The sequence below is a fragment of the Lutra lutra genome, chromosome 9, assembly GCF_902655055.1.
Source record: "Lutra lutra chromosome 9, mLutLut1.2, whole genome shotgun sequence".
Lineage (NCBI taxonomy): Eukaryota > Metazoa > Chordata > Mammalia > Carnivora > Mustelidae > Lutra > Lutra lutra.
The window spans coordinates 25,664,170-25,952,527 of NC_062286.1; the positions used below are offsets into that span (position 1 = coordinate 25,664,170).

A 288,358-nucleotide genomic window follows, 5' to 3' on the forward strand; every position below is an offset into this window, starting at 1 on the left:
TAGATGTCCCATCAACAGATGAATGGATAAAGATGTGGTATATATACACAATGCAATATTACGCAGCCATCAAAAGAAATGAAATCTTGCCATTTTTGATGATGTGGTTGGAACTAAAGGGTATTATGCTGAACAAAATAAGTCAATCAGAGAAACACAATTATCATATGATCTCCCTGATATGAGGAATTTGAGAGGCAGAGTGGGGGCGTTGGGTGTAGGGAAGGAAAAAATGAAACAAGATGGGATCAGGAGGGAGACAAACCATAAGAGACTCTTAATCTCACAAAACAAACTGAGAGTTGCTGGGGGGATGGAGATGGTGGCTGGGTTATAGACACTGGGGAGGGTATGTGATATGGTGAGTGCTGTGAAGTGTGTAAGCCTGACGATTCACAGACCTGTATCCCTGGGGCAAATAATACAGTATACATTAATAAAAGGAATTAATGGAAAAAAAAAAAAAAAGAACAAATTCCAATACGTTCAGAGGAAGACAGGTATCATCTAAAACAGCACTGGCTTTGTGGCCAGACAGGCCTGAGATCAAATCCAACTCTGCTCCCTATACATGAGCGGCCTTGAATAAGCTTACTCCCCATGAAACTGTTTTCTTTTTTTTTAAGATTTTATTTATTTATTTGACAGACAGAGATCACAAGTAGGCAGAGAGGCAGACAGATAGAGAGAGAGGGGGAAGCAGGCTCCCTGCAGAGCACAGAGCCCGATGTGGGGCTCGATCCCAGGACACTGGGACCATGACCTGAGCCGAAGGTAGAGGCTTTAACCCACTGAGCCACCCAGGTGCCCCATGAAACTGTTTTCTAACCTGGGGAAACACCAGGGATGTTTATGACACATCCCTGTTTCATAAACAGGGATGATTATGAAAAATATTACAAAATACAACATTGAATAACACAAAATTGCAATTTTAGTACCATAAAATATGGCTGATTATCAGAACTTCATATCGTCAATAAAGAAACTATAGAATCTGTCATGCAGTAGATATGCAATAAATGTGTTGAATGACATTGCCTTATTTCTGAACAAAATAAACTTAAATAGAAGAATCTGACCAGAGGATAATGTATTTTCTGCACAGTATTTACAGGTCTGAATTCATGTCCCAGTTCACCTACTTACTAGCTGAATGGCCTCAAATTAGTTACCAAGCTAAAGTGTAAAATGAGGATACCTATCTACTTTTTATAATTATTATAAGGATTAAAACACTCTGGTACAAAGTAGGTTATCAGTAGATTGCAGCTAGTATTAAGATTTGTAAGAAATATGTGACACAAAGCAATGACAAAGGAATCATGAAGGTGAAACCCATTATAAACTAAAACCTGAGACAAAAGACTCGTCATGTTTTTACCCTCCTGAAGTTCAGACAACCTGCCTGCAGTTGCTCTGTTCTTGTATTTACTAAAATCAGATGGCCAACCAAAGAAGACATTCCTGGATAGATCAGTTAAATAAACACAGTTGATAAAAGTTAAAAAAAAAAAAAAAACCATAAAAGTGAATAAATAAAATCTGAGAAAAATTCAGAGGTCAACAAAATAGGTTCTCATAACTATGATCACAGGAAGCAGAAAAACAAAAGGCACAGATCTTAAGTTTGAAAGAATTGGTTTATACTTTGTATACATAATGTCATATAGTTACGATAACATGTATTTAGATATATTGTTATGTGTACATTAGAGACCACATGTAATACAACACACACACACACACACATCCATATCTATCTGTCCAAGAGTACCAGAAACTTTTTCTCAAAATAATGCTGTTCAAACTAAAGAGAACACCGAATTATAGAAAAAGCACTGAAAAAAATTTGAGGACATTACAAGAAAACATCTTGTCACTTTAGTGTGCCTAGCAGTGAGTGATGAAAGAAAAATGACACGCGAGGAATCCTGGCCCTTCGATGCCATTCATCCCCTGGTATGCTTTTGAGCCAAGATTAACAAGACAAGGAACATACAGCCAGACGTCGAGAGGGTGTTGAAGGCCTCATGAACAGCAAAGTAACGTTATGGAAGTGCTGAAGTATAACTCTGGATGATTAGAAAAGAGAATGGAAGAGGTCAGAGGTAAGGCTAAACAAGAAAACTCTTATTTAAGAGTCTTTAAAGGGGGACGCCTGGGTGGCTCAGTGGGTTAAGCCACTGCCTTCGGCTCAGGTCATGATCCTGGGGTCCTGGGATCGAGTCCCACATCGGGCTCCTTGCTCGGCAGGGAGCCTGCTTCCTCCTCTCTCTCTGCCTGCCTCTCTGCCTACTTGTGTGTACTCTCTCTCTCTGACAAATAAATAAAATCTTTAAAAAAAAAAAAGAGTCTTTAAAGGAATTTAGGTTTTATCTCAATGATAATGAAACAGCATTAAAGAACTTAAACAGAGGAGAAACACAATGGAATTTTCCCACTAGAAAACTCTGGTGCTGGTGTGAATGAAGGATTGAAAATAGGAAGAAACTCAAAGCAGGAAGACTTGTGAAAAGCCTATTACAAAAGTCTTATCTATAAAATGTGGACAATGATACCTGCCCTTGCCTATTTTACTTAGGGTACTGTCAGATGATCAAATGACAGTATATGTGAAAGTGTTCTGAAAACATTTAACAAATGGTTATTATATACAGATGATGAACCAATTGTATGTAAAATGTGAGAGTTGGTATTATTGGTATTATTTCTTAAAAAATCATGTAAAGCAGAAGAGGTGACAAAAGACCAGAAATTGGTAAATACTATTCCATATTTTTAAAGTAGAAAGGGGTGCATTTCTAGAAATTTAAGACTGATAAACCTGAACTGAAGCCCCATTCTAGGATCATCCCTATATATTTTTTAAAGATTTTATAGATTTATTTAACAGAGAAAGAGAACAAGCAGGGGGAGCCGCAAAGGGAGAGGGAGAAGCAGGCTCCCAGCTGAGCAGGGAGCCCCATGCAGGGCTCTATCACAGGACCCTGAGATCATGACCTGAGCCAAAGGCAGATGCTCAACCGACTGAGCCACCCAGGCGCCCCTTGTCCCTATATTTTTGCAGGGCCAACACATGAAATGGTCTAGGTACCCTCAGCCCACCACGAATAATCAGTCTATTTAGGAGTTATAAAAAGATGTACCTTAAATAATATGTGATAGATATCCTCTAAAATGACCTCCAATTATCTCTGCTTCTTGTTATTTATTATGTTATATAGTCCTTCCCCTTGAGTAACTTGCTTCTAACCAACACTGAGAGGGTATCACTTCCATGATTAGACTACAAAGATTCTGACTTCTGTGTTGCTAGCAGGCTCTCTCCCTTGCTGGCTTGATCAAACTGCCATGTTGGGAAGCCCAAATGGCAAGGAACTGAGAGCATCCTCCAGCTAGGAGCCAGCCAAAGACGTGAGACCTTAGCCCAACACCCAAAAAGAACTGAGTCAAGCTAACAATCACGTAAGCAAACATGGAAGCAGAACCTTCTCCAGCCAAGCCTTTAGATGAGACTTCAGCCCTGGCTGACCTTTGAAACCAGAGGAGACGTCCATGAGGCAGACAGCCAGCGAAGCTGCATATGGATTCCTAACCCACAGAAACTGTTAGGTAATAAATGTGTGGGTTTAAACCACTACTTTTGTTATGGTTTGTTATGCAGCAATAGGTAAGTAGTACGTACTAGCAGGATTACCTTGCATAAACACAATGGCATAGAACATTCAATTTCCTAATAAACAGCAACTGACTATAAACCAGGACAGTCAAGCATTCTCGTGAGAAGAAATTGTTACCCTACTGTGATGACAACCTGATAATAGTGGTCTTATCTTACTTTCTGAAGTAGCAGGCAGATGATGAAAAAGGAACCTGGCCCAGGACTTCACTATAACACTATGTTCCTATCATCAAAAGGTGATAAATAGCACAGAAAACAGCACTGAAAATGACTAAATGAAAAGAGGCACTAAAGAAAGATTCAAGGACAAGAATGAATTGGTTAAGTTATGAGGTTTCCCCTGGAGATCTTCAAGAAAGACAACAGGCCTGAGATCATTCCTGCTTTAAAGCCAAGGCAATCAGCAAGCTGACCTCTCAAAGTCTAGGTTCTATACTTAGAAATGTTGTGATGGCCATTAAAGAGAGAATCCCCTACCATTCTGAAGACAATACACAATTGAGCAGACCTCAGCAGTCAGCCTGTGTTTATAGAACAATTTATACATCAGCACTTGAAAAGTATTGACTATTATACTCACTTTTGTAGTGAGGAAATCTTTGAGACACATTTAATATTTATTTTCCAATACTCTTCCAATAGCAAGTGATGCTATGGGATCAAAAGACATCCTCAAGAAAGTGGGAATGATAAAGAATATTCAAATTCCATAGATTTCTTAAAATTTGGAATTGAGGTAACAATGCACCTTTAAAGATATTACCATCAAAATATCAAGAAAATGATCAGACCGTGGCAACTGTTTTCATACCTTAACTGTTTTCCTTCACATATTAGGTCATGGCTGCAGTACTTCTGAATCATATTCTCTATACCCCAGTTTAGTTCTATGCTTCCAGAATCTACACATCATTCCAAAACCCCACAAAACAGTGATGTCACACGTCTGAATCCTCTGACTTGGCAAAAATATGGGAAGCAGCACAGAAGTATAGCCACAGATCCTGTTGCTAATGTAGACTGAAATTATGGGTTAGCAGATATAGTCATGCCTATCCACAGGAGTAGTTAACTACCACTTTTATTACTGCTGCTGTAATTTTGGTTATACAGAGCGACAAATATCTTAGGAAACCCTAGAAATACTATATATAGATATAATATGAACTTAAATTTCAAAATATCTTTATTTTCACTCTCAAGTTAAATCTCTGCCAGAAAGGTACTCAGGAAAACTTGTGAGTAAATGGTCACCATTCAACCTTTATCGATTCAAAATGTCATGCAATACCCTGTGCCAGGGGGCCAACAGAGGCATTACCTCATAACTGTACTAAATCATCTCAGGTAGCTTTAAAAGACTGAGCTTTTCTCAAATCAAACCACTGCAGCCAGAGTTTGCAGAACCAGAACTTGTGTCACTTTTTTGAGGAGTTGGGAGAGGCCTTGAGAATAGAGAAAGGGGACATGGAAACAAATACTATGGTGAGGTTGGGTTCTTTGGTTTTTTTACAGAGTTTGATTCCAGGTTAATAGTTACATTCTAGATACATCTCACACAAAGGACTTGAATTCTTCAGAATTGAGTTTATAAATAAATGAAGAAATTAACTTTTCAGTGTTTTTTAAATCTTTTTTCCCCCCTGGCCAGTTATTCCTTTGATTGGGGTCATGACATAGAAGGAGAGTAATGTCACTAAGATGACAGAACAGGAATCCCTGGGGGGTGCCTGGGTAGCTCAGTTGGTTAGACATCTGCCTTTAGCCCAGATCATGATCTCAGGGTCCTGGAATGGAGCCCCATGTCAGGGGTCCTGCTCAGTGGGGAGTCTGCTTCTCTCTCTGCCCCTCCCCAGCTCATACTCTCTCTCTCAAATAAATAAATAAAATATTTAAAAAGAAGAGGAGGAAACCCTGGACCTTCCTTCCCCAAAAGAACATACCAATTCAAAAATTCATGGATAAATTCCATTTGTGAAAAAACCAGAAACTAGTTAAGAGGCTAAAATCCAAAAAAATGACAACACTAAAAGCTAATGAGGAGGATATGGAGTTACAGGAACTCTCATTTCATTGCTAAAAATGCAAAACAGTATAGACACTTGGTAGACAATTTGGCAATTTCTTATAAAACTAATTGTACTCTTACTTTATGACCCAGCAATAGCACTATTTGGCATTTATGCAAATGAGCTGAAAACTATGTACACACACACACACACACACACCCTGCACAAAAAGCTTATGACAGCTTTATTCACAACTGCCAAAACTTAGAAAGAACCAAGATCCCCTTCAACAGGTCAATGGATAAATGAACTGTGTATACCCTGAGAATGGAATATCAGTGCTGAAGAATTATGACCTATCAAGCCAGAAAATGACATGAAGGAACTTTAAATGCATATCAGTAAGTGAAATAAGCCAACCTGAAAAGGCTGCATACTATAGGATTCCAAGTATACGACATTCTGGAAAAGGCAAAACTATGGGGACAGTAAAAAGATCAGTGGTTGCCAGAGCACCAAGGAAGGAGGAAAAGGCAGACCACAAAAGATTTTGAGAGCAGTGGAACTATTCTGTATTGATACTATAATGGTGGACACATGTCATTACGCATTTGCCAAAACCCACAGAATGTTAAAGTCATGAGTGAGCCCTAATGCAAACTGTGGACTTCGAGTTATAATGATATGTCAATATAGGTTCATGGATTTGAACAAACTTATCACTCTGGTTCAGGCTATTGATAGTGAAAAAGCCTGTTCATATGTGGGAGAAGAGGATATATGGGAAATCTACTTTCTGCTCAATTTTTCTATGAACCTAAAACTGCTCTTTAAAAGTCTATTTTTAAAAAATTAAACAAAAATCAGATTTCATAGGTATAGGCGATCTGACAGGAGTCTACACTAATTTTTTTGTCTTAACAGGGGGGTGGCCAGAGGAGAGAATTTAAGGTGGGGTCCACACCCAGCATAAAGCCCAGCAAGGGGCTCAATCTCACGACCCTGAGATCATAACCTGAGCTGAAACCAAGAGTTGGAAGTTTGGGGCGCCTGGGTGGCTCAGTGGGTTAAAACCTCTGCCTTTGGCTCAGGTCATGGTCCCAGGGTTCTGGGATCGAGCCCTGTGACGGGCTCTCTGCTTGGCAGGGAGCCTGCTTCCTCCTCTCTCTCTCTGCCTATTTCTCTGTCTGCTTGTGATCTCTGTCTGTCGAATAAATAAAATCTTAAAAAAAAAAAAAAAAAGAGTTGGAAGTTTAACTGGCTAAGCCACCCAGGCGCCCCAAGAGCCTACAGTATTTCTTAAATATTCCAACATGTTTCCTGTCCTTGACCTGTAATCACTGAGAATAATCAAAGAATATCCTCCAACCTGTGAAACAGTCATAGAAAGTGCCCAAGTGCTAAACAGGCGGTCAGCCAGAAAAGGTATTGCCACAAGGACAGCAGCTATCTGTACACACGATTCTGGTAAGGTGGTAGAAGACAAAGGTCTCTTTATTGGTAGATGTATCTTACTCATCAAAGAATATCCCAACTCTCTTTTACTGAAAGTCTACTGTTTGCATATTGCTTGAATTGTGTTGCTACACAGATTTTAAACAGTACTTTCAATGAGATTTGACCTGTATTATAGCCTACAAATTGCCTGAATATTATAATGTTAGGTATCATTTCCTTTTTTTTTTTTTTTTTAAGATTCAAACCTTTACTTTTTTTTTTTTTTTTTTTTTCTTTTAGAGAGAGAGAATCTCAAGCAGGTTCCATGCCCAACACAGAGGCTGACACAGGGCTCAGTCTCACCACACTGAGATCATGACCTGAGCTGAAATCAAGAGTCAAATGCTTAACGGACTGAGCCACCCAGGCATCCCAACAATACTAAGTATCATTTTCAATTACCAGCTATATAGTATGCTCACAGTGCTCATTATATGCTTTTTCAACAACAAATTTTTAAATGTTATGTAACTTTTAAAAGAAATTGTTAAGGGGTATTGCAAAAAAAAAAAAAAAAAAGAAAAAATTTTCAAATATACTGCTATTATAAAAGCACAACTAACAGTTTTTATTTTTTTTAATATTTTATTTGTTTATTTGACAGAGAGCTAGAGAGAGAGCACAAGTAAGCACAGCAGCAGGGAAAGGGGGAGAGAGAGAAGCAGACTCTCTGCTGAACAGGGAGCCCGATGCAGGGCTCGATCCCAGGACCCTGGAATCATGACCCGAGCCGAAGGCAGCCGCTTAACCAACTGAGCCACCTGGGCACCCCACAACTAACAGTTTTTAAAGTGACATGCCTTGATTTCTACACCAGATTTAAAGAAACAAAAAACAAAACAAAAAAAAACCACCAGTTCATGGGGTGCCTGGATGGCTCAAATTGTTGACTCCTGATCTCGGAACAGGTCTTGGTCTCCCCATGGTGATTTCCAGCCCTGTACTGGGCTCCACCTGAGTGTGGAGCCTACTTAAACAAACAAACATCAATTCATTACCAAAACAGTAAAACTGAACTATTTCAATTCAAACATCTCTTTTAATTTTATAGAAGTAAGATTTTTCCTTTTTTTTTTTAAAGACTTTTCTTTATTTATTTGACAGAGAGATTGAGAGCACAAGCAAGGGGAGCAGCAGGGGGAGAGGGAGAAGCAGGCTCCCTGCTCTACTGAGCCCCTGCTCTATTGACAAGGGACTAGATCCCAGGACCCTGGGATCATGAACTGAGCCAAAGCGATGCTTAACCAGCTGAACCACCCAGGCACCCCAGAGTAAGACTTTTCTATGTCAAAAATCACTAACTCAGATCTCACCAAATTTCAGAGTGGTTCTAAGGGATTTAGTTGTAAACAACTCACTTTAAACTTCTGCATTTTCAACTGCTGTATTTTTACATCATTTAACTATTTTCACTGAAATGTCTGCGAGTTTCATATACATAATCTCTGGTATTCAAATAATTTGTATTGTTACATGGCCTAATGGCCATCCAACAAGTTAAAACCTTGACCATCCTGTTTATGGATTTAAATTTAAGACGAAGCAACAATTCTAAAACTTTCAAAGTGTATTCTTTCTTGCTTCCCCCTCCTTATTACAGATGCACACACACAGCACCCAAAAGGGCTCATGGCATCACCCTTAAAAATGAATTCTATAGATTCACCATGAAGTGAAAAAAAATTTTAAGGTCACTCATCTTTGAAACTCTTCCTAGGCAGAACCTCACCTAAACCATTACTGACAGAAGTTATTTCCCCTTTTCTTTGCCAAACTTTCCCATGACTGTGTGCCATTATGCTCCTCAGGCTTCATGAGTAAAGTTTTTCCAGAGTACAGTATCATTTATGACAGTTTAAAACTAATTATTGACTAAAATAAAAAGGAGATCCTCACCATCACCTATGTTCCTTCTCATATCTCAAATTCAGTCAATCTTGATCTCTCCATTTCACTATTCAAACTTTTTTTTTTTTTTATTTGACAGAGAGCTAGAGAGAAAGCACAAGTAAGCAGAGCGGGGAGAGGGGGAGAGAGAGAAGCAGGCTCTCCGCTGAGCAGGGAGCCCAATGTGGGGCTCGATCCCAGGACCCTGGAATCATGACCCGAGCCGAAGGCAGCCGCTTAACCAACTGAGCCACCCAGGCGCCCAATATTCAAACATTTTTAATTCTTCATCCAAATCTTGTTTCCTCAAATCATCATGTGTGCCACTTACCTTTGAATTTTTTTCTCCGCTTTCCATGTGTGGAGTCCAAAATTAAGCACAAAACTCTTACAAATGTTTAAATAATTTGTGAGGACTCTGCAAATCACCGTGTTTAAATGGCCATTTTTCTTCTCGTGTACATATGATGTCATATACTGAGTAGAGTACAATAAGCAAAATTGCTATTTCCAAAGAGTTTTCTCTTTTTGAAAGTCCTTGATTTTCATAAATGAAGTACATCACAGAAGAGATGTCTAACCCAACATTACTTTTTCAATAGTTTAATAAGTGCTATTGATCAACCAGTCTAGAGACCTAATTCATTCAAAAATAATTCAGACACCTAGAAAGCCATGAGAAGCACTTCAAGATGGTGACACAAAAAGATCCTGAACTCAACTTCTTCCTGATACACACCAAATCCACGGCTACATGTCGAACAATTTCCACTGAAAACTAGCTGAGCAAATCCTTCACATCATGCAAACAAACAAGGCTACACAGAAGAAACGTAGGAGAGGTTAACACACAATACCTCACTATAAAGCTCCCTCTCGGTTCAGTGACTCATAATTAGGAGGGAACTCACAAACCCAATAGGCACCCCAACTGTTAAGACTTGCACCTGGGAAATGAGCCTCAAAAACACGTGACTTTGAAAACCAATGGGGCTCATATCCATGAGACCCACAGAGCTGTAGTGAACTGAGAAGCAGCTCTTAAAGGGCTCACACAGGGATCACTTGCCCCAGCACCCAGGGCAAAAAGAGCCATCTGAAAAGTGCTCAGAATTTACATGTAAGAGATCCACTCACTAATCTTAAAGTATCAGCCAGAATGTAGGGCCTGTTGCGATACTCTCTAGGACAGAGGCTGGTGGGTACCATCATTGCGCTCTTCCTCTGCCTGGCAAACACTGGAGGCACCATCTTTTTTTTCTTTCTCAATGGGCACCATCTTTACACTCTCCCTCTGCTGAGCTCCAGCACCAGAAAAACCCAGAGGGAAGCTTTTACATGCATCCAGTGCCCCAGTTTCGTGGGTGCCAACCAGGGAATGTCTCTTGATCACCTGGCTCTGGTGGAGAGGAGGACTTGCATTCCTGGGTCCTACAGGACTGTCACAGTTGAAAAGACAGTTCCTGGCAGACTTCCAGTCTCAGAGCACTGCAAAGACAGGAGACACACCCAGTCTTTCTGAGGAAAAACCTATTTGCTTGTGCTGGAGCTTTAGCCCAAGGGGCAGACTTCAGGTTTGGCACACATCTAGAGGCCCACAGAACTGCTCTTGGGAATATAGGCCAGGAGATGCCATCTTTATGCTTTCCTTCTGCCTTGCTACAGCTCACCAGTATCTTCCAGAAAGGAGCTTATACACTGAGCTGGAGTCCCAATTTTTGTGACTGTAACCCCCAGATCAGCTGGCTCTGGTGGCCAGCAGGGCTTATGCTTGTGGTCTAACAGAACTGTATATATTTGCATAATTTAAAAGCTGCTGAATGAGATGAGATTCTGGCTACCAATCAGCCTGAATCTATGTGCCGACCAAAAGACTCCTCTTAGAACATGGACAGGTCCCTGCACACTCTCAACTACTGGGAGCTCTTAAAAATAAAATAGGCTACTTGGACAACCACAAAGGTTAGAGAAGCAACCAAGAGCTAGAGCAGGGCTGAATAGCAAAGTTCATCTCCCTAAACAAGTCCACTTCTTCAAGACTAGGAGAGGTGGCTGTTTCACCTAATGTACAAAAACCAACACAGAAATAAAATTGGATCACTATCTTACATACACAAAACTAACTCCAAGTGGATTAAAAACTTGAATGCACGACCTGAAACCATAAAACTTCTAAAAGAAAATAGGTGAGTAAGAATTTGATGCAGCAACTTTTAGATAAAACTTCAAAAGCAAAGGCAACAAAAGCAAAAATAAACAAGTAGGACTCTATCAAACTAAAAAGCTTCTGCAGAGCAATGGAAATCACCAACAAGATGAAATGAAAACCTACTGAATGGATGAAAATATTGTAAATCATATATCTGATAGGGGATTAATATCCAAAATATATAAAGAACTCACACAACTCAATAGTAAAAGAACCAACCATCTGAGTTTTTAAATGGGCAGATAATCTGTATAGACTTTTTTCCAAAAACAAATGGATTGCAACATCACTTAATCAGGGATATGTGCAAATCAAATCCACAATGAGGTATTAACTCCCACCTGTTAGAACGGCTATTAACAAAAAGACAAGTTGTAACAAGTGTTGGTGGGATGTGGAGAAAAGGGAACCCTCATACACTACTGGTAGGAATGTTAAATTGGTATTGCCACTATGAAAACAGTACAGATGTTCCTCAAGAAATCAAAACCAGTGCTACCATATGATCCAGCAATTCCACTTTTGGGTATTTACCTGAAGAAAATGAAAACACTGGCTCAAAAAGATATATGCACTCTCATGTTCACTGCACCATTATTTACAATTGCCAAGACATGTTCATCAACAGATGAATGAATAAAGAAAATCTGGTGTCTGTGCATGTGTACACACACATACAAACACAACTAGAATATTACTCAGCTATAAAAAATAAAATGAAATCTTGCATTTGTGATACTACGAATGGAAGTTGAGGGCAGTATGCTAAGTGAAATAAGTCAGAGAAAGACAAATACCATATGATCTTATATACTTATAGAATCTAAAAATACTAGTAAGTTCACAGAGAGAACAGACTGGTGGTTGCCAGAGGTGGTGGCAGTGGATGGGCAAAATGGGTGATGGTGGTGAAAAGGTACAAACTTTCAGGTATGAAATAGGTAAGTCATGGTGATGTAATGTACAGGACAGTGGCTATAGTTAATAATACTGTATTGCATATTTGAAAGTCGCTAAAACAGTAAGTCTTAAATTTCTCATCACACACAAAAATTTGTAACTATGTATGGTAACAGATGTTAACTAGATTTACCGTGGTGATCACTTCATAGTATGTACAAATATTCAATCATACCTAAAATTAATGTTATATGTCAATTACACCTCAATTTAAAAAAAAATCAGTGACATTGTTTCTTAAGAGGGATAATATTGTTTAAAAAATGACAAATAGGGAAAAAAGCTGTACCCCTTCTGATGTGATGTGATTTAAAAAAATTCAGACTGCTGTGTTGCTTTAGGCTTGCACAATTTGCTCTATTATACACAAAGGAACCCCATTCAAGAAGAAACTAAAAATCCATTTTTATTAATAGTTTTTTGAGGGAAAGAGAAACAACATATTACATACATGTTTACAAACATTTGCATAAAAAGATTTTTCCTTTCCTTTGAAAAGATATATTTTTCATTTGGCAAAAGATTAGAACATTATTTACCATAAGCAATGAAAGCCAGCACCTTTAGAAACGGTCATATCTTCTATACACTTAGAGGCTACGTAAACTGACACAGAACTTTAGAAGAACGATGAACTAAAGCAGTGTGGTTGATGGTAGGACTGCCCTGTTAGGAGATGGCACGAAAGTTATGAGTGGCAATTAAGAATATGAAATATAGTAATTCCATACTTAGAGGGTCTTACTCTCCAGGAGGAAGAGGAAAAGGAATAGCAAAGAGTGAGAGGGAGAAAGAGCAAGAAGGAGGTTGGTTGGGGGGGAGGGGAGAGCTGTTATTTCGGGGAGGAGGAGCCGGAGCAGTGGAGAACACTATGACAGAGGGAGAATGAGCCCAACGTCGTGTGTCCAAGCAAGCACGGCTCTGCTGCAAGGGTGTTCTCTCTCCGCAGCCCCAGTCTCCGTTAAATACAGTTACCGGCTAAGGATACCAGAGTATGAACAGATTACCTCTCCAAGAAGCTACCAGTTTAGAGCTACCTTGAAGGAGGACGTTTCTCTCAGGTAAGGGCAGTCTTTTCAGAACTTTAAAAGCAGGCTTTTGCTATTTTTGTTGTTGTTTCTAATATACAAAGAAAAAAATACAACAAAGAGGAAAGGACACAGATCAATATCTTTTCTCTCTTTTATCTTAGAGAAAATGTCTTCTTAAACGTTAAGAAATAACAAGCATTACAGAATTAAGCCAGTAACACAAGTGAATTACCTGTGTCAATTAACTAAAAACGGGAAGAGAAACAGATCAATCTTGGCTTTTACCGCTTTAGTGCCTACACAGATAGAAGATAATTAAAACATACAGTATCTTTTTCTTAGGAATAACCTATTTGTTTTCAACAGAGCTTAGATTTTTAAAACCAGTCTTGACTATTCATGGTTTTTGTCCCATATTTTGCATTATAAGCCTCATTATCTTCATTCTAAGGAACATTTTCTTCACTGAACATGACAAAAATCCACACGCTCAAAAATCTCAGTATCTCTATTTTACTACACAATCCATCTGTTACTTTCTTGAGGGTGTTCCTAGGCTGATCTGCAAATGAGTCCAAAACTTGGAAAGTCCAAAAAGATTCTTATTTTTTTAAGAATATTAAGTGATATAAGCTCTGTTATAAAAGAGGGAAGTAAAGTATATCCCCTTAGTCACAGTACTGTTCATCTTGGGCAGAAAAATGAAAACTCAGTGAAAGTAACTCCTTTTTCAAATACTTAGTTTTCCTAAAATTGTAGAGAAGAGGCCAACAATGTAGACATTAAAAAGGTGGGGGGAGGGGGGATGATAGGGTAGAAATTAGTAAGAAAAGCTAAAGATTCTAAGCAGAAAGCTTTTCATTATCATGTAGTATTGAAATTACTCTAAAATTACTCTAAAAAATATCACTCTAAGCCATTTTACAGTAACAGTAACTTCAGTCATATGAGTTGGGCACAGAAACCTGAAGCTATTATGGACAGACATCTCCCCAGCTAAATTTAGCTCTTTAGAGGTCAAATTTCACGCACAGAACCAAAGTTCCTTTCAAGTAATAAAGTAGCAATGACTTAAATACAATACTTATTTACCTATATTTCTATTACAAAAAAAGAATTTAAACCTCCATTTAAAAAATAATCATATATGAATGTGGAAATTAAAAAAACATTTGTTAATGAAGTCTCTACACTATGCTTAAAATAGAAGTTACAATCAAGCAATTTTGAGTCCAACGTTATCTCTATTATAAATACTTGAGTAGAAACTGATAGCCTTTAGATATTCAATCTGAACTCTATCCAAAATGCCAAACCTAAATTTCAGCTTGTTTTAGTACTAATAATTGGTTTAATTTTTCGCATTCAAAATGTAAACATTTATTTAAAAATTATTTTTAAGAGATAATAAAAGTGAGGATTTTTTAAACAGGAAAAAAAAAAGGCAAACAAGGTATGATAAGGTACAATATTTTCCCAACATACAAACAATTCTGAGAACAAAAATTACAAAATCAGCTGTGGCAATTATGGAAATCTGACTTTAAATAGAAATTTTTAAAAAATTTTAACTGTTAAAACTGCATCATTGTTTTATCCAAGTTAATTTTCTCTGACAACTGTACCAACCAGAACTTTCAGGAAAAGACCTACCCTCCAAGATTCATCAAATTAACAAGCATCCAGAAATACAACATTCTCAAATACAAGTACTTCACATTAATGGAAGGCAGAGAGCACTTTATAACTTTAAAAAGGCCAGGTTCTATTTAAATACTTGATATCAGAAGTATGTATAACTGGCCTACTGGTGACAGAAGATATGTAAACTTTTTTGAAAAGAGTCAATTTTTGAAGCTTGTTTTATTTACATCAAGTTATCATGAAATTGTTCACATTTAACATAAGAAGTCAGCTTCCAGTAAGGACTTTATAAAAAGATTTTCCCCATTATTAATCACTTCAACATTTAGTGTTCAGGAACCGGGCCAGCTTTCTTACACATTTAAAAAATCATTTCTGCTTCTTTCTTACACCAGATTTCAATCAATCATGTTGAGATATTTGAAATCCCAAAAGCCTTGTCCACATTTAGTAATAAATTAGATAGTTGTATGGATGTAGCACATCTAAAAAGTATTAAGATCAATTTTTTGAAGTAATAAAACTTACATTTACAAACAAGTGCACTTTAACAGACTCTAAGCTTATTCCAATATGCCACTGTGGAGATTTTGGAAAGAGAGTTTCCACTTTAGAGCAGTTTAAGGTATCCCAGGAGAAAGTTAGACTTATTCCTTCATAACTAACATTCTTCCCTCTAAACCATATCATCCAGTCTAATCACCCAGCTGAGTTTTGAAAACGTCTAAAAGACAAATACAACCTCAAAGGTCAAGAAATGTCCTGTCATGTACTCAAAAACAGCAGAATCTGAAGGCACCACAAGGCAATTACATTGAGGGAAAACACTACGTATATACTCTCTGCTATTTCTGCTTAAAAAAATACAGAGGTGTTTTAACATGTTATTTTATAATCAGAATAGCTAATTAAAATATATTCCTCAAGTGTTTTATTTTCCTATAGGAAAATATTTGTGCATGCTAATATTAGAAGAGCCCTATAAACAGAACTACAAACCTGGTTAAATTCACCTCTGTTCCATTTCGCAGACCACATGAATAGAGTGTATATTTCAGACACATACATCACAATTTTTAAAGAGAAAAGAAAGAAGACTGATAATTAACATATGCCTAAAATGAATGTCTCCCTCACTGTTTTATTAAAAACATATAAAACCAGTGTTCCTAATTTAAAAAAGATATCAAAGATTTATAAAAGATAAACTTATCATGTACTAAATTTAATGTAGAGTTTATTCAAATTATAAACTCCATAGTCCTTAATCCTTAAAAGATCACAAAAAAAATTATTTCTTTTTTTAAATTAAGTAAGCTCAACACCCAACATTGGGCTTGAACTCACAACCCCGAGATCAAGAAGAGTCAGATGCTCTACCAGCTGAGCCAGCCAAATGCCCCTCAAGTTTTAACAATAATCACAGAAAAATCTTTGGGGAAATTATCTGTACAATCAGTGTTAGTCAAGGCTAATCCTGGTCCCTGATTATAAATAAGCAGGTTCTGGTAAGAAATGAAAAAGTAGAATCCAAGTAGAAAATAACCCATAATTTTGGCTGAATCAAATTCTGTTTAATTTCTACCAAAACAGATAACCCACTGTGACTTCTTAAGTCATTTGGATAATCAGTCTATATTTTTTTAGAAAGAAAGAACGAACAGATCCAGTAGAAGAAGTTTCACCGAAGATACTTAGCTTGCATTTCTACCTAAGATTTTTTACTTTGAATCTTTCCTTTGCCATGAAATGAGGCGAAGGAAATTAAATTGAACATGGATGTAATTACAAGACAAGCTAAAACAGAATACTAAAATACCTGTTTTAGATCTTGTTCAAAATAATTGTCTTTTTAAACAAAATCTTTCGTATCTAGAAAGCTAGTAATGACTTATTTCCCAAAGTCAAAAGTATTTCAGTGGTCTCTGTAACAGAGTCTGAGACAGGATTCTAGACAAGAAGCTCATTTGGTGAGGTAATCCCAGGGAGCACTGATAAAGTAATGTTAGTGAGACAGTGAAGAGGAAGAAGAAAATAATACATATTTTAACAGTTTTCTGCTGTGGGCAATGAAGTCCTTTCCCACTGGAAACTCTAGGAGACAATGTGAAACATGCCTCAGAGTATCACCAGAAGGGCAAGGAAGCTAGAGTAAATATCCTCCAACTCCCATCATCATGGCTGAGGGCTGCTCCCCAGGCATTATCTTCCTAGCACTTCCAATCTGCTCTGTGTGTAGGTAAGAAATCCACGGCAGAGTCGCAGGTACTTGCAGGACACTTAATGCATGACTGGAAGGGTGAGAGCCAAGTTGTCTGCTGCAAAGAATTCACTATCAGTAACTCACATACCAAATAATATCTTAAATTTCATTTTGTCAATGTCCCATTACAAAGCGCAGTGCATTTTATATAGCAACAGAAAAGAATGTTAGCCCTTCCAGAAAAGAAAATAGACATCTTCAGAATTAATAAAAGTATGGAGTACTTTAATCCACCAAAAGAGGTCTGTTTTTACCTAAATTAATCAAAGTAGACATGTACAAGAATGATTCCCATTTTTACTGAAGTGCAACATCCCTCACATTTGAATTCAACATACCTTAGTCAGCACCAAAAACAAAACACAGGAGTAATAATATGGTATAGCATCTGTAACAGACTGAAAATTAAAAAACCTGAATTTTTGTCCTCACTTTGATACTAACTAGCCATACAAACTTAGGTTAAGTCATATTATTTGTATGGGCCTGCCTCAGGTTCTCTACCAGTAAAAATAAGGCAATAATGTCTGGCCTACTTATTGTTGAGATTAAGAGGAAAGAAAAAAGTTGTGAAACTTTTTAAAAATTAAAAGTACAATACATTAAATAAGGTATCTTACTATTTTCACAAAAAAATCAAAGGTGGAAAGGAGTTATATTATTCAATTCTAACCCATGTTAATAAGGAAATAAACTCTGCTCTAGGAAAGAAGAGTGACTTGTTCCAGGAAATCAATGGCAACTTGCTGGCAAATCTGAAAATGAATTCCAGTGAAAAAGAGTTCACAGTATCTTTCTACTTGAGAGTTAGCTGAATATGTCACTCAGGCAAGAATCAGCTAAAACTGATTTTAATTGTTTTTAAAACTTTATACCATTTTTAAATGCCAGTAAACATCAAAAGATCCTGCAAAATATGAGCTGAGAACCATGGGATGGATCACTTACACTAGCATTCATTTCATCTAGCCCTACAAAGAGCCTAGGAATATTAAATTCTACCATCTTTTAAAATTAGTAAGGAAGCTGGTTTCCACAATTGAAAACTGAAAATGGAAAAAGCCAATTAAAACAGTGTTTCCAATTAAAAGGTTTATGCTTTCTTGGCCTTAAGAAAACACTCCATCTGAAGATTGCCTTTTGTTCTCCTTGCTTTAAAATTCATCAAAATTGGAATAAATACAGCTGAACATCTACTATGTTATATTTGAATGGATAAACTTTAAATGGAAAGAAAACTTCTTAGAAAAAAATTTCCATTTATAAAATTGTTAAGCTAAAAATGCTTTTATTAAAATCTAGTCCAACAGTCTAAGCATTTAATTTAAAAAACTCACCAAACTGTCATTCATGCCATTTGTATATTATTCTAGGGTTTTTAGTTTTCATATTTTAGTACTTTTTACTTAAATGTAGATAACATCACATTCAGAGAATATTATGATCAGAAAAATTAAAATATTTTCCAAAAGCTGCACTGGCAGATGTAAAGACCAGAACTCAGGTCTTGCTCATAGCCAAGTACACTTGACCTTCAATAGCTTAATAATGGTATTTATATGCTCTTTGGTTTCATTATTAGGATGACAGGAAAGAAACAGGACTATAACTAGTAAAGTTACAACCTCACTATACAGTATGAAATATACATTTGAACATAACTTACAATTTATAATGAAAAGCCAATTGTATTATATTATGGCTTTCAAAATCAGAAGAACTGGCTTTTAAAGTTTTTTCTATTATCTTATAGTATGAAGGCCAAAACCTTCTATTAGAATTAAACACACACACATATATAATTAATGTGATACATCTTGGGCACAAGCCACTCTGAAATTCCCAGAGAACCTTTAAATAAATGACAAATCTAAAACTCTAAAATTATTCACATAGTACCCCAAGGAGCAGCATGTATCAATAAACTCAGATAGGCAAACAAATTCCATCCACAACAGTGACTTTGAAAAGGCAGAAGTCTCAGTTACCGGTATTACCAAATGTAGAGCACAGTCAGTGATCACAGTGTGACACTCCACTCAGTTGTATTTACAAGGTAAAAGAGATAGAAGGCAGAATGTATCTGCCAGCTCCTCTTGGTTCCCTTCCTAATATTCTGACATTAACAGGTAAAAAATAGCAAGCTCCTTTAATACACTCTTCTGCTACAGATATGGCTCTGTTTTGATGTTCAAGAAGCACCTGTTTAAGAAAGTAAAGTCACTGATTTGAAGACCAACTTAAATTCATTTTAGTAAATAGAAACTTCTAGCTTGTATTTAAATGTTTTAACTAAAACAAAAGTATATTTTTATTCTAAAGGTCCACTGTTCCACCACTAACAAGTAACAATCATCAATTTATAATCTATGTTGAAAGTTAGAGTTAAATGATCAAATTGATTTTTATTTAAAAATTATTGGCATTAATAGTTTTATACACATGAAATAAATTCCATTTTATTTGTACTAATTCCATTAGCTTTTTTTCAGCTTGGTGTTCCATAATTTTAGATAACACCAATAATATACCCAGGTGATGCTGATGCTGACAGCACAGGATACTACTCTGAAAACCACTGATCTAGCTTTTGAGGACTTCCAATGTTTTTTAAGGACACAGCTTATCTGCATTTGGAAATTCTCATATAGAACATCAAATGTAGAACCGGAAACTTCCATTTCTTAATTTTTCCATCTAGAACAACACAGAACAATTCTATTCCTTCCTACACATGGCAGTCACCCAAATATTTGAAAACAAAACAAAACACTCCCTCTCTTTAGATCTATCTTCTCCAAAATGAGTATTACCAATTTCTTTGATTGTATCCCACTCTCCTAGCACTCAGGCCTTTCATCATTCCAGATGCCTCCCTATGAACACTATAGTTCATCATGTCCCTCTTAATATGTGGCCCTTAGAATTTAACACAATAATATTAAAGCTTTAGCCCGAATGTCAGAGTGCATGCCTGCCAATCAGTAATAGTTCCCTAACCACATTACATCTTTCAGCAACCATACCATAGTACTTCCCAACTGATCCAGAGTAAATGAGAACAGAAGAGTGTAGTAACTTTTCCATCAACTTAAAGTTGTTCAAGCTAAATAACTCTTTTATTCTCAGTTTATGTCCTTCCTAAATATTGGGGATTGGGGCTACAGGGCTAAATATTAAGGGACAGTGATGGAAGATGGTAGTTATTTTTCCAAAGTCTTTACATGGCAAAAGAGAGTCTCGCATTTCACAGATTCTATTAAATCACTGGTTTATGTCCAAGAATACTCAAGGACAAAGGTTAATCTCATCCATCCTCTAGTACTGTGTAGGTAGCCAAGTGCTTAGAATAATTTCTATAATTTGAAACAACTAATCACAATCTCATCACTCCTTTGATTAATTTATAGCAGCAAAGCAAACCTCCCAGTGGGATTCAGCAAATAAAAGGGCTTCAAAGTGCTTTAAACACTAGTTCCTAAGACTTCCTATTTTTCTTTACCCACTTCCCATTTCCCTTTATAATTTTAAATAACATTCAAACCCAACCAAGTAGACTACATCAAATTAAGAGAGGGTTAGAAAAGTAGAAACTTACAATCATTTGTTGCAGTTTAAATTGCTAGACAATAATTTGAACTATAAGTAAACTATACCATCTAGGACAGGGGACAGTAAACCATGGCCCATAGACCATATCCGGCTGTCTTTTTGTGTAAACAGAGTTTGGCGGTTCAGTCAAACAACAGCCACACCCATCTGTGTACCCATTGCCTGTGGCTGCTTCTGTGTTACAATGGCAAAGGTGAATAGTTGAAACAGACCATATGGCCTAAAAAACCCAAAATATTTAGTATCTGGTCTTTCACACAAAACACTGGCCAACCTCTTATCTAGAGCAATGAACTACTGACTACTAAAGAAAACTTTGTGACCTGCAACAATAATCAGTGACTAACTCAGGACCGACCACCCATACTGGAATATCTAAATATGAATATTGGAATATCTGAATAGTCCTTTATCCTACTCTGTATGAAGATTTGTTGCCCACCCAAGACAAAGCATTCACTTACCTGCTCACTGAGCTAATCTTTAACATACATGTGTCAAGGACTCACTAGTAGAATAGTGAAGAATCCATGAACATACTGCTCTGTGCAATCTACGGTTAAAAAAAAAGTTGCTGCAAGTAACTCGAATGCATGTAATAAAGAAGAAACTGTACAGAACCACAGGATAATTTCCTTTACATTTTAGATTTCAAATACAAAACACTTTTAAGGCACTGAAAAGTAGAAAAGCTTAAGTTCAACAATTTAGGTAATATTAACTGCATTAAATAATGCAAATTAATTTCCCTTTTGTGTTAAAAAAAGACTCATTTTTATATTTGTAGAGTTGAAATCAAGATAAAACATCAAATCTAATTTCATCATGTAGCTTTTTAACATTATAGAATGTGCTTAAAAGATCACCCCACATTTTACAGATGACAATGTCTCAATAAAACATGAAGTATTTATGTAAGAGAACTAATTATTGGCACAGATAGAACTAGAACTCAGTACTCAACTCTCACTTTGGAACTCTTTCTACTTCATGATTGCGTATGAAAGACATGCTCATATTCTAGAAAAGGGTGGACTGATGTTGAAATAGTCTAGAGTTTTAAATGTACAGTAAACATATTCACAGGGGCATATAGCCCACTCAGCCTAAGCAACCCTCTTGTGTTTTTTACTAATCAATCAACTACAAAATCAGAGAAGGAAAAAAACTGATTGATGGTAAAGCCACTTATCAGAATGATGAAAAAGAACTGCCAATTATATCCTTAACAAATGGTCAAAAATTTAAAAAAATAATAATCAACAGTGGAGAAGGGGCAGTATGATGGATACTCACGTATTGCCAATTTGGTACAAACTTTCTGAAGGGTAATTTGGCCATATTTTAAAGTGCCTAAAAATTTCTCACCATCGAAACCAATTATCCCATTCCCAGGAATGTAACCTAAAGAACTAATCTATTATAGAGTTCAAATTTTACAATTTTATGAAGATGTCCATCCCACTATTATTTATAATTGTGAAATATTAGAAACAATCTAATATCCAAAGAAAGAACTGGTTCAGTCAAGGTGTATGTATTCATACAATAAAATATTAGGCAGCCATTTTTTTTTAAATCACATTTTCAAAGACATGGGAAGTACTTAGGAAGTTATAAAAAGTAGGGTATACAACTATATGGTCAGTATAATCTCAATTTGTTATTATGCACACACACAAACACATATACACACTCATACATATAAATAGCATAGACAAAGACTGAGAGGAAATACAAAAAATATTAACAGTGTTATCTCTGGATAGTGAAATTGCAGATTTTTTTCTCTTCTTTATCCTTTTCAGTACTTTCTGAATTTTCTATTATAATCATGTATCAGTTTTATACTCAGAAAATAATAAAAATTCACTGTAGTCAATTTTGAAATTTTTATAGTCTATATAATAAATAAGGAATAAATATTTATAGTACTCAAAAGTATACCTAAGTGATGGGAAATAAATCATTAATATGTAAGAGTATAATTTCCACACATGTATAGGTGGATAATTTTGAATCCAAAAGATAACATTATTTTTTATTTTTTCTCAATTCTTGAGTATAGAAAGTTGATATTTAGTAAACAAGAAATGCAAATCTTTAAATAAAATTGGTGCAAGGCGTCTAAAAATTGTGCTATTCCGGCATCACACTGAAGATACAAATGCTCTCCAATGTAACGTAGATATCCAATGTTAGACTGAAATAGATATAACCTACTACATGCATGGTGGCCAATAATTACCTAATCAGATTATATATATATTTTCCCCCCAAAGTGACTAGAAATGATCTATGCTAAAAAAAGAAATACAACACCATACCATTATTTTAGTTGGAAGAGCCGCACCAAAAATCATGACAAAAACTTTGTAGAACTGTAAGAAAATCCAGTGGTTTTTTGTTTTGTTTTTGTTACTGTTAATGACTTCTTGCTAAAAATTTAAGTAAGAGAGTCAAATTGTTTAAAGCACTAAAAAAGCACAGCAGTAGTATACAGTCTGCAATGATTTGAAAATCACTAAGAACACTCTTCAATATTTCCTCATTTGCAGACTACTGCCTATCAAACACGATCTTTGAAGGAAAGGACTATATCTGTTCTTTTACCAATCTTGAATTTATATTCTATTATAATATAGTAATGACACAAAGTGATGTCACACACAAAAAGCCAAACTGTAGGTAATTTTAAAAGCTAACTTCAAAATATGATTCTAATGTCTGTGATAAAAAAATCACATAAATATGTAAAATATAAAATACATCCTAACATAGTTTTTACATGAGCTGAAGTTTACCACTTTTAACATAAAAATTCTGAGATGGAATTCATAAAAAAACAATTTTCTAGGTACCACAGAGCAATAAGTTTAAATCAGACTATTTTGAGTTGTGTAGCCCTTTATTAGCAACTAAAATAGAAGGTATCTGTTGTACAACACGGGTAGTAATTGACTATAACTGGAGATTTATTATATTCTAATACAGATCATTTATAAATGCAATTTCTTTATTAAAAAGCTTCCACCCTTTTTTTGTTTGTTTGTGTACAATTTGCAAAACTATTCTGAAAGCGGAATATATGTGCACAAGTCTGCAAAGAGTGCAAATTTAGGATATGGTAAATGCTTTACAAGTTACTTTCCAAAAACTGTCTGCCACAACTGGGCCTTTACATTGCCGTCTTTTTTGATCAAAATATTTTGATGCCAGCCTTCCTTCCACTGCCCTAAACTATAAAGCATTTTTTAATGAGTTGAAATTAAGGAAGGACTACACCTACTAGAAAAGAAGAGAAGAAAGTTCTATTAGTTTGAGGTTTCAGAATCCCCCCAAACCAGGACCAGTATCTTGGTAAGGGCTAGGCGGGGACCCCGGACAGAGAATGAGTATGTGCAGGTGGCATCCCTGAGGATTCAGAGCTTCAGTGGACCGTGAGTGCTCCCGCTGCATAACTCACTGAGCTGTCTTGCCAGTTTCTACACTGGCTTGACTGGGCATAATTCAAAAAGGAAAAGCTCATATTCATTCCATTCTTCTGGAGCTCTGTGATAGCCTAGGGGGGGAAAAAAAAACTGGTTACGACAGACCTCATATAAAAAGTAAATACCTCTGTGTTGGTGTCTTAACTTTGTCCACTTCACAGCTGAAGCCTAGATTTTTTACTCTTCTCTTGATTTGTTTCTTGAGCTTCTTTTTATACATTATTAAACAGGAAAAAGGAGTTCCTTACTTTATTCTCTCAAAGAATTTCCCCTAATCTGACTTCTTGATAAAATATCAGTCATCTCCCACCCTACCCTTGTTATATTTAACAAAGCCACTTCAAGAAACATGGACCTTTCTCTCTTTTCTCTAAACCAAATCATAGCCACTTCTGTCATGAAATCCTGGTCTCTTCTTTGTCTAACTTTGACTAAATATGAAATATATATAAATTAATTTCCAGATCTAAGGGGTAAACCACAATTTTTACTTTATTTGTAGATTGGTTCATCATTTATTTTATTAAAATTTTATTTGATCCAATCTAAATTTCTAATTTAGGAAATTAGTGTAGCTTACCTAGTTTAAATTTCAAGAATTAGTTTCAGCCCTGAACAGGCTTTACTTCCAGTCAATACTGCTTAAAAGAAATCATTCCTAAAAATCCACAATGTACTATCTTTCAAATTATACTGAACTAACACTGTAGGGTAGGTTCCTACCCTGCACTATTCTAGACTATCACTACCTTCTCCATTATTTCTCTGCCTCCCCAAACAATGAAGGCATTATTGCTTCCTCCTCCCATTCCTGAATATACACACACTTTCTTCTCTATTAAAAAGTCTCACATTTTCTTTTAGGAAAGCCATATTGTTTTGTTTATTACAGGAAAAATGAATATTATTATCTCTTTCAAAAATCCAGCTACCCAAAACTTCTGCCTCTTACTATTATTTACATGAAATACTGTTTTTGTTGTAAAGAGAAAAATATAACACACGATCTGTCTCATGTTACTAAATTATGAATATCTGAAGTTCAAGAACAGAATTTTCCATTTATTTTTAATAAAGTCGAGAACATTAAATAAAACCAAAAAATTAATAAGGTTACTTATTACCAAGGGTGGGTTTGATTTATATTTGTAAAGAACATATTGGAACTGGCTGTGAGTCAAGAGAAAAAGTAGGTTTCTATTCTAAATAATTTTTCTGTATTTAAAAGAAAGTACCGACCTATCTCCCAGTAACAAATAACTTTATTCCTGTGAGCAAAATAACAGAAAGCTAAATTATCTTAAAGATACTAGGAAAAAAAAGTTACCTAAAAGCAATGTTCATTATAAGGTATCACAGATGATAACAATTAAGACATTTTGCAACATCACAGGATCAAATGCTAGAAATCAAGATTTCCTAAGGATACTCACATTTAATAACACCCCAATGGGATGTCTTCCACATATAGTATTATGGTATTTCTTCAAGTAATTGCTAAAAGATACAGGGTCTAGTTGTTCTATAATACTCATACCCTAAAAAAAGAAGAGAAAAAGAAAATGAAAGAAAAAGTACACAATTTATTATTTCCTAATTACATTTTAAAACTGTTACTTAGAGCTAAACATAATTTTTCCATTAAGGAGAAGTAAAGAAAATACATTAAATAATCTTTGTGAAATATCAAACTCATTCATCAAAAGTAATCTCATTATGCTTAGCTCCCAAAAATATGTACACTTGATTAACAGAAAACTTTCAATCCTCAGTTTAGTTTTTTCTGACCTCCTGCTATGTTTCTACACCACCATCACCAATTACCACTTAGCTCACAACCCTTAACATTTCACAATTTTACATTTTTCTTCTATAAATGTATTTACAAAAGTAAATCTATTGCAAAAATTAACTTTGCTATATGGCAGGGTTTTTTTCTCAAAACCATCATATTCCTCCTACCACTGGCATAAATAGTTAAGAGTTTACTGCAACTTAGCTAATTCCATAACATACACTTAAATAACAGTGTGCAAGGCATTCTGAATTATCAGTACATGATAAAAAGAAGATACCACTAAGAAAAATGTTAACATAGTTTTAATTAACTTAAAGCTCATAAAAGATAAATGTTTAAGCAAAATAGGCCTTTTATGAACTTTTTAAAATAAAGTATTGGCCTGTCTCCCAGTAACAAATAGCTTTATTCATGTAAGCAAAATAATGGAAAGCCAAATTATCTTAAAAGCTTTTTATCTCTTGGGGTACTTGGGTGGCTCAGTCAGCTGAGCGTCTCTTAGTTTTGGCTCAGGTCATGATCTCAGAGTCCCGGAAATGGGCCTGGCCATGGGCTCTGCACTCAGCAGGAAGTCTGCTTGAGATCCTCTTCCTCTGTCCCTTTCCCGCCCTCCCTTCCCGCTCATGCTCTCTCAAATAAGAAATCTTTAAAAAAAAAAAAAAAAAGAAGAAGAAAGAAAGAAACCTTTTTATCTCTTTATACTTTCAATTGGAATGCTTTATTTTTAAGATTTTAATTCAGGATCAAAAAATTTTAGGACTACTATTAAAACAACCACTATGACTTGGACATTTATTCATACTAAATTCCATACCCTGCAAATGCATTCAAATAATGTGTTCATAATACAGTAATATAGAGCAATTTTAATCAAGCAAATAAATCAATGATTCTCACTCTTTCATTCACCAATTATCTTACCTTGTTTCTTATTCAGGTAAAATGTTTTACATTTGTGTTCTATAAACCAGATTAACATATTCTGAGAGAAATGTAAATGGTGGTTTAACTAGGGAATCAACTGATAAATTTTGTGTGGTTTTTAAATTATATTTCAATATGTTTTAAAACAACCGCAGTGGAAAAGCATCTAGAGTAATCAGATGAACACTCATCTGAAAAATGATAGTAATCAGTAGGTGATATAAAAATACTGAAGTGGTGGCATCAAAATTTAATTTTATAAAGAACCTGTTTTCAGAGCATTCAAGTCATTCATAAACATCATCATACTTTCCTGCAAACAGGAAAAGACAGGTATGTGCATGTAATCAACTTTCAATTGACTGCACATCAATTAGCCACTCTAGACTTGTCCACAATCAGTGTTTAATGCTAAGCTGTTTCCCTCTGCAAACTAGGAGACTTCCAAGTCAATAGTCTCCAGTGACATTTGGTGCAAATTCAGAGAAATATGAACAAACTTAAAAATTAAACCTAAGATAAATAATTAGTACCATAATTCTGGTTCAAAGAATATCACAAAATATATTTCTAAACCAAGCAGTAAGGCAGAGATGGAGTTACACAAATCTCTTCCCCACATATGGATAATCAAGATATAACTCCCTAAAAATGAAGGAACTAAGGCATAAATAAGGTTAAAAGCTTGCCTCTGAATTTCTAATCTGAGGTTCTTTCTCACTCACTAGTCTGCTTCATGCAGCATAAGAGACATACTAACAATTCTTTAAATACTCTCACAGCTATAATTGGTACACACATTTTAAGAGAACTTTTAATGTTCTTGGATGAAGTCTAGGACAGCTTACTTTAAATAGAACTCTACTCATTAATATATTATGTGACACTGAGGTTCTGAGGTACGTGTTAATGTTAAAATCTTAAAGTACATTTTGAACAAACTTACCACATTCATATGCTGACATGAAGAATTCAAAGACAGGAAAACTAATGATCAAATTTGTTAAAAACAAAGAATTCAAGAAATTTCATATAGAAAGATATAAAATAAAGTTATGAATGTAGAGAAGACACTACTAAATAAAGTGTTTGAAATTAAGATATAATGGTTAAATGACAATGGGGGAAAGAAAAAATTGAGATGATGGAAATTAAGGGATAAAATTTAAATATTTAATCCCCTAAAGTGTATTATGTACCTACTAGGGCAAGAATCAATTCCACTACAATCATTCTCTGACAAATAAAGATAATGAACAAGTATGCAGTTTTATAAAGAAGGGATATAGAGAAAAAATAAGGCTTTTCTCAAGAGTGAAATTCTCCAATTGGAAAATTCACAAAGTATGCAAACTATAGCAATAATCATAATGAGAGACAGGGCATCTATTAAGTAATACAGAACACTGGCAAATATACTTTTGTATATATTTATATCTTAATATTAACAACTTTTAAATCATAGTTACCAAAATTTCAAGAAGATGAAAATGTTAATTTGATACTACTGCCAACAGCCAAAATTCCAAGATGAAGAAACAAAGTACTTCCCCACTAAGCTTAGTTAACTCTTCTATTACTTAAAATACTTGATCAATGAATCTGAAGTCCAGGTGATGAAAATTTTACCTACGGCCTAGCATATTGAGAATCTGTTCACATGAACTTAAATCCAATATGAAGCAGTGAAGATCTAAGATAAAAAGCGTTATCATAAACACCAAAAGCCAATATCCATCATGATTTGGGTTTCTGAGAAATTTAGGGGCTTCAGCAAGAAATCCTCAGATTGAAAGCTAATTCCGTACTGTGAGGGGGAACAAGAGCAGAGGGAATCCATCATTATGCTGAATCTCTAAGCAACGAGTGAAAGCTTGTAATGTTAAATTCCAACTGACAATTCTAAACTGAACAATTTTAACTTATAGAGCTGCAAATTCAGGACTCTGATAAGACAACAAAGATCTTCCCTTTTAAAAAAGTATATATATAGGGACACCTGGGTGGCTCAGTTGGTGAAGCGTCTGCCTTCAGCTCAGGTTATGATCTTAGGATCCTGGGATCAAGCCTGAATTGGGGCTTCCTGTTCATCAGGGAGTCTGTTTCTCCCTCTCACTTCCCCTCTATGCTCTCTCTTTCTCTCAAATAAATAAGTAAAATCTTCTAAAAAATTTTTAAAAGTTTGTACATTATAAAATATTTAATTTAAATTTAATTTTAAATACTATCGCCAGAAGCAATCTCCATCTATAGTAACAAACACACACACAAAAAAAACAAAACTATTTTAGAGGAGTTTAAGAAATTAGAACTAGAACCATAGGTCTTTTTATTATGAACACTTAATTAATCACCATATTATCTTGTGAGTAGGCCTCATTTTTTAAAGTAAGGATATATATTTATGTTGGAGAGATGGATGTACATTTAGGTGGACAAGGTGGGAAAAGGAAATATTCTGTCTGCTTTTGGTAAGAGGCATCAAGAGAAAATCTTACAGTCAAAGAAATTTTATGGGAAAAAAAAAATCACCCTAAAGATAGCAGTGCTAAGAAGCAATATATTAATAAGTAGCTATCTTAAAAGATGATATTATAAAACCTTATACCAAAGACTACTAAAGAAACTATTGGCTTGAGTTCAAGAAAGAAGTATAAGTACACAAATCTGAACAATTTCACTTTCAAAAGAGTTGAAAGAAAGAACGGTAGCTGAAGTTCAAATTAAATGAAGTGACTACTAATAAATTTGGAAGGAAAACATATTGTAAGGATAACTACAATGACATTTTCAGAGTCTCTTTGCCAAATCATAAATAATTTGGCAATGTCCATAATGAAATATTGGTCTATATCAAAAGTGGCCCGGAAAAAAAAAAACAAACATGATTATGTGATATATATATATAAAACATATATGTATGTACTTATGTACGGTTAATGTTTCCAGTATGTAATATCAAAAGTTCACAAAAATGAATGTCTTAAAATATGTTCTGCTTTGTAATTACTGAAATTACAAAGTTCTAATTACCAAAAACATGATCAGCAGCCAATACTAATATAACACTTTTAGAATCTCCTGTAACTAGTTACTTTTTTTCCCCACTTACAACATTTGGAAGATCCAGTTTATTTTCCTATATATTTTTCTTTACATATTTTTTTTTCATATAACTCCATTCCAAGATCGTCAAATGCTAGAGACGTAATTATTTTGTAGTAAGAGGAACAGCTATTTTTATTTTGCTTTGGAACCTAGAAACACTTTACTTATTTTAGTAACTCTATTTAATAAGACTTTTCTGATAACAAAAAAAGAGCTAAAACTAATTAACATACTAATTTTGAAAAGACTATACCTAAGATTTTATACCTAAATAATTTTTCATCCTATCAAACTTTCAAAATGTGTAATGATTACAATTCAGAACTGATAACATGTTTTAATACTTTATACAGAGAACACTTCCAATTATATTTGCTCTGAAAAGACTGCATATAGAAACTAAGATACTGGTTCTCGAATGAAATTATTTATAACATAAAATGGCACTTTAGAAAAGGAATATACAGAGGGATAGTCACCATTTGGTTATACTAATCAATTAAGAAAACACGTTATATAAGAGCTTAATAGTGAGTGTACATATATATATAAAAACACATATATATAAACATACATACATGACTATATGTATAGACCTATCCACTCTTATTATTTTAATCCACTTTAACCCCCAGAAGTGACTTACAACTTGAATTAACAACATGCTAATAAAAGAACAGAATACTTACGAACCATTTGAAAATTCTATATATAAACAGAAAGGGACCACAAAAATCTGACTCCAAGTCAAATATTATATCAAATATTAAATTCAAATGTGTTAACAAGAAGCAAATATTTAATATTCAGAAATTATATTCCAGACTAAATAAAAATTTAAAAATTATGCCCTGATTTTGGACATCTAAAGTAAGGTAAATCAGATGCAGATTTAGAAGTCAATATTAAACTTACTGGTTCTGTGTACCCTTTTTGAGCAAAAATTTCTAATTTCAAAGACTTAGAAGCTACCAAAAAAGGCAATAACTATAGAATTATGAGAATCCTGCCAATGGGTAATTGTTACCCTTTTTGTTCTGCCCCAAAGTAGGAAACCAAGGTCTATCTGTCTAATAAAAATATACCTCAAGAAAGGTAAGTAAAGCTAGTCCTCTTAATATAAGCTATCAATATAGCATTAGAAGAAAGGCTAAAAGAATAGTTAAGTATGGATGTTTATATATAACACATAGAATAATTAGTAAAATAATACTAAAGTGTTTAAATGTGCCCACAGTTCTAAAGACTTCCAAAGGATGCTATTATGTTCAGTGACTTCAGAGTACCAGATAAACTAATACTTTAGAGAAAACACCTCTCTTAATTCACGGATTTACAAATTTTTACATGTGCAAAATTAAATGCTGCCTAATTAAAGTTGGCAAATGATTTAAAGAGCTGAACAGAAAGCAAGAGGAGATAAATAGGAAATTTCTTCTACTCAACAGATTAGAGGCCATCGCAGGACAGTGCAAATTCACCTACAAAACAAATTTAGGAATAAAAAGATGTTGGGACTCTTTCCACACTACCTGAAGGCACATCTCCAGGGGCACTATGGGCAAGTCTACTTTGAAAAAGTCCCATGGGTGACTGAAATTGTAAAGACAAAGTTAAGGATTACTATAAGTAGACAATCTCTCTGACCATCTACATGTCTGTTACTTAACTCCAGACCTCTTGAACTTATTCCAGACCTCTTCCCCAGGCTTACAACCAATACAGTCAATTCTGTAGCAGAGCCCTTCTGAATGACCTCCAAAGTAATGTAACTAGGGGTGCCCGAGTGGCTCAGTCTGCTTCTCCCTCTTCCTCTGTCCCCCCGAATCTTGTGCTCTCTCTTTCTCTCTCAAAAATAAATAAAATATTTTAAAAAATAAAATAAAATAATGTAACTACATCATTTCTTTGTACTTACATGCATTTCTTACCCTGGAATATAAAGCCCTACATTATCCGGCCTCTGCCTATCCCTCTTGCCACAGGTGGTACCACTCTTATCCTTATCTACCATACTCTTGCAACACCGGCCTTTTTTTTTTTTTTCTTCCCCTTCACACTCAGCCTCTTTCCTATCTTAAGGACTTCGCACAGGCAGGTCCTTCTGTCCAGAATGCTCTTTCCTCTGATCTTTACTTGGTTTGGTCCTTCTTATCTCTATCGCAGTTTAATGTTTCTCCTCAGGGCAGTCTTTCTCCAACCACTTAACCACCAATCACTTGAATCATTTACTATTTCAAAATCCTTTCAATATTTTCTGTACAGCACACATCACTTTTGGAAACTAACATATATATATATATTTATAAATATATGTTACTTGTTTTTAACGAGTAAGGATATATATATGTATATACGTTTATTCTAACAGGAGGAGATACATTAAAAAAAAGAGTAAGGATATATATGTATATGTATATGTATATGTATATACATATATATCCTTACTCTTTTTTTTTAATGTATCTCCTCCTGTTAGAATAAAAGTTCTGTAAGTAAGTGTAAGTAAGAGTAAGTGTGTTTACTGCCCTAACACCAAGGGTGCCTAGAACTATAAATGCACTAAAAAATAATTGGCAAAATGAAAATCCAAATGCCAACTTGACATCTCCACTTGGATATCTTAAAGGCAACAGCAAATATAACATATCCTTAATGTGATTTATGATTTCCCTACCTCCTAAAATATCAGTCCTATCTTCTTGGGCTTTAAATCTAAGTGAACAGTACCAATACCCAACCAGCAGCATAAGCCAGACATTTAGGAGTTATTCTTGATACTTCCTTTCCCAGCAAGTTCAATCAATCTCTAAGTCCCATCATCAATTTGTCTCTTATATGTACTGATTATATCCACTCTGTCCCTCTCTTCCACCATCACCACCCCATCCACTGTCTGAATTACCATTTGTCACCTGGATTACCAAAATGGTCTACCCATTTTTCCTTTGACCTCCCTCCTGTGGTCTGCCACCTGTGACACTGCAGCTGTACGAGCTATTCAAATACAATCTGATCTTACCATTTTCCTATTTAATATCCTTTAAACAGCCTGTTCTAGGAATGCCTGGGTGGTTCAGTCAGTTAAGTGTCTGTTTTGGGTTCCCGTCACAATCTCAGGGTCCTGGAATTAAGCCCCGTGTAGGGCTCCCTGCTCGTGTGTCTCCCCCTCCCTCTGTCCTGCTCGTGCTCACACTCTCTCTAATAAATAAAAATAAAATCTTCAAAAAAACAGGGATGCCTGGGTGGCTCAATCAGTTAAGCCTTTATCTTTAGCTCAGGTCATGATCCCAGGGTCCTGGGATTACTGCATCAAGCCCCTTACTCAGCGGAGATCCTGCTTCTCCCCTCTGCCTGCCACTCCCTCCCACTGCTTGTACATGCACACGCTCTCTTTCTCTCTCTAACAAAAAATAAAATAAAACCCTTAAAATAAATAAAATAAACAGCTTGTTCTAGATCTCTAGCTTCATTTCTCACCACTACCTCCAGCCCATTCATCCACCAATCCACTCAACAATTGCATATATTGAGTACCCAATGAAAGGCTGATACAAAATGGACAAAGATCCTGATCTCATGAAGCTTACAGTCTAATAGGAGAGATTATCACCAAACAAATCAACAGATAATAAGTCACACAGTAATTAATACTTAAGTAGGGTAAGGTCATGGAACAACTGTTTACTGTAGGGGCATAATGGAAAACTATGGGTACATTTTTGGGTTGTCCCAATAATTAAAAGATACTAGTGGGTGGTATCCAGGCATGCTGATTGTCCTATAATACAAGATAGTCCCACACACAAATAATTGTTCTCATCCCATAACACTCTTGATATGTCTACATTGGTGAAAAACCTGGGCGTGTGGGTGGCTCAGTGGGTTAAGCATCTGCCTTTGGCTCAAGTCACGATATAAGGGTCCTGGGATCGAGCCCCGCATTGGACTCTCTGCTCAGTGGGAAGCCTGCTTCTCCCTCTCTCTCTCTGCCTGCCTCTCGGCACTTGTGATCTCTCTCTCTCTGTCAAATAAATAAAATCTTAAAAAAAAAAACCTGCTAATAATTATCTAGACCCTTAACTCTATTTTATACATAAATACTAATAAGTTTTACATGGTTTTAATATACAGATTTCCAAGGAATGGCCATATTCATATAAAGTAAGGGAAGGCTGTACTTTGTTTAGTTTACAACTTTACTAGGAATTGCTCACCATTTTGGAAAATCAAGTCACCCAGCAATGCACCTTAGTAATATGAGTCACAAACATACCTGTTTAGGTTTGGATTAATAGCTGTTATAGTAATGATACAATGTGTAAGCATCTACTTCATAGTGTCTTCTAATATAGTTAGAATTCGGGCCCTTATAGTATTAAAAATTTATTAGTTTATCATAAATTACTTTCTCCTTATTTCTTTCTCATATTACACTTAGGGTATTCACTTAATTTAATTATGTATATAGGAAGATTATATTCATTATTTCATTCACTTGAAAAGTATTTACTGAGCACCTACTAATGTTCTAATCACTATTCTAAGCACTGTGGATACACTGGAGAACAAAATAAATATCCTGACTAACAAAACTATAATAAATGAGTAGGATATTTAGTTTGTTGAAAGAAAAACTGCAGCACAGTAAGGTACGTTGGGAATGCTAAGAAGGTGGAGTGTATGATGCAAAATTAAACTGGATAGTCAGTGCGTCTTGCTGGGAAGGTAAAGCTGAGCAAAGCCACAAAGTCACACAGTTACATACAAAAAGGGCCAAAGCCCTAAGGTAGGCACATCTATATCATCCTCACAGAACAACAAGGAGAGTATGTGCCCTAAGTAACTCTTACAGCTCCATATAGGAATAGCTTCTAAGTCTGTTCAACGACTGCACTGAAAGTTCCATTAAGTGAAAGACAATGTTTTATCTTCTTAATGTCTTCAATACTTCACAAAATACCAGACACACAGGAGACACCCATTAACCACTTGCTACATGAAGAAAACAAATGATGACATAATCAGAAGTTTTCTGACGCGACTGAGAATTACGCCTCAGAAAAGTAAGATGAGAACTAGAAGCCAGGAAAGGATTAAATGATTGATGTGACATCATAAATCCAAAAGAAAAGTCAGTAGATTAAGTCCAAACAAAATTCGAAAGGTAAAAGTATTAGGCTATAATTGGATCTAAGTAACAAGATAAATTTAAATATGATAAAATCTACATATAATAAAATCTCCTGAGTAACTAAATTTGCATTCATTCCATTTGGCTTTTAATAAAATATACAAGATATAACCTACCTATGGTTTTAGATCCAGATTCCTCACTAAAATGTTTTATCTACTTTAGACTAAATAGTCTTGTACTAAAACATATGCATAAACTTTTCAAACAGTGGTAAAGTTGATTTCAACATATCACAGACTTAAAGTCTGACAGATTTAAAGACAATTTAGAGACCATCTATTTCAAGTCTCATCTTTGAGATGACAAATTGAAGACTAGAGAACTGAAATGATCTGTCAAAAGTCAAAGCCAATAAGTGATAAACCTCCTATATTTAATATTCTGTTTATAAGTTTAAAAACACAAAATGACCTGCATGACTTATCAAATATGAAAACAATTACTCCAACTACCATACTAGTTTAAGGAAAATGACAGCAGGATTCAGTGTCTGTTGTACTACCGGGCCAGATAAGAATACAATCATATTTTTAAATTCTCTACTTAAACAACAAAATGAAATGCCATTTAAGAAAATCCAAATGGCCAAAAAATATAATAATAAAATAAACTTAGAATTTGCTACGGTTGTTTCTGCTTAAAAATAAGTAATGGCATTAGTATCCTGTCATCCCTAAACCTGAAACACTCCCCCAAATAGCATCTAAAAATCTATATTTCTTTGTCTTACTAATCAAATAAAATTAAGATAAAGGAAATTTCAACTAATAGAAAAGGGATTATTTTATAATCAATATTCATATGATTGTAAATTATATTTTGCACATTTAATTAAATAAAGACAGGGAAAGAATTATTAGTCCACTATATATTTCAACATATTAAGTCTTGAATCACTAATCTAAAATCAAAGAAAATACCTTAGAGCATTAAAACCCCACACCTGAAAGACTTACCATTTTATCTAGATGTTCAATGGATCTATAAATCTCCCCCTGGGATTCATCATAGTAACTGTAACGGAACCTTTGACCTTGAAACAAATATCATGTACAAAATAAAATAGGGAAAAATTAGAAGCTAAAAAGAAAGCAAGCGCTTACCAAATAATTTCAGTTCTCATGGAAGGCAAAGCACAGCTTAAGCCTCTGAGAGAATCATTCCCAAGAGCCCTTGTACATAAAAATAAAAGGCATATTTGGGAAGTAATAAAGAAATGATATATCACCAGTGTTTTATGATGTTAAAAACTACTTCAAACTGTAGAACCTTAAAGTCACAAGCAATACAAAAGACTAAGGAAACAAAACAGCTTAAAAGTTAGAAGCATTGTTAAACATATTATATCACTCTGTAATGAAAGGTAAACCCAAAGAATATGATTCAAGGAAATCTGGTTTAAGGAAACTATCTCAGTGTAACAAATCAATGAAATCAATGAAAGCTTAGCTTTTGCTGTATAAATGCAAAGATTTGATCTCTATTACAGAAAAAAAAATGTGTAGGTCAGAGATATATTGTGGCTCATGTGATTTTTATGACATCAATAAAAAAATTTATCTCATTTTTACAAAACTCTCTACTTGAAAAAAGATCGATACAAGTGCCTTAAAATAGGAGGCACAAAAGGATAAATACAATTGTCCTGCTCTAAATAAAATCTCAATAAGAGTACAAGCACAGAACATTCACGTTTAGCTTTTCTCCAAGAAACAGAGGGTAAGCTGGAAGAAGCTTGAAAAGAAGACAGAAAACAAAAGGCTCAGGTAATAAATCTGGCTCCCTATTATAGTCATATAAAAACCAAAAGTTAAACATATTCATAAATAATTGTGGTATGTTATTCCACAGACTATGTTGTATTTCAGACACATCTACATTTGTATATCTGTGATGCCTATATTTCTTAGAACTCATTACTTTTATATTTAGCTATTTTTAAAGATTCACCAAAATACATTTGAAAGGTATATGAGTACACCAGTCATGTATGCACACATTCTGTGTCTTGTGCTTCATTTTTAGAGCAAAGTTCACATATAAAATTATTATCCTCACACCTGAGAAGATGGGTTTCTTTGGCTGGATACTTATGATTTTTAAGTTCTCTATCTTACTAAAACAAAATGATCATCTTATAAATGATGAGTGATGCAAAATAACAAAACTCTTTTGGTGTTCTCTTTTGGATAAAAGCACACATCACAGTTATCCACACTTCCTTTACTTGTTGGTTTTGATCATCTTTGATGGTCATCTTTCTAGACTATACTGTATTTCCTTAACTTTCACATTTTAACTTTGTACACACATTAATACATATGATTACTCATGTAACAGTTCTTATTTTCCCTCAAGAGCTTCTATTAAATCAGTATTACATCTTATAATTCATGATATCCTAGAATCAAGCAATAAGGTTCTGAGACAATTATCTGCTTTCTTAATATAACAACCAGTTTTATAAACACTAAGGATTACTACATGTCACCATAACTATGAGATCAATTACAATCCTTGCACTAAAAAAATTCTTAAACAGTGACAATTCATTACTCAATGCCCTTATATTAATTAACTCATTAGACATTTCTTTCAAAATTTAGAGTTAGGTATAGTTTTGTTTTTCTTTACAGAATGTACACACTTACTCCTACCTAATAGTGAGAACTATATAATTGGACCCTATTTTTCCTACTTGCCATATGGCTATTGGAAGGCTCAAAGTCAAATCTAAAGTCTGTTGCAATAACTTCTTGATTCAATTCACCGGTACTAAATTTCTACTTGGATTTCAAAGGTCTTTTGACAGAGTTGCCCCAAATCTTTTGTGAAATAACAAACAAATTATTAATCTTAGACAAGAAACTTCTGACTCACTGTCAACTGTAGTAAGAGTAATATCCTTGGAAGCAATCAAGATGAATATTTTTTGAACCTCAACTACTTCAGGTTTATACTAATACATTCTCTTTTTCTTGCTTCAGGAGATAGCTGTTAGTTTTAGCTGTCAATAATCCCTGTGACTGGGACGTAACTGTCTAATCTGAAAACTGCTATTCTTCAGGTGTACAGAAAAATGCATGTACTTTTTGATAACCATTTCTACTCAAGTCTTTTCTGCTTATTTCCAAGTTCAGAGCTGCTGTTTCAAACGACTGAAGTTGGTCAAAGCTGCCTTAATCACAAGTGGAAAGTACAACTATACTTAGAAATGCTGCCATGTTCATACGGACAATTTTCACTGTAACTCTGACTTAAAAACTACTTCTGAAGTAAGAAAAAATACATAAGATGTTTTGAATACTTTAAAATACCAAATCAACATGTGATTTAAAAAGAATGACAAAATGCACAGGAAATCGATGAGGAAATGTTTAACATTTTGCTATCTACCTCTTGCTACTCTTTAGGTGTTTGCATTTTGTAGCTGAAGAATCAAATAGAAATATTTTATGAGCTCTAAATAATGTATCAATTAAGTAGCTAAATTCACACTACATAGAGCTACTACACTGAAAAAGTATCTTACTCAAACAGCTCAACTTAGAATAATTTTTAAAAATTATACAAGCATTTAAAAATTACCTGAGTAATTCATTCTGGTCAATATACATACAGAAAGCATCTACCTCAAAGTAAATAGTTTCCATCATCCTAGCCTATCCGTTGGGGTGGAAATAGGAGGTGTGTGCACACACACGCATGCACACACACACACCACTTTAGTTACACACCTCTTGGAATTTGCAAAAAATCTTTTGTATCTAATTATCAAAAAGAAGTTTATCAAGATTTTATTTAATGAGAAATGAAAGAAATGACAACACTAGCACAATACCCTGTTCATAAATGCACCTTTAATCAAATATTTACTGTTGATGTATTATGACTTCATGTTTAACTCACAAGCAGACATTTTGTTTTATAACACTTCGAACATTCAGTAAAGCTTATGCATCTAAACTGAGCAACACAGGTGCCTCTGTACCTGGAGAACTGGACTTGTATACTTTTGTAAGTATGAATAAAGCATATCACATAGTAAGAGAAAATTACTTACCTGAAACTTATCCTTTCAGAAGGTACACTGGGAAAATGGATTCTTTGAGCCCCTGTTTTCAACTCCAAGTATGAGCTTTCTAGCTTTAAGAGCCATTGACACTGCCCCTAGGGGCAGCACAAGCTTTGGAACTCCCCTAGTGAGTATGTCAGTAGTTTCTTCAGGTGCCTTCCCTCAGTTCTTTTCAAATTCAAAAGATGAGAGGAAAAATAACCCAAGAAAAAAAATCCTGTAAAGCAGAAACCTTACTCTTTGAGGGAAGGAGGGTAGCTCATTTGTGAATCCATTCCAGAGCACGCTTTCTGAGAAAAAGAAATACAGGTAAGTAATTTTCCCATCTCCAAAGGTGACTGGTGATTAATGAGTGGATTCACAGAGTGTGGAGAGTAAGCTCCAGGGATGTCTGTTCAACACACAACAATCAACTAATGAGGACAAACATAACAATGAATGGTACAAGAACCAACACTGCTTTTTAAGTGCCTCAAAACAAAAAATTAAAAAAAATAGCAAATACCTCAACATTAAGCTATACACTGGTTTGCAGAAATAAACAATGAGCTTGGAAAGTTGATTTTAAAGCCCCCAAAAAGATTAGTGAACAAAACAGACTTTCAGACATATGTCCAGTAAAAATTGTACTGTTACACATTCACTTAATCACTTTATGTTTATATGTTAAAGCATTTTCAATTATTTGAGTTAATCCTCACAACAACCTATGAGATAGATTATTAGGTCATTCCACACTAAGGACATTCATAATTGAAATCGTGAAAAACTACAGTCCTTTCATTCTAAAGTCTTAGTTATAATGAGAAAAGAAAAAAAAAAGTATTAGCCTTCCCTCAAAAGATCAAAAACCTAAGTATGTGTAATTAGTATGTATAAAATTTGAGAAGACAAATATGAAAGCTTGGATGAGATGTATTTCAGGAATTAGCTAACTTATACTCAAACCAATTGAAATTATTTAGAAAATAATAACACCCTAGTACCTAAGAGACTAGCAACAGAAAGGAAAAAAGAGCAGGCATGCATAATCACTTGTTATGGAAAATTAAACTAGAAATCTGAATAAAGATATAAATTCATAAATATTCTGGGGAATGCTACTTTTGATAGGTGACACAAATAAAAGAAGAAATTATATAAACCTATACAAATAAAAGTTCCTATGTAAAAATCCAAAACTGCTGAATTGAGTGCAGTAAAATTTATTCGTATTTAATAAAATAATTTATCATTAACATTTACCAAGTAAATTTACTAAAGTCAATTTGTACTTAAAACCACCATAAAAAGAGGGGCGCCTGGGTGGCTCAGTGGGTTAAAGTCTCTGCTTTCGGCTCAGGTCATGATCCCAGGGTCCTGGGATCGAGCCCCGCATCGGGCTCTCTGCTTGGCAGGGAGCCTGCTTCCTCCTCTCTCTCTGCCTGCCTCTCTGCCTACCTGTGATCTCTGTCTGTCAAATGAAATGAATAAAATCTTAAAAAAAAAAAAAAAACCACCATAAAAAGAAAATTAAGTAGAATGAATCAACTTTAAAAAAATCAACTTGTTAGATGCAGTTTCATTTAGAAACTTCTTAGAAGTTAATCAGAAATTATGTTAATGAAAGCTGTCAATGATCTAAATGTGAAAATATAAATTTCAAGATCAGGAAAGTACAAATATTAATATTATATATTATATATGTGGAGAAGAGCAAAGATGAAAGGAAAACAGAATGAAAATTCTACAATTAGAAAAACTAAAATAGGCCCAATAAAAATTCTCTTATATGGAGCCATCTTAGAGGAAAAAAAACTTGGTCAGAAAAAGTATGGACACAACATTACCTAACCACAGTAAAAATCAAATACTAGCAGCAAATGTCCTTCACTTATACCACAAGCCCTGGTAGTAGCAGGAAGGGCAAAATGAGGTAGTTCATAAAGTGTTACTAGGAAACATCACCCTATTGGGCTGACTAATGAATTTTCATGTGGATTAGACTAATGATAAAATAAAAGACAGGAATTGAAATGGTGAAGATTTTTTTTCTGTTAGGGTGGGGTATTCAAATGAAGGGACAGAAAGAAGGGGCATAATAGAATCTAGGTACCCATTCTCCCTTAGCTTTCTCAACCCAAAAAGAAAATTTGAGAATATTTTAATCTTTCTACTTTTTCTCTCTCTAATGTCTTTTTCAAGTCCACATAAAATTTAAATGGGATCTGAAAGATGAAAATCTTTAAAGCAAAGTACACTTAAAAAAAAGTCATTCTTGTAATGGACACTGGTTAATAAGTAAAATCAACCAGGCAAAACCCTTCCAATCACTGTCTCTATCACCAAATCTCTTGCCTTATTTTTAACAGAACCCGGACATAACAGAAATAATGACTAGAATGAAAAATGTTGTCACTGCTAGTACTCTGTTATTCAACAAAACAAATTCCACTGTAGGCATCTGAGCAATTTGTCAACTGTACCATAATCAAGTAAGTGATTTTTCTCCAAAAATCAGCTATTTAGAAATGTAAAGGATGTTGACAGCTCAACTCAATGAAACTTTTAAGATCTCTGAGTATTTGAGTAACTGAATTCTTCCTGTGAAATGATTTAGAATTCAGTGCTATCATTACTTTGATATGGTAAAATCAATCTATACAGTATCTTTAACAAAAAAGAAGAAACAGCAGAAGCAGCAGAAGCAGATGAAGAAGAAGAAGAGGAAGAACTATTAAGAAATACCCTCACAAGAAAAAGCTTGATTTTTGAAATGGGAGTATAACATTCATTAAAATTTAGAAAAGATGACCAATGCCACCAGAGCATGAAACTTGAAAAATACAAAAATTTCTAAGACATTTTATTTTAACCTATAACTAGTCAAAAATTCGTATTACTTCAGTTAGGCATATAAAATAGAAAATGAATCCTACTTTACAAGAATGATGGTTATTATTGCTATTGTAAAGGGAAACTACCAATCTTGGAATAGCATCCATGCAACACCTTCCACTTATCCCCAGATCTTCATCAAATTTCCTAACAAGAATCAGTACAGTGCTTTTCATAAGTGCAAAGTAAGCACCTAATGAGTATTGTTAGTGAGAGTGATACTAAAAAAATAAACACCTGGAAAAGTTCTATTATTTAACCACCAAATGTAAATAAAAATATGTTTTAGGCTCTGAACAATTCTCTTAACTAACACCTACCAATCTCTGAAAATTTTGAGTTCTTATTTCTAATTGTCACCAGGAAATCCTAGCTTATAATTTAAATGCCAAATTTTTCTACAGCACAGGAGATCGAAAGGCCTAAATAACTTTCCAAGAACCTAGGCAGAATACAAAACAAAATTCATCTTTCTCTCTCAATATTGTACTTAAATACAGTACTTGGATTAGGGCTTATTTGCTTTAGAATTCATTCATGAAACAAAAAAAATGATTCAACAGACAAGAGCAATTTTAAAGCATCTACGGATTTTTGTGTGATTTATGCTGTGATTGCACATGGTACCCCATCTTGAGGGAGAACCCAGATTCTAAAGAACAATATCAGAGGAACTAATTATTTAAATCTAAAAGCAATTTGAAGTGATTCATAAAAGCCTTAAAAATGAAGAGGGACGAGACACATGCTTCAAGAATTTTTAATTCTAAAACATATGGATATATGCTTTATTACCAACATAAATTCACAATACTAAGAAAATACCCTTTTTTCAACAATGATACTTCTTATTTTTTAAGATCAACTATGACTAAATATCAGAATTTCCAAGAATCTACCTAGTCCTCACATCTAAGTAATATACTTATAATCCATAAAAAATAACTTCTGCCAAAGGTAACAAACCAACTAGCCAATAGAATTGATTATTAAAGAACCCTGAGAACCCTCTTAGGGAGTTTGGCAAGGTCACATAGCTACCTGCATATCCTAAACCAGGACTTCCCAACCTCAGCACTAGGTATTTTGGGCAGGATAATTCTTTGATGAAGAGAGCTGTCCTGTGTACTAGAGGATGTTTATTTAGCAGCTTTTCTGGACTCCACTAAGTAGATGCCTAAAGCATTCCCACTTCCAACCCCCACCCCACTGTAATGACCAAAAATGTCTCCAGGCATTTCCAAATGTCCCTTCCTAAGATAATCAGCCTCAGATGAGAAATTAGTGCCTTAAACCAAAATACTTATCTATAAAGGAGGATGGCTCTCTTAAGATGGTCTCAACACCATTCACAGAGCAATGGAAGAGAAAATACCAGCCTAACCACAATAGATAAATATTGAGTCAACTCTGGTAATCAATGCTTAAGACACATAAAAGCCAGGGGTCCCTATATCTCATTGAGGATGTTTTTCTGACCATTCTAGTACTCTATCTTAAAATTTATAGTCTTGTGCCTTACATTTTCTCTATAATCAAAGAAATAACTGAAGGATGAACAGGTATTGGCATCCTCCGGCCAATGAGAGAAGTCCTAAAAGGAACAGGATTCAAAAATATTCTAGAACAGCCATGGATAAGGGAGAGCAAACTGTATTCAAAGAATCAAAATATAAAATTTATTCAAAGAGGCGTTCACAAATGTCTTTCTTTATCATCGGTTCACTGTGAAGTTTCCTTTCTCTTCTTATTCACAAAATAACAAAAATCACCTAAGAGTCCTCACCCTTATAAACCATTACCAATGAAGACCACAATGCTAATAGCCCACATGTTACATTCTGGGAGGGTAGCTCTAAACTGATGGCAAAAATTAAGTACCAAAGGAAAAGTAGAAAGAAAAAAAACACTAATTACAGAAAAGGAAATGTGGAAAAGGACTGGCATAGCACACAGTGCTCTTTTACCTTCTAAAGAAGAACATTTGTTTTATCTATGAAAAAACTAACTTCAGAGAATCTACTACACAACTCAAGTTGGAAATAGGGTTAAAAGATCTTAACTCCCACTAATATAAGTGGCTAAGCAAGGATGCCCTCACAGTGTGAATCCAATTATACCAGTCGCCTTTGGAAATGTATCCATAATCTATCATAATCTGATCCTTTTTAAAAGACTTTTTTATTCACTTTTAAACCGTTGCAGCTAAAAGTAAAACTTTCCGAGGGAAGTGATAAGGAACTGAAAATCCGAGCTTAGAGTGAAAAGATACCATTAACCACAAGTATATATTATCTACCATGATATGTTAAAATCTAGAACTTACCCCAATGGCAGAAATCAGAAGAAACCACAAAGAGATTACTAGGATCCGCTAGATATTTACTGAAGAGTTTTCCGAATTCCTGTTCTTTTGACTCACTCAGAGCTCCAACCAGTACAGGAATAATGGTAAACTCATCCTTATGGCTTAAAGAAAACAGAAAAAAAAAAAAAAAGTCATTTAAGAAGTATAAGAATAAAAGTAGTTTTCCAATGTGCTGGCACTAAAAAGTGGAACATTTATTAAAAAGGGTAAGGATAAGATACATACTGTTGAATTTTTTAATCTATAAATGAAATGTTTAAAGAAGACCACTTTAAAATAAGAGAGATACAGAACACTAAAAATATCTATTTAAATTACAGAAATGTACAATACTTCTTTAGGTAAACAAAGCTATTTTACTAGCAGGTATAATAATGTCCTCCAATATAAAAATAACCCCATCAGACGATCACCAAGACAAGTCTTCTCGACTACCCATCAAAGCTACAATCATCTGCCTAATCCTTCCACAATTTTAAAAGAGCATTAAACTCTTCCTCAATATTTTAATCTTATCTGTTACAAATACCACCACTTCTGGCACTTTATAAACCTGCCAAGTGAGACCTACAAACTTAATCTTGGCTCCCATAAGATACACCAACTGCACCTTAAACCTACACTAATACACAGATACAGGACAGCCTGACGATACCACTCAAATTTCACTGGCATCTTGGGTGGACATAGAATTCAAGGAAGTAGGTATTAATTTCTAGCAGCAAGAAAAAGACACCAAACCCACCCACAATGTTTATGACATTTCCACAAGTCCCTTTTTCACTCTACAGATTGACAGATTTATGGAAAAGGAACAGAGCAGATTAATAAAGAATAACTATCATGGGCTATAGACATAGACGTTCATCCAAAACCTTTTAAAATTTTCATTGCAGTGAAATTTTACTTACATATATTCAATACTATTTATATTCTAAATGATCCCAGATTGGAATTTTAGAAGCGTGAGTCATTTTTGTCTGACTTGTGCTGAACAGGACTTAAAAAAAAAAAAAAAAATCACCATTATAATAAATGCTTTTTAATATGTTAATCTGACACTTAACTGATGTAGGACAAACAGAATTCATAAAAAGGTTTTTAAAAATACTAAATTTAAGTTTATTCCCAAAGTAAGTGTTAGCCCAGCTTCATAGAGCTACAGCCAGGGCACCCAAGCACCTCCCCCAGAAAGACCCCCTTACCCTTGTCAATTGCGAAATAAACAGATCATACAGATCTCCAGTCCCTCTGCAATGCAGGGGCTTCTTGGGCAGAATCTGCATCTATGGAGTAAGAAAAAAAGAGGAAGCTGGCAGAGGAAGCTGCCATGGAATATCTCCTTCTCTGACTCTTACCAGTTTGCTGAACAACTGCATGAATGAACAGGGGCTCCTCAATAAGTTAAGAGTGATTATCATTCAAAAGGCAAGAATCTGGGCTCTAGTAAAAATTCAAGAAGACTGCTATGACTTGTTCTAACTTCAAGTACTATCTATATAAATAAATAAACTAAGATCATCAAGGAGTATGTAAGTAATTATGACATGGTAGGGATGCAGTTACATAAGAGTATAAAAAAGAAGTCAGAGGAAATCGGTTCAAGTACCATCTCCATCACATAATAAAAGTTGAGAGGGTGGGTAAATTACTAAATACTTAAAAATGTATTTTCTTATCTGTAAAATGATCATAATTACAATATCTATTTTCTAAAATTGCTACAAAGTGAGAAACACTACTGGAAAATACTTTGTCAACAATTGGTGGCTCACCCTAAAGAAATAATAACGTGTCTACTATTCTACAGAGCCACCAGCATTCCCTTACCCTTAGCCTCAGCCTGCAAATCTGTCTACACAGAGGTAAAAAGCTCATACTACTTAGAAATCTAAGCTTTGAATCAAGATCTATCCATCAACTCCTTGTCATTTCTTTAAAAAAAAAAAAATCTACTTCTGGTTCTGTATTTCCACAAACTATGAATTAGAAAAAAGAGCATTTGGCTTTGAAATGTAATATTCCTAGATTTTAGAATTCAAGTTGTCAGGTTGGACTTCCCCAATAGAAGGTGTACAAAATCTCACCCTCAAAAAATAATTATAAAATTGTCAAAAAAAAAAAAAAAAAACAAAAACAACCATTTTGTGCTCTAGAAATTAACCAAAGACAAAAAACACAACAAGAATTGTTTATTCATGTAAAATAAGTGACCTTCTTAGGAAGAACAGTGGGAGTCTGGCATCTTACCAGGAGCATTCTCTATCCCCCTGCCCCACTCCACCAGCATGGTGGGGTTGGCTGTGAAAGCCAGCAGCTTTACTTGCCGAAGGAAGCTGACTTTGATTTGGAGCAGAGAGCAGAAAACTCACAACCAGCAGGAAACAGAAAAGCCTATAGCTCTCATAGCCTAAGATTACCATAACAGTGGAGGCAAGCCACAAACCTGAGGACTACCTAGAAATTTAACATGGAAATTCTGCAAAGGAGACAGCCACAGAAGGACCCAATAAATTCACATATTCCGAGAAGATGATTGATGTCCTCCACATAACTCCTTCTGACTAGAAGGGAAAAGCACATATGTGCCGGGGAAACCCATAAGGTTCCAAGCTCCCCCAAAATGCCAGCTAATCAGGAGGGTGAGAGCACGCCCAAGGGAAAGTGGAGACCTGAGAGCAACATCACACATCCCAGGCTGTCTGGAAATCCACATGCACACTCAGAGTGACCGGAGAAGACCCAACAGAAATGAAAGGAGGCAAGCTAGAAAATGGCCCAAATTTTGAATATGCTCCCCAAACTATACCCAATCCACCAGCAGAGGATGAAAGCCTTACTGGCTCACAGTGTTCAGTCACAACCTCCAACCAATCATTACTGAAGCACTAAGTAATGCAGACACAGAGGTAAACTCTAGAAAGCCAAATTATAAGAAATTTTTAAAAGCTGAGAAGATACATCAGTAGCCACAATTTTGGGAGAGAGAAATTCTGCAGATAAGGGCAACAAAGTTACTTAAAAAAAAAGAAAAAAGTAAATGAATGAATGAATGAACAAATGGAACAACTACCACCACCACTACTACCTGCAGAAAATTTTAATAAAACCAGAATCAAGTTGCTATAATACAAATTTTTAGAAGTCAGTTTTAAGAAAAAATTATGAGCTACAAAAACAGGAAAGTATAAAACATTCTCAGGGGAAAAAGAAAAAAAAAAAGTAGCCAATAGAAGCTGTATCCATGTGGGACCAGATATAGCAAAAACTTCAAAATAATTATATGTTCAAAAAAATCAAGGAAACCTATGCTTTAAAAAGTTAAAATATGGCAATGACTAAATAATAGTAAATATCAACAAAGATATGCAAGCTATTAAAAGAACTAAATGGAAATTTTAGAGTTAAAAAGTACAGCAAATGAAATTTGCTAGATGGTCTAAAAATATTACAAAAAGAATCTGTGAAATTAAAGATAAGTCATCCAACTTGTAGAGAGAAAAAAAAGGGACTGAAGAAAAATGAACAGAGCACTGGACACCTGGAAGATAACATCAAACATACTAGGATGTGAACAACGGGAGTTCCAAAAAAAGGTACAGTAAAACTGTAAGAAGAAATAATGGCTGATCAAAAAAAATGAAATTTCGCCATTTGCAACAACATGGATGGAACTAGAGGGTATTATGCTAAGCAAAATAAGTCAATCAGAGAAAGACAAGCATCATATGATTTTGCTAATATGAGGAATGTGAGAAACTAGACAGAGGATCATAGGGGAAGGGAGGGAAAAATGAAACAAGATGAAACCAGAGAGGGAGACAAGTCATAAGACACTCTCAATCTCAGGAAACAAAATGAGGGTTGCTGGAGGGGAGTGGGATGGGAGGGATTGGGAGGCTGGGTGATGGACACTGGGGAGGGTACGTGCTATGGTGAATGCTGTGAATTGTATAAGACTGATGAATCACAGACCTGCACCCCTGAAACAAAAATATATAATAACTAAAAAAAGAAATAATGGTTGAAAACATTCCAAATTTCATGAAAAATATTAATCTACAGTTCTAAGAGATTCAACAATCCACAGCAGGATAAGCACAAAGAGATCCCCATCTAGATACACTATAATGAAACTGATGAAAACCAAAGACAAGGAGAAAATCTTAAAAGCAGCAAAGAAAATGACCCATTATTTACAGGATAGTGTTTTCAATAAATGGTACTGGAATAACTGAATATCCATATTTTAAAAAGTGAACTTAGACCTTTACCTCCTACCACACACAAGAATTAACTCAAATTCAGTAACAGACATAACTATAAGAGCTAAAATAATAACTCTTCTTTTTAAAGAGTCCATAAAGTAAATAGTAAAGTAAATATTTTAGGTTTTGGGGGACATACAATCTCCCTAATTACTTAACTGTCACTATAAAGAGAAAGCAGCCACAGATGATATGTAAATGAGTGGGTATGGATGGCTATAGCCTAATGAAACATTTACAATAACAAGTGGTGGGCCAGATGTGGTCTGCAGACTATAGTTTGCTGATTCCTGTTCAAGAACAGAAAATATCTGTGACCCTGAATTAGACAAAGATTTTTTAAATAAGATATCAAAAGCTAAATCCACACAAGAAAAAAAAAAGATAAAATGAATTCATCAAAAACTTTTGCTCTTCAACAAAGCAAGATGACCTGTATCTAGAATATGTAAAATCTCTTACAACTCAGTAAGAAGACAAATTATCAAATTTAAACTGGGGCAAAATATATGAACAGATATTTCACAAGAGAAGACATACAAATGACTAAAAACCACACTGAAAAGTTGCTCAACATCATGAGTCACTGGGAAGATGAGATTTAACACCAAATGAGGTTACACTATATACATCTATCAGAAGGGCTGACTGTAACAGGTATTGGCCAGAATGGGAGACACTAGAACTCTCACACATTGCTTCTGGAATATAAAATGGGGCCATCGCTTTAGAAAATAGTCTGGCAGTTTCTGAAAGTTAAAACAGAGATTCATATGACCAGACATATCATTCCTAAGTATCAATTCAAGAGAAATGAAAACATGTGTTCACATAAAGACTTGTACAAGAATCTTTGTAACATTATTCCTAATAGCCAAAAATGGAAATGATCTAAATGTCCATCTACGGGTGAATGGATAAACAAAATATGGTATATTCACATAATGTAATAACGATTTGGCAATAAAAAGGAATGAACTATTGACATATACCATAACATGGATGAAGCTCAAAAACAGTATGCTAAAGTGAAAAAGGACAGATACGAAAAACATTTCATAGGATTCCACTTATGTGAAATTTCCAGAAAATACAATGTATAGAGACAGAAAGCAGATAAATGGTTGCTTAAGATTCAGAGCCAGAGGGGCACCTGAGTGGCTCAGTAGATTAAGCTTCTGCTTTTGGCTCAGGTCATGATCCAGGGTCCTGGAATGGAGCCCCACATCAGGCTCCCTGCTCAGCAGGGAGCCAGCATCTCCCTCTCCATCTGCCCCTCCCCCAGCTCATGCTCACTCGCACGCTCTCTCTCTCTCTCTCTCTCTCTTCCTCTTTCAAAAAAATAAAATCTTTAAAAAAAAAAAAAAAGATTGAGAGTCAGAGCCACAACTGCCCTCAAATACACACAGGGCTTCTTTTTTGTGTAATGAAAATATTCTCAAACTAGATGATGAGAATGATTGCACAACTCTACTACTAAGAATTGCGGAGTTGTACTCTTATGTGAGTGAATTTTATAGGATGTAAATCATACTTCAATAGAGCTGTTAAAAGAAAAAAAAAAAGAAAATCCATCCTTGCCCCTTGCAAGCTGTGCTACCTGCAGCAGGTTACCTAAAACTGCCCTAAGCCTCAATCTGGTCATCAGTAAAAACAGAGTTAATAATACTTACCTTACTTACAAGGCTCTAATGAGCACTTTAGTAATGTAGAGGAAAGTTTTAGCGCTTTTTCTATCCTATACCTTAAACCATACTGCAGAAAATTAATATATCCAAGATGTGTAACAGACTAAGAAGAACTGAAATCCCAGAACCCTGAGAACTAAGATTAAGATTTAAGTCATTAGAAGTCTCCACTGCTTCATCAGTTAAGTGAATCTAATCAGATTATCAAAATGAATTTCAAAGGTTAGATAGCTTTCTTAATTTTCATCTGAGTAAGAATACTGAGAAAAAAGGTTTATACAAGGGCAGCGTATTTCAGGTACCACCCAACCATCTGAAGCAAAATAACCTTATAAATAGGTTAAGCTTGCTGTCAAAATAATAAACTCTGATATTTTATTAGGAACAAGTCAACATTTCCATGCCCTATATTCTCTTATTTCTGGCCTTACCATCTCTGATAATGCCATATTAGGCCTTTCACTTCTGCATGACCTTAAAATCATGATAATCTCCCACACAGAAACATTTACCAAGTTCTACAGACTCTAACCTTCCAAAGTCTCCCACCATCTGCTCAGACTGCTACTCATTTAACCACTATAAAAGGTTTTTTAAAAAGTACTATAATTTGGGCACCTGGGTGGCTCAGTGGGTTAAAGCCTCTGCCTTCAGCTCGGGTCATGGTCCTGGGGTCCTGGGATTAAGACCCACATCTGGCTCTCTGCCCAGCAGGGAGCCTGTTTGCTCCTCTCTCTCTCTCTGCCTGCCTCTCTGCCTACTTGTGATCTCTATCTGTCAAATAAATAAATAAATCTTTAAAAAAATATATAATTGATATGTTGAGAGGAAAAAATGGAATCATATAAAATGCTCAATCAAAACCACAAAAGGCAGAATAACAGAAAAAAAAAATAAAGAACGAGGGTAATAAGTAGAAAGCAGTAACAAATATGAGAGATATTAATCCAACTATATCAATAATCCTTTAATAGGTGAATGGATAAACTGTGATACATCTATAAAACAGAATATTCCTCAGCAATAAAGAGAAATAAGCTATCAAGCCAAAAAAAGGCATGGAAGAATCTTGAAAGTATATTATTAAGTTAAAGAAGCCAACCTGAAAAGGCTGCATACTGTATGATTCCCATTAAATGACTTTCCAGAAACTATATTACTGTATACTACAGAGAGAGTAGAAAAGGAAGTGGGTACCAGGGAATGGTTGGGGGGAATGAAGAGGGAGAGGATGAACAGGAAAAGTACAGGGGATTTTTTAGGATAGTGAAATGATTCTGTATGGTACTATAATGGTAGATAACAAATACTTCAGGCATTTGGTAAAACCCATAAACTATGTAACACCAAAAGGGAACCCTAATTAAACTATGGACCTAGTTATTAATAATGTAACAACGCTTCTTCATCAACTATAACAAATGTACCATACTAACACAAGATGTTAAGAACAGGGAAAAACTGTTCAGTTAATAATAATTAATACCATACGAAGCCATCTTATAGTGGTCTTCTCACTCAGGGAAGTCAAACATACAATCAATATGGGTAAACATAAGAATTACAAGACTGCAGCTTATCAATCTGGGTAAACTGCATAAAATCAAGTTGCTCTTTTTTACTAATAGTCTAAGTACTCCAAGACTCATCAAATCCTAACCACACTGAATTTCTAAGATTGGCTAGAACCTAAAGCAGAAGACGGAACATATCTAAATACACTGTACCGTACTTTGAAGTTGTCTGAGTTCCAAATTATTAGCAGTAACAAAAAGTATTAAATGGCCAAGAAGATAATGATGATACTTTCATAGTGAACAGGAACAGTTTTGTAGTGCCATATTCCTCAATGAAACACTTTCAAAGTTACTAAAGCATCTTATTTACTCTGCATGTTTTTCTGAACAAAAAGTAGTGAAGTTGAGGGAAAGGAATTGTTTTATATCTAGACTGTGATGAATATATACAACTCTGAATTTGTCAATACTCATAGAATTCCTATGCCTTAAAGAGTCCATTTTGGGGCGCCTGGGTGGCTCAGTGGGTTAAAGTCTCTGCCTTCAGCTCAGGTCATGTTCCCAGGGTCCTGAGATGGAGCCCCACATCAGGCTTTCTGCTCAGCAGGGAGCCTGCTTCCCTCCCTCTCTCTCTCTCTGCCTCTCCGCCTACTTGTGATCTCTACCTGTCAAATAAATAAATAAAGTCTTTAAAAAAAAAAAAAGTCTTAAAAAAAAAGTACATTTTACTGCATATAAATTACCCAAAACAATTCATTAAAATTTTAAACTGTAAACAAACAGTAAACAGGAATGGGAATGATACAGAGAGAGGAACACGTGGGGGGATGTTAAAGGTAATTAAACAAGAAAAAAGAAGTATAAAATGCTATTAATCCAGTGCTATTAATATTCAGAGTTAACCAGTTGTTTTTCAAGATAGATGGTTTCTACATATCCTAACTTAACTCTCTCAGTACAATTACAAGCAATGCAAAATTATGCATTTCAATAGTAAAGGTAATATATGGAAAACAGGATCAGAATAAAGTATGCAAGATATTATCTCTTATTTACATATTTTAATCTACACAAATCAGTATGTGTATATATAAATCTTACACAGATAATACAAACATAGGTACATATATATGTTAGTATATACATGACAATTTTTACTATCAAATGAACACTGGTTAGTGAACACTGGTTTACTATCAAAGGAACACTGGCAGAGAGGCTTTAATTCTCCATTTTATTCTTCTTGATGCTGTTTACATTTTCAAGCCACGTACAGTACTGTACAAGTATTTTTTTAATGACAATAGGGTTAACTAAGCAAGGAGATTACGGGTCATTTCATGTTTTCACCTTTATACTACTCATTATTTCTTTTAAAAGTTCTAATGAATCTTATCTTTTAAATCTATTTAAGATAACAGAGAATTATAAAGACTACCTTAGGTATTTAATTTAAAAATCTGTAATGACTACAGTGAAAACAATGAAAGAAAAGTTAGAAAATTAAATGTCAACTGATGAAAGTATTATATAGACATATTCTAGAAAGTTCTATGTGTACTCAATAAATAGTAAAAATGACATGGAAATACCTTCATAATATGCAACAGAGTTAATAAGAACATTTGAACTCATTTTAGGGAAAATATTTAATATTTAATAATGGGAAGATCATTATTACTCCATTTAACAATTAATTATGAGAATCCTTTTGTGTACCAGGTCCTGTGTTAGGCACTGAAAGTACAGTGAAGACTAGCTGTCCTCGGGCAGGGAACAGATCAGGGAACTATCAAGGAAGGGCCCATATGCAGGCAATCACCAAAAGAGCTATTTAACTACAGTGGTACTGTAGCAAGCTGCCTTAAGTATAATCCCGGAAAATTCGTCCCCCTTCTGAATGCCCAGGTCACCCCTCCCATCAAAAGCAGAATCTCTTTTTCCCTCCCCTTGAACGTAGCCTTGCAATTTGCTTGGATGAGGAAAATGTGGCCTAAGTAACACTGTGCCAATTCTGATCCCACACAGTAAGATGTCTGAAAGTTTCTAGTTTTGTTTTCTTGCTGCCCTGAACTGCCATGTACTTCATGATAGTCCACGACTACCTGAGGAGAGGGACACCATGTGAAGAGAGAGGCCCTGCAGGACAATGACAACAGGTGAAATGGAGAGCACCGAGACAAGAACGAAGGTGTTTCAGTAGACAACCAGCATCGCAGCCCCAGACAAGAAGTGAGGTGAAGAAGTGACGAGCCTTCAGCCTAGTCAGCCTGCTTCACCTGGGAGCAGATGAAACAGAGACAAGTGGGCACCACTCACCCCGCCCAATTTCTAGTTCACAGAGTCATAAGCAAAAAACAAAGGCACTTTGAAGTGATTTGTTATACTGCAATAGGTACGTGAGATAAAAAGTGGTGCCTGGAAAGGGTGCTACTGGAACAGAAACCTGAAACACTGGCTTTGAGGACACTGAGACAGGCAGAAGCTGTAAGGGCAAGAAGAGACAGGGTACTCTTAGAGTGGTAAGGAAACTGCTCTACAAAGCCAGAAGAAGAGGTGCCCATATTATAAACTGGCAGAACAATTAGCATTATGATCACAAGTAAAAATAACTTAAAACATTAAAAATATACCTAACGAACCTATAGATCTAGCTAAGATCTCTAGGTAAAATATTCAAAGTGTCACTGGCTCCTTTATAGCCAAGTATGTAAAGGTAAAAGAAGAAAAACATGAGCTAAAGAATTACAAGCAGAATTTAAAGGAAATATTTCTAACCAGGAGTTGCTTGGTTGAAAAATAACTGCTTCTCATCACTAGCCTTTACAGATAGCAAAAGACTGTCAAAGAAATGACATGAAGACAAAGATCAAATCCAGAGCACTGCCAATAAATCATGGGCTCACAATCATCAAATCGAAAACTCATCTATAAAATCCTTTATTAAGACCACTGAAAGACTTAATAAGATAGGGCTTACATTCTCTCTCGGGTAGGCAAAAGGGCTTCTAAGAACCTTACAGGACCCTAAATTGGGATCCAAAGTAGAGAGAGTCCTGTCACTCACAGAACTGTGGATGTGACTATTGCCTAATGGAATGCACTTATAATCTGACACACAGAAAACCCACAATGTTTAGACTAAAACAAACATTGTCCCAAATGAAAAGAGGCCTTTAAGTTTTCAAACTGTCACATACATGAATCAGACAAAAATGACTACTCAGGTGTAAACAAGGCCCATTTCATATGGAGAAGTAAAAATGAGTCAGCAAGTAGAGGCAAAAGCCCAAAAGACCAAGCCAAGAGCTGAGAAAAGTAAAGAATTATGTAAGCACTACCAGAAGTCAGAGCCAAGACCTAATCAAAGAACATTCTCTGTTCCCTGATTAGATTTCGGAATTGCTTTGGACCAGAGGCTGCTATATGCTTCCCATTCTTTCACTCTACACTGGGAGTATCTATTGTGTGGTTAAGAATTCCTGTCTTGGGGTGCCTAGGTGGCTCAGTTGGTTAAGTGTCTGCCTTTGGCTCAGGTCATAAATCCAGGGTGCTAGGGCTGAGCTCCTCGTTGGGGCTCCCTGCTGTGTGGGGAGCTTGCTTCTCTCTCTCTCTCTCCCTCCCTCCCTCTCTCCGCCATTCCCCCTGTCTATGCTCTCTCGGTCTTTGTCAAATAAAATCTTCAAAAAAAATTTTTTTTAAATTCCTGTCTCAAAATTGTATATGGAGTGAATGGAGGGTGGGGGTGGGGTAAAACTTGTCTTCTTAGTTCACAGGTATCCAAAATCAAAAGGAGCTGTACCCAGAAATCCTCACCCACATGCTGACCTAATGTAGATCATAAAGTAAAAGACTTTGAAAATGAGGTCCTACCGAACAAGACTTCTGGTCATCTTCAGAGGACTCAGTACTGCACGTTGGAGAGACACCATACTGTCCATTAGAACAACTGTGATACAGTCCATCTGCAAAGATGGCTACCAACAATTCCTCCTATTCCTGACTTTACACATGCTACTCCTCCCATCAAGAAGTGGAATCTATTTCTACATCCCTTAAATCTTGGCTAATGTTGTGTTCTGCTTTGAAAAAGAGAATGTGATAAAAATAATGCTGTCTAGTTTCAGGCTGAGGCCTTAAGAGGCTGAGAACTTTTGCTTTTGTTCTCTGGTTACCTTAAATCACCATGTAAAGAAATCCAGGTTATTCTTCTAGATAGAAGCCAAGAAGAGAGAAAAGCCCTGGCTGATGAGCAAATAGACCACCTAGAGAAGAAATGAAGTGCCTCAGCTAAAAGCTAGCACCAAGACCATTTTGGATCAACTAGCCCCATTCAAGTTACCTAAGTCAACATCTCATGGACCAAAGCAAGGTATCCCCTGCCCAAACTCCTGACCCCAAATTTGTGAGCAATAATTTATAGAATGATAGCTGTGATTTTAAACCACTAAGTTTTGAAGCAATCTTTCACACAGTAATGGACAACTAATACAGGTAGCAAGTACAGCAAAGGCTACAAAGGAAAAGTACTAGGTATTTTCTAAGAGTCAGTATTAGAGATGCAAATGTAATCTGGGAGAGAGGGAAGATCTCTTGAGAAGTGATATACTTAACAGTGGTTATTTAATAATACTTAATAGAGGGGGAATTATGAACAAGAATTTTGGTTGATTTTAAGTTTCTGTTTTCCTAAATTTTCAACAGTACATGTTTTACTTTTGAAGTAACAACAAAAATATTATTTTGTTAAAAGTTCCTTAAGGATATTATTGGCCTTATTAAGTCTAAGATGTATTTTCTCATGATAAAATATGCAAACATTCCAAGAAATAACAAAAGTTTTCTATTATTCTATGTAATTGAAGAATGGAATGTTCTGATTGTACTAGCATTCCAGGAAATAAACAGCATATATTGGTTTAACAATTTCTAAAGGATTAGAATGTGGTAAAACACAATTAATGTAAAATTCTATTGCTTATAATTTAATATCACACTGATTTTCTGGAAACTTCTTCAGGTTTACATAATGCATCATACTTATCACTGTGAATAGATGGAAATTAAATAACCTTTTCCTAACAGAATTTAGAGTGGAAATGATCCAAAAAGATTGCCATAATAGACTAAAACCAACAAGAAAAATTAAACAGTAGTAATTGAGAGTTAAAAAGAAACCACTAAAGTACAAGAGAAAATAATCCAACTTAACTGCAGGAAAAAGACTTGGGCTTTAGCTGGCCACAAGGGTATTACTCAATAACAAGTAAGCCATATCGACACGAAAAATATTAATGTGATCTTGGACTTTATTAATACATTTAATTAACAAATATTTACTGTGAACCTATACAGTACACCATGTATTTAACTAAGAGAATAAAATGACAAGATCCAGAGAAGGAATAATCTCACCACATTAAGAACTAGTCAAACTGTATATGGAATATTAAGTCCATGTAAAGGAAATGGCTGAAAAAATTAAACAAATGTGACCTACAAAAGGAAGACTTTCTAATTTGAATATTGCCCTAAAAGAAAAAAGCTCTTTAAAAAATTCTTTCAGGGATGCCTGGGTGGCTCAGGTCATGATCCCAAGGTCCTAGGATCGAGTCCCACATGGGGCTTCTTGCTCAGCAGAGAGCCGGCTTATCCCTCTGCCTGCTGCTGCCCCTGCTTGTGCTCTCTCTTGCTCTTTCTCTCTCTCTGACAAATAAATAAAAGCTTTAAAATATTAAATAAATTAAACGAATAAATAAACTTTTTCATTTTACAAAATAAATTACTGACTACTACCTAATGGGCATTGTGCTAGGCAGTGGGATACAAGTAGAGAATAAAATAGGTTTTGTCCCTGTCCTCATCCTACTTAATAGTCTTATGGGCATCCTATCACTGGAAGACCTTTAGCAAGTACCAAATACTAATTTGTCAAGTCTATCATAAAAAATATTCACATACTTTGCATAAAGCTGAAATAAATGAGCTCCAATGTTACTTCCAAATCTAAAATTTTTGATTACTTACTTATAGCATAAAAGAATTTGTTATTCTGAGATAAATGTCTAATGAATAAAATAAAAGGCAGACACACACATACCCCCGCACTCACATATAAACACACACACAGGTTTTTAAAACATTATCACCTAATAAAAAAAAAAACCACGTCAATTCACATGTTCAGCCTTCATAGGCAAAATACTCAAAACCAACTTCAATCAACATTAGAAATATCCAATCTCAAAATTTTATATCATTTCAAATAGTAAAATTTTTTTAAGATTTCTTTGTTTTTTAGTAATCTCTAGAACCAGTGGAGGGCTCAAACTTCCAACTCTGAGATTGAAGAGCTGTAGGCTCTACCAACTGAGCCAGCCACCCCTCGAATAACAAAAAAATTTTAAAATCTCTTTATCCTAATGATTATTTTATCCAGTGAAAATAATTCCAAAGAACTTAATACTTGTGATTTCTCTGGGATTTCTTATATTAATCAATATACCTTTCCATGGCTTTAGCTGTATAAGGCAAATGCATTTCAATACTGTGTTCATCTTCATCTGTCTGCAGAGACATGCGTTCAAACATTCCTGTCTTCCATAGTTCTCCGTAAACTAAAGAGATTTCAAAATATAGTAAAACAAATATATTAATGTATATCCTTATTCTGTGAGACTCCACTCAGTAACAAAAAACTACATGCTTTGGCAAGAGACAGAAGAATCACATAATTATTTTCCTTCATTTTTATCATTAAAAAAGAAAAAAACTAGCTTTTTACAAACTAAACAAAGCAATAATACATGTGATGGCTACTCAGCATTTTCATATGTTGCACAGCTATATAAAAATAATCATTTAAAATGTTCATCAGTTCATAAAAGAACATCTAAAATCACCTCTGGGTCTAAGCTTTCCCTTGATTTCAATCAGCATATGCCAATAAGAACACAGTTGATTAGAACTCCTAGTAAAACATGGCAAAGCCCCTGCTCCACCTACTCGTGAGGCTCATAAGACAGTTTTTAAGTTTTGTTTCACTTTATTATAAAATCTGTGGGATTATTATTTCCCATCTCAGATGCCTGCCACACAAAGTACAGAAAACTCCTATTAAGCATGTTTTTTCCTTCAAAATTAAAAATTAAGCTTCTGGGACAGACCAGAACATAAATTCACCATAATACCATGCCATGAATAATTCCAAAATGATCTAGTAATTCAGACCCTTCTGATGAATTATACTTAAAAATAGATATGATATAATAAGATGAAATTTAATATGTAAAAAAGTGATATAAGAATATTTTTGTTTGTCATAGAACAAAACCATTTTTATAACTACATCCTTAATTGGGTTTACCAATATTAAAGAAACAAATGATGGCATGACTTTTTTTCTGCTCAGTTTTGCCTGATTAAAAATCACCCATTCCTTTACTAGGAAGCTATCTAAAACCAAAATTTTCTGAATGCCCCAACAAGGTTTTAAAAATAAAGTATGTTCCCTAAAAGCATCAGAGGGAGTAATAAGGCTGGTTATACTCCAGCTTCATTAGTAAAAATTATTCTAACAACAAATTACTGATAGTAACAATTAAAACCCCAAATTATGAAAAATTGGGCCCCAAAAATAAAGAAAAAGAGGTGATTGTCAATTTTGCAAATGGCTTCTTTTATCCTAGAGAAGAATTTGTTCCAAGATTTCTTGAAACAATAAGTACCCAATATACTTGAAATCTGATGTGATGAACTGGAGGAATACAAAGCAAGCTCATGAAGATGGCTTTTGAGAAGGCAAATTGAGTTCAGTTAAGGGGAAAACTCTGAGTCAATCGTGGATGGTAAGTACAAGAATATTTGTTTTGCTATTCTCTGTACAGTTCTACATTTTTAAAATGATACTCCCCACTATTCCAAAAATACTATTATAAAGCAAAAAGATTTCAATTTTCACATTCAATGTATAAAATGAGACGAACTAAATAAAAGATACATAACAAAATAAGAGATACGTTTTAAAAATAAAATACACTTAAGATTTATGAAGCACCTTTGTTTAAGTGTTTCACCCGCCCCCCATAAAAATCATCTGAGAAGAAATTAAAGCATTATCACCATGACCTATTTACAATGAGGAAAGTGATATACAGAGTCAGACTAACATGCCCAGAATCTTTCTTCAAGTTGTAGTGGGTACTAATTGCTTGTCTTCATGGTTTAGTGAGTACAAGACATTTCCCTGAATACACATGTAATATGAACAGTCTGGAGACTAGTGTCCTGAGAGATTTTTGCAGCTGGCAAAAAAACTCTGGTTGTCTTTAAGGCACACAGAAGATCTTCTACCTTTGTTTCTGCTTTATGCAGATAAGTTGAAATCAATTTTATCTTTAAAACTGAGATTTTACTTATACTATTCATATTTTTAATTTTTTAAATTAACTTATTTAAAAAAAATCTTTAGCCCTTTAAAAGCTCTAAGATGTCTATATACTTACTCTTTTGGTCAATACGAAGGTCATACAGAGGTGTCCTATATATATCCACACTGGAAAGTGCACATCGAGAGAGGGGCACATGATGAGAAGGCCCAAGGATGAAAATTCTCCGGCTAGGAGATACACAACAAAAGCACAGAACAATTGTACTTCTACACAAACCTTATTAAATAAAAGGGGAAAAAATAAGTAATTTTAAAAATCACATGTGGCACCATTTTCTTTCTTGACTGATTTCATTACTTACTATTATGAGCTAAATTATGTACTCCTAGAATTTATGTTGAAGTTCCATGCCAGTACCTCAAAATATAACCATTTTAGGAGAAATATAACCATTTTAAGTATTAGAACAGATCATTAAGTAAAAATGAGGCTATTCGGGTAAGGCCTGAATCCAATGACTGGTGTTCTTATAAGAAGAGGAAGAAATATCAGGGGCATACATGCACAGAGAGGGAAGAAGCATCAAGAAGACAGTCATCGGGGCGCCTGGGTGGCTCAGTGGGTTAAGCCGCTGCCTTCGGCTCAGGTCATGATCTCGGGGTCCTGGGATCGAGTCCCGCATCCCTCTCTCCTGCTTCCCTCTCTCTCTCTCTCTCTCTCTCTCTCTCTGCCTGCCTCTTTGTCTACTTGTGATCTCTGTCAAGTAAATAAATAAAATCTTAAAAAATAAATAAAAAAAAAAGACAGTCATCTGCAAACCAAGAAGAAAGGCTTCAGGAGAAACCAATCCTAAGAGCACCCTCCTCTGGGTCTGCCCACCTCTAGACTGAGACAAAATAAATTTCTGTTTTCAGTTAGGATTAGCGGCAGTTTATTACAGGAGGGCCAGAAAACTACTATAAATGCAATTGATTTGCTCCTCAGTTAATTAAGTTCAATTCCTTATCTTTGTCTTTTCGTTGAAAGGCTTTAAAAGAACCATTTAAAAAAAGAAGAAAAGAAAAGAACCATTTTCAACACCCGGGCATACTAGTTACTGATATGTTGAACTACAGTAAATCAACTGCTACACTTAAAATCATCTCTGTATTCATAATGTCCAGGATACAGAAGGTTTTCAATAGCTATATTCATTGAATTTAAACATTTCAGCTATAAATAAAAGCCCAAAATTCTAACACGTTCTAAACTTGCCTCATAAGATCCACCACCACTTTAGTAAAACTACATAATAGTATAATTTCTAAAACTCCCTATAAAATATCATTACAAAGAACCATTCTGATAAAGCTATTTCCACATTTCTACCATAGCAGAGAAAAAAGGAATCTTGTTGAGAAAAAATTCTGTATAATAAGCTTTCTCTGTTCCCATTCAAGTAGAAAGAAGTCATTCTCAAAAACAAAGAAACTTGATTATGTGTTATTTGCACTGTAGCTAAAGAAAAGAACTGGGCTAAACTATAGCTTAAAACTTTACAATCCCTTTATCTTGACATCAAGGGTAAAATTAACTTCCCCTCTTATCTCAAACATCACTACAATCTAAATTCCAAAACTACCCATTTTCTGTTCTCTCAGATTCAAACGAACAAAATCTTTCTCTAACATACACATACAAACTTACAGATTTGAAAACCAAAACTACGAGAAAGAAATGATAAGCTAGAAAAATGTACCTAGAAAAAATTAATTATACTCGTTTTTCAATTAATGGACAAAGACTGAGACATGAGCTAGTTCTTTCAGACCAAAAATTTACAAGATAAGGAATGCGCTTAGGCGATATATTTATTTTCATAAAATTCAATTACAGTTAAGAAAATTAACTCACTGTCGCTACATGTTTCTTGCTGTGGTGGGGGAAGAGACGATAAGGAAGATGTGGATGAGGAAAACAGAGATTCTCAGTTTAGAGTCCCAAAACTTCCTCAAGATGTCACAGATCGCAAACATAAGACTTCATCCACAGGCCGTTCCTAGTCAAAACCATAATCTCTCCTCATCCCCTTCCTCCTCCACTGCTAATACTCACTTCTTATCACCACCACTATGAACAAAGTCAACAGCCATTTCCAAAAAAAAAGAAAAAAAAAGATCAAATCAAATTTAGATCCCTAAATGAACAAAAGAGATACCATTATGCTTTCCTGTCTTAAGAGTATATAAACATCATCATAATTTTTTAAATTAAAGTCTAATGAGGGACACAGATAATGGTTGTGTTTAGATGATTTGTCTAAGGAAAAGTATTACATGAACTAAGAATCAAGTATGAAAAGAAGGCATTTTTATGATTGAGGAAAGCATTTCTATGACAAGACAGAGGAACAGAATATTTAAAATCAGAACACTCCTAGGAAATCCAGCATATATAATTAAAATATGAAATGACTTTTAAAATATCAATTTAAACTCAAGACACAGATACATTTCTAGGTGAGTATAACAAGGTTCTAATAGTGACGAAAATATGAGCACTACTCCAGAAATAAACACCAAAGGTCAGCTTGGAAAGCCTAACTATCCCCTGCAATATCAGACAATTTACTTTGTTGGCCTTTATTGCCAGACCCAACCCACATGAAAAGGTAAGACTGGTGGAGAAAAGAGCTCCCACCATCTGAATTAGCCAATTGTGTACTCAATTCTTTCCATCCTAACAGAAACTCACTCATATGCAACACAAGGAAAAAGAGGTTTAGGTCATAACAATATGAAGTCTTCATAAGTGATAAACCCAAAAATAGGCTGGACATCATTGAAAAGAAGGGTGGGGGGAGCACCTATTAGTAGTAATTTCAAAACTTCTCTTTGTTGGAAAAGAAAATTAATAATGTAAAAAGAAAATTAATAATGTAAATAAAAAATAATCCATTTTCGGGCACCTGGGTGGCTCAGTTGGTTAAGCGACTGCTTTCAACTCAGGTGATGATCCTGGAGTCCCGGGATCAAGTCCCGCATTGGGCTCCTAGCTCCACAGGGAGTCTGCTTCTCCCTGTGACCTTCTCCTCTCTCATGTTCTCTCTCACTCTCTCTCCCTCAAATAAACAAATAAAATCTTAAAAAAAATAATAATGCATTTTCTTTTGAGGGGAGCTAGATTGCTAGATCCACTAACATCAAGGCCTCAGGAATATTTTGGAGAAAAATGAGTAATATAGGCATTGGAAGCAATGCTACTTTCTCTCCCTCCAATTAATTACAAAGTACTCCATCTTTAAATGAGTAACTGATAAATTTAGCATATCATCACTGTGGCCATGTTGTCACACATGTAAAAAAAAACCCTTAATATGAAAAAAAAAGGAAAAAGTAACGAAGTATTCTCTTAGAAATAAATGTAGTTTATGTATAATACCTCCAGAGAATTCACATTTGTAGAGTTACTATGAGAAGTATCGCCTGTGCAACCCATTAACAAGCTACCTAAGTATCTGCCCTCATAAATATTCAACTATTTATTCTAAATAATGGAAAACAAGTAATTTTTTAAAGATGTTTCCTGGCAAGTAGAGATATTTTAACTAAATTAAATGTCAGTTGGCCCCAAAGAAGATCCCTTTTGCTCTTTTTTCTACCCTGAAAGGCTTTCTGAAAGATGAATCAAAATCAAGTTACTATCTAATAAGTACATCCTAAGTTCCAGGTTTTCAATTAAAGTTTTAGTAATAGGAAAAGACATTGCAACAGTAAATATGAGAAAGAACTTACTTAAATATACCATTTTTTAAATTCCTTAAACAACCAAGGTACTCCTTTAAATATAAATCAGATCCCATCACTCCCCCGCTTAAAAGGTCTTTCAATGACTTCTCCTAATCAGAGGATAAAATGTAAACTCCTTACAATGGGTTCTGAAGTCTCAAATGCACTGGCCCCATCTTGCATGCCCCCCCCCCCCGCACCCGCCACCCCTGCGGATACTGATCTTGCAGTTCCTTGATGACTGGAACACAACTAGCCTACTTCAAAGCCTTCACAAGTGCTACTGTTCCTTCTGATTGGGCTTAAAAATCATTTCCTCAGAAATGCCCTCCCCAACACCCATGATCTAAATCCAATCACCCTGTGCTCCTTCCACAGCACAGAAACTAAATCCAATCACCCTGTATCACAGCACTTCTCAAATTATGAACTGCAGGTTCCATAAGACCCTTTCAAGGAGTCCACAAAATCAAAACTATTTTCATAATAATCAGGAATTTATTTGCCTTTTCCACTGTGTTGACATTTGTACTTAGGGTACAAAAATGAGTCTGGGTAAACCACTGGCACCTCAGAACTGTGATCACGGTAATGGAATAAAAATGTACGTCTAGTCATGTGTTCTTTACCTTCACCCACACCAAAGTTTGCTGGGTTTTTGTTTGTTTTTTTTAGGCCAGTTTCACTTACTTTCATTAAATCTTGAACTCTCAGTACAGTTTTATAAAAATATTCTATACAACAAAATGTATTAAATTGGTGATGATAAATGCATAAAGCACTTCTGCAATATACTCAATGATGTCATGGGGAAAATATTTGTGTGATTATGAGTGTGATCTAAACCACACTTTTTTTTTCATGGAACACAATTTTTACTTCAAAAAGTGACTGTAGACAAATTACAGTTATTCCAATTTAGGTATTTGGCAGGAAACTTCCTAGAAAATGAACAAAATAGGCCTGCCACTTCAAAGAAAACATTGCCCAAGACATAACTGAAGCTTTTAAGTGAAAATCAGCCTCTTGCAAAACTTCTATCACTGTGAGATGGACAGCTTCCCAATAATTAAAGATATTTCCAGGGGCGCCTGGGTGGCTCAGTGGGTTAAGCCGCTGCCTTCGGCTCAGGTCATGATCCCAGGGTCCTGGGATCAAGCCCCGCATAGGGCTCTCTGCTCAGTAGGGAGCCTGCTTCCCTTCCTCTCTGCCTGCCTCTCTGCCTACTTGTGATCTCTGCCAAATAAATAAATAAAATCTTAAAAAAAAAATCCATTCAAAGTACAAGAGAGTACAAAAAATGATCTTAGTTGACATGTAGGGAATGGATTAGTGTGGAAGGTAAGAATGGAAGCTAGTGGCAGAGAATTTTATCTTCTGTGTTGGACTGTTGTTTTTTCTCTAAACTTCTCATAGTTCCCAGAAAGACGTTCTTCTATTTTTCTCAAAGGACTCTGAAACATTGCCAATCTTAAGGAGGGCCACGTTTAAGAGAATACTGTCAATGACTGCCAATCGTTTTTAACCCTTGGACCTTCAGATTTACTTGTTCAAAATTCAATTATTATATACTAATTATAGAAATAAGCTGATCACATCTTCATGCATCATTTGCCTCTCTTATTACTCACCTCCTCTATCATCATCTTAGTCCTTGACTCTCTTCCATTTACTCTTCTTCACTCCATTCACACTTTCTATCAACTTATTTAATACATGCTTTCTGCATCTACCAACATAGTTTCTATATCTCTCTACATATTACTAAGCCAAATTTAATTCAAGACTACCCTTCTAGAAAATAACATCATCAAATAGGTTTTGAAAAGGCTATCATATTCACTAACTTTGATTATAGCTGTTTATAGGCTAAAATGAAGGAAACTTTTGGAAATCTTCCCACTCTAATTTATTTTTTTTCTTACTCATGAAATAAATTAGCTGAAATTGTATAATAAATATGTATTAAGAAGTACTTGTTAAAGACACTCCTCAAGACATCATAAATGAGGCCGGGCTAACCAAAACCTCATCAATTTGGCAACATTATCATTTTATTATTAAAGACTTACTAAAAATAATTTCCAACAAAGGTATGATACAATATGCAGAGCACACTACCAAAAAACTTCTTTTGAAGGATTATGCTCCACCTCTACTAACACAAGTCTAACCTAACAATCAACATTTGACAGAATTAAGATGGCTGATTTTACCTATTCGTACAGTGTGTAATAACTGGCGTACAGACTGGAGCCTGATACTTGTTCACATTTGTGAATTAAATATTTAGATAAAATGCTGGTCAGCAAATTAAGTAATTTAGGTGGCTATTTCTAGCAGAAGTTTTTCAAAGTTCACAAATTTCTTAGAGAGTCGTATATTACTTAATAAGTCTCAATCTGCCAGAAAAAAATTTTAAAGCTAATCTCAGAGCTTTTATTGAATTAAGAGCTAACATGCTTCAAACACCATATTACATTCACTGTCAGATTCTAAAATAATTCAGCTACCTCATTAAGCCAATAAGAAATTATTTTCTTTCATTAACCACAATTTAACAAGCAGAATAAACAATTTTAAATTACAAAATGATTAACCGAACAAAGTGCTGTCCATTCTTAAAGATGTTCATCTCCCGATTTCAAAAAAAAATTTTTAAACCCAAAACATTTAAACCTTCTAACATTTCCAGAACTAAACTATTACCAACAAAAGGAAAAGTAAAAACTAAATGTTCAGACAATGAAAAACAGTATAAAAGCTTTTCATAACCTATATAAGGTATAATAAATATATAAAAGTTAAATTCTTAATGAAATCGAGTATATAACAATAAGCATGCCCAAAACAAATTACTTCTGTGACAAAGTGGTTATAATTCCCTCTCACTTAAACAAAACTGGTGTATTACTTACGTAATAGATGGGTCACTTGTTTGTAAGCATGAGCAGCACAAGACCCACAGTATGTATATCCTGCGTGGCTACAAAACAAAATATTTTTTAAACTTAATCATCAGATTCGAAATCAAGATATTCTCAAAAGAAAAAAAACCTCTTGAAAGAAATATAATAACTATGGTAAACATTACAGAATTAAGTGTATAGATAAAAAAGCAATGTAGCTAATGATGCAAACTGTAGCACACAACAGAGAACATGTAATAGTTCTATGTTCTAATTTTAAATTTTGAAAAGTATTTTGTAATTTTTTGGTCTTAAAAACAATTAAATTTAGATACTCAGGCTTACTGGAAGTTACTGTGTAATACTAATAATACGTGAGTTTTTAACATTCCTCTTCGATATTATTAGCAGATTATTACATAGCAATGAGACCCAGAGCAAATCAAATCAGACCAAAACAAATATCCTACAATAGCAACTCACTTTCTTTTTCTATTTTCTTTTTATTTATGCTTTTTAAAAATTGAAGTATAATTAACATACAGTGTTATGTTAGTTTCACGTATACAATATGTGATTCAAGAATTCTATACATTTCTCTGTGTTCATCAAGTACACTCCTAATCTTTTATCTATTTACCCATCATCCCCCTAACCTCCCCATCTCTGGCAGCCATGAGTTTATTCTCAGTATTTAATAGTCTGGTTTTCTATCTCTTTTTTTTCCTTGTTCATTTTTTTTACATCCTACTTATGAGTGAAATCATATTTATCTTTCTCTGACCTATTTCACCAGGCATTTATAACCTCTAAGTCCATCCATGTTGTCACAAATGGCAAGATCTCATTCTTTTTATGGCTAATATTCTATTGTATATGTGTGCACATGCATGCATGCATGTGTGGGTGTGTATATATCACATCTTCTTTATCCATTCATCAATACCAATGGACACTTGAGTTGCTTCCGTATCTTGGCTATTGTGAATAATGCTACAATAAACAGGGATGCATGTATCTTATCAAGTCAGTGTTTTTGTTTTCATTGGGTAAATACCAAGTAGTGGAAATACTGGATCATGTGGCAATTCTACTTTTAATTTTTTTTAAAGATTTTATTTATTTTTTTATTCAAGAGAGAAAGTGTGCACAAACAGAGAGATGGGCATAGGGTTAGCAGATTCCCCACAGGGCAGGGAGGGAGCCCAAAAGAGGAGCTCAATCCCAGGACCCTGAAATCATGACCTCAGCCAAAGGCACACTTAACCAACTGGGCCACCAAGGTGCTCCTCTACTTTCAATTTTTTTTTTTTTCTACTTTCAATTTTTTGAGAAACCTCCAACCTGTTTTCCACAGTGGCTGCAACAATTTGCACCAACAGTGCAAGAGGGTTCCTTTTTCTCCACATCCTCACCAACACTTATTTCTTGGCTTTTTGATTCTAGCTACTCTAACAGAGATGAGGTGATTTCTCAGTGTGGTTTTGATTTGCATTTCCCTGATGATTAGTTATTAAGCATCTTCCCAATGTGTCTACTATCCATCTGTATGTCTTCTTTGGAAAAATGTCTACTCAAGTCCTCTGCCCATTTTTATCAGATTATTTGTTTTTGTTGTGTTGTACTGAGTTGTAGACATTCTTCATATATTTTAGATATTAACTCCTTATCAGATACATCATTTGCAAATTTTTCTCTCATTCAATAGGCCAACTTTCTGTTTTGTTGATGGTTTCTTTGACTGTACAAAAGCTTTTTATTTTGGTGTAGTCCCAATAGTTTAATTTTTGCTTTTGTTCCCTTGCCTGAAAAGCTATCTAGAAAAATATTTCTACATCCCAAGCAATCTCTAAGAAAATACAAACAGTATTTTTCTAAGAACTAGAACAAATAGTACTAAAATTTGTATGGAACCACAGAAGACCCCAAACAGCCAAGCAATCTTGAGAAAGAGGAGCAAAGCTGAAGATACATCATAAAGCTGTAGTAATTAAAAGAGTATGGTATTGGAACAAAAACAGACAGATCAATGGAACAGAATAGGGGCCTAGAAATAAGTCCATGCTCATATGGTCAATTAATCTATGACAAAGGAGGCAAGGATTTACAATGGGAAGAACAGTCTCTTCAGCAAATGGTATTGGGAAAACTGCACAGCTACAGGCAGAAGAATGAAAATGGACCATGTTCTTATACCCATATACAAAAACTCCAAATGGATTGAAGAATTGTGAGACCTGAAATCATAAAACTCTTAGAAGAAAATAACTCACTTCTTCTATGTCTTTAGTAATAAGAGAAACTGACTTGATTTTCTGTGTATTACGCCTTTCATTTTCTCCCCCTACTATGCATCCCTTTCATCTTTTGGTTTCAGAATTAGATTTGGTTCTCTTATCACCTATGGATGACTTTGTTTCCTGACCTCATTTTTTTTTCTTGACTCATTCAAGTTACATGAGTTTAACACATTTCCTGGTGCTTACTTATTAATGTGTGGCCAGTGGTATGCTGGGAAATATTTAACAACTGTCTCTACAGGAAAAAAAAAAATGTACATATGTGTACATAAGCTTACTATAAACTCTACTGAGTTAAAAAGATATGCACCACACAATTTACAAATAATGAAAAAAATATAAATCTCTTTATCGCCAATTCCACAGTCAACTGATTGTCACAGAAGACTTCCACTGATTTTTGCTGAATTCTCATATCCATACCCAAGCGATGAAACAATGAAGACATACGTCTGACCTGAATGATTCTCTGCTGATTAGATAACAGTTTTCAAATATTAGAATATTTCCTTCCATACTTTCTTACACTTTTTATAACGTAAGAGCTTCAGACACAACATACTTTTCAGTTTAATCTGCATTATTAACACTTTCCCCATTTCTTAAGTACAAACAATCAACAAAAGGTAAATCAAGCCCTGATTTATAGCAACTTGCCAATTAATGTGGAGCAATTCATTCCTGCCATAACTGATTACAAAATGTACAATAAACTGAAAAGACGAAACACAGGCTGGTAGAAAATAACTGTAAAACATATATCTGACACAGGATTTATATCTGAATATGTAAAGAAATTTTAAAAGAAACGCAATACTTAAAACAGGTAACCATTTTGTAAGGCGAATAGCTCTGAAAATTGGTTGCAAAATAACAAGAATATATTTAATGCTACTAAACTGTAAGATGGGGTGGGTGCCTGGGTGGCTCAGTCAGTTGAGCATCTGACTCTTGATTTCAGCTCAGGTAATGATTTCAGGGTCCTGGGGTCAAGCACCAAGTCAGGCTCTGCACTCAGTGGGGAGTCTGCTTGAGGATTCTCTCTCTCCCCTGCCCCACCCCACATATACACACGTGCTCTTTCTCTCTCTCTCTAATAAATAATTTTTTTTTTTTTTTTAGATTTCATTTATTTATTTGACAGACAGAGATCACAAGTAGGCAGAGAGATAGGCAGAGAGTGGGGGGAAGCAGGCTCCCTGCCAAGCGGAGAGCCTGATGCGGGGGCTCGATCCCAGGACCTCAGGACCATGACCCAAGCTGAAGGCAGAGGCTTTAACCCACTGAACCACCAACATGCCCCTAAATAAATCTTTAAAAAAAATAAAAATAAAAATGTTGGGGTACCTGGGTGGCTCAGTCAGTTAAACATCTCCCTTCAGCTCAACTCATGATCCTGGAGTCCTGTGATCAAGCCCTGTATCAGGCTCTCTACTCAATGGGGACCCTCCCTCTTCTCCTGCTCTCTCAATCTCTCTCTCTCACTGTCCCTCTCAAGTACATAAAATCTTTTTGAAAAAAAAAATAAAAAATAAAGATGCCTAAATGGTATGTTTTACATTATGTATATTTTACTACAATTTTTTTAAATAGGAAAAGCTTTGAACAAATACTTCAACATAGAATATATTGGGATGGCAAATAAGCACACAAAAGAATGCTCAATATCATTTAGGGAAAGGCAAATTAAAACTACAAAAAGCTACACTAAACTCCAGCAGAATAGCTAAATTGAAAAGAGTAACCATACCAAGTATGCTCAGGATGTAGAATTGAAACCCAGGCTACACTGTTACAACCACTTTTGAAAACAGTTTGGCAATTTCTTAAGAAGTAAATATACTTCCTACCATATGACCCAGCTTTCCTCTCCTAAGAAAACTGGAAGCATTATAACCACAAAGATTTGTACACAAATGTTCATTCCAGCTTCATTTGCAACAGTCAAAAACCGGAAACAACCAAATGTTCCTCCAAAGGTGAATGGATAAACAAATTGAGGAGTTAGTCCTACAGTGGAATACTCTTCAGCAAGAGACAGGAATGAACTACTGATAAACTCAAAAATAATTATGCAAAAAAACAGATGGTAAGAAAGAAAGAAATATGCTGAGAAAAGCCAGACAAAAAGAGTTCATACTGTATAATCCTACTAATTCAAATAAAAACTAGCATGTAGCAACACAGAGTAAGTCAATGCATGTGGGTAGAAAGAAGAGACAGAGAGGTACAGAAGGGAAGAGTTACAAAAGGGCACAAGGAAACTTGAGGATGATGAATAGTTTATTACCTTAATTGTGATGGTTTCACAGGTATATACATATTTCAAATGTATCCCTCTGTACCTTTAAATATAGGCAGCTGTATGTTAATCCTAGCAAAATAGAGCTCTGTTTTTAAAAGGGTCATCATTTGGTCTAGCTTAAACTATGAATGGAGAAAAAGAGATTCACATAAGTCAGTCATAGCAATACAGGATAGCAGGATGCTTAATCAAGAGTTAAGTAATGTGGCACCTACACTAAGCACCTGAAGTCACCGAAGGCCTTATTGGTTGGATTAATGGTAGTCACCCTATCCATATCCCTCCAGCAAGAGAGCCTATCAAGTTGCTTCAGTATAGCAATATTCTCACAACCCAGTTCTAATCTTAGCCAGAAGAAATGTAAGTTGTTGTATGGCTCAGCACATTCAGTTTTCCTCATCTTGATATTCTAGCCTAACCAGGGGGCTCAATTTTTTCCAGTTATGTCCCAAGTCTTCCAGTGCCCAACACCCCAAACTGACTACTTCAGATTCCTAACAGCTGTTCCTAATCTTAACATAACTGGCTCCCCTTCTCATTTCAGAAATATGCTACCTTGCCCAGTCATGTGGACCTTAGAAATTCTTTGATCCATCAGGACCTGTCCTGGTCTAAAACCTGAATAACATCTCATGTTTTCAATACTGCTTCGTTCTCAGTTGTCTCTCATATCCCATACCTCCACGGCCCAACCTTACAGTTTAAGCTGGCCCTTCCATCTTAGATCTGCTTCTCAGACTTTAATTCTTGTTTGCTGTTCTTGAATTTAAAGGCCCTGACCCTCAGTCCATACTCTGATCTCTCAATCAGTCTTGCAGCATGACTATCTCCCAGTTTTACCAATCCTGTTCCTACCCACGTGTAGTTCTTAAAAGCCAGAAAGTCATCTTAGAAACAATGGGTTCTTGGGATGCCGGTGGCTCAGTCGGTAGACATCTGCCTTTGGCTCAAGTCATGGGATTGAGCTCCAAGTCGGGCTCCCTTCTCAGTGGGAAGTCTGCTCGTCCCTCTCTCTCTCCCATCCCCGGGCTCCCTCTCTTCCTCTCTTGGCTCACTCCCTCTCTCTCAAATAAATAAATAAAATCATAGGAAAAAAAAATAGAAAAATGAAACACTACATTCTTAAAGTATAGACAGAATAGAAATACTAAGAGTAGAAAGGTAAAGGCACAAAGGAAGGGCATAAAAGTTGAAGAAGAACATGAGCAAATGATCAAGTGACTGATGTAATTGAGAAAACAGGAGACTGGCCTGAGTGGAACAAGAAGTAGGGTTAAACCATAGTCAGACAGAGAAGTCTGGGCTTGATAAAACAAGTTACTGAAAAACTGCTATACACTCCAGAGCAGGGTAGTGACAGCACAAAACTGTTATTAGTCTAGTACTGAAAAACATGAGATCAGAAGCAGGAGGTGTTAAATGATGCTCTCTTGGAAACCGTGGCCTGAGGTAGCAAATGTTTCTCTTGGAAACCGTGGCCTGAGGTAACAAAATGTCATGTTCTAGAAAGGTCCCACTGCCAGTGGGAAATGAAACATGAATGTTCTACAATCTAAAAAGAAAAACCGACATATCTTGGTGACCAAATAGGTACAGAGTGAATGAAGAAGAGAAGAAAGAGGATAATTACGATAATGGTAATAACTAACATTTACTGACAGCTTCCTCTGTGTCACTCAGCCATGTAATTCAAAGCAGTAACTTATTTAATCCTCACACCAACTCTTTGAGATAGGAATTATTATTTTTCTTTTATAGATGAAGAAACTAAAGCAGAAAGGTTAAGACATTTGCTCAAGGTCACACAAATAGTAAGTGGTCACAGCAGGACTTAAAGGTAGGTAGTACAGCTCCAGAACCCATTCTTAAACACCATAAGAGACCTCTATACATTTTAAGGAAGAAGGGAAGGTCTCCATGCAGTAGGAAAATCAACAACCCTAAAAACTGGAAGAATACCTTATATCCTATAAGACTGTAGGAAGATGGGTGGTTTTGAAACCATGATTAACTGATGTAAATATGTTTATAATAGAACTCAGATTTCAATATTTCAGTCCTTTCTGAATTTGAGGGCCTAAAAGTCTGCTTGAAGTAAAGACAAAATAGTTGCAAAAAGAGAGGGAGAGTCTTAACTTGAGGGTTAACTGAGGGTTTTGGAGGGGAGGAGTGGGGGTCTTGGGTGAGCCTGGTGGTGGGTATTAAGGAGGGCACGTATTGCATGGAGCACTGGGTGTGGTGCATAAATGATGAAATTTGGAACACTGAAAAAAAAATTTAATTTAAAAAATACAGAATAAAACATCTATTTAGATAGCACTAAAAAATATATATATATAGTGCAGAGTATTTTTTTTTTTAAATCATTAAGTGTACCATCCTTCTTTACCCACATCATGAGAAACTCTACTTCATGAAAGGACCAAGATCATAGCCAAAGGAAAGAATTTCTACTACTATACTTTATCCTGGCCCAGATACATGGTAATGAACAGAGCCATTTTAATAATCATCAAATCTCTCCACTGATCCTCTGCTCCTAAACCCTTCTCTCTTGCTAACAGAATCTATGATTCTAAATACATGTAGAAACTAGGTTTCATTAAGGGATCACACATAATAAAAGAGGCTTCACTAAGGGGACATCTAAGGTTTCTTTGTTTTATGCATTATAGTTAGAAGAGCAATGAAAATGTGAGCTCTACAGATAATTGAATATACATTGTAAAAGTGTATCCCAATCAGTATTTCACGGGCTCTTAAAACCTTAATGCAAAGTCATTCCTGCTAGCTTTTCCAGGTCACTCTGGTTCCCAGTGTAACCTCAATGAAGTAACCTCAATGAAGGCAAACTCAAAATTATACTTTAATATCTATCACTTTCTCATTAGACTAAAACTATGCCTCTAAAAACTGATCCTTCTTGTAACACAGGGTAATTCTGCTTCTCCCTTTACTCCTTCACAGCAGACTTTATATCACAAAGTCCAGCTCCTAATTTTCAAAAATTTCTGTGCCCCACAGAGAAATGCAATCAAATGAGGATGCAAGGTATCACCCATGGTCATTTGCTGGTTAAAGGACAGTTTCCCACACAGCAACCTTGCAGTGTGGGTATAATTTAAATTCCTATGTCAGGAAAATTATCACTACTATATGACATGGACTTTCACTTGTTCATCCTGAAACCTTCAAGATTACAGGTGAATAGCATAAAGTGTGAATGCCAAAAGTCTACCATTCGTTCTACGAGAGACTTTTCATCAAAGAGGATATGGAGAACAACTTTAAAAAAAAAAAAACCCAAAAACCTGGATTCAACAAAATCAGGTTCTCATAGTCCTAGTTCTTAATAGCAGCAAAAATGCAAAATAAAAAGATTGAAGTAGATGAAATGAGAAGACTGGACCAAATGAAATTCTCTCCTGCAGCAATAAGTCTACAAGATCTACCTAAGGTAAGCTATGATCTAGAAAGCTAGAAACTAAATTTAAAAACACTTGTGAGCAAATGGGATCCACCTGAACAACAATGGCTCTAAGCAGTTTCCAGAAGCAGGAGCCTCACACTGACACTCTCCATTCTGTTTCACTGCACCTCGTCTTTTGTTCTTTTATTTTCATAGGCATTCCTTGGGGGCCCTCAAGATTTCTGCTTCATAAAAAATATTAGATGATTATATTCCCCCGAAATGTTCAGGTTAGAAAGTCATTATGCAGAATATTTTATTTTTACAAAATGAATCTCACAAATATTAAGTGAACAATACTATAAACTAAGGAAAGTTATTAAAGTTATTCAAGTCAAGTAAGAATAAACTAACCACAATGTTGCACATCTAGATTGTTTTACTGCTAGAATATGCAGGACCTGAGATACTGCCATGAATAATCTACTACTTAAATAAAGAAGGACTAGAAATAAACAAGTTACACATCTCCAATACTTAAATTAACTACATGATTTATAAGATTCATGTTTCACCATATACACCAATAGAGCTGAACTGGTGTACTTCACTATATGTAAAATGGTCTTCCATATCAATGTTTCCTAGCTTTTAATTTTTTTTAAATAATTTTTATGTTCAAAGTAATAATTGCACACAATATAAAAAAGTCAAATAATAGAGAAAGGTACACAATGAAAAGTGAAAGTATCCTTTATACTACTTCTACTAGGTTCACTACTAAAAAAAAGAATCAAACTCTAGTTTAAATGTATGAGGACAGCTACAATATCCATAGTATCTGCTTTATGGTATAGAGGACAGCTACAATATCCATAGTATCTGCTTTATGGTATAAGTAAGCCCCCTCCTAATTATCTGATTATATTTTTATATTCAATAAGAGGTCTCTTAAGTGATACATACTTAAGGTCCAGCTCCATTCTAAGGGCTGCTGAGTTATTCCTGCATACTGCAAGATAAACAACAATTTTGGCATGAAGGTGTCTGACAGTCATGGTAGGAAGGCTTCTGGAACTTCCAGTTCATGAAATTATTTCAATATATATCCCTGGGCAACATACTGTTTCCGATACTTCAAGACCAGTAAAGTCCTAAATTCAACCAAAGGACATTTTTAAATCAAATTAAATTCTTTTCAATCTCCCAACTACACCTGCCTATATGCCATATAGATTAGAATCATTAATATTGATCAATAGATGGTTTATGGGTCAATATTTATTCTTTAATGACATTATTCTATTTAATCTATATCTATATACAAATAAGCAATCTGTTTAAGCACTTTTAAAAGTACGCTATCTAGGTTCTGAGTTGTTTGCTATTTAAGGCTCCCTTTACATGATTTATGCCTATGAAGGCAAAAATCTTAAGAAAAGCTGGTCCAAGAGAGCTAAATTTTATAAAAGTTAAAGAATGTTTTTCAGGCGTGCCTGGCTGGCTCAGACACTAAAGCATGTAACTCTTGATCTCAGGGTTGTATGTTTGAGTCCTGTGTTGGGTGTAGAGAACACTTAACAATACAATCTTTCCAAAAAAAAATGTTTATTTGAAATAAAAGTAGAATCTTAAAATTTTAAGTTTTCTAATTACTAAATAAGCATGTTCTTAACAAAGACCCTTTTGTGCCTACAGAACAATAAGGTATTTGTTGTTGCTTTTCTACCAAACCAAAAAAAAAAAACAAAAAACAAAACAAAAAAAAAAACCCTCCTCTGGAAAGGAAAATAATTACTTCTGGAAACCACATACTAAGATAAACTTGACTATATTTAAAGTTTTCATATGTTAACAAAATGGAAATTGCATTATATATGCATAAACATAACTACAAAGTCGCTATATAACAGAAACATGCACACCAAACCCAAAACTATTTTCAAATACTAATTTTAAAACTTAAGGTAACTTGGAAATCCTTTACAAATCAATGTATTTGTAACTTAGACTCAAACATTTCATTTCCCAGGCCACTGCCAATTTCAACTTAGAGCTAACTATAAAAAGGAAACAAGTCTAGCTACATTTTCATGAATAACTAACCTTGACTTAATTATATGTTGATTTAGCACATCTCCCACATTTGAAACAAGTTCTAACTAGGAAGGTCACATACAATAGTCAAATACCAGCGAAGTGATGAGAATGACATAGACCCTATGTCATGAGTTACTATAAAGAAATGATTATTAACCCATTGTTTCTCAACCAACCAAGGATTAAGCAAACTTTCCCCTTTATTCCTGCATCAATTTTTCTTTCTCTACTGGATCATTTCATCTATATTATAAACACTTTAATATCTCCCACCTTAAGTAAAATTTCTCACCTGACAACATATTCCCTGTGCCCCATTCCCTTGATTTACAGAAAAGTTCATTAAAAAAAAAAAAAATTACCCTGGGGCACCTGGGTGGCTCAGTCAGTTAAATGTCTGCCTTCAGCTCAGGTCATGATCACAGGGTCCTGGGATCAAGTCCCACATCAGGCTCCTTGCTCAGCGGGGAGTCTGCTTCCCCCTCTGCCTCCTCGCCGCTTATGCTCATGCCCCTCCCCTTTCTCTCTCTCAAATAAATAAATAAAATCTTAAAAAAAAAATTACCCTCAGGACTCCTGGGTGACTCAGTTAAGTGTTGGATTCTTGATTTTGGCTCAGGTCACGATCTCAGGGTCATAACATCAAGTCCTGTGTCAAGCTCCACGGCTCAGCACAGAGTCAGCTTGAGATTCTCGCTCCCTTTCCCTCCTTCCCTCATCCCGCTCCTGCTCTCTTTCTCTCAAATAAATAAAATCTTAAAACAAAACAATAAAAAAAAACCTATCCTCACTTTATTTCCCTCTCTGATTCTCAAACCCACTGCAATTGCGCTTTCATCTCCACAGAAATCGTTTGTATGAAGGCCACCAGTGATCTCCATATTGCCAAATCCAATCTTCAATTCTCAATCCTCATCTTATTTGACCTATTGGCAGAACCTGACACAGTTAATTAATTCTCTCCTCACTGAGGAAAAAATTTTCATCCTTTTGCCTCCTACAGACACCACTCACTTAGTTTTCCTCCTGTCCCACTGGTCCTCCTTCAGCACCTCCTTTGCAAATGCTCATCTTCACCCTGATCTCTAAATAAAATTAGTTTGTCTAAGGACTTAAGTCTTTGAACCTCTTCTCTTGTCCAAATTTTCTTCACTAAGCAACCACAGCCTGTTTAGACTTTAAGTATCATTCATACACACACACACACACACACACACACACATATATATACCCCCATATATACCTATATATATATCTATATGTATACACCTATATATACCCCATATATACCATATATATTTATCAGCACAGTCTGGCCCTTCTTCTCTGTACTCCAGATTCATATACCTAGCCGCCCATTTGAAATCTCCACTTATAGATATGTAAATATGCATCTCAACATTTACCAAGGTCAAAATACAATCCTAAATTCTACATAAACACCTTAAAGTCTACTTCCCACCTCTACCCCATCTGTCCCCTTATCAGTATAAAACCAATTCCATATTTCCAGTTTCATGGGCCAAAACTCAAGAGTCATTCCTGACTCTTATTTACTTTACTGATCCCTACTTTGTAAAATATCCATAGTACACTGCTTCTCATCACCTCCACCACTAGCCCCCAACCAAAGCCACTGTCATCTCTCTCTTGTACTATTATAGTAAGCCTCCTAGACTCTGTTTCCACAAAACAGACCATCCATACAATACCAAGAACAATCTTTCTCAAACCTAAGTCAGGTCATGTCACTTTTCTGCTCAAAATTTCTCATGACTTTTATCACTTAGAATAAAAACCAAGGTTTTTGCAATAGCCTACAAAGCCTCCTCATGATCTAGCCAACCTCATCCACTCCTCTTCCCTTTGTACAAGTCACTGCAGCTACACTGTCCTCCTTGCTTTTCCTCTACACTAAGCATATCCTGCTGCAGAGCCTTTGTACTTGCTATTCCTCAACCCGAAAACCCTTTCCCTGGATATCGGCAGAATCTCTCTCTTTTATTATTTAGGCTCAAATGTTACCTTATCACCACATTTTTTTACTATCCTATATAAACCAGCACCTCTCTACCCACACTGTCACTCTCAATCCTCTCATCAGCTTTATTATTCTCAGCATCCATTAGCTCCTGATATAGAACATACAGGCAAGCCTCATTTTATTGTGCTTTGCTGTACTGGGCTTCACAGATTCTGCATTGTTGTTGTTTTTAACAAGCTGTGAAGGTTTGTGGCAACCTTGAATCAGCAAGTTCATCGGCACCATTTTTCCAATATTTGCTCACTTTTTGTCTCTGTATCACATTTTGGTAATTCCTGCAAGAGTCTAAACTTTATTATTATTATTACTAATATTTGTTATGGCTATCTGTTGTTAGTGATTATAACTCACTGATAATGTTTTTTAGTAATAAGTATTTTCTAATTAAGGTATATACACTGTTTTCTTAGACATAATGCTATTGTACACTTAATAGAATACATTGCAGTATACACATAACTTTTACATACTGGGAAACAAATTCATTTGACTCATTTTATTGCAATATTCATTTAATTGCAGTGGTCTGGAACCAAACCCACACTATCTTTGATATATGCCTGTAATTATTTGTTTACTGTCTGTTTTCCCATGTACTAAAATGTAAGCACCATGAAAGTAGCAATTTTAGTTTATGCAAAATGCAGCACTGGAAGGTAGTCCAAGATGGCAGCAGAGGAAGATGCTAAACTCACACCCAATGGACACACAAATCTACTGCCACAAATCGAACAATCCCCTCTGGAAAAGATCTGAAAACTAGCTGAACATTTGGCAACAAATGGTAAAAGGGCCATATCAAGCTGGGAAGGAGAAGCAAGATGCAGTCTCCTCAAAATCCCACCCCTGGCACGGGGACCCACAATCAGGAGGAATCTCACAAATGCAGTTTTTTTTCCTGAGGACTTAAGGGTTCATACCCCACATCAAGTACCCCAATCCTTGGGAACTGTAACAGAGAGATGAACCCCCAAAACATCTGGCTTTGAACACCAACAGGGCTCACATCCAGGAGACCCAAAGGGCTGTAGGAAACAGAGATACTTCTTTTAAAGGGCTCACATGCAGACTTAGTCACCCTGGAAACCAGCACAAAAGCAGCAATTTGAAAAGCACCCAGACTACACACGAAGGAGTTTCACTGGCTAATCCTACAGCATCTATCAGAGGGGCAGGGGCCTGTTGGACCTTTCTCCAGGGACAGAGGCACTGGCAGGGACTTTATGGTTCTCTCCCTCTGCCTTGAGAGCACCAACAGGGTAATCCACCCCTGTGCTCCCCCATGCCCATGTGAAAACTGTGTCTGCACGAGCCATGCGCTCTCCTATGGGCCCGCTAAAGCTGGCAGGCATATGCAGTCTACACAGGGGGCACTCTGATCGCCTACTCAGGTGGCCGGGGGGCCTGCGTTACTGGGTCCAAAGCGCTTGTAACAATCAGAGAGACAATTCACTACAGAGACAGTAGTTTGAAACACATCCCTAGTCTTTCTGTGAAATAGGCCTATTTACTTGTCCCAGAGCTTCAGCCTGAGCACCACACTTCACATCAGCTACACATCTGGAGGCTGTGGAGGTGCTTTCAGGGAAAGGGAGCCAGGGGACACCATCTTTACACTCTCCCTAAGCCTCACTACGTTTTGCCAGGACCTCCAAAAAGGAGCTTATACACTCATCTAAAGCCCTGGTTTTTGTCACTGTCGCCCAGAGGACACCTTTAGATCACCTGGTCTGGAGGCCAACAGGGTGTACAACTACAGCCCTACAGGACTATATATGCCTACACATTTTAAAACCTGCTGCCTGAGGGTCTGGCTTCCAATCAGCCTATAACTGGGGGTTGCTTGAGATCCATCCCCCAGAACATTGACAAGTCTTGGCACACTCTCAACAACTGGGACTTATCAGGAATAAATCAGGCTGCTTAGACAATCACAAAGGTTTCAGAGAAAACCAAGAGCTAGGGCAAGGTTGAAAGATAAGATTCATCTGCTACAGGAGGCCACTCTTTGAATACTCATGCATAGAAACAACACAGAGTCAAGCAAACTGAGAAAACAGGAAAATGTCCCCCCAAAAAAGAACAAGATAAAACCTCCCCCAAAAACCTCAATGAAACAAAAAGTAGCATTAAGAACACCTGGCATTTAGCTGGGTACATATTTGCTGAATGACTAAATAAATAATAGCTTAAGTTACTATGCTATAAGTTAATAAAGATTAACTCATTTAATCATCAAAAAACTACATGGAGGTATTATTAATATTCCAATTTTACCAATGAGACAAAGGCATAAGAGATTAAGTTACTTGTATGTCACATATCATATAAGTGGTACAGTCAGCCTCCTATATCTATTACACGAGATCAAGTCAGATCACACAAATGGACCACTTAACAAAACATCTGGCACATTAAATTACCTAACACTTATGAATACTTGTTATGTGACAGACATTAATGTAGGCTCTTTGTGTGTATTTACTTATTTAATTCTCTTATTCTTCAATAAGTAGATGCTTTTATTTTCACTATTTTTTATTTATCAGGGCACCAAACCTAATTCAACAGAAGTTACACAAAAGACACTGCTGTGAAAGAAATGGGACAAACTCCAACCTTTACTCTTCTCGGAAAACAGTTAACATGTGCTTAAAGAAATGTGTTTTGAAAGTTAGCACTGGAAACCAAATCAAAATGAACTGAATTCCTATCACTTACAGACACATTGTTAATTGTATTTGTTAGCCTGTAGTTCTAGAATGCCTTCTAAGATTCAAAGACAAAACAGTCACAGATTTTCTTCATTAAAAACAAAACAAAAAAAGCTACCCCTTCTCCAAATATCTGGTCGCTACTCCATATTGCATGGTATTGTTTAACGTATCTTTTTCATTATTTTTTTTAAGGTTTTATTTATTTATCTGAGAGTGAGAGAGAGCATGAGAGGGGAGAAGGTCAGAGGGAGAAGCAGGTTCCCCATGGAGATGGGAGCCCGATGTGGGACTCGATCACAGGACTCCAAGATCATGACTTAAGCCGAAAGCAGTCACTCAACCAACTGAGCCACCCAGGCTATAATTAATAATTTATAATTTTCATTATAAGGAAAAAGTTAGCTGAATTAAAGTAGATCTTTTTACTATTTAAAACAGAACTTAGTCATTTATATCAATCTGAAATCACCAAGTTTATACACTGCAAATTACCTTCTGTTTTAAAAGTCAGTTTTATTAGCAAAAAATAAATTTTAAAATTACTGCACCTGAGAAAATAGCCAATTCCTTTATCCTTGAGTTAAAGTGAAAGCGAAAGGAATCATGAAAACGACTAAATATAATTTCTTCAGCTCAAAATACAGCATTTATTAAATTTTTAGAGCCATCTGTAGATACTATTCTACATTAATAATTAATATATGAAACATCATGGTAAAGACCCTTAAAACTTACGGTGCAATAATGGCTCTAGCAGGTCTTTTTGTAGACTGTACTTGTGAGAGCCAACCTTCTAGCTGTGCATTCAGCTGCGGTCCTATAAAAAGAGAAAGAAGGAAATTGGAGTTAGCAGAGAAATGTACTATATATAACCATACATGACACAAAATCCTTATTAAACCTATTTGGGACTAAAATGGCTTAATGGGCACTGGGATCATTAGTTTGTACGTTAATGTTTGATACTTAACCAACTACTAAGCAAGCCATAGAGAAGGCCATGTACCAATTAAACAAAATTTGCTTTTATCCATTTACTTACTGACAACCATTTTCATTCCAGAACAACAATATGATCTATAATTTGAAGCACTGTTTAAACAAAATAAAACAAGAAACAAAAGACTCTAGGCATATGAAAAGAAAACACCTGAGTGACTGTTTACAGAGCACCAAAACTTGCCTTAATCACTAAAATCATATCCATGGAGTGATCACTCCCATACCCAAAACCTTTCCTTCTATCCAGTCCAGCCCCTACTCTGATGATCACATTGATAACCAGTGACTATGCCATGTCAAAAATCTCAATTTCAAGCATCCCACTCTCCTCACTGCCTATCTTCTCAGTTCACTTCTAGAAATCTGTTGATTGCTTACAGATTCTGAGTTACTTTCCCCTCTATCCTTCCTCTCCTTTCTTCTTCCCCTCTTACCCAGCCTGAGACTTGCTCCATCACTCTGAATCATTTCTTTACCTGTGCCCTCACTCTTGCTCCTCTTTCTCCCCCACAGTCAAACACAGTATCTTCACTTGTTCAGCTGAATGAGATGACAAACACAACCATATGAACTTTAAAATTATACCCATAAATTGCAGACCCTTAGCAAAGCTCAGAAATCATACCACGTTAACCTCGTGAACTTGCTCTCCCAGCCTTAAGATAATTTCTTCATATAGCTTCTCATTTTACCTTAAAGCCTCATTCCCCTCTCACTCCCAGCAGATGATCATGGTTTTTCATTTTGTCAAGGAAAATCAGAAAATAGCCAACCACCCTGGTTTGCCAAGGACTTTCCCAGTGTTAGCACTGAAAGTCCTACATCTAGGGAAACCTCTTAGTTGCAGGCAAACCTGGACATTAGTCACCCTAAATTCAAAAGAGAACTACTTCCTCTTCCTCCCATTTATTCTGCCTTCTCTCCTGTGTCAACACATTGACCTTACTCCTATCAAAAGTCAAACAAATTCCTTCTCCACTGGGTCCCATTGTTTGTCTTCTCAAGGACTCTGCTCCTCTAATTGTCCTAGTCTCCTGTACAAACTTGTCCCTTTTTACTAGATCCTTACCATTAGCATTTTTCCTCTGGCTCTCTTTTTTTAAGCATTTAATCATAAAATATTTAAATGTTACAGAAGAATCTAGATAATAATAAAACAAACATCCACGTACCCAGTACCCCAAAAAATTAAATTTTAATATTCTTAAGATCTTCCTTAATGAGAAATAAAATATTACAGACACATTTGAAAACCTTGCTGATCCCATTATACATTTTCCTCCTCAGAGGGAAATCAAAATCACTTTCTGATTTTGGTGATTATCATTGCATTATATTTTTACTAATGTATATACCCATAAAAATATGCATTGTTCTGCATACATATTGTTCTGAATGTTTTTAAATACTACATAAATATACTGTGCATGTTCCTCCATAATTTGATTTAGTACACAACATTACTGATAACAGGTACTCATGCTGATTCTGTAACTCTAGTTCACTCACTTTAATGCGGTATTATACTGTGTAAATACACCAAAATTTATCTATTCATTCTCTTCACAGACACTTGGTTGTTTCCACTGTTTCACTGCTAATATGCAATGTTACAAGTGTCTTATAAACATGTATTAATAGTTTTTCTGGGGCGCCTGGGTGGCTCAGCGGGTTAAGCCTCTGCCTTCAGCTCAGGTCATGATCCCAGAGTCCTGGGATTGAGTCCCACATCGGGCTCTCTGCTCAGCAGGGAGCCTGCTTCCCCTCCCCTCTCTGTCTCTCTGCGTACTTGTGATCTCCCTCTCTGTCAAATAAATAAATAAAATCTTTTAAAAAAAAGAGTTTTTCTGGGGGCAGCCTGCTTGGCTCAGTCGGTTCAGCAACTAACTCCAGATTTCCACTCAGGTCAGGATCTCAGGATCGTGGGATAGAGCCTGTGTCAGGCTCCATGCTCAGTGGGGAGTCTGCTAAGGATTCTCTCTCTCCCTCTCCTTCTGCTCCTCCCAACCACACTCACTTGCTTTCCCTCTCTCTTGCTCTCAAATGAATAAATAAAAAATGTTTTAAGAGTTTTTCTGGGGTTTAACAACGAATAAAAGTACTGGATCACCAGAACACTGCAAATTACCCACTAAAGTGGCCAGATCAATTTACCCATCAGTGTAAGGGCATAAAAATGAGAAGTCTTCCTGTTAAAAATTAGGGGAAAATGGGGGTCCTGGCTGGCTCAGTCAGTGGAACATGACACTCTGGATCTCTGGGTTGTAAGTTTGAGTTCCACGTTGGACATGATACCTACTTAAAATTTAAAAGGGAAGAGATTTGTCTTAGAACACATTCGTCTTAGAGCACTTTCTCTAGAAAACTTGCAATCGTAAATTCTTTCTCTAGCTCTTGAAATATATGTAAATGTTTTTAAAAGCTACATAAGCTTCTAGGGATCCAAGCTGGCTCATTCAGTAGATCATGTGACTCTTGATCTCGGGATCCTGAGTTCAAGCCCTATGTTGGGTACACAGCTTACTTTAAATAATAAATAAAGCAAGCAAGCAAGCAAGCAAGCTTCTAACCAGCAACCCAGGACTCTCTGAAATGTGATTCGCACCAAAGAAGACAGCACCCTCTTTCTGCCAGTTTTTTTTTTTTAAGATTTTTATTTATTTATTTATTTATTTATTTGATAGAGAGAGAGAACACAAGCAGGGGCAGTGGGAGAAGAAGAAGCAGGCTTCCCGCTGAGCAGAGAAGGGCTCAATCCCAGGACCCCAGGATCCTGACCTGAGCCTAAGGCAGACGCTTAATGACTGAGCCACCCAGGTGCCCCTTTCTGCCAGTTTTTGTGGGAAGACAGGAACCTAACTAGCTGACCATCTACTTCCAAGTTGCAAAATTACCTCCTATCATAAGAACACAAGTTTATTTTTAGCCAGTTACAAATACATATGGTCACCGCAATTACCAACTGATTTAGAATGAACTATGTGTGAGAAATGTTGCTATCAAGTCCTCTGACTTGAGCACTACTTACAATTTATCTTGAGAACATGTATGTAATAGGTTGTATCTGGCCATATAAAAGGGTGAGCTCTCTTTAGATCTCTGAAATCTCTTAGCAGATTGACTGTGATGTGCTTCACATTCTGGCTCAATGCTTATTTTCTTTCTCTTCTGCCTCTGAAGAGAGGTTTTTCTGAAATGGAGGTTTTGGTTTAAATTATATTTCTCCAACATCAGCAATGGTTAAAATTTCCCATTTCCCCTCATCCTTATCAATATTTGATACTGACAGAATTTTTAATTTTTTTGGCAAAATGATAGGTATGAAATAATATCCCTTTATTTCTTCTGATTTGTTTCTCCCTGATATCCACAGACATTAAACATCTACTGACGTGGTTATCCCTCTGGATATATTTAGGACTAAATACAGAAACAAGTCAAGTTTATAATGAACAGCCCATCTATAAAATGCCAAAGTACAAAAAAGTTCCGATTTCAGCAAACAATGTAATTTATTTTAATAACTTAAAATTAAGAATAATTCCAAAAACCATTATATTACATAACCTCATTAGTAACTCAAGGAAAAAAGTTCAGATTTTCAATGTAAAGTTTTAGCTGCCAAATAAACTCTGTGTTAACTTAAAAGAAGTATTGCTCTAAATATCTCCACATACAGGAAGTTTACAAAACAGAAATTGGATAATGGATAAAAGCAAAGAACATATTATCTCCCAATTTAGCCACTCTATTGCCACCAAATTCACTGATTTTTAAGCATTAAATTAAGGTCTTTTAGTAGTCCTTCTATAAAAGGACCAATTTCCTTAAAAGGTTCCTAAGGTAAAAGCTAAACTCCAAGTTTCTTAATTGTCTTTGAATAAGACAACTGAGCATATCTATTTATTATGGTTGCTTAGCTGCTGATCTATAAAATATCAAGTAAAAAAATGAATTTGAGTTCTTCCAGAGAGACTGATACTTGGCAATATGGTATCCTTAACACATGAAGATGATGAACAAAATATGGTTTGTGTTTCAAATATCACTGGTTTTGAAGGCACACTGATGAGCAGAAAAATCAGAAATATTGTTAAATCCTAGCAAAACTAATGGCTATGTCATTTTGCACTGAGAAGGATAAATGGGTATTTACTTCTTTGGAAAGATATTAAAAGTAGGTTCCCAGAGGATCAATGCTTCAGGTACTTCCTTAGGAAACAGACAATAAATAATGGGCTGTATTTACTGTGATGCAAATTAACAACACTTCTGCTTCTATCCTACTTGAGTTGGACAATTTCACAAGGAAATGTATTCTCATGGTGACAAAACTATAGAGATACTAAACATACGTACACATACACACATAAACACACCCCTCCTCAGCCCTGCTTTTCCTATGCAACTTGTTAACAGAACCATTCTAAGACATGTAATGAAGTAAGCCAAAATGGTTTTCTACACTTTTCTGATTGGTTTGCTCTTCCTATTCTTCTTTGCAAACAAAAAATTTTAGTGGCCTGCTCACTCTGAACAGAAGTCATGTGTTCTATAAGCTCGTCTCTTCTATTAAATAAATTAGCACATCATGGTCTTAACTATGACTAACAATGTTTTAATGTCACAAATAATATTTGCCTTCATTTTTTAATTGAATAAATGTTTATTGGACACCTATTTATGTGCCAAGAAGTGGAATGGATGCTATAGTTATAGCAATAAAAAAAGACAGATGCAATGTCTGCCTTCATGGAGCTTCTGTCAGTGTCTCAAACACAAAGAATGGCTGAAAGTTAAAAACTTCAGACACCAGGGCAAGCTAAAAAAAAAAGACATTTTTGGTTAGAAGAGCCTTCTAGTGTGGCTCAAAGTATCCCACATAAAGAATGACCAACAGTCATAAAATTTTTTATACCATTCTTCTTTAGGTGGTCCCTGACTATTGATAGAGTAAACAATTCCAGGGGATTTGTTAAGGCAAAGTAACAAGGGACAAAACAGAAGCAAAAAATATATAACCAAACGAAAGCACACTGTCAGCACCTAGTATTTTACTGGCATTCATTCTGTGAAACCTATTGAAACTAGAAAAATTAACCTGTAGTCAAAATAATAAGATGGGGGGGACATCTGGGTGGCTCAGTGGGTTAGGCAGGCTCAGGTCATGATTTCAAGGTCCTGGGATCAAGGCCCACACTGGTCTCTCTGCTCAGCGGAGAGCCTGTTTCCCCCTTCTTCTACCTGCCTCTCTCTCTATTTGTGATCTCTCTCTCTCTCTCTCTCTCTGTCAAATAAATAAATAAATAATCTTTTAAAATAATAATAATAACAAGAAGAAGAAGAAGGATGAGGAGGAGGAGAAGGAGATGATGATGATGATGATGATGATAGAGGCACCTGGTGGCTCAGTTGGTTAGGTATCTGCCTTTGGCTCAGTTCATGATCCCAGGGTCCTGGGATGGAGCCCCCTGTGAGGCTCTCTGCTCAGTGGGGAGTCTGCTTTACCCTCTCCCTCTGCCTGCCGCTCCCCCTGCTAGCACTCTCTCTTTCTCTGTGAAATAAATAAATAAATAAAATCTTTCTTTAAAAATAAAAAATAAGGGGCACCTGGGAAGCTCAGTCATTAAGTGTCTGCCTTCAGATCAGGTCATGATCCCAGACTCCTGGGATCAAGCCCCACATCAGACTTCCTTCTCCATGGGAAGCCTGCTTCTCCCTCTCTCACTTCCCCTGCTTGTGCTCCCTCTCTCACTATGTGTCTGTCTGTCTGTCTGTCTCTCTCTCTCTCTGTCAAATAAATAAATAAATAAATAATCTAAAAATAAAATTAAAAAATAAAAAATTAAAAAATTTATGTTAAGACTTTTTTTTTTTTTAAAGATTTCTTTATTTGACAGAGAGAGAGAGTGCGCACAAGTAGGCAGAAAGGCAGGCGGGGCGGGGGGGGTGGGGGAAGCAGGCTCCCCGCTGAGCAGAGAGACTGATGCGGGGCTCGATCCCAGGACCCTGAGATCATGACCTGAGCCAAAGGCAGAGGCTTTACCCACTGAGCCACCCAGGCACCCCTATGCTAGACTTGTTTAAGAGTGGCTGCTGGATCTCTGAATTTCACAGGCCAATAAAATTTCCAAAAAAAATGGGGGAACCAACACAGGGGTGTCAGTTTTTTTAGTTTACTAAGAAAGGACATTTAAAATATATCAACCATTTATCTATGATCACCATGACTTCATAAAATAAATAAAACCAAAAAGTAAGATGAGTACAATTTTAAGATAATCTCAGTCCTTTAAACTGAATAAATTAACCACATTTCATTGACTCGAAGATACCAGCAGTATCAACATGCACCATTATTTCATGTATCACTAAGACAAAAAAGTTCCCAATTAAACAAGGACATATGGCTACTTATCACTTAGAATTTTTTAATTGGAAAAGCTATTTTCAACTTATTTAAACATGAATTATGATACTCATGTTTATATTTTAAAAAGCAAAATAAATTCAAAGTATTCTTGGTATTAAAGAGGGCACGTGTGGTGATAAGCAATGGATATTATACACAACTAATGAATCTATAACCCTACATCAAGAACTAATGATAAAGGGGGTTGAGAGATACAAACTTCCAGTTACAGAATGAGTAAGTCATGGAAATGAACAGTGCAGCATAAGGAATATAGTCAACAATACTGTAATAACACTGTATGGTGACCACACTTACTGTGGTGATGATCCAGTAATGTACACAATTGTCGAATCTATGTTGTACATCTGAAACTGATGTTAATATTGTATGTTAATAATTCAATTTAAAAATAAATGAGATGTTTAAATAAAAAAATCTAATGATATACTATATGCTGGATAACTGAACATAATAATAAAAAAAGAGATTCTGAAAAATGTCTTCAAATTCACAATCTGATATCTAAATTGTTTTTTAACTCACAGTCATTGGTGCCCTTTGTTCTTCCATAAAATCATCCTCTCTACCATTTGGATAATTAGTGATGCAATATTTCTTTTAAAAGTGTTCCTCTAGGGCGCCTGGGTGGCTCAGTGGGTTAAGCTGCTGCCTTCTGCTCAGGTCATGATCTCAGGGTCCTGGGATCGAGTCCCGCATCGGGCTCTCTGCTCAGCAGGGAGCCCGCTTCCCTTCCTCTCTCTCCGCCTGCCTCTCTGCCTACTTGTGATCTCTGTCAAATAAATAAATAAAATCTTAAAAAAAAAGAAGAAGAAAAAGTGTTCCTCTAGGGGCACCTGGGTGCTGCGGTCTGTTAAGCATCTGCCTTCAGTTCAGTTTATGATCTCAAGGTCCTGGGATCAAGACCCACATCAGGCTCCCTGCTCACTGGGGAGTCTGTTTGCCCCTCTCCCTCTGACCCTTCCTCTGCTTGTGCGCTTTCTCTCTCTCTCTCTCTCAAATAAAATCTTTTATAAGTAAGTAAGTAAATAAGGAATGGAAGGAAAGGAGGAAGGGAGGGAAGGAAGGAGGAAATGAAGAACAGAGGGAAGGAGGGAAGGGAGGAAGAAAAGAAGGAGTTCTTCTATCGCCTCTGGGACTCTAGTCCAAGCAACTAACTATAAAGGTTCCCATGCCATACATTTTTTGATCTTACAAAAAGAGTCACAAGATGCAACTAACCACAGGTTTCAGAAGACAGCTAGGAATAGCAATGGTAATCTCTTCCGTAAATGGTCCTTAAATGGCATGTTAACTAAAACATCAATGGACTGCAGTTGTCCAGTCATAAAAGCAGGATTGATCCTTGAGTTCACATATATGTACACAGTGGCAACTATTTCACAACCAACAATGATGTTTAGGTGCCACTGATTATAGAACATCTCAATTTCAGAAATGCTAAAATGTGGGAAAATATACACCTTAAAATTGATGAAAAAAGGCAGGCAATATAAACTACACTCACTATAATATTCTGATATTTATTTCAATGCAGAATAGCAAAAAATTCATCAAAAACCAGCATTTGAGACCACTGCTTCTAACTACAATGAAAAGTATTTCTCAGAAGCCTTACCAAGTACAATAATCTCATTTAATTTTAAAAGTAACATTTCTGCAGTTCTCCCCAAATTCTTTCTCTCATTATTGATGCTGTTCTATGATCACATACCTCAAATTTATTCCTATGCTATTAACAAAACCTAGTATCTTATTTTTAGATACATCTCAAGGGATACTATTTGTTCTTATGTATCTGTGATAGGACTATTCACAAAGAAAACAACATGCTCTTGAAACCACAAGAATTGTCACACTGAAACTAACCCAAAACTGTCTAGAGCATTACTGTATCAACCCTCCCAAAAAACCTTTGCTGTGAAGAACATTGATTGTTCTCCTTGACAAAAATCTCAAAGGTTAGGCCAAATCCAAATATCTTGGATTCCTTGTTACCGACCAATTTATTTAAACATTTTAAGAATTTATTTATATTTTTTAGTTAAATTCTGTAGTTCAGAATACAGTTGCATAAGGGCAATTACTCCTCCAATGAATAACCTTTAACGTAAATCAACCAACTCTTATATTTGTCCAACTGGAAATCACTGACCACTCTTCAGCCCGCTCATATAGTTTCTCAAAATTTTGACAAAGTTGATAGCAGCCCCACTAGCATTTCCTACCTAAAAGGGTTCAAATTTGGAGGATCACAGTGTATTTCTCCCTTCAAGTCACATAGAACTGTAATCTGAAAATAGGCTTAACAGTGATACCATTAATAGTCCATTAATTTGAATCATCTATTCCTACTCCTATTTTCTGTTGATAAACAAATTCCTTATCCCTACAAAATGATGTGACTAAATCCCTTGATAGTGTCTGGCTGTAGTATCTTATGTAAACTCTTTTTTTAGGATCAAAATATTGATTCTGTTTGCTATTTTTTATTGTAAAAAAATATGTTTGGTATAGAAAATTGGGGGAATACATATTATGGGGTAAAAACCAACAATCCCACAATGATAAAAATCTGAAAATTAGTATTTTCCAAATTTCCTCATAAATCTTTAAAATGATCTACAATTCTGTACCCTGCTTTTATTTACATAATAACATTATAGCATAAGCATTTCACTATATGATGAACTCCTTAAAGACATTTTATGGCTAAATAGCATTTCATTGCATGAATGGATCACTTCGTCCTTAAATATTTTTCCACTATAAGATGTTTAGGTTGGGGGCGCCTGGGTGGCTCAGTGGGTTAAGCCGCTGCCTTCGGCTCAGGTCATGATCTCAGAGTCCTGGGATCGAGCCCTGTATCGGGCTCTCTGCTCAGCAGGGAGCCTGCTTCCTCCTCTCTCTCTGCCTGCCTCTCTGCCTGCTTGTGATCTGTCAAATAAATAAATAAAATCTTTATAAAAAAAAAAAAAGATGTTTAGGTTGTTTGCAATTTTTCTGTACTATTATAAAAAATTCTGTAGTATGTGTCTCTATTTCATATTTAAATTTTTTTATTTTTGAATTTCTCGGAAAATGGAATTACTATGTAAATCAGTATGAGCTGTTTTAAGATTTCCATACATATATTCAAAATGCTATCCAAAATTGCATCCATTCATAATTATTCACCATGTATGACAATGACTGTTGCACCATAACTTCAACATTCTCATCAAAAAAATGTTCTGAAAGAGAAAGTAATTTAACCCATTACCCTACTTGATAAAAATTAAAACCTAATGTCCTTATATCTAGCATTTGAAAAACCAAATATTTTATTTCTTGAACCAGAGCAATTTAACTTCTAAGAAAAATATATTTTTGGCTTCTGAGATATTTATTTTCTACTTGGACCATGGAATAGCAATATGATTCTTACCAGCCACAAATTTCCCATTACCAGTGTTTAGCAAACAACTACTAACCACAGGTCTTTATAGAAGTCAAGTCAAATTCAAAATCAAGCCTATTCTGCTGCATCATGCTGCTATTTTAAATTATAATCCTAGAGATTTTGATATGCTCCTATAATTAGATTTTTAACTAATGGGGGTCCTCCAACAATAGTCAAAAAAGAGGTCTGCAGACCAGAATCATTTGATGTATTTATTTAAAGAGATCTCTAGGTCTTACCACAGAGCTACTGTCACAACAATCTCTGGGGATGGCAACCATTTTTCAAAAACAAGCTTTTATCAAGCGCCTCCAGTGACTCTGAGATTAATATTAAAATGTGGACGTGGATGGAACTAGAGGTGATTATGCTAAACGAATTAAGTCAATCAGAGAAAAACAATTATCATATGATCTCACTGATACCTGAATTTAAGAACAAGGCAGAGAATCATAGGGGAAGAGAAGGGGAAAATAAACAAGATTAAGCCAGAGGAGGAGAACAAACCGTAAGAGACTCTTAATCTTAGGAAACAAACTGAGGGTAGCTGGAGGGGAGGGAGGAAGGCAGATAGGGTAACTGGGTAATGGACACTGGGGAGGGTATGTGTTATAATGAGCACTGGGTGTTATATAAGACTGATGAATCACAGACCTGTACTCCTGAAACAAAAAATACATTATATGTTAACTTCAAAAAATAAGGAAAAAAAAAAAAAATGTGAAGTCCACTGCCATAAAGGAGTTTATTTGCCCATGCTACATGAATGAATGTAGCTAACAGGCTCTTGGAAGGTTTAGAACTGAGATTTTTCAATGCCATAAAAAAAAAAAAAAATCACATAATCTACAAATGAGCAATAAGTAAATGCATAAACTTTTATCTCCAAACTACTTTGAAGCCTTAAGTGACTTTCATTGCTTAAAGTTACCATAAGTTTATTTTTAATGGTATCTGTAGCTTCCCATTAGGATCAATGCCTCTCCAGCTTTTCCCCTCAGACAACCATGATGACAAAGTAAACTCAGATTCTTAGAAAATAGGTTGGTACACAATTTCAAATTCTCTTTTAAATCTTCTGTTTTAATCCAAAAATTCATGAGGATGTAATAGACTGACAATACAATAATGACTATAATCTCAAAACTCCCATGCTCCTATTTGCAATTTAAATGGAGGCTTCGGGGGGAAAAATACACCACGTTTATCCTCTAACACAGAGTCAAATACTCTAGTGAGAAAATATGAACCTGAATCATAAAAAGGCAACCACCTAAATGATACAAATGCTTAACATTGGGTCCACAATACTTCCTCCATGCATATCTAACCAGGAATCATTTTCTTCCAATTGCAGCTAGTGTGTTTCTTTTCCCTTTTTTTAAATGTTTCTTTGGGTTACAAACAGTTGATACTAGTAAATCTGAGTATTTTGATATCAAATCTAAAAACATAATCTGTAGAAAAATAAAACAAGTCTGCCTTATTGGACAAAATCAGGACTAAGATAAATTACACTTCCCACACAAGGCAATATTTCTTTCACTAAAAAAAATAAAAGTTTCTTAAGATAAAAATTAGAATTTTCACTTTCCATATATTTCCACCACAAAACAGATTTACGGACATTACCACATTCTCACCTTATTCTATGTAACACAGGTCTTCTATAAAGGCTTTCACTTACAGAATTTAACCAGAAAGTGATTGGGCCCAGTGGTCTACACAAAATGAAATGTATACTGTGACTGCATATCTATGAACTGATAGAACAACAGATGTGAAACAATCTAAGTGTCAATTCCCCAAAAAAAGCCTGGTTAAATAAATTATAGTAGATCCGTAGAGTAGAAGATTAAACAATGTTAAACACTGATGGAAATTTTTATGAAACCGTAAGGGAGATCTCCTAATGAGGAAGAAAAAGAAAGCACTGCATAGAATAGAAGGTACAATATGCTGTCATCTTGTATGTGCATATACAGATTATGTACTGGTTTATATTTATGTAAAATATCTCTGGACCAACATAAAAGAAATGGATAACAGTGACTGTATCCTGACAAGGAAACTAGGAGTACAGGGAAACTTCACTTTTCACTCTGTACTTTTTTGTATCTTTTAAACTTTGTACTATATATATATACTATCGACCCAAACATTAAGTATTAAGAACATGGTGCAGTCATATAATACCATGAAGTCATAAACGATGATGCTGCACTAAGATACAGAAGCAACATAAGTTCATTAACCACTGAATGGATAAAGAAAATGTGGGGGTGCCTAGGTGGTTCAGTCCGCTAAGCATCTGCCTTCAACTCAGGTCATGATCCCGGGGCCCTGGGATCAAGCTCCACATTGGGCTCCCTGCTCAGTGGGAAGCCTGCTTCTCCCTCTCCCTCTGCCCCTGCTTGTGTTCCCCCTCTTTCTGTGTCTCTGCCAAGTAAGTAAATAAATAATTTTTTTTAAGATTTTTATTAATTTGACAAGAGAGATCACAAGTAGACAAAACAGGCAGAGAGGGGGAAGCAGGCTCCCTGCTGAGCAGAGAGCCCGATACAGGGCTCGATCCCAAGACCCTGAGATCATGACCTGAGCCGAAGGCAGAGACTTAACCCACCGAGCCACCCAGGTGCCCCTAAATAAATAATCTTTAGAAAATTCATTAGTTAATTAATTAATTAAATGCCCTCACAGAGAGGACATTAAAAAAAAAAAGAAAAGAGAGAAAATGTGGTATGTATACACAGTGGAATAATACTCAGCCATTTAAAAAAATGAAATGGGGGATGCCTGGGTGGCTCAGTTGGTTGGACGACTGCCTTCAGCTCAGGTCATGATCCCAGAGTCCCGGGATCGAGTCCCGCATCGGGCTCCCAGCTCCATGGGGAGTCTGCTTCTCCCTCTGACCTTCTCCTTGCTCATGTACTCTCTCACTATCTCTCTCTCAAATAAATAAATAAATCTTTTAAAAAAAAATGAAATGGGATACCTGAATGGCACAGTCAGTTAAGCATCTGACTTTTGGTTTCAGCTCAGGTTATGATTTCAGGGTCATGAGACCGAGCCCCAAGTTGGTGTCCCCACTTAGCATGGAATTGGCTTAAAACTTCTCTGCTCCCTCATCCTCTCTCTCCCTCTCTCTCTCTGTCTCAATCAAAAATTTAAAAATACATCTTTTTTTAAAAAAGAATGAAATCTTGACATTCACAGCCAGCATGATATATCTAGATGGTATTACACTATATGAAATACTCCAGACCTTATCATTTCCCTTATATTTAGAATCTAAAAAACAAAAACAAATGAACAGACAGCAATAACAACAGAGAAACAGACTCATAAATATAGAGAACAAACTGGTGTTGCTATAGGGAGAGAGGTGAAGGGATGGGCAAAATGGGTGGAGGGGATTAGAGGTACAAACTTCCCAGATACCTAAGGAGCTCAGTCATTGGGCATCTGCCTTTGGCTCAGGTCATGATCCCGGGGTCCTGGGATACAGTGCCATATTGGACTCTTTGCTCAGCAGGAAGCCTGCTTCTCCCTCTGCCCCTCCCCCTGCTCTTGCCCTCTCTCTCTCTCACTGTCTCTCTCAAATAAATAAAATCTTTTAAAAAATGATTTACAGAGGTACTATAAGGGCCTATTTAGCCAGAGCAGCTCCGTCCTGACCCTGCCCCACCCGCCCTCAGGGAACTTACTTAAAAACAAGCACTGGAAACCAGTCCCAGGTAACAAAGCCCAAATTCAAGGGTAGGTCAGGCCAGGTGGAGGTATCTAATCAGTGGGGCGCATAAGGAGTATGGGCCCCGCCCTTTGGGTGCCAATTCTGACCAAGGTGATAGGCTAGTTTCAAATATCTACTATAGGGTAAAACTGTAATTCAATTGGTCACTTATGTGTGCCTAGCATGACTGTGCAGCTTCTCTGTGTGTTACAATCTCATTGGCCACCTGTGCGTGACCAGGGCCCAACCACATGGCCTTTGCCCTTAAAAGCTAGTCTGTAAGGCAGAGAGAGGTCGCCTCTTTGCAAGAGACAGCCCTGGCAGGTCAGTTTTGATTCTCGATGCTTGCGCGAAATAAAGTTTTGCTTGACCTTCGCTTTGTATCAGTCTCACTCCTTTGACCATGGACCCAACAGTGCAAACTTCCAATTACAAATAAGAAGTGACGAGGATGAAACATACAGCATAGGGGAATATAGTCAATATTATTGTCATACACTTTTTGTAGAAAGCATTTTATGATGTATATAACTGTTGAACCACTATGTTGTACACCTAGAGCTAGTATTATATGTCAACTACACTTCAATTAGAAGTTTGTTTGTTTTTTTTTAATAATGCTGCATGTGGCACCTGGCTAGTTCAGTCAGTGGAGCATGCAACTCTTGGTCTTGGGATTGTAGGTCTGAGCCCCAGATTGGGCATGGAGACTGCTTTAAAAAAAGGGGGCGGGGGGGATGCTGCAGACATCCCTTTAATTGACATGGGAAAAAGAGCCTCCAAATGCTAAACCCAGCTAACAAATCATTGTTAGACCTAAGACAATACCTATATTAATAATCTAAGTTACCCAAAACCCAACTGTTGAAAATTGCTATTTGACCAACAGAATATACATTAAAGTATTAAGATACAGACCAATCTGACAAGATTTCCCTACTAGCAAAAGGAGGTTCCCCTTTCTTACTTCAGCTGCCTAAGTATGATGTCCATCACCAAATTTCTGGTGGATATAATCAGAGGACAAGAAAACATTCTAGAGAAGAATGACCTGGAAAAGAGGACATTAAACACCTTATTAGTATCTTTCTTTATGTAATATGTAAAATGTAATAGTTTCAACAGTTTTCTTTTGTTTTGTTTCACTTGCCCACCCAGGGACAAGTAATTCTCCACTCTTGACTTTTTCAGCAATCATTTACCAAATAATACAGAGAAGCCAATTTGCTTTTTGAAGTAATTAACTATAATCGAATGCAATTTTTGTTTTTATGCTTTTGTTGTGGCATGTTTGAGGCCTGTTTTCTTTTCACTAAGCATTGGTAATGCATGTGCCAGCTCATCCATCTAAGAATTATGTTTCTGATTTTGCATTCATAAGATGTAAACAAAAGAATCTCAGCAAGTTATTCTTTGATAACTAGCCAAGAAAACATGCCTAATGTGGACTGAGATGGGCATGCCAGGTATCAAATATACAGAAAAGAAAAAGGTAGTCAGGCTTAACAGCTACTAAGATAAAAGGATTTCCAAGGAGTTCACAGATGGATAATTTAGGAGGAAAACCAAGTTTGAAGATTAAGGAACATGGTTAAACATGGAAGTTGAGTTATATGTGTGCATCTACTACTCTGCCAAACCCTCTGGACTGTCTTCCCTGAACTATCACAAAAGCAAAGGCTTTAATGTAAAAGCTTCCCAGATGGAAGAATAAATACTTGGGTTTAAACCAGGTGGGACCTCTCCCATTCCCAGAAGATCATAAGCAAAGGCTTTAATTTAAAAGCTTCCCAGATGGAAGAATAAATACTTGGGTTTAAACCCAGGTGGGACCTCTCCCATTCCCAGAAGATCATACTAGACAAGTATTGAAAGCCTCGGCCATGCTCAAGAACTAGTATCTTTAAGAGGTCTTAAACAATGTCACTGGCACATTCTTTTAAGCCACAGCCACCAGAAAAATTCTACTAAAGAAATAAAAACTCCTTCCCAAACCCCTCTACACTGAGGCCAATTTGACAGACACGTAGATAGATAACCACTCAACCTTAACTTGCTACAAGCCAGCATTTCCCCAAGTATTTTAAGCAAAATTCAGATTTGTAGAACTTTGTACCAAAATAAACTGGAGGGGGTGAGTGAAAGTCAGTGATGACTAAACTTGGGGGCAAGACCAATGACAATTAAGGAAGACCATGAAATTTGTTCTAAAATGAAGACTTTGATTTGGACACACTGCAAGTTTTAGGAGACAGTAAGGCAGCTATTTAAGATGTCGAACTGTTAAAAAGTAAGAGCCTTAAGTGCAGAAAAAGGGTGAATGACAGAAACACAGATTTCGGAGTCATTTAATTAGTGGTGAGAAATGAGAATGGCTGAGCCATCTGAGTGCACACAGAATGACGATGACAGCACGACTGTTCAAAGTGTGTCTTCAGATGCAGACACTTCAGCACACAAGTAAGAAGTTGAGTCAGTGAGGGAGGGAAAGGAGGTAAAGCTCAAGAAACAGGGAAAATACAGTAGAAGGAAAGCAAGGAGATAAAATCTTCAAGATTAACAGACTTTCATGCACTGCAATGAATGAACACAATGAGAAAAGAGAAAATGCTAATCAATGTATTTGATGATTATGAGAAATCAGAAACCTGAGAGCAATTAGTTTTCAGTACCAGGAGTAGAAAATAAATTTACAAGTACTGAGAGACCAGAGAAATTTTAAGAAAATGAAAACGGCAAATGAAAACACTCCAAGAAGAGCTGAAAGCAGCACTATCATTATATCCTTTTTTATTTAAAAAAAAAAAAAAAAAAAAAAGGTCTCTAGGTCTCCCAATCTGAAGTCCCCAACACTTCAAATACAACAATTCACTCACTTTATGAAATAAAACTTTAGGCATCACCAATCGTATTTTTATACCTCCCAATGAAGAAAGTCAACTACTACTATCATGAGAAAGTCAACATTCAAGTACGCTTTTGGAATTGTATCCAAATAGATAAAAACCAACATGAATATGAGAGTGTGTTTTTTGGAAATAAATAATCTCTAAGATTTTCTCTACACTTTTACATTAAATATGCTCTACACATTAACAATCCTGTAGCTAGTTCTATAGAACTCAAGCCAATAGTTCATGTTAAAGAAGACAGTGAGGGGCACCTGGGTGGCTCAGTGGGTTAAGCCGCTGCCTTCGGCTCAGGTCATGATCTCAGGGGTCCTGGGATCGAGTCCCGCATCGGGCTCTCTGCTCAGCAGGGAGCCTGCTTCCCTCTCTCTCTCTGCCTGCCTCTCCATCTACTTGTGATCTCTCTGTCAAATAAATAAATAAAATCTTTTAAAAAAAATAAATAAATAAAGAAGACAGTGATAATTTAAAATACTAGCATTGGGTATTGTAGCCAAGCTTTCATCTAAGAACATCAAAGCAACTTTTAAACATCTATTAATTATAGCCTTTCTAAACTACCCTGTTTGCTGCAGCAGAATACAAGCATGAACATGATTACATTTTACCTTGATGACACAAAATATTATTTAAAACATTTGTGTTTAATATTCAACAATTATGATAGAGATATAACAACAAAAGTTATTCTGGATAAGTACTTCGAATAAAAAGTAAAATCTCAATTTGAACTTCATTAACTGTCATCCAGAAAAATTCAGAGAGGGACCAGATTTTTTAAATTCTATTTTAAAAAATCTGCTAAATTAATAACATGAACACAGTAAAAAATACAACAAAAGTACTGTTTTCCGCTATTTTAGATATACTTGATGTTCAATTTAAAAGTAGGTAATGATATGGCAAAAAGAACTGCAAACTGGAGGACAGGAACAGCCAGAATTTAAAGATTTTTCTTTTTCTTTTTCTTTTGACAGAGAGCACAAGCAAGGGGAGTGGCAGGCAGAGGAAAAGGGAGAAGCAGGCTCCCTGCTGAGCCAGGAGCCCCACGTGGGACTCAATCCCAAAACCCTGAGATCATGACCTGAGCCAAAGGCAGCCACTTAACCAACTGAGCTACCCAGGTGCTCTAGGAATGGCCAGAATTTACAGTGTATCTACAATATGACAGGAACAGTACTGGGTTCCTTAAAATGTTATTCTTGGTTAACTGTCATAGCAATCCCATGATATAGTTATTATTATTTCTAGCTTACAAATAAATAAGAAAATCAGTTTCCTCAAGTTCATATAGCCAGTAAATGGCATGCCAAGATTTTGAGCCACACCAGTCTGTCTCTGAGCTGTGAAGTTGTCCTATTCATACACTGCCTACTCTAAAAAGCAAGTGATCCAGGTTACAGTACGAACATTCCCATAGATCTAGGCTTCAATTTCCCATTCTATAAAACGAAGAGGGTAAACTCAATTGTGTCTATAATTCTAGGTTACTGTAATATAACAACAGGTAGAATTATATTTTTTAAGATTTTATTTTTAAGTAATCTCCACACCCCATATGGGACTCAAACTCATAATCCTGAGATCAAGAGTCACATGTCCTACCAACTGAATCACCCAGGCACCCCTAGAATTATGTAGATTGATGCTTAAAGATACTTACCAATCACTTGTATTCACTTTACTAGGTATAGCTATGGGGTATATCACCTTTCATTCTATGCCTTCCTTGAGTGTTGTATCAGAAATTTAAGAAAGATCAACATATGAGGCACCTGGGTGGCTGAGTGGGTTAAAGCCTCATGATCTCAGGGTCCTGGGATCGAGCCCCATATCAGGCTCTCTCTGCTCAGTGGGGAGCCTGCTTCCCCCCACCCCGCCTGCCTCTCTGCCTACTTGTGATCTCTGTCTGTCAAATAAATAAATAAAATCTTTAAAAAAAAAAAAAAAAGAAAGAAAGAAAGAAAGAAAGATCAACATAGAGGGCACCTGGCTGGCCCAGTCAGCACAGTAGGCAACTCCTAATCTCAGATCGTGAGTTCACGCCCCATATTGAACATAGAAGAAGGAAAGAAGGAAGGAATGAAGGAAGGAAGGAAGGGGGGGATGGATGAAGGGAAGATCAACATAGGAGTAACACAGTGGACACCAAGAACCTCCTTCCCAAAAGTAAAAAAAGAAATAAGAAAATTGGGTATTGTATAAGACAATTTAATGACTTTTAAGAAACTACAAGTTTCTTGATTTAAAAAAATCCCAAAACAAAGCATTTTAAAGTAAAGCTTTGAAAATTATGAATCCCAATGTATATTCATCATCAAAAGAATCATCAGAGGTCATTTATTAACTGCCAACATTATTTATAAGACTTTGATGCTTTGATTTTGTTTAAGACAGTAAAGACTGGGCCTCCTTGGAAAAATGGCTGATTCTACATCTGGGGGAGAACATGTAAAATGAGTATGGAACATCTTATACCAGATCTGATGGTTAATTTTATATGTCATCTTGACTGAGTCACAGGGAGCCCAGACATTTGTTCAAAAACTATTCTGGGTGTGTCTGTCAGGGTGTTTCTGGATGATATTAACATTTGAATTTGTAGGCTGAGTAAAACATATACCTCCCAGCCCTCCCTGATGTTGGTATGAGCCCCATCCAATCAACTGAAGGTCAGAATTGAACAAAAAAGCTGGACCCTCTCACAAGTAAGAAGGAATTCCACCTCCTGACAGACTTCAAGCTGGTACATTGTTTTTCTTCCTTCCCTCAGACTCAAACCTAAACACTGGCTCTTCCTGAGTCTTGAGGACTGGAACTACATTAGCTCCTAGGCCTCCAACTTGCCCACCACAGATAAGTTGTGAGCCTCTAAAATTCATAAACAAATTCATTATAATAAATCTCTTTATATAAATGTATATATTCCATTGGTGTGATTTCCTAGATAATACAGACGAATAGACAAGAATGCAGGAAAGCTATCAAAGACAATTAGGGTCATGTCTAGACTCAAAAACCAGCTTAAAGAGGCTCCCACTGGGGCACCTGAGTAGCTCAGTGGGTTAAGCCTCTGCCTGCAACTCAGATCATGATATCAGGGTCCTGGGATGGAGGCCTGCTTTGGGCTCGCTGCCCAGCAGGGAGTCTGCTTCCTTCTCTCTCTACCTGTCTCTCTGCCTACTTGTGATCTCTGTCTGTCAAATAAATAAATAAAATCTTTAAAAAAAAAAAAAAAAAGAGGTTCCCACTGGCTAAAGATGGGACAATTTGAGTATCTATCTTTTAAGTCCACGAGTTCACAGTGACACTTGAAAAAAAATTTTTGCTGGTTACCCCACACCTGTTTGTTTTTATTTTTTTAAAGTGGATACATGAAAAATACCAATAAGTGGCTCAAATTTATGGGTTTCGTTATACTGGACAATGCTGCTCTAGATCTAATCAACTATTTTTATATAGTAAATGTGACAAAAATATGTTGAACCCCACAACAGAGATCCAATCACAAAGATCCAGGCCGCTGGAATCTCTAAAAATCAAAAGACCTAGTTTCTTCAACAACAAAAACAAAACTGCAAGAAAAAGAAAAGAAAAAGAAGAAAGTGGTGGGGCGCCTGGGTGGCTCAGTGGGTTGAGCCTCTGCCTTCGGCCCAGGTCATGATCCCAGGGTCCTGGGATCGAGCCCCACATCAGGCTCTCTGCTCGGCAGGGAGCCTGCTTCCTCCTCTCTCTCTGCCTGCCTCTCTGCCTACTTGTGATCTCTGTCAAATAAATAAATAAAATCTTTTAAAAAAGTGAGATAGAAAGGGAATGTGTAGATTTGAACAAAAGATATAACATCAGGAACAAGGCAAAAAGTTCTCCTTATCACAGCTTTCTTATATCATACTGGAAATCCCAGCTAATACATTAAGACAAGAAAAGGAAATAAAAAGTATACAGATGGGAAAGAAGAATAAAAGTTGTCCATCTAAGCAAATGACACAATAATCTATGTAAAAAAATCCACAAGAATCAACAACAACAACAGTTCCTGGAATAAATAAGCAAGTATGGCAAAGATGTGGGATACAGGTTAAAATACAAAAGCTTTTCTATACACCAGCAATGAACAAGTAGAATGTGAAATGAAAACACAGTGCACATTTATATTAGTACAAAAAAAGATGAAATACTTGGGCATAAAGCTAACAAAATTGTATGAAACCTATATGAGGAAAACTACAAATCTGAAAACCAAAGAACTAAATAAATAAATGGAGAGATACTGCACGTTCCTGGATGGGAAGACTCAACATTATCAAGATCTCAGTTCTTGCCAATCTCAGGTAAAGATTCAGTGCATCCCAGTCAAAAGCACAGGGACCAACAAACTGATTCCGAATATTATATGAAGAGGAAGAAGATCCAAAAAAGCCAACATAATACTGAAGGAGAACAAAGGTGGAGGGCAACTGATACTACCAACGTTAATTACTATAAAGCTACAGTAGTTAAGACAGAGTGGTACTGGCAGAAGAACAAATAGAGCAACGGAACAAAACAGAGAGCCAAAAATAGACCCACAAAAAATACAGTCACCTGATCTTTGACAAAAGAATTAAGGTAATAAAATGGAGAAGACTCTTTTCAACAAATGGAGGCTGAACAAGAAGACATCAAGGGGATATATGGTAAATCTCTGTATCTTCTACTCAATTTTGCTGTGATCTTAAAACCGCTCTAAAGAAATTTTTAAAAAAATTTTTAAACAGGGGCGCCTGGGTGGCTCAGTGGGTTAAGCCGCTGCCTTCGGCTCAGGTCATGATCTCGGAGTCCTGGGATCGAGCCCCGCATCGGGCTCTCTGCTCTCTCGGGGAGCCTGCTTCCTCCTCTCTCTCTGCCTGCCTCTCTGCCTGCTTGTGATCTCTCTGTCAAATAAAAAAAATTAAAAAAATAAATTTTAAACAATAACATTTTTTAAATACTTATGAGACACAATAACTAACTGCAACATATGAGCCTCATCTGAATCCCAACTTAAAAAGAGTTTAAAAAGAAATTATGACGATCAGGAAAATGTGAGCATTAACTGAATATGAAGTAATTAGTAACTTTTTACAGTGATAATATTAGTAATTTATGTTTTAAAATTTTTAAACTTAGTTTCTTTTAGAGCTATATACTCTGAAATGTTTATAGATGAAATGATATTCTGTGTCAAAATAATATGGGGGTAAAAATAATGTGGGAGGTCAAATGCAAGGGGATACAGGTAAAATAAATTGGCAGTAGGCTAATCATTTTGTAGTTCTATAATAGGTAAATGGGAATTCATTACACTATTCTCTCCACTTCTGCAAAATCACAAAGTTTTAGCAGGTGGAACAAACTTTAGTTATAGACAATGGTGAACATGAGTAAGAGAAATGGAAACAAAGCCAAAAATACCTAAGTTTGTCACCTGAATAAAAACTTTGAGTTTCAGTTTTCTCATCTATAAAAGTAAGTATAAAACACTAAGTACCTATACAGGGTGCCTTAGCATTAAATGGAATAAGACATACAAACACATGTATTTCCCAAATCAAAACCACAATGAGATATCACCTCATGCCTGCCAGAAGGACTAAAATTAACAACTCAGGAAACGAGATATTGGCAAGGATGTGGAGAAAGGGGAACCTCCTGTACTGCTGGTGGGAATGAGAACTAGTGCAGCCACTCTGGAAAACAGTATGGAGATTCCTCAAAAAGTTAAAAATAGAACTATCCTACAATCCAGCTATTGCACTACTAGGTATTCACCCAAAGGTACAAAAATATTGATTCGAAGAGGTACATGGACTCTGATGTTTATAGTAGCATTATCAGTAACAGCCCATCTATGAAAAGAGCCCAAATGTCCATCGACTGATGAATGGATAAAGATGTGGTATATTTACATACCAGAATATTACTCAGTCATCAAAAAGAATGAAATCTTGGGGCGCCTGGGTGGCTCAGTGGGTTAAAACCTCTGCCTTCAGCTCAGGTCGTGATCCCAGGGACCTGGGATCGAGCCCCACATCAGGCTCTCTGCTGGGCAGGGAGCCTGCTTCCCCCTCTCTCTCTCTGCCTGCTTTTCTGCCTACTTGTGATCTCTGTCAAATAAATAAATAAAATCTTTAAAAATGAAATCTTGTCATTTGCAACAACGTGGATAGAGCTTAAATATATTATGCTAAACAAAGTCAGTCAGTCAGAGAAAGACAAATACCATATGATTTCACTCCTACGTGTATTTTGAGAAACAAAACAGATGGACATAGGGGATGGGGGGAAAAGAGGGAAACAAACCGTAAGAGACACTTAAAAGATAGAGAATAGGGGCGCCTGGGTGGCTCAATCGTTAAGCGTCTGCCTTCCGCTCAGGTCATGACCCCAGCGTCCTGGGATCTAGCCTCGCATGGGGCTCGCTGCCCTCCCCCTGCTTGTGTTCCCTCTTTCACTGTGTCTTTCTCTGTCAAATAAATAAATAAAATCTTTAAAAAAAAAAAAAAAAAAACAAGAGAGAGAATAAACAGGGTTGATGAAAAGAGGTGGGTGGGGAATGGGCTAGATGGGAGATGGGTATTAAGGAGGGTACTTGTCATAATGAGCACTGGGTGTTGTATTGTTAAGTGATGAATTACTAAATTCTACTCCTGAAACCATTATTGTACTATATGTCAACTACCTAGAATTTAAATAAAAATTTGAAGGAAAGAAAAAAAACAGTATTTCCTAAAACTCAACTCTTTCACCCTTTCCTAAAGTTCTAAACAAATACTAACTCAACTGGCCTAACCTCATTTGAAAAGTGAGAAAAATAAAGTAAATCCTCAAAAGTCTACATGCAGTTGGCTCCTATTTCCTAAAACCATCCTTTTATTCCCAGTTTATACACTATATTCCCAGTTTTATTCAGAAAATACTTTACATATTCACCATGCCTAAATGGTGTCTTACTTTAAGATAAAAAGAATTTTACACTTACCATTCATCAGCTAGTGTTAGCTACTTCTACCCATTACTTGGTGATTTATAATTAGAGTTCCAAAGAGACACCCTTCTTGTGAATAACAGGTGATACTTACTACTTTTGCGATTAAATAATAGCTTAATGAGTGTTTGCCATTAAAACTAGGCCTGATATTCATGTCCCAGAGAAAGCTAAATCACTTGATGCCAGTTCTTTATGGATTTCAAGAATCTCACGTACGTTTTAATTAAAATTTATGAAAAATTTCTTTTCTCAACTCTTTTAAGTTAAATATCTTTGAAAATAATAATGTATTTAGGCAAAAACAACCTAACTTAGTAGATGTTGCAACATTTGTAAACTTTTTTTTTTTAATTTTATTTATTTATTTGACAGAGTGAGAAAGCACAAGCAGGGCAGACAGTGGGGAGAGAGAGGGAGAAGCGGACTCCCTGATGAGCAGGGAGCCCCTGTAAATGGTTTTAGTGGTTATTTTGAGGTGTCAAATTCTGGATACTTATTTGGTCAACTCTATACATTCTGAATTTTTCTATAGTAACCAAGTATTTTTATGATGGAAAAAAAAGCTTTGTATAAATATAGGATAATAGAGGACTTAATTCTATAAAGGAACATGGAAACAATAATGAACACTGAATTGTTTTGTAGTTATTGACATAACTTCATTAAATGAGAAGTGCTATGTAAGAGATGTTAATAGGTCCCAATCATTTGGCAGTCAATTAATTCTGTTTTTAATAGAAGTATAATCTTTTAACAGAACTTGATAGATTTTTCATGTTTGTATTTAGTGGAAACTTTTACAATTTTGAGTTGACATTTATGTAGTTAAACACAGTTCCAAAAACAGTTACTATAAAATTACTGTTCTGACATCTATTCTCATATATTATCCTGGAGAGCTATCTGAGGCCTCAGAGGAATGGGGGATTGACCAGGATACATAGACAACAAATTAAAACTTACAAGTCCTAACCAAGAGTAAGGAGTCCTGCCTGTGTGTCTCAGTCTGTGGTTCAAGAACCACATTCAAGAAAATCAGTTGGTGTGCTTAACAAAAAACCAGCCCCTGCTCCCCAAAGCCTAACCCAAAAAGACTGAATCAGAGTATAAATGAAATTATCATGTCACATAACAGCACTTGACCAAAGAATCTTTTATTTGCTTCCTAAAACCTTAAATAGCTTCCCCAACCCATGAAACCATCTCACATTAATTAAATAATTCCAAGTATCTCATCTTGTGAAATGATCCTGGTATCTGAAAATGTCTCTCTTGCCAACAGGATACATCCACAGACCTGAAAGCCTTCCGGCTGCAGTGAACACCAAGAGACCCAGAGCTGCCTGTGCCTAGGCAGGACTGACTGCTAACAGCTTCCATCCTGGCATTAACAACTTTGCTCAGGAGCTTTCATGCTGATCTTCTTTTGTTTTGTTTTTTTAAGATTTTATATATTTACTTGAGAGAGAGGGCATCCACAAGAGGAGGACGAGAAGCTGAGAAGCTGAGGGGGAGGGGAAAAGAATCTCAAGGGGACTCTGTGTTAAGTGCCAGGCAGACACAGGAATCTGTCTCACAACCTGGAGATCTTGACCTGGGCCAAAACCAAAAGTCAGACACATACCCAAATGAGCCACCCAGGGACCCCCTCAAGCTAATCTTCCAACCTAGAAGTCTCTGAATCTTGCACTACCTGCAACTCCTAAGAGTGTTAGCAGGTTTCCCTCTCCTAGCAGTAAACCTAGTTTATTTCTTCTATTAATGACTAAATTGGACAGTGTCCTGTTAGTGACCAAATTGTAGAGTGATAAATCTTCCAAGAAGTGCTTCAGATTAATTACCAAAGAGGCTTCCTTCTCTCTTACTTTTTATCCCCTTGATAACAAAACTACACTCCACATTTCATATCCCTCCACTTCAACTCCATAACTTCCCCCAAATTCTTAACATATAAACTAAGAACATTCTAGTTTTGCAATTCAACGTTTATTGGTTTTTTTTTAAATCTTAATTTTATAGTTAATGCTATCCACTATAGATAGAATTTGAGATAGTAAATACATTCTCTAATAAGAATACCATTCAAAGTTTTTAACCTTTCCTCAGAATCTAGAAAATACTAGAGTCCCATTTCAGGTTACAGCATACTTAAAAATCAAAACTTTAAAATGTTAACTAAAAATGGTAGAGAAATCTTGGCTGATGAACTACTAAAATGTTTAAAATACCAGACATTTTGATTTGATCTTATATAGGTAATATATTTTTATTAATATTTACTAATAATGTTTATTTTAGTTAAGTGTCATAAATAATTCAATACTGGTTCTTACATAGAAAACACTAGTTACTACATCCACTTACCCATTTAAGACTATATTAATTCCACAAGAAACTTTCTGGGAGGATTCCTAATCTCCAATATTTTAACAGAAAGTTGCATATGCTGAACTTCCAGTTAATGTTAGTTTAATTAATCTCACCCTCTGTCATATTTCAGACAACTACTCGGCAATTTTACTGTTACATTTGTTTTATTGATTCCTCCACATAATCAAACATTTTATTAAATACCCATTCACTGCTGGGCACTGTCATAGCCCGGCTTGAGGGTCTTGAGATAACTATCTATTAACATGTTTCTTGACCAAATAGCATACATAGTTCTCATTCATGCTCAGAAAGCACTATCATCCCTGTGGGGATCAATTAAAAAAATACTGTAGAGGAGCACCTGGGTGGTTCAGTGGGTTAGGCCTCTGCCTTCAGCTCAGGTCATGAGCTCAGAGTCCTGGGATGGAGCCCCGCATTGGGCTCTCTGCTCAATGGGGAGCCTGCTTCCCCCTCTCTCTCTGCCTGCCTCTCTGCCTACTGGTGATCTTTCTCTCTCTATCAAATAAATAAATAAAATCTTTTAAAAAATTTTAAAGTTTAAAACAACAATAACAAAAAACACTGTAGATACACGAGCAAAATACCTTTTACTGCCACCACTAACACCCTAACCAAACTGAAGCAACATCTCAGGTTGAAAAGTTCCTTCATAGAGTAATGCATCAACTAGACCAGACTTTACTCTCGCTACACCCCATCTAAAAATTTTGCTTGCTTTTTTTATATTTTCAGATTCTCAACACTGATATGTTCATATGGATGCTAATAACATCCTGCAAAAGATGAGAGTATTCTGTTAAACTATAAAGACTCTAGACCCTTCTTTCTTGGATATAAACATAAGACTGACACATTTATGCAGAAAAATGTTTGGAAGAATAAACTTTCTGTTTTGAAATACAACTAAAACCAAGCATGAAGAAGAGTCAACAATACAAAGTCTTATTATCAGATTCAGAAAAAAACAAACTAGTAATAGCACACAATTACATGTGTGATATACTTTCTTGTTAATGATCTTTCATGCAAATGCTGGGATGTGGTCTGGGAGTCTAATGAACTTAATTCTACTTGTAATGATGCACAGTAACACCAGTATACAGCCACTTCTGGATGCTGTACTTGTCATGTTTCCCACTCCTCCACCTTTAAAATTGTGAAACAAACCGGGCTGAGTTAGAAACATACCGAATCAAGAAAAAAACTAACAAAATAAAAAGTAAAAGCTTTATTTAAAAACCAATATAAAGGAGACAATACTGGGACGCCTGGGTGGCTCAGTTGGTTAAGCAGCTGCCTTCGGCTCAGGTCATGATCCCAGCGTCCTGGGATCGAGTCCCACATCGGGCTCCTTGCTCATCAGGGAGCCTGCTTCTCCCTCTGCCTCTGCCTGCCATTCTGTCTGCCTGTGCTTGCTCTCTCTCCCTCTCTCTGACAAATAAATAAATAAAATCTTTAAAAAAAAAAAAAAGGAGACAATACTAACAACCTTACAGAAATGAAAAGAATTATAAGAGAACACTATGAACAACTGCACACCAACAAATTAGATAACCTAGATGAAATGGATAAATTCCCAGAAAACACACAAACTATCCAAACGGACTCAAGAATAGAAAATTGGAACATATGTATAACAAGCAAAGAGACTGAGTTGGTAATTAAAACATCCCAACAAAGAAAAGTCTAGGACCAGATGGTTTTACTAGTGAATCCTACCAAATATACAAAGTAGAATTAATGCCAATTATTCCCAAACTCTCCCTCAAAACAGAAGAGTACAGAACACTTCTTACCTCACTTTATGAGGCTACCCTGATTATAAAGCTACACAAAGACATCACAAGAAAACTACAAACCAATATCCTTTGTGAATATAAAGAAGTCCTCAATGACATACTAGCAAATGAAATCCAGCAACACAGTAAAAGAATTATATACCTCAATTAAGTGGAATTTATCCCAAGAATACAAGGGCAGTTCAATATATTGAAACCAAGCAATGCAATACACCACATTAATAAAATTAAAGAAAAAAAAAAACACATGATCATCTCAATTGGTATAGAAAAAGCATTTCACAAAACCCAACACCCTTTCATGATAAAAACAGACTTGGAGGGTCAACCCAGGTGGCTCAGTGAGTTAAGCATCTGCCTTTGGCTTAGGTCATGATCCTGGAGTCCCAGGATCCTGCCTTGTATCAGGCTCCCTGCTCAGCGGGGAGTCTGCTTCTCCCTCTGCCCCTCACCTTGCTTGTGTACTCTCTCTCTCAAATAAATAAATAAAATTAAACAAACAAAAAAAGACTTGGAATAGAAGGAAACTTCCTTGACCTAAGAAAGGGACATTTATGAGAAAATCCACAGCTAATATACTCAACAGCAAAAAAATAAAAGCATTCCCCCGAAAACGAGGAATAAGACAAGAAGCCCACTTTTGCCACTTCTTTTCTATTTTATACTAGAAGTTCCCAGCTAAAGTAATTGGGCAAGAAAAAGAAATAAAAGGCATCCAAATTAGGAAAATGTAAAATTACCCCTACTCACAGATGACATGATATTTTACATTAAAAAATTCTAAAGAATCTGGGGCGCCTAGGTGGCTCCGTGGGTTAAAGCCTCTGCCTTCGGCTCAGGTCGTGATCTCAGAGTCCTGGGATGGAGCCCCACATCGGGCTCTCTGCTCAGCAGGGAGCCTGCTTCCTCCTCTCTCTCTGCCTGCCTCTCTGCCTACTTGTAATCTCTGTCTGTCAAATAAATAAATAAAATCTTAAAAAAAAAATTCTAAAGAATCAAAAAAATTCTAAAGAATCCACATTAAAACTATTAAAGCTAATAAAGGAATTCAGGAGTGTTGTAGGATACAAAATCAACCAAAAAAAAAAAAAAAAATCAACTGTATTTCTATTCATTAGTGATGATGAACCCAAAAAGAAAATTAAGAAAACAAGTCCATATATGATAGACTCAAAAAGAATACTTAGCAACAAATTTAACCAAAGGGTGTAAAAGACATATCTACTAAAATTATAAATAAAGAACTAAATAAAGACATCCTGTGTATATACTGACTTAATACTGTTAAAATGGCAATACTCCCCAAATAAATCTACAGATCCAATGCAATCTCTATCAAAATCTCAACTGCCTTTTTTGCAGAAATGGAAAAGCTGATCCTCAAATTCATTTGGAACTTCAAAGGGCCCTGAATAGCCAAAATAATCTTGAAAAAGAACAAAGGTAGAAGACACACATTCCCAATTTCAAAACTTACTACAAAACTACAGTGACCAAATAGTGTGGTACTGGCCTAAGGACAGACCAATGGGACAGAACTGAAAATCCAGAAATAAACCTAAATATCTATGGGATAGAACTGTAAGTCCAGCAATAAACCCAAACACCTATGGAAAATTCAATGAGGAAAGATGAACCTCTTAAACCCTGAGACAACTGGACATTCACATTCACAAAAGAATAAAGCTGGACCCCTACCTCACTCCATACACAAAATTTAACTCAAAGTGGACCAATAACCTAAATAGAACAAAACTATAAATCTCTCAGAAGAAAACGCAGGGACAAATCATCAAGATCTTGGATTTGCTAACAGTTTATTATTAGATAGAACACCAAAAGTATGAGCAAACAAAAGAAACAAATAGATAAAACTGGACTTCATCAAAATGAAAAACTTCCACACATGAAAAGATACTGTCAGGAAAATGAAAAGAACAACCTTAAAGGAGAGAATACTTGCAAATACTTGAAAATACTTATATCTGATAAAGAATTAATACCTAGAATATATGCATCTTATAACCAACAACAAAAGGACAAACAACCCAATTTTGAAATGTGCAAAAGACCCGAATAAACATTTTTCCAAATAAAATATACAAATGGCCAATAAACACCTGAAAAGATGTTTGAAATCATTAGTAATTAGAAAATGCTAATCAATCTACATTGAGACACCATTTCAAACTCATTAGGATGGCTATTTAAAAAAGAAGAAATAGAAGGTGGGGGCACCTGGCTGGCCATAAAGGGGTTGTAAGTTCAAGCCCCACATTGGACATTGTCCTTGCTTGTGTGCTCATTCAATCACTCTCTCATCTCTCAAATAAAAAAAAATCTTAAAAAAAAAAGTCACATATTGTATGGTCCCATTTATATGAAATATCCCAAATAGGTAAATCCATAAAGACAGAAAGCAGATTTGATGGCTGACAGGCAACTATAGGTACATGGGAATGGGGAGCAACTTAATAGGCTTAAGAGGTTAACTGCTTAATAAATTTCTTTCGGGGTAATAATAATGTTTTGAAATTTAATACAGGTGGTAGTTGTACAACACTGTGAATATACTAAATGCCCATGAAACACACATTTTAAAATGGCTAATTTTGTATTATCTGAATTTCACCTCAATAAAACAAACCAAAAAAGACAATTTAGGGATGCCTGGGTGGCTCCATCAGTTAAGCGTCTGCCTTTGGCTCAGATATGATCCTAGGGTCCTGGAACAGAGTCCCACATCGAGCTCACTGGGGAGCCTGATTCTCCCTTGCCTGCCGCTCCCTCCAATTAAGTGAATGCCTACACTCCTAAATCCATGCCCTGCCGCACAGACAGAGAAGATGCCACCTAGATCTCACCAGTACTTAGTTTACACATCCTAGTGGGTATCTAGAAAATGGCAGTAGCCGTCCTAGTTTTATTTCTTTCCCCCCTCCCCCCCCATATGTGGGCAGAGTACTAAAAACAAAGTATCTTTGCCTAGAAACAGTCTCTAGACAGACTGAAAGGAAAAGAAAGGAAAAAGTACACAGCAATGGTGGGCTGAGAAATGAGTCTAGACTCTAAACACATTCAAATATGGCAAAATTAGGACAGCTGAAATTACATAAATCCTCCTCAAACATTTCTCAAAAAATACAATAGGAGAGGGGCATCTGGGTAGCTCAGTGGGTTAAGCCTCTGCCTTCAGCTCAGGTCATGATCTCAGGGTCCTGGGATCGAGCCCCGCGTCAGGTGAGCAGGGAGCCTGCTTCTTCCTACCCCACACCCCACTTGTGCTTGTGTGCTCACTCTCTCCCTAACTCAAATAAATAAATAAATTAAATCTTAAAAAAAAAATACAGGAGAGGAAAAAAATCTAATGCATCAGTCCTTGGTTTAATATATAAAAAATGTGTATAGTATCTAATACTTAATGTTTTTTGCCATAACAGAAATATTCACTCAGGGGCCACAATCAATATCATTTTATCCATGTGAATTTCCAAAGGTTATGAAGAATGTCAATCCAATAGTTTAAAAAGCTAGCCTGTCTCAGGGAAAAAAATCTTGTGAACAGAGCCCTAGAATGAAAACACTGATCAGGACTATGTTAGTAATTAGTTGCATGGCCAAGTAATCTTAAAAATAATAATAATAAAACAATGTTTAATGCTGAAAATAATGTGAAATATATACATTATAAGGACATAGCATTAGGGGTCACTAACAAGCCAAATTTCTAAAATGTACTAAAAAATATGTGCAGGTAAAAATATATGAAGGTAATTTATATATATATAAAATATATGAAATATATATATATTTGAATATATATGAATATATATATATGAATATATATGAGATATATTCATATATAAAAATATATGAAGGTAATTTAAAAAAAAAACCACCATGTCCAAAACATTGGATTGTACTTTCAAAACACTTTCTCTTCAAGTGGCCCATAAAATGTGAACAAGATAAGTTTAAGTTCATTCTAGACTCTTACTATAGTAATTTTAATTACTTTCAATAAATGTGGCTCCTGAAATTAGTGTTCCTCAAGAAAACACTGAATAGGGTAAAGATAAAGTGGCAAATAAGGAAGCAAATTCTCACAGGAAATTTAAAATGTTTAAATAGAGTTGAAAGTAGAAAAACACTAATGAAGAATATAAACAAGTTGAATTAAAAGCTTCTCCATGTACGCTCCAGATTTAGAAGAAATTTAAGTCAGGGGCTCCTGGCTCCCCAGAAAAAGAGAGGGAGAAGCAGGCTTCCCGCCCAACGGGAAGTCTGATGCCCTGCGCCACTGGAATCATGACTCCAACTGCATGCAGACCCTTAACCAACGGAGTTAAAACCACGTGTTTTGTTTTGTTGGGTTTTTTTCTTTAAGATTTTTTTATTTATTAGACAGAGATCACAAGTAGGGAGAGAGGCAGGCAGAGAGAGGGGGGAAGCTCCCCGCCAAGCAGAGAACCTGATGTGGGCCTCTATCCCAGGACTCCGGGATCATGACCTGAGCTAAGGGCAGAGGCTTTAACCCAATGAGCCACCCAAGCGCTCCAAAACCACGTGGTTTTAAAGTGAGTCTATATCACATGTCCAAAAGTGGTTTGATGGTCAATCACATGTTTTGGAGCATGGTGGGCTCTTTTTAAATTACCTTCATATTTTTTTATCAAAGGGCACATATTTTTTAGTGCATTTTAGAAATTTGGCTTGTTAGTGACCCCTAATGCTATGTCCTTAGAATGTATACTTCACATTATTTTCACAGACTGAATTCACCAGGCGAGCTGCACTCTCTCTCTGTCAAATAAATAAAATATTTTTTTTAAAAAAGAAATATAAGTCACATTTTATAAAGAATGTTTTCAAGCCAATTTAGAGTATACAAGAAACTGTTTTGATTATTAATAAATATATAATGTGTCAGGCCGCCTGGGTGGCTCAGTCCTTAGGCATCTGCCTTCGGCTCAGGTCATGATCCCGGATCCGGGATCGAGCCCCACATCAGGCTCCCTGCTTGTGCTCCCTCTCTCACTGTATCTCTCTCTCTCTCTGTCAAATAAATAAATAAGTAAAATCTTTAAATATATATATACATATATTAAGTGTCAAAGAAATACCCATTTCTACAAACTCAAAATATTGGGGTGCCTGGCTGGCTCAATTAGTGGACCATGCGACTCTTAACCTCAGGGTCATGAGTTTGCGCCCCACACTGGGAGTGGAGCCTGCTTTAAAAAAAAGAGAAAAGAAAAAGAAAAAAAATGCTCAAAATATTAATTACTATGATCATAGTCCTGTTATTTACACAGACTGACATAATACTTTTTTTTCCCATTTAGAGTGCCAACTTTTCATTTCTTCACAAAATTAAACACTAAAATCTTCTACAAAAATATAAATTTTCAGATTTTAAACTTAAGATTTATAATGAGACAAGATGAACAAAATGAAATGTTTATTTAAAAACATTCCTGACATTACATACATGGCTTTTTATTATCTTTTCCACTGCAAGCAGTTACTGAATTTCTTGTGTGTAAAACGCAAACTACAAAAAGATACCAGAGACAGCCATTTCCATCAAGAGGTTTATCCAGTTGGGGAAACAGCTATATAAAACAAGATAGGCTAAAAATACAGTGCCTAATGAGGGATTTAAGAGTTCAGATGAAAGAAAAGTGTCAGGAAGAAAAATAAATTAACTCAGGTCTTAAGGTAGAACCAGAAAAGCAGAAGATGGCAGGGTATTTCCAAACAAAAGGAAGCAATAAACAAAAGCACAAATGTGGAAATGACCATCTCAGTTGCATGAAACAAAAGCCCGCATAGTTGAGAAGGGGGAGCTAGAAAAAGTAACCCCTTAAGCTGACATTAAGGAGTTTGCTTGAAGACCCTTAGCAAGAGGAGCCAGCTAAGCCACACATGGATTCTTGACCCACAGAAACTGTTAGATAGTAAGTATTATTATCCTAAAAAAAAATTTTTTTAAGTTAGCTTGTTTCCCATATAGACAATGGATAACCACTGAAAACTCGTACGCTTGAAAATGTGTTTTAATTACAAGACAGCATATTAAAAGATTATGCACTATATAATTTATACAACATACAGGGTTAAGAACTTCACATATTTGGGAGTTTTTTTATGATTATCTTGCTTTTATCGATCTTATGCCATTAAACTCCACAAAACAGAATGTTTTACAAGTTAAATGATTCCCTAACATTTTATTTTCAAAGAAATATATATGTTTAATTATCTAAGATGTTAATTTACTAAAAGCCTTGTATGGGGTGCAATATGGAGTGGTACTTAAGAGCTCCAACTGTGGATCGAGCTGGTTGGAACACTAGCACCAATACTGTGACGCTGAATAATCTAATCATTGTCATGGGCCGTTATACTAAAGAGAAATGCAAGTGCAAATACCTGACATACAGCAAAGACTCAATATATGCTGGCTATAATCATTCAAGAGAGTCCCGAAGCCCCAGCATATGGAGCATCTGAACCTGGGTGAGGGTTCATTTGTACTTATCTTCTACTTCCCAGATTTTTAGTAAAACACTACCATGTATTTAGTGAATACTTCCTGATTAACTAAATGTACAAAACAACCACTCATTACTGCCGGATGGACAAACTGGTAAATAGACAATATAGAAATCTAAAACACAAACTGTCTTAACTCAGTTAAAAAATTCTACACCATCTACTCCACAAGCAATTTTATAAACCAGAAAACCCAAATACGTATGTGATATTTCACTTAATCTAACTGAACAAAGTTATTCACATAAAGTCCTTAATTATTAACAAATACATAGGGTGCCTGGGTGGCTCAGCTGGTTAAGCAAGCAACTCCTGATTTCACCCCCAGGCATGATCTCAGGGTCATGAGATCAAGCCCTATATCAGGACACACTGAGCATGAAGCTTGCTTAAGATTCTTTCTCTCTCATAAATAAACAAACAAATAAATAAATAGGCCATTACCTTTTCTATTCAGTTTAAGATATATACTGAATAACCAAAATAATTTTCTTCCATATAATCTCTTCACTTATTCATTCATTTATTTACTTAATGAAGTTTATAAAATAGTCCTATTTCACACCAAGACTATTTCTGACACTGGGGCGACAATAGGAAAGGCAGGTCTGTGTTCTCAGGGAGCGTGTATTATAGAGAACGGAGGCAGACAGTAAATAGGTAAACAAGTAACTTCAAATTTCGATCAATGCTATCAAACAGAACTATTACTTTGTAGCCACTCTGTCTAGTAGAGAAGACAGAGTTTAAAGATTTTGTTTATTTATTTGAGAGAGAGAGAGAGAGAGAGAGAGTACTAGTGGGGGGTGCAGAGGGAGAGCGAGAAGCAGACTCCCCAATGAGCAAGGAGTCTGACATGGGGCTCAAACCCAGGACTCTGGGATTATCTTCTGAGCCAAAGGCAGACACCAAACCGACTGAACCACCCAGATGCCTGGAGAAGACAAAAGTTTAAAAAAAAAAAAAAAAAAAAAAGGCAGGGAAGGTACCTCAAGTATCTAACAACTGAACTGAGACCTGTGGAGTAAGAAGAGCCAAGTGGGGGTGGAGGGCACCTGGGTGGCTCAGTTGGTTGAGCAACTGCATTCAGCTTGGGTCATACTCCACGCTCCTGGAGTCCCAGGATCAAATCTCAGTCGGGCTCCCTGCTTAGCAGGGAGTCTGCTTCTCCCTCTGACCCTCCCCCCTCTCATGCTCTCTCTCATTCTCTTGCTCAATTAAATAAAAACTTTAAAAAAAAAAAAAAGACTTGGGGGTAGAAATTTCTAGGAAGAGAGAATAGCGAGTAAAATAGCCCTGAGTAGAGAGTTCACCATGTTAAATGAATCAGGAAAAAAAAATAACCAGTTCCACGAATCCTAGTAAACAAGGGGGAGATGACAAAAGATGATGTACAATAGGCAGGAATAAGCCAATTCATGTAGGCTACCTATAGTCAGAAGCTTAAATACAAATACCAAAAAAAAAAAAAAAAAAAAAAAAAAAAAAAAAAAATCCTTGAAGCAGGAATCATTAAAGCAGTACAGTCACATCTGATTTCCTTGGTTTGTAAGTTCCAAAACATACTCTCACGGCACACTAAGAAATACAATTAAATACATAATTTAGAGCTAACTTTATCATCATATATTTGGCAAGTCAGTGTTAGACAAATAACATAACAAGAGTCATGAGCATTTACTGAGCTCCTGCTGTGTGCCAGATGCTGCTTTGGGTGCTAGAAATACAAAGATGACAGCAGTGATGTCACCTTTCACTCTAAGCAATAAATACAAAACTGGTAATGGTGATGTCATCTACTCTGAACAGTAAATACAAAACTGATGATGGTGATACTTTCTTCTACACTGAGCAACCCACTTTTCTTCCTAAAGGCTCAAAGCAGTAGTTCTCTATGTTGTGTATCAGAACCATCTTTGGTGTATGGTAAAAATGCAGATATCTGGGTCCCACTTAACAGAAATTCTAATTCAGCAGGTTTCCAATAATCCCTCACCACAGAGGTGAAAGAAGTATATCAGAATCACGTACATCATTGTCCTCTTGAAAATCAGGTCAAAATGAGCGACAAAAGCAGTATATAATATAGTACAGGATATACTTTGGAGGGGTGGGGAGTGTATATGAAGATAAACAGATTGACAGTCACTACAAAAGAGAACTTGGGGGGGGGGGCGTGTAGGAGGGTTAATATAAATGCCAAGGAAAAGCAAGGATTTCTGTAATCCAGCAGTTCTCAAAGTAACATCTGCAGATTCCTGGGGATCTCTGAGACCCTTTCAGAAGGTCTATCAAGTTAAAATCATTTTCAAAATAATACTAAAAATATTATTTGCTTCTTTCATGGTATTGACATTTGCTCTGATGGTTCAAAAGTAGGTAAAACTGCTAAGCATCTTTTTTTTTTTATTTTATTTATTTGAGAGAGAGAAGCATGAGCAGGTGGGTAGAGGAAGAGGGAGAAGCAGGCTCCCAGCCAAGCAGGGAGCCCCATATGAGGTTAGATTCCAGGACACAAGGATCATGACCTGATCTACACTTGATCTTAGCCAAAAGGCCGAGAAGCGATTGATCATGACCTGATCTAAACGCAGACACTTAAATGACTGCGCCACCCAGGTGCCCCAACTGCTAAGCCTCTTATTAGCAAGGGTACTAGACAATATTAGCAGCCATTACATTCTTCGCCACCACACACATAACAAACTTAAAAAAAAAAAAAAAGCCAGTTTCATTTAGGGATGTCTTTGATGAACTATAGCTATAAATATGACACATTTTATTATATCTCAACCCTTGAGTACACACTTTTCAATATTCTGTGTGCTGAAATGGAAAGCACGATGGCTGTCTCAAAGGAAAGCACTGACATGACTGAGTTGTAAGCTGACCTAGTCACTTTTTTATGGAACAACATTTTTCTTGAGGGAATGACTGACAAATAATGGTTACTTAATCTTGGGCATTTAGCAGAATTTCCTTGAAAATCAACAGTGAGCCTATCACATCAAGGAAAACAACTGTCAGTATATATTGCTGACTACGAATTCAAGCTTTGAGAAAACTGAAATTCTGCAAAATTTGTTTTCTACCATTATGGGCTTAAAAGCTTCCCAAGTCAACTAGACTTTTCTGATAAGAATGGTGATACTAACAAATGTGATTCTTTAACGATGAATGATAACATGTGTAACACTTGCAAGATCGGCATAAACCAAGGAAGAAATATTTTCCAAATGACTAATGCATGTGTTATAAAAATTCTGCACAGATATAGATCCACTTTAAGTGGAAGATAGACAGATCTTAATGAAAATAGTAGAAAAACTTCAATACTGGGGCACCTGGATGGCATAGTCAATTAAGTGTCTGACTCCTCATTTTGGCTCAGGTTGTGGTCTCCGGGTTGTGAGACTGAGTCCTGTGTTGGGCTCCACACTCAGTGCAGAGTCTGCTTGAGATTCTCTCTCCTTCTCCCTCTGCCCCTTCCACTTGTTTGGTCTCTACTCTCTCACTCTCTCTCAAATAAACAAAATCTTTAAAAAAAAAATTTTATTGCTAGGTTTTCAAATTCCAGATTGGAATTAATCTTTCTAAAACTGCCTTTAGAAGCACACCACTCTGATGCTGACAATCTCACAGGTATATTAAATATGTATAATTCATCCCATGTCAACTGTATTTCAATAAAACAATTTTTAGAAACCACAACTTTAGTTTTAGTGTAACATCATAAAAGGATACCCATAATTATCTGAAAAGTCCACTAAAATACTCTGCCTTTTTCCAATTCATATCTGTATAAGGCCAGATTTTCTTGATATGGTTCAGGTTAAAAATATATCACAACAAAATGAATGCAGTAACAGATTAGACTCCAGCTGTTTTCTATAAAGCTAGACATTAAGATATTTGCAAAAATGTAACAAATGCCAATCTTTCATATCTTCCTTGTTTTGGAAAATAAATTTACTTTCATTAAAAATGCTATTAATATTAACATGTAATGGGTTTTTATTTTTAAAATATTTTAAGTAAATATTTTTAAAGTTCAGTTTTAGTTTCTAATTTGGCAAATATTGATAGATATAATTCGTGTTTTTTTTTTAAAAGCTGTTTGAGGTAATCAGTCATTTTGAGGAGTGTAAAGGGACTCTCAGCCTGAAAAGTCTGAAAATAACCGTTGGAGATCTAATAATACATTATTTAGCTATTTAGCTATTCAACTCTGGGTCGCCTTACTGAATACACCATAACAATCTTCTTTTGAAGAATGAGAATAAGCAATAACCAAAAAGGAGGGTGTGATAGGTAGAATGACTCCCCATGTTACAACACAAAAATAACTTCAATTATTAAATTTGTTAAGTACAAAAAGTACAGAACAATTATACAATATGCTATACTACTATTTGCTGAAAAGGTATAGGAAATGACAATATATTCATATGTGCTTGTATATGCTTAACAAAACACTGGATGCTCAAGAAATTGATAAAAACACATACCTATTTAAGAGAAGGGGAATATGAAACATATAGGGGTGGCAAAGGAATGAGCCTCTTAATTAATCCCTTAATTTTTAAAATGTCTGAATGTATTCACAATATTTTTAAATTTATAATCCTATTTAAAAGAAAATAATCCTAAACCAATATTAAGCTACAATTCACATGTATTTTTAATTTCTAGGTTGCCCTAATCTCAGGGAGGGAGAGGGGGGAAAGCTGACTCTTTTTATTAGCTCTGAAGCAAAACAGTATTATTCGCCACTAAAAACTTATCCCAGAAGAATAAGCACTGGTCAATCTGATTTCTAGGACACAATACAGAAATGTTTTTTAAACCGATAAATAAAATTTCACCAGCTGAAAAAGCCAAAACAGCAATAAATAATAAGAAAATATTCAGGTGAAACTAGCAGTTATTTTATTAACTTTTTTTATACTTAGAAGATGTCACTGATGGAGTTAAATGATAATTCAGATATTGCACATGACAAAAAATCAGTGACATGAAAAAAAAGTAAAATAAAATTATCTGAGGCACCTGGGTAGCTCAGTCGTTAAGCATCTGCCTTAGGCTCAGGTCATGACCCCAAGGTCCTGGGATCGAGCCCCCTCCCCCCACATTGGGCTCCCTGCTCTGCAGGGAAGCCTGCTTCTCCCTCTCCCACTTCCCCTGAGTATGTTCCCTTTCTTGCTCTCTGTCAAATAAATAAATAAATCTTTTTTTTTTTAAGATTTTATTTATCCATGTGAGAGAGAGAGTGAGAAAAAGCATGAGGGGAGAAGGTCAGAGGGAGAAGCAGACTCCCCATGGAGCTGGGAGCCCCATGTGGGGTTCAATCCTAGGACCCTGGGATCATGACCTGAACTGAAGGCAGTCACCCAACCAACTGAGCCACCCAGGTGCCCTAAATAAACAAAATCTTTAAAAAAAATTTATCTAAAGGAAGCACAGAGAGAAAAAAAGGAAAAAAAATAATTCCCAGTTAACTAGAGGACAGTATCAAGCTATTTAACATACTTTTAACTGGAGTCTAGAAAACAAGGGGGTAAAAAAAAATATTTGAGGTAATAATGACTAAAATGACAATTTTTCTAAATTTGCTGCAAACTATAACCCATGGATCCAAGGAACTTGGCAAATTCCAAAAAGGATAAACTCAGAGATTATTCAAAGGCACATACACGATGATAAAATAGCAAGAAAATGGTAGTAAGTTAAAAAAAAAAAATCTTAACACAACCACAAGAAAAGAAAAAATCTACTCTGTTGAAAGAAACAAATATTTTTTTAAAAATCTCACAGAATTCTCAGAAGCTGTGCAAGCCAAAATTCAATGGAATATTTATAAAGTGCTAAAAGAAATAATGTCAGGCACCTGGGTGGCTCAGTCAGTAGAGCATCCAAGTCTTGATTTTTACTCAGGTCATGATCTCAGCCCCTCAATGGGCTCCCCACTCAGGAGGAATCTGCTTGAGATTCTCTCTCTGTCTCCCCTTCTCCCTCCTGCACATGTGTACTCTCTCTTCTCTCAAATAAATAACAAAATCTTCAAAAAAAAATAAATTAGTCATTAGAGAAATGCAAATTAAAACCATAATGATAGAACTTCACACTCATTAGGATGGCAATTATTAAAAGGAAAAAACAAGTGTCCACAAGGATGTGAAGGAAGTAGAATCCTTGAGCATTGTTGGTAAGAATGTAGAATAGTGCAGCTGCTGTTAATATCAGTTTGCTAATTCCCCAAAGAGCTAAACATGGAATTACCATATGACCCAGCAATTCCACTCCTAGATAGATACCCAAAACAAATGAAAGCAGGGACTCAAGCAGATACTTGTACACCAACATTTATAGCAATACTATTCCCAAAACCAAAAGGTACAAACAACCCAACCATCTATCAATAAGTGAATGAGGGGTACCTGGGTGGCTCAGTGGGTTAAGCCTCTGCCTTCACTTCGGGTCATGATCCCAGGGTCCTGGGATCGGGCTCTCCGCTCAGTGGGGAGCTTGCTTCCCTCTCTCTCTCTCTCTCTCTCTCTCTCTGCCTTCCTCTCTGCCTACTTCTGATCTCTCTCTGTCAAATAAACAAAATCTTTAAAAAAAAAATAAGAGATAACATTCTGATACATGCTATGCTATGAATTAACCTTGAAAACATGCTAAGTGAAGTAAGCCAGACAAAAGGACAAATACTATATAAGTCCACTTAACTGAGGCACCTAGGATAGGCAATTCACAGATAAAGTAGAATGGTGGTTGCCAGGAGATGAGGAGAGGAGTCAATGGGCAGTTAGGGTTTAACGGGTACAGACTTTCAGTTGGGGAAAACATACTAGAGATGGATGTTGGTGATAGTTGCAAATTGTATAAATGCACTTAATGCCACAGAAGTGTACACTTAAAAATTAATAAGATAGACAATTTTGTGCTATGTTTATTTTACCACAATAAAAAAAAAGTGTCTTTGTATACCTAAGGCCTTGCTAGATAGTTCACACTAACAATGTGATTTATGGTAAATGCCTATTTTTGTTTTCCTGGTACCCTGGGCCACACTGTATCACTATGAGCTCTGCAAAAGACAGGAGGGCTGAAAACTGATTAGTTGAGGTAAGTCACAACAGTGCCTCATGCCTACAAGACTGCCCCCCCAACTGTTCCCCAATTGTACCCCCCCCACTGCCCCCACTACCACCACCACATAAAAACCCTGGATACCAAAGCCCAGATGAGCTTCCCCAGTTGGCAGGACTTCATTTTGTTGTCATGCATCACTGAAGAAAGAATTAAACACTGTCAGAGCAACTCCACTGAGAGGACAACTAGACCCTTACACTTGTTTTCTCCTCTATTCCATCTTCTCCTTTCCTCGATTTTAATCTGCACCCTTTCTCTGTAATAAACCATACTTGTAAATATATTTCTGAGTTCTTTGAGTCCTTCTAAGGAATCATCAAACCTGAAGGTAGTCTCGGTGACCCCTGACCCAGAGAGAAAAGCATGTACCATGCAAATATTAACCATAAGAAAGCTGGCCTGGCTTTATAATATAAAACAAGGAATACTTCAGAACAAGAATTACTACCAGATACAAAGAGGAACATACATAATAACAGTCAATTCAAGAAACAATCCCAAACATGTAAATCAAATAACAGAGATTCAAACTACAGGAAACAACAAATCAACAAAACTAAAAGCAACAATACACAAATCCAGAATTATAGTTGGAAATTTCATCACTGCTCTCAGGAATTAACATAAATAATAAAATAAGGAAAATCAACAGGAACATAAAAGATTTAAATACAATAACCCAACTTAACCTAATTAACATTTAGGAAGCATTCCACCCCACAACTACAGAAAACATACATTATTTTCAAATGAACACAGAACATTCACCAAGATAGACCATGTAATGAGCCATAAAACAAATCTATTGTTAGTTGTCTGGGCCCAAGGGAGAAAAACAGATGCACCATTTCCTAAACTTATTTGACCATAAAGCCTTTCTGCAAAGGCATCTCCAGGGACGACTGTTTCTCAGAGCACTTTGGGAAAAGCTATCCCACCCATTTTCACCTCTTCCTATTTCTCCTCCTAGTTGTAACTAGCAAAATAAGGGAATCAATAAAAAGATCCTTTCCTTGGCTACTCAGCTAGAACTAGCCAATCTTATGAAGTACCTGCAAAAGTCCTAAAGCAGGAATAAGCCTGACATATTTGGGAAATAGTTAAGGGGCCAGAACAGCCGGAACAGCATAAAGGATAAGTGCTAGGAGATGAAATCAGAAACTTATGCAGCAGAGGTCAGAGCATGTAAGACCTTCTAAACGTCAGTAAAAATTGTGAATGTGATTTTAAGTATGAGGGGAGGGCTGTGAGAAAAGAATATTATCTCATTCATATATTTAAAAGATATCCCTCTCAAAAAGTGAAACAAGATGAAACCAGAGAGGGAAACAAACCATACGAGACTCTTAGGAAACAAACTGAAGGTTGTTGGTGGGTGGGGATGAGGGGGGAATAGGGTGACTGACTGATGGACACTGGGGAGGGTACATGTTGTAGTGAGCGCTGGGTGTTAAGACTGATGAATCACCGACCTGTACCCTGAAATAAATAATACATTATACATTAATTTAAAAAATTAATTAATTAAAAATGAAAAAAAAATAAAAGATCTCCCTCTCTCTGCGGTGTAAAGAACAGAACGGAAACTAGGCAACCAGTTAGGAAGCTCTGGAAACTATAAACGATGTCAAAGACTACAGCAGCTTAGACCAGACTTAAATGTGTATGTCAAAGAAAAAACGCCCAGTTTTTTCTGTAAAGAAAACTGTGCTGAGATGTCTTTAAGCATTTTCTTTACCTGGCTCCCAGGATATCTCATTCTCCACCTACTGAGATGCTTAATCTGCCTTCGTTAAGTGATCTCCTTCATCTCCCCAACCTGTTCAGGCTGGAAATGTTTTAAGGCTTAGGTCATGAACCTTTTTTCTAGCTATTCTCATTCTTGTGGTGATTTCACCCAGACACTTGGCTTTAAAACCACCCATCTATATAATGATAATTCCCAATTTTACATCTCCAGTCTAGGCCTCTCCCCTAAACTCCAGGCTCATGTAGCCAGGTGATTGTATAGTAAACATCTTAAAATTTAACAAACCAAAATTGACATCCTTAACATTAATGGGGGGGCATTAAAAAATGCCTCCCCCCCCCCATTTTTTTCTAAGTCCTCCCTACCTCAGATGGTAGCTTCTCCACTCCGGCAATTGCTAAGGGATAAACCTTAAGAAATACCCATGACTCTTGTCTTCCTCTCACAGCCCACTTTCAAGTATGGCAGCAAATTCTTTCTGCTCTACCTTCAAAATCTATCCAGTAACCAACCACTTCTTACCCACCTCCCCTGCTTTACTCAGTCCAATTGGACTAGAGCTTTTCCCTCAACTGGTCTCTCCAGTTCTGCTCTTACCACAGCCTTCACCACTCCCCAAGGACCAAAATAGCAGTCAAGTGGTTCTAGTAAATCTGAATTAGATCATGTCATCACCTGCTCAAAACCTTCCAAAAGCTCCTCAACGAAAGCCCTTACAGTGGTCTTCAAGGCTCACCCGACCACAACACTTCTGTGCCTCTGTTCCAGCCACTTACTTTGAACCTCTTATCACATTGCTCTGTCCCAGGTCACTTCGTGCCAGTTGCCAAGGACTCCTCACTGTTCCTCAAACACTCCAAGCCTGCTTTAGCCTCACGACCTTTAAACTTGCAGGACCCTCAGCCTAAAATTATTCCAGCCCCTAAAATCATCTAGAATGCAAGGCTCGCTCTCTCATCCACTTCAAGTCTTCACTCAAATGTCATTCAAGTGAAGTCTTTCCTTTCAATGTTATTTAAAAATTGCAAACTTCTCTGCCATCCTTAAAACTCTTTACATACCAGCAAGCTCTGCTTTATTTGCTTTATTATAAAGCAAATATTATATACTTTCCTGTATCTAATATACTATATATTTTACTTATTTACCTTATTTATTGTCTGTCTCCTCCAAATAGAACACACACTCTAGGGATTTTTATGTTTCATCTCCCGTTACAAAACTAGTCCCTAGAGCAGTACCTTTCACAAAGAACTCGGTTTATTCAATATTGAATCACTGAATGTTAAGTAAAGCCTCTCCAGAAATGTCAAGTTTTGCTAGGCCCAGGGCACCTGGGTAGCTCAGTCGGTTAAGCATCTGCCTTCAGCTCAGGTCATCATCTCATGATTAAGCCCCACATCAGGGTCCCCACTCAGGGTCTGCTTCTCCCCCTGCCCCCCACTACCCCCTCCACTCATGCTCTGCGCCCTCTCTCTAATTAAATAAATAAAATCTTAAGAAAAAAAAAAGTTTTGCTAGGCCCAAATCAAATTCTGGGACTAGCCTAATTAAAAAAAAAAAAAAAAAATTCCTGTGTCAGTATTTATATTCCATGAATAATATTCAATATTCCTAAGTGTTTCTAGTCACACTTTCATTATTCTATAAACTAGGATATTTACCTAACAATTATAGAGATGCTTACTGATTCCAAACAATTCGACTTCTCTCTTACTCCAGCATCACTACAAATAGAAAAAACAGCAGACTTCAGCCAGAAGTCCTTTGTTCAAATCTTAGCTCAACATTTATCAGTAGTATGACTCAGGCAGTTTTAGCCTCCTCCAAGTCTTAGTTCCTCATCAAAGATAGCAAGGAGGGGGTAGATTAAAGCCCTACCTGCCTTACCTATCCTATACCTAATCACAGGATTATTGTGAAAATCAAGAATATATGAGAATATGCTTTATAAACCATAAATCATATACAAGTATAGGTAAACATCAAAAGTTTGAGAAAAACCTGAAATGGAACAGAAAAAGTCAATGTTTGGGAGAGCATATCTCACCATGCCTCTCTGGAGTCAGACTGCTCCCTAGAGTCCCTCTTCCACTTTCTACACCTTAAACAAGTTACTCAACCTCTCTGAGTCATTGTTTCCACATCCATAAATGGAGATAATACCAACCTTGGAAGATCCTTTTGAGGATTACAGCTTATATACAAATATATGTAATGCACCTATGGAATAAGCTTAATGAAAGACACTTTTGTTATTCATCTTTGTCTTTCAAAAGGACAAAACCCCAAAAACAGATAAATACAAACTACACCATGGAATTAGGAAAGAAGATGATTTTTATTTGGAAATTATATGAGAAAAAAGAAGGAAAGTGAGAAAGAGTCAGAGGTAATAGAGCAATAATCTCAACAGTTTGCCTATTAAATTTGTTCTTTCTTTGTCTTGCCCTTCTCCAAGTAAAACAGCAGGATGAAATGCAAAGAAAAATCAGCATACAAAACACCACATTTAGTAATCCAAAAAAGTTAATTTTTAATCTAAATATATAATCTCTTTTCTTCAAAGAAGAACATTTGTATTAGTTCTTTAATTTTTTACACACCAATATGTATTTTGACACTCGAAACTCAAGGCACATATCAAAAAAATAAAACAATTGTGGTTTTCCAACTACAGAACCAAGATATATTTTATTAAATGTTCAGAAATATGGCAAAATGAATGAAAACAACTCAAAAAGTAAAACTGCAATTAAGATATAGATCATACAAACATTTCAAGAATGTTCTTTGAGGGGCGCCTGGGTGGCTCAGTGGGTTAAGCCGCTGCCTTCGGCTCAGGTCATGATCTCAGGGTCCTGGGATCCAGTCCCACATCGGGCTCTCTGCTCAGCAGGGAGCCTGCTTCCCTCTCTCTCTCTGCCTGCCTCTCTACCTATGATCTCTGTCTGTCAAATAAATAAATAAAATCTTTAAAAAAAAAAAAAAAAGAATGTTCTTTGAAAGCATTTCACTTTCTAGGACACCAGTAATTGTAAGAGGTACCACCAAGGGCGCCTGGGTGGCTCAGTGGGTTAAGCCGCTGCCTTCGGCTCAGGTCATGATCTCAGGGTCCTGGGATCGGGTCCCACATCGGGTTCTCTGCTCAGCGGAGATCCTGCTTCCCTCTCTCTCTCTCTCTGCCTGCCTCTCCATCTACTTGTGATCTCTCTCTGTCAAATAAATAAATAAAATCTTTAAAAAAAAAAAAAAAAGAGGTACCACCAATATAACAACCATTTTCATGGGGAGGTGCGGTGTGTGGGGGAGAGTCTCCACATTAAACACATACTTGGATACAAATAGCTGACGTAGATATACCAATTTCAAGAACATTAAAATGTAATGTATCCTTTTGGGATGCTGAAAATGTTCTATTTCTGGATCTAAAGGGCAGGTTAGAGTATGTTGAACTTGAGTACATTTATCACACTGTACACTTGATTTGTGTATTTTTTCTGTATCTACATTTAGTTCAACAAAAAAATTTATGTAATGTACCTAATCCACACACATACAGCTATCAATTGAATGAATTCTTGATCTAAATATGAAAGGTCAAAGGATAAAGCTTTTAAAAGAAAACACAGAAAAGTAACTTCATGACATTGACACAAGCAGAAATTTCATAAATGCAAACAAAAAAGCACTAACCAATTGATAAACAAGACTTTAAAATCAAGCACTTTGATTCACCAAAACACCAAGATCCTGGAAGAGCTAGTTAGAGTTGAATACATCTGCAATGCACATAACCAACAAGACCGTAACCAGAATATGTTAAGAACTACAAATCAATATGGAAAAAATAAACAGCCTAACAGAAAAAGGGCAAAAGGCTTAACAGATACTTCACAAAAGCAGAAATCCAAATGGCCAATAACATGGGGTCCCAATTATGAAAAGGCACTCAATCTCATTAGTCATCAGGAAAATAAAAACTATATGCAATACCATTACGCACCAGTCCAGAATAACTAAAAATAAAAAGTCTGACAATAATAAGTGCTGACAAAGATACAGAACAACTAGAACTCTCATACATTGGTAGTGGGAGTGTAAATTTGTAAAAACACTTTCCAGAACTTTAGCAGAATCTACTAAAAATGACCATACCATAACCATGACTTAATAATTCTACTCTAAGGTACATAACCAATAAAAATGCATATACAGGGATGCCTGGGTGGCTCAGTGGGTTAAAGCCTCTGCCTTTGGCTCAGGTCATGATCCCAGGGTCCTGGGAGAGCATCGGGCTCTCTGCTCCGCGGGGAGCCTGCTTCCTCCTCTCTCTCTGCCTGCCTCTCTGCCTACTTGCGATCTCTGTCAAATAAATGAAAAAATTTAAAAAAAAATGCACATACATATTTATCAGGAAAAAAAAAGTACAAAAATGTTCATTGCAGGGGCATCTGGGTAGCTCAGCCAGTTAAGCATCCAACTCTTGATCTCAGCTCAAGTCTGGATCTCAGGGTCATGAGCTCAAGCCCTGCACTGGGCTCCACGTCCACACTAGGTATGGAGCCTGCATACATACATAAATAAACTCATTGCGGCAAAACAACCAAACATCCACCAACAGTAGAATGGATAAGCTATGGTATATTCACATAACAGAATACAGCAATGAGAAGAAACAAACCACAGCAAGCGTTAATCTCCTAAATTTAATATTGTACAGAAGAAGCTCAAATAAGATATACTTTATGATTCTATTTTATGTAGATTTCAAAACCAGACAAAACTTTTCTGCTGTTAGCAGGAACACAGTAAGGGTTGGGGATTCCAGTACTGATATGTTTCTTGTGCTAGGTGCTGATTAAATAAATGTGCTTATTTTGTGAAAATTCATCTAGTTGTACATTTTTCTATATGTATGTCACAATTCTCTGAAAATCTTAGATAAAATGGGGATCCAACTAGTGAATCAGGATTTCTAATCCTTTCCCACCAGCAACATTCTTCACCGATACCATACTCAGAGGCTTAACCAGCAGTAGTCCTTTATCACCCCCACTGCTCTTCAGGATTGAAACAATCAATATCTTTGTCCATAGTTACTTTACGCCAAGCACTTTAACATTCATTCATTCATTCAAATACTTACTGAATACCTACTATGCACCTACTGTGCTGAGTACTTAAGATACAAAAAAAGAGCAAGACAATGTTCGTAGCTTCGAGGAGTTCCTAACCTTATAGAAGAAGACCACACACACGGGGGCACCTGGGTGGCTCAGTCAGTCCAGCATCCAACTCTTGGTTTTGGTTCAGGTCATGATTTCATGGGTCATGAGCAGAAAGTCTGCTTGAGATTCTGTCCCTCTGTCCCTCCCCTCACTCTCTCCCTCTTTCTCTAAAATAAATAAATCTTTAAAAAAAAAGAAAGAAGAAGAAGAAGACAACCACACATAAAGAAAACCAAATACATGTACAGAGATACACACAGGACATTATGGAAGTACAAAGGAACAACAAAAACATCCTGGGAGAGGTCAGGCATTAGGACAGCCTTCGTGGGAGTATGAACACCTGAGTCTTTAAAGGAGTGGGAATCATCCAGGCAAAGTGCATTCCAACAGAGCAAAGAGCTTGTGTAAAAGCACAGCGTATTTAAAGAAACAACTGCAGCTGCTACATGTTGCTTAAGGGTGGTAAAACAAGGATTGGGATGGGGTGAGAAGGAGTGGCCCAAGAGATAGGAGGATGCCAAGTCATGAAGAAACTTAGACCTTTCCAACAGGCAAGATGGGTCAGTAAGATTTATGCAAAGGAATTATGTGGTCAGACAGATTATTCAGGGAGTGATGCAGAGGATGAACTGAAGGAGGATAAGGCTGGGAGAAAGAAGATTGGTTAAGAGGCAGTTATAACTGTCTTGACAGAAGGTAGTAAGAGCCTGAAATAAAATAAAAGCTATACAAAATATAGAGAAAATACAGAGTTCAGACACATTATGCTGCTGGTCTAGAGAAAGCACTTTGAAAACCACTAATCTACACTACAGGTTGGCATATTTTTCTCTAAAGGGTCAAATAATAAATATTTTAGGCTTTATGGGCCACAGGCAATTTCTACTACACTTCTTGGTTTATGTTTGTTTTTAAACCCTTTGAAAATTACAAACCGTTCTTAGCTAGTAGACTTGACCAAGATAAAGGCTTTAGGCTGGATCTGGGCTGCGGGCATAGTTTGCTGATCCCTGCTATACACGGGTAAAGAAGTGAGGATTAACCTTCCCAGGAGATTAATTTTCCTAAAATGCTACTTCCATATTAGTTCCCTACTCAGAAACTTCTCCCTTGGTCCTGACTGCCTACTGAGTAAGTCAAATCACTATGCTGCACAGCACTCACAGGCATCCATACTCTAGCACCAACCTACTACTCCAGGCTCAAGAACTATATACTCCAGTACGAATCTTACATTCTTATTAAATTGACCTCCTTACATTATTTGCCTCTGTATTTTGTGGTTTTCCCCAATGTTCTTTTCTCCTCTCTAACAGAACTAAACACCATTCCTTCAAACCACAATTCAAATCCTACTTTGAAGTGATTCCATAATCCTCAGAACTCCTAAGGCACTACCTCAATGGATCCAAAGTTTATCTGCTATCTTATGACTTACTTCAAATAAACTGTAAATTCTTTGAGAACAAAGAATAATTTATACTTCTATCAAAGGGCTAGCATATAACAAGAGAGAAATAAAAATGAAAGCATATATGTGTATATATACATAACATATACTTAAACACACACACACACACTTTTTTTTTCCCTCTGAGCTAGCTATGTAACTGAAGCAAATGTGATTTCACCCTTACTTATAACAGTAACTGAATACTTTAATTCTATGGACATGATCTGAATGCTGTAGGAAGGATAGAATGACAATCCACAATCACATCTGTCTCTCCTATTACTCAAGTTTTCACAGCAAGTTCACTAGGGAAACAATAATAACACAAGTAAAAGTTTTCCATTGGTCAATGTTGCCAACATAGGCACAATGTGATACTGTTAAATAAGTTACTAGACCAAGTCAAAGTTTACTTAACTATTTTTACTTCATTTATTTTTATTATTTATTATTATTTTAAAAATATAAAATAAGCTTTAACAACTACATTGCTTTAAATTCACCCTTTATTATTACTTAAGTTTAAAATCACACATAGACACACACACACACACACGTGCCCCACATGCTTTGAATTTTTTAACAATAAGTTTTTCTAGGACAATTCACATTATCAAAATGGCATTATTGATTTCATTGAGAATTTAGGGAAAGAAGATTACATTTCAAATTTTTAAGAAAATAGTCTATTTTAGGAATTGTTGAATCACTATATTTTATAGCTAAAACTAATGTAACACCATAAAAAAAAGTAAGAAGAGAAAGAAAATAGTTCATTTTCATTCACTACTGATAAATAGCTATGATCAGAGAATGTTTTGAGCTGGATTAAAGGATTCTTCTTATAACTGAGATTACTAAAGAAGTCTTTTCAGTCCATAGTGTGAGCCATACTTTATTTTACTACCCAAAGAATATTCAAGAATCTATAAAAATTCCTCCAGAATCATTTGCCCAAATTTCAAGGCAAACTACATTAAAAAGTATAAAACACTTATAGAAAGATAAAGAAAACAGAACCAAAAGAAATAAATCAAAAGATGGCCATGAAAGTGAAAACTGAGACTTGAAAACACATTGAAGAAAGCAGCTTACTGATTTGTAACCCAGAAAAGACAATTATGCATTGATAAATTGAATACTAATAATGCACTTAATGGAGGACAAGCCCAGGAGCCAGGGACTCTTCTATTTCTCAATTTCTGTACTGCCACTGGCTAGTACCGAGTCTTGGGCACATCCCCATATGTAGAACAAGAAAAGCTTAACTGACATTCTCAGACTGTGGGAATTGATTAAACGTTTATGAAGTACTTTAGGATCATGAAGGGAAGGCAAATGTCACTTGCTTAGTACCAAAATACAGCTACCTGTTAGGCTTGCAAATCCAATCATTAGGATTCTTTTGTGTCTACTTAACACAGCAAATCTTCAGTGAGTCAGTAAAGTGCATGTATATGTGAGTCCGTTTAGCAACTTCAGAGAAATGATTTTCTTCCAAATCTTTGTTGTCTCACAAGCCATGGCACTACCCAACCCAACTAGATGCAAAAGGAAACATGATGCGATCCACATTAAAGTTAGCTCTAGTTACTGACAAGCCAATAGCAAATGACTGAACACTATTAGGAATCACAGTGGAACTTTCTTTGTTAACTTACCAGAAATGTGACTCCTGAAAGTAATCCCAGGAAACAGTCGTCCTAACAAGACGTTCGTTAAAGGGAAAGTCCCTAGGCTTTCTTACATAAAGACGTCTGAAATGTTTGCAGACAGTGTCGACAGAAGGCTAAATTCGCGCAGACCCTAAGCTAATTCGCTAGGTAGTTCCAGCACCTGCTCGGTGGTGAGCGACTAGAGACTGGCGAGGCTGCTGAGCAAAGTGCTGATGCCATCTCCAGCTGCCCCTTTCCGCGAATGACAGTAACAATGAAAACACTGACAAAAGAGCTGGGAGGCCACCCCAAGCCACTGCTTGGCAATACTTCTACCCTACCCCCAACACACAGGAGCTGCACAGCCCAGAAAAGGCCCTCCTCTACCAGATCTCGCAGGCGGAGACCTCGTCTCTCGTCTGGCAACGTGAAAAAGTACTACCCGGCACTCCTTTCCAGACAGCCGAGCACCTGAAAGGTGAGGGGAACGCTGCCCGTCTCCGAACCGCCGGCGGAAGATTGAGAAGACTTCCTCGCAGGAGACGGGTGAGCCGAGCCGGCGGCGCACACGGCCAGACCCAGAGAACCGCCCGGGTCGCGGGCGCCTCTCGCACCGCCGGCGGGGAGCAACCGCGAGCGCAGGAACGCGCGTCCCTCCCTCGGCTCCGAGTGGGGGAAGCCGGGCTCGGGCGCCGGGCGAACCGTCCTCCCGGGGGTGGCAGCGCTCGGCCGCCCGCTTCCCCGGAGCCCCAGGAGGCGACAAGTAGGCTCGGGTCCGGAGCTCCGGGAGCACATTCTTGCCTCGAGCCCGGTCCCGAGGGAGGGCGCAGGCTGCCAAGGCGGCGACTCTCCCTCTCGCCCAACTCCGGGGTGAGCGAGAGGGCGTCCAGCCCCGGGCTGCCCGGCGGGATGCCACCCGGGTGGGGGAGGCGGCGAGGCCGGCCTCCGGGCCGCTCCCTCCCCACGCGGTCCTCCCGCCGCCGCGCGGAGCCGGGCCGCCGACCTCGGGCGGCCGGGCGCCGGGCCAGGCGGCGGCGGCGGGCAGACGGGCCGGCCGGCCTGGGGCCCTACCTGAGGCTGTGTACCAGCTCCCGGCGTGACTGGCTTCCCGGCAGACCACTCGGTTGGACATCTTGGTGCCTGTGCCGCCTATGGTGCACGAGGATGAATGAGGAGGCGGCGGCGGCGGCGGCAGGAGCGGCTCCGCGAGGGGACGAGACACCACGGGCCCAGCCCAGGAGGAGGCGGCAGCGGGGAGGGGATCAGCCCGGCCCAGGAGGAGGAGGAAGAGGAGGAGGAGGCGGCGGCCCAGGAGGAGGAGATGGCAGCCGGGGCGGTGGCGGCGGCAGCAACAATCACCACAAACTCCGGCGACCGCCGGAAGATGGGGCCCGCGGCGGCTTCACCGAAGCCCGGAAAGCCCCAGCCCCGGCCCCGGCCCCCGGACTCGCCGCTGCTCCCCAGCCGCGGCTGGTTCCGCCGAGCCGCCCCCACGGCCCCCTCCCCTCCCAGCTGGCCTCCCCGAGCCACCGCCGGTGACCCCACCCCCGTGACTCCGCGCCCGCCCCCTCCCCCCACCCCCCGCGGGACTCCCCGCACCCAACCCCACCCCCGGCTGGGCCCTCCAGCCCGCCCGGCCGCCGGCCCGCGGGCCCCGCCCCGCCCCGCTCCTCCTCCAGCCGCGCGGCGAGGTTAACGGCGGAAACCGGACAGGCCAGATGGCATCTGGGGTCGGGCGGCCCCGCGAGGAGGCAGCGGCGGCTGCAGCTCCGCGCACACAAAAGCCCAGGGCCGGGGCCTGAACCGGGGAAGGCAGACCCAGAGAAGAAGCAACGCTTCCTTACTCGCCACTCTAACGGGTCCTGCCCACTGAGCATGCCCAGCAGCCGCGGCCAGGCCCGCCGAGGAATCTCAACGTGCGCGCTCCGCTCTCCGGGCTTTAGCGGCAGCAGCGGCTGAGGGGGGGGGGAGCTGCGGGCGGGGGGGGGGGGAGGCAGGACGCAGCCGCAGGGCAAGCCCCCTCCCCCAGCCAACTTCCTTAAATGAAGAGCACCGAGAGCTGGCCGTTGCGGCTTTCCAAGAGGACAGTCCGTCTCCTCCTCCCCCCTCCTCCTCATACACACGAATCTTCAGTGGATTCACACCCCCAAGGTCTCAATCCTAGGGATGCAAGCCTGTGGCCACGCTGGGAAGTTCATTTGTAGAAGCAGGCACATGGTAGTGTGCCTGTGGTCTCTGCAAATGCTAATTTTTGCTTCACGGGGCCACCCTTACCACCTAATCTTGGCTTTGACACTGTAAACATTGATCTTGTTTCATTTTATACGGATGTAGGTGCATGCCTTAACTCCCTAATTAGATTCAAGCGTGATATAGCTAGCCTGTTATTCTCATCTATGAAGAGGGGATAATATATTCGAGAGCTGTCTCTAGGATTACAAGAGTTAATAAATGTAGAGCCTGACACAGTATGCATACAACAAACATTATTTCCAACCCTTCCTTCTCTTATAAATCCCAGTATTTCACGTAAGTGTCAGGAATAAAGAATTCCTTTAAAATTACAGAAGAATCACAGGAAAGTGGGGTATCTTGGACCTCGGAGGAAGTGTTATGAAGTAGATCATTCCAAAATTGGGAAGAAAATAAACGAAATTTGCATGTCTTTAATGAAAGATTTGTGTTAAAACCATAAAATTGTTATATCTGAATTTCATACTAAACAGATCGTTGGTAGGGTTCAAAGCAAATATCTGGCTGCCTAATATTCAAGTTTCCCTAGCGCCATAATATATTTATTTTTAATTTACTGTCCTGTTCCCACCCCTCCTCCCACTTTTTCAACTTTAAGCCCCAAGGATCTTGTGTGAGGTCCCAGGCCTAAAAGCCTCATCAATTACTGGAACATTTCTGACTTTCACACCTTTTCTAGTTATTAGATTAAATCTCCACCGATATGTATTTCTTTACTGAATTTTTAACCCTCTCACTTCGCCACTAACCTGCCAAAAGAGCAACATGTAATGCAGAAAAAGACAAAAAGGATGTGCCAAATAGCCGATTTAAAGATAACAAAAAGGCTGGTTGCAGCTGTAATTCCACCATACTTTTCCCGGAGCACCCAAAATCAGTGGTAAATGATGGCATGGTAAACTAGTAAACTTTCATCATAAATTCAAGGAAAGGAAAATGGTCGATATGGTTGACATAGCATTGATAAGCAGTGATAGCTCTTGAAGTTAATGATTCCTGATTCTGTTTCTATGACCCAAAACAAGGAGTGGAAAGGATACTGGATACAATGAACTAAGAAAGCTTCATATTTCAGGCTGGTCAAACTAGAAAATCAGATTTGAGTCATAACTCTGTTCCTCACCAGCTGTGATCATGGGCATCTAGTAATGTAACCTTTTCAAGCCTCAGTCTTCTCATTTTTCAAATGCAAACAGCAATATCTGACTCACAGGCTTCCTGTGAGAATCATTTTATTTAAATCATTTTAATTCACTTTACTTAAAGTGAAAATATTCTGAAAACAATTTATAAGCTGATCTTTGTTTCTTATCATTATCCTCTGCTCCTAGCAACAATCCTAGGACTCATTCCAAACTAGTAACCTAATTTAAATTTAAGCTTCCTCCCTATGAAAATGTTCTGCTGGAGGCTTCTTTCCCCAAAGGATTATTCTTACTAGCCAAACTGTTTGGCAATATGTACAATTCCCATATTATTAACAATTTCCATTATATCCACCAGGGATTTGGGTTTGACACTCCATAAACAGTCCTAGCAAAAGGTAAGATGGAATTCCTCAATAAGAGAGTCCTTATAAAGCAGACTTTAATAAGGCACCACTAGTCCTAGAACCCAACATATGTTCTATATTCGCTGCATCAGTCTGTATTAGCAAACAACTAGCACAACCACAATATCCATCAATATGAGACTTGTTACATATCCACCCATTAGAAAGAATAAGGTGGTGCTGTATACTGGTATAGAGAGCTAAAAAAAAAAAAAGAAAAGAAAAGAAAAGGCAAATTGCAGAGCAATGTACAAAGTATGCTACCATTCATGTAAAAATAAATACTTTAAAAATATATTTCCACACACTTGCATATACACAGAATACTTCTAGGAGGAAACACATAAATTGGTGACGGTACTTGTTTAGGTGGCTGAGGTACAAGGATGGATAAAAGATTTAAAATTTTGTGTATCTCTGGAATTTTGTGCCACATATAGTACCTAAACACACACACACAAAAAAAATACATCTTTAGGCTTGATTTCTGGAATCTAAATGGCAATAGTAAATTGAACATTTTTATAATTTACTTATCCACGGCAGACAGCTTGAGGAGTCCACTAAATACTAAAAGCCCCATACCCAAAAGATATTCTAGAATAAAACCACAGAGTTTTGAAAAAAAATCAAGGCTGAGAGACAAGTTTAGCATAAAGATGCTATTTTGATTTCAATTAAAACTGGTACTCTAAGAAAGACAAACACTATTATGATTTCTCTTACGTGTAGAACTTTAAAAAACAAAATGAATAAACAAAAAAGCAGAAACAGACACAGAACAAACTGGATGTTGCCAGAGGGGAGTAGGGCGGGGGTGGGAGGTGCACCTTCCAGTTATGGAATGAATAAGTCACAGAGATGAGAGGCATAGTATAGGGAATACAGTCGATGGTATTGTAATAGCATTGTATGGTAACAGATGGTAGCTACACTTGTGAGCACAGCATAACTTACAGAGTTATTGAATCACTATGTTATAAACCTAAAACTAATGTAACATTGTATGTCAACTATACTTCAATTTAAAAAAAAAAAAAAACCTAGGGGCACCTGGGTGGCTTAGATGGTTAAGCGTCTGCCTTCGGCTCAGGTCAAAATCTCAGGGTCCTGGGATCAAGCCATGTCAGGCTCCCCTCTCAGTGGGGAGTCTGCTTCTCTCTCTCCCTCTGCCCCTGCCTCTCCTGCTTGTGCTCTCTTTCTCTCTCTCTCTCTCTCTCTCAAACAAATAAAATCTTAAAAAAAAAAAAATAGTACTCCAATCTAGCATTGTTTGCCCTTCCATCAGAAGCTGAGCTTATTAAGTAATATTCATCAAACATTTAACTATGTACCTGACAATGAGCTAAGTACATATTTAGTGATTCTTATTAATACAAAAATTTGTCCACTACCAATTTTTTAATGAATTTTGTAAAACTTTTTTTCATATTTATTGTTAATATTATTTCGAATTCCCAGAAATGAAATAATAGTTAAAAGATTTTAAGGGTTTGGTTTTTTTTTTAAGATTTTATTTATTTATTTGACAGACAGAGATCACATGTAGGCAGAGAGGCAGGCAGAAAGAGAGAGGGGGGAAGCAGGCTCCCTGCTGAGCAGAGAGCCTGATGAGGGGCTTGATCCCAGAACCCTGGGATCACGACCTGAGCCGAAGGCAGAGGCTGAGCCACCCAGGCACCCCAAGGGTTTTATTTTTAAAGCTGATAAGAATTTTTTTTTTTTTTTAAGAAAATACATATTCATTACTGCCTGGCCCCTTTATATCTGGTGACCCATTTTCCACTATTATATTACTTTCCTACTTTTTTTTTTACTGGTCAAACTCAGCAAAGACCAAAATGCCAAGAAAAGTGAAAGGTTAAAAGACCTAGAATGCTCTCAATATATCCCATCATTATTACTTCTGTCCATCTTTTTAAGCTACCTTATTCAAGGATAGACTCTTGAAAGAAATATGTTGAAACTATTCACTTACCTCCCCTAAATTAATGGAGATCCACATAATGCAAAACACTAATTTCATATCCCAGAAGCCTAATTTAAATGTAGAGATTTTTAAATAAATAGATTCTCAATGATAGCCATTTGCAGCTTTCAACTTGTTCCCTTATTTCTACAGTGTGATATATGTATCAGGCCTCCCAATTTGTTAATGCCTTTTTGGAATCCAGTCCAGAAAAATATCTGGCTATAATATTTTATAATATCCCTACAGCCACTCTATCATGTTTCTAACAGGAAGTTATCAATCTTAAAATCCCACTATACCTTCTCCTAAATGAAATTTAAGCAAAGGTTCAATATTCTTCCCATAGGATCATCAGAATTAAGTAAACAATGCTGTCATTCTATCCAAACCATTTTTCTTTTTTTCAATTCAAGGTCTCCATTTCCTCTAAGAATCTATGCCTGGCTTGCTCTACTGGTCCTCCCACTAACCTACCTACCAATGTAACTCAAGAATTCACTCTATAGGGGCACCTGGGTGTTCAGTGGGTTAAGCCTCTGCCTTCCGCTCAGGTCCTGATCTCAGGGTCCTGGGATTGAGCCCTGCATCCCATCATCCCATCATCCCATCGGGCTCTCTGCTCAGCAGGGAGCCTGCTTCTTTCTCTCTCTGCCTGCCTTTCTGCCTACTTGTCATCTCTGTCAAAAAAAATAATAATAATAATTCATTCTATAACATATAGGTCTTTCTACTCTATTTCTGTATTTGTTTACTAAACAATAACCTATCCATTAAGCAATCGAAGGGTTGGAATGGTTTCTATAATACAATCGCCAGCTACATGTAAAATACATCATCAAAGTATAGAGAAACTTGCTTAACTGGTTCCTATTTCATCAGCTCACAGGAGTAAGTGATGTTCTCCATTCCCATGGTAAAACAAGGTTGAACTCTTGAAGCTTATAGACTACACTTTTTAGGAAATTCTCACATGATTGCAGGCTCCTCCCCAGGTTTGTGTGCATAACTAACACAGGTCAATAGTGTTCTCCAGCTAACTTAGGCCAGTTACACTAGGTATTACCATTACATAATTTAATTAAATATTACAGAAACCAATGAAATAAAAACACATAACGCAAAAGGTGTACAAAAATTAGGTGGAATGCTTTGGAAAGATTAAGTTAAAAACTGTCAAATCAGAAGCAGGTAAGAAGACTGGAGGCCGGAGAAAAAAATCATGAAAAAAAGCACAAGATTCTATAAATTACTGCTTAAATGTCTAAAAGCATACTTTCTCTCAAAAACCCTGATACTAAATGTGCAGACCATACACTACAGGAGTGGTTTGAGGAAGAAAAATGATACAGAATTCCAATCAGAGAACCCAATCACAGAGAAAAGATTGGAAAAGAAATATTAACAAGTGAATATAGATTATTACGTTTGGGTTTAAAAAAGAAACTGTTCAGTGTCATTTATGATTTCCTACCATGACTCACTTTTTCATTTACCAACTAGATATAAGGGTTTCTACTATACACACACAAGAGGATACTGATTTTCCCCCAAAAGAAAAATTCTAAGCACACCTAAGAGCATTAGAGCAGAGGGTAATACAGCATTAAGGGAAAGTAGCATTAAGCTGGATTTGAATCCCTGCCCCAAACTTATTTCCCCTATAACCTTGAGCAAGTTAACTAAATCTCATTTTTCTCATCTAAAAATGAGGTATTAAAATTAAACCTACCTCACAGGGTTTTGCGGATTTACAATTCATGTATTTAGCATGGTGCCTGGCACATGATAAGGGCTTGGTTAAGTAACATGTGCACTGCCAGCAAAAGATATGTCTATTCTCAGCTGTTACTTTAAAAAGTATCAATTTCAAGATTGAGTAATTTAAGCCCCAACTCAAAGATAATATAACACTAGAAGTAATGTAGCACTAGGCAGAGTACTGCATTACTTCTAAATGGTCTTCACCAGAAGTTCTATCAGAAATGCCTTGAAGAGTTTTTGTCAAATTCAGAAGCCAGGCTCTATCACAATATAATCAGGTTCTCCAGGGCTATTTACATATGAAATATATATGAAAAGTTCCCAAGTGGCTCTGATGTAAATCACGGATGAAGAACTGCTGTAAGATGATAAAACTATTGATGCCTTAATAAAAAATTACCCAATTAGTACTTAATCAAATGTTAAAATACCACAAAAAAGACTTGGGCAGATTAATGTAGGAAGTTGGCCAAATAACCAAAATGTATCAGATAGAATTAATATTTGCAGAAACTACTACATAAGCAAGAGATCCCAATCTTCGCAGGTTTTTCCTATGCAAATTATACACATCTGCAAGTTTAAATCAAAACCATGTCACCTCGCCCCAAGTGTCACTCCTACTGAAATAAGCTTTTCCAGTATTAAACTTAAGACATACCTCATATGTCTTAGCATAGCTCGTACCTCAACTTTTTTTCACATGTTTAGCATGGACACCCATCTTTAATGTGCTTCCAAAGCAGGGGTTCTTTTTCTTTTAAGTAAACTCTATGCCCAGGGTGGGGCTTGAACTCATCATCCTGAGATCAAGAGTTGCCTGCTACCAACCGAGCCAACCAGGTGCTCCCAAGGCAGGCTATCTCAACCTTAGCATGAACTGATATTTTGAACTGGATAATTCCTGTGGATGGGAGGGGTGTGCAGGCTGGCCTGTGTATTGTGAAATATTTAGCAGCATTCCTGGCCATTACCCACTAGATGCCAGTAGAACTCCACCTTACTTGAGCAGTGACACCCAAAATGTTTCTAGATGCAGCCAAATGTGCTCTGGAGTGAGAAGGCAAAGACATTCCACGCTGAGAACTACTTCCCTTAATATTCTTCCTGCCTGGCTTTCTTCAGTTTTCTTTTTCCAGAGCTAATGAATTATCTTAGTTTTTTCATACAGGACAAAGTAAGCAGACCCCCAAAAAAGGACTGGCTGGTGTTTTTTATTGCCAAAAGCAGCAATGATGTGAACTCACACAAGTACTTCTCACGTGGCTCTCTATCAGCAACACACTGGCAGAACTGGGTTTGAATGCCATTCAAGCACTTACCAGCAGTGTGGTCTTGAGCAAGTCACTTAATCTCTCCAAATGTTTCCTCATCTGCAAAATGGGAATAACAATATCTGCTTTGTAGAGTTGCTATATTAAAGATAATTTAAGTAAAATAGTACTTATGCCTGATACACAGAATTGTAATAAAAGACAGCTATTACTATATTACTACCACAAAGGTTTATAGCAATGAAGGATATTGCACAACCTCCACAATGCTCATAGCAATACTCCAACTTGACTGTGCATTAGAGTCACCTGTGATGTTAAAAACTGAAGATGCCTAGATCCCACCCTCCAAGAGGTCCAAGGATAACGCTGAGAAAAACTGGCTGAGCTTTTTCTTTAGGTTGAACTTTGACTCTGGTGTACATTCATGTTGTAAAACTCTGCAGCATTCTAAGACCCAAGAAAGAAGCAATTCATGAAAATAACTGAACCGTATTATTACCGTATTAACCGTGTATTTCTCATATAAAACAAAAACCACTTTCAAATAGTGACATTTTAACAGTTTATTTTGAACGTCATTTAAAAACAAAGTTAAAGACAATCTGAGAAAAAATTGCACAGAATATACTCATTAAATAAGTATGGTGATTAAATCAAAATAAGGAATATATGTTTTCTTCTGCAATTCCGGAAATAAGTTCTGTTGTCCTGACGGTTCTTCCAAAAAAGGGGGAAAAATCATGGCAATTAAAGCTGCCTCTTAATCATGTAAATCTACAGTAGAAATCAAAATTTTCTGTTCTTCCCAGTAAGTCAGTTTCGATCTTCAAACTGTGCCTTGTTTTTTAAAAGATAGGATGCTAGAAATTCAATGGGATTTGGTGGTCTGTAAGGGAAAAGAAATCCAAAGTTTAGAAATTTATATTCTAAGCATATTAATTTAAAATGTACTGTTCCATAACAAAAACACATCTTTTTCAGCTTAATTTTCATTTTACTTTCAAAGGCCATTTGTGGTAAATACGGTGAATGAAATATGCAAGTAAATCAGTCAACAACATAGTGAAAAGAGACTGAAAGTTTTGTTATGGCTTAAATCTGGTTATAACACAATTGTAAAACACGAGTTTCAAAAATGTAATTTTTGGGACGCCTGGGTGGCTCAGTTGGTTAAGCGGCTGCCTTCGGCTCAGGTCATGATCCCAGCGTCCTGGGATCGAGTCCCACATCGGGCTCCTTGCTCGGCAGGGAGCCTGCTTCTCCCTCTGCCTCTGCCTGCCTCTCTGTCTGCCTGTGCTCGCTCACTCTCTCTCCCTCTGTCTCTGACAAATAAATAAATAAAATCTTAAAAAAAAATTTAAAAAAAAAAATGTAATTTTTGGCAATGGGATGACAATTATGCAGGGGAAATAATGACTTAAAGGGGTCACGAGGGAAAATTCTGGGATCCTGACAGTATACAGTTACTTGATCTGAGTCCAAGTTATGTGGCTACATTTGGATTCTGAAAACTCATCAAACAGTACACCTATGATACGCACAATTTTTCCTGCAGGTATTATTACCTTTCAATAAGAGTACAAAAACAATATAGGAAAATGGCTATAGCATCACTGAGACAAGTGGATGAACCCCCAAAAACTAATCAAAGGATTCAATATTCATTTGGACAAAAAAGTACTGGTATGTTTCTTTTTAAAAAGGCACCTCTCAGGATGCCTGGGTGGCTCAGTTGGTTTCAGTCCAGGTCATGATCCTGGGGTCTTGGGATCAAGCCCCATATTGGGCTCCTTGCTCAGCAGGGGGCCTGCATCTCCCTCTGTCTGCCACTCCCCCTGCTTGTGACCTCTCTCTCTGACAAGTAAATAAAATCTTTAAAAAAAAAACCAAAGTCACCTCTATTTTACTTCAAATACTTAAATCAATAATAGTTCTAATACTACTACCACACAGTACAACCGAGAAGTTAAACCTATTTTAAAATTAAGAAGTGGTAAGGGCATCTGGGTGGCTCAGTTAAGCAGTTAAGCATCTGCCTTTGGCTCAAGTCATGATTCCAGGGTCCTGGTCTCTGGTCCACAGAAGTCTGCTTCTCTCTCACCCTCTGCCTACTGCTCTGCCTACTTGTGCTCTGTCAAATAAATAAATAAAATCGTTAAAAGAAATTAAGTGGTGGGAGAATGGGGAATTGGAGGAAGGTGCTCAAAGGTACACACTTCCAGTTACAAGATAAGTAAACACCAGGGCTATGATGTACGACACAATGAGCACAGCTAACACTGCTGTGGGATAGAGAGCAAAGTTGTTAAGGGGAATACCTAACAGTTCTCATCACAAGAATTTCTTTTTTTTTTTTTTCCTTTTTATTGCATCTATCTGAGGTGGTGGATATTAACTAAACCCACTGTGGAAATCATTTCATAATATACGTAAATCAAGCCACTATTCTATATGCCTTAGGTTTATATAGGGATATATATTATTTCTCAATAAAACAAGGAAAAATGTTAACAAAAAATATATTTCATATTATTACTTTTCCTTAAAGTATTCTTGCTAAGAAAACAAGTCAAAAGACAAAAAGTTGGGGGAATCAGCTATTTAAAACCCTACTATGAAAAGGCATATTTAGGATTAATTTACAATGATCTCAAAACATTCCCTTAGATTTTTTTTTTTTAAAGATTTTATTTATTTATTTGAGAGAGAATGAGTGAGAGAGAACATGAGAGAGGAGAAGGTCAGAGGGAGAAGCAGACTCCCCAAGAAGTTGGGAGCCCGATGCGGGACTCGATCCCGGAAGTCCGGGATCATGACCTGAGCCGAAGGCAGTCGCTCAACCAACTGAGCCACCCAGGCGCCCCCATTCCCTTAGATTTTAAACCGTCTTTTGAACTACCTAGACATAAACAATTTTTCACACATTTATAATTAATTTCATGAATAATTTTGCCAGAATTCCTTATGTAAAAAGTGTATTTACCAATAGCATGTTACTTAAAAACTTCAAATTTTTCCTTCTAGCATTTAAAGCAATATTTATAATCCCCTGATATCAACCTTCTATAGATAAAGGATAATAATATATATAAAAGATACCCTATTTTAATTAACAGTATTAGAGCCAAGACATATCCTGCAGTCATAAATAAATCCTATTTTATACACATAACCAACTTATGAAAACATTTTTCTTATTGGATTTGCTTATACAAAAAGAACTAAGGTAGGATTACAAGGAAAAAACATGTACAGAAAAAAACTTGTGATGCTGCTAACAAAGAAATATAAACAAAATAGCTTGGCAAGACAAGTTTATAATAACATTCATGCTGCTGAGGTTATGATAGTGGAAGAAATTTGAGGACAAACTTTTGGACAGAAAAGTGATTTTATGTGTCAAACACTGTAATAGTCATGTTCCTCAAACTAGCAAATCAACTCTTGTAAATTTATCATAAGAAAGTAATTAGGAGGGGTGCCTGGGTGGCTCAGTGGGTTAAAGCCTCTGCCTTTGGCTCAGGTCGTGATCTCAGGGTCCTGGGATCGAGCCCCACATCGGGCTCTCTGCTCAGCGGTGAGCCTGCTTCCCCCTCCCTCTCTCTTTCTGTCTACTTGTAATCTCTGTCTGTCAAATAAATAAATAAAATCTTTAAAAAAAAAAAAAAAGAAAGTAATTAGGAGCACCTGGGTAGCTCAGTCATTAAGCATCTAACTTCCGCTCCCACTTGGGTCATGATCACCGGCCCTGGGATGGAGCCCCACATCAGGCTCCCTACTGGTGGGGGTGGGGGGCGGGACAGGAAGCCTGCTCTTCCTCTCCTACTCCCCCTGCTTGTATTCCCTCTCTCACTGTGTCTCTGTCAAATAAGTAAATAAAATCTTTAAAAAAAAAGAAAGTAATTAAACAGGGGTACCTGGGTGGCTCAGTTATGTGTCTGCCTTCAGTTCAGGTCATAATCCCAGGGTCCTACTCAGTGGGGAGCCTATTTCTCCCTCTACTTCTGTCCCTCCCCCCACCTCTTGCTCTCTTGAGCATGCTCTCAAATAAATAAAGTCTTAAAAGAAAAATTAAACAAAGGCAAAAGAAACATTAAAACATATAAAGTGCCTGCTAATTTACATTAACAAAGAAAATTGGACCTATGTGTTCTACAATGAGAAAATGGCTAAGTTAATTGCAGTATTATTATAATATAATCACAATGGCTATGTAGAGATAAGGAAAAAGTTTTAAATTCTAATATTAAGTAAAAAGAACACATATAATTACATGTATACCATGATTCCAAAGCTTTACAAATAGACATATGATCCAACACTAGTAGAGATAAATCAAAGTGTCTGAACTGATGAGATTATGGCTGACTTATTTTTAATTCTAACATCCAAAATTTTCTTCTATTTTAAAAATAACACTATTAATGATATTCCTTTTTTTCTCTTTTTTTTAAACTAATGATATTTCAATTGGGGAAGTCTTTATTTAGCATTCTCTGGTAACTCCATTTGCAGACAGTATCATCTTACCTTTCTTTCGCAAGCACAGCAAGTCCCTGTAATAAAATAGGCACAACTGTCTGATCCAGGTAGGCACGAGTTGGCAAAGACTGGAGATCCACTTTCTGTTTTGATGACTTTTCTGCATTAATCTTCTCATTGTCTACTATCCTCTAGTGGATTCAAAAAACATGCATGTATATTACAAATAACTAGATTATTCTGAGTGCTAAACAAAAATTAAGGGACATATGACACTAATAAAAAAGGCAAATCAATGACTAGAAAGCTGATACTGAACAGCAAATCTCAAATAAAATCAGGCCCGTTTCTAAATTCCATTTAAACTTTTCCTCTCTGAAGGCAACACAGTATCTCATTCTTTTATTTACTTATTTTAATTAAGTAGGCTCCATACCCAATGTGGGGCTTGAACTCAGGAGCCTAAGATCAAGCACTGCACATGCTATGGACTGAGTAAGCCACACATTCCTGTATCTCCAGATCCTACTCCTTCTCCCTTTCCTTCTGCCTGTTTAGGAGTAAATACAAGTGCTTTTTTTTTTTTTTTTTCCATAAGAATACCTTCTTACACTGTGCTTCAAAAAATCGGGACAGGACACTAAGTAGCACTGAATCACTGAGAAAGCTAGACCTGTTTCAATTCTTTCATTACAGACAGTATCAAGGACAAAGACTCACTTTGGCATTGATAGATCTGTAACACTTCTGTAACATTTGCTAAACTCTTAACCCAGAGAGCAGGCAGAGCTTTCCAATGGCAATAGAATATACGTAAAATTTCTTACCACCATTTTGTATTCAGTTTTCATTTTTATGGTTATCCTCTATCAAAATAAGAATGTTTTTCCATTTGTTTCTTTTTTAAAGAAATGCCTTCGTGATTTTTTTTTAAGGATTTTATTTATTTATTTGACAGATAGAGACCACCAGTAGGCAGAGACGCAGGCAGAGAGAGAGGGTAAAGCAGGCTCCCTGCTGAGAAGAAACCCCAATGCTGGGCTCAATCCCAGGTCCCGAGATCATGACTGAGCCAAAGACAGAGCTTTAACCCACTGAGCCACCCAGACACCCCAAATAAAATCTTTTTTAAAAATAAATAGAATAAATAAAAGTGAATAGAATCAAGAAAAATATTAAGTAAATGGTAGCCAAAAAATAGGGGAAATTACTAATCTGGAAAAGATCATTAATGTGATATTTAAATGATGTTTAAGAAACAACTTATAATTTCTACTCCTAAAGAATCCCCAAATTTTAGGTCTTTGACATAGATTCATCTGACATCCAGAACATCAAAAATTGCTTTATTGAAAAACTTCACATTCTTTTACAAATTGACCATTTTAGAAACTTAGAAATAAGAGCCTATCTAAAAGGCAAAACATTGGGGCACCTGGGTGGCTCAGTGGATTAAAGCTTCTGCCTTCAGCTCAGGTCATGATCCCAGGGTCCTGGGATTGAGCCCTGCATCAGGCTCTCTGCTCCGCAGGGAGCCTGCTTCCCCCTCTCTCTCTGCCTGCCTCTCTGCCTACTTGTGATTTCTGTCTGTCAAATAAATAAATAAAATCTTCAAAAAATAATAAATAAAAGGCAAAACATTATTAAGAACATTTTCATTTAAATGAACTTCTGGGGGCACCTGAGAAGCTCAGTCAGCTAAACGTCTGCCTTCGACTCAGGTCATGGTCCTAGGGTCCTGGGATGGAGCCTCACATCAGACTCCCACCCTCAGCAGGAAGCCTACTTCTCCCTCTCTCTCTGACCCTCCCCCAGCTTGTGCTCACTCTCTCTTAAATGAATAAATTTTAAAAAATAAAATAAAATAAATGAACTTTTGGGGCACCTGGCTCAGTTGGTAGAGCATGCAATCTTGATCTCAGGGTGTGGGCTCGAGCTCCATACTGGGTATAGAGATTACTTAACAATAAAATCATTTGAAAAAAACTGAACTTTAACTTCAATCATACTCAAACTGGATATAAATGAGTCAACAACAACAAAAAAGAAAACATTTTCTAGACTTAGTTTTTTAGACAATTTTATTTTGTAAAAAGTGGTAAAAAACAAAAAAAACCAACTTTAATCATATACCCAAAATATATATATAGACCATGGTTTCCAAAGATAGTTCCCAAAACTATGTCTACCAACTATTCTAATTTTGCTCATTTTCCATCTTTTTTGAGATTTATAATGTTTGAGACAATAATGTTCTATACCTAACTAATGGTAAAACAGTTATTTATTTGCTCATGGATTAAGAAATTTATTGTTCGGGGCGCCTGGGTGGCTCAGTGGGTTAGGCCGCTGCCTTCGGCTCAGGTCATGATCCCAGGTCCTGGGTTCAAGCCCCACATCGGGCTTTTGCTCAGCAGGGAGCCTGCTTCCTCCTCTCTCTCTGCCTGCCTCTCTGCCTACTTGTGATTTCTCTCTGTCAAATAAATAAATAAAATCTTTAAAAAAAAAAAAGAAATTTATTGTTCCTTGGTAAATCTTAACAGATAATACTCATATACAACAAAAACTAACCATTTACATGGCATTCCAATGCCTTCAATAAGAAACAGCAACACCTGAACAATTCCTATAGATTTTATAATAAACCTCTTGACCAAATCCTCTCATTTATTTATTCAAATATTTAATATCTACCATGTGCCAACTGCCATGATTAATTTTAGTTGAGCCCAAATCCTGAATTAATCTAAAAAAATATTTATCCAAATTACCACACCCCCCCCAAAAGGTAAAAGGTGTTAACAGTATACAGCAATAATCACAAAAATGGGGAAAAAATAAGGGGAGCCCTAGGATTGTCCCAGCTTACTGCTTCCTGCCTCAAAAACTTATAGGATGCTTCCTGCCTAGAAAACTGATAGGATGCAAAGAAAACTTATAGAACCAAAGCAGAGCCCAGAAGTCTCCCTGAGCTGAGAAGCCAGACTTGAAACTTCAGGGAGATCAAGACAACTAGAACTTTTAGGACAAAGTATTGCAAAGTGCATGGAGAGGAGAGAGATGTGCAGAAAGAGACTAAAGAGATTGCCTAGCAGTCTTCAAGTGAATACTTATCAGGGTATGCATAACAGTAAACTCCGCAAGGCCAAGGGAAAAAACACCTAGAATGAGCGGGAGACATAATCCCTACAGCTCATCCAAGGCCAGGAATAGTTCATGTTCCTGTGACCCAAAACTGGAAAACTAATACATTGAAACACTGAGGGAAATGAAAGAGGAGGATATTAGGCCTAAATTAAAGGGTGGTCTTGTTCTACCTAACAAAGCTTAAAGCAAACCTCAAAAGAATCAAACTGTTCCTCAGTAACTTAAGTGTGTCCTAGGACAAAGCTCAAGAATGTCTGAAAGAGGGTGCCTGGGTGGCTCAGCCAGGTGAGCAACTTGCCTTACAGCTCAGGTCATGATCCTGGACTCCCAGGATCGTGTCCCATGTCAGGCTCCCTGTTGTGTGGAAAGTGTGCTTCTCCCTGGGACCCTCCCCATTCTCCTGCTCTCACTTTGTCTCTCAAAATAAAAAACAAAAACAAACAAAAACAAATAAAAAAAAACTTAAAAAAAAAAAAGTTTGAAGGATTACAAAAATAAAAATAACCAGTACCCAACAAGGTAAAATGCACAATGCCCAGCCTCCAATAAGAAATCACCATACAGGCAAAGAAGCAGGATATATTACCCATAATGAGGGAAAAATTCAACCCACAGAAATAGACCCAGAAATGATACTGATAGAACAGGCAGTGCTATTAACCAGTTATTATAACATCTTCCACACCTTCAAGAAGGGAGAGGAAAACATAAGTAAATCAAGCTTACAGAGTACTTTTGAAGAAATAATGGCTGAAATTTTTCCAAATTTCATGAAAACTCTAAAGCCACAGATCATGGGGCGCCTGGGTGGCTCAGTGGGTTAGGGCCTCTGCCTTCGGCTCAGGTCATGATCTCAGAGTACTGGGATCGAGCCCCGTATCGGGCTCTCTGCTCGGCAGGGAGCCTGCTTCCTCCTCTCTCTCTGCCTGCCTCTCTGCCTACTTGTGATTTCTGTCTGTCAAACAAATAAATAAAATATTTTAAATAAATAAATAAATAAATAAAGCCACAGATCCAAGAAACTCGCCGAATCCTAAGCACAATAAGCATATTTTTATTTAAAAACTACACAAAGACATATCATAATCGAATCATTTAAAACCCATAATAAAATCATAAAAGCACCAAAAGAATACACTTTTAAGTATGCAAGAGCAAAGAAAGGAGTGATGGCAGATAATCTGTCACAAACAATGTCAGCCGAAATGAAACGACAGTGGAGCAGAGCAAATCTATACCTAGCAAAAATATCTCAGCAATAAAGACCAAAAAAAAAAAGGACAAAATAATGATTTTTCAGACATTCAGAAGTTTGAAGAATTCCTTACCAGCAGACCAGCAGACCTACACTACAAGAAATGTTAAAAGCAGCCCTTAAGGCAGAAGGAAATCTGGATCTACACAAAAGAATGAAGAGTCAAGGAGCACTTGGGTAGCTCAGTCTCTTTGGCTGAGGTCATGATCTTAGGTTCCCAAGATCGAGCCCCACATTCAGCTCCCTCTCAGCAGAGAGCCTCCTTCTCCCTCTCCCTCCCCCTGCTTGAGCAAATAAATAAATAAAATCTTAATATAAATAAATAAATAAATAAAATCTTAATTAAAAAAAAAAAGGAAGAGGGGCGCCTGGGTGGCTCAGTAGGTTAACCCTCTGCCTTCAGCTTGGGTCATGATATCAGGGTCCTAGAATCGAGCCCCGCATCAGGCTCCCCTCAGCTCCCTCAGATGGGAGCCTGCTTCCTCCTCTCTCTCTGCCTGCCTCTCTGCCTACTTGTGATCTCGCAGAGTCAAGATGGCAAATATGGGAAATGGTACATATGTGGGTAGCTGCGAAATATTCCTTTCTCTTACTGTTTAAATCTCTTTTAAGATAGTTAACTTTTTATTTTTCTTTAAAAGGTTAATTACAGGATTTATAACATAAATGGAAGTAAAATATGTAACAGCAGTACAAAGGCCAGTTGAGAGAAAAATGGGAGAATACTGTTGTAAGGTTTTGGTTTGTTCTTTTTTTTTTTTTTTTTTAAAGATTTATTTATTTAAGAGAGAGAGAGAACAAGCAGGAGGAAGGGCAGAGAAAGAGAATCTTTCAAGCTCCTGCTGAGCTAGGAGGCTGACTGGGGGCTGGATCCCCCAACTCAAGAAATCATGACTTAAGCTGAAACCAAGAGTCCAACACTCAACCGACTGGGCCACCCAGGCACCCTTTTTCTAAGGTTTTTGTACTATACACAAAATGAAATAATACCACTTGAAGGTAAATTGTGAAGTTAGGCTTGCATGCTATAAACCGTAAAGCAAGCACCTAAAAAGAAATTATAACATATAAGCCAATAAAGGAAATAAAACAGATTAAGAGAAAAAGTAGCAGCAGCTACAGACTAGCGGTTTCCAACTTTCAAATACCACAACAAATTAAAGATTACACAATGAACAAAGGGACTAACACAGGAATGTTTACTCTATTTTGCCAAGTAAAAACTTACAAATAAACTCTTATTTTACTACCATTAATTCATAAAGAATGGGCACTTTAAAATTACAGAAGCAGAAGACTGATCACCAAACAATGTATCATTATCAAACACTCCCTTGCTCTCACCTTTTTTCTCACTTTACCAGGGAAATTGGTCTGAGGACCTGAGAGAAAGACTCTCAGAATCACTGCTCTAATGTATCATGACTCTGCCTTCATATACAAGCACCATCAAGAAAAGACTGCTGATGGGGCGCCTGGATGGCTCAGTTGTTAAGCATCTGCCTTCAGCTCAGGTCATGATCCCAGGGTCCTGGGATGGAGCCCCAAGTCAGGCTCCCCGCTGGGTGGGAAGCCTGCTTCTCCTTCTCCCCCTCCCCCTGCTTGTGTTCCCCCTCACTCTCTGTCAAATAAATAAAATCTTTAAAAAATAAAAAATAATAAAAAGTTTTTAAAAAAAGACTACTGATGTGTATAAAGAAGTTTCTTAAATGAACAGAACACAAAGTGGTGTAGAGGATCTTCACCAGGTTCAATTAAAGATTACATTATGAAAAGAAGTTCTCTTCTTAATACTGATATCAAATGCAGAAACATTCCTAGCAATTTCCTAAGGCACAGAGTGGTCATTCCACATGCCAGGGAACTCAAGATCATCAACACAATTTAACTGTACCTCGAAAATGTCAACCTCCCTGGGTTTAACACACAGCCCTCCACTTACTTCGTGGTGACCTTACACAAGTTACTCAACTTCTCTGAGCTTTACAGGACTGAAAATACATAAAAATTACTTAGCAGTGTGCCTGGCACACAGTAAAAGTAAAGAAATGTTAGCAGCTGTTACTATTATTACTCTGCTTGGTAATACTCCTGCCCACATTTACCCAAACTTAATCACTGGCAATGTCTTCTCCCCTGACCCCCCAGTAAAACACACATATCCCCTGGAAACCTATTTTCCTAACCAATTCCACCCAGCTTTGGCTAATTCACTTGTCCTAGCATTTATTCATTCATTTACAAACAACTTCTACTTTTAAACAACAACCTCCTGGTACGTATATGAAAAAGCTCTAAGAAAGTATACCTCCTTTTTATGTTTTTCACATGAATTCTTTGAGTTCAGACTTAACTACGTAAGGCAAAAACAATGTCTATTACGTGTGTTATACCTTCCAATGGTATCTACTACTGAACGCAAAGAAATCAAGATTTATTAAATGTTGACTCCACCAGCACACTATTCTACTACAAAGACAACGGGTGCAATTTTAATGTGCAGTTTTTCCAAAGCATATTCCAACAGCTTCATTAATACCCACCATGGAAAACGATTGTGCCATTAGTAATGCATGTTCGTTTCTTTATATCATTTTCAAAAGTTCAACCTCTTGACTCAAAACTAATTTGAACGTCCGTTTACCACGAAGTATTAGTACCGCTAATAAAACAGGCTACCCATAATTTGATACTATTTAGTTCATGCTGATAAAGTTTTCCCTTGTGCAAAGCAACCTAGTAAAAATGGATCCCAAGTTTTCTCCAGCTCATAAGAGACATTCAGATACGGCATAAGACCCGGGCGAATTACCTCGACATTGTCTGTGAGACCGTACTCAGAGTGAGGGTTTTCTGCAACCTAGAAAACAAAACACAGGTCACTGAGACGTGAGCCACCCCTTCACGCTACACACCGCCACCCTGAAGCCAGGGCCTCCTGGTACCTGCGTCTGTCCCTCCAGCATCTGCTCTGGCTCCATGGCGGACCCTGCAAGTCACAATCCCCGGAAACCAGTCTTGGAAAACAAGAAGAACCGTGAGTTACCCGGGAGATTTCAACACGAAGATGCCAGGATGGAGTCCAGCCCAGCCCCCGACCCCGCCCCTCACCCCCACCTGGGCGCGGGAGCACCCGGAGCAGTAGAGGAGCAAGCTGGGACAGTCCAACACAGGGCGCCCGCATCAGGTCCGGAAGCTCCGCAGCTGTCCCAAGAACCTAGAAGAGGTGGAAAAGGTGGGGGGAAGGGAGCTGATTACCCGCGCCCAAGCCGCTGGTTCTTAAGAGCGCTGCACCGCTCCACCAACTCCCAGCACAAACCGCTTCAGCCGTAAGTGACGGATGTCGCACAACTGCCGCGCCTGCGCAGAACTCCCCGGCGTGTCTGGGCGGGGAAGGATTGGGTACTGTGCTGAGTCTACTTTTCCCTGTGTGGTCGACAGAGTGGCAAAAATCTGACCCCAGAGGTTGTGGGAGGCTAGTTCTTCAACCTGCCTACCCCAGGCGAGCAACACCCCAGTTGCAAACGCAGTGCTGTAAACATCCCGCAGCTCGCAGGGGTTCGGCCCGCCCATCTCTTAGTGCTGCCTGGTCTTCCGCGGAAGCTCTTCAGCGTGGAAGCGAAATCATCCGTCCGCTGGGTGATTCTTACCAAAAAATTAGACCTAAGCTAAGCAGTCTACGAAAGAATGTCAGTATTTTATTCTAAAGAGGTGGGGGAAGAAGCAGTATTTGGGGATTTCATGGTAAGCTTTGACCAAGTCCTTAATGTGTGAATATGCGATGTTAATGCTACATTCCATTTGTATCAAAGTTAGCAAAAAGCAACTGGCTTTCCAAAGTGTGATACTGTTGATACTCTTGTATTTGTAAAAAACACAAAGGATGATTTGCCTCCTACATTCGTAAATAGCAAAGAGGATTGTTTTAATTACAATAAATTCCATTTATTTTAATGTAAATACAAGCGATACACCCATGAACGTTCCTACCTTTAATTCAACAATCCCTTTTGTAGTAGCACTTGGTAATACGAAAATTTGAAAACCTAATATTAAATATTTGGAGACTAAATATGTCATATCAGTATAAGGGGATGTAAGCTATTAAAAGTCATGACTAGAAATACAGAAACATTTGTGATTATGATGTTAAGTTTTGAAAACGGTAGAATACATTTTGCAACTCTGCAAAAACTGAGCAGATAAAAATCTAAAATAAATTTGTTTAGGAACTAGACTTTTGGGTATGTTTTTAAAGTTTAATTTTATAATGGATACTTGATTAGTATTGTAATTGGTGACAGTTACCATATGGTGCTTGAGGATTTTTCATGTAGAACTTATTTATGCAAAGATGTAGATGCATATGTACAAGCGAAAGCTATAGAAATTGACTAGTGCATATATTATCTCAAAGTAAGATTAAATGCTTTTCAGGAGTGGGAAATAACAGCAAAGACGATTAGAGAATAGTTGGGGAAAGTTAAGAGAATAGTTATGTGTACGTTTCCCAATACGTGGTAGACACTCAAATATTTCAAAATTCCAGAAAGTAATTGAGAGCTGCTTATATATATTTTCTAAGTACTGACAGTTTTAGTAAAATGGGAAGCTAGACGGAGCTTCTTCCAGATAGGGACCTTATTTTATATAACTTAGTACTTCACACAGTGCCTAGTACATCATAAGGTTTACAACATATATGTATTTGATTCACAGTCAAAACCAAATACAGGGGTGCCTGGGTGGCTCAGTGGGTTAAAGCCTCTGCCTTCGGCTCGGGTTGTGATCCCAGAGTCCTGGGATCGAGCCCCGCATCGGGCTCTCGGCTCAGCGGGGAGCCTGCTTCCTCCTCTCTCTCTCTCTCTGCCTACTGGTAATCTCTGTCTGTCAAACAAATAAATTTATTTTTAAAAAAATACAGATATTTACCCTGACACTACTAAAGACTACATATGTTTATGTATGTATATGTGTGTATAAGATACATGCATATATGCTTACTAAAGGGAGCAGCACAGAATAATGAACTACCAACCAGGTTTCTCTCAATCTAGAAAAGACTTATAAGTGTGATTTACAAAAAATTTTCACCAAATTTTTTACATTTTCAACTTATTGAAAAATTCAGAGAATAAACCATCACAGAGGAGAGATGGGAGGGGGGAAAATGACAGCTAGAAATGATGTAAATGGATTAGCAAGAAAATCATAGGAAGTATAAAGTTAATTGAAGATACTGCAGAATGCTGAGTTCTTAAATGAAGTTAAGAATTCTAAAGAGAATGGGCCCTGGGAACAATGATTATGACAGAAATTTGCAATAATGTGTATTCTCTAGAGAAGGATAAATTAAAAGAATGAGAAGAACTCTTGTATGGACTTGTCATACTAAACCTGGTTTATGACTCCTCTCATCTGCTTCTATTATGTCTTTATTACAGCACTTATCTCTTTCTGCCTTATATATTGTTTGCAGTTAAACAGATTTTTTAGTTCTGCAAAGGCAAAAATCTTATATTCATCTTCATATTTGTTTCTTATATTCAATAAATATTTTTTCAAAATAAATGAATTCTTAGGGAAGGCAAGGACTTGCACCCAAGCACAACTCCAGACTTCTGTCTTTCTTGGGGTTTTAGGGAGATGGTAATTTAGATATTCTAGAACTAGAATTCTAGAATCTAGAATAATAAAGAAAAATTACTGTGCTTGACCCCCTTTTTATAAACTTGATGCAAATTCCATTTATAAAACATTAACCTATTAGACAATACCTATTTAGGAATAATACAATATGTATAATTAAAAAAAAAAGAAAACACTTGATTTGGGATTAGATGAGTATTAGAACCTGGTTCCTTCACTCTTTACCATGTGGAAGTAAGCAAATAATTCAACTCTTCTGGGCTTCAGAAAAAGAAGAATGGGGGAAGAAGAAGAATCCCACATGTGGATGAGGATAACAATTCTTCATGAAGAGGATCAAATTAGATAAAATAGATGAAACTGCTTTGTGCGAAGCTATATTTATATGTGAGACATTCTGCTTTGTCTATACCTAACTACTGCTTCATTATCATAATATTCTACCTTTTTTGTTCCTATTTTTTTTCTTTTAATTAATTTGTGAGAACGTGCTCAAATAAGAACATGATTCAGCACACATTAATACACACAAACACAAATGTCTTTGCAAAGGAAGACATAGAATTTATTGAGTGTAAACAGGCCCTCTGAGAACGGTCTGTGGGGAGGGACACCAACCGCCTCTGAGGAAGACCTGGAAATACATATTCCAGGTTTGGTTAATCATTTTCAAAGGAAGTATCTTTTGGGGGCTGATATAAGAAAACAACTGCTTTACCCATATTTCCCTGTCTCCATTACCAAACCCCATGCCCAAGCACCCTTACCACATCATCATCTCAGAAATGTTAGTATAACAAAGAACAGGCCAAATGGGCTTTTTTTTTTTTTTAAGATTTTATTTATTTATTTTTATTTATTTTATTTATTTATTTATTTGACAGAGAGAGACATCAAGAGAGGGGATACAAGCAGGGGGAGAGGCAGAGGGAGAAGCAGGTTCCCCACTGAGCAGGAAGCCTGACATGGGGCTCAATCACAGGCCCCTGGGATCATGACCTGAGCCAAAGGCTTAACCAACTGAACCTCCCAAGCACCCCATGGCTAGGTGAAATTTCAACCCAGCTCCACCTAATTCCAAAGACTGTGCTCCTGGAATATGCCTAAATAGAGGACAAGTGTATCAGTTAGTATGCTTTGGGATTCCAGCAACAAATCCCAACTCCAGTTTGTTAAACAAGTAAGACTTTTTGAGTAACAACTGAAAATCCCGGTAGTAAAGTGAGTATCTAAGAAGGTTTAGTTGTGGCTTTTATACTGTCTCTCTACAATTTTCTCGCCTTCATATCTTCTGTATTATCAGCTTCATTCTCAGACTGCTTTCTCATGGTGAAGAGATCATTGCTAGAAGTACTCAGGAAAACATGCTTTCTTTTTCACATGCAAAGACAGAGAGCATCACTTCTCTTAGGTCTACCCATGTACCAAAAATCTGAACTTTGCTTTGATATATCCATCTTGAATCAGGTATTTTGATAAGGTGGATGTCATGTGCTGACTAGCACAGTCTTGAATTACTGCCCATTCCTGAACAATGACAAGGATGTGACCTGGTAGTAGTTGATCCCACCTGAATTGTATGAACATTAGGTAATGGGAGAGGATTGGTTCTACAAGAGAAAACCTTAGAATGGGTCAGAAAGGGAAAGAAAGGGAATGGATGCTGAATAGTCAGTCAAAAAATATTCACTGTTGGGGTGCCTGGGTGGTTCAGTCGGTTAAGTCCCAACCATTGATTTCAGCTCAGGTCATTATCTCATGGTTGTGAGACTGAGCCCCATGACTCAAGGGGCTGAGGATTCTTTCCCTCTCCCTCTGCCCCTCCCCTCTCCCTCTCTCTCTCTCTCTCTCTCAAAAAAAAAAAAAAAAAAAAAAAAATTACTGCTACAGGTTATGTAAAGAGTTTAATACAGCTTACCATAAAAGAGATAGACTGGAACAGAATATTCACTTTGACAAAGCATTTCTACTTATAGGACTTTATCCCATAGAAATGCAAAAATGTGTGAATAGAAGGATACTTATCATACCATAGTTTTTAGCAGGAAAAGATTGGGAATAAGTTAAATTATGATATCTCAATACAGTGGGCTACTGTGTAACCCCTGGAAAAAATTGAAGTGATCTGGTATGGTATGGAAAGCACTTGCTACATAATTTTATGTGAAAAAATGCATATTGCAGGAAAATCTCTATAGTATAATCCGGTTTTGCTATATATTTGTATGTGCATAGCAAAAAGCCTGGTGAGATATAAAACAAAATATTAAGAGGGAAAATGTTGAGGGAGTCTTTGCTTTTTCCAAACTTGTATATTTCTTGAACTTTTTTCCCAAAAGCATGAATTTGCTTTAAAATAAAAAGGGTAGGGGCACGTGGATGACTCAGTGAGTTAAACATCCAGCTCTTGATTTCAGCTCAAGTCATGATCTCAGGGTAGAGGGGTGGATTTCCTTGTTGGGCTCGTGCTGGGTATGTAGCCTGCTTAAGATTCTCTCTCTCCCTTTCCCTCTACCCTCCCCCCAACCCGTTTACATGCTCTCAATCCCTCTAAAAAATTAATTAATTAAAATAAAAAGGATATGGGGCGCCTGGGTGGCTCAGTGGGTTAAGCCGCTGCCTTCGGCTCAGGTCATGATCCCGGGTCCTGGGTTCGAGCCCCACATCGGGCTTTCTGCTCAGCGGGGAGCCTGCTTCCTCCTCTCTCTCTGCCTGCCTCTCTGCTTACTTGTGATTTCTCTCTGTCAAATAAATAAATTAAAAAAATCTTAAAAAATAAAATAAAATAAAAAGGATAAAAATATTTAGATAAGTTTTCTGTAATTGGAAAATATGTAGTTATACATAACATATACAGTATTGGGGAAGAATATTTATGTGAATAATGAGTCTAATCAGTTGTATGATAGTATTAAAAGAAAAATCTTCCAGTTCATCCTTCCCTTCACCCAAGTATTTATGTGGGTGGTGTGCAGAAAAGAGTCGACAGAGCAGGCTGAGACTGCTGTGCTTAGAAAGGCCTGCTTGCAAGGTTGGTTGGTATCTGGGAATTTGAATGATAACCAGCCCACTACACAAATACAAAAGTTTCTCTAAATGACGACAGTAGCTTAAACTGTTTGTGCAAACCCAATATTTTCTTCTAAACACCTGCTTTCCTTCTACGAGTCTGGAATTTTGGTATATCTTAGTCAGAGGGTGCCTACATGATCAGCCCCAATAAAAACCCAAGCACTGAGTTTGTGATGAGAGTTGTGGTAGACAGTATTACACACATGTTGTCAGAACTCATTGCTGGAGGAATTTAGTGTGTCTTGTGTGCTACTGAGAGAAGATTCTGGGAAGCTGGAGCTTAGTTTTCTCCAGACTTTGCCCCATGTGCCTTTTCCCTTTGTTAATTTTGCTTTTGCTTTGTATCCTTTTGCTGTAATAAATCATAGCTGTAAGTATGACTATATTCTGAGTCCTATGAGTCCTTCTAGCAAATCACCAAGAAGGTGATCTTGGGGATCTTAAACGTTGGGGAATTTAAGGTAAATATAAATTACAATGCCTGCCCTCATATATTTGTATTCTAGTTCATTTACATTAGATATATATACATATATATGTGATACATTTAAATGACAGTATAGTAACTGAATAAAGGTTAAGTTGACTGACACAGAGCATAAATTCTGAAGAAGTTCAGATGAGGCTGAGATATATGTAAGTAGGGGTCTTTGGAGCAGTATTAACAAAGACCAAGTATTTAAGTAAAGCTGGGAGGAGTAGGAGGCCATAATACAGACTGAAACACTAAAGAGGAGAGTAAATGGAGAAACTTAGATACCCTTACCAGAATATAGGATTTGAGCTTACCTGACAAGGTAGAGAGGAGGATCTCAGGATAAAGAAGGCTTTCTGAAATCACTGCAGTTGGTAGAAACCACTCTTGAAAACAGACAACTCCGTTTACGTGCCCAACATTCACCCAGTGCTACCAGTTTCCATTACCCTGCTTTTGATGTATGCTAGAGTAAACATGACCTGCCCACCATAAACATAGAAATGTAACACTCTACTTCTATAACCAAGTACTTACAGTGATGACTGCATACAGCCTCTGAGAATCTGGACTGCTATTCTAGGGCATTCATTTCATATTCTGTATTAACTGCCTCTTCTTATGCCTCCACAGCATCAAAGCTTTAAAAATCAAGTTGAGCAGGTTAGGTGACAATTTATACTCTTACACCTACTACTGTTTCAAAACTATGAGCTCACTCACGCTTTCACTAGGAACAAATCCTCTGGAAACGAGAGAATCTCAAACTGGTGTCTCAGTTTTGGTTTGTTTGTTTTTAAATTTTAAGCCAATATCTCCTCACCCATAGATTCCACATAAAAATTCAGAATTCTGGTTTCTCTTGAAACCAGTATGCCACACATTCTTGAAAGGCAAAAATCAGCTAGAGCTAAGTAACAGGATGTCCCATTTAATAAGGGGATGCTACCCTCCCATTTTTCATAATCTTCATCATTCGTATCATACATATACTTCTAAATTGCACAGCCACACCTGAAACTTCTAAACGTTCTATGTCTCACCACTGTTGCTGGTTGCTGCTTGAGTTTTTAAGCTCCTATACCAGACAATAAATCTGATTTTATTCCTTACTATAATCTTGTCATTTTACTCCTTGCCCGGCATGCCGACTGTGGCTTATACCTATTTGTTGAACAAATAAATGAATAATGTGCACAACAATGTGGACTGAATAAAGAGAAGCGATTAATTGCCCACAATTATGTTTTCGCTTAGTAACACAACTATAGGATAATAATCCCCCCAGTTGTTACTCTACTTCTCCTTTACCTCCAACCCTGTCTTTTGTTTCTCTCTTGTTTTCTGCCTTTTTCAAAATCAGTAATCTCTTGACTCTAAGTGTGCCATTTTATTTTACTTTTAATTGAAAAAAGGTCCTTAATATCTATCGTTGGTCTCTACTTCAAATAATCCAGCGTCTCTCAAGCTAAAGGTCTGAAGAATTACTTAGAAGAGAAGTTGGGCTAAAATAGCCAAAAAAACTGTCTGGTGATAGTCACTTGGTAAATAAATTAATGGGTTGAAGTGATAAGGTGACCAAATGTCCTGGATTAGTTAGCACAGTCCTCACCTCCTCCTTTTTGTCCTGGTGAAACTGGACCAGATTCCCTTTGAGATTAAGTGTCCTGCAAGTTCTTACCATGTGAAAATTGGGAGGCCATCACACTGTGGGTTAAATGACAGGTTAGGATCTTCAGTCCAGGGGGACTATAAGGCCAGGATCACAGCCAGACACTATTTCTCTTGAGGCAGATTTAGGAAGTGGTCACTTCAGAAAATGGCTTTGCCTGGGATGTAATTTCAAGAGGCAGGAAATGTGGATTGAGATGACTCAAAACTGAAATCCCAGGAAAGTCTGATTTCTGGAACAAGACTAGAGGTATAAAAGACAGAAACTAAATTTATCGAGGACTCTTCTATCTCAGATATTATGCTGGAGGTTCTAAGTGAATTCTTTCATTTTGAAATTTAATTCTTAGTCCACCCATTTTACAGAGGAATTAACTGATTAAAAAACTCGTTACAGGGGCGCCTGGGTGGCTCAGTGGGTTAAAGCCTCTGCCTTAGGCTCAGATCATGGTCTCAGGGTCCTGGGATCAAGCCCCACATCAGGCTCTCTGCTCGGCGGGGAGCCTGCTCCCCCCACCAACCTGCCTCTCTGCCGGCTTGTGATCTCTGTCTGTCAAATAAACAAATAAAATCTTAAAAAAAAAAAAAAAAAAACTCGTTGCATATTACACAGCTACTGGAGACGAATGCCCCAACCAACAGCCACCACCACCATCTGGACATGTGAGGGAGGATAGCTAGGGCACCCAGGTTCAATCAACCCATCAGATGACTAACATCTATGTGAATAGCGATAGGCAAGGCCAATAGAAGAAATGCCTGGTAAACCCAGCCCAAATTGCTCACCCACAGAATCATGAGTAAATAATGAGTAAATAATGGCTATAATCTTAGGCCAGTACATTTTTTGAATGTTTTATTACATGGCAACAGATATCTATAACAATCACCTGTTTAAATTGTTTTTCAAATTATTAATATTGAGTACCATAAGAAAGGCATCAAGCTAGGTGCAGAAAGTAAGTCAAAATGTGTAAAGTTTGGCTTCAAATAAGTTGTCTTGAAATAAGTTCATAATTTATATCAGGAAGAAATAAAGTATTTAAATAACTATCACACAGGCAACATATTAAAAGAGTCATAGAGTAACACAACCAAATTGTCATAAGAATTAAAAGATAGGGGCACGTGGGTGGCTCAGTGGGCTAAAGCCTCTGCCTTCAGCTCAGGTCATGATCCCAGGCTTCTGGGATCCAACCCCGCATCGGGCTCTCTGCTCAGCAGAGAGCCTGCCTCTCCCTCTCTCTCTGCCTGCCTCTTTGCCTACTTGTAATCTCTGTCTGTCACATAAATAAATAAAATCTTTAAAAAAAATAATTAAAAGATAGGATTGTTTCTGCAAGAGGTGATGAGGGAAGGATTTATCAGAAGTTAACATTACAGTTAAGCCATGAAGGATTTTGACAGTGGAAGTAGGAGGAGAAGCAATTCTAAGAGAAAGAAAAATGACCTGAGGATAACTGTGGTCCTAGGAAGAGTAAACAATGTTTGGAAACTTGACAGTAATTCATTTTAGTGGATTATAGTATATGTGTAGATGTGAGAGAGAACCATTCTTCAATCAACAAATGTCAAGCAGCAACTTCATTCCAGGCACTGCCTAATACTCTGTTATAACGTAATAGATGTGAAAGCTGAGTCACTCAGTAGTCCAAGATCACAGAAAGTGGTGGAGCAGGGATTTAAATGCAATCAGTCTGACTCCAGAGCTACTCTACTTTGAGCTGTGTTAAAGTTAAAAAGTTATTTAAGGAAAAACAAAAACAAAAGTAGAACCAAACTAAATATCCGTCAACAGTTGAATGGTAAAATAAATTGTAAATTTATATAGTGGAATACTACATAGCAGTGAAAATAAATGTACTATAGCTATACAAATTAACAGAGTTATTGCAAATACTTAACTATTGAGCAGAAGAAAGCTAATTAAGAATACATGTGGTATGGCTGCATTTGTATAAGGTAAAACCAGGCAAAACTACACAATATATTGTTTAGAAATACATATGTACATTGCAAAGCTAAAATGAAAGGCAAAGGAAAAACAAATACAAAATTCAGGACAGTGGCTTTCTCTAAGGAGGGAGAAATGAAATTGAGATTAGGGAGGGGCTCAAAAAGTATAAGGAACTGGTTACATTAGTTTTTCTTGACACATAGAAGTTATATATATCTTGGGCACCTGGGCTCAGGTCATGGTCCCAGGGTCCTGAGATGGAGTCCCGCATCGGGCTCTGTGCTCAGTGGGAGCCTGCTTCTTCCTCTCCCTCTGCCTGCCATTTCCTCTGTTTGTGCTCTCTCTCTGTCAAATAAATAAATAAAATCTCAAAAAAAAAAGTTATATACATCTTGTTTACATGATATACTTACAGATTTCACATAACAACAAAAAGTACTATGGGTTTCCAAAGAGAGAAGTCAGGAATTGAAATTAATTAGAAGTGAAAGATGGTGCCTGGGTGTCTCAGTTGGTTGTCTGCCTTAGGCTTGGGTCATTATTCCAGGGTACTGGACTCAAGTCCCATATAGGGCTCTCTGCTCGGTGGGGAGTCTGCTTTTCCCTCTGCTCTGCACCTCCCCCCTGCTTGTGCGCGCTCTCTCAAATGAATAAATAAAAATTTTATTTTAAAAATCAGATATAGGGGGGACGCCTGGGTGGCTCAGTTGGTTAAGCAGCTGCCTTCGGCTCAGGTCATGATCCCAGCGTCCTGGGATCAAGTCCCACATCGGGCTCCTTGCTCGGCAGGGAGCCTGCTTCTCCCTCTGCCTCTGCCTGCCATTCTGTCTGCCTGTGCTCGCTCTCTCTCCCTCTCTCTGACAAATAAATAAATAAAATCTTAAAAAAAAAAATTAAAAAAAAAATCAGATATAGGGGCGCCTGGGTGGCTCAGGGGGTTAAGGCCTCTGCCTTCGGCTCAGGTCGTGATCCCAATGTCCTGGGATCGAGCCTGCATCGGGCTCTCTGCTCAGCGGAGAGCCTTCCTCTTTCTCTCTCTCTGCCGGACTCTCTGCCTACTTGTGATCTCTGTCTGTCAAATAAGTGAAATCTTTAAAAAAAAAATCAGATGTGAGAGAGGACATTTGAGAATGAGAAATTGGTAGAAACACAAGAGGCAGGAAAAGGGGTAGGGAGCAGCTGGAGGGGAACAGGGGACAGGTCGTTTTTGCAATAATTTATGTTTGTAAGGGAGTAGTGGTGGAGAAATTTAAATAAAGTTGTGGCCAGAATTTTTGAAAGCTGGCATGAAGCTTTTGCAAATCTCACTCTGTAAACAATGGGAACTTTGTATCAGTTAGGACTCCCTATTTTTAGGCAATAAGAAACAACTATGGTTAACCCAAGTAAAAAGAAAAAGAGAAGAGAGGAGAAAAGGGAGATAGATGGGCAAAGGGAGAGAGAATCCGAGAAATAGAGAAACAGACTGAATGGTTTATTGGATAGGTTACACTATCAAGTGACCAGTCCAGGAAACTGGCAGCTCTGGGGATCTCAATGAGACAAACTAACAGACCAGCTTTTTAGAGCACTCAGTTCCTAGTACCTTCTATTCCAGTGTGTCCATCCCAAACTCCAGTTTCTAGGAGAGTATAGTAACCTCGTGTTACCATCTCTGATCTGGGAGGCTGGTTCAGTGCTTGCAGATCATTGGTATACAGGCAGCAGAGGTGAGTGGGTAGTTCCCAAAGGAAGGGACATCCAGTAGGCTAAAAAAAAAAAAAAAAAAACAACCACCACCAAACAAACAAAGCCCAGTTTGGATTTTCAGTAAACTGTGGGATGATCACTGTATGAAACCTAGGAATGCCCCTATTCAAACTAATTCTTCAAAATAGGCATCTAAACACATACTAGCTAAATCTCTAGAATTGCTCACTTCGTTTCACTGGACTAACATTTTTGGTTTCGGTGACTTTAAGTTTATATGTCTCTACAGTTGCTTCCCTCTCAGAGAATAATTCCCAGATTTGTCTCCATTACTTTTTTCTTTCCATTTATTCTTTTTAATACAAAATACGATCACATCACACTGGTCTGTAATATCCTATCTTCACCTAACAAATAATCATGGACACCCTTCTTTATCAGTACATAAAAATCCACCTCATTCTTTTTAAATGCTCCACAGAATTACATATGGGTATTCCAAAATTCATTTAATTCCTTTCCTATCGATGGACATTGAGATTGTTTTCATGGTACCCATTACTTTTTTTTTTTTTTAAGATTTTATTTATTTACTTGACAGACAAAGATCACAAGCAGGCAGAGAAGCAGGCAGAGAAAGAGGAGGAAGCAAGCTCCCTGCTGAGCAGAGAGCCAGATGCGGGGCTTGATCCCAGGATCCTGGGATCATGACCTGAGCCAAAGGCAGAGGCTTTAACCCACTGGGCCACCCAGGCGCCCCTGGTACCCATTACTTTTGAGATGGAAGTCAAATCAAGCATCCTTCGCCGGAGACTGGCAGAAAATGCTGAAAGAAATATAAAGCGATAGCACTGCGAGATAGTAGCCCTGCGAACCAGTCGAGCGAGCCCAAACCGCAGCTGTCCCCACGGTAAATTGATGACCGAGGTTCTCAGCTTAAGCAACTCCCCGGGGATAGCGTAATCTGTAGAGCGACGGATCCCTGAGGATGACGTAGCTGAATTGCACATTGGGAACTGTAGTTCCACAAGGAAGAGCCCGAGGGGCGGGAGCTGCACACGCGCACTAGGAGCTCAGGGCAACAAAGACGGCGGCGTGCGCGCGCGCTAGAGAAAGACATGGGCAGGCGTGCGCGTGCGCGGCCACAGCTCGGAGCTACCAGGAGGCTGAGAGGACACAGAGCGGGAGGGGCAGGAACCACCGACCGCCGGAGGAGGAAAGGGGTTGTGCTCCTGGCCGAGCGAGGAGAAAGGGGCGGGGCCGGCGAGCAGCGCGTGGAGGTGCCGAGCTCTCGGGACCGGCGGGCGCGTGGGCGTCTGTGGCCCTCGCCGTCCCAGTGGCCGCCGCCGTGGCTTGGTCGCCGTCGGTCTGCGGGAGGCGGGTTATGGCGGCGGCGGCAGTGGGAGCTGTGAATGAATTCTCCGGGTGGACGAGGGAAGAAGAAAGGCTCCGGCGGCTGCAGCAGCCCGGTGCCTCCCAGGCCTCCGCCCCCCTGCCTGGCCCCCGCCCGTCCCGCCCCCAGACCGGCCCCCCCTCCCGAGTCGCTGCATAAGCGAAACCTGTACTACTTCTCCTACCCGCTGTTCGTAGGCTTCGCGCTGCTGCGTTTGGTCGCCTTCCACCTGGGGCTCCTCTTCGTGTGGCTCTGCCAGCGCTTCTCCCGCGCCCTCATGGCTGCCAAGAGGAGCTCCCGGGCCGCGCCAGCGCCGGCCTCGGCCTCGCCCCCGGCGCCAGTGCCGGGCGGGGAGGCCGAGAGCGTCCGAGCCTTCCACAAACAGGCCTTCGAGTACATCTCCATTGCCCTGCGCATCGATGAGGACGAGAAAGGTAAGTGTGCGGCTGGAGGGAGGGGGAGGCGGCGCCGGGAAGAAAGCGGTGGGGTCGCCCAGGGAGGGCAACACCTGCGTCCCTTTTCTTCGGGAGCGGGCGGTGCAGCCCCGGAATTGATCCTGTCCCCCCGCCCACCCCGGGCGGCTTCACCGCAGTCAGACTCTCATCCTCTACGATTCTCAGTTAAACCTCTCCCCTTTCAGGCACCCTGGCTGTCGACTTTGTTTCAGACACCGGCCTTCCCCTACACTTCTGCATGAACCAAGTCCCTATGAGACAGCCAGTCATGCTATTGACAGTGACAGTTGTTCTAGAATGACCACACGGATTCTTTCTTGCACTGTAAACAATGTGTGGCTTCCTCTGAGCCAGGTTTCCAAAAGGTTTCGGTATCGGAGAAGCAGTGTCTTGTTATAGGCTTTTAATGAAAGCAGAGTACTGTAGTGTCAAAGAAAAAAAAAATGGTGACTTAATTTTGAAAGGAACAGCTGCATATGATTATAGCTGAATTGGCATTTTTTAAAGTTTCGTGACATTTTATCAATATAACGACTTCTAAGTATTTCTTTATAAAGTTCTATTTTAACATGAAACTTTTGTCCCTGTTAGATTTTATTTAATCTAAATCAGTATTCCAAGGAAGACTTTAAGTTTCTCAATATAACTTGAAACAGATTTATCTTTCTTTTATTTTTTAAGATTTTTAAATTTCTGAATGAAGGCAAGAATACTATATCCTTCAGATTTCTGAAACTAACGTTTTTAAGTCGTTCAGTGCACCAACCGCTGTACTGTTAGCTTTGTATGTGTTCTTTACTTAATCCCCACAATTACCTTGTGAGGTGAAAGTAGTGTTAGTATCAGCATGTTGCAGATGAAGGAACTGAGGCTCAAAAGATTAAAGCAGGTCATTCCAAACCTATGCTAATTCCTAATGAACACTTTTTTATGGAAGATGAGAACCGAAGTTAGGAGTCTTGCAACATTTTGAAAATCCCTCCTTTCTTCCCTGCCTCCAATATGCAAAGATCTTTTTCCTGTAACTACCAAAGAACATTTTTGTATCACTTCACTTAGGTACTCACTTGCACTGTCATTTATCCAAAAAAACAACAACATTCTGCAGGTCATTTGTAGAATCTCTTGCTACTGTCAACTACAGAAACTGTTCTAGAGTTTAGTTTTGTTGAAACCTATTTTCTTTGTGGAACCCAGGAGTGAGAAGTATGGTAGAAGAAGCAGGTGTTCATGATTTTGATTGTAAGGGCAGTGGAGTTTAACAGAGTTCTAGGAAGGGGGCATCCGGCTCTCTCAGTCGGTGGAACATGCAGCTCTTGATCTTGGGGTTGTGAGTTCAAGCCTCACATTGGCTGTGGAGATTACTTTTTAAAAATCTATAGAAGAAGAGAGTTCTAGGAAAGAGTTCTGTTTAAGAAAAAAATACCATGTGTTGTGGAAGGAAGTTTTTGTTAACTGTTTCATTATGTACCATCTCTTAGAACATTGAAGGCTCCTTGGTGAGGATGAATAAGGGTACCATCATCCCTTCCTAGAGAAGCACTGTTTGAGTGCACGATCCAATTACAGTAGGGTCCCCAGAAGTTTACTAATCTAGGTCAAAAGATGTTTTAGAATAGAGGGAATATGTTTAAGGGTAGATTCATTGTAGTATTTAGGAAGAGAATGCCAGAAAACACAAGGAAATTTTTTTTAAACACTGGGTGATGACAGCTGGGAGGTAAGATAAGAGGAGAGGACAAGGATAACCTAGGTATTAAAAAAAAAAAAAAAAAAAAAGACCCGAGGCTCTTAGATTTAAAGAGAAATCAGTTCCGTAAGGAGGGATAAGTGACAAGTAGAAATCAGACCTTTGGTTTCAAACTTATGACTTGTCTTATAGAGTATTACATATATGACTACACCTATTATATTTAAATTTTCTAAAATATTTTAAAAGTATATTTTCAGCAATCCATAGATCGCATACTCTACTCTCTACTGTTAATGTTTCTGTTCAAAGTTTTTTGCTTTATTTGTACTTCAGTTTTTTGGGTTTTTTTAAAAGATTTTTATTTATTTGACATAGAGAGCGAGAGAGGGAATACAGCAGGGGGAGAGGGAGAAGCAGGGCTCCTGCTGAGTGATGCAGGGCTCCATCCCAGGACCCTGGGACCATGACCTGAGCCAAAGGCAGACGCTTAACGACGGAGCCACCCAGGTGCCCCTATACTTTAGTTTCTGAAGTACACTTTAGAATAGACTATGATAACTTTTTAGTTTGTGTTATACAACTGATGTATTATGTGCTGAAACTAATTAGTTCAAACTGAAACAAATCAGTTAAGTATTCATTTTTCCTTAAAAACTGAGTTAAAGCTAAGTTTGTATTGTCATCGTTCTTTTCTCATAATTTTCCCTTAGAATATTCAAACTTTTTATACTTTAGCCTTAATCCAGTAGTTGCAAGAGTTTACGTTTACAGAGTCTGCTTCTCTCTCAACCACCCTTGTCAGTGTAAAATAAGAGAATTTTAGTCTCCTTTCTCACTGTGTCAAAATAGATATGAACGGATAGAAATGAATTGTCTTTAAAGCAGTCTTCAAACGTTTCTTAACTTTGTGGTAAGCCATCAAGGGGCTAGTAATGTCATGCACTGCCATTCCCTTAGTAACCTGACTTAGCTTCTAAGTATATTGAAAAAGCCACTTTATTTCCTCAGGTAAAATGGGCTATTTCAGACTGTCGTGGTGTTAATTATTTGAAACATTTGATGCCTTGAAATAATAAAGGCCAAATTAAATCTCATTTCAGTAAAGTAGTGTCTGAATATGGTTTATATGGTGACTGTTTATTTTGTATTTTATTCTTATGGTATAGTCAGCTTTGACACTGAATTTTCAAAAAGGCCTAAATTTGTCTGAAACCAAATTTTTAAAATAGAGAAGAATAACACAGTAAATTTAATTACCTAATGTAAGAATATTTGAGTTCTGTTCATTAAAAAAAGCTTTTATTGGATACCAGTTAATTTGCACAGCTCTTTGCATTCTAGATGCTACTTAAGAAAACTCACTTCCTCTCCAGTAAGATGTAAGACAGCATTTGCTCTATGATCATTAAAATGTGTGTGTGTTTTCATGCATATCATATGTCTCATTTTTTTCAAGGAGTTAAATATTTTTTTTGGATATATAATTGTTGAACATCCTTGGAAAACTGATAACCTTTTATATCCATTATGTATATGGATAAACTGAAATTTAAAGAGTGTACTCACATTAGCAGAACCAGGAACAGAGTTTAGGTGAACAGAAAATTATGCCCCTCATTATACTTTCTGCTTTAAGCAGGTTTTCTGTTTTCGAATCCTAATACTGGGCCCCTTGGAATACTTGGGGGAAAAGAGGAGGTTGTCATAGTGGGTCTTTGGATTAACCAGAATGATCTAACATGTTTGGCATGGCTCCTGCAAGTAGACAAGCCTAAGATCTCCTGGGTAATAGAGTGGTGCAGGTTTTCTGGGTGTGGTTTGATTACCTGGAGTATGTAGAACTTGACAGTAAGGGCCCAGTGTGTTGTATGAAAGAGATTGGTTTCTCAGAATATTGTAGGGATGAAGAACCTGGGATCAAGGACAGAAATGGTCTAAATAGAATTCTTTTATATTTATTACTAGTCAGCTCATATTTAAAACATTAGGCTTTTAAAATGTTGTTATACAAATTTGTATTCCTATGTAACTCAACCTTGCACTATTTAAAGCACACACAAAATACCTTGCCTAACTATATTTTCAGAGTGATGATAGAGAATAGGGATCAGAAATGTCAGATTTGGTATACTTTCTTTTACCCCTAAAAACTGCTAGTCACTATTTTGAAAGGATTGATTTCAGACAATTTTCTTGGGCCTAATGATTCTTCTTTAAGGTTTCCATGATTACAACAAAGAAAGAATTATTCGGGTGGATGGATATTTACATAATATCACTCTTTTCCGAAAGAAAAGCATTACCTTTTATTAAATACACGATATACATTTCCCATTTCTATTCAAGAATATTTAATGGCATTTGCACTAAAGAGACAAAAAGACAGTCACTGTTAGGAACTTGGTCCCTTGCTCTGGTTTTTTTAAATTGCAATTTATATTTTTCCTAATGTAGAATACAGTTAAACCCTATAAAGCTCACCTGGTAACTAGATTTCTAAGAGTATTGTTAGCCGTCCTGAGAACAGTTAAGGGATAGGCAGGCAGTAAATGGATATTAAATTATTGAAAAAAGGATCTTCCCTAATCCTTCCTGCTTCTTTTTCACTATCGTATTCCCCATGTTCCACCCAATGGTAGTTGGCTTTTTGACATCTGGCAAAGTATAGATTCTCTGTTTCTCTACTACTTTTCGTCTTTTTTGACCTATAATACTCCTTGACCTATATAATACCAGTGGAGGTATTAATGAGCTAAGGTAGCCTTTTTTTTTTCTCCTTGTGAATTACCCACACTAGACATCCTATAGAATGAAACTTTGAGCACACTCAAATCTCAGCAGTTGTTCATTTGGTAAATGAGGAAAGAAAAATAAAATCTATGATTATCCTAGAGACTATGTTTTACAGCTATGAAGGTATAGCATAGACATGTTAAACTTATTCATGTGTCTTTGCTGCTCTTTGCATTTATTTTATGCTATAATAGAAAAAGAGAATTAACTGTTTTTTTTTTTTTTTAAGATTTTATTTATTTATTTGACAGACAGAGATCACAAGTAGGCAGAGAGAGAGGAGGAAGCAGGCTCCCTGCCTAGCAGAGAGCCTGATACAGGGGAATGCGGGGCTCAATCCCAGGACCCTGGGACCACGACGCAAGCTGGAGGCAGAGGCTTTAACCCACTGAGCCACCCAGACGCCCCTTCACTATTGTTCTTAAGTGGGCTTTGTCAGTGTCTTTCAGTCAACCGTTCGTAGAACCCCTGTGGCTAAACAAGTGGGATTTATTATAGAAGTAGGGAGAACACACATGGTGGGAACCATGGCATCTCAGGAAAGGGTGCTAGAGATAACTTACAGGATTTGGGCTTATATCAGGTGATTTTGAGGAGGATTTAAGGAAGCAGGATTTTGTTCTGCATTGGATGCTGTCAGGAAGAGGGGTATTCTATGATTAAGTATCTTGAATGTGATCTAGAAAGAGGGAAGGCCAGAATGAGGCTAAAGCTGTTGAAAAGCGGTTGAAAAGCACTCATTAGCCTGAAGAGGAAGATGCTTGGTATTTCATGGCTTGGACAATATTCATGTTTTTGATTATGGAGTGGTCATGTTTTGTCTTCATCCATCACAATCACAAAGTGACCTTATCTGATGTTGATGTTCTATGAAATTGCTTATGATCTACAAAGCACCAGGTCTGGCAGTGATGCCAAGTCAGCTCCTAGTTACACCAAGGCCTGCCTGATAGTACCAGGCCAGCTCTTGGATGTCAGGGCCTGCTTTTCTCTTTCTCAGCTTTGAGGACCTAATTTTATCCTTTTAAAATTGTAGTGCCTAGTATTCAAAATGATATTTGAGTTCTGACTATTCAAGATCTTGGCGAAGTTACTGCACTGAGTCAGTGTTTGTAAATACTTAGTGCTTGCACAGAGTAGGTCCTCAGTAAACAGGACTGCTGTTATTCAACAATCCTTTTAAGATTATAGCCCCTGAGGGGCACCTGGGTGGCTCAGTGGGTTAAAGCCTCTGCCTTCGGCTCAGGTCATGATCCCAGGGTTCTGGGATCGAGTCCCACATCGGGCTCTCTGCTCAGCAGAGCCTGCTTCCTCCTCTCTCTCTCTCTCTGCCTGCCTCTCTGGCTACTTGTGATCTCTGTCTGTCAAATTAAAAAAAAAAAAAAAAATTAAAAAAAAAAAGATTATAGCCCCTGTGAGTTATTGTTAAACCTTGATACCTGGTTTCTTTTACGCCTTTTAGGATATAGCAGCCACATAAATGACATTTGAGGAAGAAGGGGAATTATCTAAAGAGTGATATAAAAGTATGTTTGCTAATTGTGACCCTCAGTTCAGAAAAAAACAGATGGGAGTCCCCCCTAAGCTCACTTAGTATCCTAACCTTTTATTTTATTTTATTTATTTTTAAAATATTTTATTTATTTATAAATAAAGATTTTTGTTTATTTGACAGAGAGAGACAGCGAGAGAGGGAACACAAGCAGGGGGAGTGAGAGAGGGAGAAGCAGGCTTCCCACTGAGCAGGGAGCCCGATGTGGGCCCGATCCCAGTACCCTGAGACCATGACCTGAGCTGAAGGCAATTGGTTAATCGACTGAGCCACCTGGGCGCCCTAACCTTTTATTTTAAAAGAGATAAAACTAATCATTTTGTACTCATATGTGCATATAATGCAAGCATCTCAGTAGAGAATTTGGAAAATAAAGAAAATGCATAGAAAAAAATTAAAGTTACCTACTACCCATAGTAAATACAAAAGACTTCAAAGAAGATAAATTAATTGACATTCTTAAGGTTTAAAGAAAATGTACAAAACTGAAATGATTTCTTTCCATGGGATTCAAAACCTTCCCAATTAAATGGGAAAGTCTTTACTTCAGAGATAAACCTTGAAGTTGGAAAGTGAATGCAAGTATGACCTTTTTGCTGAATTAAAACACAGTAGAAAGTATCCTTTATGCAGTAGTGAACTATGAGGAGAGTAGTCTGGGGGCTGTTCACTGATGCTTCATGATCCTGTGGTTTATTACAGTTTAGCACACAATGAAATCTGTTGTAGGATTTTTTTTTTCAAGATTTTATTTATTTGAGAGAGAGAGAACCAACATGAACAGAGAGTCCGGCAGAGGGAGAGGAAGAAGCAGATTCTCTCTGAGCAGGGAGCCCAATCCCAGGACCTCTGGATCATGACCTTAGCCAAAGGCAGACACTTAACAGACTTAGCCACCCAGACTCCCCTATTGTAGGATTTTTAAAGATACCTCTTATTCTGCTAATTGTGACACTTGTAAGTTCTTAAAAGAAAATTGTGTAGGAAAATTAGTATATTCCGTGGAATTTTTTGTAGGCAGATACTAGAGGACTAAGTAAGTAAAAGCAGTGGCTTTACATAACTTAAATGAGCAACAATCACAAACATACACTGTGCATGCAGTTCCAAAGTAGAAGGATTTAAGTTAGCCAACAGATGTACCAATTAAAATAAATACAGTAAAAGTAATATTGTTGTCCTGCTTTATTTTTTAAAGTGTTGTCACATATCCTGTTTCACTTGATTTTTGCCACAACTCAGGGTTAGGTAAAAGAAATGTCATCTTGTCTTTAGGTTAGCAGAGTAAAACCCAGTGAGATTAACTGACTTTCCCAAAGTCGTATAGCTATTAGAGGATAATCAAGGGCTTAAGTCCCCATATTGTAACATCATGAACATACATCCTCTCTCTCTCCATCCCAAACTACTCTTATTTTGTCCCTTCTTGTGGCAGTGTGGGTACTACTACTACTCTCTGCATGAAAAGATGCAGTATATAATTCATAACTTAATCTACTATGCTTACCTCTATCTAAAGATGGGTATCATTACTATTTCTGTTGCTTGTACACTAGCATATACTCAAAAATTAAAATAATGGGGGCCTCTGTTGACTCAGTTGGTTAACCATCTAACTCTTGGTTTTGGCTCAGGTCATGATCTTGGGGTAGTAGGATTGATCCATGTGTCCAGCTCTGTAGCTCTGTGCTTGGTGTGGAGTCTGCTTGAGATTCTCTTTCCCTCTCCTTCTGCCCCTTCCCCACCTTGTGTGTGGGTGTGCCCCCCCTCCCCCAATGATTAAATCTTTTAAAAAATTAAAATAATGAACAAATACACATATAGAAAGTGAAAATCCTCTGTAATCTTATCCTTAGGGAGATGATTACCTAATAAGTTATCTGACCTTGTGTATTTATATAAACATAAATATTTATTCATTTGTGGGGAAAAAAAGTTACATACAGACTGATCTGTAACCTTTTCCTTAATGTATTGGGACTCTTTCCATTTCAGTATACTTTATCAGGGGTGCCTGGGTGGCTCAGTCACTAAGCATCTTCCTTTGGCTCAGGTCATGATCCCAGGGTCTCAGATTGGGCTCCCTGCCCAGCTGGAAGCCTGTTTCTCTCTCTCTGGCTTTCCCTGCTTGTGTTCCATCTCTTGCTGTCTCTCTGTCAAATAAATAAAATCTTCTGAAAAAAATATATACTTTACCTTCCCCTTCTCTTTCTTTAGTTTTTAAGTAAACTTTGATTAAATTATACATAAAGTGCATAATTACTGTAGTGCTCAGTGAATTTTCAAAGTAAACATAGTAGTTTGAAACCCTACCAGGTCAAGAAATAAGAGTATTCCTCCAGAAGCCTCCCTTTGTGATGTTCTCTTCCACTTACTACCTTTCCCCATTCTTTGCAAAGATACCTACAATTCGAACTCTAACACTATAGATTAGTTTTGCCTGATCTTGAGCTTTATAAATGAAATCACATGGTAAGTGTTCTTTTGTGTGTGGTTTCTCTTGCTCAATATATGCTGGTCAAAAAATTAACAAGACCGTAAACAACATGTGTTGGAGAGGATGTAGAGAAAGGGGAACCCTTTTACACTGGTGGTAGGAATACAAGTTGGTGCAGCCACTTTGGAAAACAGTGTAGAAATTCCTTAAGAAATTAAAAATAGAGCTTCCCTATAACCCTGCAATTGCACTACTGGGTATTTACCCCAAAGATACTGATGTAGTGAAAAGAAGGGCCATCTGTATCCCAATGTTCATAGCAGCAATGGCCACAGTCACCAAACTGTGGAAAGAGCCAAGATGCCCTTCAGTGGACAAATAGATAAAGAAGATATGGTCCATATATACAATGGAGTATTATGCCTCCATCAGAAAGGATGAATACCCAACTTTTGTATCAACATGGGACTGGAAGAGATTATGCTGAATGAAATAAGTCAAGCAGAGAGAGTCAGTTATCATATGGTTTCACTTACTTGTGGAGCATAAGGAATAACACGGAGGACATAGGGAAATGGAGAGGAGAAGGAAGTTGGGGGAAATCAGAGGGGAAGATGAACCATGAGAGACTGTGGACTCTGAGAAACAAACTGAGGGTCTTGAAGGGGATGGGGGTAGAGAGTTGGGTGAGTCTGGTGGTGGGTATTAAGGAGGGCACGTATTGCATGGATCACTGGGTGTGGTGCATAAGCAATGAATGCTGGAACACTGAAAAGAAATAAAATGGAAAAAAATATATATGCTGCTCAGATTTATTCTGTGCTGTTGCACGTGGCAGTAGTTTGTTCATTTTCATTGCTGTATACCAAGGGCCACCATAGTGCTTAGAACGGGCCAGTTAGTAAATTTTTTTTTTTCATTTTGTAAGACATAGATAATCTAAACTTTGCTGTTTTAGTCATTTTAAGTGTACGATTCAGTGGCATTAAGTACATTCCCAGTGTTGTGCAACCATCAACACTGTACGTTTCTAGAACTTTTTATCTTTCCAAACAGAAACTCTGTACCCATTAAACAATAACTCCCCACTCATCTCCCTTTCTCCTTCTCTCTGTCCTTGGTAATTTCTGTTCTGCTTTTTGTACCAATGAATTTCCCTATTTCAGGTACCTTATCTAAATGGAATCATTCAGTATTCTTTTGTATCTGACTTGTCTCACTTAGCATAATGTTTTCAAGGTTTGTCACCCTTGCAACGTGTATCAGATTTCATTCGTTTTTAAGGCTGAATAATATTCCATTATATATATTTACTACATTTTGTTTAATCATTTGTCTGTTGATGAACTTTGGGTTTTGCCATCTATTGTGAACAATGCTGCTGTGAACAGTAATATATGGCTATCTGTTTGCTTCCCTGCTCTCAGTACTTTTGAGTATCTACCTAGGAGTAGAATTGCTGGATCATATGGTAACTCCCTGTTTAATTTTTTGAGGGACTGAGAAGCATTTCCACATCACTTGTACCATTTGTACATTCCCGCCACCAGTGCACAAGGGTTTCCAATTTTTCCACATTTGTTAGTTTCAGGGCTTTTTAAATGATAGTCTTCCTAATGGATCTGAAGCACTGCCTTATCATGGTTTTAATTTGCATTTCCCTAATGATTTGCGATGGTGAGTGTTTTTTCACTTACTTATTGGCCATTTCTGTGTCTTCTTTGAAAAATGCCTAAGTCCTTTGTCACTTTTTGTGTTGGGTTTGGTTTTTTTATTGAGCCATTTAGCAAATGCTTTAAGCTCTCTGTCACAATATTTTAAGATCTCTGAACATTCAAAACTCTCATATAATAGGTATGATCTAGTAAGTTTTTTTATTAACATATAATGTATTATTTGCTTCAGGGGTCACAGGTCTGTGAATCAGTCTTAAACAATTCACAGCCACCATAGTACATATCCTCCCCAATGTCCATCACCCAGCCACCCTCTCCCTTCCCCATCACCCCCAGCAACCCTCACTTTGTTGCTTGAGACTAAGAGTCTCTTATGGTTTGTCTCCCTCCCGATCCCATCTTGTTTCATTTTTTCCCCTCCCTGCCCACCACAACACCCCACCCTGCCTCTCAAATTCTTCATATCAGAGAGATCATATGATAACTGTCTTTCTCTGATTAACTTATTTCGCTCAGCATAATACCCTCTAGTTCCATCCACGTCATGGCAAATGGCAAGATTTGGGGGTTTCTTGATGGCTGCGTACTATTCCATTGTATATATATACTACATCTTTATTCATCTGTTGAGGGACATCTAAGTTCTTTTCATAGTTTGGCTATTGTGGACATTGCTGCTATAAACATTCAGGTGCACGTGCCCCTTCAGATCGCTACATTTGCATCTTTAGGGTAAATACCCAGTAGTGAGATTGCTGGGTTGTAGAGTAGCTGTATTTTCAACTTTTTGAGGAACCTCCATACTGTTTTCCAGAGTGGCTGCACCAGCTTGCATTCCCAGCAACAGGGTAGGAGGGTTCCCCTTTCTCCAAAGTTTTTTTTTTTTTTTTAAGAGTTTTTTTTAAATTTTAGAGCACATGCATGAGCCGGTGGTGGGGTGGGGAATGATCAAAGGGGGAAGAAGAGGAAGTTGGAAAGAATGCCAGGCAGACTCAGTGCTGAGCGCAGAGCCTGACACAGGGTTCAGTCTCAGGACCCTGAGATCATGACCTGAGCTAAAATCAGGAATTGGATGCTTAACTGACTGAGGTGTGCCCCCTGTCAAGGTGTGTGCCCCCCCCCACTGCCAAGTTAAGTTTTATGTACAAAAATAGATGGCTGACGATATTTGACCTTTGGGCCATTGTTTGCCTTAGATTATGTAGTCCAGTAAATTATTAGCTAATAATTTCAAGTGTAACAGTGAATGTAAATTTCTGCCACCCCAATCTTCTTTTTATTTGATATAGTCTGGTTGGTTGAGTTTGAATGTTAGTTGGGGCTATAGAGGGAAGAGAAATGTGTACGGGAAACTAGAACTGTAAAGAATCTTGAGGGTCTTTTATATCTTGGAGACCATTGGAAGATTTGATTTTTCTGCCATAATTTAGTCAAAAGGGTGATCAGTGGATAGTAGGGGCTGTAGTTTCCCTTACCGTAAGGTAAGTGATTTGAATATGATTTCCAGCCCTTGTGCAAGCTGGCCTAATTCTTAACTCTTTAGTTAATTCAGGTTCCCAACCCAAATCCTGGAATCATTGCCACTACTTCTCTTGGGCATGCCCTGGAATTCACATTTGGTCAGCTGAGTTCTGTGAGTCTGCTGAAAGCTCTGCTTAGTTTCTTGGCTACTTTTGCCTTCAGAATCGGCTGTTTGCTTTAAGTAGAAAAGTGCCCCAAATGCCAGCCCACCTCTGTTGGCTTTTTTTCCTTTCTATATTTTGATAATTTTTGAAAATAGCATCCTAATGAATGTGACATAGTTCCTTTCCAAATTTGGGTAATTTTCACTGTTTTGAAAACTCTTTGATCCCTTCAAACAGATTTTCTTTTTTTTAAGATTTTATTTATTTATTTGACAGAGAGATCACAAGCAGGCGGGGATGCAGGCAGAGAGAGTAAGCAGGCTCTACGCTGAGCAGAGAGCCCGACATGGACGCTGGGATCATGACCTGAGCCGGAGGCAGAGGCTTAACCCACTGAGCCACCCAGGCGCCTCTCAAACAGATGTTTTAAAAAGAATTTTCTGGGGCGCCTGGGTGGCTCAGTGGGTTAAGCCGCTGCCTTCGGCTCAGGTCATGATCTCAGGGTCCTGGGATCGAGTCCCACATCGGGCTCTTTGCTCAGCAGGGAGCCTGCTTCCCTCTCTCTGTCTCTCTCTGCCTGCCTCTCCATCTACTTGTGATCTCTCTCTGTCAAATAAATAAATAAAATCTTTAAAAAAAAAATAAAAAGAATTTTCTGCCTTTTGTCTCGTAGTCTAATTTTACTCTTATTTTTTTTTTAAGATTTTATTTATTTATTTGACAGAGAGAAATCACAAGTAGGCAGAGAGGCAGGCAGAGAGAGAGGAGGAAGCAGGCTCCCCGCTGAGCAGAAAGCCCGACTCGGGGCTCGAACCCAGGACCTGGGATCATGACCCGAGCCGAAGGCAGTGGCCCAACCCACTGAGCCACCCAGGCGCCCCTAATTTTACTCTTATAATGAAAATTGTAGTTCTGGTGTTATATTCTAAGCCATAGTGAAAATCCTTATACATAAATGTTGGGAGTATTGCACTTCTGAAGAGTCAGATTTATTGAGATTTATTGAGGTATATTTTACATACAGTGAAATTTAACCTTTTTAGGAGTTTGTAGTTCAGTGAGTTTGGCAAACAGTTGGGTAACCATGACAACAACTGACACACTGAATGTTTTATCACCCCAAAAGCTCCTTTGTGCTCCCTTGTAATCCATCCCCTTGCCTTCCCATTAGCTCCTGGCAGTCACTGATCTGATCTGTCCCTCAACTCAGTGTTGTCTTCACTGAGTGTTGTGTAAATAGAATCATACAGTATGTATAGCCTTTTGTGTCTTGCTTCTTTCATTTATAATGTTTTTGAGATTCACCCATGTTCCTACATTTACCAGTAGTTTGTTCCTTTTTATCGTGAGTAATATTCTGTGTATGGATATACCACAGTTTGTTAATCCCTTCACTAAATGATGGATATCTGGGTTGTTTCCAGTTTTTAGCTTTTAGGAATAAAGCACCATAAACATTCATATACTGGTCTTTGATGTTTTCATTTCTTTGGGTAAATACATAGATGAAGGGATTGCTGTGTCATATGGGAAATAAATGTTAATTTCATAAGCAGCTACCAAACTCTTTCCCAATGTGGCTATACCATTTTGTATTTACACTTGGAAACATATGTGAGGTCCATTTATATTTTTCTTAGAATTTTAGGTGCTTTAAAAAATTTTTAGGGGCGCCTGGGTGACTCAGTGGGTTAAAGCCTCTGCCTTCGGCTCAGGTCATGATCTCAGGGTCCTGGGATTGAGCCCCGCATCAGGGCTCTCTGCTCGGCAGGGTGCCTGCTTCCTTTCCTGTCTCTCTGCCTGCCTCTCTGCCTACTTGTGATCTCTGTCAAAAAAATCTAAATAAAATCTTTTAAAAAAATTTTTTTAGTATAGTTGAGATCTTGTTTTTCAATTTTAAATTAAGTACTTAGTGATATCTTGTGATTTTAATTCGTAGTTCCCTAACAACAAATGATGTTGAACATCTCTTCTTATACTTATTTGCCATTTGTCTCTCTTTGATAAAGTATACATTATCCAGTCTTTGCACACTGTTTTTTAATGAATTATTTGCTTTTTTAAAATCATTGTATTGTAAGAGTTCTTTATATATTCTGGTTACATGTCCTTTATTAGACATGTTGTTTTCGAGATATTTTCTTCCAGTCAGTCTGTGGCTTGTGTTTTCATTATCTAACTCTGTCTTTTGAAGAGCAGGAGCTTTTAATTTTAATGAAGTCTAGTTTATCAGTTATATCCTTTTAAGGTTTGTGATTTTTATGTTGTGAATTTCTGCCTAAGCCAAGATCATGAAGAATTTTGTCTGTTTTCTTCTATAAGTTATATAGTTTTAGGTTTTATATTTAGGTGTGTGATCCATTTCAAATTTTTTCTGTGTTGAAGTTTTTGTTTTTGTTTTGGATATGGATGGCCATCATTCTAGCATCATTTTTTTTTTTAGATTTTATTTACTTATTTGAGAGGGGGAGAGAGAGAGAGAGCAAGAGTGCAAGAGCAGCGGGGAGAGAGCAGATTCCTGGCTGAGGATGGAGCCCAACTCGGGGCCAATCCCAGAACACTGGGATCCTGACCTGAGCTGAAGGCAGGTGCTTAATGACAAAGCCACCAAGGCATGCCTTGGCAATGATTTTAGCATTGTTTTTTTAAAAAGGCTATTCTTTCTTCAAGGAATTACCTTGTCATCTTTGTCAAAGTCAATCAGTGTTATATGTGTGGGTCTATTTCTGGATTTTCTCTTCTGTTCTACTGACCTATATGTCTGTCCTTTCGCCAGCAGTTTTGTACTTACAAGTCTTGTGAGAATTACTTAGGCATTTTCTACCATCATACTGATTTGTGAGATTCAACTGATGTAGCAAGTCAACGACCTCCTATCAAAGAATGTTAGGTAATTGAGTCATTATTAAGCATGTGACTTTATTTATTTATTTATTTTTAGAACGAGTAGTGTGCGTGCATGTGTGTATCCACGTGCTCACGCACAAGCAGAATGGGGAGAATCAGAGGGAGAGGGTAAGAGAGAATCTTAAGTAGGCTCCATGCTCAGTACAGAACCCACTGTGGGGCTCAATCTTATGACCCCAAGGTCATGACTTGAGCTGAAATTAAGAGTCAGATGCTTACCCCACTGAGCCACCCAGGTGCCCCATGTAATCAGTCATTTAATTTGCCTACAGCAATGTCCTAAAACTCCTTAAAACATTGGTTTGGATGTTGCCAGTAAGAACTGTCATACTCTGCTATTGGGAGTGGAAGTTGGTACAAGCACTCTCAAAAAGTAGTTTGTTGATTTCTAGTGAATGGAAATGAACTATGGCTTATTAACCCTGCCTCTTAAACATATACCCTAGAGAATTTGGCACGTGTACATAAGAGGACAGGTATAAGCATGTTCATTGCAGCATTATTTGAAATACTAAGAAACCGGAAACAATCTAAATATATTTTAATAGAAAAATAGTTGAATAAATTGTAGGATGATAAAGGGTACTACATGGAAGTAAAAGTGAATGAACTAGATCTCTATAAACCAACATAGATCTCAAAAGCAATATAAAATTTTAAATGAAACTATGCAAATAAAATAGGAACAATAGAAAAACAGGTACTAGAACGATATTCACTGAATGTATTATAGTGGCTTCTAGAAAGGAGAGGAGCATTGGAATGGGAAGAAGCACAAAAAAGGAACTTTTGTATCTGTTAGATTGTAATTTATTTAAAAGAAAAAAATTTTGACGAGTTTATTTGAGAGGGCATGCACAAGCAGGGGGAGCTGGAGAGGGAGGAGAAGTAGACCCCCCGCCCCCCGCCCCGAGCAAGGAGCCCAATGCAGGGCTCAATCTCAGGACCCAGGATCATGACCTGAGCTGAAGGCAGATGCTTGTTTGCTTTCTTTCTTTACTTACTTATTTATTTATTTATTTATTTTAAATTTTATTTTATTTTTTCAGTGTTCCAAGATTCATTGTTTATGCACCACACCCAGTGCTCCATGCAATATGTGCCCTCCTTAATACCCACCACCAGTCTCACCCATCTCCCCACCCCCTTCCCCTCCAAAACCTTCAGTTCGTTTCTCAGAGTCCACAGTCTCTCATGGTTCATCTTCCCCTCCAATTTACCCCAATTCACTTTTCCTTTCCGTCCCCTAATGTCCTCTGTGGTACTCCTCATGCTCCACAAGTAAGTGAAACCATATGATAATTGACTTTCTCTACTTATTTCACTCAGCATAATCTCCAATCCCATCCATGCTGATACAAAAGTTGGCTATTCGTCCTTTCTGATGGTTGTGTAATATTCCATTGTATATATAGATGAAGGCAGATGCTTAATGAACTGAGTGACGCAGGTGTCTCAAAAAAAAAAAAAAAAAAGGAGAGAGCTATCTTACACACATTTTGATTTGCTGTATTTTTAGATCCTTTTTAAGTTGTAAACCATTCATTTGTTTCAAAGAAAATGGATGTGTTACTAAATGTTACTCTAAATGCCACATTCGTAATCTCATGTATCGGTTCTTATAATGCAATCATTTGTTAAATAAAAACTCACTCCAGAAAGAAGGCACCAAACAATGAACAAATTACATCAGATTTCAGTACAATCAGGTTAAACAGTGTTTTTTCTCATTATTGAAATCATGTTTGTATATTCTAATAGTATGTATTTTAAAGACCATTTATTTAAAATAAATTCTCCCTAATTAAAATTTCTTTCTATAGTACAGTATTTCAATGGTTATAAGCATCAGTGCCATGAGATGGCAAAATAAAGGATTAACAGCCCTAAAATTCTGAGAAACACTGAAGTCTATATCCTTCTCTCAGAAATTCACATGTACATTACAATGCCAGAGGCACTAAGAAGTCGTATAGTGGTGTTTCTCAGATTTATTAGCTCACAACCCACTTTGTCATGTATCAATAGCAGTAAGATCTGGGAAATGTTTAGTATATTCTAATATATAATGTCTAGTATATATACAAATAATTATTTCTATTTTAAAGCAGGACAAAAGGAGCAAGCTGTGGAATGGTATAAGAAAGGTATTGAAGAACTAGAGAAAGGAATAGCTGTCATAGTTACAGGACAAGGTAAGATTATATTTACATTTGTTTTGTAGCCATCCCAAATTATATTCACATGATTGCCCTAATTTCAGATACACCTATCTTACTAAAAGTATTTGAAATGAAAAGATTTTGAAATGTTATTATTGACATTTATAGATTTACAGTTAATGCTTTATTACCTGTGCTAAATTACCAGCTATGCTTAAACTTGATTACCAGGTAGCAGTTAGATAAAAACCAATATATTACTTCTGTCGTCCTTGAACCCACTGTTGGTGATGTTTTAGCCTCATTTTTAGCTCTGTTTTGAAACCTGGTACTTCCCTCATTGTTGAGGAAGGGAAGGAGTGTTTAATCACACTCCCTTTTGTGTTTGTGGGTAATGCTTGACTGCATGTTATAATATGAGCTATAAATGTCTTGCTTTGATTCACCTTGGCTTTTTAAAGTCAAAGAGGTTGTCATCTTTGCTTTCTTATCACCTAAAATTAAAAATTAGAGTCTAATAATATTTTTAAATATATAGGTAACATTTATTGCACACTGTGCTATGTGCCCAAGCATCATTGTCTGGGCTTCATGTGTGTTATCTTTTTTAATCTTCACCACAACCCCACACTCTGAGACTGCTGCTGTTATCCTTACTTTTCACATAAATAACCTTAAGTACAAAGAAATGTGGTAACTTGCCTACGGTCTCATAGCTAGTAAGTGGTAGGTCGAGTCAGGATTTGAGCCCAAGCAATCTGACTTCAGAGCCTGAATTTTTAAATATGATGCTGTGACTATTATGTAGTATGTGGGTACCACTATTAAAGTATTTCATTTTATCACGACTAAAATAGATTCAGAAGAAAAAGTTGTATAGACTGAAAATCTTACCACTATGGATCCGTCCACTCAGTGGATGTTTGTTGTCTGGTTGGCTGACTCTACTACTTGTATCTGCTAATCTCTAATAATTACTATGTATCTAATATTTGGCCAGGTTTTTTTTTTTTCTCTCCCCTTTTTATTTTGAGTACTTCTCTATACTGAGGTCCTGCACAAAAGAGAGCAAAATAGAACAATGTTGTGGGAGGTTAGGCCTTGGGGACTTTTCATTAGTTTTTCAGTATGACTTTTTTTAAGTATTATGTATACAATGTATTTGTTGCTCTTTGTCAATTGCATGGAGGCAGAGCTAGAAGAAAATGAGTTAATAAGAAAAATAGTATCTCATTGAATGGAGTATGCCTCTAATTGTACCCCTAAGAGAAAAAACAGTGTCAGTTGAACTATGACAGTATTCTCTTCTTACCATTTGGAATTTGACTTTTATTTTATTGTATGTAATGTCTTTATCCTATTTAGACATAGCTGTAATAGCAATATTAACATCAAGGACCAAATTTGTTTTTGCGCAGGCTGTGACATACTGTGGTATGAGTGCACCCTGGCCGATAGCTTTAGTAAGTTGTACTGGTTATAAAACACATCTCGTGGGGCACCTGAGTGTCTTAGTTGGTTAAGTGTCGGACTATTGATTTCGGCTCAGGTCATGATCTCGGGGCTGTGCGGTCAAGCCCTGCCTCAGCCTCTGCTGTGGGAGTGGATCTGCTTAAGATTCTCTCTCTCCCTCTACCCCCACACATCTCACTCTCTGAAACACACACACACACACCCCTCAACTTCAGAGATTTATTTATTTTTTATTTTTATTTTTTTTTAAAGATTTTGTTTATTTATTTGACAGAGATCACAAGTAGGCAGAGAAGCAGGCAGAGAGGGGGGGGGGGAAGCAGGCTATCTGCCGAGCAGAGAGCCCCATGCGGGGCTGATCCCAGGACCCTGGGATCATGACCTGAGCCAAAGGCAGAGGCTTTAACCCACTGAGCCACCCAGGCGCCCCCAGAGATTTATTTTTAATGTAGAGAGGAAAAATACACCTCAAAACCCATGAAATCATATGTGAAACCCATGAAATACCATAGTAGATCTGAAACCATCATAAGGAACTATAACTAATTTTTTAAACTTTATAAAGACTGTGACTCCCAGAGCACCTGGATGGCTCAGTTGCTTAAGCATCCGATTCTTGATTTCAGCTCAGATCATGATCTCAGGGTTGTGAAATCAAACCCCACGTTGGCTTTGTACTCAGCGGGAGTCTGCTTTTCTCCCTCCCTCTGCCCCTCCACTCTCTCTCTCAAATAAATAAATGAATTAAAAAAAAAAACTGACTCCCTGTGAGATTAGTTGGGGTAATATTTTATCTTGAAGTAATATTAGTAGAGAAACAGAGGTGTTAATTTTTTTGCTCTTTGTTCTTTCAGGTGAACAGTGTGAAAGAGCTAGACGCCTTCAAGCTAAAATGATGACTAATTTGGTTATGGCCAAGGACCGTTTACAACTTCTAGGTATCAATTAATGAATTGTATAACTGGAATAAGATGTTTTTGAAATGTGTGTTCAGTGAAACTTTAAATGTAGTTGGAAATAGATCAGTAATCTTGAAAATGTGTTCTGTGTTTTTTTCCTAGCTTACAGAAAATTCTAACATCTACAAAAGAGAGTATAATGGAGTAATTATCCATCACTCAGCTCTAACTATTATCAACTCATAGTCAGTCTTGATTTATCTGTACTCAAGGGCTGGCAAATTACAGCCCATGGACTAAACCCAGTTCACTGCCTATTTTTATAAGATGGCACACAGCTAGCTACTCATTCCTCTATTATTGTTTGGATGCTTTCATGCTACAGTAACTGCAGAGTTGAGCAGTTGATACAGAGATCATATAGCCTTCAGAGCCTTTTAATATATGACTTTTAAAAATATTATTAATATTTACTATCTGGCTTTTTAAAGAAAGAGTTTGCCAACTCCAATAAATCCCTACCCACTCACCCCCACTCCGTATTATATTGAAACAAATTCTTGACATCTTTTTATTTCATTTATAAGTATTTCATATTGTATCTCTAAAAGCTAAAGATGCTTAAAAAATAAAATTACCGGGACACCTAGGTGACTCAGTCAATTAAGTGCCTGCCTTCACCTTAGGTCATGGATCTCAGGGTCCTGGGATCGAGTCCCACATCATGCTTCTTGCTCAGTGCAGAGCCTGCTTCTCCCTCTGCCTGAGGGAGTGCCTGTGCACTCTCTCTCTCTTTCTGACAAATAAGTAAAATCTTAAAAATAAAAATAAAAAATAAAATTACCAAAATTACATTATCACATCTAAAGTATAACCAATAATTTCTTTTAATAGTAATAAAAAATTATGGCCAAAGAAATGATCAGCGTCCAAATACAGTTTACATATAATATGTAATATATGTATTATAATGTATAGTTAATATCTCAAAATTTAATAATTCTTACTATTTTTCTAATATTTTTTTGCACCAGAATCTCAAGAAGATTCATATGATATGTTTCTTTTAATATACAAGTTCATCTGTTTTTTTCTCGTAATTTATTTGTTGATGAACCAGATCTTTGACACATCGTAGTTTCCTGCAGTCTGTCATTTGCTCTATGCCTCTCCATGATATCTTTTTTTTTTTTAAAGATTTTATTTATTTGAGACAAAGAGATAAAGAGAGAAAACATGAGCAGGGAGAGAGGCAGAGGGAGGGGGAGAAGCAGACTCCCCCCTGAGCTGGGAGCCTGATATGGGGCTTGATCCTAAGACCTGGAGATTATGACCCGAGCTGAAGGCAGACATTCCGCCATCTGAGCCACCCAGGTGCCCCTCCATGATATCTTAATATGTTCTTCTGTCCTCCCTATAAATTGATAGTTGAATATAGACCCTTGATTGGATTAAAAGTTGATTTTTATTTTTTAATAATAAGACTACTTCATAGGTGGTTGTGTTTATTTGTCAGTAGTTCTGACATCTTGTGATGTTAGTAGCAGCTGATGACTGATGCCTAGTGACATACATAATTCTATCATTCTTTCTGTATTTATCAGCTGAAATAGGTCTATAAAGAGAAGCTTTTCATCTTCTATTTGAATGCTTAAGTTTTAAAAATATTTCCTAAGATAAATCTACTTCTAAGACAAAGTGGAATTAAAATCCACTCCTCTTGGATGGTTCTCTACTGTAACTTGATGTGATAGAAAAGATATTGGTAAATAGGCAGACCTTATATATTTATTGCTCTGTGATTTGTGGTAAGTTATTTAGCATGCATGTTTGAACCTTTTTCTTCTCATTTATGATATGCTAATAGATAATATTTATTTCATCATATGTGACCATTAAATTATTAAAGGAACCTAATCATAGTAACTACTCAAAAATGCTGGGTTTTATTCCCCTCCTTATCTTGCTTTTGTGGAAAAATGTATTTATACACTCATACATAAATATCGTGTATTTATATACTCATTCATTCATTCATTTTTATATGATCCATTGTGTTTTATAAGTTTTTTGCCCCACACTGGTGAAAAGAAATTCTTTATTGTTTTTAGGTGGCTGGCAAGGCAGTGTTCCCCTGGCTTCTGTGGCTGACAATATTTCCCTTCTTACTCACACATGAAGATTATTATCATATCACATAAAATTAAATATTATATCAGAGGTTATTGTAGTAAAATAATTGTTCTACTTCGTACTTTCTGTGTGTTTTAGCTATAATGTCTTTCACTATATGTACATATATGTGATGCAGGTTAAGATTGGTTATGGAACATTTTGTAGCATGTTTCAAATTGAATATTAGTAGCTAGTTGTTATCTTTTGAAGATGTGATACGATAAATTGTTGGAAGCATCTCATTAATTATGGACTTGTCTTTAAATGCAACTTTGTCATTTTTTAATCTGTGTTATTAAAGGAGAGGACAAAAAGAACTAATGGGGCAGGGAGGGTTCAATATAAGGCACAGGGCCTTATCGGCCTCCATGAAGATTTGAGCTTTTACCATCTGTGAAATGGGGAGCATTTATAAGGATTTTTAGGAAAGGAATGATGTAATCTGATTTACGTTTTGTTTTTTAAAACAGATTTGTTTTAGAGAGAGAGCACGAGCAAGGGGAGGGGCAAAGGGAAAGGGAGAGAAGCAGACTCCTGACTGATCATAGAGCCCCTTATGGGCCTCAGTCCCATGACCCTCAAAATCATAACCTGAGCCAAAATCAAGAGTTGGCCACCCAGCTGACTGAGGCACCCAGGCGCTCCCTGACTTAAATTTTAAAAAGATCACGTTGCCAATGGACTCCCAAGAGTAGAGCCAGAAGAGTAAATAGGACCACTGCTGAATTACAATAAGCTATGAGAAAAATGATGGGAGGCTTGGACTAGGGTGATAGGAAGAGAACTTGTAACAAGTGGTTGGATTATGATTACATTTGAAGGTTGACCAAACAGATTTATGGATAGACTGGATATAATGTTGCTCTCTTAAGGGGCTCGTGATATATTGTGGGAGGTAGACACATGAATAGATAAATCTTCTTCATTGAAGAGGAGATGTAATATTTTTAGGGAGGGTCATAGGGAAGTTCTATTTTTAATTTCTTGAGGAATCTCCACACTGTTCTCCAAAGAGGCTGCACCAACTTGCATTCCCACCAACAGTGTAAGAGGGTTCCCCTTTCTCCACATCCCCTCCAACACATGTTGTTTCCTGTCTTGCTAATTTTGGCCATTCTAAATGGTGTAAGGTAGTATCTCAATGTGATTTTTTTTTTTTAAAGATTTTATTTATTTATTTGACAGAGAGAGATCACAAGTAGATGGAGAGGCAGGCAGAGAGAGAGAGAGAGGGAAGCAGGCACCTGCTGAGCAGAGAGCCCAATGCGGGACTCGATCCCAGGACCCTGAGATCATGACCTGAGCCGAAGGCAGCGGCTTAATCCACTGAGCCACCCAGGTGCCCCTCAATGTGGTTTTAATTTGAATCTCCCTGATGGGAGATACACAGATATTTTGTAGGATGATAAAATAGGTGTCTGGAAAGTATTCCTGAAAGAAGTGAAACCTAAATGGGAGATTAAAAAAGGTGAAACTTTAAAGAATATTTGGGAGAAAAGACATTTCAAGAAGAAGCTATAGCATGAACAAAAACTCAGGGTAAGAAATGGCATGGCAGGTAAGGAAAGGTGCTGGTGCAGAAGTGAATTTGGGATTGCTTAGTATGTATAAGAGATGTAGGCAGATCATGGAGGGCCTTAATGTTATATAAAGAGGCTTAAACATTCATCTGTGGCCAATGGGAAGCTACTAAAAGCCTTTTTTTTTTAAGATTTTGTTTATTTATTTGACAGACAGAGATCACAAGTAGGCAGAGAGGCAGACAGAGGGGGAAGCAGGCTCCCCGCTGAGCAGAGAGCCCGATTCGGGGCTCGATCCCAGGACCCTGGGATCATGACCCGAGCCAAAGGCAGAGGCTTTAACCCACTGAGCCACCCAGGTGCCCCTACTAAAGGGTTTTAAATGGAAGAGTTATATGGTAAGATTTTGCTTTTAAGTAGATGATTCAGATGGTTGTGTGGGATTACATGTGAAAGGATCAAGAAGCAAGGTGGTGGTTTTATTTTTAATCATTAATTAATCTACAAACCTTTAGTGATTGCAAAAGGAAGCATTAAACTAACTTTATTTTCTTTAACAAAAATGAGTTGGAGCAGGCTCATATAAGCAGTATAACTACTAATGTGTTATATATGTGTTTCCACACATACAAATCTAAATCCTACAACAACTGCTGTGGCTTTTTATTCTCAGTTATTAGTTATCAAAAACAAGGATTTTGTTTATTTTCATTATGTAATGAATCTTCACATGATCTGTTTCTGACATTTCATTGAAGAGAGCGTTAATAAAGAAGACATTTATAAATCAGGGTTTTTTTTTTTTTCTTCTAATTTATGTCTATTACCAATACAAATGGTTTCTTTCTCAGTATGGTGAAGAGTATTATCATTGAGAAAAATCAGATGACCTATCTGTTAATGAACAACAACAACAAAAAAGCTCCAAGGGGGAAAAAAAAAAGCTCCAAGGTATATTGTATCAGCCAGTTCAAGGCTACAAAAGCTGTTCAGTACTTTTTCTTTGTGCAGAGAGGTTAGCAGCTATTTAACCTGTCCCAAAGGTATATGTGGTTGTACCATCGACCAAGCATGGCGCCTGCCTGTCTGACCTTAGAAATGAAAGTTTAGGAGAGTTAGTATATATGTGCTACATATTTGCATGTATTCATTGACTTCCCAGTACCGAAGAAAAGAATCAGTATGAAAATCTGGAGTACTATAACAAAATAAATATGGTAAACATTGGGCCCCTATTATGAATAGGGGCACAGAACAGGTACTCTTTGTATATTATTTTATTTAATCCTTGAGATTCTTAGAAAACTGAGGTTCAAGTTAAGTTCATACTAGTAAGTGGTAGAGCAGGGTGTTTGCCACGTAGCAGTAGGGACGACTTGAATGGGAAGAGAGTGTAGCAGCGATGTACAGGGGCAAGATAGTTGAAACTGCTGCCCTCTCGGACTTCAGGCGTAGACAAAGAGACCTGGATCTTGAGAGGATTTGTTATTTAAAGTGAGGGTAGAGTTGAAATAACCCTCTTAAATCTTTGATTAATCTTAGAAACAGGGAATAAAAGGACACGCTACAACATTATTAAAGTTTAAATATGAAAAGTATCCATCTCGTACTATGTCCTCGCCACCATTTCCCCTCCCCAGAGGCAGCTGCTATTATGTTTCTCTGGATTCTTTTTAGGGATAACCTTTATGTATGCAAGTGTGCACATGGGTGCATTTAAGTAAATGCTACTGTTCTGAAGCATGCTAATTCCCCTTTGCTCTGTAGCCTTTATTTTTTGCCTCACATCATTAACATGTAGCTGAATATTTCTTAGTATTTCTTAGACATTCCTTATAGTTTTTTTTTAACTGTGTCATTTTTTAAGTGTTGTTTTCCTTTCCTCAAGTGTCCTTTCTTTTTATCTTTTCAAATCCTAGCCAATTCACAGCCCATTTTTTCTATAAAACCTTTTTAACTTTCTTTTGTGCTGTACAATCTTTTTTTAAAAATATATTTGTGTTGTTAAGTGGCCAACCATATTTAATAAGCATCTGGATGATAAAAACCATATTTATTTTTTTGTCTCCATGCTGTTCTCCCTACATAATGATGTGGATATGTTAGACATTCAGAAAATATTTGCTGGTGATAGTAGTGATATGAAATTGCCTCAGGTTACCAAACCTGAATAAAGCATATTTTGAACATAGCCAATCAGTGAATTTCTGTTGCTATTTTAATGTCTGAGTTTTACTAACTATATTTTTAAGAAAATTTTATGTCAATACCAAAACCCTTCACTTCTAACACCTTGAATTATTTTTTGTTTTCACATAGACATCTTATTTTTTCATTATGTATTTTTTCTTTTTGTTTATTTTGTTCTTTCTACCCCCCTCTGTTGCATAGAGAAGCTGCAACCAGTTTTGCAATTTTCCAAGTCACAAACGGATGTCTATAATGACAGTACTAACTTGACATGCCGCAACGGACATCTCCAGTCAGGTGGGTTTAGGTTAACTAACATGTAAAATAATAAAGCTTGCATGCAGAGTAGAGTCCTGCATAACCTGATAATGTTGATTTGACTTTATAATGGTGGATTTGGTTGGTTTTGTTTTCACAAGGCTAGGTGGAAAATACAGTGTCCCTGTGATTCATGGTGTATAAATATATAATAGATATAACCGTTCTCAAAATGCTTTATTTGCTTATTTTGCAACCTCCCATTTTTGGGATTATAAAATATAAGGGTTTATTTTTCTAAATTATTAACATCTTCTTTGGTTTCTATTGTATTTTCACCATTTGTTACTTTTTTCATGCATACCTATACCAAGTTTTTATGAAGTAGTGTTTTTTAAGGCAGAAATTTCTTTTTTTAAAGATTTTATTTCTTTGATGGAGAGAGAGGAAGAAAACGAGCAGGGAGAGCAGCAGGCAGATAGAGAGGGAGAAGCAGGCTCCCTGCTCAGGAGGGAGCCCAATGTGGGGCTTCATCCGAGGACCCTGGGATCATGAGCTGAGCCGAAGGCATTGACTTAACCAGCTGAGCCACCCAGATGCCCCAATGCAGAAATTTTAATTCCTCTTTGTTATGTATCAATTTTAATTGCACAGCAATTTCCATGTATACCACACATGATTGCTTTACCATAGCACCTGTTAGGAAAAAAAAGGGGTTTTTTTAGATTTTTATTTATTTGAGAGAGAGAGAGAGAGAGAGAGAAGATGAGCAGGGGGAAAGAGAGAGGGAAAAGTAGACTCCCTGTTGAGCAGGGAGCTCGATCCTGGGACTCTGGGATCATGCCTTGAGCCAAAGGCAGACACCCAACCAACTGAGCCACCCAGGCACCCCCTGTTAGGGAAAATTTGAAGCTGAGTTCACATAGTGAGGAGAAACATTAGAATACTACTTTAGTATATGTGCTGCTTGAAGGGAGCACACATTAGAATGCTATTAATTTACTGTGGGTTAAATTTGTTTTCCATGAACTTTTGGGTATCAACTCTTACAGAGAAGATCACATGCTTTTCTGTTTTGCTTAGGTGCAGGGAGGAATCTTCATGTCCTAAGTTCTCTGACATCTTGGCTAGTTTTATTGATGATTTTTTCAGTCTTCGTTTCACATTCAGGGCTTAAATTTTATTAAAGTAAATATTGCTTTGTTCAATTTGTAACATAAAAACCTTAGTTTAGACTATAAGACACCTGCCTTTATTCATGTGTAATATAAAACTTTCAAGACTTCCATAGAGAAGAATTATGGTAAGTGGATTTCTATGGACTGGAGACAATACATCATCAAATCTTTCCCTTCTGGTTTTACCTCTTAGGAAGTTCTTTGGTTTGTTGTTCAAGTACAGAGCCCCATGTCATTGAGTATATTTCTTTTCTTAATCCTTCCTGTACATGATTTAAAACACCATTTCTATAAATGAAACAAGATGGGATCAGGAGGGAGACAAACCATAATAGACTCTTAATTTCACAAAACAAACTGAGGGGGGCTGGGGGGAGTTGGGTAGGGAGAGGGTGGTGGGGTTATGGACATTGGGGAGGGTATGTCCTATGGTGAGTGCTGTGAAGTGTGTAAACCTGGCGATTCACAGACCTGTACCCCTGTAGCCCTGGGGCTAATAATACATTATATGTTTATAAAAAATTTAAAAACACCATTTCTAGTATAGAAATAAATATTTTTGCCTGTATCTCTTAGCATAGATATGAAGAGCTGATATTTGCATAAGGAAATTTTTAAAAATGTAATAATGCACCACATGTAAATAATTAAGTTTCCAAGATATAAATTTGAGATCCTAATAATCCTGCCAAGGTAAATAGCAAAAATTTCTTAGCCCTGAGGAGCTGGTATGCCTTTGCTTTGTTATCTTGCTTATCTTCCACTTCATTCCACATATGAGATCCCATGGTTTTGTTTTGCCCTTCAAAACTTTCTCTTCCTGGGACCTATGTTAAAAAAAAATCAACCTATTTTATTTTATTTTTTTGTATAACCTCCCCTCTATTCTTATATATTTCTTCCCCCCCTCCCCCATTATGTTAACCTATCTTATTTTAAATCTCTAATAACCATCTGTTCTATTCTGTTTTCTTGTTGGGGGCCAGCATACTGAACGGCACAGCTAATTTTTGCAGTACTGGTTGTTGATACCCATTGAGCCCTAGTCAGTGAGCTGGCTTAAATGTCACCCACTTCTGGACTAGTCTGTGATATTTCACTGGATGAGTTACTTCATCTCTCCTAGGAAATCGTTACACCGAAGTCCACTTACTACTTTAGTGGTATCTACAGTGTCCAGTTTTCAACTCAAAATTACTAGATATGTAAAGAATTAAGAAAGTGTGACCATTATTCAAGAAAAGAATTAGTCCCTAGAAGTTCACCCTTGGCTGGGCCCAGATGGTGATGTAGCAAAGACTTCAAAACAACTATTATAAATACGTTCAAAGAATTAAAAGAAAATAGGGCATCAGTTAACAAACCTGCAATCTTAGCACATAACGTAAACTACACAATAAAAAGAATGGAAATTCTAAAGTTGAAAAGTACAATTGTTGAAATAAAAACATTTACTAGATAACCTCAACAGCAGATTGGAGATGTCAAATGGAAGCTTCAGCGACCTTGAGCTAGATCAATAGAAATTGCAGTAAGGGATGGAGTGCAAATGAGTACAAGAAAACTTTTGGCTATGATGGAATCATTTCATATCTGGATGTTAGTGGCTATTTCATCTTTAAATTTATCTTTATAAACTCATCAAATTGACCTTTTTAAATGGATACATTTTATTATTCGTGGATTATACCTTAAAGAGTTGACCAAAAAAAGTAAATACCGAAAGGCTTGTAAAGAAAAATAGTATTCCTCTTCCCATCTCTTCCTTCTCTTCCTGCCTTCATCCCTAGGCTGGCTCCTCGAACAATGTCTAACTCTTCTTGCTATTTTTTCTTTTGTTTCCCACTGTGTGTTCAGATATTATGCTTATATTGCTATTACTGATTGAATAGTTTTTGATATGTACTGACTTCTTATTTAACTGAAAAAAGGTTTAATTCTTATGCCAACATTACCCTTCATCTCCTGATACATAAATATCACTATTTTTAGTTATGCTGAAAAATCAAATTTAACATTATAATGACTTAGCATTATTTACCCAGAGCCAAATAGTATATTCTAATTAACTTTTTTTTTTTAGTTTTTCCTTCCTACAGGTTCCTTCTTTCTTTCTGTTTGCTTTTTAACCAAAAGGCCTTCTTTAGTAGTTCTTTCAATGAAAGTTTGTAGATGGCAAACTTTCTTAGTCTTTCTAATGTCTGAAATACCATCATTTTTATGTGACAGGTTACCAGGATATAAAATTGATAAAGGTTAACACTTTTTCTTCCTACAGCATTTTGAACATACTCCATTGCCTACTGACTTTTGTTATTTTTAATGAAAAGTCTCCTATCATTCTCAGTTCACATGGAAATTCCTGTTCACTTACAGTCTCAGGACTGTATGTTTACTGTCTGAAGAAATTCTTTTCCACTTTCCTTTTTTTCCTCTGAAATGAATGATCTTTATCTTCAGCCTAGATAGATTTTGCTCTTTTTCGTGTCTTTGCTTTTGCTTATTGTTAGTCCCTTTTCTGGATTGCTTTCTTGCTTTGTCCTTTAGGGTTGCCATCCACTAGTTCCTTGAACATATGGTTCAGAACTTTACGTTTATTTTTGGGGGAAAAGTCTTGATCATCTTGCTCTGCTCTGAAGTTCTCTTCCTTTGAGTTTTCTTAAAACACCTTAAGGGATTTGTTGATGAACACAAAAATAAAGTTTTTGTCTTTTCTCTAGGCTATTCTAATTTGCTTATTCATTTAACATTTGTTTTTACTGTAAACACTTATTAGTAGACTTATGTTTATTATGGAGTATATACAAATATTCGAAGCAGTGGTATTTTTGAACATTTGAAAGCCTATAATTTATGTAGAAGTACAATATAGGTAGGTCAACTTTTAGGATTAATTGATGATGTTTCATTTGTGTTTATATATATATACAGCACATAGAATACTTGGCATATTACAACCCACATCTTTATACCATTTAAATTAAAAATTGATTGTTTCTAGAAACTCTTTTGATGGACATAGACTGTGGAATTTCATACTATTTTACAGTTTTAAAAGTTTGGAACCAAGGTAATGCAGTGCTTTCCCCCCAACTCTGTAACAATATAACTCTAATGCCTTGACTGCATTTTGTTTCTTGAATATTTGGCGACTTCATTTGGGAATCTTTTTATATCCTCCTCCTGTCCCCACAAATAAAAGTGTTTCTTCTTATTACAAATACATATTCCTTATAAGAAAATTAGAATATACATCAGGAAAAGGAAAAGTGAAATGAAAATTAAATAACCATAATCTTGTCCACCAGGTGATAATCCCAATGAACATCATACTTGAAATCTTATTTTGAAATATTGCTAATGTGAAAAAAATAGTATTAGCTTAGTTTTACAAATTTGTATCCATCTTTATTTTATAATGTTTAACCACAGTTTTCTAACCATCATGATTTTACTTTTTCCTTGATAGAAAGTGGAGCTGTTCCAAAAAGAAAAGATCCCTTAACACACACTAGTAATTCACTTCCTCGTTCGAAAACTGTTATGAAGACTGGATCCACAGGTCTGTCAGGGCACCACAGAGCACCTAGTTGTAGTGGCTTATCCATGGTTTCTGGAGTGAGACAGGGACCTGGTCCTGCGGCTGGAACTCATAAGGTATTTGAGGACCATAACGTTAATTGCTGTGCTTCTACAAATAGAAGATTTTGAACATGCTATGCTTGCTGAAGACTATTACAAGTACTTTATAATATCTTGGAGAGCTGATAAGTTTCTACAAAATTGATTGTAGTTTTCTTTTTTTTAAATCTACAAGGACAACTTGATATTAAAAAGCAAATCTTATTTTAACTTCCTTTGGACCTAATTAGGTATTTTATAGTAAGTTGCTCATCTAGTCTATTTTATATAATATGTATAATTTAAAATTTGTTATTCTCTTAATTATTTAAATTTGTGTAAAAGTTTTATAACATTAAACATAGTTTTGTTACAATTCTAGCAATCAAAATTATATGACCGAATTGTCATAGGGCCTTTTTGTTTTATGGTACCTAAATCTCTATGGATGTAAACACACTCTGTAAACACACTTCATGCCAAATGTAGTTTTGTAGTGAATACCATTTTACCCTGAAGGGAATACACAGTTTTGGGTTTTTTATATCCTTTTTCCTATTTTTAAACTTTTAATTCTGTGAACTTGAAGAGTAATTCACTTATGAAGAGTGCTAATATTTGGTCATATTTTTACATTATAATTTTGTGTCCTTTAAGAGTACACCAAAAACAAATAGAACAAATAAACCTTCTACCCCTACAACTGCTGCTCGTAAAAAGAAAGACTTGAAGAACTTTAGGAATGTGGACAGCAACCTTGCTAATCTTATAATGAACGAAATTGTGGACAAGTAAGTTTTGCCATCTAAAGTGTTTTATTTAATAGTTTTTAGTTTTGAATTTATTTATATAATATATCATGGATAAAATACATAATACTTTAATGTACATGTTTAATTTTATGATGGTTTTCAGTTATAAATGTAAAAAGCCATTGTTTTATTGATTTAATTATAATTTCAGAGTTAATATAAAAATAATTTTATTTCATAGAGTTTAGACTTCATATTATAATAACTGAAGGATATTTTGCTGTGAAGCTAACTGAAATTCTGTTTCTTAGTGGAACAGCTGTTAAATTTGATGATATAGCTGGGCAAGAGTTGGCTAAACAAGCCTTGCAAGAAATTGTTATTCTTCCTTCTCTGAGGCCTGAGGTAAGTGCTCATAGTATCATTTTCCTATAACATCATTCACTACTGAATCCATAGATTCAGTAGCAAAGAAATGTGTGAGCTGTGCTAGAATGATTAATTCATGAAACAGATTTGATGTTTTTATTATTTTTTTATTTTTTTAAAAGATCTTATTTATTTATTGGACAGAGATCACAAGTAGGCAGAGAGGCAGACAGAGAGAGAGAGAGGAGGAAACAGGCTCTCCGCCGAGCAGAGAGCCCTATGCGGGGCTCGATCCCAGGACCCTGGGATCATGACCTGAGCCGAAGGCAGAGGCTTAACCCACTGAGCCACCCAGGCGCCCCAGATTTGATGTTTTTAAAAGAAAAAAACATTAGCAGTTGATGTTATTGTAGGAGAGAAAAATGACTATATTGTAGTCATTGAATGATTATTATATATATATATTATAATATATAATAAATGTGTTATATATAATACAATATGATATATAATATAATAATGTAATTATATATATATAACCAAGAATGATTATTGTAGGAGAGAAGAATGTCTATAAAGATTCCTAATAACCAATCCATTTTTAACATTTGGAGGGAGAAGTAGGTAACATAAAATAATTTTACATCAAGGTAAGAGGGATTTAAAATTAAGAGACAGAAATCATACTGGAGAAAAGGGAAGATAAAATTATTACATTTAAGGACCTTTTTTTTCTTATCATAGTTGAAATACAGTGTTACATGAGTTTCAGATGTACAACATAGTGATTTGACAATTCTGTACAGTGAGCTATGCTCACTATGATAAGTATAATTACCGTCTGTCACCACACAATGTTATTGCAGTATTATTAACTATAGTTCCCATGCTGTACTTTTCATCCCCATGACTTATTTGTAACTGGAAACTTGTACCTCTTAATTCCCTTCACCTATTCTCCAACCCCTTCATCTCTAGAAACCACCAGTTTGCTCTGTTGTTATGATTATGTTTCTGTTTGTTTGTTTGCATCATAACAAGAACAACAAAATTAATGTGAGGTGAAGGATATGTTAAGCCTATTGTGAATATTTTGCAGTTTATGTATGTATCAAATCCTATTGTACACATTAAAATGACACAATCTTATGTCAGTTATATCTCAAAACTGGAAAATTTTTAAAACCAAAAACTGGTACAGTAATCAAGAAAATGCGTCTTTGCCGAAAGAATAGACAAATAGATCAATAGAACAGAATAGAGAGCCCAGAAGTACAGAGATACAAATGCTATCATTTGACAAAGGAACAAAAGCAATTTGATATAGAAAGGATAGTGTTTTCCACCAATGGTGCTGGAACAACTAGACATCTATGTGCAAAAAAATTCCAGACATGTACTTTACACCTTTCACAAAAGTTAATTCAAAATTGGTCACAGACCTAAATGTAAAAAGGCTAACTATAAAACTCCTGCAATATAAAATAGGAGAAAATCTCGGTGATCTTTGGTGTGAGGATGACTTATTAGATACAACACCAAAAACATGATCCTTGAAAGAAAAAATTGTTAATGTTCATGAAAATTAAAAACTTTTCTTTGAAAGACATTAAGAGCATGAGAAGACAAGCCACAGACAAGGGGGAAATCTTTGCAAAACATTAACATTTGATAAAGGACTGGTGTCCAAAAATATACAAAGAACTTTCAAAAAACTGAACAATAAGGAAAAAAATGACCCAATTAAAATGTGGGCAAATATCTAAATAGATGTCTTACTAAAGAAGATACACAGATGACAAGCATTTGAAAAAAATGATGCTCAACATCATTCATCATCATCATAGGGAACTGCAAGTTAAACAACAGTAAGATTTTACCGCAAACTTATCAAAATGGCTAAAGTCCAGAACACTCTCAGCACCAAATAATGGTGAGGATGTGGAGCCATGGGACTCTGACTCATTGCTGAGGGGAAAGCAAAATGCTACAGCTGCTTTAAAAGACAGTTTGACACTTTCTGAACATACTCTTACCATGCTACACAGCAATTATGTTCTTTAATATTTACCAAAATGAGTAAAAAATGTATCCCCATATAAAAAATCCTACACACAGATATTTATAGCAACTTTATTTGTAATTTCCCAAACTCGGAAACCACTGTGATACTCTTCAATAGATAAATGGGTAAACTTGGTATATCTATATGTTGAAATACTATTCAGCACTGAAATGAGCTATCAAGCTTTAGAGATGTACAGAGGAACTTTAAATTCATGTTGTTAAAGAAACCAATCGGCAACAGCTAATAACTCTATGATCCCAACTATATGACATTCTGGAATGACAAAACTCTGGAGAAAGTAAAAAGATCAGTGGTTCCCCCATGGGGAAGACAGAAGGATGAACAGATGGAGCACAGGGAATTCTTCAGGGCAGTGAAACTATTCTGTATGATTCTGGAATGATGGAGACATGACCCGAATTGTAAACCCTAATGAAAACTATGGACTTCAGTTAATAATATCAATGTTAGTTTATCAGTTATAATAAATTTACCATTACACTAAGGTAAGATGTTAGTATTGGAGGAAATTGAGGATGTAAGGAGTTATGTGGGAACACAGTACTTTCCATTCAATTATCTGTAAATCTGAAACCACTCAAAAATATATTTTTAAAAACTTGAATATGAGCCATTTCATATGGTTCAACTTAAAAATATGTATACCTTCACTGTTAAGCAAAGTGTTATCAATCTCATGCTTCACTCTTGATTCCCTGCCACCCATGGTGTCTCTGAGTCTGTAGACCCTGGTTTAATTTCTCTAAAGAACAAAACTTCTGTTTCCTTTGTCTGTGGAAGAGGAGTACTTGCCTGAGTGATCTTGGTATAGGGGACAGGCACGTGATTTGAGTTATTCTTCATGGAAGCTTTCAACCAGTTCCTCTGTTTTTGGCTGCCTGCCTTCTTGCTGCTTTCTCTGATACATCATGCCTCCACCTCCTGAGCTTTTGCAGGATTTTTGTTCACATCTGCTTGCTGTTTGTATCCTCTGTATCCCTTCACAAGTAGAGCTTGGGTTTTAGCTCCCTCAGATCTGCTAAATAACTTACCACACAAAAATGTATTGTGTCTTCTGTTGTCTCCTTTCTCCCTCTTTATTTTGAAGATTTATATTTTCTATATTCATTTACTGCTATTTTGGTGAGATTTCCAAAGGAAGTAGAGAAGCATACCTATGTTCAGAATGTCTTGTTTAACCAGTTTGCTTTCATTTTTCAGTGAGATTTTTAAAAATTTTTTCTTCTGTTTTTAATAATTATACCAATTTATTGATTATGTGTTCTCTTCAGAGCTCTGACGAGTTCTGTTTGGGAGGATGCTACAGAAAATTGGTGCTTTTTAGATGACACTACTTAAAATATCTGGAAAGAAATGTCTCCAGAATCATAGTTATAAACTAAACTGTATGTTTTTAGTTGTTCACAGGGCTTAGGGCTCCTGCCAGAGGATTGTTACTGTTTGGTCCACCTGGAAATGGGAAAACAATGCTGGTAAGAATTCTTTTAAAATTTGAGTGTTCTTTTTTCTTTTTTTTTTTTTTCAAGGTTTTATTTATTTGAGAGAGAGAGAACGCAAGCACAAGTTGCAGTGGGGGGTAGGCAGGAGAGGGACAAGTAGACTCCCTGCTGAGCAAGGAGCCCAATGCTGGGCTCTGTCCCAGGACCCCAGGATCATGACCCAAGCTAAAAGCAGATGCTTAACCAGTTGAGCCACCCAGGCGCCCCTTGAATGTTCTATTTAGATAATCAGAAACAGTAATATGAAAAAAGAAACTTTGTCCCTGAGTTGATTATTTTTATGATTTGCTTTTTGCTATAATACAGTTGTCTTAAGTTTTTAAACATGTTTTTAATGAAGAAATATATGAAAAACCAAATGTTATCTTCAGTAGTATGTTTTGGGCTGGTTAAATTTAACAGTATATTTTTCATTATTTACCCAAGTTAAATAATATTTTTACTTCAGAAGAGCTTACCTTATTATATTGGGTATCATTCTAACCCGTTTTTTTTTTGTTTTTTTCTGTTTGTTTCTCGTTTTTTTCACTATCTTAACAGCGTTATTTAAATAATCACATAATAGGGACTCCTGGGTGGTTCAGTGGGTTAAGCCGTTGCCTTCGGCTCAGGTCATGATCCCAGGGTCCTGGGATCGAGTGCCACATCGAGCTCCTTGCTCAGCAGGGAGCCTGCCTCTCTCTCTGCCTCTCTGCCTGCTTGTGTGCTTTCTCTCTCTCTCTTTCCAACAAATAAATAAATAAAATCTTAAAAAAAAAATAAAAAATAATCACATAATATACTTTTTTCTTTCCTTCTTTCTTTTTTTTTTTAAATACAATTGACATATAACAGATTTTTTTCAATATTCTTTTGCCCAAGTTTCTACTGGGATAACTCTTTTTCCTGCACAGCTCTTCTAGAGGGGAAAAGTAAAGAGGAAAAGAGTTTAGCTGTTTTTCTTCCAACAGTTGTCTTTCTATAATTAAGAAAAGCATAACACCCTTTTTAAAATCTCTCTTTATCTATTCCTCCTTAGAAAAAAATAAAATGGAAAGAAGCAAAGCTCTTCCTAGACCTTTTTTTCTTTGCTGAGAAGGAAACATTGATTGCCATATGTCAGGAATTGTGTTATAGTTTATATTTTTGGAAAAGCTTTGCTAGTGTTTAAATTGATCAAATGTAGTTATCTTTTTAAAGGAAGACATTGAAACTAATGTAATATTTGTCCTTGTCATTTTTAAGGCTAAAGCAGTAGCTGCAGAATCCAATGCAACCTTCTTTAATATCAGTGCTGCAAGTTTAACTTCAAAATATGTGAGTGTTTTTTCTAATATTGTCATGTTTTATGTTACTGTCTAAATGTTACTAAGTATAAATGCTAATAACATTACACAATGATATTTTTGGGTTTTATATCTATATTTAGATATGATGAAAATCAGTCACTCTTCCAACTAGAAACTTAGGCTGTTTTAAAGATAGAAGTGTGCTGTCAATGCTGTTTTAGTTTGCTGGGGCTGTGTAACAGAGTACCATAAACTGGCTGGCTTAAAAAACAGAAATTTATTGTCTTACAGTTTTGTAGACTAGAAGTCCAAGATCAGGTATTGGTAGGGTTCTCATTTTTGTAAAGTAATTAAAAGTAACTATAAAATGATACCTCTTTTCTTGGTTAAATTTTACTTTCTGTTTGAAGTTTTATAAGTAAACTTGTTATTAAAATAGGTACACCCAACATTATACACTGGAAAACACTGTCTTGGAAGTTAGGGGAGAGGAATTCCAGCCTAACTTTTGGGTACTGAGCTGGCCTTAAGAAGATACCACTTTTCGGTCTCACTTCATTTGTGAAGTGTTGATGTTGCACAAGGCAATCTCCTGCAGTTCCTTCTAGCTCTGTGAATATTTGTTTTGATGATTCTAAATCTGAGGCCATTCTTTTTTTTCTCTTTAAGGAAATTTTCAATTAAAAAATAGGTGCCATCTATAGGGTAGAGGAGTTTTTACAGTAGATTACTCCAAACCTCATGACGCTTTCATTAGATGCTTTTAGTGTATAGAATGGTTTTAGTAATGTCTCAGCCCCTGGATATTTCAAGGGGTGTTCTTAGACCTCTTGGGCTACCTAGAAATATTTGTATGCTTATCAACAATGATATGGTGAGAATGAATTTAAGTAAGTTTAGGAGAGCACTTTCCAGCTTATGTGGTTCTATAAATATACCCTACAATTGAGGGCTTAAGAAATCTGTACAGTATCTCTTTCTCTACCCTAATAACTGTCTTCTCACTAGTTATACTCATAATAGCTATTTCATTCTCAAGTCTTATGAATGCAGGGTCAAGTAGAACAGAAATGTATTTCATTTTTTAAAGTACTTACCAGGCCAGATCCAGGTTTCAGCACCAAAAAAAAAAAAAAAAAATAATAATAATAATAATAATAGTAAAGTACTTACCAGACTGTATTAAATAATAGTCTATTTTTTTATTATAAAAGGCAATTCAGCATCCCCGCTCCCCACCAATTCCTTAAACCAAATCTTTGATAATTGCAAAGAAAGGAAATTAAATTCCTACATTCTAGATTTTTAATCATGAAATTTAAGCAGCTCGAATAATGTTGCATTTTATATGTATTACAGTGTATAATGCCTTGTTTCAGGTGGGAGAAGGAGAGAAATTGGTGAGAGCTCTTTTTGCTGTGGCTCGAGAACTTCAGCCTTCCATAATTTTTATAGGTAAGAATATGTTTTATAACTAAGTTGAGTATTTATGAAATTCCCCTTTCCAAATTTGAGAGAGATGATAGGAAAGATTATTCAGAAGGAAAAAGTTTTAAAGAAGTGCAAAGTTAAACACTAATGAATTGAGTAGGACCCAGGATATTAATAACTTAAGTAGTAAACAAGATTAATTTCATATGACTCATATAGCTTGGCTTTTAATTAAAGTCTTATCCTTGTATTTCCATTAGATGAAGTTGATAGCCTTTTGTGTGAAAGAAGAGAAGGAGAACATGATGCTAGTAGACGTCTAAAAACTGAATTTCTAATAGAATTTGATGGTGTAAGTACTGATTATGGTATTTTTAAGGTGGTAGTATTTTAGTGTACAGTTAAATGACCCAAATTAGAAATACAGATACCTTTATCATGTTTTTGTTATTATTCTATCTAAAAGTACTGAAAAATTTTTTTGGCTTATAGGTACAATCTGCTGGAGATGACAGAGTGCTTGTAATGGGTGCAACTAACAGGCCACAAGAGCTGGATGAGGCTGTTCTCAGGTAGGGAGATGATGTAGAAGCACACATCAGTTACAGGTGTATTTATTTCTGTGTTCCTCTCACATATCTCTTATTTCCTTTACTCCTAATTTGAAGACGAAATTCATTATTTTCCTTCTAGTATCCATCCTTTGGCTTTTACTGACAACTAAAGGTTTTGAAGACAGAACTACCATGATCCCACGAAAACTAGTTCACACTCTGGTTTCAGGCAGCCATCCTTAATTCTTCTGATTAGGATTAAATTATCTTAAAACTCTAGAATTGATTCTTACTCCCTTTTACTGGGCTTCATGAGAAGCTGATAAAAGCAGGATTCATGGGAACTGTTCTCTGTTCTTGTGTGATTGAACAAATGTATTCCCTTCCTACTGAGAGGACAGTTTGAGTCAGTGTAAAATTCTTGGGCCCCCCTTTCTGTTCTTGAGGAATTGATTACATTGCCCCATTGTTTCTAGGATTAAATGTTGCAGAGTAAAAGTCTGAAGTCAGCCTGCTTTTTTTTTTTTTTTTTTTTTAAAGATTTTATTTATTTGACAGGGAGACACAGCGAGAGAGGGAACACAAGCAGGGGGGAGAGTGAGAGGGAGAAGCAGGCTTCCCACCAAGCAGGGAGCCCAATGCGGGGCTTAATCCCGGGACCCTGGGATTTGACCTGAGCCGAAGGCAGACGCCACCCAGGCGCCCGAAGCCAGACTGCTTTTATTCACATTTATGGATTGACTTGATTTCTTTCTTTTTACTAGATATAATTTCTAACCATTGAAATCTAGTTATTTGAAAAATATGTTGACTTTATTTTTTCTGGGATTTGGTGTTTGTTTAAATTGCTGTTGCTTTGGGAAAGTTATTTTGAATACTGTCTTTAATTATATTTTCCTAATTCATTCTTCTGGTTTTTTTCTTTCACACACAGTTTTTGTATTATGCTGCATCTTTTTGTCTTCCATATCTTTAATTTCCTTTCTAATCCTTTTTAACTCTTAGGTCTTTTTTTGTTTTGTTTTGTTTTGTTTTCTTGTTTGTTGTCCTTATTGCTCACTGGGTTTGTGTCTAATCTTGTTTGTGCTACTACTTTTGTAACCTCTGTGTCTGTAGTGGTTGTCTTCATTTTCATTGCTTTCCTGATCTCTGCAATCCCATTTTTTCATCTTCTTTTGTCTTATTTCCTTGAGCTTTTGTAAGTCATTGCCTTGAGCCCTTATATCTCACTGAATTCTTATTTATTAGATTTTTTTTATTGGATTATTTTATTTCATGAAAAGATATTTGATCACAAATTTAATTTGTTCTTGTGTATATTGTCTATGTGTCATTTTTCCCCCTCTTCTTTGGCACTTTAAAGAGATTAGCTGTGTGCTTTTGCCAGTTTTGCTTACTATTTTTATTTGAATAAAGGGAAATTTTCTTGGAAAGCCTAGTTTTGGAATAATACTATAAGGAAAAGAGCTAGAAAAATAAGATACTGAGCAAGTATCTTGAGTTGTCGTATGAATAGCCTGGACTAACAGGTAGTCTCCCTAAGTCACAGTCAAACCCTACCTGATAAAGATTAGTCAGCACAAGACAGCTTGTGATCTTCCCAGACTGACTGATGTCTTCTTACAAAAATGATGTGTCTTTGAATTTCTTTTTTGGCATCACCTTTGTTGCCATCCCCCTGCTCCTTACTAGGCATCACATGATTTGCAGAGCCATTCTTCACATGCTTATTTAAATATGGGAAGTTGGCTTTATTACTCTTCAGAGTATACTCTATTTCCTTTGGAATACCCTGTGCTCTGATAGCCATATCTGGAATCTGCAGCAACAGATCCTGTGTGTATCCTCCTTCCTCAGTATGATTTTCATTGCCCTATGGAACCCCTTCTTCATACACTTTAGTTGTGTATATGTTACCTAAGTTTGTTGATGGTAAAATTTACATTTCTGTTCCTGTGGTCCTTGGTTTTAGTTGTTTTCAGTTTCAAGAAGGTAGCAGAGATTTCTTTATTCTACTTATAACAGATATTTTGTTTGTTTTAAAACATTATTGCTATTGAAAGCATACACATACAGGGGTGCCTGGGTGGCTCAGTCAGTTGAGAGTCAATTTTTTTTTTTTTTAAAGATTTTATTTATTTGACAGACAGAGATCACAAGTAGGCAGAGAGGCAGGTAGAGAGAGAGAGGAAGGGAAGCAGGCTCCCTGCTGAGCAGAGAGCCCGATGCAGGGCTCGATCCCAGGACCCTGGGATCATGACCTGAGCTGAAGGCAGAGGCTTTAACCCACTAAGCCACCCAGGTGCCCTGAGAGTCAATCTCTTGATTTCAGCTCAGGTCATGGTCTCAGGGTCATGAGATTGAGCCCCATATCAGGCTCAGTGTGGGGCCTGCTAGGGATTCTTTCTCCCTCTCTCCCTCTGCCTGTCCCCGATTTGTGCTCACTCACACACTCTCTCTCTCTTTCTTTAAAAAAACAAACAAAAAAGATACACATACATAAATCGTTACTTTAATTCTGACAATATTGAATTAAGATTTTTTAAAACATTATCTGGAGAGTTTTAAAAGAGTAACTCAAGGGGTGCCTGGCTGGCTCAGTCAGTAGAACATGAGATTCCTCATCTTGGGGTTGTAAGTTCAAGCCCCATGTTGGGTGTAGAAATTAAAATCTTTAAAAAACAAATAACTAAAAATAACTTCATACTGATGACTACTAAAATGCATTCAGATGTTATACTTGAAGCTTTTGTCTTGTCATCTGCTACTTGAACTGAGCTACTTTTACTTTCAAAACCGTGTTTCTGAAATTGTATGAATCCTTTTTTTAGGCGTTTCATCAAACGGGTATATGTGTCTTTGCCAAATGAGGAGGTATGTATCTGCATTTTTTTTTTTTTTAAACAGAAACAAGCCCTACCATCTTGACAATATCGATTTCCAATCCTTAATATAGCCACATTGAAAAACAGCTTGGCAATTTCTTAAAAAGACAAATGTAAACTTAAGACCCAATAATTCCTTTTCTAAGAATCTGCTCACAACAGATGAAAACATATGTCTGCACAAAGATGTGTATAAGAAGTTTTATATTTATAAATAATAGCCAAGAACTGTAAGGAATATAAGATGTTCATCAACCAAAGAATGGATAAACAAATTTGGCATATGCATTTAATGGAATAGTGTTTAGTAATAAAAGGATTGAGATATTTATACATGCTATAATACAGAAAAACCCCAAAAAGATACTAAGTGAAAGACACCACGTGTAAAAGATAACCTATCATATAATTCCATTTGTATGAAGTCCAGAAAAGGAATATTTCTAGAAACCAAAGGAAATCATGGTTTCCAAAGGCTACAGGTGGAAGTGGGGATTAACTGCAAACAGGCAGAAGTGAATTGATTTGGAGTGACAGAAATGTTCTAAAAGTAGATTATGGTGGTGGTTACACAACTGTTTATTTATTAAATTGATTGAATTGAATTATATATTTAAAATGGGGAGATTAATGTCCTATGAATTCATACCTCTATAAAAGTGTTTTTTAAAAACTGTGATTGTTGAGGCACCTGTGTGGCTCAGTGAGTTAGGGATCCGACTCTTGCTTTCCACTTCAATTGTGAGATCAAACCCCACTCAGCCACAGAGTTTGCTTAAGATTCCCTCTGTCTCTCCTTCTCCCTCAGCCCCTCCCCACTGCACTCCTGCACGCTCTCTCTCTTTAAAATAAAGGACTCTTTAGAAACAATAAAAGTATTAAAATAAAAATTGTGGTTCTCTAGCTCAGACCCTTAACATTCTTGATAATAGTAGCACTACTTCTTTTTTTTTTTTTTTTTTTTTTTTTTTTTAAAGATTTTATTTATTTATTTGACAGAGAGAAATCACAAGTAGGCAGAGAGGCAGGCAGAGAGAGAGAGGAGGAAGCAGGCTTCCCGCTGAGCAGAAAGCCCGATGTGGGGCTCGAACCCAGGACCTGGGATCATGACCTGAGCCGAAGGCAGCGGCTTAACCCACTGAGCCACCCAGGCGCCCCAGTAGCACTACTTCTTTAGTGTTTTATTTGGATTATCTTTAAGTCTCTCAAGAACTCTCAAAAAATGGTAGTTTATTTTTCTTTAAAGATTTTATTTATTTGAGAGAGAGAGAAAGCACGAGTGGGGGGCGGGGCACAGGGAGAGATAGAAGCAGACTCCCCACTAAGCAGAGAGCCTGATGCAGGGCAACCAGGCCCTAAGATCATGACCTGAGCCGAAGTCAGATTCTTAACTGACTGAGCCACTGAGGCACCCCAAAAATGGTAGTTTTAACTCCACTTAATAGACATGAGTGAGGTTCTAAGAGTGATTTGTTTGTGATCATTCAGTTCATAAGTGAGGGTCAGGATTTGAACCTAATTTTTGGATATTTCATTAAGCCAATTCTTGGGACTGATAATTCTTTAATTTTTTTTTTCAGACACGACTACTTTTACTTAAAAATCTATTATGTAAACAAGGAAGCCCATTGACCCAAAAAGAACTAGCACAACTTGCTAGGTGAGTAATTTGATTTGGTCTATTCTTAAAGCTTTTCTCTCTTCTTCTTTTTTTTTTTTTTTTTTTTTTTAAGGAATTCTTTTTTGTTTAAGGGAAACTCAGGTATGAAATGAGTATTTTATCCTTCAGAGAACTTCATCTCATCCTTTATTTCATCTTTTTTCTTATCTCTTATTCTTACATATATATTTAAATTTAAATTTCTAGATAACTCTACAAGACCTGACCTACATATCTGATGATGATACTATATTCTTTATATAAATTTATTAAAACTTAAAGGGACACCTGGGTGGCTCAGTCTGTTAAGCCTTCGGTCTGCCTTCGGTATAGGTCATGATGCCAGGGTTTTGGAATCCAGTCCTGCATTGGGCACCTTGCTCAGCATGAAGCCTGCTTCTCCCTCTGCCTTCTGCTTTCCCTGCTTGTGCACATTCTCTCTCTGACAAATAAATAAAATCTTAAAAATAAAAACACTTATTATAAGTGGTATTGAAATAATTTTATAAAAATTTGGGGCGCCTGGGTGGCTCAGTGGGTTGAGTGTCTGCCTTCGGCTCAGGTCATGGTCTCAGGGTCCTGGGATTGAGCCCCACATCGGGCTCTCTGCTCAGTGGGGGCCTGCTTCCCCCTCTCTCTCTGCCTTTCTCTCTGCCTACTTGTGATCTCTCTCTCTCTCTCTCTCTGTCAAATAAATAAATAAAATCTTTAAAAAAATAATAATTTTGTAAAAATTTAAAATTTCTTATATCTCTGCCCACACCAACACAAGTATTTTCATATAAACTTCTCCTCATGTTACACATAATTTTTTTTAACTTTTGCATCTTCAGCTTTTTTTATGAGTGGTATACTTAAGTAGAAACTAAATATAGAAGGTGGTCTTGTTGAATTTTAGTCATTAGAAATCTTTTTTTTAAGATTTTATTTTTTTAATTTATTTATTTGACAGAGAGAGAGAAATCACAAGTAGGCAGAGAGACAGAGAGAGAGGGGGAAGCAGGCTCCCCGCTGAGCAGAGAGCCCGATGTGGGGCTCGATCCCAGGACCCTGGGATCATGACCTGAGCCAAAGGCAGAGGCTTTAACCCACTGAGCCACCCAGGCGCCTCTAGTCATTAGAAATCTTATAAGGTAATATAAATAATCAAAAAGTATGTGAATAACTAGTAATTTTAGTAAAAACTCTTTTGAGTTCCCAGATGCCTATGAAAAAAGAATGAATTCAATACTCAGAAACACTGAGGTTCTTCTTTGTCTTTCCAATGAAGAATTCAACTAATACTTGATCTCTGTAGTTACATAACATAGTACATGATTAAGTAAATGCTTTCTTTTCCTGTCTTATTTTTCTCCCCTTTGCCCCTAGTTTTTAGTTCCTTTTGATAATCTCCTGGCTGCCCAGGACTCTCTACTGTGGGCATCCCATTCAGATGTGCCTCTTTTTGCCAATATCTTCTACCCCAGATCCTTCCTTCACCCTGTTTGTCCTACATTTCAAATTGCATAGCTTTCTGCTTGATAACAGGCAAACTAGATGTTACCTTCTTTTTACATGGAAATTTTAAATCTGCAAAGATAAAAATAATTTGCTCTTTTTTCCTTCCCATTCTTAGAATGACTGATGGATATTCAGGAAGTGATCTAACAGCTTTAGCAAAAGATGCAGCACTGGGTCCTATCCGAGGTATGTGTATAGACCTTGAAACATTTAGACCTATTCGTTAGACTACTTTAGAAGTTTAAGAAGTCCCTATTGAGAGGTTTTGTTTCTGTTTTAGCTTTAGTAAGAAATTATTTAAGCTGCTAGAAAACTTGATACAAAGTGGTTTCTAGACTTCTCATGGGGCCACATATGTTCTCCATTGCATGTTCTTTTGGTTTCTGTTTGTTTTCACAAAAACAAATATGTGAAACCATTCTTAGCTCACAGACCATATAAAGACAGTCAATGGGTGTGTAGACCATGACCCCTGTTTCAAACAACAGATTTCAGGGTTTGTTTTTTTTAATTAAAAAATTTTATTATTAAAGTACAGTTAACATACAAAGTTATATTCATTTCAGATGTACAACATAATGAGTACACAATTCTGTACATTAAAGGATGTTCACGATAAATCACCATCTACCCTATGTTTCACTTCTTGGTGGTAGGCAACCAGCAGAAAACACGAAGGAAAAGAAAACATTTTTAAGCAAGCAAAAAAGAAAAATAAGGGGAAATGTTCTTACCTGTTTTTGGCTCTTTTCATGCCAATATCCTGATATCACTTGAAATTAAAGTGTCTAAGAGAAGCTTTTATTTGTATTGTTATATATTATCTTTTGAGAAATTGCTTTGTTTTGATGCAAGGTTATTTGCCGTTTCTGAAATACCACTATGATACCACTTTAGACTAGATATTCTCAGCTGCTTTTCCACAGCCAGCATGGGCAGTGGGTGGGTGATGCTCTCAGGTATGCACTCAGATTGCTGCCTATGACGATAAAATAGAACATGGAATGGACAACTTCTGGAACACATCTGCAGTGAAACAGTGTATTGACTCAGAATTGCTGCTTTGCAGAATAATAAGTGTAACCTTGACAATATATTTTGAAATTCTGGGCAAAAAGCATTCTAGCCACTCTTGCTGCCTGGTACATGTCAAGAGAGTGGACTCAACCAATACATAATACATAAACCATTTGTATTTTTTCAGAAAATTTTAGCTATTATTCTGAAGCAGATAAAAGTTATTGGGTTTTAAAAAAAAATAAAGCCTTTGTGAAGAAAAAAACTACATTCTTTTAACTTCAAAGTTGTGAAATTTACTGTTCTTAGGCAATATGCAGAGAAAGTGAATGCCTCCCACTTACTCCTAAAGACTTATCCTAAGCATTTATAAATTGTGCTCTTAATATTTTTAATTAATTTATTTTTTTAATAAACATATAATGTATTTTTGTACTCTTAATATTAATGTGTATTTTCCTTTTAATAGAAATAACTTATATTGAACATGTACTTTTAGATCATTGTACCCGTTTTTGCTCTTCAGCAATTTAAACTTAGAAATCTTTTTTTTTAAAATGGCTGTCTTGTATTTTACAGAACTGAAACCTGAACAAGTAAAGAATATGTCTGCCAGTGAGGTATATTACTTTCTAGTTATCTTTTCTTTGCTCTGGTTCTCTATATTGTAAGACCTATCTTTTATCTGGATTTTCATAGTTAATTAGAAGCTAGAAATAGTTAACTTTGCTTTATTTCAAAATATAGGGGTGTATCAAATTACAATCTCTTAATGGTGTTTTTTGGTAATATTAAACAGAAAAAAATTATAGAAAACTTAAGAATTTTGTTCTTTGTAACAAGTTAATCCCTTAATATTCTATTTTGTAAGATTTTCAGCATTTGTTTTTGTCCTTATAAAAGCAATACCATTGTAATGTAATTCATTACATTTTAATATCGTAGGCCCTCTTGGGAAAATGCTAGCGCATTTCTTTCGAAAAAGATTGCCTGCAAAATATAAAGTTGGACATGCAGAATTATTGTAATAACTATGTAAGCAAACATTTAAAATTAGTATTATATTTATAATTTATAAGTCAGAGATATTTTTTACTGCCCAAGTTTCAACAGCTATTGAGGACACAGTGAACTCTTAACATAGAGAATGAATGTATTTTTTTTTTAATTTTTATTTATTTATTTGACAGAGAGAGATCACAGTAGACAGAGAGGCAGGCAGAGAGAGAGAGAGAGAGGGAAGCAGGCTCCCTGCTGAGCAGACAGCCCTATGCGGGACTCGATCCCAGGACCCCGAGATCATGACCTGAGCCGAAGGCAGCAGCTTAACCCACTGAGCCACCCAGGCGCCCAAGAATGAATGTATTTGAGTACATTTTGACAGTCTTTTTTCTTCAAACTTCTAAGTAAACTTAGTTGTTTTGCGGTATTTTGTGTGTGGTAGTTAATCAGCTGCATTACTAAGAATACCCTCACACTTACTGCAACCATCATTCCATTTTTTTTTTAAATTTTTTTTTTTTTTTTTTTTTTTTTTTACTTTTAAGATTTTATTTACTTGACAGAGACACAGTAAGAGAGGGAGCACAAGCAGGGGGAGTAGGAGAGGGAGAAGCAAGCTTCCTGCTGAGCAGGGAACCCGATGTGGGGCTCAATCCCAGGACCGTGAGGTCATGACCTGAGCTGAAGGCCGTTGCTTAATGACTGAGCCACCCAGGCACCCCTACCATTCCATTTTAAAAGTCTATTTTACCTAGAGTGTGTTTGATATGAATGAAGGCTAGGAATGGAGAATTGCACATGCTTTCTCTCTGGCATTTTGCTGCTATTTCCTTAAAAATGCACATTTAAAATGTAAGTTTCAAGTCCCTTTTATCTGACTTATAATTTTAATTCCACATTTTTAAAATTCTTTCTTTACATGAAAGTACAGTACAGTTTGTGTTCCTAGTGTCTTGTGGGTTTTTATTTTTTATTTATTTATTTATTTTAAAGATTTTGTTTATTTGACAGAGATCACAAGCAGGCACAGAGGCAGGCAGAGAGAGAGGAGGAAGCAGGCTCCCTGCTGAGCAGAGAGTCCGATGTGGGGCTCGACCCCCGGACGCTGAGATCATGACCTGAGCCAAAGGCAGAGGCTTTAACCCCCTGAGCCACCCAGGCGCCCCTCTTGTGGGTTTTTAAAAATAGTTTAAGTATAATTTATTAATAATATCCCATAAATACATTTTTTAATGTTCTTAAAGCATAATCCTGATAGTATCTTTCTACCCAAAAAGTAAGCATCATGCATGAATTATTTCTTCTCCACACACTGTTCCCCTGCCTTGGACCCAGGATAGGTAATCTTGATCCCTCCTATACTCTGGCACCCTAGATTCAGACTGAGGAGAGGCCAGCTATGTGACAATTTAGGGCTCTGTATTTGTCCCTTAGAAAGACCATGTGGAATAAAGGGACTAATTAAGGCAGTAATGAGCTAAAACCACCAACTGGCAAATAAGTTTGAGTAAGAACCAATCTCTAAATTCTCAAATGTCTTAACAGCCAAAATCCACTCACCTCTTCATCTGCAAGTATTCTGTCTGTCTCAAGCTCTAAGGCCATAGCATTTCTTGTGGAAGTCCATTGGGAAGTCCACTTGTACCTATAAATGGAATGCTTTGATACACTTTGATTACTATCTTATAATAACTGGCAGCCTTATTACTTACAATAAGTAGGTGGCTGCTTAGGGAATAGGAACTCTTACAAGGCTGTCCATTATTGCATGAGATAAGAGACCAGTTTTCTACTGATAGTGGCTCTGTTAACCTTTGTGTATATTTTGCCCATCCTGAGAATATCTACACAATCAAATTTGAGCAACATTTTTCTTTTATTTTTTAAAGACATTTATTTATTATAAAGAAGGAGAGCAAGCAAGTTGGGGGAGGAGTGGAGGGAGAGAATCTTCAAGCAGACTCCCTGCTGAGCAGGGAGCCTGACGTGGGACTTGATCTCATGACCCATGAGATCATGACCTGAGCTGAAACGGAGGCAGATGCTTAACTGAACGAGCCAACCCAGGCGCCCCAGCAACATTTTTCTTCACGGAACAATTTCAGCCTAAATATAGTTCCTGTTTTATTTGGAGATGAAAGAAACTTTTTTTTTTTTTTTAATAACTCATGACTTTAAAACAAGATAGTTCTGTTGCTATAGGTATGAATAGCCATATAACAAGTTGTCCAAAAACTTAGCTTAAAATGACCACATTTATTATCTCACATTTTCATGGGGTTGGGAATATGGGCATAGCTTAGCTGAGTCCTCTGCTTTGAGCTCTGTCAGAGGGCTGCAATCAAGGTGTTGGCCCAAGGTCTCTTACAGAGCTGTAATCAAGACGTTGGTTGGGGCTGTAGTCATTACAAGACTCAACTGCAGCATATCTGCTTCCACACTCACTCACATAGTTCTTTGCCAGATTCACTTCTTTGTGGGTTGTTGAGGTGAGAGCCTGTTTTCTTAGTCATTGGCTGAAGGCCTCCTTCAGTTCTTTTTCCACATAGGCCTCTCCAACATAGTACTTTCTTCATCAAAGCAAGCAAGCCAGGAAGAAGAGAAAGCATCAGCAGGATGGAAGTCAAAGTCTTTATAATCCTGAAAGTGACCACCCGTCACTTTTGCAGTAGTCTGTTCTTAATGTCCAGTCCACATTCAAGGGGAAGGAATTACAGAAGGGCATATATAACAAGAGGTGGGAATCATTACTTGTCAGAAGATGCCCAACATATCTGTAAATCAATTATAATTTTTTTTTAATGTTTAAAGGGTTACATTTGGCCAGTGAAATCTGCTTTTCACATTAAGGTGTGCCCTTTTAACATTACTTTCAAACTTTGGGACTCATTCTTGCATTCTGGGAGCTAGGCATTTAATCTCAATACCTGGAATCAGGAACTCTACAGGAACCCTGCTTCATTTTTTTTTAAGATTTTATTTTTAAGATTTTTAATTCTCTATGCCTAACATGGGGCTTGAACTCATAACCCTCAGTTTAAGAGTTACATGCCGTACCACCTGAGCCAGCAGGACACCCCAAGAATGCTCATTCATTTTAATGGAGAATAACGTTAAGACTCTAGGATTAGAAATTTATACTGCATTGTTTTTTATTAGTACTGGTGTTAAATTAGCCTACTCCAATGACAAGAGCCTGAAAAATACACATATTTTAAAAATATTATTAATTCGGGGTGCCTGGGTGGCTCAGTGGGTTAAGCCTCTCCCTTTGGCTTAGGTCATGATCTCAGGGTCCTGGGATCAAGCCCCATATTGGGCTCTCTACTCAGCGGAGAGCCTGCTTCCCCTCACCTCTCTCTGCCTGCCTCTCTGCCTACTTGTGATCTCTGTCAAATAAATAAAATCTTTAAAAAAAAAATAAATATATAAATAAATCTTTAAAAAATTATTAATTCACTCTGATAGAGTACATTTATTTCAATATTTCAGCATAACATCTACTTGAATTTTAATTCCACACCTAAAATATAATTTTATCCACCTTTTTTTTAAATATATAAGGAAGAACCTTATTTTAGACTAAACTTTAGAGAGGAACACTAAAAACTTAGTAAAACTGTTGAATGAATTACAAGAAATGACATTACTGGTATCGTTTGTGACCATTGTACTAATTATGTATTAGGTTACATTGTTACAAGTTTTGGTCCTATTGTATACTTTTATCCAGTTTATTTTTAATCTGATGGGTTTTTCTAAAGATTTTATTTATTCATGAGAGACAGAGAGGCAGAGGCAGGAGAGGCAGGCTCCCCACGGAGCAGGGAGCCCAGTGTGGGGCTCAATCCCAGGACGCCGGGATCATGACCTGAGATGAAGGCAGACGCATAACCATCTGAGCCATCCAGGCGCTCTAATCTAATAGTTTAAGTATTAACAATTTGGTAGTACTTTTAGCTGTTAGTCTTGGACTTACGAGTTAATATTTATAAAATGCTTAAACCAATCTGGCAATAGTGGATGCTATGTAAGTGTCCATAGAATAACTTCAAAATACATAATAATAATGACATTTTATTATGGAGATTAAATAAATTATTTTATCAGTCACATTTACGAGAGAGGAAAATACAAGTAGTTTGGTTTCTAAAATCTTATACTAGATTTTTTTTTAGTCATTATTCAGTACAGCTGTAATGACTAAGGGTATTATCAGGCACTGGTATATATACTATAAATACACACATTTAGGTGAGATAAGCAGAATTTGACTTTTATAGAATATAAAGAATATTTTATGAGAATAGAAACAATTATATTGGAATTCTATGTTTTTAAAAGGTAGTGCTAAAAATTGTTGGCTATAAATTCAGGGTACGATGTACTCTGTTTTTAAAGATTTTCTTTATTTATTTGACAGTCAGAGATCACAAGTAGGCAGAGAGGCAGGCAGAGAGAGAAGGGGAAGCAGGCTCCTTCCTGAGCAGAGAGCCTGATGCGGGGCTCGATCCCAGGACCCTGGGACCATGACCTGAGCTGAAGGCAGAGGCTTTAGCCCACTGAGCCACCCAGGCGCCCCAACTCTGTTTTTAAATCACAAAGTTTGGGGTGCCTGACTGGCTCAATCAGTAGAGCATGTGACTCTTAATCTCAGGGTCATGAGTTCAAACCCCATGTTGGGCACAGAGCCTACTTAAAAATAAATAAAATAAAAAATAAAGCACAGTTTGTATCCACTTTAACTTTGACTTTGTTATTTCATTAGTTTGTTTTGATATCTTTGCCATTTATTTTTCTCTTTCTCAAATTAGCTACTAGTTGCTTTTCCTGTTGCATATATTCATCTGTTACTAACTTCAAAATATCATATATAAATTTCATATATATTTATGTGCACCTTTCTATACAGTTCAATTGAAATTTCATCAAAAGCTTTTAAGACTTTAATTTCTGCAACGAATACATTTTATTCAAGAATATCATAGGTAGGGGCGCCTGGGTGGCTCAGTGGGTTAAAGCCTCTGCCTTCGGCTCAGGTCATGTTCCGGGGGTCCTGGGATCGAGCCCCGCATTCCCCTGTATCAGGCTCTCTGCTCAGCATGGAGCCTGCTTCCTCCTCTCTCTCTGCCTGCCTCTCTGCCTACTTGGAATCTCTGTCTGTCAAATAAATAAATAAAATCTTTAAAAAAAAAAAAAAGAATATCATAGGTAGTGGATTACATTCATCATCCTTCTACTCTTTGGGCTTTAGGAAGAGCCAGTGTGTGTTTTAGTTAAAAAAACGAGTAGGGCTCATATGATTATGTGGTAACAATATGTCCTTTTCCTTTTTGACTAAGATTAGTCTACAGTTTACAAGTGTGGGTGATTTTCTCAATCTGTGCTCATCTAGATATCAGAGGGTGTGAAATAATTAGATTCGGTTTTATAAGAGTAATAAAAAGAATATATATGAATATCAGTTGATGTTTTATCTCAAATTGTCCTTTAACTTATTTTTGGGCAAAATGCACATGTATATATTGGTGACAATTTTTAAAACTGTTTAATTTTGTGCCAAGCTTCTTTTGAGTTTTCAAGGTATTCAGGTAATTATAGATACATGTTGATTCAGCATTGTTTTATTCTACATTCTCATAGCCAATTAAAAAGGTCAGAAAATGAGGAGCACCTGGGTGGCTCAGTCGGTTAAGTGTCTGCCTTTGGCTCAGGTCATGGTCTCATGGTCCTGGGATTGAGCCCCACGTGGGGCTCCCTGCTAAGCAGGAAGTCTGCTTCTCCCTTTCCCTCTGCCTTTCTCCTGGCTTGTGCGCACTCGCTCTCTCTCTCTGTCTCTCATATAAAATCTTTTTTTTTTTTTTTAAAGATTTTGTTTATTTATCTGACAGAGAGAAATCACAAGTAGGCAGAGAGGCAGGCAGAGAGAGAGGAGGAAGCAGGCTCCCTGCTGAGCAGAGAGCCCGACGCGGGGCTCGATCCCAGGACCCTGAGATCACGACCCGAGCCGAAGGCAGCGGCTTAACCCACTGAGCCACCCAGGCGCCCCTAAAATCTTTTTAAAAGGTCAGAAAATAGGGGCACCTGGGTGGCTCAGTGGGTTAAAGCCTCTGCCTTCAGCTCAGGTCATGATCCCAGGGTCCTGGGATCGAGTCCCGCATCGGGCTCTCTGCTCAGCGGGGAGCCTGCTTCCTCCTCTCTCTCTGCCTGCTTCTCTGCCTACTTGTGATCTCTGTCTGTCAAATGAATAAATAAAATCTTTAAAAAAAAAAGTCAGAAAATGAGGCCAAATTAATACAAAATGTATTACAAGTAATATTAGTATTAGAAAATTTCAGATACAAACATCCTATATGTTGTGAAAAGCATTATTTCCTTAAAAGTCTCATGTGCTTCTTGTAAACCATCTTCCTTTCTAATAAACCCAGCATGAATTTAGCTAGAGTATGCTTGTGGTGAGACTTGAGAATTCTAAATGATGTAATTGCGATTCTTTTTTCTGCTTGTCTGTATTTGTCAAATTTTCTATAAGGAGTGTTTTCTATTTTTATAATGGGAAAATATTGGGACTTAAAATTTTAATACCTAAGAAATTAAACACATATAATAAAAGTATATTAATATAGCATATAAGATTTCTTATATAGCAGACTTGCCTAACATATAATAATATGTAAAATAAGATGATTGGCACAATTTTCTAAGAATACATGTATATATATAACAATAATAAGCAGCATCATTACTTTAATCCATCTTTGGGTTAACTACTGAATATATTTTCATCATTTGTACTGTCATGTGTTTTTTTTAAATCTAGATGAGAAATATTCGATTATCTGACTTCACTGAATCCTTGAAAAAGATAAAACGCAGCGTGAGCCCTCAAACCTTAGAAGCATACATACGTTGGAACAAGGACTTTGGCGATACCACTGTTTAAGGAAAGACCTTTGTAAGCCTGCAGAACACTTTGCTTTTGAAGAGAGAAACATGCCATGTTAATTGAATAGTTATCAGCTACAGAAATTGAGCCTAAGTTTACAGGACTTTTCAGAGTCTTAAAAATTACTTGTGCACCCCAGCAGATGCACCATAAAACAAAATTTAAATAAAATATACAGTGCAAATGGAGTATTTTGTTGAAGGCCTGTTCATGGTTATCCCGATGGGCGCTGTAAGTTAGAGCACAACAAAAGCTGATTCTGGTCTTCTTTACCAATATAATCATGATGTAAATAATAATTTGTATATTGTGTTGCAGATGAAAGTATTCCAGAGACAGTGAATGGTAGAAGACACAAGCGCCTTTGGTTGTTTGTCTTCTGATGTCTTTTCTTAAAATAGTAATTTTTTCTATTTTCCTTTCCTGCTGTTGTCTTTACTACAGAGGATTAGAATGCCAAACACTATAAGTTCCTTTTTGTTCTTTTCTTTTATAAGTCCATTGTGCCAAATGAAACTTCTTCCTATGTAACAGTAATAGGAAAAAGTATTTTGAAGGTTTTTCTTTTTCATAAATCTATGCATTAAACATTGTGTTTCACTTTTCATTTTTCTATTACCTTGTTACCAATTTAGAAAAGAATTTGTTGATAGCAACAAAGCAAATCTAGTAAAATAGAAAGAGAGATGGTTAGAAGGTTTGAGTAATTCTGTCATTACAACATGTAGATCAGTCCTCGTGTGACCTGAAAGTATTTTTTTCTAATATATCTGTCAGAAATCTATTGTAGACTGTTAATTTATTCCTAATGGAGTTTATTTTCTGCTAGAATTATTCTAATATTTAAGAAGGCCAAGTTTAACTGCTGTAAAAGTGGTTCCTGTGTGAGAGAAGGGAAGAACTGAGAGCTAAGACATTTCTAATTTATTGCTTATTGCTTTCTTACTGTTTACAGGATAATTATAAGCCAATGGATCTACCATCTTTTATTCTTAATAATTATTAATCCCCTCAATGAACCTTTAAAAAATTACTGAATTTTTATACATTGCATACATTTTATAGGTTTCTTGTGCTCACTTTGTTAACTAAAAAGTTAGTCTGTTAATCTGTCTCTTGTTCCCCAAGAATGTACAATAATTCTGTTTCTCGTTTGTATAAGTATGCCTGAGTTTTATTATAAAACTGTCATTGTAGGAGGTAGAGACTCATATGGCTTTTTAAATATTGTAATAAAGGCAAATGGATATTTGCCCTTAGTTTACTGGTTAAAAGTTTGTTTACAGAAATTTTCTTTGGTGCTTTTATGTAAAATGTCATGGATGGAAAGAATAATTTCATAGTAGTAACAAAGATTTTTTTCATTTAGGAAAAATATCTTTGGTTTTGAGAGAATACATTAAAATTAAAAACTTGCCCCATCTAGATAAGAATTTTATAATGAAGACATACATTCTTCTTAATTTTAATCTTGTTCCTGTTAAAGACTTACCTACATATAAGATGTATGGTTTAAGGTAATGTGCTATTTGTAGCTATAATTTAAATGTCTCCTCTAATCATGACCTTAGAACTCCCTGGATAACAGAAATGAGGGTTGAAATAAATAGAAAGAAGAAAGAAAAAAAAAAACTAAGCCAGAACCATGCCCATTTTCAGTCATATGTTGTTATCTTTTTAAGATCTCAAACATTAAAGCATCAATTATAAAATACTGATAATGAAAGATGATGCAGTATACATGATGACAAGAATTAGGATTATCCAAAGTTAAAACATTCTCAATAAAGTTCGTAAAATTTCACTTTGTATTTTCATTTAGAAAAGGATTAACATTGATGATGTTTGAATAATAGTTGGTTATACTAAATGTGTGTGCTTCACGTTCAACTTTTAAAATGTAATCTTTAAATTTATCATGATCCTGTCTGCACTAATGTAGCTCACTATTTTTATTGGAATAGTTTTTAGATCACAAAGATATCAAATGTTAAAAGTTAAGCTAATATTGTCATAAACACTGAGTCAGAATTATATTACTGTATGAATAGCAATTCATACAGTATAGAAGTTATTTTACTTCCCTGACCAAAGTCTGAAGTTGAACTTAGTGCTAGTGAACTATTTTCTATGACTTACTTTTTACTTTACTTTATTTTTAGTTTAAGCTGGGCTTTTATTTCTCCTCATAGAATGACTATGAAAATAAGATGATGATACAATAGGAGGTGAAAGGGATTGGTCTGCTATTTTTCAATAAAGGTAGAAGTTGCTGAGGGTTTCTGAATTAAGATTAGACTTAGGTTGTGACCTTTTAGATTCTACATTGAGCTTCCTGTCATTAATTTCTTAGAGTATAATGCCTAAACATGAAAGGTTAGTGTGCTCATGTTAATATGGCAGTGTTTTGTAAACTATATTAAAACTTGTTGTTATACTGGACTTTGAGACAAGGGAAGTCAATACTATCTTTCCCGGATATACAGTAGAAGTTTATTCTAAGTCTGCCATTGAGGTTATTAGATTTCTCACTATGCTTTGTGCTTAGGAAGAAGTGGAGGAAGAACAGATACTAGAATTACAGTTTAAGTAAATAAATAGCAGTCTTTATTTATAGAGTAAAATTCTTTATATTTTGTACAAAAATTAATTCTTTTGGTAGAATGAACCATTTACAGTTTGGCTTTGGACTCTTGAGTCAAAGTATTTTCCTTAAAATGCTTACCTCAACTTTTAATCTGGTCTTCTGTATTTTATTTCAGAAAAAAAATGAACTAAAAAGTTTAGCTGCATAAAGTAGGTTTTTATCCTAATGGCTTGGAAATAAATGATAAATTTTATTTTGCCTTTAATTTTTTTATTTGAAACTTTTTGAGGTTTCAGAGGTTGCAGTCTAGCAGTGAAGGAGTAGCTTGTACTAAATCTTGCCAATAATTATAATCTGAACAAAATATAAAAGCAAAGATTAGAAAACTCTAGAGAACAAGCAAAAACAGGCAGAAACTGCACAAAATCATGTACTAGAAGAGATCCACATTAACTAGCTTTTACCCTAACAGCAATTTCCAGTTTGTGTAATGTGCTTAGAAACAGACTTCAAGCAGAATGAACAGTCTTTCTGGGCTGAGGACTCATTTGGGACTTGTAAAACAGCTAGAAATTAGGAGGGAAATCTTAAGAGTTTTAGATATAAGCCCCAGGATATGCCTACAAATTTCTTTCAAATCCTTAGTGGACTCCAAAATTGTACCTGTGTAGTGTAATATTCAAAGGAACCTACCAGAAAGCAATAGTTGAAATCTAACGAACTGTAGAGGAACTATATTCTGGGGGAATACAGAGTTTGAAATTCAAATTCCACTAAAAGGGGTTTAATAAATACGATGGGTTTTCCACTGAAACCCAAAAAGGACCATAATAAGGAAGAAGGACAACATCCTAGATGTAAGGGCCATACTTTAGTTAGGACTGTGGGCAAAAGGATAAACTCACTGTAACAAAGCTTAAAATCAAGTTTTCACAGCATCAAGATTATCCATTGTAATTTCACAGCTAGCCAGAAGAGAACACATTTTTTTAAAGATTTTATTTTATTTGACAGAGACTCAGCGAGAGAGGGAACACATGCAGGGGAATGGAAGAAGGAGAAGCAGGGTTCCCGCTGAGCAGGGAGCCCGATGCCGGGCTTGATCCCTGGACCCTGGATCGAAGGATCCCTGACCTGAGTCGAAGGCAGACACTTAATGACTGAGCCACACAGGCACCCCAAGAACACATTTTTTTAGAAGAAAATAGAATCCAGAGTTTTCACAACACATCCACAAAGTCCAGTACACAATAAAAAAATTATTAAACATACCATGAAGAAGTATATCCATAATCAATAGAAAACATGTAGAAGCAAATGCAGAGATGATTCACAAGTTGGAATAAACAAATTTTTTTTTCAAAATTATTTTAAAACAGCTTTAAAACTTGTAAAACAATAGGAAAAAAAGATGAACAGATTAGGATTTTTGGTGGAGAAATAGATACTGAAAACCAAAGGGAAAGTCTGGTAATGAAAAAAAACTGAAATGAAACATAGTATCTGAAATAAATTTCACTGGATGGGCTTCAGAGTGAACTGGACCCAGCAGAGGAAAGACAACGGGAAGACAAGCTGATACAATTATCAAACTCAAGTACAGAGAGAAAGAAAAAATAGCAAAGGTTTGATACCTGTGGGAAAATACCAATCTAATTTACCTCTGGTTTGAGGCCCAAAAGGAGAGGAGAGGAAGAGAATGGGGGAAAATAAACATTTGAAGCAGTAATGCCCAATGTTTCCCTTAAACTGTTGAAAGACATCAACTTACAGATCCAAAAAGTTCAGTAAACCCCAGGCATGATAAATACAGAAAAGACCATGTCTGGATACATCAGATTGCCAAAAAATAGAAAAGTGAAAAGAAAAATCTATAAGCAGTCAGAAAGGGGAAATGGCATTATATTCAAACAAACAATCATTGATCTCAGAATATGGACTAATCAAAATGGTAAGTGGACAAGACAGGGAATGTCCTCACGGAGGCCTAGGGTAACTAAAGCAAAGTTTGACCAGTCACTTTTTTAACCATTGATTGCCAGTCTAATGGAACTTCCATCTGTTAGGCCTTAGGGCTTGCCTGAATTGAAGGTTTATCACGTTTATACTTAACATGTTTCCTTTGGAATGTTCCCTTATATATTAAATAGAAATAATACAATAGAAACAAAACAGAACAAGACTTTATAGTACAGATAAAGAATAGCAAAAGCAGCTGGAAGGAGATTAATGGCAAAAATACTTTCAAAATAAAAGTCTAATGATTTTACACAAAGATCTAGATCTAATTGCAAAACAGTATACTTCCAAACTAAAAGGGCTAATTATTCAACATAAACCATTTCTGTGATTTTATTCCTACTTTGTTGAGTGTGGGTTTTGTTTTGCTTTGTTTTGTTTCCAAATAGGGGTGTTTGAGTTGTCAAATGCTTTTTCTGCAGCTGTTGAGATGATCATGTGATTTTTCCCCTTTATCAATATGCTGTATTGCATTGTTTTTCATTTGTTAAGCCCACTTTGCATTCCTGTGATAATTCACACTCATTCATGGTGTATGATTCCTTTTATATGTTGGTGGATTCATTTTGCTATTTTGTTGAGGTTTTTTTGTTTTTTTTTGTTGTTGGTTTTTTGTGTTTTTTTTTTTTTTTTGCATCCATATTCACATGGAATGTTGATCTGTAGTTTTCTTGTCTTTTTCTAGTTTTGGTATCAGGGTAATTCTTTGTAGACTGAATTGGAAAGTGTTCCCTCCTATTTTGCGGAAGAGTTTGTGAACGGTTGGTGCTAATTCTTTAAATGTTTGGCAGAATTCACAAGTAAAGAAGCCATCTTTGTCTGAGTTTTGCTTTGTGGAAAGTTGTTTTTTTGTTTTTTTTTTTTAAGATTTTATTTATTTGTCAAAGAGAGAGAGCCCAGGCAGGCAGAGTGGCAGGCAGAGGCAGAGGAAGAGAAGCAAGCTCCCTGCCGAGCAAGGAGTCCAATGTGGGACTTGATCCCAGGATGGTGGGATCATGACCTGAACTGAACTGACTGAGCCACCCTGGCGTTCCTGTGGAAAGTTTTTAAAATTTTTAAAAATATTTTATTTATTTGACAGAGAGAGAGAGAGATCACAAGTAGGCAGAGAGGCAGGCAGAGAGAGGAAGGGAAGTAGGCTCCCCACTAAGCAGAGAGCCCAATGCGGTACTCAATCCCAGGACCCTGGAATCATGACCTGAGCCGAAGGCAGAGGCTTTAACCCACTGAGCCACCTAGGCACCCAAGTTTTTAAATTATAAATTCAATCTTTTGTTAAACATTTAGTCAGATATTCTATTTATACTTGAGTCAGTTTCAGTAGTTTGTGTCTTTATAGAAAAGAGTCTGTTTCATCTGTTATTTAATTTGTTGGTATGCAATTGTTTATAATATTCCCTATCCTCCTTATATCTGTAAGACCAGCAGTAACTTGTCCTCTTCTTCCTTTCCTGATTTTAGTAATTTCAGTATTTTTTTTTAAGATTTTGTTTATTTATTTGACAGAGAGAGATCACAAGCAGGCAGAGAGGCAGGCAGAGAGAGAGGAGGAAGCAGGCTCCCCACTGAGCAGAGAGCCCGACGTGGGGCTCGATCCCAGGACCCTGGGATCATGACCTGAGCTGAAGGCAGAGGCTTTAGCCCACTGAGCCACCCAGGCGCCCCTCAACATTCTTTCTTATGTCGTCAGTAAAGCTTTGTCAATTTTGTTGAACTTTTCAAAGAGCCCATATTTGGTTTTGTGAATTTTTCTCTATTGTTTTCCTATTCCCCACTTCATTTATTTCCTCTCCAAGATTTATTACTTCCTTTGCTTGCTCTAGTTTGCTCTTTTTCTACTATGATGAAAGGTTAGGGGTGCCTGGGTGGCTCAGTGGGTCAAATTTACTCTCCTTAGAGAAGCTTCTTGGACTACTATGAATTAGCAACCCAGTCACTCTCTGTAGCATAACATTTTCTACATGACACTATCAATATATTAAACATTTTTTCCTCCCTACTTGTTTTCTGTCTCCTTTAAGTAATTAAAGTTTTCTGTCTCTAAGTAATTAATATTACTTCCATTATAAAATTAATTTCATGGGTATTTAAGTAGTGTTTTAGGATAGTACATGGTATTCTATATTTGGTCTCAGTTCAAATTCAGCTACTGTGGAGAACCAGCTGTGTGCCTCTGGGCAAATTTCTTATTCTTCCTGCTTCCTCAAAAGGGAATACTATTTATTTCACAGAGTATGGCAAAAGTTTAAATCACACAACATAGGTAAAAGCACTTCAGCACTAAATGAAATTTTCCTAACATTACAAATAAACCCTAACCAAATACAAATCAAAACCACAATGAGATACCACCTCACAAACCAAATGGCTAAAATTAACAATTCAGAACACAGAGATGTTGCTGAGGATGTGGAGAAAGGGAGACCCTCCTACACGATTTGTGGGAATGCAAGCTGGTGTAGCCACTCTGGAAAACAGTATGGAGGTTCCTCAAAAAGTTGAAAATACAGCTACCCTACTAACCAGCAATTGCACTACTGGGTATTTACCCCAAGATACAAATGTAGTGATCTGAAGGGGCACCTGCACCCCAATGTTTATAGCACCAATGTCCACAATGGCCAAACTATGGAAAGAACCTAGACGTCCATCAACAGAAGAATGGATAAAGGGGATGTGGTATGTATATATACAATGGAATACTACTCAGCCACCCAAGGGGAAAAAAAACAATGAAATCTTGCCATTTGCAAAGAGGTGGATGGAACTAGAGGGTATTATATGAAGCGAAGAAACAAAGATAATTATCATGATCTCATATGTGGATTTTAAGAAAATGGGATCCTAGAGGAAGGGAAGGGGGGAAAACCAAGATGAAATCAGAGAGGGAGACAAAACACAAGATACTTTTAATCATAGGAAACAAACTAAGGGTTGTTGCGGGGGAAGCAGGGCAGGTGAAGGGATAACTGGGTGATGGACATTAAAGAAGGCAGGTGATGTAATGAGCACTAGGTGTTGTATACAACTAATGAATGACCTCTACCTCTGAAACCAGTAATACATTATATGTGAATTAAATGCATTTACATAAAAAGACATCATACATTAAAAAACAAACAAACAAACCTAAGTGCTCCTTAACAAGGTCTCTAGCTCTCCACCTACCCCTCAAATGCCTCGGTGAGGTTGTCCTAGCCTCTGCCTTCACCTCTGTAGAACGCCGGGACAGCCGGGGAGAGGGCGGGAACAAGAGACAGCGCACGCATTTCCGCCCCCGCGTCCCTCTCCGCCAATCGGCCTCTGATGCCCCACCCCTTCCGCTCTAGGGAAAACCAGCTCCTAGAGCGTCTTCCGGCGGGAGCTGTGCCTCTCCTTATCATGGTGAGTTGGCTCCGGGTATGAGGGGTTCTGTCCTAGGTGATTCGTCTTATCTTCTTTCATCCCAGTGCGGCCTTGACAGGCCTCAGCTGCCCAGAGGTGGGGTTCTGGGAGTCGTGCTTGGCTCCCCACACCCCACAGGAGAAGCGGTGACGGCGGAAGCATTTTCCCCCCAGAGCTGATTCCCTCAGTCCCCTTCACCCGGTTGGTTAGACGCTGGGGATCCCGGCCCTGCTCGGAGCCGAGCTTTCACGTTTTAGCGAGCTTATGACTTCTCCCTTGCCGAGATTTACTTCATACGGAGCTAAAAGTCTTGGCCGGCGTCAGCGTCTACATCCACGAAGGCTTTGAAAACGAGTCCACAGCGACACCGACCGTAATTAGTGATGCTGACACGGGGGACAATACCGTTGGCGTTAATAAAGAGGGTTATGAGCGGGATGTTGAGGTGAACGCCCCACACTGCGACCTGGCTTTATGGAGTGCCAGATAGCCTGACACGGCAGCGACGTTCAGAAGGCCAGTGACTGGAGAATGTCCAGGTGTTGGTAGAGCGCCTTTGTTGCATGTTTCTTCCTACTTTTGTAGAGCCCAGTATACCTTACGGTTTCGGGGATATGATGTTGAGCCTAAAGTTTTTTAGAGAAATTATTCTTTTTATGCTTTTACAGATCAAATGTATAGCTCTCCGAATCATATCAAAAGATAAGTTGAGGGGCGCCTGGGTGGCTCAGTGGGTTAAAGCCTCTGCCTTCGGCTCAGGTCATGATCCCAGGGTCCTGGGATGGAGCCCCACATCGGGCTCTCTGCTCGGCAGGGAGCCTGCTTCCTCCTCTCTCTCTCTGCCTGCCTCTCTGCCTACTTGTGATCTCTGTCTGTCAAATAAATAAATAAACAAAATCTTAAAAAAAAAAAAAAAGATAAGTTGATTGTAATTTTAGCGTCAAAAGAGGTACCATTTTATCATAGAAGTTAATGGATCTCTTATTGATGGCCTACGTGTGAGAACAGGATCACGTTTCAGTTCCTAAGCCATTGTCACTCCAGTAAGTTTTTTTCCTTGAGTGGATATGGTCAAGAAAAATGTCCTATTTATGCTTTCTTTTTCTTTTGTAAATTTTCTGTAATCCGGTTTTTGCACACAGAAAGTGGGTAAAAAGCTTATTTGGGGGGGGCGGTTGCTGACCAAATAGCCTTCCAGCTACTTTCTTCAAAATATTCACCACTGTGTAGCCAGAATTAAATTTCTAAAATTGGGGACCATGGCACTCCCTTGCTCCCTTGCATAACCACCCCCCCCCCCCCCCCCCCCCGCCATCCACCCCTGCCCACCCACCGCCCAACCACGCACACACAGTCCTCTATCAAGATAAAGTCCTATTTGGCATGGCATACGAAGCTATCTGTTGTCAAGCTGCTGCTGCTGCTTTTTGGGGGGGAGGGGGCCAAGCTTCTTTATAGCCTCTTTTTTCACATACATACATTCATATTCAGTCAGAGTGAACACCTTGCACATGATGCTCTCAGGATTAGGCCTTTGCACCTAATTTGTATATGCTGTTCTATCTGCCAAAACCAGTCCTCTCCTACCCCTCATCCTTAGTATAACGCTTAAACACCCTTTAGTCTCTCATGAGCCTTCCTGCCCACTAGTGTCTCAAGATCCGGTTAGGTGCCTCCTTTGTGCTTGTGATATCTTGGTGTTATTTATCAATAACATATGTAGCCCTTACCAGACTATGTTAAAATTGTGTATTTACTTGTCTTTCTCACTTCCTAGACTGTAAGCTCTTTGAGAGCAGGATCTCTGTGTTCACTCTGGTATTCCCAGAGCCTTGTCCCTGGCTCAGAGAGGAGGTTTTCAATAAATACCTGTTTTATAAAACACCAAATAAATAGCTGTGGCACTAAATTTTTGTGCTTGAAACGTTAATAATACAGAAAAATAGTAGCATTTAAAGTTTATTTTAAAAGTTTTGGAGAAGAAAGGGTTTACGAGTCCCTCTTGTTAAGGTGTTACATGCAACGCACAATGCTATCTTAGAAAATGTAAAGGAAATACAGCCCTTGTCATTAGTGATGTTACTAAAAAAGTTGACTTAAAATGCATGATGATAGGGTGAGGAAGGCTGTCCTCTGGTTAATTACAAAGCAAGTGGCATAAAGAACAGTATAGTTTGGAATAATCTAGGAAGGCTTCACATAGAAGGTCAGCCATGAAACAGTATTTTCTCCCTACTCTATTACTCTTAATCTCACTATTCATTACTCTCATTCGGTTGAGAAAACAGAGGTCCAGTAATTTGTTAAGTATTACAGGGCTGTTAGAGCTTGGTTAGACAAGTCTGGCCTTTTCACTCTAGAGTGATACGATCATTAGACCAGGGGTACACTAGTTTAGTTGGAGTTGATTCCCTGTGTGGAGCAAGAGATTAAACTGGAAAGAAACAGGCTACATGATTGAAAGCATTGAATTTCAGGTTGCAAAATTAAGAGTTTATCATGATAGCAATGGAGGGCCAATATAATTTTGAAAAGTGACATGAACATTAGGATTTTTGTGGGTTTTTACTTCTTTTAACCAATATCAGAATGGCATCAGAAACGGCATTCTACCTTTTAGAAACCTTATTTTCTCAGCCTGAAACTTAAAGTAACTTAAATCATTTAAAGTGGGATGAAGTTAGAAGATATCCAGGGATAACAGTATTAAGCAGAATTTATCTTTGGGACCAAATACCCCACACATAATTCATTAAGAATGGAGTATATTTATTAATTGACCATTCATTAGCATCTCAGATGAAAATAGCATATTGTTCCTTCTCAACTGAATTAGCTTAGCAAAGCTTTAGAGTTACACACACACACACACACACACACACACACACACACTGGTCTTTATTTGGATAGCAAAACTTAGTAACACTTTTTTCTAATGCTTTATTTTTATATTTACTTTTTAAGATTTTATTTATTTATTTGATAGAGATAGCAAGAGAGGGAGCACAAGCCGGGGGAGTGGGAGAGGGAGAAGCAGGCTTCTTGCTGAGCAGGGAACCTGACTCTCGGCTCAATCCCAGGACCCTGGGATTATGACCTGAGCACAAGGCAGATGCTTCATGACTGAGCCACCCAGGCGCCCCTATTTTTATATTTTAAAGTATGTTTTACTTAAATTTTTTTATTATGGAAATTTGCAAAAACAGGAAAGAAAGTAGAAAGAAATTCTACTGAATATAATATAATAAGCGCCCATGTAGCTATCACTTGGCCTCAACAATGATGAACATTCTGGTTTTAAATGCCAGATTTCTAATGTTCAACTTTATCTTCTGCCTTTTCTGAGTTTCATCTAATGAAACTAATGACATGTCTGAGCTTTGAAGAAATGGGATATACCTTTTTTATAGCTACTGAGATGTTCCTACTATTACTTAGGAAAATCAGACCTGTGCTGGAGTTGGATCTGAAAGTTTTCCTCATTTTTTATCTGTTGACACCCAGTTCCAACAATTTAAGTGCATGGCACTTAGCAATCAAGTTATTATATATGACCCACTGATAATTGTGAAAGATTTTTTTTCCCTAGAAACAATACTTAGCTTTTGAAATAACAATTAAAATTCTTTTTTTCCCAGTTTATTTTCTCTCTGTAGGATTTTCTTTATTTTTGTCTGTTGTTGAGTATTATATTCTCAAAATAGTAAAATTGATCGGTTTTTTCCTTTACAGCTTCTTGGTTTTATATCCTATTATGAAAAGTCTTTTCCAACTCCAAGATTATAAAATTGTGCATCCATAAATTTCTTCAAGTATTCAGTAGTTTTGTATTTTAGTTTTAACATAATAAAAAATTAGAGTAAGAAATATAGTAAAGATCCAACATTACCTTTTCCAAAAACCATTTATTGGGTAACTCATATTTTCTCCTGCTGATGTTGGATACTGACTTAATCAAGCTAATTTCCCATATATACTTAAATTATCTTTTATTCTAAGATTTCATAAGCTTGAGTGGCAGATTCCTCTTTAGTCTCCACTTATATTTCTTCTCTTGTCAGTAACCCCACTATCATGCCCTTTCTCTGATGGTCCCATACGGTGTTCTAGCAAGGACTATGGAGACTAGTGAGGATGTCTCTTGACTTTGAATGCTTAAGAGAGAACCTCAGAGATTTTACTATAATAATAGTTTCCAAACTTTTCACATATAAAACTTCTATTAAGTTAATTGTAGTATTTTATTTCCAGTAGGGCTATCTGGCAAATGGTTTGATTTTATGGTTCAAAATAATCTAAAATCCATTTAAAAATAGAATTGTCTAGCCAGGAGCTAAAATGCCTGGGTTTGGGGGCACCTGGGTGGCTTAGTCGGTGAAGCGTCTGCCGTCAGCTGGGGTCATGATCCCAGGGTTCTGGGAGTCTGGGAGTCTGCTTCTCCCTCTTCCTCTGCTGTTACCCCTGCTTGTCCTCTCTCATTCGCTCTCAAATAAATAAATAAATAAAATCCTTAAAAAAATAAAATGGCTGGGTTTGAATTTCTGCTCCGCTATTTGTTAGCATTGTGCCCTTGGACAATTAAAGATTGTTTCCAGGGTCTCCTGGGTGGCTTAGTGGGTTAAGCCTCTGCCTTCAGCTCAGGTCATGATCTCAGAGTCCTGGGATCGGGTCCTCCATTGGGCTTTCTGCTTGGCGAGGACCCTGCTTCCCCCTCTCTCTCTCTGCCTGGCTCTCTGCCCTCTTGAGATCTCTCTCTCTCTCTGTCAAAAAATAAAAATCTTCAAAAAAAAAAAAAAGATTGTTTCCATCTCATAGATAATTGTGAGAAATAGATAAATATGCATAAGTATCTAGAATAATTGCTTGCCACATATTGAGCATTCAGTAAATGTTAGTTGTTACTATTGTATCACATCACAGGATATGAAAAAGATTAGATGCTTCAATGTTGATTTGTTTATTTTTTTGTTTATTTTTAAAGGGGACAATTCATCTCTTTAGAAAACCACAAAGATCTTTTTTTGGCAAGTTATTACAGGAATTTAGACTTGTAGCAGCAGACCGAAGGGTAAGTTATCTTTATTAACTCTAATTACTGTACTGACAACATTATGACATTGAAAAAGATAATTTTTAAGGCATTATAGAAATTACTTGTGATCCCACCATACACCTTTTGTTTTTAAGTAAACGCTCGCCCAAATGGGGCTTGAACTCACAACCCCAAGGTTAAGAGTTGCATACTCCACCAACTGAGCCAGCCAGGTGCTCCATGCCAATTGTTTTCATTTGTTGTTGTTGTTGTTGTTGTTGTTGTTGGATAAGCAATTTTTTTTTAAAGTAATCTCTGTGCCCAACATGGGGCTCGAACTCACTACACCAACATCAAGTCGCATGCTCTATTGACAGTGAGCCAGCATTTTAATGGAAAATTAAATTACATTGTAAATTTAATGTAAATTGTAATGTAAAAATCAATTACTTTGATACGTAGTTATATTGCTTGGGAGGAAGCTAGGCTTTGGTTAAGATTTTTATTCTAATTCTAATGAGTTATAAAGAAAAATTATTTTACGGTTGCCTTTTGTTACTTTTTTTTTTACAAAGTTAATGGATGTAGTTTAAAGCCATGTTTTCTCATTTTTGGTGTAAGGAAGGAAAAACAACTTAGGCTTTGAGGTCATGAATTCAAGCCCCACCCATGTTGGGCAAAGAGCTCACACTTAAAAAAAAAAAGATAAATGGTATCCTTTTTGGTGACCAATATAGACCTTCTAGTTACTGTTCTATATTCATTGTTTTCATTATTATCTAAATTATACTATAAGCTCCCTGAAGACAGTGACTGAGTCTGTTTTGTTCACTTTTTAATAAAAGTACAAACTAAGTACCCAATAAATACATGATGAATTTTAAATAAACCTAGCTTCAGTGGAACATAAGTGTACCTATGGCATTGGTCATGTATTATGTATGATACTAGACTAGAGGCTTTTGTTCTTTGTTTCTTATCACTATATTTCCTGTTGCTAAAACCTTGGAATATAGTTAGAACTCAGTAATTCTAGTATTTGAAAATAGTATCATGTCCTGGATGTTAAAGAGCCAAGAGTAGGAAATTCATCTGCTGCTTCTGTGTCTAGTCCACTTAGGATGATCTCTTGAGAACAGATAGATAGAACTTTATCATCTTGGTGGAAAACAACTACATTACAGAAGTAAACAGGAAATTCTTGAACCATAAGCTTTATTGAAGCACAATATACCACAGAATAGATAGTAGGAACAAAACTGGTATAAGAGCACCTGTGTTGTGCAGATACTGTCCATCATAATTTAAATCTTACAAGATGTGCCTAGCTCACCTCTCTTTACTACTACTCCTGTTTTGGTTCATGGTAATTCCTTACATCATGAGGAAAATCCCTACTTCTCAGTTCCTTACTTCCTTACCACAAATAATCTTGTCCTGCATCCCTTCCAATTGTCCACTCCTGTGACCATACCAACGCCATTATCATTCATAATTATATCTTCCCATTGTCTCAGTTTCAGTTATTTCACTCGTAGTCACCATCTCTTGTTATTCCAGTTCACTCCTTGTATTATCCCAATTCCAGTAATTCTTCAATTAATGTCCTCACTATTAGAGTCCCTTGTCCCATTAACCTATCATATCAGCTCGGTCTCTGACATCGCTATCTCACCTGCTCCTCTGGTTTTGCTCCTGGGGGTAGAAGAAGATGCAGAATGCTGTCTACCCTAAATTCATGGTGGCCATTCTTGTTCTCCTCTGATGATTCAGAAGTATGCTCACTAGAACTGCTGTTCTGCACATTCTCCTCTGGATTTAAGTTTCCAGTCCTATTTATTCTACCACATCCCTTAATTTTAGAAAGTGGCCTTGTTTCTTCTTTTCTAGAGATGTAGAGGCTAGTAGCTCTGTGCTGCTTTGCTGTCACTTCTTTCTAGTCACAGTTTCTCTGTCCCTTCAGTCAACCTTTTTACCCTTCTCACCTTTCTCAGAGAAGGTGTTCTTCATCCTAAATCTATACTCTGCATCTGTGTTCTAAAGCCATCCTATCCCACACTTGACCTTTGGAATTATATCTTTAATTTTAACACCTTCAGTGAAAACTCCCTTTTCACTAATTTCCTTCACTTCTACTTTCATGCAATTATAGGTCTCCCTTTGTAGGGAGTACAGTGGAATAAAAGTTTTAAAACACTTCACTTGATCTTTTATTCTTAGAATGCCCTTTCTGCTTCCTCTGACAAAATCCTCGCTACTTGCATGGTGTATCTCAGGTCTACCAACTTCTAACCCATGGTATAGTCTTTTCCCCTTTTGCAGTCCTATTTCATATGACTTATTTGGTAAATAAGTAAGTGGAGCCCTTTTTGGTGAGAGAGGAAGAATAACTTATTTTGATATAATTTCAAGCTTATGGAAAAGTCACAAGATTAGTGTAAGGAACTCCTTTAAGCCCTTTACTCAGATTCACCAGTTGCTTTATATTTTGCTCCTTCTGCTATTGTTGTCTCTATGTATAGAAAGAAAATGATATTAAACTATATGCCTATTTTTCCTCAACTGTTTGAGAGTTTATATGGCAGAATGTTCTTCTCTTGAGTTTGTCCTCTAGAACTACCTTTTTTTTAATTAATAAAATAATTTGGTTGATGGTAATTTTTGTAGATATAAGAAATATGACCTTTTGAAGGAATTTGTGCTTATTCCTTTGTTGAGTGGGAATTGCAGCAACTTGAAGAGACCCAGTGAAGTTTATCAGCACTATGCAAATAAGAATGATTTTGTTTTTCACAGTCCTGGAAGATACTGCTCTTTGGTGCAATAAACTTAACATGTACTGGCTTCCTGCTTATGTGGTGCAGCTCCACTAACAGTATAGGTATGTCACCTTTCTTATTTTGTTGGAGTTAATCATTAGTTTCATATATATTGTTCTGATTTTTTTTTAAAGATTTATTTTTATTTATTTATTTATTTGACAGACAGAGATCACAAGTGGGCAGAAAGGCAGGCAGAGAGAGAGGGGGAAGCAGGCTCCCTGCTGAGCAGAGCCCCCGATGCGGGCCTCGGTCCCAGGACCCTGGGATCATGACCTGAGCCTAAGGCAGAGGCTTTAACCCACTGAGCTACCCAGGTTCCCCTATTGTTCTGATTTTAAATAAAGATATATCTTTCTTTATGTGGAATATATTATTCTGAAATATAACTCAAGATTTATGAGAGACTCTGTGTAAAAATGCCTTGTAAAGTTTGGTTCAGTTGTTAGCATTATCATTTTAAATGAGCTAATCATTTTTTTTTTAATAGCTTTAAATTTACTTGAAAGACTGTGATTCCTTTATAACGTGATAAATTAGCCGTTCAATTTATGCCGTGTCTAAGTAAGATTTTGAGGTTTATATTTCTTGGATTTTCCTTGAAAAGGGAAGTCTATAATATTTTTCTTGTTTCTTGACCTATGCTTTTTAAATTTTTTATGTTATTTATTTATTTTTATTTTTGAAGAGAGAGAGTATGAGTTTGGTAGGGGCAGAAAGAGAGGGAGAGAGAAAATTCCAAGCAGGCTCCACACTCAGTGCGGACCCTGATGTGGGACTCCATCCCACAACCCTGACATCATGACCTGAATAGAAATCAAGAGCCAGACGCCTAACCAACTGAGCCACCGAGGTGCCTCATTTCTTGACCGCTTATGTTTTATGTACCGTTGTTTTCATCGTGCTATTTAAAGAATATATATATATATTTTTTAAGATTTTATTTATTTATTTGACAGAGAGTGATCACAAGTAGGCAGAGAGGCAGGCAGAGAGAGAGAAGGGGGGAAGCAAGCTCCCTGCTGAGCAGAGAGCCCAATATGGGACTCGATCCCAGGATCCTGAGATCATGACCTGAACCGAAGGCAGAGGCTTAACCCACTGAGCCACCCAGGTGCCCCAAGAATATATTTAAAATAGTACTTAGACGACAAGAAGGAAAAAACAAAACAAAACAATCATAGCACTTTTGGGTATGTGCTGCTTCCTTTGTCCTGATGGCAAAATCAGGTTCTAGTGCAAGCTTTCATACTTGCCAAACTTTTTTTTTTTTTTTAATTACTAGGCTCTAATGCTGGGCTTGAACTCACAACCTTGAGATCAAGAGTCCACTACTCTATCAATCATGCTAGTCAGAAGTCTCTGTATTTACTACGTTTGGCTACAAATATTAATCTAGGTAATTGCCAACATGTAAGGTCAATTAGTGACTCAGGTTTTCTTGGTAATGGATACTCCTGGTATGAACCATCATGGATTCAGCAACATTTTAATCAGTTGTTCTGTTGTTTTGCAGCTTTAACTGCCTATACGTACTTGACCATTTTTGATCTTTTTAGGTAAGTTTTTAAAAGTCTCTTTACTATTTTGAATCTAAGGAATTTGTTGCACTGAATTTTGTTTTCTGTGCCTAAAGAAAAGTAATCTGTGAAATAAGTAAGATTATCAACATAGAACATATATACAAACAGTACTATTAGAAGATATACTGGAAGAAAATATCCCATTTATAGAGGAATAGAGAAAGTAATACCTAGGCATTAGATCATATGCCTTGGGTGCCTACCTATAGGTGAGTCACCTGTGGCCAGGATCAGGGTCAAGTAAGAACATACCATGTAGGTGGGCATTAATAACTAAGAAGTGAGCAATTGTGAATAGGGAGACACCCTTTTGGCTCCCTGCTTTATAGGACCTTTCATATCACTATGTTAGGTTGCAAGATACTTGATGTCTTCAGGGTCCATGCCATAGGAGTATAAGTATGTCTTTTCATCACTTCTGTAACTAAATCTACTTGACTCATCTAAAGCATACAGTTACCACCTGGATTTCACACTGTAGTAAGTTGTTTTAGAGTGAATCTTCACTGTACTCCGAAAATGAACATAATTTTATCCTATTCAGAATATTGTTGTTATTAATATTTAGTTTAACTTTTAACAAAGATTAGAGATTATCAGAGTTAAAGTTTATTATCTGTGGCTAAAATAAAATATGTTACCTTTATTATTACTGTGTCACTTTTGCTTTCTCAGTTACGGAAACCATTTAGGGTGGATAACTTACTGAGTAGAGAAAGTATGGGTTTAGGTTCTATTTACTGACTTGATGGATCATGACTTTTTTCAGTTTCTCTGTGTGTTAAAACTCATATATTAGGATGCTTGTGGTGATTAGATTACAGTTTATTAGAATAATTTATTAATTTAGTGTGAAAACACTGATAAATTTCAGCCAACTTAGGAATTCCAAAATCTCAATTTCTTTTTGTGTGTTCTCCTCTTGTTGTAGTTCTAAAGCTAAATTTATTTTCCTTTTTACTTAGTTTAATGACATGTTTGATAAGTTACTGGGTAATGATGAGGAAACCTAGCCCTGTCTATTCATTTGGGTAAGTTCAAGTCGTTTTATTTTTTGCTAACTTACTGCTATTAAAGTGGTAGTTATTATCAGGCAGTAAAGAGCTAGCTAGAGTGTTTGTAGAGAAGAAATGCTGTCTGCGTAGTGGGATGGGGGTCAAATAGTGAAAGTAGATTTAAAAAGATATCTTCCGGGGCGCCTGGGTGGCTCAGTGGGTTAAGCCGCTGCCTTCGGCTCGGGTCGTGATCTCAGGGTCCTGGGATCGAGTCCCGCATCGGGCTCTCTGCTCAGCGGGGAGCCTGCTTCCCTTCCTCTCTCTCTGCCTGCCTCTCTACCTACTTGTGATCTGTCTGTCAAATAAATAAATAAATCTTTAAAAAAAAAATAAAATAAAAAGATATCTTCCACAGGATTCTCGATAAGGAACATGAACATGTAAATTTAAATTATATTAAAATAAAATGTTCACATTAAGTTTTTTTCTGTTTTATAAAACAAATATTAACATAAAATGTTCACATTAAGTTCTTTAATATTTTGGTAATCCCTTAAAGAAGGTACAAAGGATTCTCCTCTAGGCGTGTCCTGTAAATGTTAGAGTAGATGTGATATATTTTATCATTAATGTAGTGGTAGAGATGTATTTTTATCTTAAGACTGGATTTGTGATAGCAATAGACTAACAATTTGAGGTTCTGTTTCTGTAGTTTTAGAAATTACTAAAAGTTGGAAGTTGGAAGATAATCTTTTGTGTTAGAGGTTTTTATTAATGTATTAGAAAAAGTGAGCTCCTTTTGGATTCCAGGAAAAAACTTGACAGAAGAATTTCTTTTTAAGTTTGTGGAGGGTTTTACTGTGATAAAACATATGTAACATAAAAGTTAACATTTTAACCATTTTCAAGTGTACAGTTCAGTGGCATTAAGTACCTTCACATTGTTCTGTGAGCACTGCCACTATTTCCAGAAATATTTCCCCTTCCGAAACAGAAACTCTGTACCCATTAAACAATAACTCCCTATTCCCCTATCTCTCAGACCTTGGCAAGTGCCATTTTACTTTCTGTGTTTATGAATTTGCCTGTTCTGGTTATTCATATAAATTGAATCACACAATATTTATCTTCTGAGTATGGCCTATTTTACTTAATGTTTACAAATTTCATCTGTGTTTATAGCATATGTCAGAATTTCATTACTTTCTAAAGTGGAATTATTTTCTATTGTATGTATATATGATGTTTTGTTTATTCTTCTTTTGATGGGCATTTGGTTTGTTTTCACCTTTGGGCTATTGTAAGTAATGCTTTTATAAACATTGGTGTACAAGGATCTCTTTGAATCCCTGCTTTCAGCTCTTTTGGGTGTATACTGATTCCAGGATCATACTCTGTGATTCCATCTTTAACTTTTTGAGGAACCACTGTACCCAGCAGCAGCACCATTTTCCATTCCTGCCAGCATGCTTACCAACACTTGTCATTTTTTTTTTTTAATTTTTAAAAATCCCCATAGAGTTAACATACAGTGTTATATTAGTTTCAGGTATACAATGTAGTGATTCATAATTCTATACATTACTAAGTGCTCATCACAATAAGTGTACTCTTAATCCCCTTCACCTATTTCAGCCATCCCCCCACCCAACCTCCCCTCTGATAACTACCTATTCTCCGTAGTTAAGAGTCTGGTTTTTGGCTTGTCTCTCTTTTTTTATTTTGTTTTGTTTCTTAAATTCCACATATGAGTGAGATTACGTGGTACTTGTCTTTCTCTGACTTACTTCATTTAGCATCATACCCTCGAGATCCATCTATGTTGTTGCAGATGGCAAGATTTCATTCTTTCTATGTTTGATTAATATTCCATATATATATAGTTTTTATCCATTCGTCTGTTGATGGGCATTTGGGCTACTTCCATATTTTGACTATTGTAAACAATGCTACATTAATCATAGGGGTGCACATACCTTCTCAAATTAGTATTTCTGTGTTCTTTGAGTAAATACCCAGTAGTGGGATTACCAGATCATACGGTCATTCTATTTTTAATTTTTTAAGGAACTTCCATACTGTTTTCCATAGTGGCTGCACCACTTTGCATTCCCACCAACAGTGCACGAGGGTTCCTTTTTCTCTACAACCTCACCAATACCGGTTGTTTCTTATATTTTTTATTTTACTGGCATGGGTAAAATAAAATAAAATAAAATAAAATAAAATAAAATAAAATAAAATAAAAAAAGGTAATATCTCATTGTGGTTTTGATTTGCATTGCCTTGATGATAAATGGTGTGGAGCATCTCTTCATGTGTCTATTGCCATCTGTATGTCTTCTTTGGAGAAATGTCTGTTCGTGTCTTCTGTTCATTTTTAATTCGATTTTTTTTTATTGAGTTGTATAAGTTCTTTATATATTTTGGATACTAACCCCTTACCAGATATATCATTTGCAAATATCCTTCTCCCATTGAAAGAAAAATTGAACTTTGGCAAATAAACTTTTGAACCAAAATTAGTCTTTTGAACAAAATCAGGTTTTATTTACATAAACAAGGAGGCAAAGTAAACATGAAATTTTAATGCAAAGAGAAGATATTCAAAAGTGTCACTGAGATTTGATACACTTGGACTGTTACTATGATAATTGGTTACAAGATACATATAGATACCTGTATATAGAAGTCTGTGAATCTGAGTTAAAGCTTTTGCTTGTAAGTGACAAAAATCCAACTCAAGCTAGTATGGGGAGAAAATGGGAACTCTTATAATTTATGTAATCAAAATGTGGGAAGACTGAAGTGACTGGCATAGGGACTAGTACACTCAGGCATTGTCTTTCTCTTCCCTCTCAGGCTGCTTTTCTCTGTATGTCAGGTTTAGTTTCTCAGACCACTTTTCCCTACCATCCTGGAATAACTCCTAGCAAGACCTTAACTGGAACCTTATTGTCTTCATCTTAGAGAAGGAAAGCATTTTCCTCAACTCTAGTTAGGAAAATCATGAGAAGGAGGGGTGCCTGGGTAGCTCAGTCAGTTTAACATCTGCCTTCGGTTTAGGTCGTGATCCCAAGGTTCTGGGATCAAGCCCCACATCGAGCAGGGAGTCTGCTTCTCCTTCTGCCACTTCCCCTGCTTGTGTCCTTGCTCTCTCTCCCAAATAAATAAATTAATTTAATTTAATTAAATAAAGAGTCATGAGAAAGAACTATTGATTGGTTCAGCTTGAACAGGTATTAGTCTTTAGATTAGATATTATGGCCTGGAGACAAGATTAAGCAAGGACATGATGCTCCCATTTTGGCCTACTTAGAGTGAACAAGAAAGGAGGGAGCAATTAAACAATAAAATTAACTTCTGACTATAATTTCAGTCAGTCACATAGCTTGAAATATCATTTGTATTTAGTAATTTCAAACTCTAGTTCTTTAGCCCTGAGATCTCTCTTGTTTCAGACTGCTGCCTTTACAGCATCACATGGATGTATCTAATTGGTATCTTAAATATTGGCTAGAATTCTTGTTTTCTTCCCCTGAAACCTATTCCTCTCCAGTTTTTCCCATCTCAGGAAATACACCACCACTCAGTTGTTCAAGCGAAATCTTTTGTTATTTTCTCATTCCCCACATCTATCCATCAGCAGGTTACATCAGGGTAATCTACAGACACATCCAGAATCTGCCTCTCCCCCCATTTCTATCTCAACTACTAACTTCCTAATCAAGCTACCTTCATTTCTTGCCTTAATCCATCCTCCTAACTGCTTCTGCTCTTACCCCCTTGGCAGTCAGAATGTTCTTTTTTAAATCTGAGTCATACTTTGAAGTCTCCTCCTTGAAACCACCCAGGTGTTTGTTGTCATACTTAGAATAAAATCCTGAGTCCTTTCTCTAATTTACAGAATTCTTATATAAACTGTTCTGTGCTGAGTTCTCTTCAAGTTACCATTTTCATGCCCTCCATACCACACTTTTTTCCTGTAATTTTTTCCTGCATTGGGTTCTTTGTACAAGCTGTTGTCTTTCTTTAAAATGTTCTTCACATCACCTTTACAAGATGAGCTCCATCTTGTTATTCCAATCCTAATATCACTAAATGCCAGTGTCATTAAGTGACTGGGCCCAATCTAAAATAGATTCTAAAATGAATCCTAGTTAGCCTCTTTTCACATCAGACTACTATAATTCTCTATATACAATTTACTAGAACTTATAAACTGTTATTCTTTCTCCCCCTTTAAAATACAAATTTCAGGGGCGCCTGGGTGGCTCAGTGGGTTGAGCCGCTGCCTTCGGCTCAGGTCATGATCCCAGGTCCTGGGTTTGAGCCCCACATCGGGCTTTCTGCTCGGCAGGGAGCCTGCTTCCTCCTCTCTCTCTGCCTGCCTCTCTGCTTACTTGTGATTTCTCTCTGTCAAATAAATAAATAAAATTTAAAAATAAAAAAAATTAAAAAAATAAAATACAAATTTCATGGTAGCAGGGCTATATCTCGTTCTGTCTTACATCCTTCTACAGTTTGGTGAATTTTATTTTATTTTATTTTTAAAGGTTTTATTTATTTATTTGACGGAGAGAGAGAGATCACAAGTAGGCAGAGAAGCAGGCAGAGGGGGAGGGGGAAACAGGTTCCCTGCTGAGCACAGAGCCTGACGTGGGGCTCGATCCCAGGATCCTGGGATGAAGGCAGAGGCTTAACCCACTGAGCCACACAGGCGCCCCAGTGTTTGGTGACTTTTAATAAATGAATATACCTGTATAACTACTGTCTAGATCATGATATAAAACACCACAGGTCCTCCCAAAAAGTCTCCCTTTATTTTGAGTCTTAGTCCAAACCCAACAAAAGTAATCAGTGTTCTGACCACTATTGTTGTTGTCTGTTTTTGAAGGCACATAAATGGGATTACAGTGTATACTCTCCTCTAGCAGTAGTTCACTCGGGTCCATTGCTCTCATATTCCATTTTATGAATATACCATAATTTCTTTTTATGTTCAGCTGTTGAAGGGCACTTAGATGATCTTCAGCTTTTAGTTGTTATAAATAAAACTATTTATGAATATTCTTGTGCATGTCTTTTGGTGTACATGTTTATCCCTTTATGGTGGATACATATCTTTGAGTGAAGTTACTCAGTCATAGGATTTGCAAATATTCGTTGTTAGAAGATAAGAAAATACCAGTTATCTTGAGTTTTACCAGTTTACTCTCCTGCTGTCAATGTGTACGAGTTCTGGTTGTTTCATGCTTGTACCAACAGTTGATAATTGCCTTTTTTTTTTTTTTTAAGCCGTTCTGGGGTGTGTAGATGTGTCTTGTAGTTTTAAATTATTTTCCTGATGACTAGTTGAATACTTTCTCATATTTTTTATTGATTTTTTATATGCTTCTGAAATCATTCAGATTACCTACTTTGTGAAATGCTCATTAAAGTGTTTTACCCATTTTTAAATTGGATTATCTTTTTTCTCTTGTTATTGATATGTAAGAGTTCTTTGTATATAAATATCTTTCCCATAAATGAAAAGTTTTTAATTTCAGTGATAAATTCAGTTTATCAGTCTTTTATGGTTAGTCCTTTTTGTGTACTTATCAAGAAATCTTGGCCACTCGTAGGTCATAAAGATACTCTGGTATTAGCCAGAGGTCTTGTTGTTTGACTTTTTACATTTAAGACCTGTAGTCAAACTGGAATTCATTTTTGTCTATGGGTTGAGGTAGAGGTTCAAGGCACATTTGTTTCTATCTAGTTTTTCAACTGATAAAACATATATTGGGAAAAAATTAATCCTTTTTCTACTGCTTTTTCTGCCTCTACCCTTTTCATAAATTAGGTGATTATGGGCGCCTGGGTGGCTCAGTGGGTTAAGCCGCTGCCTTCGGCTCAGGTCATGATCTCGGAGTCCTGGGATCGAGTCCCGCATCGGGCTCTCTGCTCAGCAGGGAGCCTGCTTCCTCCTGTCTCTCTGCCTGCCTCTCTGCCTGCTTGTGATCTCTCTCTGTCAAATAAATAAATAAAATCTTTAAAAAAAAATTAGGTGATTATGAATGTGTAATTCTATGTCTGGATTTTCTGTTCTGTTTAATCTTGCACATTTCTCTGTTCTTGCATTAGTACTATGCTGTGTTAACTATGATAGTTTTGAAATAAATCTTGACATTTGGCAGTATAAATCTTCCACCTTTGTTCTTCTTCAGATTATCTTTGCTTTCCTTCACTTTTTGCATTTCCATATGCACTTTAATATCAGTTTATCAATTTCCACAAATAAGTTTGTTTCATGTACATACTGTTTTTATACTTTTATAACTCATTCTTTTCACTTACATCTTTCCATGTCAATAAGTACATTTCTGTTATAAATTTTTTAAAGATTTATTTACTGATTTGAAAGAGAAAGAGAAAGAACATGCACTCAAGTAGGGGAAGGCGCAGAAGGAGAGAATCTCCAAGCGGACTCTGCACTGAGCACAGAGCCCAATGTGGAGCTCAGTCTCACAACCCAGGAGATCATGACCTCAGCCAAAACCAAAAGTTGGAGGCTTAACTGACTGTGCCACTCAGGCACCCCAATTTCTGTTGTATTTTTAATTATATATATATGTTCTTTTGCTGATTTCAACATTTTTTCCTTTACAAACAGCAGTGTGATGCACATCCTTAATTATTTTATTATCTTTTCTGAAAATATGTAATTCCTCGAGAAAGTTCAAGCATTTATACATACCACAAATATTGAATGCCATTAAATTATGTTGTGGAAAAAGGTAAGATGAATAGGACTACAGCCCCTGGCCTGCAGCTGACAGTTTAGGGATTATAAGACATATATGTAATTAACTGCAATTATGTGTAGCAGTGATAGACAGTATAATAAGTGGTTAAAATCATGAACTCTGGAGCTAGAGTGCCTAAGTTTGGAAACCTGACTCCTCCACTTGCTAGCTATATGACTCTAAACAGTTACTTTTCTTTTTTGTGTGTCAAGTTCCTTATCTCTTCTTTTCTAAAAAAGTGGATAAAGTAACCTTCCTAAGATGCTGGAAAGTTTAGAAGAGATAATATGGGGGTGCCTGGGTGGCTAAGTCAGTTAAGTATCTGACTTAGGCTCAGGTCATGATCTCAGGTTCCTGGGATTGAGCCCTGCCTTGGGCTTGACACCCTCTCCCTCTCCCCCTCCCTCTGATCATGTGCTCTCTCTCTCTCTCTCTCTCAAATAAATAAAATCTTAAAAAGAGAGAGAGAGATAGTGTTAAGCATTTATGTCTAACACAAGATGGGCCAATCCAGTGTTAGCTGTTAATTATGATAATAATTATTACTAGAAAAATAAGAGCCATAATTGGGTCCTGGAATAGATGTTGTACAGATAGGCACTCTTTTTCTTAATCTGTGATGTTCTTTTTATCTTCATTCTAGAAAATCTGTAGTCTGTCCGAACAGTGTTTGGCTTATGGTAGGCACATTTGAAAATTGAGTAGTGAATAAATGAATGAAAATGTGTTCTGGAGATACTGGTTTATGAATTGTGCTGATCTAATTAATTTTCTGATTTCAGATTTGAAAGATTAGAAGTCTTAGCTGTATTTGCCTCCACAGTCTTGGCACAGTTGGGAGCTCTCTTTATATTAAAAGAAAGGTACATTTGTATACAATATTACTGTCATTGTAAATTCTACATATGCCACCTTTGAGAACATGAATTCATGAGACACTGGGTTGATTTGAAGATGAAATTAAGATGAACAGTACTGGAGTTTTGATAGCATGGCTTCCTAGTGTTTCAGACTTTCACTCTTCTTTTATTACTTAATTTTGATGCTACTAAATCCTGGGCAGGTGTGAAAGAAAGGGCTTCAGTCAGACATGTTTTAATGCTGAGTTACAAACCCACTGAAACAGGTTTTGTGGGGGGCCTGGACAGCTCAGTCGTTAAGCATCTGCCTTTGGCTCAGGTCATGATCCCAGAGTCCTGGGATCAATCCCCATATTGGGCTCCCTGGTTGGCAGGAAGCCTGCTTTTCCCTCTCCCACTCCCCCTGCTTGTGTTCCCTCTCTCACTGTCTCTCTCTCTCTCTCTGTCAAATAAATAAAATCTTAAGAAAAAAAGAAGTTTTTTAGAGAAAATTGATATTACATATTAAGAATAATTTGTAAGTCTCTTTGCCTGATCTCTGCTAATAATCAACAGTTGGATATCATATTAAAAGATTTTGTCCAGGACACCTGGCTTACTCAGTTGGAAGAGCGTGCAACTCTTGATCTTAGGGTCTTGAGTTTGAGCCCTATGTTGGATGTAGAAATTAATTAATTAATTAAAAAATATTTTGTTCACTTATTGGATTAATTCTATATTTAATAAGGCTTTTTAATTTCATAATTTGTAGAACTAACCTAATACATTATTTCTTTCTTTTAGTGCAGAGCGCTTTTTGGAGCAGCCTGAGATACACACGTGAGATTTTGCTTTTGACATAATATATAACTATTATGTTTGATTCCCAGTTATTAAGTGGCATATTAGGAATAATGGTTACTTTGGCCAATGTCAGAGTTCAGAGTGTGGCAATATACATTTCACAGATACTTCACAAACAAAATTCCTAAATGCCAAGACAGCTTCTCACCCTTAACTATTCCTAAGCTCTTTTGTTTTATATTACACAAGAAAACCTTTGTACTCTGGCTTTAGGTCCCTCATTACTTCCAGGCCTAGGTCAACACACTAAACGAGCCCCATTGAGTTGCTATAATTTAAAATTTGATGCCCAAAAATCTTTTAGTAGCATCTTTAGAAAAGAGAATTGTTATTATCTACTACACATAATTGCCAAATATATGGACTTATCTATTTGATCAGTTTAATTCAGGATATCCTGACCTGTCTAGTATAATATAAACCAAAAACCATTGCATTTATATGGATCTATGTAAGATGGAGCAATAGAACATGGATTATGGAGCTCGAAAGCAAGTTCAGAATGTGGCTCTGCAAATCCCAAACCACTGAAGCAGACCACTCTTCCTATCTTTTTGTCTGCATGCTGAAGTTGCATATTGGTATTAACAAGATAAAAGTAATGGTGGGGGCACCTGGGTGGCACAGTCATTAAGCATCTGCCATTGGTTCAGGTAATGATCCCGCCCCGCATCGGGCTCCCTGCTCAGTGGGAAGCCTGCTTCTCCCTCTCTGACTCCCCCTGCTTGTGTTCCCTCTCTCGCTGTGTCTCTCTGTCAAATAAATAAAATCTTAAAAAAAAAAAAAAGTAATGGTGAATGTTATTATTCTTTCTAGGGGAAGATTATTAGTTGGTACTTTTGTGGCTCTTTCCTTCAACTTGTTCACAATGCTTTCTATTCGGAATAAACCTTTTGCTTATGTCTCTGAAGGTAAGATTTTTATTTACCATTAATTAAAAAATCCAATTAATCTCTTATAAAAACAAGTCTGTGCTTATTTCATTAACTCATAAATCAATGAGAAAGTTTATCGTGAAGAGAGAACTACCCTAGAGGTTCTCAGGTCTTCTCTAAGTAGAGAATTATAAAACAAAATCTAATTATTTCAAACTTTAAAATAATGTATTACTTAAAAACAGGCAGAACTGACTTATATATTAAATTTATATGATGAAAAATTACATTTGCCAAAAAACACGAATGGGATTTTAGATGTATAACCTACCTACAAAAAGTCTATTGCAAGCATTTTGGAAGCATCAGTATACTTGAAATAGTTGATGTACTCTTTGCAAATAATTATATTCTGTTAAATTCCCAGGAACTTCTCTTTGTCAGTGGTGGATGGGTGTATATTATAAAGTAGCATATATGTTTTGAAATACTCATTTGTTTTCAAGTCTTTAAAAATTCAGACTGATACTTCACTTCAGTGGTCAAAATTATTACCATTTTTCAGTCATTTCCATGTTCTGGAATTCCATTAACCCACAAAGTGTTAATCACTAATTGTTGGAGAAGTAAGGTAAAAGAAAAGTGGGCTGTGTTCACAGACCCATACTTTGAAGCAAAGATTGGAGAGGGTCTTTTTAGGTCTCACTGATGTGAACACTAGGACAGCCAAGAGAAGAAAGCTCTCTGAGTTGCCCATTCAAATTTAAACAACTTTACGAATATTATGAAGCATGAGTTATATTTATATGAATTAGAGTTTAAGAATTACTGCATGAACTAAAAAATTAAATAGTGATATTTGTAATGTCCAGAATTATTTTGAAAAAAATTACAAATTATTAAAATAGTATAACATTCATTCTAGAAATTTTAAGAAGGTACAGTGTTTTAGAAATGATATCTCTCCCTAAAGATCAGAAAGAGGTTTTCCTTTTATAAATAATGCTATAATCTGCTTTTTTATACCGAATATCTTGTATGCATCTCTGAGTCTTCTGTAGGATAAATTCCCAGAGAAGAAATTGTAAGTGGGTTGGAAATATATTTTAAGTCATTGATATATATTGTGCCAGACTTATTTCAGAAGGGTTATCTAATTTGTATTTTCATTAGCTGGATATTTGTGACATTAGTTGAAATTTGAGTGGAAGATAATACTGAACACTTTCTGTCTACCAGGCACTGTGCTAAATTCTTTATGTGGATTAACCCATTTAATTCTCCCTAAACCATACGAAGTAAACAATTTTATTATTCCTATTTTATACAGAGGCACTGAGAGATTAAATCACTTGCCCCAGGCGACACATTTAGCTAAGGCAGAGCTGGGTTTTAAGCCAGGTAGTCTAGCATCAGAGTCTTTTCTTAACTGCTCCACTATATGGCTTTTGTATAAAGTTTGCCGATCTTTTTGACATCATGTTACACATTAAAAAGTGAATATTTCTATAACCCTGAGATCAGTGTAAGAGGGTGCTTGAACCTGCAGGCTACTTATTCAGAGACAGTATCTGGCTGGTGTCTGCATGTCCCGGATCCCTACTTGCCCTTTGTGAGAGCTGAGAGAATTAATTGGTTTACCTATAACCCATTCTCAGCACACTGGTTAGGAAGTTCTGCTTTACATTTAAGGAGCCTTTAAAACTTAAAATTAATAGTAACAGTGGCATATGTAAGCTTACTAATTCCTTCAGGACAGTGATACAAATAGTTGAAACTGCTTTTATTTTATTATCTTGAAGGCTTAAAAGAGAAAAAAGGTCTAGATTTGAATAGCATGTCCTTTTGTAAAATGTGATACAGTCATTGCCAAACTTATTTTTTAATTAAGGAAATAAAATATTTCTGATAGTGCTTTTTTTTCTATAGAGGTAATTTAAGTGTTTTCTTCTTAAAGCTGCTAGTACGAGTTGGCTTCAAGAGCATGTTGCGGATCTTAGTCGAAGGTAAGATATTATGTATGGGGTTTCGTGATACATGTAATTTCAGAGGGACGTACAAGAAACTCATCTGTCATGGGAACTTAGATTATTTGTTACCGAAGTTACTACATGAATCTTACAGATCAGACTCTTATTCTCCTACTTTTTCTGACTTCTTTTTTTTAAGATTTTTATTTATTTTAGAGCAAGAGAGAGCACACGGTGTGGGCGAGGGACAGGAGAAGGAGAAGCAGGCTCCCTGCCAAGCAGGGAGCTCAACATGGGTTCAGTGTGGGGCTGGGTCCCAGGACCCTGGGATCATGACCTGAGCTGAAGGCAGATGCCCCACTGAGTGAGCCACCTAGGCATTCCAGTTACTTTTTAACTGATGATGTAGGAGACCTTTATGAGTGAGAGAGCTTTGTTCGCAAATCTTCTTTGCTTTCTGTAAAAGACATATGTTAGTAGAATACAAGATTTTCATCAATGTTACATTGAGTTCTGCTAATGAATATTCTTTATTTCTTCATAGCTTGTGTGGAATTATTCCAGGACTTAGCAGTATCTTCCTTCCCCGGATGAATCCATTTGTTTTGATTGATCTTGCTGGAGCATTTGCTCTTTGTATTACATATATGCTAATTGAAATTAAGTAAGTATTTTTTTTTTATTACTGTCAAGTGGTTTCCGTTTGGGGGGCCTGACTTTTAAAGGCATCTGTGGGATGGATAAGAATTGAGCTTAGATGGGGCGCCTGGGTGGCTCAGTGGGGTAGGCCACTGCCTTCGGCTCAGGTCATGATCTCAGGGTCCTGGGATCGAGTCCCACATCGGGCTCTCTGCTCAGCAAGAAGCCAGCTTCCCTCTCTCTCTCTGCCTGCCTCTCTGTCTACTTGTGATCTCTCTCTGTCAAATAAATAAATAAAATCTTTAAAAAAAAAAAAAAAGAATTGAGCTTAGAGCATGTTTGCTTATGGCCTGTGTAACTGTGATTAAGTCTTGTCCTTAAGTGTCTTCATCTGAAAAATTAAGGGGGTTGGATTCATCACGTATTTTTCATCCTAGTCTATAATTCAGACTAGAAAACTGTTTAAATTCCCTACTGCTGACCTAGTGAGTTGAAACAGAGATGTCAGTAAGAGAGAGATAAGCCATGGCTATTGTTGCTTAGAGAAGGAAGAGGATGTAGGTGTGAAACCATTTTTAAATGGCAAGCCTTTTAGGAAATATACTTTATAGCTGCTTTAAGCTTAGTGTTTTATAACATAAGATTTTTTTACTACCTACCCTTTAAATATTAGTGTTTACTAGGATCTTTCCTTAATTATTCTTTTTCCTCTTTTACATACTCTCCTGGGAGATTACATTCTCTTACTTGTTTTTATTTATAACCTCTGAGTTTCCCAAACCTTTATTTCTAGTCTGGATGTCTGTTGAATTCCAAAAGGCGTATCCTACTGACTTCTATTCTTGTCTACAGCAGTTGAACTTATTTTCCCCATCCCCAAAGCTGTTAGTTCTTGTATTTCCCATCTCAGGGAATCCTACTACCATCTATTGCATTGCATTGTTTTTTTTTAAATTGTGTTAAAACATATAAAACATAAAACTAAAATTTTAACCAATTTTAAGCACACAGTTCAGTGACATTAAATACATTCACATCATTGTATAAGTATCACCACAGTCCGTCTCCAGAACTTTTTTATCTTCCCTACCTGAAACTAAGTACCCATTAAATAGTCACTCCCCCTCTTCCTTGCCCCAACCCCTGTAGAAGAGAAGAACCACTCTTCTACTTTCTGTCTTTATGAATTTGATGAAGTCCTTCCTGTAAATGAAATCAGGCAATATTTGACCTTTTCTGTTTGGCTTATTTCACTAAGCATAATGTTTTCAGGATCCATCCATGTTTAGTATGTGTCAGAATTTTCTTCCTTCTTAAGGTTGAATAATATTCCATTGTACATAAAAACATTTTGCCAACATATCCATTGCTGGAGATTTGGATTATTGCCACATTTTCACTATTGTGACTAGTGCTGCTATGAATGTGGGTCTACAATATCTGTTTGAGTCCCTGCTTTCAATTCTGTGGGCAATTACCCAGAAGTAGAATTGCTGGATTATATGATAAGTCAGTGTTTAATATTTTTAGGAACTCCAATGCATTCTTAAATAACCTACTTCTCCCTCCTCCCCTCTCATCCCTCCCAAAGCCACTTCTAATTGGCCACCCAGTCTTGTGTTTGGTTTTTTGTTTTTTTTTTTTTTAAGATTTTATTTATTTATTTGACCGACAGAGAGAGAGTTCATAAGTAGGCAGAGAAGCAGGCAGAGAGAGAGGAGGAAACAGGCTCCCTGCCTAGCAGAGAGCCAGATGTGGGGCCCGATCCCTGGACCCTGAGATCATGACCCAAGCCGAAGGCAGAGGCTTTAACCCACTGAGCCACCCAGGCTCCCCTTGTGTTTGTTTTTTTTAAGTTTTTATAGTCATTATGCTGTATATTACATCCTCAGAATTTACATGTCTCATAACTGCAAGTTTGTATCTTCTGATTACCTTCACCCATTTCTTCCCCCTCTTCCCCCCTGCATCTGACAGCCACCAAACTGTTCTGTTTCTTATGATTTTTAGATTGCACGTATAAGGGAGATCGTAATAGTATTTATCTTTCTCTGTGGTGTTATTGTAAATGGCATGGTTTCCTTCCAGTTTTGTGTATATGTCTTTGGGTGTGTACAACTCACATTTTTTATCCCTTCATCTGTCAGTGGATACTTAGGTTGTTTCCATGTCTTGGCTGTTGTACATAACAGTCTTGTCAGCTAGTGTGATTAGATCTTTCTTTTTAATTTGTCTGCTCCTTCCCATTCTCCTTGCTGCTGCCCATATTGAGGCCTTACCATTTCCTTGATCTCATTAGAATAGTCTTCTGGTCTTCTATCATTCTCACACCTCTCTAGTTACCTCCCATTTTGCTGCTAACGTCATCATTCAAAATTGCAGTCTGACCTTAACATTTTCCTGTTTCAAAATCCTCTTCTTCACATACTTAAGAATATAAAAGTTGTTAGAATGATAAAGCCCTTGACACCCTTACTGGCCATCCAGCTGTGTGTACTTATCTGCTCTTGTTTCAGTGCTGTATCAGGACTTTGTGCCTCTGCGCATGCTGCTTTCCCTGTCTGCAGCATCTTCCTCCCATCTGCTCGCTCATATTGGAGGAGTCAGCTCAGATGTCCCCTCTTTTTATATTGAGTCCTTCTGGATTATCCTTTCTCAGGAGTCTTGTTGCTCACTCTGTGCATCCATGATACCCTGTAGGACTACTTTGTTCCCACATTGCTTTATTTTCTTTACATGGGTATCTCCTGCTGTTTCAAAGGTAGGGACTATGTCTTACCTCCTTTTTCTGTTCCCAGCATGTGGGGAAAAAGTAAAAAAAGAGTTCATGATCAGCTTGTAAACATTTTGGTCTGTCTTCTTAGTAGAACAGCCTGAGCTGCTGATGAGTGTTGTACTCTAGTGGCCAGTGTTCCTCTGACAGACTCTTGTGGAATCCCACTTTGTGTAATTCCTAGGGAGTTTCAAAAAAATTCTTAGTACTAATAATTGGAAAGGTGGTGCTTACAGGAAATTGCCAGAATCACTGATGAAATACATTAGTCTTCTCTGTATAAGAAATTACTAGGTGAAGGTTTTTATTTGTGGCAACAAGTGGATATATGTGAAATCTTTCTACCTGGCAAGTAGATTGAGAATACGTAATTGGAAAATATTCACATTTTTTTCTTTCACCATCTCTTCACACTGCTTAACATAATTATTATTTTCCGTTAAACTTTGGCAGGAAGGATTCTGAAAACGTTTTGTTGTTGTTTTTTGTTTGGTTGGTTTTTTGGAGGTTTTTTTTTTGGAGACACTCCCATTGCCAGTAGTGGCCAGTATTGCTAGAACAGTCCTGTTGCTTTAGATAATTGATGTTTTGGAAGATTGAATTGTAAGTAGCCCAATGAGGCATACATTTAAAATTCGGAATTGTTTTTTCCTTTTAGCAATTATTTTGCTGTAGACACTGCTTCTGCCATAGCCATTGCTCTGATGACGTTTGGCACTATGTATCCCATGAGCGTGTACAGTGGCAAAGTGTTACTGCAGGTAAGGGTCTTCTTTCGATTACACGCTTAATATTAGTCACAGTTTTCTACCAGATTACAAAATTATATGTGCTTTTCTATCACATTGTGAAATTTTTAGCTACTGGAAGTCCCCATCAGAAATAAAGTCAAACAATAATCTCTGAAGTCTATATAGTAAGAACCAGATAATTCTGTTGGCCCATAAAATAGGCACAAATCTTTCCATATTTATAATACAAAATCATAAGCTAAAAATATTTTGCCTCTAATGTTTCAAGTGGAAACAATGTTAATTAGAAATTTTTTTTACATATTGATCTTCCCCCAGTAAATGTGCTTTATCTATTTTGTAATCTGGTTGTGATTGTTTTCTTATTTCCTGTCCTTGAATTAATGAGACTTTTCAATTTCAAACTTAAAATTCAAAATGACAGATTACTATATATTTAAACAATAAGAACACCAATACACAAGCCCCTGAACACAAAGGTAGTTTCCCAGGGGTGACATATTTGTAAGCACTGCTTTTCCTTCTGTCTTACCTCATGCCTTTTCTAAAACTTAGGGGTACTAGCTCCAGCTCCAGAAGCAGTAATAACAATAAGATAATAGTTGTATGGTACTATGCCATATACGAAAGATTTTTAGTTGGTTGCTTGATTCTTCAAAAGGGTTGTTTGGGTCTAGAGATAATGCTTCTCTGTGAGATGAAAAATAAGTATGGGCTGATTCTTGTTAATGCCCCACTAGGTGGAGCCTACTGAAACCTCTCTTCACTAAATCATGTTAGGGCACATGTCATACAGTGCAAAGTCTGGTATAAGCCAATCTGTTAGTTTTAGGACCACTATGCAAGAGAAATTTTTTTTAAAGATTTTATTCATTTATTTGACAAGAGAGACAGCGAGAGAGGGAACACAAGCAGGGGGAGTGGGAGAGGGAGAAGCAGCCTTCCCACTGAGCAGGGAACCCGACGCTGGGCCAAGCCGAAGGTAGACGCTTAACGACTGAGCCACCTGGGTGCCCGCAAAATTTTTTTTATGTGTTTTATTTTATTTTCTCTCTAGACAACACCACCCCATGTTATTGGCCAGTTGGACAAACTTATCAGAGAGGTAAGATGGAATAGTAAATAAAATCATTTTAATTTATACTTAGAGGATGGAAAGAGTGGGTACAAATAATATTTTATTCAGTCTTACCTACATTTTATTTTAGGGGAGTTTGTATTGTTTATAATAACATAGTAGGAGATAAAATACAGTGACAAAAGTAAAAAATTTGAAGAATTGCTCAGCCTGGAAGCTTGAAATAAATGTGTAAGGGAAGGTACTGGTCTAGAGACCATACTACTAGCTTTCTAAATGCTATAGTTTTTATGAGTCTATGTTCAAATCCAGGACTTTGATTAAGTCAAAGGCCATTATGACATGTTGACTGATTATTTCACCCTGTAACATATTGATCTGTGAGTTTAGATTTTTTATTTTATGAATATCTACGTCTTTACTAATGAAGGAATAGATAATTAAATTATTTGGATTTTGAAATGTTTGAAATATTTCAAACTATTGGTTGTTGGTATCACAAAGGCCACTTTTACCAATATAGCTGGCTACTTGTCTTAGTGAAGCCTGTGTCTTTATACCAGTGGGCCATACACCATATGTCTGGTCTTAGAATTTCTTTTTGGCCCACATTCAAATAACAGCCTCTGTTGTGCAGAAACTTGTTAAAAGGGAATGCAGAGAAAGAAATGATAGACAACACCCCCCCAAAGGGAGAAAAATCTAACACTGCAAGTGCTGGATATAAATATATGACATATTGACAAAATGAAAAGAACCGTACATTGCTGAACAAGGTGGTTCTGGGGGTAGGTGGTGAAGACCTGATTCTGAAGGGATTGGGCCAGACAAGAAGCAGAATCCAAGGTTTTGGCTCACTACCAAACAAGTAGAAATGATGTCGTGAGTGGTCTGAGACTTCTCTTGGCTAATGAGTGTCCTCGTGCAGAGTTTGACCCTGTCATTTCTAGGCTTTGATCAAGTCCATAATGTGACTAACTGTGTTGGATATGTCAAATACAAACCTATTTCCTTGTTTTTGATTAGGTATCTACCCTGGATGGAGTTTTAGAAGTTCGAAATGAGCATTTTTGGACCCTAGGTTTTGGCTCATTGGTAATGTTTTCCATATTAATTTAGATAATTTACAGTATAGTTTATAATTTTTAAACTAAAAAAAGCATTTCTTTAAATTTTTTATAGTCTTTGATTACCATTTCTGTTCAATAGAGTCTAAAATGTAGATGGATTCAGTAACCTAATTGAGATTAATTGAAGGATATTTTTCTTTTTTTTTTCCTTTCAAACTACTATTAATGATCTTCATACTGGGTTGTCCAGATAAGACAACTCTGTAGTCACACATTTCTGGATATGAAAATATCTGAAAAGTAAAAGGTAGAATTTTTTTAAATTGTGGTTCTGCTTTTGGAGATTTTGCTGAATATGTTAGAGAGTTAAAATAACACAACTTGCTTCAGCATAAAATTCCATATTTTTTATATTAACCTTAAAAAGAAAACCATTTATTTTACTAGCAAAAAATGGATTTATTTGGGAATAGAGAATTGCAATTTGGCACAAGCAAGCTACAGCAAAACCATAGGCAAGTCTGAAGAACAAAAGAAAGAATGCTCTTTTATATAGAGGGAAGGGGGGAGTTATAAATGAAAAATCCAGTGGAGGAAACTGAGAGTTCAAGTGTTGTGGCTTTCATTGCTGAGTTGCTCCAGTCTCTCATTGGCTGGGATGTTGTGGGGGATGAAGGAAAGCCTCCTTTGTCCTGCTGATGTAATAAAGTCATAGCTAAAGTAGTATGGACTTGACCTCTCTTCCTCTTGAGTGTGCAGTTGACTGAAGGCCGGTAGTGACTAGGGCCGATAGTGCCTCAAAGCCCCTCCCTTCTGGCTTCCCAACTCCCATTTTAGTAAGGTTTCTTTTAATTAATTTTCACAAATCCACTTTGGACCCATTACCAGAGAGACTATTATGGCATGGTTTCATTCCTGTCAGAAATAATGAGGAAAATACTGAAAAGTACTCAGAAAAAGACTTTTTTTAATCACTCTAATACTTTCATGTAGAGAAACCTGCCATGACATTTTCTTATTTATACCCATATATGTACTCTCCTTAGAAAATGAGACCATGCTGTTTATAATTTGTTCTTTTCATATAATATATCATGAACAGTTTTTCTGTGTCACTAAATATTACTATTGTGCACAGATTTTTTTTTTCTCTTAAATGTGACTTGATCTTTGCCTAAATGCCTAAAGGTTTTTGGGTGGTTTTTTTTTTTTTTTAAATCCCATAATTTCACTAGACTATGTTTTGGTGTTGGTCTTTCTGGGTTAGTTACTCTAAGTATGCAATATATCCTTTCAATAATTTTATTTCAAAATTTTTTTTTAACTTTCAGGGAAGTTTTGTAATATTTATTCTCTTGATTGTTGGTGTTTTTTTTGTTTTGTTTTATTTTTTGTCTTCTTTGGGAACTCCCATTTCTTTTTCCTTTTTTTTTTTTTTTTTTTTTTAGATTTTATTTATTTGACAGAGAGAAAGAGAATCATGACCTGAACCAAAGGCAGAGGCTTAACCCACTGAGCCACCCAGGCACCCCGGGAACTCCCATTTCTGAAGTGGTTGTTTTTTTTCTTGTATTTCTTACTGTCTCATTTCTGAGGTTTTCTAATGCTGATTTATGTTCTTGTTTTATGTCTTTCAGCTTGTTTCGAAAAAATTGGCTATAGTTCTTACTCGTTCTCTTTTTTCTTATAATAACTTTGTGCGTGATTTGGATTCAGTCCTTTTCTCTTGCTCCTTTTTATAAAAAATTGTATTTCTGAACTTTATTTTTTTTATTTAAATTCAATTAGCCAACATAGAGTACATCATTAGTTTCAGATGTAGTGTTCAGTGATTCATCAGTTGCATATCACCCCCAGTGCTCATCACCACAGGCGTCCTCCTTAATCCATCATCCAGTTACCCCATCCCCCCATCCACTTCCCCTTTCCGCAACCACTCAGTTCGTTTCCCAGAGTCAAGAGTCTCTCGTGGGTTTTCTCCATCTGATCTCTCCCAATTTTCCCTCCCTTCCCCTATGATCCTCTGTGCTATTTCTTATGTTCCACCTATGAGTGAAACCATATGATAATTGTCTTCCTCCGGTTGACTTATTTCACTTAGCATAGTACCCTCCAGTCCCACCCTCATCAATGTAAATGGTGGGGATTCTTCCTTTCTGATGCAGAACTTCAAAACTAGGAGTGGTTTAGAGTAGTGTGTTTGAATTTATGGTTCTAAAGCTCCCTCTTCTGATGAGTCTGTGAAGTAAAATTTTTCTTTCTCCTGGTTCTTTTCCCCCTATTTGTATCTGAATTTGTTTCTACTGTGTTGCCTAGTTTGAATTCTTTATCTTTTGTTTCTGCTGTGTTGCTCAATTTGGATTGGTAGGTTCAGAAACAATCGTTTGTTCTTAACCTGGGGCTTTATAATGGGAGTTTTGCTTGGCTACTTTGGAGAGCTCACAGGGCTTATTAGGCTGCTCCAGCTCTTCTTACTGCAGACTCCGTGTACTCACCCACTATTGAAATGTGTAGAACCGGGGCGCCTGGGTGGCTCAGTGGGTTAAAGCCTCTGCCTTCGGCTCAGGTCATGATCCCAGAGTCCTGGAATGGAGCCCTGAGTCAGGCTCTCTGCTCGGCAGGGAGCCTGCTTCCTCCTCTCTCTCTGCCTGCCTCTCTGCCTACTTGTGATCTCTGTCAAATAAATAAAATCTTTAAAAAAAAAAAAAAAGAAAGAAATGTGTAGAACCCTGCCCAGTTTCCCAGCTGCCTTTTTCAAATTTGCTGTCCTAGATTTCCATTAAGTACAGGTTAGCTGCTTTGAGGTTTTTAGGTCAGTCAGATTTCCTGTCACTTCCTCCTCCACAGACACTGATACCTTGCAGGTCTTAAGCCTTGTAATTCAGGTTCCTTAGGGGAACCATGTTATGTAGGGTTTTTTTATAGATACCGCCCAGAGGATTTTGGATTTAATATCTTAGTTTTTCTGTTTTTTTTTTTTTCTGGAGATATTTGGGGCATTTCAAAAAAATGCCACTACTACTGCTGTTTTTCAGGAATCCCAAAATAATTTTTAGTGGCTTAATTTTTTTGTTTTGTTTTGTTTTTAAGATTTTATTTATTTATTTGACAGATAGAGATCACAAGTAGGCAGAGAGGCAGGTAGAGAGAGAGAGGAAGGGAAGCAGGCTCCCTGCCGAGCAGAGAGCCCGATGTGGGGCTCGATCCCAGGACCCTGGGACCATGACGCGAGCCGAAGGCAGAGGCTTTAACCCGCTGAGCCACCCAGGCACCCCTAATGGCTTCAGTTTTCACATTATATGAATATGCCATCATTTATTTAATCGGTCCCCAATGGACAAAGTATTATTCCATTTTTCCCATATAAAAAGAGCTGGGGTGAACATTTTTGTGGAATAGTCTTTGCACAAACTTGTGATTATTCCTTAAGGTTAATTTTTTAGAAGTTGTTTTTTTGAGTCAAATGATACTCGTGTTGGGGCACCTGGCTGGCATGTAGAGCATGCGGCTCTTGATCTCGGGGTTGTGGGTTTGAGCCCCAGATTGGGTGCAGAGATAACTTAAAAATAAAATCTTTTTTTTAAAAGAGGGATATTCACATTTTTATACTTTTGATATAGCCAAAATCACTTTCCAAAAATGGCTATACCAGTTTACATTCCTTCAGAAATGTAGTTCATTTTTTTTTTTTTTAAAGATTTTTTATTTATCTATCTGACAGAGAGAGTGAGCAGAGGCAGATAGAGTGGCAGGCAGAGGCAGAGGGAGAGAGAGAAGCAGGCTCCCTGCTGAGCAAAGAGCCCGATGTGGGACTCGATCCCAGGAGGCTGGGATCACGACCTGAGCCGAAGGCAGCTGCTTAACCAGCTGAGCCACCCAGGCGTCCCAGTTCATTTTTTTTTTAAATATTTATTTATTTATTGGAGAGAGAGAGAGAGAGAGAAAGAAAGGGAGAGAGCATGAGAGGGGTAAGGGTCAGAGGGAGAAGCAGACTCCCTGCTGAGCAGGGAGCCTGATGTGGGACTCGATCCCTGGATGCCAGGATCATGACCTGAGCTGAAGGCAGATGCTCAACCAACTGAGCCACCCAGGTGCCCCTGTAGTTCATTTTTTTAAAAAATTTATTTATTTATTTGAGAGAGAGAGAGATAGTGGGAGGGTGGGTAGAGGAAGGGAGAGTCCCCAGCAGACTCTGCGCTGAGCACAGAGCCCAACAAAGGGCTCAGTGTCGTGATTCTGAGATCACAACCTGATTACAACCTAGAGTCAGATGCTCAATTGATTTCACCACCCAGGCACCCCCAAATGTAGTTCATTTTCAATCATTCTTTTAATTTTACCAATCTTAATAAAATAGTAGATAAGTGTTTATTTAGCGAGGTGGCTTATGAACACAATGAATATAGTCACCCAGCTGCTCGGGATATGTCTGCCTAACCTGCTCCCGCGCAGGGCCTAAGTAAGACCGAGGACAGAATAAAACAAGCTTGTAAGCTGCTGAGAGTAGTTGTCACAAGAGCCATAAATTACTGCAAACACCACAGCCATAGCAGACTTTGTCCAAGCTCCTGCACGGAAATGGTTTTCACTTATTTTAATTGCTTTAATTTCCGTAGCCGACTGAAAGGGATTACAGTGTCTTTTATAGTTTTGTCTAGTGATGACTGTGAGATGGTAGGGGCCAAGAAAAGGGAGAAATCAGAGATGACTTCATTTCAAGACATGGTTTGTCTTTTTTTTTTTTTTTTTTTCAAAGATTTTATTCATTTATTTGACAGAGAGATCACAAGTAGGCAGAGAGGCAGGCAGAGAGAGAGGGGGCAGCGGGCTCCCTGCTGAGCAGAGAGCCTGATGCGGGGCTCGATTCCAGGACCCTGAGATCATGACCTGAGCCGAAGGCAGAGGCTTAACCCACTGAGCCACCCAGGCGCCCCAGACATGGTTTGTCTTACATAAAAATAATAAACTAGAAGTCAAATTGAGGATTATATTTTCTGCATCTTATGATTGACAGTAACTCTCTCACTACTGCTAAAGTCACAGATTCAGACATATTTTAACAAAATCAACTACTTGGCTATTTTACATGCACTTTATTCTTTGTTATAATTTTTTTTCTTTTTTGAAAATCTGAGATCTGAGTTTATCTAAAAGTCATCATTGAATGTCTGCTGGATTTTTTTTTTTTTTTTTTTTTTAGAGCAAGAGAGAAAATGGGGAGGGGAGACACAGAGGGAGAAGGAGAGAATCCTAAGCAGGTTCCACACTCATCATGGAGCCTGATCTGGGGCTTGATCTAATAGCCCTGAGATCATGAACTTAGCCAAAACCAAGAGTTGGACACAACTGACTGAGCCACCCAGGTGCCTTTCTGGTGGACATTTTATTTAATTTTAGTTACTATATATTTTTCACTTAAGTTTTATTATGCAAAGAGTACCTGATTCTTAGAAAAATTAAAACTTATAACTAAGTCAAAGAGAAGAGAATAAAAACCTTTAATAATTCCACCCTCTAGAGATAAGTGCTGTTACTCTTGGCTATTTTTCTGTCTCTGTGTGTTTTAAACAAAATAGGATCATTGTTGTACCTACTCTTTTATTACCTACTTTAAAAACATAAAATATGGGGCGCCTGGGTGGCTCAGTTGGTTAAGCATCTGCCTTCAGCTCAGATCATGATCCAAGGGTCCTGGGATCAAGTCCTGCCTCGGGCTCCTTGCTTGGCGGGGAGTCTGCTTCTCCCTCTACCCTTCCCTCCTGTTCATGCTTTCTCTCTCCCTCAAATAAATAATAAACTCTTAAATATGTATATAAAAATTAAGAAAAACATAATGTATGATAAATGTCTTTTCAGTAAATAGACGTCTAGCTATTATTATAATGCCTGGGGTTCTCTATCGTCATAGTAACCCAGGCTAGAAACTTTGAGATCATCTTTGATTAATTGGTCCATATCCCTCACCATTACATCCATTTGGGTATCAGGTTCCCACACATCTAACCCATGGGATATCATCAATCCATCTGTCCCTCTCTGATCCCACTGTATTTGTCCTGTCTCAGTCCTCTTCATTTCTAACCTAGACTTGCACTCATTTCTAATTTCCAATCATTCATACCTATAGCTTTTCTGAATTTTTATTATTTTACTTCTGATTGATTGCTGCTGTTCAAACTTGTGATTTTTAGAGTCCTCTGCTAGCATTTCTTTTAACCTTACTACCTGCTTATCTTTCTTTCCTTCTATATTCTTTCTTTGTTTCCTCTTTCCTTCTTTGTTTTTCTCTTTCATTCTTTTTCTGCCCCCTAAAATATTTGTACTTTTTTATTAATAGTAATACTGCTTATTCTTGTCCAAATATGCCATGCATTTTAATTGCTATTCTCTCAGCTTAAAATGCCTGTCTCCACCTTTTGAAATTACATTTATCCATCAACCGTAGATCAAATGCCATCTTTTTTTGAAGTCTTCCTCAATTTGTTAGTAGCTACCTTTTCTATCCTTCCACTACATTTTCTATGTACTTTATATTCTGCCTTAAGTTATAGCATGCCTGCCCTCCTCCTATTTGTATTTCTCTTTTTTATATATTTTTAAAAGTCACATTTTATTTAAAGAGACATAAAGAACTTCATTAACTCTTCACATTGATAATCATTACTGAGTAGTCTTTAAGGAATACTGAGATACTATATTTTCTCTTGTTTTTTAGAAAATATCGAGGGGTGCCTGGGTGGCTCAGTCAGTTAGGCATCTGCCTTTACCTGAAGTCGTGATCCCAGGGTCCCTGGATCAAGCCCCTCTTCGGGCTCCCTGCTCGGCAGGGTCTGCTTCTCCCTCTGCCCCTCACCCTGCTTGTGCTTGTTCTCTCTCCCTCACTCTCAAATAAATAAGTAAAATCTTTTAAAAAAGCTTTTTTAAATAAAGAAAAGACCAAGCACGGTTACAACTAAATCATAAATGTTTATTTCTAATGGAATTTTCAGTGATATAATTTTAAGGATCTCTTTCCTATGATTTTGCCCCTTTTAGGCTGGATCAGTTCATGTAAGAATTCGACGAGATGCCAATGAACAAATGGTTCTTGCTCATGTGACCAACAGGCTATACACTCTAGTGTCTACCTTGACTGTTCAGATTTTCAAGGATGATTGGATTAGACCTGCCTTACTCTCTGGGCCTGTTGCTGCCAACGTCCTAAACTTTTCAGACCATCACATAATTCCAATGCCTCCTTCAAAGGGTGCTGATGATTCAAACCCTATCACATCGACTCCAGCTAAACCTAGTAGTCCACCTCCAGAATTTTCATTTAACACCCCTGGAAAAAACATAAACCCAGTTATTCTCCTAAATACCCAAACAAGACCTTATGGTTTGGGTCTTAATCATGGACACACACCTTATAGTAGCATGCTTAATCAAGGACTTGGAGTTCCAGGAATTGGAGCAACCCAAGGATTCAGGACTGGTTTTACAAATGTGCCAAGTAGATACGGAACTAACAATAGAATTGGACAACCAAGACCATGATGTACTGTAATTTAATTTATTTTTATGAGGAATATTGACTCCTTGACTTCCAATTTATTTACTAATCCAACTGTGCATTGACTGTTCAATCATTTACTCTAAATGCTAGAGAATAGTGGGTTTGTTCCCATTACATGAAACTGATGAAACTTTATTTTTTTAAAATGTATTTGGGACTGTGAGAACCTTCTAAATGTCATAGGGTTTAAATAGGCTTCCTATAGAAAGTGTGTTTCTCTAAATTTGAATTTTGCTATTTTTGGTTTTATAGTTGACTGCAGTGTGATAGACATCATCTTTACAATAAGAGAACCACTTAATGGAACAGATCTGTCACATGATTAAAAGTATAATGTTTTCTTCAGTGAAATTTATAAACATGCTTCTTGAATAATGATATACATTTTAGGAAAGGGAAAAAAATGTCCATTCCAAAAGCAAAAGTCTCTTTTATAGCTTTTCCAAACTTAATTGCTACATTTTTCTTTGAGGTCCTCTTGATTTATGTCTTGCAAAAGAAAAGCAGAATTTTTTATCAGAAATTTTAGACCATATTCTACTATCTAGCATAATTTGAAATATGTTTTTTATAGTTTTTCTCATTAAAATATTTCAGTACTTTTATAAATAGTCCGTGGTTCTCAAAGTGTTTTATTTTGCTTAAATGAATACCAAATCCTTTGGTAATGTGAAATGAAGGAATCGCAGTTTTCTGACTTACATAAAACAAACAAAAAACACCAAACACCCAAATACTGACATAATGATGGAATTTATCTTGTCACCCTTTCATTGGTTGACTTTTTAATCTCTCATTAACAAGATATATCAAATATATTATAAAATTTGTGGAATTCCATGCATAATATGGGATTTGATATCTTTTCAAAGTTGTATAAACAATATGAGTTTATATTATATAATTTTACCAAAACATAATAGACCCTAGGTTATAGAATACAGTATTGTTAGATGTGTAACAGGCAATTTCTAACTATTTTGATTTGCTTTGTCAAAATCATAAATTGTTAACTGTGCTGAAGTGTAAGAATCATATGGATTATTTTATTTTTTTATTATTTTCCAAATGCAAATGTTAAGGACTTGCCAACATGGCAAGTACTACTTATAAAAAATATCACGAACAGCAAATGACAAAAATTACCTGAGGTGTTTTTTGTATTTTGTTTTTATCACAAGTTTTATAACTAGAGTTTTAAAAAGGTATTTTGAGAGCGGATTCAACTTCTCCGGAATCTAGTAGTCTTGGAGACTTTCGGCTTTTCCAGCCATCAGCCAGCTATGTGGAGATTTTTGTTTTTTGAAGAATTTGCCAGTTTCTTCAGTCAACTCATCCTTTTTAAAATATGAACAACATTTCCAAATCGGATTTCATGGTGGATTCACAAACGTCCAAGAAGCCACCTCTGTCAAGCAGAATTACCATCATCCTATAATAAGTGACCGTGTCCCAGCTTTTGCATGGTGAAGAGTTGGTCATTGTCTTTAATATCTGCAGTCCTGTTCAGGCATTTGACCTGCTGAAGAACTAGAGCACACACAACCTTGACTGCTGGGGAAAATGAAATGTCGTAAAATATACTATGGCAACCAGTTCCTTCTCCTTTGTCTTATGTCCTCCAGCTATTACTATACCTATTGGTCTACTATTACAGGGTGATTTTTCCTCCGTTGACCTCATCCAAGTGGGTCACACATGAAATTTGAAGAACTGTCATGTACTGTGTGGAGATTAAGAGGTCTGTGCTGCCACCCTTTGCATGTCTTTTCCATTCTTATGGGATTTTTAAAGTGTGCAGGTACTGAACACAATTTTGCATGATGTTAAATGCCTGTTTTCCTCAACACCTATTCAGAGGCAACACCTGTGTAGTTGTCCCACCAAAGGTGCTTTGATCCCCACCTACACTAAGAAATTTCCTGTGGATTCTAAAGGAATTGGCTCTACTTGCTGAAGTTCACCAATGCCAACTGCTGCAGGTGACATTGGTCCATGCATTATTATATAACAAAGTCTTATTTGCCAAGCTCTGCCCAGCATCTGGATGTGAAAACAAGAAACTTGGCCAACACAGGTCTAGAGGCAGTAGTCTTACTAATAAATCTTACTGGAGTCATGTGAAACTAAACAAAGAAAGAAGTTTAAATTGACTACTTGGCCCATGGCTTGTGATTAAGAGCAAGTTCCATGGAGTCTAATTAACCCTGTCTGAGAAAATACCATAGTGTAATACACTGTAACGGAAAAAAAACACTGGGTTAGAAGTCAAGAGATTTGGATTCTGAGCCCGATGCTGCCACTATGTAAGTAGTTTGGTTACCATGGACAAGTCATTTAACTTCTCTAAGCTTTATCATCTGTAAAGTTAGGGTGGGGAATGAATTAGTTGATCTGTAAACAATCAGCTCTACAATTTTATGACTAAATCTACAAACTATGCCCATTTTTGCTAAACAGTACTGTCCCCAGAACGCCCTTCCAGTGACTACCTCAGCATACAGGCCAAGTGTTCCCTCCACCAACACCTAAGCCGTTAATTTGAGGTGCCATGAGAATCGAGAAGGTGAACCGCAGGCTAACACCATTTAGGTTTTTGTTTATTTCAGACTTGACTTGAGTTAAATCTGTTAAGATCAAACAGATTTTCCTTAGACATCTTTCTTTGTGGGGGAGGATTATTTTGGAGGGTGTTGGAGAAAAGTTTAGGACGGGGTACCCTTAGCTTCCTAGGGTACAAAAGAATGGGCTACATTTTTCTTCCTTAAGTCTCCGAAGATACAGTTGGAATTACATACATGTATCAGCAAATGGAGGGGTCCTGAGTTTCAAGCCTCTGATTTAGCTGCTCGTAAACTGCCAATTTTTTGCTTGACTAAGGTATGCTGATCTTTTCGGGAGTCTAATCCACTTCTTAGTGGAAAGGAAATTCTTTTTACATTCCAAATTGTTTGAACCACACTGTTTGAATAAAGACATACAGGGGTTTTTCTCCCTGATGTTAAATAATTTTGCCTTGTTTCTTTATTCAATAGGTATTTATTGGTCATTTCATTTTATTCAGCAAATACTTATTGAGCATCCAGTACATGCCAGGCACTGTGCTAAGTAAATGTTAACACACAGTATATCAATTTTTGTTACCTATTCTTGAGACCAAAGGGAACGTAAGGATAAACAAATGATCCCTTCAAGTACCTAGTAATCATACTTGTGATAAGACACAGAACTATTGCACATGTTGTCAGATGGAACTCCCTCCCACTTCCTCCTCTTCTTAGGTCTTATTTTCCTGGCATCCTCCTCCTTTTTTTTTTTTTTTTTCTGAATGATGAAACTAAGGAAGTAAATTTCCATGGAAAAGGACAGCTAGAGGTCATGATGTCACACATCATCCTCTTATCAGGAAAGGAAGAAAAAGTTTGGAAAGGGCAAGTTAGGCCGACACTGTTGAGAAAGGATCATTTTTAGGTTATCTAATGGGTTGCTAAAGAGACTTTCAGACTCTTGCACTGGATGAGCAAAGATTACTAAGTCACCAGGCTAAAAGTAATGGGTTACCCAGAGCATTCATGGGCTCATGATGGCCTTTATTTACTAGTTGTTTGTTGTTGTTTTTTTTAAGATTTTATTTACTTACTTGGCAGACAGAGACACAGCGAGAGAGGGAACACAAGCAAGGGAAGTGGGAGAGGGAGGAGCAGGCTTCCGGCTGAGCAGGGAGACCAATGTGGGGCTTGATCTCAGGACCCTGGGATCATGACCTGAGCCAAAAGCAGATGCTTAACGAATGAGCCACCCAGGTGCCCCTAAGTTACTAGTTTAAAAGCACCTTTAGGGACACTAATATCGTCACCATCAAACTGCCACACAACGTGCCTAGCTTTTTGCACAAAAGTTAACTTCGATGACACATGGCTAAGTTTCCTGACTAATGCTGTACCAGGCAAAAATCTTGTAGCACTGAGGTTAAAAAAATAAGACTAAGTTAATGGCTTAAGATTCTGAAATACATTCATGAAGGCAAGCGATCTATCACTGCTCATATAATTTCCTGTCAAATCCAACTGCTGAACGTTTTTCAAATGTTTCTTTTCAAAAATGAACCTAGATGAAAAAGTAGAAGTAAGCATGTTAGTTGGAAGTGAAACAATTTTTTTTTTTTTTTAAGAGAAATGGCTATGTTCGGACTGTGTTTTGCTTAAAGAAATCCTAGAATGCTCTCCAGGTAGGGCAATGATTGTGAGTCTGCTCCATTACATTTACAAGTTACATTTTTCCTAAAGTGTAAGAAAATCTGATAGTAATTGGTACCAGTATAGCAGACCAATATAAGCCAATTATATATTTTTTCACTTTTCCTGATTCCTCCAGGAAATGGAAGATGACTTTAAAATTGAGGTGTAAGAGATGCTGTTAAATATTTGTCACAGTTTTTCAAAACTGGAGTGAGACTTCATCAACCTTAGATCATTTCCTCTTCTTGAGAACCAAACACTATTGTTTCTTGGGTATGGCATATTCCTAACTGTAAACTTGAGTAAGTGAGCCTCTTTCAGACCTGGGTTTTGGGGGTTGTCTTTTTTTAATGCTCCCTAATGGAACTTCCTCCATTCCTTTCAGAATAGGGCACTCCTGCAAAGGGAAGATGGATATCCTAGGCATGAAGTCCAAGACAATAGCCTAAGGAAAGGAGGGGTCCAAAAAGTAGGTTTCTTGGTGTGAAAGCTTGCACAGAACATCACCCACCTGCTTGGACTGCTCACTTCTGGACTGTTACAGAAGAGGGAAATAAAGTTCTGTCTTCTGTAAGTCATGGTGTGGGAGGGTCTCCTGTTATACCAGCTTAAGCTTGTGCCTAACCTAACTCATACCTAGGGCCTCTTTCCTCTCTTCCTCCTTCCCATAAGGAGCCCGTCTTTATTGGTTGTAAGCATTTTTCACCCTGCTCTCTCGGACTCACGTTTATATCCTTTCAGCCTCTGCCTCTTTTCCATTTGCTTCCTCGCATGGAATGCACTCAGCCACGTCTCTTGTCTCTATGTAAGGCTCCTTCCCTAAAGGGCAGCTTTTCTCCTCTATTAGCAGCGGGTTTTGCCACCTCAAAGGAATTTAACAAAGAATTTAAAGCTGGAATGTTTTTTTAAGTGCTGCATTATTTTACACTCCAACCACCAGGATATAAGGGTTCTAATTTGTCCAAGCCCTTGTTAACACTTGTTATTATCTGTCCTTTTTATTATAAACATTCCTAGTGGTTCAGAAGAGGAGTTTCATCATGGCTTTGATTTGCATTTCCCTGATGCCTGATGATTTTGAGCATCCTTTCTGGCTTATTGACGGTACACACACACACACACATATTTGCAGGTGATTTTTTTTTAATTTAAATTCAATTAACATATATTATTCATTTCAGAGGTAGAGTTCAGTGATTCATCAGTCTTCTATAACACCCAGTGCTCATTATATCACATGCCCTCCCTCAATGTCCATCTCCCAGTTACCACATTTCCCCGGCCAGCAACCCTCACTTTGTTTCCTATGATTAAGAATCTTTTATGGTTTATATATATTCTTTGGAGAAATGTCTGTTCAGAACCTTTGCCTACTTAAAAAATTGAATTATTTATCTTTGCATCAGTGAGTTGTCAGAGTTCTTTATCTAGACAGTAGTCTTCTGTCAGGTGCGTAACTTGCCGTCATGTAAACCTCTTCTGCTGTTCTCTGGGTTCTTTTTTCACTTTCTTGATGATGCCCTTTAAAGCACAACAGTTTATAATCTTGATAAAGTCCAACTTATTCCTTTTTTTTTTTAAAGATTTTATTTATTTATTTGACAGAGAGAAATCACAAGTAAGCAGAGAGGCAGGCAGAGAGAGAGGAGGAAGCAGGCTCCCTGCTGAGCAGAAAGCCCGATGTGGGGCTCGAACCCAGGACCTGGGATCATGACCTGAGCCAAAGGCAGCGGCTTGACCCACTGAGCCACCCAGGCGCCCCAAGTCCAACTTATTTCTTATTTGTGTTGCTTGTCATAGCTAAGCTTTTGCCTAACCTGAAGTCATGAAGATTTACTCCTAGACTTTCTTCAAAATTTTTCGTTTCAGCTCCTACATTTATATCCTTGATGCATTTATTTAAATCTTTTTTTTTTTTTTTTTAGAGAGAGATAGCACGAAGAAGAGGAGACAGAGAGAGAGGGAAAGAAGCAGACTCCCCACTGAGTAGGGAGCCATCCCAGGACCCTGAGATCATGACCTGAGCCAAAGCCAGACACATAACTGACTGAGCCACCCGGGTGCCCTGATTTTCTCCTAATTCTTAAATCAGTTTGGGAAATTATATTTTTCCAAAAACATGTTTTCTTTGTTTCAATTTTTTTGATATCACAGTTGATGGATTTCCATATCTTTTAAACTTCTGATTAATCTAGAATATGACTCCTTTTTTGCCTTTGACCTTTGTAAAAAGATGTATTTGTTAACTTTAGGGAGAGAGTGGGTGAGGGGGGGCAGGGAAGAGAGAGTCTCAGACTCCATGCTGAGCTTAGAGCCTGATGCAGGGGTCCATCCCTAAGATCCCTAAGGACTTTTAGATCGTGACCTGAGCCAAAACCAGGAGTCACATGCTTAACCCAGTTGCACGACTCAGGTACCCTTGCCTTTGATGTTTTAAACAAACTCTCTCTTTTTAGAATGGTTTTAGATTTATGGGGAAATTGCAAACATAGTACACAGAGTTGCTATACACTCCACCCCTAGCTTCTGCTATTATTAACATCTTATATTTGCATGGCATATTCACTGCAATTAATAAACCAGTACTGATACCTGATTAAGTCTGTAGTGTATTGAGATTTCCTTAGTTTTTACCAGTTCCAGGATCTGTTCCAGGACTCCATCCAAGATACCACATTACATTTAATCATCATGTATCCTTACATTCCTCGTAGAACCTCTTGTCTTGTGACAATTTCTCAGATTCTTCTTGTTTTCGATTACCTGGACAGTTTTGAGGAGTATTGGTCAGGTATTTTGTAGGACTTGTCTGATGTTTTTCTGATTAGATTGGGGTTTTGCAATTGGGAAAGGAATATCACGGGAGTGTAAAGTATCATTTTCCTTATATGTCCAGGGTACATACTATCAACACAGTCTGTCAAAGCTATTGTTGACCTTGATCAACTGGCTAAGGTGGTGTTCCATTTATCCTCTGTGAAATGTCTATACCAGCACTGAGGAAGTCACTATGGGCAGTCTACACTTAGGTAGTTGGAGTTAGGATCCACTTTCTTGTGGGCAAAGTTATCTACATATTTGCAGCTTTGCATAGGAGATTTATCTCCCCCACTATTGCTCATTTATTCAACAATTTATATCAGTATGGATTCATGGATATTTATTTTATGCTTTGGAATATAATCCAATGCTACTTTATTTATTTTATTGTTCCAGTTGCGCAGCTTTACTGTGAGCTCTTTCGGTTGGTTTCTGTGTCACTTTGACTTTCTCCTATTACTGTAGGTGTCTTTTGTTTGATTCTTTGTTTTGAGCCCTTCCTTACTTTTGTGGCACTGTATGATGCTCTAAGCTTATACATTTCCTGCCCTAGTCCTAGAATTAGCCATTTTGTCAAGTGCCCTGGTTCCCTTTTATTTTTAAGATTTTATTTATTTGTCAGAGAGCACGAGCAGGGGGAGGGGCAGAGGGAGAAGGAGGCTCCCCGCTGAGCAAGGAGCCCAATGTGGGACTCGATCCCAGGACCTGGGGATCATGACCTGAGCCGAAGGCAGATGTTTAACTGACTGAGCCACCCAGCTGTCCCCCCTGGTTCCCTTTATTAGAGAATGGTATTAGAATCCAAAATCTGGGTACAGTGAGTGCTTCTTGCTTCCGAGGTGTCATTGCTTCTAAGTCCTCTCAGCTGACAGAGCAAAGAATATGTGTATGTACACATGTAAGAAAAACTCCATTCATGCTAGCTCCCATTCCTCCCCGTGTGTCTCCTTTAACTATGCATACAGAACACTCAGACACTTCTGGTCATCAAGTGTGTGAAAGCTTTTCCCCACATCATGCACTTCTGTGACACTAGGTGTATGTCCTACAAGTTAACTCAATTCTAGCACTATCAGCCTGGAAATCTTGTCCAGTTTCATAGACCAAGGGCCCAGTCCCATTAGACTGCTTCCATCCCACTTCAGATTGCCAATCACAAGTGGTGGTCCCCGGGTTACCCACAACTTCTGTCTGATTAAGCTACAAATTGGAGGTTCCCATGTTCCCTCCTCAAGTTTGATTAATTTGCTAGAGTGGCTACAGAACTCCAGGAATCACATTTGCCAGTTTATTGAAAAATACAGATGAATAACCAGATGCAGAGTTAACCTAAGGCAAGGTCTGGGAGGATCCCAAGCATAGGAGCTTCTGTCCCCATGGAGTTTGGGGTGTGCCACCCTCCCAGCATGGATTTGTCTGCCAACCTGGAAGTTCCCTAAACCCTGTGCTGTTGGGGTTTTTGAAGGCTTCCTCATGTAGGCATGATCAACTGTTAACTCAGTGTCTACCCCCTCTCTGTTCTTTGGAGGATGAGGGGTGAGAATGAAAATTCCAATCTTCTAATTATGGCTTGGTCTCTCTGTGACCAGCCCCCATCCAGGAGCCATCAGGAGCCCATCCAGAGTCACCGCATTGGAACAAAAGATGCTCCTAGTGCTCTTATCACCTAGGAACTTACAGAGGTTTCAGGCATTGTGCCAGGAACTGGGGTAAGAAACCAATATTTCCTTTCTATTATCTCACGGTGTGTATGTATATGTGACCATAGATATTAAGTAAACATGAAATGAGTCCGTACTGATGTCTCCAATTCTAATTTATACCACATGGATTTTCCAACCTCCTCCTCTTGCTATAAATTCCTACTCCAGCAATGAAAAACCCGGCTTCCACCATCTGCCATCCTTTTACTTAATTATTCCAGTGTAAATGTATATAGCAGTATCAAAATTGTTAACTTGTACCCCAACTGAATATAACTGTATCAGTTAGAGTATAACACTTATGTACAGTTTATTTTGCCTTTAGTTTTACAGATCATTCATTGCCAAAGTTATTTAGGGCAGCATTTTCCCCCTCATCCCCTAGCGAGCTAGTTTCACAATTTTTAGTATAGTTAGAATGTTCTGCATTCTTCATTCCATCTTTGGGTTTCCCAGACCTCCTAAATGATTTTTTTTTAAGATTTTATTTATTTATTTGACAGAGAGAGCACAAGCAGGGGGAGCTGCAGGCAGAGGGAGAGGGAGAAGAAGGCTCCCCCCAGAGCAAGGAGGCCAATGCTAAGTGAGGCCTGATCCCGGGACTGTGGGATCATGATGTGAACCAAAGGCAGATGCTTAACCAGCTGAGCCACCCAGATACCCCTAAATGATTTTTTAAGTTGCTTTTTTTTTTTTTTTTTTAGTAATCTCTACACCCAACGTGGGCCACAAACTCATGACCTGGGATCGAGAGTCTCATGCTCTTCTGACTGAGCCAGCCAGGCACCCGCTAAATGATTGCTTACTTTGCATACATTAAGACTCACTCTTTGCACTACAGAGTTCTGTGGGGTTCAACAAATGAATAGTGTCATGTATGCACAGTTACAGTATCATGCAGGATATTTGAACTGTCCTAAGAGAATGCTCAGTGCTGTACCTGTTCAACCCTTTCTTCCCTCCTCCTGAGCTCCTGACAACCATGGAACTTTCTTTAAATTGAAGTATAGCTGACATATTATATTATATTATATTATATTATATTATATTATATTGTATTATATTATATTAGTTTCAGGGGTACAACATAGTGATTTGACAACTATATACATTGCACAATCTTCCTCATGACGAGAGTAGTTATTCTTTGTCACCTATAACTGACTGTATTCCCCACGTTGTACTTTTCATCCCCGTGACTTATTTATAACTGGAAGTTTGTTCCTCTAATCTCCTAAATCCCCTTCACCTATTTCACCTATCTTCCCACCTTACTCCCCTCTCATAATAACCACCAGTTCTCTGTATTTATGACTGTGTTTCTAATTTCGTTGTTGTTTGTTTGTTCATTTGTTTTATTTTTCAGATTTTAGATCACTATTTTTGTGATTTTTGTTTCTCAGACTTATTTCAGTTAGCATAATACCTTTGAGGTCTGTCCATATTGCAAATGGCAAGATTTTGGTCTTTTATAGCTGAATAATAGTCCACCGTGTATATATACCATCTTTATTCATTCATCCATCAGTAGACACTTGGGTTGCTTCCATATCTTGGCTATTGTAAAAAAAATCCTGCAATAGACCTAGAGGTGCATATATCTGTCCAAATTAGTGTTTTTCTTTTCTTTGGGTAAATGCCCACAGTCACTGAACTTTTTACTGTCTCAATAGTTTTGCCTTTTTTGGAAATGCCATGTAATTGGTTTCATACCTTTTGTGGCCTTTTCAGACTTGCTTCTTTCACTTAGCAATATGTATTTTAGTTTCTTCTATGGCTTTTCATGGCTTCATAGCTTGTATCTTCTTACCACTGAATAATATACAATTTATGGCTATACCACAGTTTGTTTATCCATTCACCTATTGAAGGACATCTCCATTGCTTCCAGGTTTTAGTGATAATGAATAAAGCTACTACAAACATTCATGTGCCTGTCTCCATTTTGACTAATGAAATTATTTATGTCACTCTATCTTTTCTTGAGCAGTCTTGCTTTTTTTTTTTTTTTTTTTTTTTTTAAGGAAACTCTGCATGGGACTTCAACTCACTACGCCAAGGTTGAGAGTCACATGTTCTACAGACTGAGCCAGCCAAGTGTTTCAGTCTTGCTTGACTTTTATTTATTCTGTTACTCTTTCTAAAAAATCAACTTCAAGCTTTATTACTTTTTTTTTAGTGTGTTTTTATTTTTTGTGTCATTGACTTATTTTCTTATGTTTACTACCCTGGGGTTTACTCTGATGTTTTTCTGGCTGGACAACCTAGGCTTAGAATTTTGCCGGGAAAGTACATCCCAACTACTGTATCTAATTTCACACCTCGCATCCACATCTCATTTTCTCCCTGCATCTCATCAGGTAGTCTTTCTTTAATTAGAAAATCTGTCTCTCGTTACACTTTCTTCATTCCACTGTGGTGTCTATCACATATGTCCATCATTAAATGTTAATGCCTATGTGAAGTGTGTAAACCTGGCGATTCACAGACCTGTATCTGGGGCTAGTAATACATTATATGTTAATTAAAAAATTAAAAATATAAAAATAAAATCACAAACCACTCCCCCACCCAAAAATGTTAATGCCTAAATTGGCTTGTGGTACTGGGGGCTGTGAGAATGTCACAGGGGACTATAAGAGATGGAGATGGATGGCGACTGACCAGCAGCTGCAGCCTAAACTGGCAGAAACATTTCGATATCTCTTTGAGAGCTTGGAAGTGCCAATGTTACCTTTAACTAATCTGCTGCTCAGAACTATCACAATTATCCTTCACAATTACCCATAAGCACTCAGTAGACTTGCTATATCCACAATTATACGGGAGCCTTCTTGTAGACAGTACAAGTGACTGTTCTCCCCATCCAAATCACTTGGAGAAGGAGAAAGGAACCGCTGCAGAAGGCAAGGAGACCCAAATCCAGAGACACCCGGGAGCAGAGAGTCAGAGCCAGAAGTGACCATGGAAACAAGCCCTGGATCTAGGCTGACATCCTGGTGGCATGTGGATTAGGGTACTGTTTTTTCTAAGCTGCAGGGTGTACCCTCCTTTAGAGGAACATGAAATAAATTTAATGGGTTGCAATCAGCATCTGTTTTAAGTGAAATAGGACAGAACAAATAGAAAATAACAGATTGTGTCATACAGAGCATAAGATAATTACTCTCTGTGAAATTTTTTAATGTGTATGTGTTAATATGAGATCATGAGATAAAATGTATTTTTAATGGAAGGTCATAGTAAAAAAAAGCTTGAAACACTCTAGACAAGAGGCTAAGTTACATATGGGGGTATGGAGGAGAGGGCATATGGAGGAGAGAGCATGGGAGGAGATATTAAAGTTAGGTCTTAAAGGGACCGTAAGAGAAGGTAAAGGACATTCTAGAGGAAGTGCACGTACAAAGGCATTTTTGGGAAACAGCAAGAAGTCCATGAGGGTGGAACCTCATGTAAGGAGGGAGGCATGGCAGAGATGAAGGTGGAGGGGCGCCTGGGTGGCTCAGCGGGTTAAAACCTCTGCCTTCGGCTCAGGTCATGATCTCAGGGTCCTGGGATCAAGCCCCATATCAGGCTCTCTCTGCTCAGTGGGGAGCCTGCTTCCCCGCCCCCCGCCTGCCTCTCTGCCTACTTGTGATCTCTGTCTGTCAAATAAATAAATAAAATCTTTAAAAAAAAGAAGAAGAAGATGAAGGTGGAGAGGAAGGTAAGCTGAGGTTTTGTTGTGAAGAGTCTTAAACACAAAGTGAGAGGTTTTACTTTTATAAATTTTACTTATTTTGCAAGATGAGAAAGGTTCTCTTCAAAAGGAAGATAAACCTAGTATTTGGTTCCCTTTGAAACCCACAGAAGAAAATAACAGTACCATTCATTGAGCATTTACAGTAGGTCGATGTTGAACTTCTTTCTATGCATTAGTTTAATTAGCGATTAGCACAGTAACTACTTATATGGTTGGTATTAGAGTGACTTTCCTTTGACAGACGAGCAGACTGAGGCTTTTTAAGTTGCTCAGGTCATCCACCTATCAAGTGGAAAGGGTGGGCAGGTCTGAACCCAAAACCAGTGCACTGGACCACTTTATAAAGATGGAGCCTCTCTAAACAGCCGTCTCATCAGCTGATAGAGCCCAAAGACGGAGAATGTTTGGCTTTCCCTCTTCAGCTTATGCCTCAAGCACAAGCAGACTGCTTTTTATACCTCTGCAAAGTGGAGGAAACAGCTGGAGGGGAGCAGTGCCAGCACCTACTCACTCTCCGCACGTCATCAACTCCTCCTCTTCTGTCTCCAACCCTTTCCCTGCTTTAGTACGACAACCTTCTGGGTCTGCTGCTTTATAAAAGAGGAATAATGTTATCTTTTATTAGGGACGTCATGATTATTCCATAAACTCTTCTTAAAAACACTTTGAGGGGGCTTCTGGGTGGCTCAGTGGGTTAAAGCCTCTGCCTTCGGCTCGGGTCATGATCCCAGGGTCCTGGGATCGAGCCCCACATCAGGCTCTCTGCTCAGCAGGGAGCCTGCTTCCTCCTCTCTCTCTGCCTGCCTCTCTGCCTACTTGTGATCTCTATCAAATAAATAAATTAAATCTTTTTAAAAAATTAAAAATAAAAATAAAAAAATAAAAACACTTTGAGAATAAAGTAGTTACTCCTATTGGATTGTTCATTTTGTAATATCTTTTTTACTTGCATTTGAAGGTACATTGTTGCAGCTAAATTTCCAAGAGTCAGCTGCCTTCTGTTAAGCTTATTTTTCTCATTTCCATGTAGAGGCTATCAGGCACTAGGCAACCCAAGTCAAAGGGCAATTTACTGGCTAGCTCAGTTCTTACTTCATTAAATATCCCGTCTCCTCTCTGCTCTCATTGGCCAGACTGAGAAGTGGGAAAAATCAGGCAGAAACCTACTTAAAGATTTGAAAGATGCTAAAAGGCTTCTGCCTAAAAAATATCTCCCCAACATCTGATTCTAATTCTTTTTGTTTTTAAGATTTTATTTATCTGACAGAGGGAAATAGGGAAAACAGCAGGCAGAAGGAGAGGGAGAAGAGGCTCCCCACTGAGCAGGGAGACTGACACAGAGCTCGAACCCAGGACCCTGGGATCATGACCTGAGCGGAAGGCAGCCGCTTAAAGGCTGAGCCACCCAGGTGCCCCTGATTCTAATTCTATGCACTCTCCAGTGGCCCTCTTGAAAAGACACACCCTTTCCAACTCATTTAAGGTATGAAGTTATCTGACAGGGATTATTTATTAGCCAACTAATTAGTCTGTCACAGAAGCCACCTGCTTCCAATATCACCAAGAACAGAGGAGGGACCTGTAAGAATGACACCTAGGATTATATGATTTGATGGGTTAAGGGAGTAGGTAAAGGAGATGGAGGTAGAGTTGGGAAATAAAGGAAGAAAAGATCCAGAACTGAAAGCACTGTTAGGGAAGCACTATTAGGCTCAGCAGCCTAAGCACTTAGAGACATGTGCATCTCTAAGAGAAAAGGTTTTAAAAAGAGAAGTTGGTGGGGAGTTAGTTTTTAACAGGTACAGAGTTTCAGTCCAGGAAGATGAAAAAGTCCTGGAGATGGAAGGTGATGGTTGCTCAAGAATGTGAATGTAGTTAATACCACAGAACTGTACTCTTAAAATTGGCTAAAATTTTAAGTTTCATGGTATGTATACTACAAATATATTCCAGACAATCTGTGAGGGAAATGAAGTCAAGGCTGTTAGAGAGTATGTTAGTCACCCTTCAAGGTGGCACCAATGATGGTTGCCTTCTACTATATACTCCCCTGTATCGTACCACTCCCCACAGTGGATAGAGCTGACTTGGATAACCAATAGATGAAGCAGAAATTACCCTCCAAGGCTGTCTAAAACCTCCAAGGTTCTAAAAGACATTGTAGCCTCCAACTGGTTCTCTCTTAGATCTCTTGCTCTGAGGGAAGTGAGCTGCCATATTGTAAGGACATTCAAACAGCCTATGGGGAGGTCCAGGGATGAGAAACAGGCCTTCAACCAACAGCCAGCATTAAACCATCAACCCATTGAGGAGCTGCCTTGAAAGCAGGTCCTCCAGCGGTCCCATTTACCATTTGGACTGCAACCTCATGACAGAGCCTAAGCCAGAACCCCTTAGCTCCCATATTCCTCACCCACAGAAATTGCGAGGTAATATTTATATTTGTTGTAAGCCACTATTCGGGGGGTGGTTAATCTGTTCTATAGAAATCGATGACTAATACAGATAGCATGAAGACACCTTCCCCCCACCATCAGCTGCCTGAGTCAGGTAGAACCTTCTGTCATTTACAGATCTGTTTGTTCCAGGATAATTTCACAGTTGCTTAAAGAAATTCGTGATCCCATTTAGATAAAGTTGCACTTATCTTTACATGTTTTGAATACCCAACAGGCATTCCTTAAAAATATTTCCCAAAATTGGAGAGGCATTGCTGAATTTCAGAGAGTTAAGGCTAGCAAGAGCAATTCCTAACATAATATACCTTGTCAGGTAATGGGAATGTTTTTCCTTTAATATGATAGATGCAATGCTTAAAAACCTGAAGGCAGGACAGTATTTTCTTTTATTTCATTTGTTTATTTAAATTTAATTAGTTAACATATAATATATTACTGGTTTCAGGTGTATAGGTCTATGATTCATCAGTCTTATATAATACCCAGTGCTCAGTACAACACATACCCTCCCCAATGTCCATCACCCAGTTACCCCTCCACCACCCCCCTCCACCACCCCTCAGTTTGTTTCCTATGATCTTACTGTTTGTCTCTCTAGCTTAATCTTGTTTCATTTTTTCCGCTCTTCCCCTATGATCCTCTGCCTTGTTTCTGAAATTCTACATATCGGTGAGATCATTTTTTAAAAAAGATTTTGTTTATTTATTGACAGAGAGAGCACAAGACGGGGAGCAGCAGGCAGGTAGGCAGAGGGAGAGGGAGAAGAAGGCTCCCTGCAGGAAGCCCAATGTGGAGCTCGATTCCAGGACCCTCAGATCATGACCCAAGCTGAAAGCAGATGCTTAATGACTGAGTCACCTCTAGTTCCATCCACGTCATTGCAAATGGGGAGATTTCATTTTTTTGGTGGCTCCATTTTATATATATATATACATACCACATCTTCTTTATCCATTCATCTGTCAGTGGACATTGTGGACATCTCTGCTATAAACATTGGGGTAGTAGGTGCCCCTTTGGATCACTACATTTGTATCTTTGGGGTAAATACCCAGTAGTGCAATTGCTGGGTCATAGGATAGCTCCTATTTTCAACTTTTGAGGAACGTCTATACTCTTCCAGAGTAGCTGCACCAGCTTGCATTCCCACCGACAGTGTAGGAGGGTTTCCTTTTTTCCACATCCTCACCAACATCTGTTGTGTCCTCACATGTTCTCTTACACTGTTCTTATTCAGTTAACGCAGGCAACAGTACCTAGGGTTTTCACGGCATTTGCTGACAGGCAGCAGGAGACTAATTGGATTTCTTCAAAGTCACAGGGTTCAGTTGACAGAGACTTTACTATGTAATCCATTCCCTTCCCAATGTGAGACAAATGCATTGTATGAAATAAACTCATCTTCTTCAGGTTTGTCAGATCTTCAGCTGCAAAATGTTGGAAAGGAAATACATTAGGGCATCAGGTTAATTTGATTTACGCATTGATTAATGGACTGAAAAGAAAGCAAAGAACAATTGCACAGAGATCTTGCCATGTTCTTTCTGTAGAGACCTTGAGTTATAAAAAGCCAAAGAGAGTTGTTCTTTTTTCAACTCACTCTCCCATCTCCTGGACCATACAAAGGTCACCTATGTGAAGGTCATTCTCTCAGCAGCATGAGAAAAACCATTTTAAGGTCAGAGATGTGTGTCTTCTTTATCTAAAAGCATGTTCTCCAAATACAGTGGAATTGGACTAGAAAATAATAACAGAAAAATAACAATCTCCAAAGACTTGTAAATTTACCAGTAGACTTCTAAATAAGCATGGATTAAGGAAAACTAGACAATATTTTGAAAATTATAGAAATAAAAATAAAATATATCAAAATCTGTAGCTAACACAGTGCTTAGAGGAAATTGAATTTATGGCTTAAAATTTTCCAAAAAAGAAATCTGCTGGCACAGGTAATTTAACTTGCAAATTCTACCAAACATTCAAAGAAGAAATAACACCAATTCTACAAAATCACTTCCAGAAAATACAAGTGGAGAGAATACTTCCCAGCCCTTTTATGATGTCATTAAATGATACAAAACCCAGACCAAGAGGATAAATTAAAAGAAAACTTCAAAAATAATAATAATAATAAAAAAGAAAACTTCAGACCAATATATCACTCATGAACATAGAAGCAAAAATCCTCAACAAGATATTACTAGGTTTCCAGCCATATATAAAAAGAATGTTATACTACCACCAAGTGGGCTTCTTACAGGGAATGCAGAGCTGTTTCAGTATCTGCTGATCAATCCATATAATTCATGATATTAACAGTCTAAAGAAGAAAAATTGCATGATCGGATATATTGAGGCAGAAAAAACATTTGACATCATCTGACATCCATCCATAATAAGAATTCTCAGCAACCTAGGAATAGAAGGGAACTTCCTCAACCTGATAAAAGTCATCCACAAAAATACCACAGTTGACATTATACTTAAGGGTAAAAGTCTGAATGCTTTGTTCTTAATATCAGGAACAAAGGAGGATATTCACTCTCAACCCTCCCTATTCAACACTGTCCTGCAAGTCATAATCGGTGCAATAAGGCAAGAAGATAAAATAAATACAAATTGGAAAGGAAGCAATAAACCTGCTATTTTGGGGGGGTGACATGAAGTGAGTATAGCAAATGTGTAGAGTATAAGATCAACAGACAAAAATCAATTGCAGGGCGCCTGGGTGGCTCAGTGGGTTAGGCTGCTGCCTTCAGCTCAGGTCATGATCCCAGGTCCTGGGTTCAAGCCCCACATCGGGCTTTCTGCTCAGCAGGGAGCCTGCTTCCTCATCTCTCTCTGCCTGCCTCTCTGTCTACTTGTGATTTCTCTCTGTCAAATAAATAAATAAAATCTTTAAAAAAAAATCAATTGCATTTCTATGTAGTAGCAATAAATGATTGGCAACCAATTTTTTAAAATTCTATTTACGATAGCTCCAAAAGAATGAAAAAGTTACATGTAAATCTGATAAACATATACAGGATCAACATGATGAAAACTACAAAATGGGGGTGCCTGAGTGGCTCAGTGGGTTAAAGCCTCTGCCTTGGGCTCAGGTCATGATCCCAGGGTCCTGGGATCGAGCCCCGCATCGGGCTCTCTGCTCAGCAGGGAGCCTGCTTCCCTTCCTCTCTCTCTGCCTGCCTCTCTGCCTACTTGTGATCTCTGTCAAATAAATAAATAAAATCTTAAAAAAAAATAAAACTACAAAATGATGATAAATAAAAGAAAATCTAGATGAAAGACAAATCATACTCATAGATTGAAAAATTCAACAAAGTAAAGATGTCAGTTCTCCCTAAACTGGTCCATAGATTTAGTGTAATTCCAACTAAGATCCCAGGAAGAGTTTGATACTATAAACAATGTGAAAGGCAGAGGAAATAAAACACACAGAACAAATCTGAAAACAAAACAAAACAAAACAAAAAAACAACAAAGTTGGAGAAACAACACTACTCAGTTTTATTACTTACTCTAAAACTATCAGTTACTAACACTATGTGACATTAGCAAAGGATAGAGAAGGGTATTGGCAAATGATCAATCAATAAGAGTATAGAGTCCAGAAATACACCCACATAATTACAGCCATGTGATTTTGGGTGAAAGTACAAAGGCAATTCAAACATGAAAGAGTAGTCATTTCAATAAACTGGATATTCATATGCAAGAAAAATGAACCTTGATCCAAACATCATATTTTCCATAAATGTTAACTCTAATGGATCACACATATAATTATAAAACATAAAAATTTAGGAAGAGGGGCGCCTGGGTGGCTCAGTGGGTTAAGCCGCTGCCTTCGGCTCAGGTCATGATCTCAGGGTCCTGGGATCGAGTCCCACATCGGGCTCTCTGCTCAGCGAGAAGCCTGCTTCCCTCTCTCTCTCTCTGCCTGCCTCTCCATCTACTTGTGATCTCTCTCTGTCAAATAAATAAATAAATAATCTTTAAAAAAAAAATTTAGGAAGAAAATATAGGAGAAAATCTTCATGACCTGGGATTAGGCAAAAAGTTCTGAGAAATCACACCAAAAGCGTGATTCATACAAGCAGCAATGGACTGCAGCTAAATCTAGAATGTTTGTTCTCTGAAAGATGCCATTAGGAGACTGAAATGACTAGCTACAGATTAGGAGTAAATATATATTTTTTTAAGATTTTATTTCTTTTATTTGACAGACAGAGATCACAAGTAAGCAGAGAGGCAGGCGGGGGGTGGTGGGGCACAGGCTCTCTGCAGAGCAGAGAGCCTGACTCGGGGCTTGATCCCAGGACCCTGGGATCATGACCTGAGCCGAAGGCAGAGGCTTTAACCCACTGAGCCACCCAGGCGCCCCAGGAGTAAATATTTTCAAATCACTTGTCTGACAGAGGGCCTGTATCCAAAATATATAAAGAACACTCAAAACTCAACACTAAGAAGATAAATTACCCAATTAAAAAGCAGGTGAGAGGGCGCCTGGGTGGCTCAGTGGGTTGAGCCGCTGCCTTCGGCTCAGGTCATGATCTCAGGGTCCTGGGATCGAGTCCCGCATCGGGCTCTCTGCTCAGCAGGAAGCCTGCTTCCCTCTCTCTCTCTCTCTCTCTCTCTGCCTGCCTCTCTGTCTACTTGTGATCTCTCTCTGTCAAATAAATAAATAAAATCTTTAAAAAAAAAAAAAAAAAAAAAAGCAGGTGAGAACTTAAACAGACACTTTGCCAGAGAGGTATATAGCTGGCAAACAAGCCCATGATAAGTTGTCAACTTTCATGAGCTAAGTATGATGAGATAACAGTATACCCAGAATTCCAGTTGCTCCACACCCTCATCAGCCCTTGGTGTTTTCTGCTTTTTTTTCTTCTTGTAGGGTAATTATAAAATGACAAAAATAAAAACACAAAGGTTATTAAGTGCTAGTGAGAATTCAGAGCAGCAAAATCTCTCATATATTGCTATTGCAAATGTAAAGGGGTACAAACTGGAAAATAGCTTGGAAGTTTCTTAAAAAGTTAAATAAGTGCTTGTCCCATAGCTTAGCAATCCCACCCCTAGGTATTTACCTAAGTGAACTGGAAGCTTATTTTCAGGGGTGCCTGGATGGCTCAGTGGGTTAAGCGTTTGACTCCTGATTTTGGCTCAGGTTATGATCTTAGGTCATGATCTCAGGGTGGGGCTCCGTGCTGGGTGTGAAGCCTGCCAAGATCCTCTGTCTCCCTCTCCCTCGCTCTTTGCCTCTCCATCCCCTTCCCACCCCACCACCACCACCTGGGGCATGCCCACTCTCTCTCTCTCTAAAAAAGGAAAACTTATTTTCACACCAAAACCTCCATACGAACATTTATAGGAGCTCGATTTATAATTATCCAATCTGGAAATAACCTACATGTCTTTCAGTGATGATGAGATTAACTGTGGCACCTCCATTCCGTGCAACACTATTCAGCAAAGAAATGGATGAATGAGGAATATTTTGAGGAAATGTGGAGGGCAAAAATAGAAACCAACCTTGGGTAGAAGTGACAGGGCACTGGATTTTATAACTTGTTAAATTTATTTGACACAGTGAGAGAGAGAGAGAGAGCACAAGCAGGCAGAAGAGCAGAGAAAGGGAGAGGGAGTGGGAGAATCAGGCTCCTCAATGAGCAGGGAGCCAGATGTGGGGCTTGATCCCAGGACTCTGGGATTGTGACCTGAGCCGAAGGCAGGGCACTGGATTTTAGCTATAAGAAGGAATGAGCACTGATTACAAACTCAAATGTCAACGAGGGCCAGGGAGATAGTGTCATTCCAAGAAGTAGAACAGGTGGGTGCTGTGCCCACACGGAGATGATGTATCTTGTCCACAGAGCATAGGAACATCTCAGGAAGCTCTAGCTGATTGTTACCAAGTGAAGATGTGGGCATGCAGTTGCCAGACCTATAATTATCAAGAGAAATGAGTAACCTGTAGTTTCACACTGCAATCTCCCAGTTGCAACATGCTACCAACTCCAGGGAGAAGAATCGTGACCAGGGGATGGGAAAGGGAAGGCGACTTCCTTGTAGACAGTTTTATAATTTGGGTCATGTGAATATATTACGCAAAAAATAAATTGTAAAAATTAAGAACAAAATACTGGCAAACATTCAAAAGACAATTCTGTACAACATGTAGGCCAAATTCAGCACATAGACAACCAGTTTGCAGGATCAGCACAAAGGAATAGCCATCAAGAGGAGAGGCGAGCTTCCTGACACAGAAGTTAGTCTAACGAAGTCCCGGTGACGATGCAGCATCTTATGGAAGGGATTCCTGCATTGAGAAGGTTGCAAAAATTATCTGTACAACAGAGTCTAGATTTTTTTTTTAAGTGATATGAAATTTTCTCTACAGGGTGACAAGTGAGGCAGAGCCTGATGGGAAATCTAGTGACTGAAAAGTAATCTTGGATTACAGTCAAGAAGAGCAAGGCACCTTCCAGCTGAGAGTTTCACACCACCAGTAGCCCCTGTTCTAGGCAGCAGGGCTGATCTACCTAGGTCAAGCTGCTCTACCCAGGTAAGACAGATAGACATTCACCTATAATACCATTTTGAATTTTGGGAAAACTTCCCTTTACCCAGGAAGACTGGCCCCACATGTTTGTGTCTGAGGCCCAAAAGTTCTTCATGTTAGACAAAATCTGTTCCGAAAATCTTCTTTCTTTTTTTTTCTTTTTAAGATTTCATTTATTTATTTGACAGAGAGAGAGATCACAAGTAGGCAAAGAGGCAGGCAGAGAGAGAGGGGGAAGCAGGCTCCCCGCTGAGCAGAGAGCCAGATGCAGGGCTCCATCCCAGGACCCTGGGATCATGACCTGAGCTGAAGGCAAAGCTTAACCCATTGAGCCACCCAGGCGCCCCTCCAAAATCTTCATTCAAAATGAATAATTTGTGGGGTGGGGTGAGGCTGGGTATGTTATGCAGTTTCCTGGACAAGAAGCCAGTAACACAATTAGCTACCAGCTTCTGCAGGTGATTAGTTTACAGGCTGGATTTCCTCCCAGTCTTGAAGCGGGCAAGGGTATCATTTGGCAAGGAGGCAGTGGGTGCTGGGTAGAAATGGAGATGCTGAGAAGAGGGGAGAGGTCAGTGAGGACAAGCTGAACCTACCACACCACACACACACACACACACACACACACGCACAACCATACAAATTATATTGCCATTCTGTCAAACTATAGCTTCAGCTCTTGGAATAGTCCCTGGTGCTTCCCAGTATGACAGCCTTCCCCCCTTACAGACGGCTCTCTCAGGCCTCCCACCTCCCTTCCAAGGCCTGACATGTGGTTGAAACTATTAGGACGTTTAAAGCAAAACTATATGATACCTAATATTTCCATGGTACCCCAACGGGCTTGATTATAGCTTAAACTGCTGATGTTTACGGGGAACCTGGGTGGCTTAGTGGGTTAAAGCCTCTGCCTTGGGCTCAGGTCATGATCCCAGGGTCCTGGGATCAAGCCCCGCATCGGGCTCTCTGTTCAGCAGGGAGCCTGCTTCCCTTCCTCTCTCTCTGCCTGCCTCTCTGCCTACTTGTGATCTCTGTCTGTCAAATAAATAAATAAAATCTTAAAAAAAATAAAAATAAACAAACTGCTGATGTTTGCAATACCTGGCAGCCGTACAGTCCGGAGGCCCTGAATACTCCAGGTTTTCAGGTTTGTCACGGGTGTGATGTGCTGCGGGCACTGGCTTCCACGGTGACAAAATGAACATTCTCACAGGTGTCGAGGACAGAACTAAAGCTTCCAGCCACACCAGCATACCTCTTCATGCACAATCTGAGGCTTGTAGCAGAGCTGAATGTCTTTCCCAGGTATCTGATTTCTTGCTTATTCAACTTGCTGAAGTCCCAGAATGTGACCTCCAGAGTCTTGAATTCCTGCTTCCAGTTGCAGAACAAAGACATGGCCGTGCTGGGAATGTAGGTTTCTGAGGACTCTTCTCCACGCCTGCT

The 288,358-nt window shown here is 37.2% G+C and overlaps 5 protein-coding genes across 10 annotated transcripts in view; 2 read left to right on the forward strand and 3 right to left on the reverse strand.

Moving 5' to 3' along the window:
• Window positions 1–12,985: 12,985 nt before the first annotated feature.
• On the reverse strand, window positions 12,986–136,467 carry MEMO1 (mediator of cell motility 1). Its single transcript, XM_047744152.1, is given in 11 exon segments — window positions 12,986–24,359; window positions 25,722–25,826; window positions 36,272–36,348; window positions 44,594–44,736; window positions 58,614–58,725; window positions 60,613–60,725; window positions 67,184–67,199; window positions 67,202–67,251; window positions 82,785–82,866; window positions 135,647–135,726; window positions 136,181–136,467. Coding segments are annotated over 11 exon segments (1,182 nt in total). The 5' UTR covers window positions 136,453–136,467; the 3' UTR covers window positions 12,986–24,227.
• Window positions 136,468–143,938: 7,471 nt separating this feature from the next.
• DPY30 (dpy-30 histone methyltransferase complex regulatory subunit) lies at window positions 143,939–155,616 on the reverse strand. 2 transcript variants are annotated; one of them, XM_047743824.1, is made up of 5 exons: window positions 155,533–155,616; window positions 155,220–155,291; window positions 155,087–155,134; window positions 147,921–148,063; window positions 143,939–144,276 (listed from the first exon to the last, which is right to left on the reverse strand). In XM_047743824.1, exons 2-5 carry the CDS (start codon window positions 155,253–155,255, stop codon window positions 144,204–144,206), a joined length of 300 nt encoding a protein of 99 aa, XP_047599780.1. In that variant the 5' UTR covers window positions 155,256–155,291; window positions 155,533–155,616; the 3' UTR covers window positions 143,939–144,203. The 2 variants fall into 2 exon arrangements, with proteins under 2 accessions (XP_047599780.1, XP_047599781.1); XM_047743825.1 differs by having other exon boundaries at window positions 155,392–155,594.
• Window positions 155,617–168,027: 12,411 nt separating this feature from the next.
• SPAST (spastin) lies at window positions 168,028–224,606 on the forward strand. Of its 4 annotated transcripts, none has more exons than XM_047743817.1 (17): window positions 168,031–168,614; window positions 185,427–185,513; window positions 187,808–187,891; window positions 193,939–194,034; window positions 198,643–198,830; window positions 199,452–199,585; window positions 199,858–199,951; window positions 203,402–203,476; window positions 204,728–204,799; window positions 206,151–206,226; window positions 206,463–206,554; window positions 206,695–206,774; window positions 209,588–209,630; window positions 211,222–211,301; window positions 212,917–212,987; window positions 214,398–214,438; window positions 221,641–224,606. In XM_047743817.1, the coding sequence occupies exons 1-17, from the start codon at window positions 168,200–168,202 to the stop codon at window positions 221,761–221,763; spliced, it is 1,851 nt and encodes a 616-aa protein (XP_047599773.1). In that variant the 5' UTR covers window positions 168,031–168,199; the 3' UTR covers window positions 221,764–224,606. The 4 variants fall into 4 exon arrangements, with proteins under 4 accessions (XP_047599775.1, XP_047599776.1, XP_047599773.1 ...); XM_047743818.1 differs by having other exon boundaries at window positions 185,430–185,513; XM_047743819.1 differs by lacking the exon at window positions 193,939–194,034 and having other exon boundaries at window positions 168,028–168,614.
• A 5,072-nt stretch (window positions 224,607–229,678) lies between these two features.
• Window positions 229,679–268,391, forward strand: SLC30A6 (solute carrier family 30 member 6). Of its 2 annotated transcripts, XM_047743821.1 has the most exons (14): window positions 229,679–229,756; window positions 234,738–234,824; window positions 237,585–237,669; window positions 239,124–239,166; window positions 240,156–240,221; window positions 247,753–247,833; window positions 248,614–248,649; window positions 249,490–249,584; window positions 251,506–251,554; window positions 252,063–252,182; window positions 255,589–255,691; window positions 256,740–256,787; window positions 257,787–257,855; window positions 264,866–268,391. In XM_047743821.1, the coding sequence occupies exons 1-14, from the start codon at window positions 229,679–229,681 to the stop codon at window positions 265,364–265,366; spliced, it is 1,461 nt and encodes a 486-aa protein (XP_047599777.1). In that variant the 3' UTR covers window positions 265,367–268,391. The 2 variants fall into 2 exon arrangements, with proteins under 2 accessions (XP_047599777.1, XP_047599778.1); XM_047743822.1 differs by lacking the exon at window positions 247,753–247,833 and having other exon boundaries at window positions 229,684–229,756.
• A 753-nt stretch (window positions 268,392–269,144) lies between these two features.
• The window catches only part of NLRC4 (NLR family CARD domain containing 4), a 22,341-nt gene continuing 3,127 nt past the window's right edge, over window positions 269,145–288,358 (reverse strand). Inside the window, 5 exon segments of the mRNA XM_053447878.1 lie at window positions 269,145–269,540; window positions 278,400–278,478; window positions 281,604–281,774; window positions 288,014–288,088; window positions 288,091–288,358. The exon segment at window positions 288,091–288,358 is cut by the window's right edge and continues 339 nt beyond it. Coding sequence (XP_053303853.1) covers window positions 269,195–269,540; window positions 278,400–278,478; window positions 281,604–281,774; window positions 288,014–288,088; window positions 288,091–288,358 — 939 coding nt within the window. The 3' untranslated portion in view covers window positions 269,145–269,194.

What these genes read in the sequence shown, in the direction of transcription:
- DPY30 (XM_047743824.1), bottom strand. Translation starts at nt 155,255, where the DNA reads ATGGAGCCAGAGCAGATGCTGGAGGGACAGACGCAG. An exon ending in TGCTGGAGGGACAGACGCAG is followed by an intron (nt 155,135 to 155,219) that starts GTACCAGGAGGC and finishes TTTGTTTTCTAG; the next exon opens with GTTGCAGAAAACCCTCACTC. An exon ending in GCTGTGCTTGCGAAAGAAAG is followed by an intron (nt 144,277 to 147,920) that starts GTAAGATGATAC and finishes TTTCCCTTACAG; the next exon opens with ACCACCAAATCCCATTGAAT.
- SPAST (XM_047743817.1), top strand. Translation starts at nt 168,200, where the DNA reads ATGAATTCTCCGGGTGGACGAGGGAAGAAGAAAGGCTCCGGCGGCTGC. An exon ending in CATCGATGAGGACGAGAAAG is followed by an intron (nt 168,615 to 185,426) that starts GTAAGTGTGCGG and finishes TCTATTTTAAAG; the next exon opens with CAGGACAAAAGGAGCAAGCT. An exon ending in CAACGGACATCTCCAGTCAG is followed by an intron (nt 194,035 to 198,642) that starts GTGGGTTTAGGT and finishes TTTCCTTGATAG; the next exon opens with AAAGTGGAGCTGTTCCAAAA.
- SLC30A6 (XM_047743821.1), top strand. Translation starts at nt 229,679, where the DNA reads ATGCCCCACCCCTTCCGCTCTAGGGAAAACCAGCTCCTAGAGCGTCTT. An exon ending in CTCTTTATATTAAAAGAAAG is followed by an intron (nt 247,834 to 248,613) that starts GTACATTTGTAT and finishes TCTTTCTTTTAG; the next exon opens with TGCAGAGCGCTTTTTGGAGC. An exon ending in GTGGCAAAGTGTTACTGCAG is followed by an intron (nt 255,692 to 256,739) that starts GTAAGGGTCTTC and finishes TTTTCTCTCTAG; the next exon opens with ACAACACCACCCCATGTTAT.